Source organism: Bombina bombina, chromosome 3 (genome assembly GCF_027579735.1).
Source record: "Bombina bombina isolate aBomBom1 chromosome 3, aBomBom1.pri, whole genome shotgun sequence".
In the NCBI taxonomy this organism is placed as follows: Eukaryota; Metazoa; Chordata; class Amphibia; order Anura; family Bombinatoridae; genus Bombina; species Bombina bombina.
This window is the reverse complement of record NC_069501.1, coordinates 672,362,064-672,632,370: the sequence shown is the minus strand read 5'-3', so window position 1 is coordinate 672,632,370 and position 270,307 is coordinate 672,362,064. Positions and strand designations below refer to the sequence as shown.

At 40.0% G+C, this 270,307-nt stretch overlaps 1 protein-coding gene across 3 annotated transcripts; it reads left to right on the top strand.

Moving 5' to 3' along the window:
- The first annotated feature begins 65,212 nt into the window (after positions 1 to 65,212).
- Positions 65,213 to 213,821, top strand: LOC128651869 (complement factor B). 3 transcript variants are annotated; one of them, XM_053704845.1, is made up of 18 exons: positions 65,213 to 65,391; positions 66,153 to 66,413; positions 74,011 to 74,196; positions 74,601 to 74,771; positions 100,092 to 100,166; positions 111,016 to 111,155; positions 116,601 to 116,733; positions 121,006 to 121,125; positions 159,176 to 159,259; positions 159,989 to 160,144; positions 164,146 to 164,303; positions 168,410 to 168,521; positions 169,820 to 169,964; positions 172,878 to 172,963; positions 191,375 to 191,502; positions 191,710 to 191,800; positions 208,368 to 208,417; positions 213,501 to 213,820. In XM_053704845.1, exons 1-18 carry the CDS (start codon positions 65,286 to 65,288, stop codon positions 213,612 to 213,614), a joined length of 2,316 nt encoding a protein of 771 aa, XP_053560820.1. In that variant the 5' UTR covers positions 65,213 to 65,285; the 3' UTR covers positions 213,615 to 213,820. The 3 variants fall into 3 exon arrangements, with proteins under 3 accessions (XP_053560820.1, XP_053560821.1, XP_053560822.1); XM_053704846.1 differs by lacking the exon at positions 121,006 to 121,125 and having other exon boundaries at positions 213,501 to 213,821; XM_053704847.1 differs by lacking the exon at positions 191,710 to 191,800 and having other exon boundaries at positions 213,501 to 213,628.
- Positions 213,822 to 270,307: the final 56,486 nt, after the last annotated feature.

Below are 270,307 nucleotides of genomic sequence, written 5' to 3'. Positions count from 1 at the left end.
AGATCAGTCAAATATATAAAAAATATATTTCAGTAGGATTTTAGTAACTCTCATCCTATTGGCTGTTTTGAACAGCCAATAGGATTTGAGAAGCTCTCATCCTATTGGCTGATTTGAATTTGAAGAATCAAATCAGCCAATAGGAATGCAAGGTACGCCATTTTGAAATGGCTACCTTGCATTCAACTTCAGTGTATGGAGGCGACCGTATGAAGAGGACGCTCCGTGCAGGCTTTCTTCAGCTTCCAGGATGGCTTCGCTCCACGCCACCGGGATGAAGATAGAAGACGCCTGGATGGAGATGGATGTCCGGACTTCAGAAACTGTGAGTAGATCTTCTGGGGTTAGTGTAAGGTTTAAAAAAAAAGAAAAAAATTGGTGTTTTTTTTTTAGATTAGGGCTTTGGGCTTTGAAAAAGAGCTAAATGCCCTTATAAGGGCAATGCAAAAGAGCTATATGCCCTTTTAAGGACAATGCCCATACAAATGCCCCTTTAGGGGCAATGGGTAGCTTAGGTTTTTTTAGAGTTAGGTTTTTTATTTTGGGGGGTTGGTTGGGTGGTGGGTTTTACTGTTGGGGGGACTTTGTATTTTTTTTACAGGTAAAAGAGCTGATTTCTTTAGGGCAGTGCCCTACAAAAGGCCCTTTTAAGGGCTATTGGTAGTTTATTGTAGGCTAGGGGGTGTTTTTATTTTGGGGCTTTTTTATTTTTATAGGGCTATTTGATTAGGTGTAATTGTTTTTATTTTTGATAATTTTGTTTATTTTTTGTAATCTTAGTTTTTTTTGTGATTTTAGTGTTAATTATTTTTGGTAAACTTTTTTTAGTTGTAATTTAGATTTTTAATTTTTTTCTTAGTGTTAGGTTTTATTAAATGTGAAATTCAGATATTTTAATTGGTAGTATTTTTTATTTTATTAGAATAGTAAGGTTAGGTTAATTTATAGTTTAATGTTAGGTTTTATTTCACAGGTAAGTTTTTATTTATTTAAATATAGTTATATTGTAATTTAAATTTAAAGTTAGGAGGCGTTAGGTTTAGGGGCTAATAGTTTAATTTAGTGTTTTGTGATGTGGGGTCTGGCGGTTTAGGGGTTAATAGGTTTATTTAGTGGTGGAGATGTGGGAGGCCAGAGGTTTAGGGGTTAATAATTTTATTTAGTAGCGGCGATGTCGGGGAGTGGCGGAATAGGGGTTTATAATTTTATTATAGTGGCGGCGATGTTGGGGTGCGGGGGAATTGGGGTTAATATATTTAAATAGTGTTGGTGATGTGGGTGGGCGGAAGCTTAGGAGTTAATAACTTTATTTAATAGTCGCAATGTAGGTGGGTGGCAGATTAGGGGTTAATAGCTTTAATATAGTGTTTGCTATGCGGGAGGTGGTGGTTTAGGGATTAATAGGTAGTTTATGGGTGTTAGTGTACTTTGTAACATTTTAGTTATGAGTTTTGTGAAACCACACAACCTGTAATACCGGTGCTATGGAAATCCCACGCAAAAACATAATTTTTTTGAGTGCAGGATTGACGTTGCGTTACAGGCTAAAATGCTTGTGGTATAGCTATACCGACACGACTCCCAATAGCGGCGTTACTGCTTTTACACTGAAATTGCAATTTTTTCAGCGTTAAAAGCTGCAACGCAAAACTCGTAATCTATGTCACAGTGAGCTGCCTGTATCTGTTCCTAGCAGCCAGCAAGTACTTCACTTTGTCATCCTTGCCGACTGGCTCCCCAAGCAGTAGCTCCTTTTGCCCATCCGTGGAAACGGCCCTGAGCAAAGTAATTTCTTCACTGCTTTAGGCTTACTGAAGGGTGCAGGGTTGCTCATCTGCGATGCTGCTTGCAGTGTGGAACTCTGCTGTGCATCGGCATCCTATGTGTGCTCTGAAATAGCGCTCTACTCCACCTGCTGTGAAGAGAGCACTGACACTAAGCCATTAAAATAATTAAAAATACAAATATAAAAAAATGTGCTCTGGACTTTGGGCCCCACAACACAGACTGGGCCCAGGGCAGCTGCCCCTTTTACACCTTGTTAAAGAAGGTCCTGTCGATATTTCGGAATCAAAGTGCAGTCTACTCCTGCTAGCACACCCCGCTAACTCCCCCTGAACACCTATATCTACGTCACATCTAAACTACACTCCCCCTGCTCCGCCTCGCTACATCCAACCAATGCCTACACCTATGTCGGAGCTAACCTACACTCCCCCTGCACCACCCAGCTAACTCTCACTGGCTGCCTACACCTAGTCAGGCCTAACCTACACATCATTGGAATGCCCAGCTAAGTCCCTAATACCGCCTACACTTATGTAACTTCTAACCTACACTCCTCTGGAACACCTCAGCTAACTCCCACTACCTACTGTCTGAAAAATACCTGACTATAATAAACAATACTAAATAGTAAACCTCTGTTTTATAACTATAGGAGCTATGTCACTAAAATTATAAACAATGTTTAAATGATGTGTCATGGAGATGTGCTATGGGCCGGCCTAGCCGAGTTCCTGGAACTATCAATTTGATGAGGCACCTGGGGATACCACTTGTTTGGGGGAGCTACCTTCTGGGAGGAATGGGGGACTGGAATTGAAGTGCCTCATCAAATTGCCGACAACATAATAAAAGGGCGACTTGATCCCTTGCACCCTGCTGGATTGGCACCCTTTTTAAGAAGTGCCGGACCAGGGCTTAATTCTGGTCCAGTGCTCAGTTCCAGGAGCCTGACTAGGCCGGGAGGGTTTTCTGGCCCTCTGGCATTTACCACATCTCCTTGACAAAATATGCATTGTATTGTAGATATCTTGAAAGGGATTTATTGTTGCCTGTTGTGTTGTGTATTTTAGACATAAATTTGTACAGGCATGCCTCATTTATTGTGCTTCGCTTTATTGCGCTTCACAGATATTTCTCTTTTTACAAATTGAAGGTTTGTGGCAACCCAGTCTCAAGAAAGTTTATTGGTGCCGTTTTTCCAAAATAAATACACATATAAACATGTAAATACACATGTATACACACACATATATGTGTGTGTCATATAATGTGAAATTATGTTTTGTTTTGTTTTCTTTCTGGTTAGCATTTTTTTTTATCAATAAAGTATTTTTGAATTAAGGTATGTACATTGTTTTTTTTTTTAGACATAATGCTTTTGCACACTTAATAATAATAATAATAATGATAGATTAGTGTAAACATAACTTATATTTATATGCACTGGGAAACCAAAACATTAGTGTGACTCACTTTATTGCTATATTTGCTTTATTGCGTACACGCAATGGCCTCTAGTTATCATGGTCTGGCGGACCTGATCCGACACTGCGGATCAGGTCTGCCAGACCTCGTTGAATACGGCGAACAATACGCTTGCCATATTCAGCATTGCACCAGCAGCTCACAAGAGCTGCTGGTGCAACGCCGCCCCCTGCTGACTCGCGGCCAATGGGCCGCCAGCAGGGAGGTGTCAATCAACCCGATCGTACTCGATCGGGTTGATTTCCGGCGATGTGTGTCCGCCTGCTCAGAGCAGGCGGACAGGTTATGGAGCAGCGGTCTTTGTGTCGCTGCTTCATAACTGCTGTTTCTGGCGAGCCTGCAGGCTCGCCAGAAACACGGGGCATCAAGCTCCATACGGAGCTTGATACATATGCCCCATTATCTCTGAGGTACACCTGTAAAAATATATGTTTATGTTTAAAATAATAGAAAGCAACATTAAATACCTTTTACTCTATAGATATACACAATACTTTAAACAATATGCATTGTACATGACTATGCATATCATTTAAACATTGACCCCTAAACTGCCATAACCTACTAACTGTGGCCTAGATTTGGAGTTTGGCGGTAGCCGTGAAAACCAGCGTTAGAGGCTCCTAACGCTGGTTTTAGGCTACCGCCGGTATTTGGAGTCAGTCAAAAAAGGGTCTAACGCTCACTTTTCAGCCGCGACTTTTCCATACCACAGATCCCCTTACGTCAATTGCGTATCCTATCTTTTCAATGGGATCTTTCTAACTCCGGTATTTAGAGTCGTGGCTGAAGTGAGCGTTAGAAATCTAACGACAAAACTCCAGCCGCAGAAAAAAGTCAGTAGTTAAGAGCTTTCTGGGCTAACGCCGGTTTATAAAGCTCTTAACCACTGTGCTCTAAAGTACACTAACACCCATAAACTACCTATGTACCCCTAAACCGAGGTCCCCCCACATCGCCGCCACTCGATTAATTTTTTTTAACCCCTAATCTGCCGACCGCCACCTACGTTATACTTATGTACCCCTAATCTGCTGCTCCTAACACCGCCGACCCCTATATTATATTTATTAACCCCTAACCTGCCCCCCACAACGTCGCCTCCACCTGCCTACACTTATTAACCCCTAATCTGCCGACCGGACCGCACCGCTATTATAATAAAGTTATTAACCCCTAATCCGCCTCACTAACCCTATAATAAATAGTATTAACCCCTAACCTGCCCCCCACAACGTCGCCGCCAGCTACCTACAATAATTAACCCCTAATCTGCCGACCGCAAAGCGCCGCTACTTACGTTATCCTTATGTACCCCTAATCTGCTGTCCCTAACACCGCCGACCCCTATATTATATTTATTAACCCCAAATCTGCCCCCCACAACGTCGCCTCCACCTGCCTACACTTATTAACCCCTAATCTGCCAACCGGACCGCACCGCTATTATAATAAAGTTATTAACCCCTAATCCGCCTCACTAACCCTATAATAAATAGTATTAACCCCTAATCTGCCCTCCCTAACATCGCCGACACCTAACTTCAAACATTAACCCCTAATCTGCCGACTGGAGCTCACCGCTATTCTAATAAATGTATTAACCCCTAAAGCTAAGTCTAACCCTAACACTAACACCCCCCTAAATTAAATATAATTTACATCTAACGAAATTAATTAACTCTTATTAAATAAATTATTCCTATTTAAAGCTAAATACTTACCTGTAAAATAAATCCTAATATAGCTACAATATAAATTATATTTATATTATAGCTATTTTAGGATTTATATTTATTTTACAGGTAACTTTGTATTTATTTTAACCAGGTACAATAGCTATTAAATATTTAAGAACTATTTAATAGCTAAAATAGTTAAAATAATTACAAAATTACCTGTAAAATAAATCCTAACCTAAGTTACAATTAAACCTAACACTACACTATCAATAAATTAATTAAATAAAATACCTACAATTACCTACAATTAAACCTAACACTACACTATCAATACATTAATTAAATACAATATCTACAAATAAATACAATGAAATAAACTAACTAAAGTACAAAAAATAAAAAAGAACTAAGTTACAAAAAATAAAAAAATATTTACAAACATCAGAAAAATATTACAACAATTTTAAACTAATTACACCTACTCTAAGCCCCCTAATAAAATAACAATGACCCCCAAAATAAAAAAATGCCCTACCCTATTCTAAATTAATAAAGTTCAAAGCTCTTTTACCTTAACAGCCCTGAACAGGGCCCTTTGCGGGGCATGCCCCAAAGAATTCAGCTCTTTTGCCTGTAAAAAAAACACATACAATCCCCCCCCCCAACATTACAACCCACCACCCACATACCCCTAATCTAACCCAAACCCCCCTTAAATAAACCTAACACTAAGCCCCTGAAGATCTTCCTACCTTATCTTCACCATACCAGGTTCACTGATCGATCCAGAAGAGCTCCTCCGATGTCTTGATCCAAGCCCAAGCGGGGGGCTGAAGAGGTCCATGATCCGGCTGAAGTCATCATCCAAGCAGGAGCTGAAGAGTTCCATGATCCGGCTGAAGTCTTCTATCAACGGCATCTTCAATCTTCTTTCTTCGGGAGCCATCATCTTCCATCCGACGCGGAACATCCTCTTCTCCCGACGCCTACTCGCCGAATGACGATTCCTTTAAATGATGTCATCCAAGATGGCGTCTCTCGAATTCCGATTGGCTGATAGGATTCTATCAGCCAATCGGAATTAAGGTAGGAATATTCTGATTGGCTGATGGAATCAGCCAATCAGAATCAAGTTCAATCAAATTCAAACTGGGCACAATAATGTCAACAATTTAGACACTATATGTGGGACTCAGTTCTCACACTGAGCACTATTTTTATTGATATTTACTTGAGTGTATCCAGAACTATGAATGAGCTGTGTGAATGAGAACGAATTACTAGTATACAGTTTATTTTTGAGGGATTCAAGTTAGAAATCGGATGCAGTACGCAGGCAGGAGGACGCCTTTGAGCGCATAGATCATCTTGCAGCCAGTGTGAATGCTCTTGCAAGGTTATACGTATGATTTCCTGTATATCTGCCTGTAACTTTTATTCCCCTTTTTCATTACTGAAAGTCTATTGGACACATATCATTCTATAATATACTGAACCCATAACCAAAGGATCATGACATTACTATTTAGCCATCTAAATAGATACCTTATATCAAGGTGTGCCTCTATATAATATCTTATGTAGAATTTGAAAGTGTGAGACAGTTTTACTACCTAGAGTGATATCGATACCAGTTGTTTGCACAAACACACCAAGCACACTTATACTAGTATACTGTTTATTTCTGTAGGTATGTAAGCTAGCTATTGGCTGTTTTTGTTGAATTGCACATAGATGGGAGAACTCCCCTGGGCAGATTAGTCCATTTTGCAGTCAGTGTGAATACTGGTGCAAATCTATCACATATATGCAAAATTCTCTTTGAATATCAGCCCACTTAGCTTCATCCTCATTTGAAATTCAGATTGGACCTGTGCTTACCAGGCCCATCAGCCCCATTTTAATAGCGAGATGCTACATATATATGGCTATTGAGCTTTAGAATTTTGGAAGCGACTATTCCCATTGTTCTATTAGCCATTAGTATCATCCTCCTTTTTAATAATAGGTGGACTGTGGTATAATAATCTTTATTCAATTGGATTTTGGAAGTGAATATACCCAATCCATTTATTTATTTGCCACACAACACTTCATGGTTATGTTTGTCTTGCATATATGTTCAATAAAGTGTAATTGTTAAACCTTCTATATATATATAAGAAAAAGTAAAAAAAAAACACCTCACTATCATGCAAATAACATAGCATATTCTCATTAGCACTAACCTGACAGGAATATAGAAATATTTCATTCTCCAATGTTCTTTACATAACAGAATATGTTCTATTTATTCATAATTAATTTATATATTTCTACATATATCTGATGGTTTATTAAACAAATATATATGTATACCTATAAATATATATATATATATACATAATTATAAATAGGTATAGATATATACATATATATATAGGAATATCTATTTAGAAATACATAGAACATATTCCCCTATGTACAGAACATTGGAATATGAAATATTTACGGTAATTACATAGTTAAAAACCTTTATTAAATATAAATATTGCATAAATATGTTTTTAGAATTTTTCATCTACTTAACTGCCAAGGGCTCCAATGCACATATATGTATATATATATATATATATATATATATATATATGTCTATATCTCTGTACATACATATATACACATATAAATACATAAATACATATGTACACATTTGTAGACATATATATATATATACATATCCATATTAAGACATGTATATGTATGTATCTCGATGTTAAAGCCCTTGGGCGCGATCCGATATAGATCGCAGTTTGCGGCGCAAGCGAGGGAACCGGCGTCGCCCGCAGTTTCAGCTCGCAACTCGAGCTATCCCATATAAGTCACCGTCAGATGCTAACGTGCCGTAAGTCTGACAAACCAGCGATGTCCAGAAATCTGCGCAAGTACAAATTTCTGGCGTCGCCAGTGACTTGCGGCACGTTAGAAACTGCCGGCGCCTATAAAACCTGACTAAAGTCTAAAACACCCGCACTGTCTAACACGCCTCCCTAACATAGCCCGACAAGTCTAACACGCCTCCCTAACATAGCCCGACACGTCTAACCCTCTATCCGCTATCCCCCCTCACTAGCCTAACAATAAAAAAGCTATTAACCCCTAAACCGCCGCTCCCGTACCCCGCCGCAACCTAATAAAATTATTAACCCCTAAACCGCCGCTCCCGTACCCCGCCGCAACCTAATAAAGTTATTAACCCCTAAACCGCCGCTCCCGTACCCCGCCGCCAGCTATATTATATCTATAACCCCCTAGAGTGAGCCCCTAACACCGCCGCCATCTATATTAAAATTATTAACCCCTAATGTAAGCCCCTTACACCGCCGCCATCTCTATTAAAATGATTAACCCCTAATTTAATCTACCTACCCCGCCGCCAGCTATATTATCTATTTTAACCCTAAGTATATTATAGTTAATATAGGTATTACATTATATATATTAACCCTAATTATATTAGGGTTAATATAGTTAATATAGTTACTATAGTATTTATATTAACTATATTAACTCTATCTAACCCTAACACCCCTAACTAAATTTATATTAAATTAATCTAATTCATATTATAAACTAAAATATTCCTATTTAAATCTAAATACTTACCTATAAAATAAACCCTAAGATAGCTACAATATAATTAATAATTACATTGTAGCTATGTTAGGGTTAATATTTATTTTACAGGTAAATTGTTAATTATTTTAACTAGGTATAATAGCTATTAAATAGTTATTAACTATTTAATATCTACCTAGTTAAAATAATTACCCAATTACCTGTAAAATAAATCCTAACCTAAGTTACAAATACACCTACACTATCAATAAATTTAATAAACTACAAACATCTATCTAAAAATACAATTAAATTAACTAAACTACAAAAAAAACAAACACTAAATTACAAAAAATAAAAAAAAGATTACAAGATTTTTAAGCTAATTACACCTATTCTAAGCCCCCTAATAAAATAATAAACCCCCAAAATAAAAAAAATTCCCTGCCCTATTCTAAATTAAACAAATTTCAAAGCTCTTTACCTTACCAGCCCTTAAAAGGGCCTTTTGTGGGGCATGCCCCAAAGAATTCAGCTCTTTTGCATACAAATACAATACCCCCCCCCATTACAACCCACCACCCACATACCCCTATTCTAAAACCACCCAAACCCCCCTTAAAAAAGCCTAACACTACCCCCCTGAAGATCTCCCTACCTTGTCTTCACCACACCGGGCCGAACTCCTGATCCGATCCGGGCGATGTCTTCCTCCAAGCGGCAAAGAAGAATTCTTCCTCCGGCGATGTCTTCCTCCAAGCGGCAGCAAAGTCTTCATTCTTCCGGCGGCATCTTCAATCTTCTTTCTTCGCTCCGCCGCCGCGGAGCATCCATCCCGGCCGACTGCTGAACTACGAATGAGGTACCTTTAAATGACGTCATCCAAGATGGCGTCCGCCGAATTCCGATTGGCTGATAGGATTCTATCAGCCAATCGGAATTAAGTTTGAATTATCTGATTGGCTGATTGAATCAGCCAATCAGATTCAAGTTCAATCCGATTGGCTGATCCAATCAGCCAATCAGATTGAGCTCGCATTCTATTGGCTGATCGGAACAGCCAATAGAATGCGAGCTCAATCTGATTGGCTGATTGGATCAGCCAATCGGATTGAACTTGAATCTGATTGGCTGATTCAATCAGCCAATCAGATTTTTCTAACTTAATTCCGATTGGCTGATAGAATCCTATCAGCCAATCGGAATTCGGCGGACGCCATCTTGGATGACGTCATTTAAAGGTACCTCATTCGTAGTTCAGCAGTCGGCCGGGATGGATGCTCCGCGGCGGCGGAGCGAAGAAAGAAGATTGAAGATGCCGCCGGAAGAATGAAGACTTTGCTGCCGCTTGGAGGAAGACGTCGCCGGAGGAAGAATTCTTCTTTGCCGCTTGGAGGAAGAATTCTTCTTTGCCGCTTGGAGGAAGACATCGCCCGGATCGGATCAGGAGTTCGGCCCGGTGTGGTGAAGACAAGGTAGGGAGATCTTCAGGGGGGTAGTGTTAGGCTTTTTTAAGGGGGGTTTGGGTGGTTTTAGAATATGGGTATGTGGGTGGTGGGTTGTAATGGGGGGGGGGTATTGTATTTGTATGCAAAAGAGCTGAATTCTTTGGGGCATGCCCCACAAAAGGCCCTTTTAAGGGCTGGTAAGGTAAAGAGCTTTGAAATTTGTTTAATTTAGAATAGGGCAGGGAATTTTTTTTATTTTGGGGGTTTATTATTTTATTAGGGGGCTTAGAATAGGTGTAATTAGCTTAAAAATCTTGTAATCTTTTTTTTATTTTTTGTAATTTAGTGTTTTTTTTTTTTGTAGTTTAGTTAATTTAATTGTATTTTTAGATAGATGTTTGTAGTTTATTAAATTTATTGATAGTGTAGGTGTATTTGTAACTTAGGTTAGGATTTATTTTACAGGTAATTGGGTAATTATTTTAACTAGGTAGATATTAAATAGTTAATAACTATTTAATAGCTATTATACCTAGTTAAAATAATTAACAATTTACCTGTAAAATAAATATTAACCCTAACATAGCTACAATGTAATTATTAATTATATTGTAGCTATCTTAGGGTTTATTTTATAGGTAAGTATTTAGATTTAATTAGGAATATTTTAGTTTATAATATGAATTAGATTAATTTAATATAAATTTAGTTAGGGGTGTTAGGGTTAGATAGAGTTAATATAGTTAATATAAATACTATAGTAACTATATTAACTATATTAACCCTAATATAATTAGGGTTAATATAGTTAATATATATAATGTAATACCTATATTAACTATAATATACTTAGGGTTAATATAGATAATATAGCTGGCGGCGGGGTAGGTAGATTAAATAAGGGATTAATCATTTTAATAGAGATGGCGGCGGTGTAAGTGGCTTACATTAGGGGTTAATAATATTAATATAGCTGGCGGCGGTATAGGGGGATTAGATTAGGGGTTAATAATTTTTATATAGGTGGCGGCGGTGTAAGGGGTCAGATTAGGGGATAGATAAGGTAGATGACAGCGGTGTAAGGGGTTCTAATTAGGGGATAGATAAGGTAGATGGCGGCGGTTTTAGGGGCTCACAGTAGGGGGTTAGTTTATGTAGATGGCGGCGGGGTCCGGGAGCGGCGGTTTAGGGGTTAATAACTTTATTAGGGATTTCGGGGGGGGGGGGATCGCGGTTGACAGGTAGATAGACATTGCGCATGCGTTAGGTGTTAGGTTTATTTTAGCAGCCAGTTTAGGAAGTTACGGGGCTCCAATAGTCAGCGTAAGGCTTCTTACGGCTGCTTTTTGTGGCGAGGTGAAAATGGAGTAAGTTTTCTCCATTTTCGCCACGTAAGTCCTTACGCTGCATATTGGATACCAAACTGCGAGGGTTTGGTATACCTGCCTATAGCCCAAAAAACTACGGGCGACGGCAGAAATATACGCGCGTAACTTCTAGGTTACGCCGTATATGTGATACCAAACCCGCGCAAATATTGGCGTCGCCGGCTTTTGCGGGCGACGATTTTTATCGGATCGACCCCCTTTTGCGGCTTTTTTTTCTTCTAACACCCGAGATCTCATATCTTTGAGCCCTTACAGTATAACGTTTGTGTGCAATATTTTTTTTAAATAATTTTTATTAGACAGTGTAATATGAGTGTAAGTGTACTTTGTAATGTATTTTTGAAGTGCTTTGTGCAACTTTTTATTTTCGGAAAACAGTTAACCACAGCACTGAGATCGTGGTAAAGATTCTCTCGTAAATCAAGATTGCGCTATCGAAATTGCAATTGTGCTCAACTTGTAATAACAGTGCAATGGAAATGGTGTGCAAACGATTGTGCAAACGTTTGTGCATCACTTTTAATCTAGCCCTAAATATCTCTATGGCTGGAGTGGTCCAGAATGATCCACTACACCTGCCTAACTGTTCTGTTGAATATTTGAGAGTGCACCTTTCTCTACTTCAAAAGTTGAGGAATACAAAAATATACACTCAAATAGACAGAAGAGGAGTTGCTGTCTAAAACTGAGGAGGAACATAGCGGGCACTGTCATTTTCAGAAGATGATTTCATTTTGAACCTGTCCATGCTAGCTAATAATTGAATAAATATATTAATGAGTGGGAAACATATTTGAAATAAATTATCATTTAAAATCACTTGTAGAAATGTTATTTTTTAGTTATGTTGCATAATTATTTAATCCGATTTATGCTAACTAGCATGGCTAGTAAGCTTTTCCAACAAAGATGGTATCAGTAATGCTTTTTTTAATCTCTGCACAATTTGGGTACACAAAACAGTGGGTAGGCACTCTCAATGCAGCAACATTTTAAATATTGCAGCTGCTCAGAGAACCAGTGGGGCTTGTATCATGTCAGCAATGATACAAATTGAGTCATTGTAAGATGATACAAGCACCTTAGTCTTTCTGAGCAAGTGGTTTTGTTTAAAATGCTGGTGCACAGAGCTTACTTAAGTACGCTCTTGCAAGAGCTATTGCTTTTGCTAGAACCATTTTTGCTAATGCATGCAATTATTCAAAACTGAAATGCACCCGGGTGCATTCTAATTTTGGATTTAATATCCCTTTAATATCTGTCATAGCATAAATTTGTACTAACTGCAGTGCCTACATTAGAAATGTTGCGGCCCCTTACTAAACCATTGATTTCCACCTCTTTGACTTGTGCATTTATTTGGTCAAGTGACTAAAATGTGTGTACATTATTCTTGAGTGTAGTCAACCTTTAAAAACTGTTGTTAAAGTAGTAACACGTATGCACAAACACAAACAGACACCGGCAGAAACACACACACACAGACAACTACAGAAACACACACAGACACCAATAGCAGACCTACTCAACAGAGGGCCCTAGTGCAAACATTTTATGGGGCCACCCAAAGGTAACTCAGTAGTAAGAAATAGCAATAATAGATAGATACAAAGATCTGCAACCTACACAAAAAGGCGCCCCTGCAGTAGGATTGTATATATTCTGCACACATCCATGTATAGACTGGTTATTATGCCCCCCCACCCAGCACTTGGCCACTCTGCCCTGAAAGACACACACTGAGACACAAATACAGGAACACTAATGAGAGCATTAATGTTAAGGGAAAAAACAACTGTCAAAATTATAGTCTCAAATGTAAGTCTTGAATATAGGTCACCTCTTTACATCACAAGTTAAAGGAAGCTCTACATAATCTCTTTACCCATCTCCTAATGGATGTATCATAGAAAGCAGTTACTAAGCTAACTGTGAAAGATATTTTTACAGATTATGTTTACAAATTTCAAATTAAATGTCACGGCCATGCCCGGACTTGAACCTTGGACCTGGTTCTCTGTTGGCTGCTGCTGTTTCCTGGAATCTATTACTTGCAGCTCTGGCTCCACCTGCCTGCCACCAGTAGGTAATCATGTAATCAGCAGCATGCTATTTCAAGCAGGTTTGCTGTGGGATCTGGGCCCTGACATTAGGAATTCTACTCTGTCTGAGCCTCTGTCACTGTTTCCTTGTGTGATATTCTGTGTTTACTCTGTTACAATTATGAATATAGTTTTGGATCTCAATTGCAGTGTTGCATAAAATGAGTTTGTTCCACCTGAGTTTCTGTATTCAATGTGGATGAATACAGATTAACTATCAGTGAAAAGTTATTAAAGGTTAAAGTTAATCTGGGCACAATGTAACAATACAAAGGCTCTGGTGTTATAGTAAACAAAGTCTCTGTTAGTTAGTTCAGGCAAGGTGTTACCTTGTATCAGATAGTGTAGAGATGGAAACAATCCTATTCAGACTTGCTGACAGGCTGCTGACACACTGAATCAGAGTAGGCTGTACTGAAGCTGAATGAACAGAGAGTGATGTCACAAAAGGGGGTGTGGCTAAGTTCCGGTTTTACAATCCAATTTTCCTCTTTGTAATTGCTTTGGTTTTCTTCTGGTTAGTTGACTTGTACTCAGGAAACAACCACTAAGTGCCAGTGGAGTTGTGGCAAGAAGGGAGCGCAAGATTTTGTAATAGGAAGGTGTGCTGTGAAATATGTTGCGGTCCAATGTAGCTTCAGAAACGGCAGGGGCAATAAATGCTGCAGTAGTAGAGAGGAGTTTTAATCCTTAGTTCAGATGTCCAAGTGGCTTAGAGAAAGGAGATTATGTTAGGTTTGTATCCTAAGAAACAACTGCACATACACTTGCTAGGAAGCAGTTTCAATACTAAGCACTTGTTTACAGGAAACAGGATACTCTTAAAGACAAAGTGGGAAGGGCTATGAAATGACTGACAGGAGACCTGACATGACCCCCCACCTAAGCAAGCTGTCCCACAGCTTGAGGCCGGGGATGATCCGGATTTCGCCTATGGAATTGTGCCACCAACTTAGGAGCGGAAAGATTAGAGGAGGGTTCCCAGGTGTCATCTTCCTTGGTGTAGTTCTTCCAGCGCACCAAATACTGGAGTTCGCCCCTGGAAATCCTAGAATCCATCAGACTTTCAACTTCATACTCCAGCAAATCGGAAGGAACTGAAGTAGATGAAGCATTTGGAGTAGATCCTCTAGTTGGTTTTGCCGGTTTCAGTAGTGATACATGAAAGGTTGGATGAAGTTTTGATGATGGAGGCAATGTCAAAGTGACTGCATTCTGGTTAACGACCTTGGCAATAGGAAAGGGTCCAATAAACAGACTACCAAGTTTTTTACTGGGTACTTGCATTTTTAAATTCTTGGTGGATAACCAGACAAGATCTCCAACCTGATAGTTTGGTGATGGTCTTCTACGCAGATCATAGTATCGTTTTTGGGTCTCTTGTGCAGCAATTATGTTGTGTTGGATTTGTTTGAATATTTCAAGTAGTGAATTATGGAACTCATCGACCAATGGTGAAGGTGATGGAAGTGAATCAGTCAGTAGTATTTGAGGATGATATCCATAATTCGCAAAGAACGGAGATAATTTAGTTGAAGAATTGGTATTATTGTTATAAGCGAATTCTGCTAGATGAATGTGTTGGAGCCAATCTTGTTGATGTTGAGAACAATAGCAGCGAATGTACTGTTCAAGCCATTGATTAAGTTTCTCAGTTTGGCCATTGGTCTGAGGATGGAATGAAGTGGAATATCTATGGTCTATTTGGAGTTTGTCACACAATTTTCTCCAAAATTGAGAGGTGAATTGAGTTCCACGATCAGTGGTGATTCTACGTGGGATCCCGTGATATTTGACAACATGTTTCATGAATAAATCTGCAGTTTCTGTAGATGTAGGTCATTTGTGGAAGGGTATAAAGTGACCCATCTTCGTAAAGAGATCTATGACTACCAGAATGGTGTTCTGTTTGCCAGAAGGAGGTAAGTCGACAATAAAATCCATTCCAATATGTTCCCAAGGTTTGGTAGATGGAGCGATAGGCATTAAGAGTCCGTAAGGTTTCTGTCTTTCTGGTTTGGTAGTAACACATACATGACAGGTGTCTACATATTCTGTAATGGACCTCCTCATAGCTGGCCACCAAAACTGTCTTGCTATGATTGCTATAGTTTTATTCACTCCGAGATGACCAGAGATGGGAGAATCATGGTACATTTTAAGTATAGGTTCAACTAATATGTCAGGTAGGTAAAGTTGTTCACCATGATAATATAATCCATTGGTATGCTTTGTTACCAAAGAATGTGGAATCTCTTTGTCGTCGGTAAGTGCTTTGCGTAAAGATGTTATGAAATCCTGTTGTGTTGACAGATGGATAAAACGTTCTGCTGGAATGATAAAAGATGGATTTGTGCTTTGTGTTGGTTTGGTATCCTTTCTTGACAAAGCATCGGCTTTGCCATTCTTACTGGCTGGTTGATACATGATATGAAAATCAAAACGTGAGAAGTAAAGGCTCCATCGAACCTGTCTTGCAGATAGTGTTTTGTTTTTTTGAAGAAACTCTAAATTTCTGTGGTCTGTGTATATGAGTATTGGAGTAGAAGTCCCCTCAAGCAGGTGTCTCCAGTGTTCCAAGGAGTTTCTTATTGCCAAAAGCTCCTTGTCTCCAATGGAGTAATTCATCTCAGCAGCAGTCATCACCTTAGAATAAAAAGAGACTGGATGAATGGGGGAATCTATCGTTTCTCTTTGCGAGAGTACTGCACCAACTGCAAAGTCAGATGAATCCACTTCTAGAATATACTGCAGCTTTGGGTTTGGAAAACGTAATATAGGTGCAGATGTAAAACAATGTTTTAGGTATGAAAATGTTTCGGCAGCACTAGGTGTCCAACGGAACGGAGTAGTCGAGCTAATAAGTTGTGTGAGAGGTCTTGCAATCTTGGAGTAGTTTTTTATAAATTTTCTGTAATAGTTTGCAAATCCCAAAAAACGTTGCAATTCTTTTTTAGTAGCGGGTCCTTTCCATTCTAAGACTGTCTGGACTTTGTTGTCTTGCATTTGGATCCCAGTTGGACTGATATGGTATCCAAGAAATGACACCTCCTTAGTATGGAACAAACACTTCTCTGGCTTAGCGTATAATTGATGAGATCGAAGTCTTGTCAAAACCTTCCTGACATCTTTAACATGTTGCTCCATAGTGTCTGAATATATAAGGATGTCATCAAGATAAATGACAATGCATACATCAAGTAGATCTCTGAATATTTCATTGATGAAATGCTGGAAAGTGGCTGGCGCATTACATAAACCAAACGGCATTACCAGATACTCGAATAAACCGTATCTGGTTCTGAATGCCGTCAGCCACTCATCCCCTTCTCGTATGCGGATTAAATTATATGCGCCACGTAGATCGAGCTTTGTGAATATTTTAGCATCTTGTAGGCGTTCTATGAGTTCCGGTATCAAAGGTAGAGGATACCTGTTTTTGATTGTTCTTTTATTGAGTTCTCGATAGTCTATGATAGGTCTTAAAGACGAGTCCTTGTTCCTTACGAAGAACATTCCCATTTCCGCGGGTGAGGTAGACGGTCTGATAAATCCTTTCCTCAGATTTTCTTCAAGATATTCTTTCAAATGTGCCAACTCTGGCGGGCTGAGTGGGTATAGGTGTCCAAACGGTATGGATGACCCTGGTATTAACTCAATTGGGCAATCGTACTTGCGATGAGGTGGTAAAGTTTCTGCCATCTTTTTGCTGAACACGTCCTGAAAATCAGTATATTGAGGGGGTAGTGTCGGAATAGGATCTGGAATTTGTATTAGTATATCCCTTGGGTAACAGGTTTGTTGACAATAAGTGGAGTTTAGTTCAACAGCTAGAGTTTTCCAGTTTATGCCAGGTTGGTGTAGCCGCAACCAATCTAAGCCTAGTACAATGGGAAACAAAGGTGAAGGCAATACATTGAAAACAATATACTCTGTGTGACCAGTGTGAGTTGTAACTAATAATGGTATAGTACTGTGTGTTATAGGACCTGTGGATATTGTAGTACCATCAATAACTCTAATTACAACAGGAGTTTGCTTAACCACTAGTGGAATTTTATTATTTACAGTGAAAGTCCTATCTATGTAGTTTCCTGTAGCTCCTGAATCTATGATGGCATCAATCCTCGTTCGGTTTTGGTCCCACTGTAAAAATAGAGATAGATGACAGTAAGTTGGTTTTAGATCTTTAGGCATAACAGAATGTATATAAGTAAATTTACTTCTCTTTGTACGGATAAGTAGTGGGCAATCCTTCACACTGTGATTAGGGTTAGCACAGTACATACATAATTGTTGTGCTCTCCGACGGCTCCGTCAGGGGTCCTCGAATAACCCCGATGTCCATTGCTTCTGGATTACTGTTTGATATTGCTTGGGGATTAGGAGACTCTGAAAAGTGAATTCGAGGTAGCCGCGGCGTGTACTCTGAGGATTGACGTTCTGCTTTCCTCTCTCTGAGACGCCTATCTATTTGCACAACTAACTTCATTAAATCTTCTAGCGTCTTGGGAGGTTCAATGCGAGCTAGCTCGTCTTTTATTGGATATGACAACCCAAGCCTGAATTTATTTTTCAGCGCTACTGAATTCCACTGTGAATCTGTGGCGTAATGTTTAAATTCAGTGAGGTATTCTTCTGCATTTTTCTTTCCTTGTTTTAATGCTCTCATTCTTGTTTCAGCTGTGTTCTGGATGTTGATATCCTGATACAGATCATCCATTGCTTCATAGAATTCATCAAGAGAGCTTAAAATAGGATCATCATTTTCATAGAATTGGTCGGCCCATGCCCTGGGTTTTCCACGTAAAAAGGATATTATCGTTAATACCTTTATTTTATCAGTATTATATGTTTTATTTCTTAAATCAAAAAACAAATTGCAAGCATTTTTAAACTGTCTATAGAGCTTCCTGTCACCATGAAACATATCTGGTTGAGATACTAATGGTTCTGGGATAGTTTCAGTATGACCTGATTTTTGTTGTATTGAGTCCTTTATTATTTTATGCAAAGTTTGATTTTCTAGCTGAATTTCCCTTAATCCTTGATTAAGTTGATCCACACGTTGAGAAAGTGAATAAACATACTGAGGCAGCTCTGCTGGATCCATTTCACTGTTTGGGCTTAGTATTATGTGATATTCTGTGTTTACTCTGTTACAATTATGAATATAGTTTTGGATCTCAATTGCAGTGTTGCATAAAATGAGTTTGTTCCACCTGAGTTTCTGTATTCAATGTGGATGAATACAGATTAACTATCAGTGAAAAGTTATTAAAGGTTAAAGTTAATCTGGGCACAATGTAACAACACAAAGGCTCTGGTGTTATAGTAAACAAAGTCTCAGTTAGTTCAGGCAAGGTGTTACCTTGTATCAGATAGTGTAGAGATGGAAACAATCCTATTCAGACTTGCTGACAGGCTGCTGACACACTGAATCAGAGTAGGCTGTACTGAAGCTGAATGAACAGAGAGTGATGTCACAAAAGGGGGTGTGGCTAAGTTCCGGTTTTACAATCCAATTTTCCTCTTTGTAATTGCTTTGGTTTTCTTCTGGTTAGTTGACTTGTACTCAGGAAACAACCACTAAGTGCCTGTGGAGTTGTGGCAAGAAGGGAGCGCAAGATTTTGTAATAGGAAGGTGTGCTGTGAAATATGTTGCGGTCCAATGTAGCTTCAGAAACTGTAGGGGCAATAAATGCTGCAGTAGTAGAGAGGAGTTTTAATCCTTAGTTCAGATGTCCAAGTGGCTTAGAGAAAGGAGATTATGTTAGGTTTGTATCCTAAGAAACAACTGCACATACACCTGCTAGGAAGCAGTTTCAATACTAAGCACTTGTTTACAGGAAACAGGATACTCTTAAAGACAAAGTGGGAAGGGCTATGAAATGACTGACAAGAGACCTGACACCTTGACTGCTGGCTCGCCAGACCACTGCTCCATAACCCTTTCCGACTGCTCTGAGCAGGCGGACAGACATTGCCGGAATTCAACCCGATCAAATACGATCGTGTTGACTGACACCTCCCTGCTGGCAGCCGATTGGCCGCAAGTCAGCAGGGGGCGGCGTTGCACCAGCAGCTCTTGTGAGCTGCTGGTGCAATGCTGAATATGGAGAGCGTATTGCTCTCCGCATTCAGCGACGTCTTGCGGACCTGATCCGCACTGTCGGATCAGGTCCGCAAGACCTTTGTTAAATAGAGGCCAAGGTCTGAGATATAGGGGGGAGCAGTGCAGTTGAGGGCTTTGTATGTCAGAATGAGAATTTTGTGTTTGATCCTAGAGGCAAGAGGAAGCCAGTGAAGGGATTGGCAGAGAGGTGCAGCAGATGAAGAGCGACGTGTAAGTAAGATGAGTCTGGCAGAGGCATTCATTATGGATTGTAAAGGAGCTAGGCGGCAGGTGGGGAGACCAGAGAGGACAGAGTTGCAGTAATCGAGGCGGGAAAGAATGAGAGAGTGGATTAAAATCTTTGATGTGTCTTGTGTAAGGAAGTGTCTAATTTTAGAGATGTTTTTAAGGTGGAAGCGGCAGGCTTTAGCCAAAGACTGAATGTGAGGAGTGAAAGAAAGATCTGAGTCAAATGTGACCCCGAGACATCGGGCATGCGGGGTAGGGGTAATGATGGAGTTGTCGACAGTTATAGAGAGATTGGGGGTGGAGAGTTTAGAAGAAGGGGGGGAAATAAGCAGCTCAGTTTTGGAGAGATTTAGCTTTAGGTAGTGAGAGGACATCCAGTTAGAGATGTGAGAGAGACAGTTAGTGACACGGGTTAGCAAGGAAGGAGATAGGTCTGGTGCAGAGAAGTAGTTTTAATTGTAGTCAGCATACAAATGATATTGTAAACCGTGGGACTTTATTAGGGAACCTAGTGATGACGTGTAGATTGAGAAGAGAAGGGGACCGAGGACAGAGCCTTGCGGTACTCTGACAGAAAGTGGAGATGGGTCAGAGGAGGCCCCAGAGAAGGCTACACTAAAGGTACGGTTTGACAGGTAGGAAGAGAGCCACGAGACGGCTGTGTCACAGATGCCGAAGGATTGGAGGGTTTGGAGCAAAAGAGGGTGGTCAACAGTGTCAAAGGCTGCGGACAGATCAAGAAGGATAAGCAGAGAGAAGTGGCCTTTTGATTTTGCTGTAAGTTGGTAGTTGGTAACCTTAACAATTGCTGTCTCTGTGGAGTGATGGGGACGAAATCCAGATTGCAATGGGTCAAGGAGGGAGTTTATTGTAAGGAAATGGGATAGACGTGCATAAGCTAGTTTTTCGAGAAGCTTTGATGCAAGAGGGAGGAGGGAAATAGGGCGGTAGTTGGATGGAGAGGTAGGATCAAGGGAAGGTTTTTTGAGGATAGGTGTGATCAGTGCATGTTTCAGCGATGAGGGAAATATACCGGTGCTGAGGGAGAGGTTGAAAGTGTGTGTGAGTATAGGGGTAAGGGTGGCAGAGAGGGAGGGGAGTAGCTGTGAGGGGATAGGGTCAAGGGGACAGGTAGTGAGGTGAGAGCGCAGTATAAGTGCCGAAACCTCTTCCTCAGTAACAGGGGAGAATGAGCTAAGTTTAAGGTTATATGGGTTGTGGTTGATTGAGAGCATTTGAGGGGGTGAGAGAATGGAATTATGTTGAGAGCTGATTTCATTTCTGATGGAGTCGATTTTGTTATTGAAGTGGTTGGCAAACTCTTGAGCTGACAGAGAAGTTGTATTAGGAGGTGGGCGAGGGCGGAGAAGAGTATTGAAAGTGGAGAACAAATGTTTTGGGTTTGAAGAAAGATTAGAGATAAGAGTAGAGAAGTAGTGTTGCTTATGGAAATTAAGGGCAGAGTAGTAGGAGTTCAAGATAAATTTGTAATGTTGAAAATCAGGTGAACTCCTATATTTTCTCCAGTGCCGCTCAGCACTATGGGAACATCTGCGTAGGTATCGTGTCAGAGGAGTATGCCAGGGCTGAGGATGAGTGTTTGATTTCCGAGCAATGGTAAGAGGGGCGAGATTGTCAAGGACGGATGTAAGGGGATGTAAGGGTGGAATTATAGTGGCAGATAGATTGGTCAGGGCAGGAAAAGGAGGAGAAGGATGAGAGCAGAGGTTTGAGGGAATTAGAAAACTGTTGTTGATCTAATGACATAATGCTTCTGTGAAGTTTGGTGTGAGGAGCAGAAGGAGGGAGAGTTGTAGGGAGGGATGATATGTTGCAATTAAGGAGATGGTGGTCAGAAAGAGGAAAGGGGGAGTTTGTGAAGTTTGAGAGAGTGCATTGATAGCTAAAGATCAGGTCAAGGGGTTGACCATCTTTGTGAGTGGGAGAATCAGTCCATTGTGACAAACCGAAAGAGGAAGTGAGTTGCAGAAGTTGTTTTGCAGAGGAGGCAGTGGGATTGTCAAGAGGGTTGTTGAAGTCACCAAGAATGAGGGAAGGGGTGTCTGAGGAAAGGAAATAAGGTAGCCAGGCAGCCAAGTAATCTAGAAATTGAGTTGAGGAGCCAGGACGGTATATGACTGCAACACGTATAGAAAGAGGAGAGAATAAGCGAATCATGTGGGTTTCGAATGAGGAAAATGTGAGGGAAGAGATGGGATGTATTTGTTGAAAGGTGCAACGAGAGGAAAATAAAATACCTACACCACCTCCTTATCTATTACCAGACCTAGGAGTGTGGCTGAAGTGGAGACCCCCATGTGACAGAGCAGCAGTGGATGCTGTGTCTAGGGGAGAGAGCTAGGTTTCTGTTAGGGCCAGAAGTTTGAGGGAGTGGGAGATAAAGAGGTCATGTAATTTAATCTCAGTACCTTGCACTAATTTCCTTATGCCTAGAAGGAGAGACTCATGTAGTCACCACATATCTCTAGCTCCAGAACCTGATACCTTTGCACAACAGTTTCCAATTCCTGAACCCGCTCCCACGAAAACATGACATTAAAGTTCAATCCGATTGGCTGATCCTATCAGCCAATCGGATTGAGCTCGCATTCTATTGGCTGATCGGAACAGCCAATAGAATGCAAGCTCAATCCGATTGGCTGATTGGATCAGCCAATCGGATTGAACTTCAATCTGATTGGCTGATTGAATCAGCCAATCAGATTTTTCCTACCTTAATTCCGATTGGCTGATAGAATCCTATCAGCCAATCGGAATTCGAGGGACGCCATCTTGGATGACGTCCCTTATAGGAACCTTCATTCGTCGTTCAGTCGTCGGTTGAAGAGGATGGCTCCGCGTCGGCTCCTTGGAAGATGGCTCCGCTCCGGATGGATGAAGATTGAAGACGCCACCTGGATGAAGACTTCTGATGTTTGGAGGACCTTCTCTGTGCCACTTGGATGAAGAATTCGGCCCAGCTGGGTGAAGACGGCTCAAGGTAGGGTGATCTTCAGGGGGTTAGTGTTAGGTTTTTTTAAGGGGGTTTGGGTGGGTTAGAGTAGGGGTATGTGGGTGGTGGGTTTTAATGTTGGGGGGGTTGTATTTTTTTTTACAGGTAAAAGAGCTGATTACTTTGGGGCAATGCCCCGCAAAAAGCCCTTTTAAGGGCTGGTAAAAGAGCTGGTTACTTTGTAATTTAGAATAGGGTAGGGCATTTTTTTATTTTGGGGCTTAGATTAGGTGTAATTAGTTTAAACTTCTTGTAATTCTTTTTTATTTTCTGTCATTTATTATTTTTATTTTTTTGGTACTATAGTTTAGTTTAATTTAATTTAATGTTAGGTAATTGTAGTTAATTAATTTAATTAATTTAATGATAGTGTAGTGTTAGGTTTAATTGTAACTTAGGTTAGGATTTATTTTACAGGTAATTTTGTAAGTATTTTAGCTAGGTAGTTATTAAATAGTTAATAACTATTTAATAACTATTCTACCTAGTTAAAATAAATACAAAGTTGCCTGTAAAATAAAAATAAATCCTAAAATAGCTACAATATAATTAATAGTTATATTGTAGCTATCTTAGGGTTTATTTTACAGGTAAGTATTTAGTTTTAAATAGGATTAATTTAGTTAATACGAGTAATATGTATTTAGATTTATTAAAATAATTTTTAAGTTAGGGGGGGTTAGGGTTAGTGTTAGACTTAGGTTTAGGGGTAATAAGTTTAATATAGGTGGCGGCGGTATAGGGAGGGCCGGATAGGGGTTAATAATATTAATATAGGTGGCGGCGGGGCCCGGGAGCGGCGGTTTAGGGGTCAAACAATTTATTTAGTTGCGGCGGGGTCCGGAATCTGCAGGATAGGGGTTAATAAGTTTATGTAGGTGGCGGCGGTATAGGGGGCGGCAGATTAGGGGTTAATATGTATAATGTAGGTGGAGGCGGGGTCCGGGAGCGGCGGTTTAGGGGTTAACATGTTTATTATAGTTGCGGCGGGGTCCAGGAGCGGCGGTTTAGGGGTTAATAAGTTTATTTAGTTGTGGCGGTGTAGGGGGGGGGTAGATTAGAGGTGTTTAGACTCGGGGTACATGTTAGGGTGTTAGGTGTAAACGTTCCCATAGGAATCAATGGGATATCGGGCAGCAGCGAACATAAGCTTTCGCTATGGTCAGACACCCATTGATTCCTATGGGATCCTCCGCCTCCAGGGATTGAAAAACAGGTACGCTGGCCCGGAATAGTGCCAAGCGTACCTGGTAGTAGTTTGATAACTACCAAAAGTAGTCAGATTGTGCCGAACTTGCGTTCGGAACATCTATAGTGAAGTAACCATCAATCTGTGTCGGACTGAGTCCGGCGGATCGTAGGTTACGTCACTATATTCTACTTTTGCCGGGCTGTAGGGCTTGATAACTAAGACGAATCAGCCTCGCCACAAATACGCTGCGGAATTCCAGCGTATTTGCGGTTGACGGTTTGATAACTAGAGGCCATAGTAATTGTTAGTTAGATTATTACACTTTGTTAAAGGGGCAGTGAACACCTTGAGATTTTTATATAAAATGTTTAGCTATGCATATTTAACAACTAGCAATATGTTTTCATTATTTATTTAGTTCTCTTTTCATGTAATTTAGCTCTGAATTGAGCAATTTCTAATTCTCAGAACTCAAAATGCACCCTGCTTACTTCTGAAGGCTAACTCTACTAGATATCTGTTCCTAATTGGCTTTATCAGATACTAACTGCAAAACAATTCAGTTTATATTAATTTCATGACAGTGGCTAGTCTTGTTGTCTGGGAAATAAAGACCAGGTTGGCTCCTCCAAATAAGGCAAATGGTAGGTGGAATATGGCTATTGAAAAAGAATTGCTGTAAAAAGTAGTTAATTTGTATTAAAAACTTTAATACTTGGTTGATATGTTATTCTATAGCAACACATTTCACAATTTCTAAATAACAGACCCCTTACCTTTGGCATTATTGTTCTACTTCTGCCACAAGGAAATGAGGGGCCAGTATTATACCCATCTATAACATCTCCACTGATCCAGTGTAATCTGTCTCACCTTGGATGGGCTATTTTTTTTTATTCAATTGCAACATCCACAATTACTTGGTAACTTTAGTCACTTGCAACCTATACTAAAAAGTGTGCTGAGAAGCAAAGTAACTCACATGCACTCTATTGTGCTCTGTCCATCGGCAAACAAGCTGTAAGATCAGAAACACCACTGTTATATAATTAAATCTTGTGTTAGAAATTAAAGGGACATAAAACTCAAATTTGTGTTTCTGGCATAAGCGGTAAAATTGCTGAGCTGTGATGGAAAAAGTGATAAAACTTGCTCTATGTTTCACTGACACACAAGGGTCTAAACCACTGATTTATGTTGTATTGGTACAAGGGGTTAAACCATTGGTCTGTGTGCTACTGGTAAAAATGGTAAAAAAATAACCCCCAAAAAAACATATTTGACACTCACTTGTGATAACCTCAAAGATTTTACTGTGTTATTTGCACTGGCCAGTTTGATCCCTCTATGTTCCCCCATTGATCTGCACTGATACAAGCAGTTTGCAGAGCTGGCGATCCCCATTTGCAATGGTTAATCTTCTGTTGGTTTGGTCCTGATATACATTTGGAGAGGATCTTGGGGCATCTTTTACCCTTCCTGCTGTCACCATACCTCATATGCATTGAGGTTATCACAAGTGAGTATCCAATTGGCTTGTCTTTATGTTTGTTGCATTTTGAAACTTAACATACTACACCAGAGAGGACCCTGTTGTCTGTGCCCCCTTCCCTCTTCTGTTTGATCTAGATTCTACATGGGACTTCCATTTTTGGGTGACCCTTTCTCCTGGGATTAGGCTGCAAGTATATTGGGGAACTCTCATCTCCTTATCAAGAACTGATCTTGTTTGCAAGACACAGGAGGACTGTGTCTACAGATTATAAACTGGTGACCTCTCTTTTGGGACTGTTGCTGTTGCTTTCTCTGTGTATCAAATATATATTTATATATATGCGGTATCCTTGAGGGGTCATCAGACCACTGCTCAGTTTGTGTGAAATGTATTTGGTTGATTGGAGCAGAGCATTAATCTGGGTTAGTGCAAGCACAGGGTAGAGTTTTGGAGTTGACCCCAACCTAAACTCTGGCTTTTGAACAACTAACTTAACTTGTTAAAATATGAAATCGACTCAATTTTTAGTATAGTGCTCCTGAAGTCACCTCAGAATGAAGACAACATGCTGTATGATAGGGACTTTGCTCAGCAGAATGTCTAATTGATTTGAACTTATAGGCAGGGATAGGCAAGGTGTCCGTACACAGACACTGGTGTCCGTGACTAGCCCTTGCAGTGTCCGCCACAACCTTAGTATATGTTTTGATTGAATAATAGAAATTAAAAAAAAATATGTAGTGTGAATAAAGTTAGTGGTTTTTCAAGATACTACTAGCGATATTGGGTGATAAGTTATGGAATAACTAAAGCCTGAGTGAAATACTGGATGTGTATCTGCATCAGTATAATAACACCCAGCTCTATACAAAGACACAGTAGTGACACTGACACATGGGTATAGCCAGACAAGGGCTGGTTATAGGGTCAGGGGTATCTGCATCAGCATAATAACACCCAGCGCTATATAATGACACAGTAGTGACACTGGCACATGGGTATAGCTAGAGGAGGGCTGGTTATAGAATCAGTGGTATCTGCATCAGTATAATAACACCCAGCACTATATAATGACACAGTAGTGACACTGGCACATGGGTATAGCCAGAGGAAGGCTGGTTATAGAATCAGTGGTATCTGCATCAGTATATTAACACCAAGCACTATACAATAATGTTTTTAATTTCAAATGTACCTTGGTGTCCTTCACTAAGGTCTGTACTTTGGAAAATGTCCGCCACAGCCTTTGTCTGTGCCTATCCCTGCTTATAGGTGCTGTATATATGTGGGTGTCCAGGGGGGGGGGGGCATTTCTCCATCTGAAGTACAAACTGCAGAAAAAAAATACAATTGAAAGTCTGTTTTTTTCTTTTAATACCCCTGAATGTAGCTCCACTTTAGAGGAAGAAGCACAGTATTTTGGGAGTTACATAGAATTCTGGAATTTATCATTCTCTGATGCACTCACAGTATTGTGCAACTACAGTTCTGAACACTAATCCCCAGCATGCATTGTACAGAAGTGGAAGTGAGCAGTGAAGTTTCTAGAAGGCAGAAAGTTTTGCATGAGGTAATGCCCACTCCATGCTGTGTGTTAGGGTATGTGTCCCAGGCAGGGACTGCACTGTGTGTATGAGACTATGAGCCCCTTGTAAACATTGGGGAAGGCAGCTGGGAGTATTGTCTGACCCTGTACACAGGTAAGGGAATGCACTGTGTACCAGTGATCTTAAACACTGTACAATGACTTCCATGTTAGCAGTTGTGCATGCATCCTCCATGGAATGTTGGCTGCCTCGCGCTGCCAACATTCCATTGAGGATGCATGCTCAACTGCCAACGGCGCAACTGCCGACGGTGGGAAAATTCTTTCACCAACCTGCCATTTTTGGAATCCACCAGGACACAGCGAAGGTAAACGGAGCATTACAAAAAAAAAAAACACCGCCCGCACGAAGTATAACAAAAAAAACCCTGAACCTCCCACACAAAGTATAAACACATACACCGCAAACCCACACATCACAAAATAATAAAGTAATTAACCCCTTAATCCCTTAACCGTCAACCACCCACATCACAATAAACCTAATTACCCTATTAACCTTGTGATGAGAGTGGGAAGTGACGGCACCAGATTGGGGGCGGGGCTTAGGTCCGGTTGTCTGTGTTGCAGTTACTTAGTGAGATCAATGCTACCAGATGTGTGTTTCCATGCTCTACAATAAAATAGAGTTGTACCATCTTTGCTGTATCCTGCATGTGTTCTGCATCTCATGACATGGTGTCAGACGTTCTTTCCTGCGCTTCTGTTTCCTGATCGATGACGATGTCAAAGTTTACCCCACCTGAGCCTTTTGATTTCTCTCAGCCTGCAGCTTGGTGCTTCAGGATTGCTTCCAAGCTGGACAAGGAGAGTGGTGAAGTACAAGTTAATTCTCTTTTATACTCTATGGGGAAAGATGTGGAGCCAGTGTTCAATGCCTTTTCTTTCCAAGAAGGGGAAGAATTTGACTTTGAAATAGTTATGAATAAACTCGGTGTCTATCTATCTTTCTATCTATCTATCTATTGGGTTCTTGTAAAGCGTGGCTATTCCCCCGTAAGGGTCTCAAGGCGCTGAGGGTTGCAGTTCAGTCGAAGAGCCAGGTCTTGAGGTCCTTTCTGAACTTAGTTAGGGCAGTAGCTTGTCTGAGGTGCAGCTTGTCTGAGGTGGTGTGACCTGGATCTTGAAGTGTAGGTGTTCCAAGCCTGGTGAGTGGTAGTCGGAGCTGGTTGTGACGTGGAGGGAGTGTTTGTGGACGATGGCGATGCCTCCTCCCAGTCGGTTGCTACGGTCCTTGTGGGAGATCTTGTATCCGTCGGGGATGGCGATGTCAGGCATTGATGTGGGGTTCAGCCAGGTTTCGGTGAGGAAGGCAACATCTGGGAGGTGGAGTTGAGCAGGTTCCAGATTTTGACGGCATGCTTGTGGACGGAGCGGGTGTTGAGGAGGATGCAGTTGAGGTGGTTGCGGTTGTTTTTGCGTGAGGTGACTGGCAGGTTAGTGGTTCGGAGGGAGGAGAAGGCATGTGAGGTGACTGGCAGGTTAGTGGTTCAGAGGGAGGAGAAGGCGCAGTTGCGGCAGGTGAAGGGTCCTATGGTGTTCGTCGGGGATGCATGGTGGCAGGCAGATGATCTACCGGTCTTGAGATGGAGAAGGGTGCTGGCGTCATAGTGGTGGTGGTTGTAGGAGCCAGGGTTAGTGGCGCTGGACGCGGTCCAGGTGCGGATGGGTGCTGATGGGCTCACACAGCAACCTCCATTAAATAGGTGCTGGGAGGTTGGAGGGCTGGGAGGCGGGGGGCAGGGCAGTGGCTATAGAAAGAAAGTTAACAAAGGGAGTTACCTGTGCTGTGCTGGGAGGCGGGGGCAGGGCAGTGACTGTGGCATGGGAGAGACAAGCAGGAAGGAGAACAGGCTGGAAGAAGCTGCAGTCTCAGACTAAGGCAGCAGCAACCTCCATTAAATAGGTGCTAGGAGGTGGAAGGGCTGGGAGGCGGGGGGAAGGGCAGTGGCTGTAGAAAGAAAGTTAACAAAGGGAGTTACCTGTGCTGTGCTGGGAGGTGGGGGCAGGGCAGTGGCTGTGGCATGGGAGAGACAAGCAGGAAGGAGAGCAGGCTGGAAGAAGCTGCAGTGCCCACTTTGTGCCCAAAAGAAATGTGATTCATGAGAGGGCTTGTTTTCACAAACGTGCTCAGCCTGTAGGAGAATCTGTGGAGTCATTTGTGCGCAGCCTGTATGAACTAGCTGAATTCTGTGAGTTTGGTGTTGCTAAAGAAGAGCAAATCAGAGCCAGAATAGTCATAAAAATTGCAGATGCTGAAGTCTCACTGAAGCTGCAGTTAGAGCCTGACTTAACATTAGATGGGGTTATAAGATGGCCCGCCAGAAGGAACTGGTGAAAAAGCAAAGTGCTGATCTGAGGTCTGAGAGTATTGTGGATGAAGTGCAGCAGTTCAGGAGAACTGCTAGTGAAAGGCACAGTGTGAGCGGTAGACCAAGGGCAGCAGATAGGCCCAGAGGTGGATGGGCGCAGCATGCCCGATGCACACGGTGCAACCGTGCCCATGATCAAAGTGTCATATGCCCTGCTAAAGACAAAAGATGTAGAAAATGTAACAGGATGGGCCATTGTGAAGTGGTGTGTAAGACTGAATATATTAAGGAGATGCAGGTGGATAGCGACCAGGAGGGTCAAGAAGTGTCCTTTGTGGGGGTCTGTTGTTTAACGGCCGGGTTCAGAAGATGATTGGAGGGTTACTCTTACTGTAATGGGAGCCAAAGTTGCCTTTAAGATTGACACAGGAGCAGACATCACTGTAATGTCTCTTGCAGCATTCAGAAAACTGCCTTGACAGCCCCAGCTGGCGAAAGTTACAACAAAAGTCCCTCTGATGTACATGAGCTGAAACAAATATTGGGCCTTGTAAATTATGTGGGCAGAAGGTTCCTTCCAGATTTATCCACAATACTACACCCTATCACAGAGTTGCTAAAGAAAGATGTTGCCTGGGTCTGGGGACCGTCACAGGAAGAATCTTTTATGCAGGTCAAGTCCCTGCTGGGGTCTGCCCCAGTGTTGGGGTTCTACAACCCTTCCAAAAAGACTGTGGTTAGTGCTGATGAGAGCCGTTATGGATTAGGGGATGCCCTCCTGCAGCTGAATGAAAACAAACTACAGCCTATCGCCTACTGTTCCCGCACACTGATGGCTGCTGAGTCAAAATACGCCCAAATTGAGAAAGAGTGCCTGGCTGCAGTTTTGGGCCTGTGAGCTCTTTCAGTATTAACTAGTGGGTTTAGAGAAATTTAGTCTGGAAACTGATCATAAACCGCTAGTCCCTCTATTCAATGAAGTCCTTAGGAGGGATGAAGAGGCAAAAAGGGTCTATTGATTCTTCTACGACAGGAGACATTCTGTGAGGCCCTTGCAGGAGCTGAATGCGGGTTAAAGTGTCAGAATTAAACTGGATGATGCAGTGACGTGCGGTTAGGTCAGTGGCTGGAGAGGCACTGGCTAGCATCAGAGTGCTGAGATATTAGATAAAATAATACACACAGAGGGAAACACACAGGGACACACACATACATAGGGACACGCATACACAGGGTCACACATACACAGGGACACATATACACAGAGGGACACACACATACACAGGGACACATACACTGGGACTCACATGCACACAGGGACATACATACACAGAGGGACACATACACACAGGGACACACATACACAGAGACACACATACACAGCGACACACATACACAGAGGGACACACACATACACAGAGGGACACACACATACACAGAGGGACACACATACAGAGAGGGACACACATACACAGCGACACACATACACAGAGGGACACACACATACACAGGGACACACACACAGGGACACACACACACACAGGGACACACACACAGAGGGACACACATACACAGCGACACACATACACAGAGGGACACACACATACACAGGGACACACATACACTGGGACACATACACACAGGGACACACATACACAGAGGGAAACACATACACAGCGACACACATACACAGCGACACACATACACAGGGTCACACATACACAGAGGGACACACAGGGACACACATACACAGAGGGACACATACACACAGGGATACGCACACACAGGGGGACACACATACACAGTAACACACATACACAGAGGGACACACATACACAATGACACATACATAGGGACACACACACACAGGGACACACACACAGAGGAGATAACAACATTTTGAATGACACAAGTCTATGGGGTTATGAGCAGGATTATAAATAGAGAACCTGTCTCTGTACAATACCAATATACAGTATAAGCAAAGCTAACTCACAAATAGGTATATCTCTATTAACATTCTGAAAGAAAACACACATTTTTTTTCTTCTTCTTTTCCTTTCTCTTTTTTTCCTTTTTTGGTCATTGAGAGAATTGCTCATGAGCAAAGAAGATACAGACCCAGTCATATAGCTATATCAAGGACCTCTTGTTGCTTTTAATAACAAATACAATTTCATGGGATAAATTGTAAATCACAGATAGCTCCATCAAATTTATTATCTTTGCCTTAGTGAAAAGTGATTGCTATAGTTGTGGAATATTACCTAAGTATGAGAAAGTAAGTTTACTTCCACATTAAGTAGATAGGGAGGATAAAGGTTTAGGGTACATGATACATATAGATTGTGATATGGCATCAAACTGCTAGATTAGTTTACGATCACACAACAGGTAATCACTGTAGTGTAGAGGTTTTAATCTGGTGTCAGCATGTCTATACTGAGCATTCAACTGAAGACTTGATGATTACAAATCCAACATAAAACCCAGAAATGCATAGATAGTGGCAGTATGTAAAAATAAGGAACATTGAATATAAAAATCTCCCTATCTTTTTATTGACCAACACAAAACATGTAAAATACATCGATAGTGGCAGTATATAAAAATAAGGAACATTCAGTGATACAAGTGACAGAGTAAAGTTACCTGAAAAACCTGCAGTACAGGACCAGCCAATAGCGCTGATACCGGAGGAAAGCTGCCCTGTGCTCACTCTGACTGACACTGACTAGACTCTGTGACAGACTGTCAGACTCACTTGCATGGCTATCGGCTGAGTCGGCTCGTCCATGAAGCAACTGCTCCATGCCTCCATCCTGCTTACTGGACGGTCTTCCCACCAATATAACTTTACTTAGCCAAAACCTGGAGACCAGCAGGCACGCCTCCACTGCAGCGCTGATGCTGCTGATTGGCTCTTGATTAAGCTTCATCATAGAGGCGGTTTTGAGAACCGCCTCTATTGGAGCGAGTATGGGGCCCGGTGAGCCACCACTGGGTGGCGCTTAGCTCAAAGTGAGCTAAGAACGTATTTCAGCATCCAGGTTGCGCAATCATGGAGGGCAGCGGTATGGCTCACTGCCTCCTTATTGCACAACATGGATGTCAGACAGTGCTCTGTGTGTTGGGAATTTAAAATCACAGCATCGTGTGGCGCCGGCGGGGGGGGCACCTAGTGGGGGGGCGTGGCCCAAAAAAAAAAAAGATGGAAAATATATATATATATTTTTTATTATTTTTTTAATTATTAATCTGAAATAAAAACTTTTTTTCTCTGATTTGACAGGGGAGGCAGTGCCTCCCCTGCCTCCTATCACTGCACATCACTGGGATGATGAGAAGAAATGGAAGATGCCTGCTACGGTAATTGGACGCTCTCCAGAACCAAGGTCTTATGTAGTCCTTACTGATGGAGGGACAGTTAAACGCCGTAATCGAAAACATCTTCAGCCTGTACCTGAGAGTTTGGAACTGGATGCCTCAGTACCACCGCCGGTGGGATCCCCTGTTTTAAAAGGGGTGCCTTCCCCTCAGCAAGATCACAGCGGGGGTATGTCTTTGCCTCCAGCAGACTCTCAATTACTTTCTTCTGTATCAGAGGACAGTTCATGTAGAGTTACATCAAGCGGAGAGTGGTGAAACTTCCGGCCCGATATTGGAATTAACTTTAGTTAGAACAGTGACTGGAAGTATGGGCAGAATAATCTCATGGTCACTGTGGACTAGGGTAGTCTACCCCGATGTTCAAGTCAGGATGTAATTCATGTTGTTTATTGTTTCTGTAACTTGTTACTATACAAAACTGTTGTTGTATACCTTGTTATTTGTTATATTCAAATAAAAAAAAAAATGTATGCTTCGTCCTTTGAAAAGGGGGAAGATGTGCTGAGAGTGGGAAGTAACGTCACCAGATTGGGGGCGGGGCTTAGGTCCAGTTGTCTGTGTCGCAGTTACTTAGTGAGATCAATGCTTCCAGATGTGTGTTTCCATGCTCTACAATAAAATAGAGTTGTACCATCTTTGCTGTGTCCTGCATGTGTCCTGCATCTCATGACAAACCTCTAAACCACAAAACCCCCACATTGCAATAAACCTAATTACCCTATTAACCCCTAAACCGCAAAATCCCCACATCGCAATAAACATAATTAACCCATTAACCCCTAAACCGCAAACCCCCCACATCGCAATAAACCTATTTACCATATTGACCCCTAAACCGCAAAACCCCCACATCCCAATAAACCTAATTAACCTATTAACCCCTTAAACCACCAAAACCCACAACGCAAATAACTAATTAAAATACTAAGCCCCCTAACCTAACACCCCCTAACCTAACACCTCCTAAATTAACACAAATTACCTAAACGAAAAGATACTAAAGTTACAAAAAATAAAAAAAAGGTAAGATTACAGAAAATAAAAAAGGCTAACATTACAGAACATAAAAAAACAAATCACCAAATTTTACACAATTAAACCTAGTCCCTATGAAAATAAAAAAGACCCCCCAAAATAAAACACCCCTAATCTAAGAATAAACTACCAGTAGCCCTTAAAAGGGCTTTTTGCAGGGCATTGCCCCAAGATAAACAGCTCTTTTACATTCAAAATATTAAGTCCCCCTCTAACAGTAAAACCCCCCACCCACCAAACCCCCCAAAATAAAAAACCTAACACTAAAAAACCTAAACTACCCATTGCCCTGAAAAGGGCATTTGTTGGGCGTTGCCCTTAAAAGGGCATTTAGCTATTTTACAAAATGGCCCAGGTATTTTAGTGTTAGGTTTTTTTATTTTGGGGGGTTTGGTGGGTGGTGGGTTTTACTGTTATGGGGGACTTTGTGTATTTTTAATGTAAAAGAGCTGTTTATCTTGGGGCAATGCCCTGCAAAAAGCCCTTTTAAGGGCTATTGGTAGTTTATTCTTAGAGTAGGGGGTGTTTTTAATTTGGGGGGGCTTTTTTATTTTCATAGGGATAAGGTATAATTTTTTAAAATTTGATCATTTTGTTTTTTTATTTTCTGTAATATAAGATTTTTTTTATTTTCTGTAATTTTAACTTATTTTAAACTTAGGTTTTATTTTTACATTTTGGGGGGTTAGAGAGGTTTTTTTATTTTAAATATTTTTTTATTTTTAGATTAGGGATGGGATAGCTGAATGCCCTTTTAAGGGCAATGCCCATACAAAGGCCCTTTTCAGGGCAATGGATACTTTAGGTTTTTTAGTGTTAGGTTTATTTATTTTTTTGGTGGGTGGTGGGTTTTACTGTTAGGGGGGAGTTAGAATTTTTGGTAACTGCAAAAGAGCTGTTTAACTTAGGGCAATGCCCTACAAAAAAAGCCCTTTTAACGGCTATTGGCAGTTTAGCATTAGATTAGGGTTTGTTTTTATTTTTTTGGGGGGGTGCTTTTTAATTTTCATAGGCATTAGGTTTAATTTTTTTTTTTTTTAATTAACAACACACAGGTCTCTAGTTTTGAAGCCGTCTACTTACCTGCATTCGCCGGCCCAATACGCTTGCCTAAGCTTGCCTACCATCGCCGCCGCGGACCTGAATACGCTAGCGAATGTTATCAATAAAGCTGTCAAAAAGCCGCGCACCAAGTACGGGGCGATGAGCAGCGGACTGTGATAGTTATCAATCATCAATCTCGCTGCTCTTCGGCTTTTTTACAGCTTTATTGATACCCCTGTCACTAAGCACTCACACTTTACTGTTCTACCCCCTATACCGGCGCCCCCCGCAACTAAATAAAGTTATTTACCCCTAAACCGCCGCTCCTAGACCCCGCCGCAACTATAATAAATATGTTAACCCCTAAACCGCCGCTCCCGGACCCCGCCGCAACTATAATAAATATGTTAACCCCTAAACCGCCGCTCCTAGACCCCGCCACAATTATAATAAATATGTTAACCCCTAAACCGCCGCTCCCGGACCCACCGCAACTATAATAAATATGTTAACCCCTAAACCGCCGCTCCTAGACCCCGCCGCAACTATAATAAATATGTTAACCCCTAAACCGCCGCTCACAGACCCCACCGCAACTATAATAAATATGTTAACCCCTAAACCGCCGCTCCCGGACCCCGCCGCAACTATAATACATATGTTAACCCCTAAACCGCCGCTCCTAGACCCTGCCACAACTATAATAAATATGTTAACCCCTAAACCGACGCTCCAGGACCCCGCCGCCATCTTCATAATACCTATTAACCCCTATCCTGCCCCCCTTATACCGCCGCCACCTATAATAAATTTATTAACCCCTATCCTGCCCCCCCTACACCCCCGCCACTATAATAAAATTATTAACCCCTAAACCTAAGTCTAACACTAACCCTAACACCCCCTTAACTTAAATATTAATTAAATAAATCTAAATAATATTACTCTTATTAAATAAATTAAAGCTCAATCCGATTGGCTGATCCAATGAGCCAATCGGATTGAACTTCAATCTGATTGGTTGATTGCATCAGCCAATCAGATTTTTCCTACCTTAATTCCGATTGGCTGATAGAATCCTATCAGCCAATCGGAATTCGAGGGACGCCATCTTGGATGACATCATTTAAAGGACCAGGCATTCGTCGTTAGTCCGTCGGCCAGGAAGGATGCTCCATGCCGGAGGTCTTGAAGATGGAGCTGCTCCTCGTCGGATGGATCAAGATAGAAGATGCCGCTTGGATGAAGATGTCTGCCGGTCCGCATGTCCTCTTCTGCCCGGATAGGATGAAGACTTCTGCCGGTCTGGATTTGCTCTTCGGCCCCATCTGATGAAGACTTCGGCCCAGCTGGGTGAAGACAACTCAAGGTAGGGAGATCTTCAGGGGGGTAGTGTTAGGTTTATTTAAGGGGGGTTTGGGTGGGTTAGAGTAGGGGTATGTGGGTGGTGGGTTTTAATGTTGGGGGGGTTGTATTTTTGTTTTACAGGTAAAAGAGCTGATTACTTTGGGGCAATGCCCCGCAAAAGCCCTTTTAAGGGCTGGAAAAGAGCTGATTACTTTGTAATGTAGAATAGGGTAGGGACTTTTATTATTTTTTTTTATTATTATTTTATTAGGGGGCTTAGATTAGGTGTAATTAGTTTAAAATTCTTGTAATATTTTTTTTTTCTGTAATTTAGTGTTTGTTTTTTTGTAATTTAGTTTAGTTTATTTAATTGTATTTAATTGTAGGTAATTGTAGTTAATTTATTTAATTAATTTAATGATAGTGTAGTGTTAGGTTTAATTGTAACTTAGGTTAGGTTTTATTTTACAGGTATTTTTCTATTTCTTTTAGCTAGGTAGTTATTAAATAGTTAATAACTATTTAATAACTATTGTACCTAGTTAAAATATATACAAAGTTACCTGTAAAATAAAAATAAATTCTAAAATAGCTACAATGTAATTATTAATTACATTGTAGCTATCTTATGGTTTATTTTACAGGTAAGTATTTAGTTTTAAATAGGATTAATTTATTTAATAAGAGTAATATTATTTAGATTTATTTAATTAATATTAGTTAGGAGGGTGTTAGGGTTAGTAATAGACTTAGGTTTAGGGGTTAATACTTTTATTATAGGTGGCGGCGATATAGGGGGGCAGGATAGGGGTTAATAGGTATTATGTAGGTGGCGGCGGGGTCCGGGAGCGGCGGTTTAGGGGTTAAACAATTTATTTAGTTGCGGCGGGCCCCGGGTTCCGCAGGATAGGGGTTAATAAGTTTATGTAGGTGGCGGCGGCATAGGGGGCGGCAGATTAGGGGTTAATTTGTATAATGTAGGTGGCGGCGGGGTCAGGGAGCGGCGGTCTAGGGGTTAATAACTTTATTTAGTTGCGGCGGTGTAGGGGGGGCAGATTAGGGGTGTTTAAACTCGGGGTACATGTTAGGGTGTTAGGTGCAGACATCTCCCATAGGAATCAATGGGATATCGGGCAGCAGCGAACATGAGTTTTTGCTATGGTCAGACTCCCATTGATTCCTATGGGATCCGCCACCTCCAGGGCGGCGGATTGAAATCCAGGTACGCTGGCCTGGAATAGTGGCGAGCATACCTGGTAGTAGTTTGATAACTACCAAAAGTAGTCAGATTGTGCCAAACTTGCGTTCAGAACATCTGTAGTGACGTAACCATTGATCTGTGTCGGACTGAGTCCAGCGGATCGAAGCTTACGTCACTAAATTCTACTTTTGCCGGGCAGTAGGGGTTGATAACTAAGGCGAATCAACCTCGCCACAAATATGATGAGGAATTCCAGCGTATTTGCGGTTGACGGCTTGATAACTAGAGGCCACAGACTGCCCTCTGGCAGGCTTACCAACTAGTATATTTATATTTCTACTCCCACCACATTTTTCACAGCAGTAAAGAATAATGGATCTCATTAATGGCAATGTTAACACTTTATGTGCAGAGTCCTCCTACTTACATACTGAAATAGTTTGTTAACCATTTGTCCCTGAAATATAGTTTAAATAAAAAACAATTTTTTGCTTATCTACAAATAAGGCACTGTATATCAAATTTAAATATGAGAGAAAATCCTACATGGTCCCTGGGAAAACTGGATCCTATTATTAACCGGTATCGTATGGGATTTCACTCCATATCTACAATATATAAAACTTTAATAACGCAAATTGCAGCTTCTAATTTGTTGCTTTTTCATCAAAAAATGGTTATATGATTTTGTAGATTTAGATTTAGAAACCTTCAGAGAGAATATCGCCGCTATTATGAAATATACAACAGCAAGCTCAATAAGGGAATCCCATTTGAGGCTAATGCATAGATCTTATATGACCCCAAGTGTGATGGCTCATTGGTGTGTGAGCGAGAATAATATATGTCCAAAGTGTAGTGCTCCTATAGCGGACTTTATGCATGTATTTTGGTCCTGTCCAAAGCTTCAAAAATGTTGGCATCAAGTGGCTTACAGGATAAATAAGTTTATACCGGTTAAATTAACTCTTGAAAAATATCATATCTTCTTACTGGTTAAAGAAGAGACAATTCAGAATAAATTTTTAATTATTCTGGCCATTCTTATGGCTAGACAAATAATCTTGAGAAAATGGAAAGATAAAAGGCCACCAGGCTTAGTAGAATTTACTCAAAACATGCTATATCAATTAATTATTGATCAACACGATCCAATGATCTATACAGAGGGAAAAATGAGAGCCTTTCTCAACTAATGGGATAAGGTAATAGCCTCACTTCCGCTACCTACACAAAACCAGATTCTATTTCACTTTCGTGCCTCTCCTCTCTTCTTCTTGTTGCTACTAACAGAATCATATCCTATACATTGGAGACAAATTGTGTCTTAGTGACACTAAAAGCAACTAATTTTTGGGTTATTCCTTTTTTTTTTGGTTCTGTTATACTGCTAATGCGGTTATATTTGTATTTTGTGTTGTATGTAATCTATATAAGAGAAGATAAAAAGCAGTGGACTCTGCTATTGTTTAGTTTAGCAATTTGAAAACACAAGATTCTACATATTTTATTTCATCATTTAGTATTAAAAGATGCTAAATATGTATTTTATACTAAGGTCCAAGAGTGGCCATGACAATTAGCTAATTCCCCATATTTCAACAATGTTAGACTAGGTAGGTCTAAGAGAGACCCCCGAGGCTCATAGGGGATCATTTACCTTCTTCTCATCGTGAAAAGAGTTGTATCTCCCATACTTAATAAAATGTTATTAAACTAAGTAGTTCCGTTGTAAGTATCATTCTAGTAGGCAGTATTTCTGAATAAAGAGATACTATGGTATTGCTGATATACAAAATAAAAAAACTAAGGTATCACTAAAACATCGGTAATGTATATGTCTAGGGCATATTAGAACTTAGATGTGACATGAATGCTCTGTGATCAGTTCTCTTAATCCGACATGCATGATTATAGGTGTTCTTTATACAAGCGCAACTCATTTTTTCTTTGACAATACCTGTAAGCTTTATCTATGTAATTAGACATATTAACCCCAAGATTATTCTTGTATTTTTTTTCTTTTACAATCCAGTTGTTATGCTTAGGAGATGATATTCATGGTGTCTTGTTTTAAATAATGTATTGCTAAATACCTTAATAAAAAAGCTTTGATTTAAAAAAAAAAAAAATACATTACAAAGTAACCCCTTAATGACCGAGGACGTGCAGGGTACGTCCTCAAAAAAAAGGCAGTTAATGCCTGAGAACGTACCCTGCACGTCCTCGGTGTGGAAAGCAGCTGGAAGCGATCCTGCTCGCTTCCAGCTGCTTTCCGGTTATTGCAGTGATGCCTCGATAAGGAGGCATCCTGCAATAACCATACATGGCCATCCGATGCAGAGAGAGCCACTCTGTGGCCCTCTCTGCACCGGACATCGATGGCCGGTATCGTTGGTGGGTGGGAGCCGACTTGGGAGGCGGGTGGGCGGCCATCGGTGTGCCGTGTGACGTCGGGGGGGGCGGGATCGGGGGCGGCACAGTCGGGGGCGCGCACGGAGGGTGGCGGGCGGGCGCGTGCACGGGGCGGGAGCGGGTGGGAACCGCTACACTACAGAAAATCAATTAACAGTAAAAAGTTAAAAGGGCCATAATCAAATACAAAAAACCCCACAAAAAGAGATCGTGGAGGGGTGGGGGGTTGGTTTTTGTGTGGGGGGAAGCTACACTACAGAAAAGTTAAAAAAATGCAAAAAAACAACATTTTTTTGTCTAAACTGGGTACTGGCAGACAGCTGCCAGTACCCAAGATGGCGCCCATTAAGTTAGAGTGGGAGGGTTATAGAGCTGTTTGGGGGGGATCAGTGAGGTTGGGGGCTAAGGGGGATAGTACACAGCAGCATATGTAAATATGCTTTTAAAAAAAACCACCAAAAAAACAAATATAGCTTTTATTTTAGTACTGGCAGACTTTCTGCCAGTGCTTAAGATGGCGGGGACAATTGTGGGGTGGGGGAGGGAAGAGAGCTGTTTGGGAGGGATCAGGGGGTCTGATGTTTACGGTGGGAGGCTGAGCTCTACACTAAATCTAATATTAACCCTGCAAGCTCCCTACAAGCTACCTAATTAACCCCTTCACTGCTAGCCATAATGCACGTGTGATGCGCAGCGGCATTTAGCGGCCTTCAAAATACCAAAAAGCAACGCCAAAGCCATATATGTCTGCTATTTCTGAACAAAGGGGATCCCAGAAAAGCATTTACAACCATTTGTGCCATAACTGCACAATCTGTTTGTAAATGATTTCATTGAGAAACCTAAAATTGTGAAAAATTTAACGTTTTTTTTTAATTTGATCACATTTGGCGGTAAAATGGTGGCATGAAATATACCAAAATGGGCCTAGATCAATACTTGGGGTTGTCTACTACACTACACTAAAGCTAAAATTACCCCAAAAAACTCCCTACATGCTCCCTAATTAACCCCTTCACTGCTGGGCATAATACACGTGTGTTGCGCAGTGGCATTTAGTGGCATTCTAATTACCAAAAAGCAACACCAAAGCCATATAAGTATGCTATTTCTGAACAAAGGAGATCCCAGAGAAGAATTTACAACCATTTGTGACATAATTGCACAAGCTGTTTGTAAATAATTTCAGTGAGAAACCTAAAGTTTGTGAAAAAATTTGTGAAAAAGTGAACATTTTTTTTATTTGATCGCATTTGGCGGTGAAATGGTGGCATGAAATATACCAAAATGGGCTTAGATCAATACTTTGGGTTGTCTACTAAAAAAAAATATATACATGTCAATGGATATTCAGAGATTCCTGAAAGATATCAGTGTTCTAATGTAACTAGCGCTAATTTTGAAAAAAAAAATGGTTTGGAAATAGCAATGTGCTACTTGTATTTATTGCCCTATAACTTGCAAAAAAAGCAAAGAACATGTAAACATTGGGTATTTCTAAAATCAGGACAATATTTAGAAACTATTTAGCATAGGTGTTTTTTGGTGGTTGTAGATATGTAACAGATTTTGGGGGTCAAAGTTAGAAAAATTGGGTTTTTATTCAATTTTTCCTCATATTTTATAATTTTTTTTATAGTAAATTATAAGATATGATGAAAATAATGGTATCTTTAGAAAGTCCATTTAATGGCGAGAAAAACGGTATATAATATGTGTGGGTACAGTAAATGAGTAAGATGAAAATTACAGCTAAACACAAACACCGCAAAAATGTAAAAATAGCCTTGGTCCCAAACGGACAGAAAATGGAAAAGTGCTGTGGTCATTAAGGGGTTAAACTTACACTCATATTAACACCATCTAATAAAAAATATTAAAAAAATATTGCACACAAAAGATATAAAGGGGTATATTTATCATAGTGCGAGCGGACATGATACGATGTAGCATATCATGTCTGCTGCACATCGATAAATGCAGACGGCATACACTGTTGGCATTTATCATTGCACCAGCAGTTCTAGTGAACTGCTGGTGCAATGCTGCCCCCTGCAGATTCGCGGCCAATCGGCCGCTAGCAGGGGGTGTCAATCAACCAGATCGTATTCGATCAAGTTGATTTCTGTCCGTGTCCTCAGAGCAGTTGGACAAGTTATGGAGCAGTGGTCTTTAGACCGCTGCCTCATAACTTCTGTTTCCGGCGAGCCTGAAGGCTCACCGGAAACAAGGGGCATCAAGCGCCATACGGAGCTTGATAAATCGGCCCAAAGGTTCAAAGATAGGATTTCTCAGGTGTTAGAAAAAAAAGGCAGACGAAAGGCTTTAACATAGACATGTGTACATATGTATTTACAGACATATATAAATACATATGTACACACACACACACATATATATATATATATATATATATATATATATATATATATATGTGCATTGGAGCCCTTTGCTGTGAAGTAGATGAAAGCATGTAAAAACATATGTATGCAATATTCATTTTTATAAGTGTTATAGTATGTATTTTTGTATTTACTGTAAATATTTCACATTCCAGGGTCCTGCACGTAGCAGAATATGAATATGTTCTATGTATTTAGAAATTGATATTGCTATATATATCTATACCTATATATATTTTTTTTATATATATATATATATGCCATCAATTATATATAGAAATATTTATTTATGAATAAATAGAACATATTCGTCTATGTGAAGAACATTGGAATGTGAACAATTCATATTTTTATGTCCGGTGAGCACACATGAGAATATGCAATTTGGTTTGATCGAGAGTTTGGTGTTTTTGTTTCAATTACTTCTATCGTGGGAATACGTGAACGTGCACGTTATATTGTAAGTTTGGCTTTTTGTGCTCGTTGGGCTAGCGCACAAGTGAAAACAGCTTACTTTCAACTCATAATATGAGCGCAACCTGACGCATGCAAAAAGCTTACTTCTAGTGCAGCTAACGCTCAAGCTTGATAATTAGTGCTCCACTTGAAATCTGTCCCTAAATAAATAAATAAAACTATGTACTCCTTCTATCTTCATTTAAAGTTAGGTGTCTGGATAAAGACATTCATTTTATTACACCCCAACAAATAAATGTGTATTAAAGTTTAGCATATGGTGACTCAAAAATGTGACTCTTAAACTAGTAAACTTTTTCCTGGGACAAGTAGCATTTTGGGCTAATATTCAACCCCTGATTTTTTATTTTTTTATTTTCTTATTTATTCATTCAAAGGTCATACAACAACTCATAACACCATAAATACAGAAAACATAATTTATGTAAGAACTTACCTGATAAATTCATTTCTTTTATATTAGCAAGAGTCCATGAGCTAGTGACGTATGAGATATACATTCCTACCAGGAGGGGCAAAGTTTCCCAAACCTTAAAATGCCTATAAATACACCCCTCACCACACCCATAATTCAGTTTAACGAATAGCCAAGAAGTGGGGTGATAAGAAAGGAGCGAAAGCATCAAAAATAAGGAATTGGAATAATTGTGCTTTATACAAAAAAATCATAACCATCACAAAAAGGGTGGGCCTCATGGACTTTTGCTAATATGAAAGAAATGAATTTATCAGGTAAGTTCTTACATAAATTATGTTTTCTTTCATGTAATTAGCAAGAGTCCATGAGCTAGTGACGTATGGGATAGCAGATACCCAAGATGTGGAACTTCCACGCAAGAGTCACTAGAGAGGGAGGGATAAAATAAAGACAAATACAAAACAGATAAAACTGAAGTTATAAGCAGAAGAATCAAACTGAAACAGCTGCCTGAAGTACTATTCTACCAAAAACTGCCTCTGAAGAAGAGAAAACATCAAAATGGTAGAATTTAGTAAAAGTATGCAAAGAAGACCAAGTCGTTGCTTTGCAAATCTGATCAACAGAAGCTTCATTCTTAAAAGTCCAGGAAGTAGAAACTGACCTAGTAGAATGAGCCGTAATCCTCTGAGGCGGGTATTAACCTGACTCCAAATAAGCAAGATGAATCAAAAAGCTTTAACCAAGAAGCCAAAGAAATGGCAGAAGCCTTCTGACCTTTCCTAAAACCAGAAAAGATAACAAATAGACTAGAAGTCTTTCTGAAATCTGAATAGCTTCAACATAATTTCAAAACTCTTACCACATCCAAAGAATGTAAGAATCTCTCCAAAGAATTCTTAGTATTAGGACACAAGGAAGGGACAATAATTCCTCTACTAATGTTGTTAAAATTCACAACTTTAGGTAAAGAGCAGATAATTCAAAAACTGTTCTAGCTGAAGAGATTTCTAAAGGAACAATACTTTCCATGAAAGTAATTAAAATGTCCAAAGAAAGCATATGCTCAAACGGAAGAGCCTGTAAAGCCCTCAGAACCAAATTAAGACTCCAAGGAGGAGAAATTGGCTTAAATGACAGACTTGATACGAACCAAAGCCTGAACAAAACAATGAATAACAGAAAGATTAGCAAATTTTTCTATGAAAACAGCACAGAAAAAGCAGAGATTTGTCCTTGCAAGGAACTTGCAGACAAAAACCCTTATCTAAACCATCCTGAAGAAAACTATAAAATCCTAGGAATTCTAAAAGAATGCCAAGAGAATTTATGAAAAGAGCATCAAGAGATGTAAATCTTTCAAACTCGATAATAAATCTTACTAGACACAGATTTACAAGCCTGCAACATAGTACTAAGCGTTAAAACTCCATACCATCAAATTAATAATTTGAGTTCCTGATGGAAAAAATGAATGTTAAGATATAAGGTCTGGCCTTAATGGAAGTTACCAAGATTGGCAACTGGACATCCGAACAAGAACCCTGATGATTTTGAAAATCACTCTAAAAAGAAGAACCAGACGCGAAAAAATATAGACAGATTGATAACTCCAAGGAAGTGTCAATGCATACAATGCTTCCGCCAGAGGATCCCCGGACCTGAATAGGCCCCTGGGAAGTTCCTTGTTTAGATGAGATGCCATCAGATCTGTTTCTGGAAGCCCACACATCTGAACAATTTGAAAAAAACACATCTAGGTAAAGACCATTCTCCCGGATGTAAAGCTTGATTGACAGAGATAATCCGTTTCCCAATTGTCTATACCTGGGAAATGGACCGCAGAAATTAGACAGGAGCTGGATTTAATCCAAGCAAGTATCCGAGATACTTCTTTCACAGCCTAAGAACTGAGAGTCCCACCCTGATGATTGACATACGCCACAGTTGTGACATTGTCTGTCTGAAAAATAATAAACGTCTCTTTCTTCAAAAAGAAGCCAAAACTGAAGAACTCTGAAAAATGCACGGAGTTCCAAAATATCGATTGGTAATCTCGCCTCCTGAGATTTCCAAACCCCTTGTGCTGACAGAGATTCCCAGAAAGCCTTCCAACCTAAAAGACTCGCATCTGTAGTGATCATGGTCCAGGTTGAATGAACCGAAGAGACCTGTAGAATTATATGATGGTGATCTAACCACCAAATCAAAGATAGTTAAACATTGGGATTCAAGGATATAAAAAGTGATATCCTAGAATCCCTACACCATTAATTCAGTATAAAAAACTGGAAAGGTTTCTTATGAAAATGAGCAAAGGGAATCGAATCCAATGCTGCAGCCATAATACCAAAAACTTCCATGCATATAGCAACTGAAGGAAATAATAGAGACTGAAGGTTCCGACAAACGGAACCCAATAAAATTGTCACTTGTCTGCTAGAGCCAAAGACATTGACACAATCTATCTGGAAACCTAAAAAAGGTGACCCTTGTCTGAGGAATCAAAGAGTTTTTGATAAAAAGATCCTCTAACCATGTATTGAAGAAACAACAAAAGTTGAATCGTGTGAGATTCTGCAGAACGAAAAGACTGAGCCAGTACCACAAGACCGTCCAAATAAGGAAACACTGAGAAGCTTGAAAAGATTCTTAGAGCTGTCGCTAGACCAGAAGGAAAAGCAACAAATTGGTAATGCTTGTCAAAAAAAGAGAATCTCAGAAAATGAAAATAATCTGAATGAAAACAGAAAATGAAGATATGCATCTATTGTATCAATTGTGAACAAATAATGCCATTACTGACCAAAAAAGGCAGAATAGACCATATAAACTCCATTCTAAAAGATGGTATAATTATATGACAATTCAAAAAGATTTTCTATCTTTGAAATAATGAATAGTTTTGAATAAAACCCCCAAATCCTGTTCCTAAAAAAGAACTGGTATAAATACCCCAGAAAACTCCAGGTCTGAGCAGCGCCTTGAGCCTCAACGGGTGACCAGCCGCGCTTCAGAAGTACCCAATACATATAGGACTGAAAACACACTTCAGGAAAGTGTGAGAGTTACTGGAATAGCTGGAATATGTTAGAGAGAGAAAAAAATACTTCTCACAGACGGTTTTACTCTGAATCCAATTCTGTATCCAAATCTAAGAAGTTTGGACCGAATTGAACCAAACAAATTTATTAAAAAAGTTTTAACCTGTCCCTTACCAGCTAAACTGGAATAAGAACTGCACCTAAATGCAAATTTGGGGAGCTGACTTTGCTTTTTAAAATGGCTTAAATTGAATGAAGAAAACTTCCAATTATAAAAATGTTACTTGGGGAAGAATTTAGAATTCCGTTCCTTAGTAAGAAAAAAGGCTTAATATTTAGCCTTAGAACTCAATCTTGCAGCCCAGAGTAACAGTTGAAGAATTTAATCCAATTGTGAACCAAATAATTGATTACCTTTGGAAAAAAAGAAATATGGAATTTAGAAATCAAATTAGCATTCCAAGATTGAAATCATAAAGTTCTTCTAGCTAAAATAGCTAAAGACATAGATTAAACCTCATTTGCGAAAATATCAAAAATATCAAAAATGACGACACAAATGATATTATTAGCATGTTGATCAACTTAACAATGCTAAACAAATCATAATCCGATACTTGTTGCACTAAAGTATCCAACCAGAAAACTGAAGCAGTTGCAACATCAGCCAAATAAATTACAGGTCTAAGAAAAGTACCTGAAATAAATAATTTTCCTTAAATAAGGTACAAGTTTCCCAAGGAAAAAAAATAAATACTATCTGCTATAGGAATAGTAGTATGTTAGCAAGAGTAGAGATAGTCCCATTAACTTGGGGGATCTTCCTCAAAACTGAAAACTAACTGCCGGCAAAGGATACAATTAAAAACCTTAAAGAAGGAATAAAAGAAATTCCCGGCCTATTCCATTCCCTAGTATCAGGAACTGGAAAAAAACTCTGAAGAAACCACAGAAGGTTAATAAGCAGAATTTAAATGTTAGCTAGTCTTAATCAAAAAGAACTAGTTACTTCAATATCCAAAATAATCAACACCTTTTCAACAAAAAACGAATGTACTGTATTTAAAAATAAAAAAGTAGATTTGTTAGTGTCAATATCTGATGAAGAATATTCTGAATGAGAAAATACACCATCAGAGAAGGATAATTCAGTATGTTGTTGGTCATTTGAAACTTCATCAACTAAATGAGAAGTTTAAAAAAGACCTAACATTTTTATTAGAAGGCGGGATAGCAGACAAAGTCTTTATACTAGAATCAGAAAAATATTCTTATAAATTCCTAAATATATCTTGTACATAAGATGTAAAAAGAATAGCAATAGATAATGCATAAATACTAATGGACTCTGCATGTAAAAGTTTATCATAAAAACTTATTACAAACCATAGCTAAATATAAACATTCATAGCATAAAAATAAATTAACTTAGCTTTGGTAGGACTGATATCAGTCATCAGGAATCCCTCAGTATTTTCTGATTCAGGAACAGCTTTTAAAATATCTTGCAATATGTAATAGAAAAAAAACAACATATAAAGCAAAATTATCAAATTCCTTAAATGACAGTTTCAGGAATGGGAAAAAATGCAAAACAAACAAGCCTCTAGCAACCAGAAGCAACAAAAAAGTGAGACTGAAATAATGTGAAAAAAATGGCGCCAAGTATGACGCCCACATTTTTTGGCGCCAAGTAAGACGCCCACATTATTTGGCGCCAAGTATAACGCCCATATTTTTTGGCGCCAAAAATGACGCCCACATTTTTTGGCGCAAAAAAACATCTGTAACACACATGCGTCAAAAAATGACTCAACCATGTGTAAACTTCCGGCATCAACTATGGCGCCGGAAATGACGAAATTTTGCACCAAAAAAGTTTGCGCCAAGAATAACGCAATAAATTGAAGCATTTTCTGCCCCCGCGAGCCTAACAGCCCGCAAGGAAAAAAATCAATTTGAAAATTTTTGAAGGTAAGAAAAAATATTTATTCATATGCATTTCCCAAAATAATGAAACTGACAGTCTGAAAGAAGGAATACTGATTATCCTGAATCATGGCAAATATAAGTTTAAAACATATATTTAGAACTTTACATATAAAGTGCCCAACCATAGCTTTGAGTGTCATATACATATAGTAGATAGCCAAACCAGTACTGAAACGAGAATCAGTAGAGGTAATGGTATATAAGAGTATATCGTCGATCTGAAAAGGGAGGTAGGAGAAGAAATCTCTACGACCGATAACAGAGAACCTATGAAATAGATCCCCTAGAGGAAGAGCATTGTATTCAAATAGGCAATACTCTCTTCACATCCCTCTGACATTCACTGCACTATGAGAGGAAAACCGGGATTCAGCCTGCTGAGAAGCGCATATCAACGTAGAAATCTAGCACAAACTTACTTCACCACCTCCATGGGAGGCAAAGTTTGTAAAACTGAATTATGGGTGTGGTGAGGGGTGTATTTATAGGCATTTTTAAGGTTTGGGAAACTTTGCCCCTCCTGGTAGGAATGTATATCCCATACGTCACTAGCTCATAGACTCTTGCTAATTACATGAAAGAATCAAACTATACAGGTTGTTTACCTAGTCACTTTATGTGACCACATTGTATGCAAGAGAAATGATAAACTCAAAGAGTAAGAGAAGTTAACATCAACGTAAGATAACAAGTTGTTATTAAGCTTTGTCCCTGCATGACCTTCTTTTTTTTTTTTTCCATCCGCCTTCCTTCCTTCTACCTCTCTACCTGAATCTACTCACTCCACCTACCCCGGGGTGTCACTGTTTTGTACTTTGATCTATCTAAGTCCCTCTCCTCGAGTGCATAGTGTAACTCTCAAAGTCCAATTGCCATTCTCCTCGCAACTGTACCTCTAAAAGATAGTTCGTATTGCGAATTGGATAAAGTATTTGTACTTGTTGTGTCTGGTCTAATGTATGTAAGTCCGGGACAGTTAAGTGGTCCCCCCCCCATTAGCCAATCAAAGACGAATTTAATTTGGGTAGCCCAGTTATATTGCTCCAAGTCTGGCACAGCCATTCCCCCAGAGTCTAAGGCACTGTGCATTCGGTCCGATCTGATTCTGTGCTTTTTATTGGCCCAGACAAATGATAGGAACAGCGAGTTCCAGAATTTCAGATCTTCTTTATTAATGAGCAATGGAAGCATTTGCATCTTATAAAGGAGTTTGGGAAAAAGGATCATTTTGATGAGCCCTATTCTGCCCGACAAGTAGAGAGGTAGCTTAGCCCAATGTGTCACCAAGTCTGTTGCCTCCCTCTTCAAAGGTGTATAATTAGAGTTGTACCAATCCAAGGGGTTCAGTGATAGCTCAACCCCCAGATATCTAAAGGATTTCCCTGCCTGTTTAAAGTTGTATGGAAGATCTGGCGTTTCAGGGGCACCCGTTAACCACACTATCTCCGTTTTGTCAGTGTTCATCTTATATCCCGATATTTGGCTAAAGTTTGCTATGATCTCCATTAGTTTGGGGATATTTAAGCTGGGGTTTTTCACGTAAAGAATCATATCATCCGCAAACAGCGAGACATGTAGAGATGAGGATCCGATCTTGAGCCCCTCAGTTTGTAATCTAATTTTTTCCGCCAGAGGCTCCAATGCTAAATCGAAGAGCAGGGGTGACAGAGGGCACCCCTGTCTCGTGCCTCTCTCTAGGGAGAATGGCAGCGATTGGGTTCCATTAATCAGCACCGCCGCCTGTGGGTTAGAGTACAGAGTTTGTATGGCCTTAACGAATGGACCTTCGATCCCAAATTGTGTTAGGGTGAAGAATAGGTGTTCCCAAAGGACCCTATTGAAGGTTTTTTCTGCGTCTACTAATAACACACATGCCTCCTCTGAACTTTCTTCCCGTTTTTGTGACTTGCTATTCCAATAGTATGTGAGAAGGAGCTGGAAAGTTCTAATATTTTTCACAGCGAATCTCCCCTTGATAAACCCCTGATTTTATATCTACAGTTGGAAGAAAAAGTATTTGAACCCTTTGGAATGATATGGATTTCTGCACAAATTGGTCATAAAATGTGATCTGATCATCATCTAAGTCACAACAATAGACAATCACATTCTGCTTAAACTAATAGCACACAAAGAATGAAATGTTGCCATGTTTTTATTGAACACACCATGTAAACATTCACAGTGCAGGTGGAAAAAGTATGTGAACCCCTAGACTAATAACATCTCCAAGAGCCAACTGGAGTCCAATCAATGAGATGAGATTAGAGGTGTTGGTTACAGCTGCCCTGCCCTATACAAAACACACACCAGTTCTAGGTTTGCTTTTCACAAGAAGCATTGCCTGATGTGAATGATGCCTCACACAAAAGAGCTCTCAGAAGACCTACGATTAAGAATTGTTGACTTGCATAAAGCTGGAAAGGGATATAAAAGTATCCTCAAAAGCCTTGCTGTTCATCAGTCCACGGTAAGACAAATTGTCTATAAATGGAGAAAGTTCAGCACTGCTGCTACTCTCCCTAGAAGTGGCCATCCTGTAAAGATGACTGCAAGAGCACAGCGTAGACTGCTCAATGAGGTGAAGAAGAATCCTAGAGTGTCAGCTAAAGACTTACAAAAGTCACTGGCAAATGCTAACATCCCTGTTAGCGAATCTACAATACGTAAAACACTAAACAAGAATGGATTTCATGGGAGGATACCACAGAGGAAGCCACTGCTGTCCAAACAAAACATTGCTGCACGTTTACAGTTTGCACAAGAAAACCTGGATGTTCCACAGCAGTACTGGCAAAATATTCTGTGGACAGATGAAACCAAAGTTGAGTTGTTTGGAAGAAACACTATGTGTGGCAAAAAAGAGGCACAGCACACCAACATCAAAACCTCATTCCAACTGTGAAGTATGGTGGTGGGGGCATCATGGTTTGGGGCTGCTTTGCTGCATCAGGGCCTGGACGGATTGCTATCATTGAAGGAAAAATGAATTCCCAAGTTTATCAAGACATTTTGCAGGAGAACTTAAGGCCATCTGTCTACCAGCTGAAGCTCAACAGAAAGATGGGTGTTGCAACAGGACAATGACCCAAAGCATAGAAGTAAATCAACAACAGAATGGCTTAAACAGAGGAAAATACGCCTTCTGAAGTGGCCCAGTCAGAGTCCTGACCTCAAGCCGATTGAGATGCTGTGGCATGACCTCAAGAAAGCGATTCACACCAGACATCCGAAGAATATTGCTGAACTGAAACAGTTCTGTAAAGAGGAATGGTCAAGAATTATTTCTGACCATTGTGCACGTCTGATCTGCCACTACAGGAAACGTTTGGTTGAAGTTATTGCTGCCAAAGGAGGTTCAAACAGTTATTAAATCCAAGGGTTCACATACTTTTTCCACCTGCACTGTGAATGTTTACATGGTGTGTTCAATAAAAACATGACAACATTTCATTCTTTGTGTGTTATTAGTTTAAGCAGACTGTGATTGTCTATTGTTGTGACTTAGATGATGATCAGATCACATTTTATGACCAATTTGTGCAGAAATCCATATCATTCCAAAGGGTCCACATACTTTTTCTTGCAACTGTATCTATAATCTATCTATCTATCTATTTATAGATGGATAGATAGATCCATCTATCTCTAATCTTTATATATTGGGGCCGATTTATCAATGTCTGGCAGACATGATACGCTGTAGCAGATAATGTTTGCCAGACATCGCTGAATGCCGACAGCATACGCTGTTGGCATTTAACATTGCACAAGCAGTTCTGGTGAACTGCTTGTGCAATGCCGCCCCCTGCAGATTTGCGGCCGCTAGCAGGGGATGTCAATCAACCCAATCATATGAGATCGGGCAGATTGATGTCCTCAGCCTCAGAGGAGGTGTACGAGTTAAGAAACAGCGGTTTTAAGACCACTGCTTCTTAACTCCTGTTTCCAGCTAGCCTGAAGGCTCGTGCAGAAACAGCTGTATTTGGGCCATGATAAACCGGCCCCATTGTCTGGACACATTACACTTTCACACCCATGCACAGTTATGTTTGTTTTATAATCATTTGTTGGTATTAACAATATTTATTAGAAAGAGAAAAAAACGCTGCTAGGTAATTGTTGCGGGGATAGGGATATATTTATCAGTGTGCGAGTGGACATGATACAAAGTAGCGTATCATGTCCGCTGCACATCGATAAATGCCGCTGTCTGCATTTATTATTGCACCAGCAGTTCTTGTGTCAATCAACCCGATCATATTCGATCGGGTTGATTTCTGTCTGCCGCCACAGAGCAGGCGGACAAGTTATGGAGCAGCGGTCTTTAGAGGCTCGCCAGAAACAAGGGGCGTCAAGTTCTATACGGAGCTTGATAAATATGCCCCATAGTCTCAAAAACAATGTGATGTTTAACCCTTTTATGACATAGGCAATTGTCCAAGTTCTGAATGTAAACAAAACCTAGAATTTAGCTATATGTCTGTTCAACCATAATGTACCTCTTTCACAGTAAGTGCACCCACATTTATGATATATTGTTTTTAGAGGACAGATAGGGCTTTCTTTTAGCATCAAATATTTATTTCTAAACTATAATTTTTATATGAAAAAAAAAAAAAGTTTTGGAAATTAAGAAATGTTATGTTTGCCAAACAATTTTATTGTGAATATCATCATCCTGACATATATTACTGCAATAAAACACCCATATTTGTGTTCAGGGATGTCTTATGAGTACGATACCCCCCATGTACAGGTTTTCTGAGATTTCTGGAAGTTACTGCCCCAACATAGGGTCTGTCCATTTACATAGAAATGTGGCAACATTGATTTTCTGGGCTTAAGTCACCTTTTAGACATTATAGCAGCCCAGGAATGAAAATACCCCCATCATGGCATACCATTTGCAAAAGTAGACACCCCAGGGTATTCCAAAAGGGCCATGTCTCATCTTTTTGTTTAGCCCCTTAGTCACAACACCTGGCCAAATGTAGTGTTCATATTTTATTTTTAGTTTATCACATAAACATTGCCTTTTAACTGTTTATATCATCCTTATATGTTTTACTGCCTTAAAACACAGATTTTTGTGTTCAGCGATGTCCGATAAGTACAATACCCCCCATGGACAGGTTTTAGGGGTTTCAGGAAGTCACAGGGCCCAACATTTACATGGAAATTTGGCACATTCATTTTCTGTACCTATGTTGCCTTTGAGACAGTATGGCAGCCCAGGAATGAAAACTACCCCCATCATGGCATACCATTTGCAAAGTAGACAACCCAGGGTATTTTAAGAGGGGAATGTCCAGTCTGTTTTTGTAGCCACTTAGTTACAACACCTGGCCAAATTTAGTGGTCATATATTTTTATTTGCTTTTTTTCTCACAAACACTGCCCTTTTGCTATTTGGATCATCATCCTCTTCCATTCACAAACAGCACTCATATTTCATTCATATTTCTCCTTCTCTTCTACCTTCCCCCCTCTACAACACACATGAACGTTATTCCTATCTCACATCCCTCAGCCAGCCATGCTTCACTGATTCTAAACTTAAACACTCACATAAGACACATTCTCATCTCCTTTCACTCACCATCTTTCTTCTTCTTGTAGCTGGGGATGTCTCGTCTAACCCAGGTCCACCCTCTGCTTCCCACAGATCACTACCCCAAATGACACCTCATACACCTTGCCCACATAACCCTCTAAACCTCATTAACTGCACCTCTATTAGTACACCCCAATTCACGTGTGCCCTTTGGAATGCACGCTCAGTATGTAATAAGCATACATCTATTCACAACCTTTTTATTTCACGTTCACTTAACCTGTTAGCCCTCACTGAAACTTGGTTTTCCTCCTCTAACACAACTGCTGTAGCCTCTCTGTCCTATGGCAGCCTGCACTTCAGTCACACTCCCAGGCCTGGAGACAAACAAGGAGGAGGAGTAGGAATTCTCCTGTCTCCACACAGTAGCTTTCACTGCATTTCTTCACCCCCCTCTCTTTCCTTCTCATCTTTTGAAGTTCACGCTATCCGCCTCTTCTCCCCTATAGCTCTTCGTGTTGCAGTTATCTATCGGCCCCCTGGCCCAGCAGCATCACAATTTCTGGACCACTTTGAAGCTTGGCTTCCACATTTTCTCTCTTCTAATGTCCCTTCTCTCATATTAGGGGACTTCAACATACCCCTTGATAAGCCTAACACGCCTGCTGCCTCTAAACTTCTATCCCTTACCACCTCTTTAGGCCTGTCCCAGTGGACAACATCTCCAACACACTGTGAATGCAACTCCATAGACCTGGTCTTCACAAATCTCTGTGCAGTTTCCAACTCCCTTAACTTCCCCTTTCCTCTCTCTGACCACCATCTATTAACTTTCTCTCTTACTCTACCTGCTACATCTTTGCAAGCCCCCAAAAAACTGCTACCTTACAGGAATTTAAATGACTTGGATCTCACAGACTTTTCCACTCAACTGAGTCCTCTGCTCTCTGACATTTCATCCCTCTCTTGTCCAAACCTTGTGACTCTACAGTATAATTCGGCACTAAAATCAACACTTGACAAAACTGCACCCTCCACTCTTCGGCATACATCAATCACTCGACGGCAACCGTGGCACACTAAACAGACCAGATATCTTCAGCGATGCTCACGGGCTGCACGCACCTGTGCTGATTTCCAACATTATAGATTCACCCTTAAGTCCTACAACTCTGTGCTCAGCCTGGCCAAACAAGTCTATTTCTCCTCCCTTGTGTCATCTTATGCATCCAACCCCAGAAAACTGTTCTCAACCTTTAACTCCCTTCTACGTCCGCCTGCCCCCCCGCCCACTACCAACCTCACTGCTCAAATTATTGCTGATCACTTCAAAAATAAAATTGACACCATTAGAAAAGAGATCTGCACCTCGCACCCCGCAAACCCAGCGATCCTACCCACCCCTTCTATTAAAAAAAATCTATGCTACTTCCCTTCTGTAGCAGAGGAAGAAGTCTCTGCACTCCTATCCTTGGTTCATCTCACAACCTGCCCAATTGACCCATCCCGTCCTCTTCGTTCAACCTTTGACCTACGCCTCTACACTGTTATCTCTACGTCCCACTCTCGCCTCCAAGACTTTGCACGTGCTGCTCCTGTCCTCTGGAACTCTCTACCCCGCTCCATTAGACTGTCTCCAACCTTGTATAGCTTCAGACGATCCTTGAAAACCCACCTATTCAGAGAGGCGTACCATCTCTCCTCCATCCCGCATTCGAACCAAACTAATACATGTACATGAACTGCCTGACTCACTGCTGCAAATACAACCGATGTAACAAGCTACCCCAACCTTATGTCTCTGCACCCTAAACCTATAGACTTTGAGCTCTCAGGAGCAGGGCCCTCTTCCTCCTGTACTAGATTTGTTTTGTTTTGTATTTTATCACAAATCTTTGTCATTGTATACCCCTATCACTGTACCCAGCGCTACGGAATTTGGCGGCGCTATACAAATAAATGATGATAATAATAATAATCATCCTTATATGTTTTACTGCCATAAAACACAGATTTTTGTGTTCACCGATGTCCTATAAGTACAACAATACCCCCCATGCACAGGGGTTTCAGGAAGTTACAGGGCCCAACATGGGGCCTGCCCATTTACATTGAAATTTGGCACATATATTTTCTGGACCTATGTTGCCTTTGAGACAGTATGGCAGCCCAGGAATGAAAATTACCCCCCTTATGACATACCATTTGCAAAAGTGGATAACTCAGGATATTCTAAAAGGAGTATTTCAGTTGTTTTGTATAGTTAACTTAGCATGGCCTTAGAGTGGATGGGCTTAACATATAAAGGGGCAGGACAAGGTCAGGGGATCCTTGAAGTTAGGAATATAGAATAATAAAATAAAATAAATTAGCAACACATACATATTGTTTTCAATTAAAAGTTTAACTCTGTGTGATATATTCTAAAGCAATCAGTAATACCGAGGCCAGGTAGAGAAGGGCAGTCAGGGCAATGGTAGAATACTTCCTCACTCCTTTTTTATAGCAGACTCTGCATTTTTTCTGGGGTGTCTTTTTGCAGGCTGTGGGGGGATCCTTGTGGGAAAATGCCTGCCGCAGAGTCTCTGGACATTTTCTGAATGAACTGTGGGAGGATTAGGGGTCTGGTTAAATAAAATATTAGATGTAACATTTAACAAAAATTCCAAAAAAGTATAAGGTTTCCTTGTGCCTGCTTTTTTGTATAGCACATACGCATTATACACTGCAATCTGCATAATGTAAAAGGCTACTTTTATGTACCAGGTTCTTCTCTTTCTTTGAATTAGATATGGCTACAGGCACCGGTCAGCTAAATCTACCCCCCCCCATGTTTTTGTTGTTTTCCACAATGCAATTTGGCTTTAGGATCTGTGCAGATTATCCCTTTACAGACTTCAACTTCCCTTTAAAGGCTGTAACTTCATTGTGCATTTTGGAGAGCATGTACACATCTTTTTTTTAATTGTACCGAAGGGCCAGTAGCTCATTGTGGCGTAAAGTTGACGTAGTGCCCCTACTTTTCTTTCCATATGCCAGCTTTTGGGGGTGGTATCTGTCAGAATCAGGGAGAGATAGTTTATTGGCTCACATACTGGAACATTAGTTGTGATGCCAGGAGTCTCTGTAAATGGGGGTATTTCATGGGCAGTTAAATTTGGGTGTAGACAATTTTGGTCTTATGTGCAACGCCTCCTTTTAGGTGGAGGGCAGGAAGCACCAGCATTAGATGCATCATTCAGGGGTTCTTTATCTGATAGAAATATAAATTACAGAGTCTGTAACAAAAAAAGAGTGCTTTACCCCTACAATTATATAGGAAAAATTCTCACTGAATAATACAGGAACGATTTTTAACCATTCATACTTTATCTTTATCTTTATTGGTTTAACTTTTCAATCATACACGTTTAAAAACACTTTCAAACAAAACTTTCTAGATATCAATATATAACATAGGTGTGTGAATAATCTGAGAATCATGTATCTAGATGTGAAACATTGTACTTTGTTTGTATATTATCAAGCAGTTAGATACAAACAATATTTTTTAGCTGGCTATTAATAAGTTCAGAAATAATTCTGTAACAAGAGGACCTGTTAATATGTGGGATATCAGATAGCTAATACTCTATCTGTAATTATAAAGTCCTTGCTTGCACAGTTAACTTAAAGGGACAGTCTAGTCAAAATTAAACTTTCATGATTCAGATAGGGCATGCAATTTTAAACAACTTTCCAATGTACTTCTATTATCTAATTTGCTCAATTCTGTAGATATCTTTTGTTGAAGAAATAGCAATGTACATGTGTGAGCCAATCACACAAGGCCTTTATGTGCAGCAACCAATCAGCAGCTACTGAGCATATCTAGATATGCTTTTCAGCAAGTGATATCAAGGGAACGAAGCAAATTAGATAATAGAAGTAAATTAGAAAGTTGTTTAAAATGACATTCTCTTTCTAAATCATGAAAGAAAAAAAAATTGGGTTTCATGTCCCTTTAAGCACATCTGTTCAGTGTGATAGATTCTGACTTGTTTCACTATCATAGCATAACGTCTGATCTCAGAATATAACACATGTTTACAAGCTATTGGCAATCAACAATTATCATAGAGAGTAAGCGGTTAAAAAATGAGAGTATGAACTCTCTGAAGCCAGAGCCCTGACATGTGTTTTGCTCATGCTTCCTCAAAGGGGACGCAGGAAATCCATAGAAGCTCAGCTGAACTGTGTAAGGACAGCTCAGAGATTGGAGAAAGGGTTGATGCCCTTGAACGTAAACAAGATGATTTGGTCATAGACCATATCAATCACCTGTCATATTTTGAAGCCCTATCTGACCAGATCACACAACTAGAACTCAAACTGGCAGATTTGGACGATAGATCGAGGAGAAGTAATATAAGATTCAGAGGAATCCCTGAATCTGTGGCTCCCTCAGACTCACAAGACTTTCTCATAGGCCTATTTACAGAGCTACTTGGATCATTTGAGAGGTCTCCTAACACCATGGAGAGATGCCACCGGGCTCTAAGACCTAGAACAATCTCCTCCGAAAAACCTAGAGATGTCATAGCATGCTTCCACACCTTTAGCCTCAAAGATAGAATCCTGCAGGAAGCTTATCTCAAACCTCTACTTTCGGAAAAATATTGTGACATCCAGCTCTTGCAGGACCTCTCTCAACATACCTTTCAGCAACAATGTTTGTACACCCCAGTTACTGAGGTCTTGCGGCGAGCTAAAATCAAATATAGGTGAGGATAACCCACTAAACTAGTGGTCACAAAAGACAACCTAACCCATAATATCACTTCCCCCACTCAGGGTAACACACTCCTGCTGTCATGGGGCCTCCACCTTGCAGATAGGAACCCTTAACCGTGCCCTCAAACAAAACTAAGGGCTTCAGTACCGGAATGGCGCTCAACGGACCAAAGACCCAAACGCCAAAAAAAAAACGCATCTCAAACTTCTACAGTTTCTTAATAGATCCCCAACTTGGACTGCTTTTGAAGGTTTATGGCTACCGAGACAGAAGACTTTTACAAGACTTGGTAAGACAATGGACTTACTTGAATGTTAATGCTAGCATACCTATGCAGTTTCTATAGTTATTGTTACTTTATTTATTGTTACTTATTCAGTACTCTAGTTCACACCCAGGTGGGGTGTATCATGTTGGCCTTCTATTGTGCAGGCACTCCCCCCCACATAGCCCGAATTCAGGCACCACTTGGTGGATTACTTTCACCACAATACCTTTTAATGTTATAAATATTGTCACTCTATAAACATGCCCCTATTTCTTTATACCCCTCCTTCCTTTCTTTTCCCCTTCCATGGTTCCTGGTATCCCGGCACCCTTGTATCAGATTAAATGGCCATTAAGAACACAATTAAACTACTCACTCATAATGTCAGAGGAGTAAATTCGCCCGGCAAGAGAAGCCTCTTCCTTAGATCTCTAACACACTTAAACCCGGGCGTAGTCTTAATCCAGGAAACACACTGGAAAAAAAACAACACTCCTAAACTCCTGACTAAGCAATACACAATAACTTGAGTATGCCCCATTTACAACTAAAGCCAGAGGAGTAGCTATCCTCATCCAGAAAAGGCTTGCCTGCGAAATAATACTTATAGAAAAAGACCCCAAAGCCAGGTATATCATCCTAAAATGTAAACTTAATCAGAGGTTACACACCTTAGTATCGATTTACCTCCCAAACAGTGATCAACTTCAATGCCTTCAGAAAATTTTGCAAATAGTAAATAAGCACAAACAAGGCAGAACTATCTTAAGTGGGGACTTTAACATGGTCTGGGACCCTTGTATAGACAAAAAATCAACCAAACCCAAACCTAAGGGTATGCGAGATGATAGCCAATCTTTTAAATTTAGAGCACTGATGTTAAAATTCGGGTTCTATGACGCTTGGCGGGCCGTACACACGTCAGACAGGGACTAACCCCCTTCTCCCATTCTGTCTATTCCAGATTAGACTATCTCTTCTGCCAGGCCATTAGACTCCACTAAATCAGCTGACATTCACCTGTGTCCATGGTCGGACCACGGCCAAGTATCCATAACAATATATCACTTACAGGACAGATCTCATCATCCCTCCTGGAGCATGCCCCAAACTATACTATCTGACATTTTATTCCGAGAGGAATTGCGTAGAGACATTAGAGAACTTATTAGGATTAATGATAATCAAACTATTTCCGATTACATTCTCTGGGGGGCGCTTAAAGCCTAGACCCGAGGGCTCATAATAAATAAACAAGTCATAATCAAGAAATTTCTAGGAATGCTACTATTGCAGGCCTTTATTTCTCTAAGAGACTTGGAACAACGCAACCGATTATCACCTTCTCCACAGCTAACAACCAAAATAAGTTAAATTAAAAACCACATATGCCAATTAGAACTTAAACGTACCCAACAACAATTAGTAAAGATAAAGCAACTCTTTTACTACAAATGTAATAAAGCTGATACCCTGCTGGCAAACAAAATTAGAAACAAAACCTGTTTGGCACGCATTCAGTTCCTGCAGCATAATAGTCAATCCTCTTACCTTCCTGAGCAGATAGGATCATTCTTTTCCTCTTATTATGAATCCTTATACAAAATCCAGGATTCGGAGTCTCATACTCCTGTCTCCAAAGTCACTATTTAAATGCTCCTACAATCCCTTAAACTCCCAACCCTTACCCCAGAACAACAGGACACATTGAGGTTCCCTATCTCCCTGGCAGAGGTTAAGCATGTAATTAAAAACCTTAAACCACTTAAAGCACCAGGCTCAGATGGATACCCTGCACTTTTATATAAAACTTTCATACAAGACCTATCCCCACTGCTCTTACGCTAATTTCATCTAGCCGCCACACAAGGCTCCTTCCGAAAGGAATTCCTAGAAGCCATTTTGCTCTAATTACAGGCCCATAGCCTTAATAAATACTGATATTAAGATATACTCTAAGATACTAGCTAATCGAATTTCAAGATTGCTCCCATCCCACATAAATGAAGACAGAGTTGGATTCATCCCTAACCGAGAAGGCCCAGATAACACCCAACGCCTTCTTAACATTAACTTAGAAGCCACAAGACTGAATAAGCCCTACTCGGTTATCTATTTAGACACCGAGAAGGCTTTCGATCGGGTCCATTGGGACTATTTATGAGAGGTATTAGATGCCTTCCATTTTCCCCGAGACATACAACTTTCCATAAAAGCACTTTTGCTCACCCCCTACCGCTAGAGTAAGGGGAATTGGCTTTTGCTCAGACCCCTTCTCGCTATCCAATGGTACGAGACAGGGCTGCCCTATATCCCCACTTTTATTCGCCTTAGCTACAGAACTCCTTGTCAAACTTATCAGTCAAGACACCAACATGAAAGGAATAATTCTCCATGGTGTCACCCATAAAATCGCACTTTATGTGGATGTCATTACTATGTTTACCTCATCCCCTGCCGAAACTATCCCCACTCTGTTATCCCTCTTAGACACATTTGGTAACGTCCTATTACAAATTGAATTCAACCAAAACGGAAATCTGTACATGGGGATATACAAAAGCCCAACTGCAATACTTTTCAGACAGGTTTAACTTTACCTGGAAAACAGATAAAATCAAACACTTAGGGATATACATTTCCAATAATATACCGCAACTTATTCGCAACAATTATACCCTCTCTTAACTGAATTGCGCGTTCTTAAATCTAAATGGAATTTCCAAGCTATCTTGTGGTTAGGTAGGATTGCAGCCCTAAATATGTCCTTCCTGCTGAAATTAATATATTTATTTTGTTGCCTTCCAATCCGGCTACCTCAGCATTTATTACTGCAGTTCCAAAGTGGCTTCACAAACTACATCTGGCAGGGCAAACCAGCTAGAATAGGCCATAAAACACTGCAATACTCCAAGCTGCATGGAGGAATAGCTTCACCATCAGCTATTAGATATTATGAGACAGCTATGCTGACTCATATCTCCCAATGGGGTATTAAACAAAACACAAGCAAATAGAGAGCGATAGAACAAGCCTCTCTCCCCAATCAAATCCAGCTACAAGATCTCATCTGGGTACCTCCTCACAGCTCTGCATAGTAAATCACATTACTTTAGAATGTCTACATATGTGGGATAAAATACGCCACTATCCTAAGGTAGCTCCACATCCCTCACCTATTCACTCCATCACAGGTCTATTATTAGGGCTCCCTGAATTCCATCCTCAGTCCTGGTCTAATTTGGGAATTACTCAAGTCTCAGCTCTAACAAATAATCAAACACAAGATACATACCCATCCCTTACCCAAATATCTGACCCCCTACTGTTTCCACCCACCTGCACTTTGAGTACTCAGTATTTAAAAGTATACTTAGGGCATGGGGATTCCGTCCCTTCCCCCCCCCCCCCCATCCTCTAGTATTGTGGGAAGTCAAATGGAATCAGGGAGGGAAGCTAGATAAACCAATGACTAAACATTACTCCCTCATGGAAGGCGCTGAGCCGACTCCTAAAGCACCCCATATAATTAAATGGGAGACTATATTGAATATTGACGTCCCTCCACAAACCTGGTCTACAGCTATTACATTAACCACTAAAGCCATACACTGCACAAATCTTTATACTGAATATTAGCCCCTCACCGAAGTGTTGGAGAGGTTGTGGCCACACAGGAGACCCCTTATACATGGTGGAGCTTACCTAAACTGATGACACTATGGAACTTAAACTTCAGTACCCTTTCCAGATTTTGCATCCACATACCAAAAACGCTAGCAACCGCACTCCTACACTTAGGTATACACCCTCTTCTCAAACACATCTTTGCATCTACTTGCTGACAGCCATTAAGTTTTCAATTGCCAGGTCTTGGAAAAGGGAGACTCCCCCAAACTGGACCTCGGTTCTAGACATAATGGCCTTTATTAATTTCAATGGAGAGGAACATTTTCTTTACTTTTGGTAACATAGACTTATTCAAACTCATATGGTTAGATTAGGAAGCTAAATATAAACCTAACTGGCACCCCATAACTGCTATGTAACCACACACTAATCTTAATCAGTAAATGATCTCTCATTCATCCTTGTACCCAAATACCAGGAACCCTAACACCCGCCCCACTCTTTCTCTTTTAACTCCATCTATTAATTCTCTCCCCCTCTAATTCCCCTCTTCTATCTATGCACTTTGCTCACCAAGCACAATAACTTAAGTCAATATATGTGACCCTACCCTGTGATATATAGGATGTGTATATTAATGTTATTGTGAAATAGCTTTTACTCAATAGCAAGTACTAAAACTAAACATCTGACTTATAACACTGCTTGTAACCTCAATTATTTGCTTTTGTATTTGATGTTCTTTTTTTTTTTAATCTCAAGAAAGGTTTTTAAAAAAAAAATATATATATATATATATATATATATATATTTTTTTTTTTTCTCAAGCACACACACACAGTGACATGCTGATCTGCCTTCCTCTCTCCCTCAAATCGCAGTGAGGGAAGAGAAGAAGCGGATACACTTGTAACAGCCAATGATCCCATTCATTGGCTATTACAGTGTTGCAAGGGGACAATGGATACACCTCCTGCATGCTTATTGGATCCTGGGGGAGTGCCTGAGGTGCTAGGCATGTCCCCCAACCGGATCCAGCACGGAAGAAGCAATGTAGGGGGCACAGGACACAGAAACTGTTAGGACGTTCTATTCCGCCCTAACGGCGCTAAAAGGTTAAAAGCATTCCCATCCTTCGTTTTTCTAGGAAACAGAAATGATCAAGTGATATATTCCAGTCAGCTTTTTGCATATATGCAGCATAACTTAAGTGTATACGTGTGTTTTACTTCTGCAAAAGGTGCCCCAGAGCAATGCATTATTGGGAGCTAACTGAACACATCTGGCGAGCCAATGACAAAAGACATGTGTGTGTGTAGCCACCAATCACCAGCTAGCTCCCAGTAGTGCATGGCTGCTCCTAGGCATATGTACATATTCTTTTTCAACAAACGATTCTAAAAGTACAAATTAAATGTTATAATTGTAATGTCTGAAAATTACACTTTGTGTGAATTTTGAAAGTTTATAACTTTGACTTTCATGTCCTTTAAGGGATTTATTAAATCTTATAATGAAAGAGTAGCACCACAATAAGGAGACGTGTTCTTAAGTTAGAGGGTAGAAGGATGCAGTGGATAAATGGAATAGACGTACATTAGAGGTGGTAAGGACAAATACTTTAAAGGAACAGTACACCAATTTTAATAGAACTGCATGTAATAGACACTACTATAAAGAATAAGATGCACAGATACTAAAACAAAAATCCAACATAAAACCATTTAAAAACTTACTTAGAAGCTCCCAGTTAATGTTGAAAAGATTAGCTAGAAAACCCACTGAAAGTGGCTGTATAGGAAAAAGAGGAAACACCCCCCCTCCCCCTAAACACTCCCCCCCTCCCCCTAAACACTCCCCCCCTCCCCCTTCCTCTGCATATGAAAAGACTCTTTACACAAACAGGAGCAAGCTGGAGGAGGTATACATCAGTATACTTCTAAAACTTTGGGGCTTGGTTAGGAGTCTGAAAATCAGAGCAATTTTATTTAAAAAATAAGCAAAACTATACATTTTTTTAAAACAGAAAAAACTGTATGGGCTATATAAATGGGTCATCTGCAAAACATGTATGCAAACAAAAATCTAATGTATAATTTCCCTTTAAGGGAGCTCATTATTGAGTGCTATGTGCGTAAGGCTATCCTGAGAATTAATTACGCATACAATTCAGATAGGAAGGGGCTCAGAAAGGGCTCCTTTTATTTTCATTTATAAGTTAGGAGCCTGGATAAAATGTATTAAAGTTTAGCATATAGTGACTCCAAATATATAGATATGTGTGTGTGTCTGTCTGGGCATATTTCACTTTATTGCCCTCCCCCTGGAAAAACATTTTTATGGATGCCCATGGCCATATATAAGCTGTGAGTTCTGTTGATTCACACAGGCAGCACAACACATTTGTATTCTCCCTATACTAACCAGTCAGTCATGTTGCAATTGAATGAGACAAGTGTTCCTCTGTCAGTCATGTGCCCTTGTGCCCCTTTATTATTTCTCACTGGTTCAGAAATGGAATGTCCATAAAAGAAAATGCAACTCATTTCCAGTATTTTGCTCTCCAATTACTCTGTAGTTATAAAAAAAAAGCAAAAAAAAAAAAAAGCTGTGCATCAATACATTACAAAATTCTAATTTGGTGTAAAAAGCAATGAAAAGTAACCTATAAACTGTTAATAATTCACCACTGATGATTCTTACAAAGGTTGTTCTACTGGTTGTGTTTGCTGTGTAAGTAAACAGAAAGAGCAGATCATTTCCATGGAACTAGATCTGCCCTGCAAATTTCTATAAAGAAATAAAAATAAAACATAGGTGCAATGGTTGGCAGTGCATTGCTGCTTTTAATATTAAGGAATATGTGCTGTAAAGTATTTTTTGTTCGCTTTCTTGCTCTGTGCAGTGGATGGATTCCAAGTACTGCAGGTCTGTACATAACTTTGTGAACTATATTTGTTTTGTTTGCTTCCTTTAAATGTTTTTGTTGAGTTTGATATTTACATACATGTATAAATGACTATGTTTTAAACATTATTATAATTATTGTTTCCTGTATTTGCAGGGATAGAGCAATTACAAACTACTTGAAAAATATTAAGAATCTAAATGCCTTAAAACATAAAATAGAAAGTGCACAGCTTAAGGGTTTATTAGTATAGTATCTGTTTGTGGGGGGGATTGGAGAGGGAGACACAACTCCTTTTTTGTTGTTTTTGTTTTTGTTTTAGATCAATATCTAATTATTGTTCAGTTATAAATGTCTCGACAGGAACCGATTATAGTAACTGAATGATGCTTTTGTCAATGTATCCTGTCAAAATGAATAATTTATGGTTTATTGTCATAATCTTCTATGTTTGATTATATGATGGGGGTTCTTGTTCATGTATTGTATTTGTTTATTTATAAAATGATCCAATTCCTGGTTAATTATGAATGATATGGCGGAAATTGATTTATGGTAATCTGAATTTTCTTTTTATTGAAGGTATTCTGTCAGACTCTACACTGTATGTTTATTTTCTTTTGTAGTCTATGTTCTATGCAGATGTTTTTTTCTGCCTTGTATCTGGAATTGGATTGTAAATTAAATTAAAATTATTATAACTCTTGAGAAGTGAGTAATATGTGTCTTTGTGTTTTTCTACTTATTTTCTCAACTCCCACAAATCATGCAACTACAATAGGATCTTTTTACAATGCCACTACCGCTGTTACCGAAAAAGAAGCAACACATGGCCCGATACATACATGTGGCAAAGAGGAAACCATCCAGGGTGGATATATTTACTGGCCAGAGTATCGTACAGAGGGAAGTACCATGACATACATGTGTCCAAAAGGGATGCGAGCCTACCCACTTAGCTGGAGGTTATGTGAAAAATCTGGTCAATGGAGCCCACTGCGCAATGCCTATGGCGAAAGACCTGCCAGCGCAAAATGCATAGGTAAGCCTTTAATAAACAACCAAAATATCACATTCAGTGTAAGCACACAAAATTGTACATAAGAATCACAAAAACAAAAAAGTGCAAAACTTAACACTGTGCTCCAAAAGTAAGATAAATGGAAATAATCCCAAAATTATGGATCGCGATTTCACAATCCATTTTCCTCCCGCTGATATTACAAGTCGGGAGAAACTGCATTTTGCGCTATCGCAATAGCCTTTTCTGCTTCAATCCATACCGTGATCTAAGAGCTTTGGTAAACTGATTTACTAAACTAAAAAGTTACACAAAACACAACAAAAATACCTTACAAAGTACACTTACACCCATAAACTAGACTCTTAACCCCTAAACCGCCATCCCCCTACATTGCAAACACTAAATAAAAGTATTAACCCCTAAACCGCCACCCCCCACATCACAAACTATCTAAATAAACTGTTAACCCATAAACCGCCATCCCCCCAAGCACAGTAATAAACTAACAACTTAACCCCTAACCTAACATCCCCTAGCGTAACCCCAATTAAAATACCCATAAATTAAATAAAAACTATACTAACTACCTTAAAATAAATAAAAAAAATACCTGTAAAATTAAATTAAAACCTAAGCTTAACCTAAAAAAACCCCTAACTTTTACAAAATGGACAATGGGATTTAAAAGGATGCCACCGGAACCCATAGTTACTCCTTGAAAAAGCTGAAGAGATGGGAGAAACGTGCGTTTGAGTTGAAAGACTTATACCAGGACATGATGATTGTCCTGCTTGCCGTGCCAGAGAGAGGTGCCTGACACAACCCTTATTTTTCTGAGAGCTGAGTTTAAAGGGACACTGAACACAATTTTTTTTTCATGATTCAGATAGAGCATGCAATTTTAAGCAACTTTCTAATTTACTCCTATTATCATTTTTTCTTTGTTCTCTTGCTATCAGTCAGCTAGATTATGAGTTGTGCGTTATGAGTGAAAAAGCATTGTTATGGCTCTTTTTCACTACCGCTGGTATTACAGGTGTTGTAGGTATAGCTGTACCGCACACCTTTTAGGCCGTCACGCAACGCACCACACTTTTTATAAAGTCCTTTTTCAATGGGACTTCAACAGTGCCGGTATTATGAGTTTGCATAGCAGGCCAAAAAGTGAGCGGTACAGCCTATAACTACAAGATCTGTACCACCATCTAAAGTCAGTAGTTATGAGTTTTACGTTACAAAGCTGTACCATAAAACTCATAACTAAACTGTCACAAAGTACACTAACACCCATAAACTACCTATTAACCCCTAAACCGAGGCCCTCCCGCATTGCAAATACTAAAATAAAATTATTAACCCCTAATCTGCCGCTCCGGACATTGCCGCCACTAAAATAAACATATTAAGACCCTAAACCGCTGCACTCCTGCATCGCAAACACTAGTTAAATATTATTAACCCCTAATCTGCTGTCCCAATGTCGTCGCCACCTACATACACTTATTAACCCCTAATCTGCTGTCCCTAACATCGCCGCAACCTACATTACTGTTATTAACCCCCAATCTGCTGCCCCCAATGTCGCAGCCACTATACTAAAGTTATTAACCCCTAAACCTAACCCTAAGTCTAACCCTAACGTAACCCTAACCCTAACACCCACTAACTTTAACATTATTAAAATAATTCCAAATAAAAATTACAATTACTACCTAAATTATTCCTATTTAGAAACTAACGGCTAGATTACGAGTTTTTCGTTTTGAACTGTGTGGTGCTAACGTGCAGTTTATGCTCACTGCTCACTTACAGAAAGCGCTAGTATTACGGGTTTTTACAACCCAGACAAGAAGTGAGCGTTGAGCAAAATTCTGCTCCTTACCGCACTCCAATACCAGAGCTGCTTACGTTAGCGGTGAGCTGGTGTAACGTGCTCGCGCACAATTTCCCCATAGGAATCAATGGGGAGAGCCGGCTGAAAAAAAGTCTAACACCTGCAAAAAAGCAGCGTAAAGCTCCTTAACGCAGCTCCATTGATTCCTATGGGGAAATCAAATTTATGTCTACACCTAACACCCTAACATTAACCCCAAGTCTAAACACCCCTAATCTTACACTTATTAACCCCTAATCTGCCACCCCCGACATTGCTGACACTTACATTATAATTATTAACCCCTAATCTGCTGCTCCGGACACCGCCGCCACCTACATTATAGTTATGAACCCCTAATCTACTGCCCCCAACATCGCCAACACCTAAATGATATTTATTAACCCCTAATCTGCTGCCCCAACGTCGCTGCCACTATCATAAACATATTAACCCCTAAACCGCCGCACTCCCGCCTCGCAAACATTAGTTAAATATTATTAACCCCTTATCTGCCTGCCCAAACATAGACGGCACCTACCTACATTTATTAACCCCTAATCTGGCATCCCCAACGTCGCCGCCACTATATTAAAGTTATTAACCCCTAAACCTAAGTATAACCCTAAAGCTAACACCCCTAACTTAAATATAATTAAAAGAAATCTAAATAAAATTCCTATAATTAATTAAATAATTCCTATTTAAAACTAAATACTTACCTGTAAAATAAACCCTAAACTAGCTACAATATAACTAATAGTTACATTGTAGCTAGCTTAGGGTTTATTTTTATTTTACAGGCAAGTTTGTATTTATTTTAACTAGGTACAATAGTTACTAAATAGTTATTAACTATTTAATAACTACCTAGCTAAAATAAAGACAAAAGTACCTGTAAAATAAATCCTAACCTAAGTTACAATTACACATAACACTACACTATAATTAAATAAATTAACTAATTTAACAACAATTAAATACAATTAAATAAAATTATCTAAAGTACAAAAAAAACAAACACTAAATTACAGAAAATAATAAACAAATTACAAGATTTTTAAATTTATTACACCTAATCTAATCCCCCTAACAAAATAAAAAAGCCCCCCCAAAATAAAAAAAAAACTACCCTAAACTAAATTACAAATAGCCCTTAAAAGGGCCTTTTGCGGGGCATTGCCCCAAAGTAATCAGCTCTTTTACCTGTAAAAAAAAAATACAAATCCCCACCCCAACATTAAAACCCACCACCCACACAACCAACCCTACTCTAAAACCCACCCAATACCCCCTTAAAAAAACCTAATACTAACCCCTTGAAGATCACCTTACCGGGAGAAGTCTTCACCCAACCGGGCCGAAGTCCTCAACGAAGCTGGGAGAAGTCTTCATCCAAGCCGGGTGAAGTGGTCCCCCAGACGGGCAGAAGTCTTCATCCAGACAGCATCTTCTATCTTCATCCATCCGGCGCGGAGCAGGTCCATCTTCAAGACATCCGACGCGGAGCATCCTCTTCAATCGACGGCTAACACAGAATGAAGGTACCTTTAAGTGACGTCATCCAAGATGGCGTCCCTTCAATTCCGATTGGCTGATTGAACTTCAATCCTATTGGCTGATTGCATTAGCCAATAGGATTTTTTCTACCTTAATTTATTTTATAGGTAAGTATTTAGTTTTAAATAGGAATTATTTAGTTAATGATAGGAATTTTATTTAGATTTATTTAAATTATATTTAAGTTAGGGGGTGTTAGGGTTAGACTTAGATTTAGGGGTTAATAACTTTAGTATAGTGGCGGCGACGTTGGGGGGGCAGATTAGGGGTTAATAAATGTAGGTAGGTGTCGGCGATGTTAGGGATGGCAGATTAGGGGTTAATAATATTTAACTAATGTTTGCGAGGCAGGAGTGCGGCGGTTTAGGGGTTAATATATTTATTATAGTGGCGGCGATGTCCGGTTCGGCGGATTAGGGGTTAAAAAATTATTTTAGTGTTTGCGATGTGGGGGGGTCTCGGTTTAGGGGTTAATAGGTAGCTTATGGATGTTAGTGTACTTTTTAGCACTTTAGTTAAGAGTTTTATGCTACGGCGTTGTAGTGTAAAACTCTTAACTACTGACTTTAAAATGCGGTACCAGTCTTGACAGGAGAGGGTGTACCGCTCACTTTTTGGCAGACTCGTAATATCGGCGCTTTGCAAGTCCCATTGAAAATATAGGATACGCAATTGACGTAAGTGGATTTGCGGTATTTCTGGATAAAAAAGTGAGCGGTACACCTGTACCTTCAAGACTCGTAATACCAGCGGGCGTTAAAAAGCAACATTAGGACCGGCCAACGCTGCTTTTTAAGCCTAACGCATAACTCGTAATCTAGGCGTAAATAAATACTTACCTGTAAAATTAAACCTAAGCTAGCTACAATATAACTAATAATTATATTATATCTAGCTTATGTTTTATTTTTATTTTACAGGTAAGTTTGTATTTATTTTAACTAGGTAGATAAGTTATTAAATAGTTATTAACTATTTACTAACTACCTAGTTAAAATAAATACAAATTTACCTGTAAAATAAAACCTAACCTGTCTTACAGTAAAACCTAACATTACACTAAAATTAAATCAATTACATTAATTAAATACAATTAACTAAATTACAAAAAAAAAATAAACACTAAATTACACAAAATAAAAAAGAAATGATCAAATATTTAAACGAATTACTCCTAATCTAATAGCCCTATCAAAATAAAAAAGCCCCCCAAAATAATAAAACCCCTAGCCTAAACTAAACTGCCAATAGCCCTTAAAAGGGCCTTTTGCGGGGCATTGCCCCAAAGATATCAGCTCTTTTACCTGGCAAATAAAAATACAAACATCCTCCCAACAGTAAAACCCACCACCCACACAACTAACCCCCCCCAAATAAAATTCTATCTAAAAAACCTAAGCTACCCATTGCTCTGAAAAGGGCATTTGGATGGGCATTGCCCTTAAAAGTGCATTCAGCTCTTTTACATTGTCCAAAGCCTAAGCTAAAAATAAAACCCACCCAATAAACCCTTAATAAAACCTAACACTAACCCCTGAAGATGCACTTACAGTTTTGGAAGACCGGACATCCAGCCGGCGAAGTCCTGATCCAAGCGGCAAGAAGTCCTTAATGAAGCTGAGAGAAGTCTTCATCCAAGAGGCAAGAAGTCATCATCCAGGTGGGCAGAAGTCTTCATCCAGACGGCATCTTCTATCTTCATCCTTCCGGCACGGAGCGGGTCCATCTTCAAGACATCCGGCGCAGAGCATCCTCTTCATATGGTCCCAGCTGTACACTGAAGGTTCCCTTTAAGGGACGTCATCCAAGATGGCGTCCCTTGAATTCCGATTGGCTGATAGAATTCTATCAGCCAATAGGAATTAAAGGGTAAAAAATCCTATTGGCTGATGCAATAAGCAAATAGGATTGAGCTTTATTCCTATTGGCTGATCCAATCAGCCAATGGGATTGAGCTTGCATTCTATTGGCTGGATGGATCCGCTCCGTGCCAGAAGGATGAAGATAGAAGATGCCATCTGGATGAAGACTTCTGCCCGCCTGGATGATGACTTCTTGCCACTTGGATGAAGACTTCTCCCGGCTTCGTTGAGGAGTCGGGACTTCTTGCCGCTTGGATGAGGACTTCATCGGCTGGATGAGGATGGATGTCTGGTCTTCCAAAACTGTAAGTGGATCTTCGGAGGTTAGTGTTAGGTTTTATTAAGGGTTTATTGGGTGGGTTTTATTTTTAGCTTAGGGTTTGGGCAATGTAAAAGAGCTGAATGCCCTTTTAAGGGCAATGCCCATCCAAATGCCCTTTTCAGGGCAATGGGTAGCTTAGGTTTTTTAGATAGAATTTTATTTGGGGGGTTGGTTGTGTGGGTGGTGGGTTTTACTGTTGGGGGGGGTTGTATTTTTATTTGCCAGGTAATAGAGCTGATATCTTTGGGGCAATGCCCCGCAAAAGGCCCTTTTAAGGGCTATTGGCAGTTTAGTTTAGGCTAGGGGTTTTATTATTTTGGGGGGCTTTTTTATTTTGATAGGGCTATTAGATTAGGAGTAATTAGTTTAAATATTTGATCATTTCTTTTTTATTTTGTGTAATTTAGTGTTTATTTTTTTTGTAATTTAGTTAATTGTATTTGATTAATGTAATTTATTTAATTTTAGTGTAATGTTAGGTTTTACTGTAAGACAGGTTAGGTTTTATTTTACAGGTAAATTTGTATTTATTTTAACTAGGTAGTTAGTAAATAGTTAATAACTATTTAATAACTAATCTACCTAGTTAAAATAAATACAAACTTACCTGTGAAATAAAAATAAAACATAAGCTAGATACAATATAACTATTAGTTATATTGTAGCTAGCTTAGGTTTTATTTTACAGGTAAGTATTTATTTAGTTTTAAATAGGAATAATTTAGGTATTAATTGTAATTTTTATTTGGAATTATTTTAATTATGTTAAAGTTAGTGGGTGTTAGGGTTAGGGTTACGTTAGGGTTAGGGTTAGACTTAGGGTTAGGTTTAGGGGTTAATAACTTTAGGATAGTGACGGCTACATTGGGAGCAGCAGATTAGTGGTTAATAAGTGTAGTTAGGTGGCGGCAATTTTGGGGGCAGCAGATTAAGGGTTAATAACAGTAATGTAGGTTGCGGTGATGTTGGGGGCAGCAGATTAGGGGTGTTTAGACTTGGGGTTTATGTTAAGGTGTTAGGTATAAACATAAAAAAAAAATTCCCCATAGACATCAATGGGGCTGCGTTACGGAGCTTTACGCTCCGTGATTGCAGATGTTAGGCTTTTTTTTAGCCGGCTCTCCCCATTGTTGTCTATGGGGAAATCGTGCACGAGCACGTAAAGCAGCTCAAAGCAGCACTGGTATTTGTGTGTGGTATGGAGCTCAACGCAGCTATATCACCAGCAAATGCCGGCTTTTTAAAAACTCGTAATACCAGCGCTATAGGGAGTGAAATACCGCCGAAAATGCTGCGGTCGTTAATTTCCCTATAGCGCTCAAAACTCGTAATCTGGCTGTATATTTGAAAAAGAAGGCAGCTAAGTTTTTTTTTGTTCAGACCTCTGGACAGCACTTTTTTATTGGTGGATGAATTTATCCACCAATCAGCAAGGACAACCCAGGTTGTTCACCAAAAATGGGCCGGCATCTAAACTTACATTTTTGCATTTTAAATAAAGATACCAAGAGAATGAAGAAAATTTGATAATAGGAGTAAATTAGAAAGTTGCTTAAAATGTCATGCTCTATCTGAATCAAATTTGGGTTCAGTGTCCCTTTTAGCTCTCTATTGTGAGTAAGGTCCTGTCCTTTTTTTGAGTTTACCCAGTTCATACAGTACACTATGTACTTCTTTCCTTTATTTTGAAGTTTTCCTTCGACTGACAACCATCCTCAATCTATTGAGACTAGATCCCTTTGTCTTACTTTTGCAGCACAATGTTAAGTTTTGCACTTTTTTGTTTTTGTATTCTTATGTGTTTGTTAATGTATGGCCTGTTTTTCTTGCTTCAATCGATATGTGTATGCAATCTGTACTATATGATTGTATGAGCTGACAATTTGTAATAGTATAATTGTATATTTACTAAAAAAACTAAGTTCCTCTTTGCTTTTAGTTCTTTTGTTCTTCGTACTTAAATTTATCTGGATCATCTTTCATTTTTTGATGTAACAGCTGTGACCTGTCTGAGACCCACAAACTTTGAATATGGTTTCATCTACCCTCAAAAATCTGTTTACAACATTAACGACACAGTAACATTTGTGTGCGATTCCGGCTACAAGCTAATGGGATCTACCACAAGAACTTGTTTATTTAATGGGCAGTGGAGTGGAAAGATGTCTTTATGTCTAACAGAAGGTAAAGTGAAGTGCACGACTTTCTTTCATATGGAAATACTGTTATGGATTTGACATTCGTAAGAATGAACACTCATTTTAGTTTAATAGGTGATGTGTTATTTTTCAATTTTTTTCATCTACATTTAGGAATGACATATGAATGTACTACATTTACTAAAGCTTCCCCAAAGTAACATAACCATAGCAAAAGGAAGTTGGCTACCTATAGTTTGCATGGCAGGATAATTACAAAAAATACCTGACACAAATCGCTGTAAAGGGCCTCCAATTAAGCAATACATACTATGTTATGTAGACATGTAGAATTGCCAACAGATCCAAGATAGCCACATAATATTAAATTAAACCCTGTATTAAAACTGTAAATCTTTGTACTTAATCTGAGTCTTTTTTTCTATACAGAATATATGTGTCCTAACCCTGGTACCCCAGTTGGTGGTAAAAGAGAAGGAAAGTATTTTGAAGTATTTTCCACAGTAGAATATAGTTGTGGCAATTATGAGCTACGGGGATCTTCTATACGACAGTGCCTGCCCTCAGGGAAGTGGTCTGGAGTGGAGCCTCGTTGTGAAAGTAAGGAATGAGACTATATACTACTTGGGCTTTTTATGTCTGTCTCTGACTACGCCATTGACTACACACCTATATCCAAGCAGTCATTTCACTGATCAGCCTGTAAAATAAAAGGAGGACACAGTGTATTTGAACTCCCTCTTGATAGAGGTAATTATTAAAAAAAAGATTGCATAATGTATATTTTGGGGAGGAGGAAATAATATCTTCCTCAAGTTTTGCCCTTGCAAAGCTCCCATTCTGCTCTTGTCAAATCCACCAATTTCAGGGCAGTACTGTACATGCAGCCTCTGAAGCAGTAATATTAAGTTCAGATCTACAGATCATTTGAGAATCAGAGTTCAGCAACAATATGACAGTCAGCAGTCCAGGGGTTAATCAGTAGAGTGGTTTTGAGACAGGAAGAGTTCAGCAACAATAAGGCAATCAGAAGTACAGGGGTTAATCAATAGAATAGTCTTGAGACAGGCAGAGTTCAGCAATAATAAGGCAATCAGTAGTTCAGGGGTTAGTCAGCAGAGTAGTCTTGAGACAGGCAGAGTACAGCAATCAGCAGTTCAGTGGTTAATCAGCAAAATAAGCACCCAGGAGCACAAACAGTAACACCTATACTTGGGAAATGTAAGTATTATTATTATTATTATCGGTTATTTGTAGAGAGCCAACAGATTCCGCAGCGCTATAAACAAAAGCGAAGTACAACAAAACAATTATAGGGATCAAATGGGTAGAGGGTCCTGCCAAGAGTTGCACTGTTGTAGTCAGCTCTTAAGAAGGTGATCTACAAACAGCTGGACTCTTAGGCATACATGCTAAAGGGGTTCAGGGGATAGCAATGGAGGAGAGGAACTGGTATAAAGAAAGGTTAGTGTAGGTTGTATGCATCACTGAACAGTATAGTATTTAGGGAGCTCTTGAAGCTTTCAGAACTAGGGGAGAGTCTTGTGGAGCGAGCCAGAGAGTACCACAAGATGGGAGCCAGTCTGGAGAAGTCCTGTAAACTGGAGTGTGATGAGGTAACAAAAGAGGAGGAGAGTAGGAGGTCATGAGCAGAGTGAAGGGGACGGGAGGGAGAGTATCTGGAGACAAGGTCTGAGATATAGGGGGGGGGAGCAGTGCAGTTGAGGGCTTTGTATATCAGAGTGAGAATTGTGTGTTTAATCCTAGAGGCAAGAGGAAACCAGTGAAGGGATTGGCAGAGAGGTGCAAAAGATGAAGAGAAACATGTAAGGAAGATGAGCCTGGCACAGGCATTCATTATGGATTGTAAAGGAGCTAATCGGCAGGTGGGGAGACCAGAGAGGACAGAGTTGCAGTAATTGAGGCGGGAAAGAATGAGAGAGTGAATTAAAATCTTAGTTGTGTCTTGTGTAAGGAAATGTCTAATTTTAGCGATGTTTTTAAGATGTAAGGGGCAGGATTTAGCCAAGTGTTGAATGTGAGGAGTGAAAGAAAGATCTGAGTCAAGTATGACCCCGAGGCATCGGGCATGCAGGGTAGGGGTAATGATGGAGTTGTCGACAGTTAGAGAGATTGGGGGTGGAGATTTTGGAAGATGGGGGGGGAATATGGAGCTCAGTTTTAGAGAGATTTAGCTTGAGGTAGTGAGAGGACATCCAGTTAGAGATGTGAGAAAGACAGTTAGTGACACGGGTTAGCAAGGAAGGAGATAGGTCTGGTGCAGAGAAGTAGATTTGGGTGTTGTCGGCATACAAATTATATTGTAAACCATGGGACTTTATTAGGGAACCTAGTGATGACGTGTAGATTGAGAAGAGAAGGGGACCGAGGACAGACCCTTGCGGTACTCCGACAGAAAGTGGTGACGGGGCAGAGGAGGCCCCAGAGAAGGCTACACTAAAGGTACAGTTTGACAGGTAGGAAGAGAGCCATGAGAGGGCTGTGTCACAGATGCCGAAGGATTGGAGGGTTTGGAGCAAAAGAGGGTGGTCAAGATCAAGGAAGATAAGCAGAGAGAAGTGGTCTTTTGATTTTGCTGTAAGTAGGTCATTGGTAACCTTAACAATTGCTGTCTCTGTGGAGTGATGGGGCGAAATCCAGATTGCAGCGGGTCAAGGAGGTAGTTTAAATGTAAGGAAATTGGATAGGTGTGCATATACTAGTTTTTCAAGAAGCTTTGAGGCAAGAGGGAGGAGGGAAATAGGGCGGAAGTTGGATGGAGAGGTTGGATCAAGGGAAGTTTTTTTTTTAGCATAGGTGTGACCAGTGCATGTTTCAGAGATGAGGGAAATATACCGGTGCTGAGGGAGAGGTTGAAAATATGTGTGAGTATAGGGGTAAGGGTAGAAGAGAGGGAGGGGTGTAGCTGAGAGGAAATAGGGTCAATGGGACAGATAGTGAGGTGAGAGCACAGTATAAGTGCCGAAACTTCTTCCTCAGTAACAGGGGAGAAAGAGCTAAGTTTATGGCTATGTGAGTTGTGGTTGATTGAGAGCATTTGAGGGGGTGAGAGAATGGAATTATGTTGAGAGCTGATTTCGTTTCTGATGGAGTGGATTTTGTTATTGAAGTGGCTGGCAAAGTCTTGAGCTGACAGAGAAGTTGTATTAGGAGTTGGGGGTGGGCGGAGAAGAGTATTGAAAGTGGAGAACAGACGTTTTGGGTTTGAAGAAAGATTAGAGATAAGAGTAGAGAAGTAATGTTGCTTATAGAGATTAAAGGCAGAATAGTAGGAGTTCAGAGTTCAGCCCAGTGCAGCTGAGCAGTACGGGAACTTCTGCGTAGGTACCGTGTCAGAGGAGTATGCCAGGGCTAAGGATGAGTGTGTGATAAGTAAGGGAGCAAGTACTTACATAGATCCAAGGGAGACGTCCAGGAGTGGTGGTGACGTCAGATCCAAAGCACCAGAGCACCGCAGCATCCATGGCAAGCAGAAGGAGCTGTCTGCGTCCGTGGCAACGGCCACAACAGAGCGGGCGACGTGACAAACATATTCTCCACATAGAAGTCAATGGAGAGAGCAGAAGAATAAAAGCCTGCACGCTAACCTGACAGGAGTTATGAATATTTTACATTCCAATGTCATATACTGGGTGTTTTTGATTGCCGTTTGACAAAGGGACTGGACCGGTACCTGAAACGTTATGGAATTTTAAAGGCTGATATATATTTTATGGGAACAAAATCCAGTGAGTGCTTTTCTTTCTTACGTATATCTACAACCCCTGACAGCACCTTGGCATATACGAAACTGAGGAGTGCAGATCTCATTGTACAATTGAAATATATATATATATATATATATATATATATACACAGTATATATATATATATATATTTAATTATAGGGGCAGGGAGAGAGTGTAATCCTGTATTATAATCTATGCACAAATGGTTAAAATGATTTACCTTATTCAAAAGGATTATTGGTGCAGACACTCAAAATAACATTTAACCTTTAAAAAAGAGAGAATAATGAAAGAGGTATGATTAATCCTCTTTCCTAAAGTAAGGGAAATCAGCACTCTTAGTATTAAAGCATAAGTATTTTTATTGTTCATATACATGCATCTCCCAGACACAAATGAATTTCCATGTGAAATTGGAACCAAATATATCTATACATCTAAGTACATCTATGTGCTTACTCAGACCATCAGTAGCTTAGATCTCCAGGCCAAACAGCTCTGCTATCATAACAGTCTCCCTGCTTCTCACACATGCAGGTCTTTCCAGCTGCTCACTGCAACCAGGTGTAGTGTTTCCAAGCAGGCATGCAAATGCAGTCCGGGGGAGTTTCAATAGCAATTCAAAGCCCAATTTTCCTTTTGCTTTTAAGGCTATTTTAGCATGTGGGAGCTGCCTTCCTTTGTTCCTACATAGGATGATCCTGTATTTTAAAGTGCCATTCAAATAACATATAAGATCTCAGCAAACTCTGCAGTGAGCAGAGCGTGGTGACATCAGACCTAAGAGCACGCTGGAAAGACCTGCATGTGTGAGAAGCAGGAAGACTGTTTATTATGAGAGCAGAGCTGTTTGGAGACCTAAGCTACTGATGATCTGAGTAACTGCTAATGATTTCTACAGATCCGGTAAGAGGAGAAAGGTTAGCAGGTGCAGCTTGACCTTAAGAGTAGTTGTAAACTGCGGTCACTGACTGTAGTCTGTAAACCTACAAGCAAAGTCTGTATCAGCCCATTGGAAGCAAAATGCCAGAGTGTGTTTAAACAGCTCTGATTAATGATAACGCATTTAAGGGAGCTGTGGCATTGGCTCAATACAGTTTGAATATAACTGCTATGGTTTGTTAAAACACACACGTCTAGATTACGAGTCTTGTGTTAGCCTTAAAAAGCAGCGTTGAGAGGTCCCAACGCTGCTTTTTAACGCCCGCTGGTATTACGAGTCTGGCAGGTACAGGTGTACCGCTCACTTTTTTCTGCGACTCGAGCATACCGCAAATCCACTTACGTCAATTTCGTATCCTATCTTTTAAATGGGATTTGACTAACGCCGGTATTACGAGTCTTGGAAAAAGTGAGACTAGAAAAAGACTTGGAAAAAGTGAGACTCCTCCCGCATTTAGAAGTCAGTAGTTAAGAGTTTTATGGGCTAACGCCGTAACATAAAACTCTTAACTAAAGTGCTAAAAAGTACACTAACACCCATAAATTACCTATTAACCCCTAAACCGAGGCCCCCCCACATCGCAAACACTTAAATACATTTTTTAACCCCTAATCTGCCGACCGGACATCGCCGCCACTTCAATAAATATATTAACCCCTAAACCGCCACACTCCCGCCTCGCAAACAGTTAAATTTTATTAACCCCTAACATGCCGTCCCTAACATCGCCGACACCTACCTACATTTATTAACCTCTAATCTGCCGTCCCCAACGTCGCCACCACTATATTAAATTTATTAACCCCTAAACCTAAGTCGAACCCTAACCCTAACCCCCCCAACTTAAATATAATTTAAATAAATATAAATAAAATTACTACAATTAACTAAATTATTCCTATTTAAAACTAAATACTTACCGATAAAATAAACCCTAAAATAGCTACAATATAACTAATAGTTACATTGTAGCCATCTTAGGATTTATTTTTATTTTACAGGCAAGTTTGTATTTATTTTAACTAGGTACAATAGTTATTAAATAGTTATTAACTATTTAATAACTTCCTAGTTAAAATAATTACAAATTTACCTGTAAAATAAACCCTAACCTAAGTTACAATTACACCTAACACTTCACTATAATTAAATTAATTACCTAAACTAACTAGAATTAATTACAATTAAATTAAATAAACTAAAGTACAACCCCCCCCCCACTAAATTACAGAAAATAATAAAAATAATTAATTATTTAATTAAGAATTTAATTTAATTAAGAATTTTAAACTAATTACACCTAATCTAATCCCCCTAATAAAATAAAAAAGCCCCCCAAAATAAAAAAAAATCCCTACCCTATACTAAATTACAAATAGCCCTTAAAAGGGCCTTTTGCAGGGCATTACCCCAAAGTAATCAGCTCTATTACCTGTAAAAAAAAAAGACAATACCCCCCCAACATTACAACCCACCACCCACACACCCAACCCTACTCTAAAACACACCCAATCCCCCCTTAATAAAACCTAACACTAACCCCTTGAAGATCACACTACCTTGAGACGTCTTCACCCAACCAGGCAGAAGTGGTCCTCCAGACAGCCAGAAGTCTTCATCCGATCCGGGCAGAAAAGGACCTCCAGACGGGCAGAAGTCTTCATCCAGGCGGCATCTTCTATCTTCATCCATCCGGAGCGAAGCGGGTCTATCTTCAAGCCAATCCAACGCGGAGCATCCTCTTCCATCCAACGACTAACACTAAATGACGGTACCTTTAAGTGACGTCATCCAAGATGGCGTCCCTTCAATTCCGATTGGCTGATAGAATTCTATCAGCCAATCGGAATTAAGGTAGAAAAAATCCTATTAGCTTATGAAATCAGCCAATAGGATTGAAGTTCAATTTTATTGGCTGATTCAATCAGCCAATAGGATTGAGCTCGCATTCTATTGGCTGATTGGAACAGCCAATAGAATGCAAGCTCAATCCTATTGGCTGATTGGATCAGCCAATAGGATTTTTTCTACCTTAATTCCGATTGGCTGATAGAATTCAATCAGCCAATCGGAATTGAAGGGACGCCATCTTGGATGACGTCACTTAAAGGTACCGTCATTTAGTGTTAGTCGTCGGATGGAAGAGGATGCTCCACATTGGATGGCTTGAAGATGGACCCGCTCCGCATGGATGAAGATAGAAGATGCTGCCTGGATGAAGACTTCTGCCCATCTGGAGGTCCTCTTCTGCCCTGATCGGATAAAGACTTCTGGCTGTCTGGAGGACCACTTCTGCCTGGTCTCAAGGTAGGGTGATCTTCAAGGGGTTAGTGTTAGGTTTTATTAAGGGGGGATTGGGTGGGTTATAGAGTAGGGTTGGGTGTGTGGGTGGTGGGTTGTAATGTTGGAGGGGTATTGTATTTTTTTTACAGGTAAAGAGCTGATTACTTTGGGGCAATGCCTCACAAAAGGCCCTTTTAAGGGCTATTTGTAATTTAGTATAGGGTAGGGATTTTTATTATTTTGGGGGGATTTTTTATTTTATTAGCGGGATTAGATTGGGTGTAATTAGTTTAAAATTCTTGTAATTATTTTATTATTTTCTGTAATTTAGTGGGGGGGGTTTGTACTTTAGTTTATTTAATTTAATTGTAATTAATTGTATTTGGTTTAGGTAATTAATTTAATTATAGTGTAGTGTTAGGTGTAATTGTAACTTAGGTTAGGGTTTATTTTACAGGTAAATTTGTACTTATTTTAACTAGGTAGTTATTAAATAGTTACACCTAACCTAATAAAATAAAAAAGCCCCCCAAATAATAAAATTCCCTACCCTATACTAAATTACAAATAGCCCTTAAAAGGGCTTTTTGCGGAGCATTGCCCCAAAGTAATCGGCTCTTTTACCTGTAAAAAAAGAAATACAACCCCCCAACATTAAAACCCACCACCCACACACCCCACCTTACTCTAAAACCCACCCAATCCCCCCTTAAAAAAACCTAACACAACCCCCTTGAAGATCACCCTACCTTGAGACGTCTTCACCCAACCAGGCAGAAGTGGTCCTCCAGATGCCCAGAAGTCTTCATCCGATCCGGGCAGAAGAGGACCTCCAGACGGGCAGAAGTCTTCATCCAGGCGGCATCTTCTATCTTCATCCATCCGGAGCGAAGCGTGTCCATCTTCAAGCCAATCCGACGCGGAGCATCCTCTTCCATCCGATGACTAACACTAACTGACGGTACCTTTAAGTGACGTCATTCAAGATGGCTTCCCTTCAATTCCTTCAAAACCTAACACTACCCCCTTGAAGATCACCCTACCTTGAGCTGTCTTCACCCAGCCGGGCAGAAGTCTTCATCCGATCCGGCCAGAAGTCTTCATCGAATCCGGGCAGAAGAGGTCCTCCAGACGGGCAGAAGTCTTCATCCAAGCAGCATCTTCTATCTTCTTCCATCCGACGAGGAGCGGCTCCATCTTGAAGACATCCGATGCGGAGCATCCTCTTCGTTCGACGTCCAACTGAAGAATGAAGGTTCCTTTAAATGACGTCATCCAAGATGTCGTCCCTTCAATTTTGATTGGCTGATTCTATCAGCCAATCGGAATTAAGGTAGGAAAAATCCTATTGGCTGATGCAATCAGCCAATAGGATTGAGCTCGCATTCTATTGGCTGATTGGAACAGCCAATAGAATGCAAGGTCAATCCTATTGGCTGATTGGATCAGCCAATCAGATTGAACTTCAATCCGATTGGCTGATTGCATCAGCCAATAGGATTTTTCCTACCTTAATTCCGATTGGCTGATTCTATCAGCCAATCGGAATTGAAAGGACGCCATCTTGGATGACGTCATTTATGGGAACCTTCATTCTTCAGTTGGACGTCGAACGAAGAGGATGCTCCGTGTCGGATGTCTTCAAGATGGAGCCGCTCCTCGTCGGATGGAAGAAGATAGAAGATGCCGCTTGGATGAAGAGTTCTGCCCGTCTGGAGGACCTCTTCTGCCCGGATTCGATGAAGACTTCTTGCTGGATCGGATGAAGACTTCTGCCCGGCTGGGTGAAGATGGCTCAAGGTAGGGTGATCTTCAAGGGGGTAGTGTTAGGTTTTATTAAGGGGGGATTGGGTGGGTTTTAGAGTAAGGTTGGGTGTGTGGGTGGTGGGTTTTAATGTTGGGGGGGTTGTATTTCTTTTTTTACAGGTAAAAGAGCTGATTACTTTGGGGCAATGCCCCGCAAAAAAGCCCTTTTAAGGGCTATTTGTAATTTAGTATAGGGTAGGGAATTTTATTATTTTGGGGGGGCTTTTTTATTTTATTAGGGGGCTTAGATTAGGTGTAATTAGTTTAAACTTCTTGTAATTTTTTATTTATTTTCTGTAATTTAGTGTTTGTTTTTTGTAGTTTATTTTATTTAATTGTATTTAATTTTAGGTAATTGTAGTTAATTAATTTAATTTATTTAATGATAGTGTAGTGTTAGGTGTAATTGTAACTTAGGTTAGGATTTATTTTACAGGTAATTTTGTATTTATTTTAACTAGGTAGCTATTAATTAGTTAATAACTATTTAATAACTATTGTACCTAGTTCAAATAAATAAAAGTTGCCTGTAAAATAAAAATAAATCCTAAAATAGCTACAATGTAATTATTAATTATATTGTAGCTATCTTAGGGTTTATTTTAGAGGTAAGTATTTAGTTTTAAATAGGAATAATTTAGTTAATAATAGTAAATTTATTTAGATTTATTTAAATAATATTTAAGTTAGGGGGGTGTTAGGGTTGGGTTAGACTTAGGTTTAGGGGTTAATAACTTTATTATAGTGGCGGCGACGTTGGCGGCGGCAGATTAGGGGTTAATACATTTATTAGGCTATGTGGGCTATGGTGGTTTAGGGGTTAATACTTGAATAGGTTTATTGCATTGTGGGTTAATGGCTGATTAAGGGTTAATAGTTTTAATAGGTAGTTTGCGATGTTGGGGTTGGCGGATTTAGGGGTTAATAATTTAGTTATTACTTGCGGTGTGGGTTTGATGGCGGATATAGGGGTTAATAGTTCAAATAGGCATATTGCGTTGTGGGGGGTTGTCGGTCTAGGGGTTAATACATTTAATATTAGTAATGAGAGCAGGGATTGCGGATATAGGGGTTTTACGTGTCTGGCTTATTTATGGGAGGCGTGTTAGACTTTTACGGGAGATTTGTTATTTTCTTTACTTTTCTTAGGCGCCGACAGTTTCTAAAGTGCCGTAAGTCACTAGCGACTCCAGAAATTTGTATTTACGCTCATTTCTGGACACCGCTAGTTTATCTGACTTACGGCACTTTAGGAACTGCCGGCGGGGTTTATGTAATACCCCGGTGTGCTAGGTGAAATTACGGGTGGCGCAGGTTCCCACGCTTGCGCCGTATATTTGATCGTGACCCTGGTGTCAGCAATGGACGATATGTACCTATCTAAATATGCTATACAGTCTTAAAGGGACATGTTTAGTATTGCACTTATATGTTTAGTGTTTAAGTAAATGGTTTTAATAAGCACATAGATGTACTTAGATGTATAGATGTATTTGGTTCCAATTTTACATGGGAATTAATTTGTGTCTGGGAGATGCATGTATATGAACAATAAAAATACTTATGGTTTAATACTAAAAGAGTTCTGATTTCCCTTACTTTAGGAAAGAGGTTTAATCATTCCTCTTTCATTATTCTCTCTTTTTTAAAGGATATATATATATATATATATATATATATATATATATATATATATATATATATAGTGCTAACCTGACATCGCATGACATAATGCACAAACCTCGATGCACGTTTCTCAAATTTTACATTCCTATGTTCTTCACATATATATATATATATATATTTTTTATTATGAAATATACATTTCTATATAGCTGATAATGTTAATGCAAAATAGATACCTATACATATATATCTATAGGAATATAAATACAGGAATATATATATAATAAAAATTACAATATCCTGTATGTGAAGAACATTGGAATGTAAAATATGTACAGTAAATATACAATAAAATACATAAATACATTAATACATATGTACACACACATTCAGACATACATATGTGTATATATACATATACTGTGTGTATATATATATATATATATATATATATATATATATATATATATATATATACATACACACACACAGTACTGTGCAAAAGTCAAGCAAGGACCTGGCTCAGCATCTGGCAGCTTCATCGGGATGCCAAGTTGACCCTTCTACTGAAGAAGCTTTTTCCTAAGGGGAACAGGGTGAAAAGGCTAATATATGCTAAAGCTCACAAAGACTGGAATGAAAATCAGTGGAAAAGAGTATTATGGAGTGACAAACCCAAGTTTGACATGTTTGGGTTCAATCATCAACAATGGGGGATATTTATCAAGCCGTCAGCCGCAAATACGCTGGAATTCCGCAGCGTAATTGTGGCGAGCTTGGTCCGACCTAAATATCAAAGCCTACAGACCGGCAAAAGTTGAAATCTGTGACGTAACTTACTATCCGCCGGCCTCAATCCGACACAGATCGATGCTTACTTCATTACAGATGTTCTGAATAAACATTCTGCACTATTTGACACTTTTTAAAAGTTATCAAATAGTTAACAGGTATGCTCGCGGCTATTCTGGCCCAGCATACCTGGTTTTCAATCCGCCACCCTGGAGGCCGCGGATGCCATTGGAATCAATAGGAGTCTGAAAGCAGCAAAAGCTTATGTTCGATGCTGCCAGATATCCCAATGATTTCTATGGTAGAAAACCAGTTACATTTACACCTAACACCCTAACATAAGCCCCGAGTCTAAACATCCCTAATCTGCCGGCCCGACATCGCCGCCACCTACATAATGTTATTAACCCCTATTCTGCCGCTCCCCGACACCGCCGCAACGAAATAAATGTATTAACCCCTATCCCACCGCTCCTGGACCCCGCCACCACTAAATAAACATATTAACCCCTAAACCTCTGGCCTCCCACATCACTACCATTAACTAAACCTATTAACCCCTAAACCGCCAGCCCCCCACATCGCCATCAACTAAATTAAGCTATTAACCCCTAAATCTAACAAGCCGCTAACTTTACATTAAAATTACAACATCCCTATCTTAAAATAAATTTACACTTACCTGTAGAATTAAAAGAAACTAATTCTAAACTAATAATTAACCTACCCTAACTATTATACTAAAATTACATTAAACTACCAATTAAATTAACTATATTACATATTAAAAAAACCCTATCCCTACTCAAATTATTTAAATCTACCATTAAAAATTACTAAATTACAAACAAAAATAAACGCTAAGTTACAAAAAATATAAAACACTATGGCCTAGATTTGGAGTTCGGCGGTAGCCGTCAAAACCAGCGTTAGAGGCTCCTAACGCTGGTTTTGGCCGCCCGCTGGTATTTGGAGTCAGTGATTAAAGGGTCTAACGCTCACTTTTCAGCCGCGACTTTTCCATACCGCAGATCCCCCTACGCCATTTGCGTATCCTATCTTTTCAATGGGATCTTTCTAACGCCGGTATTTAGAGTCGTTTCTGAAGTGAGCGTTAGAGCTCTAACGACAAAATTCCAGCCGCCTGAAAATAGCAGGAGTTAAGAGCTTTCTGGCTAACGCCGGTTCATAAAGCTCTTAACTACTGTACCCTAAAGTACACTAACACCCATAAACTACCTATGTACCCCTAAACCGAGCTCCCCCCACATCGCCGCCACTTGATTAAAATTTTTAACCCCTAATCTGCCGACCGCCACCTACGTTATACTTATGTACCCCTAATCTGCTGCCCCTAACCCCGCCGACCCCTGTATTACATTTATTAACCCCTAACCTGCCCCCCACAACATCGCCGCCAGCTACTTAAAATAATTAACCCCTAATCTTCCGACCGCAAAGCGCCGCCACCTACGTTATCCCTATGTACCCCTAATCTGCTACCCCTAACACCGCCGACCCCTATATTATATTTATTAACCCCTAATCTGCCCCCCTCAACGTCGCCGACACCTGCCTACACTTATTAACCCCTAATCTGCCGAGCGGACCTGAGCGCTACTATAATAAAGTTATTAACCCCTAACCCGCCTCACTAACCCTATAATAAATAGTATTAACCCCCTAATCTGCCCTCCCTAACATCGCCGACACCTAACTTCAATTATTAACCCCTAATCTGACGACCGGAGCTCACCGCTATTCTAATAAATTGATTAACCCCTAAAGCTAAGTCTAACCCTAACACTAACACCCCCCTAACTTAAATATAATTTACATCTAACGAAATAAATTAACTCTTATTAAATAAATTATTCCTATTTAAAGCTAAATACTTACCTGTAAAATAAATCCTAATATAGCTACAATATAAATTATAATTATATTATAGCTATTTTAGGATTAATATTTATTTTACAGGCAACTTGGTATTTATTTTAACTAGGTACAATAGCTATTAAATAGTTAAGAACTATTTAATAGTTACCTAGTTAAAATAATAACAAATTTACCTGTAAAATAAATCCTAACCTAAGATATAATTCAACCTAACACTACCCTATCAATAAATTAATTAAATAAACTACCTACAATTACCTACAATTAACCTAACACTACACTATCAATAAATTAATTAAACACAATTGCTACAAATAAATACAATTAAATAAACTAGCTAAGTTACAAAAAATAAAAAAATATTTACAAACATAAGAAAAATATTACAACAATTTTAAACTAATTACACCTACTCTAAGCCCCCTAATAAAATAACAAAGCCCCCCAAAATAAAAAATTCCCTACCCTATTCTAAATTAAAAAAGTTACAAGCTCTTTTACCTTACCAGCCCTGAACAGGGCCCTTTGCGGGGCATGCCCCAAGAATTTCAGCTCTTTTGCCTGTAAAAGAATAAATACAATACCCCCCCCCCCAACATTACAACCCACCACCCACATACCCCTAATCTAACCCAAACCCCCCTTAAATAAACCTAACACTAAGCCCCTGAAGATCTTCCTACCTTGTCTTCACCATACCAGGTTCACCGATCCGTCCTGGCTCCAACATCTTGCAGCATTTGTTTGAACTCTCGATACCAGAGTTAAATTTATGGTGCGGCCAGAAAAAAGCCTGCGGAGCGTTAACAGCCCTTTTACCGCCAAACTCCAAATCTAGGCCTAAATTACAAAAAACAAACAAACCACAGTATCAAAAATAAAAACAAATTACACCTAATCTAATAGCCCTATCAAAATAAAAAATTCCCCTCAAAATAAAAAAACCCTAGCCTACAATAAACTACCAATAGCCCTTAAAAGGGCCTTTTGTGGGGCATTGCCCCAAAGAAATCAGCTCTTTCACCTGTAAAAAAAAAAATACAAACACCCTCCCAACCGTAAAACCCACCACCCAACCATCCAACCCCCCCAAATAAAAAGCATATCTAAAAAACCTAAGCTCCCCATTGCCCTGGCATTTGTATGGGCATTGCCCTTAAAAGGGCATTTAGTTAGTTGGTTGGGTGGTGGGTTTTACTGTTGGGGGGTGTTTGTATTTTTTTTTAAAGGTGAAAGAGCTGATTTCTTTGGGGCAATGCCCCGCAAAAAGCCCTTTAAAGGGCCATTGGTAGTTTATTGTAGGCTAGGGTTTTTTTATTTTGGGGGGGGCTTTTTTATTTTGATAGGGCTATTAGATTAGGTGTAATTTGTTTTCATTTTTGATACTGTGGTTTGTTTGTTTTTCGTAATTTAGGGTTTTTTATTTTTTGTAACTTAGCGGTTTTTTTTGTAATTTAGTCATTTCTAATAGTAGATTTAAATAATTTGAGTTGGGTTAGGGTTTTTTAATATGTTATATAGTTAATTTAATTGGTAGTTTAATGTAATTTTAGTATAATAGTTAGGGTAGGTTAATTAATAGTTTAGAATTAGTTTTTTTTTAATTCTACAGGTAGGTTTAAATTTATTTTAAGATAGGGATGTTGTAATTTTAATGTAAAGTTAGCGGCTTGTTAGGTTTAGGGGTTAATAGCTTAATTTAGTTTATGGCGATGGGGGGGCTGATGGTTTAGGGGTTAATAGGTTTAGTTAATGGTAGTGATGTGGGAGGCTAGAGGTTTAGGGGTTAATACATTTATTTAGTGACGTCGGGGTCTGGGAGCTGCGGGATAGGGGTTAATAAATTTTATTCAGGTTGCGAGGGTGTCGGGGAGCGGCGGAATAGGGGTTAAACATTTTAGTATAGTGGCGGCGTTTAGTGACAGGGTATAAATAAAGGTGGTAAAAAGCCGAATAGCAGCGAGATCGATGACTGTTAGTTACCTTTTTGCTGGCTTTTTTATAAATATGGAGATCATATTCAGGTCTGCGCCCGCGATGTTAGGTGATGTTAGGTGAGTGTATTGATGCTGGCGAATGCAGCATAGTTGAGGTTTTGATAAATATCCCCCAAAATGTGAGAAGAAGAGTTGAAGAGAGATGGAAGAATGAGTGCGTGCGGCCTTCAGTGAAACATGGTGGAGGGTCTGTCCTGGTTTGGGGCTGCATTTCTGCAAGTGGTGTTGGCGATATTGTCTGAATTGAGGGGATAATGAATGCTGAAAAGTACAGCCAGGTTTTAATTCATCATGCCATTCCCTCTGGAAAGCACCTGATTGGGAATGGTTTTATTTTTCAGAATGATAACGATCCCAAGCACACTGCTAATGCAGTGAAATTATATTTGGAGAGAACAGCTGATAAAACACTAACAGTCATGGACTATTATAGAGCTGAATACTATACAGGCAGTATGGGATAACCTGGACAAAGAAACAAATAAAAGACAACCTAAATCTAAAGAAGAACTCTGGAAAGTGCTGAAAGAAGCCTGGTATAATATACCAGAAGATTACTTCATAAAACTTCAGGACAGTCTCCCCAAAATAGTTTAAGATGTGCTTAGTGCCAAGGGAGGTCACACTAAATACTGCCTCTTGCCTGAAGAAGCCATTTGTTCTAAAAATTGTGTTTTTTTATATTTTGTGTACATATTTCCTGTATTTTCTGTTTGTATCTTAATTAAGAGACCGGAAAATAGATATGGATGGTCATTAAAACTTTGCTAAATTAACAAAGCTGGCGGTGGCCTAATACTTTTGCACAGTACTGTATATATACTGTGTGAATATATATATATATATATATATATATATATATATATATATATATATATATATATATATATATATAGTTAAAAACTAATACTGGCACTAGAAATGTATATATAAACAACCCTGGGTATTACATTCCTGCATCTATGAATCAAAGCAGGAGTGCAGTGCTCAGCGGTATAATTAAATTTAACAGAATTCCTTCTTCAACTATTAGCTTGTTCCACTCATGTATCAGATGCCTGGTTTCTCTGGTCATGCTTTTCTTTTCCTTGTTGTTTGGGGTCCAGGTGCTTTTTTTAAGCTTGCTTGACCACTTCCTTAATACTGATTTAATCTTGTTTTAAAGCTCTTACATCCTCCTTAGTCATGGGGGATACCATTTGCCCTCTCAGCATTTCTTTTTCCACCTCACTTGCTGAGCAGAGAGTCAGTGAAGCCACCCATGGCATTTCTTCTTCAACAATAGCTTTGCTACCTTGCCACATAGCTGACACAAGTTCAGATGGCACAGCCTCAGTGCAATCTCTCAGGTGGTCTGTGAGGTTTACAGGGTATTGTGAAAGTGTATCTGCATCTGAATTCTGTTTACCTGGCCTGTATTTTATATCAAAGTGGAAATCGGCCAACTTACCAACCCAGCGATGACCCACAGCATTTAATCTGGCAGTACTCAAGACATGTGTCAATGGATTGTTGTCTGTGTACACCGTAAATGTTGGAGTGTTGTACAACTAATCTCTGACTTTGTCACAGATTGCCCACTTGAGAGCTAAAAAGTCAAGTTTGCCAGAATGTAGGTGGTAGTTGCACTCTGCTGGAGTCAATGTTTGAGAGCCAAATCCAATAACACAAAGTTTTCCTCCATATTGTTGAAGTACAGCACCTAGCCCTTCATTGGACGCATTGGTGTGCAACACAAGGGATAAGTTAAAATCAGGGTATGCCAGGATCGGTGGATTGGTAAGCATTTCAACAAACCTCGATACAACAGTTTGGTGTCTGGGTGTCCACTGGATTGGTGTTTAGGAAGACATTTGTGCTTTATTCCCCCTTTTTGTCTTCTGTCTGCCTCAATTAATTTTGGTGATTTTTGTAGCTTAGAAACCCTAACAAAGATCTGACTTCTCCAACTGTTTTTGATTCTTTTCTAGTTGTAATACAGCTTCAAGATTATTTGGGTCAATTTTAATGCCTTCTCCTTAACTCATCCGACCAAGGTATCGAATCTGCTGTTCGAAAAGTTCACTTTTCTTTTGTCAGAGTTTGATGCCATACTCACCAAGTTGGCAAAGCACTTGCCTAAGGTCATCAACATGCTCATGAAAGGTTTTGGAGTAACAAAGTACATCGTCCAGGTATGGGGAACAACATTTGTCTCTGATGCCCACTAGCACACTCTCCATGCACCTCTGAAAGGCTGTTGGGGCATTAGTTATCCCAAACGGAATACGCTTCCACTCATAGAGTCCCCAGGGAGTGCTGAAAGTCTTGACTCCTCATCCACAAAGCCTTGATGATAAGCACTGCCCTGGTCCAGGATCGAGAACCATGTAAATCTTCCTAGACTATCCAGCAAATCTTGTATTCTAGGTAGTGGGTGTCTGTCTGCAATAGTCTTTTAATTTAACTCCCGAAAGTCAACACATAGCCGTAAGCTACTGTCCTTCTTTCGGACACAAACAACTGGTGATAAGTAAGCGAAGGAAGATTCCTTTATCCAACCTCGGTCAAGGAGGTTTTGGACATACTCTTTCACTTCCTTGTATAGGGGTTTTGGAATTTAATTGTAGCATTTCTGAATGGGAGAGTCATCTTTCAAATTTATCTTCAATTTCCGATTTGGGATGCATCATATGGGGTATATTTAGCATAGTGTGAGCGGACATGATACGATATAGCGTATCATGTCCGCTGCACATCAATAAACGTCAACAGCATACGCTGTTGGCATTTATCATTGCACAAGCAGTTCTGGTGAACTGCTGGTGCAATGCCGTCCCCTGCAGATTCGTGGCCAATCAGCCACTAGCAGGGGGTGTCAATCAACCCGATCCTATTAGATCAGGTTGATTTCTGTTCGCGGCCTCAGAGCAAGCGGAAAAGTTATGGAGCAGCGGTCTTTATGGAGCTTGATAAATCGGCCCCTATATCTCCTCATCTTGAGTGAAGACATCTGATTCGTCATATAGCATTTGTCTGAATGCTGACTATCTCCTGTTCTTGTGCTGCAAGATGTTCTAAATTGAAAGATGGGTGCCATTTAACGATTTTGTTAATGGGTAACTGACTCCCACTATCCACTGAGTTGATTTACATGAACCACACTTCCCTTCTGGTTATTTCCTTTTCCAACCCCATCAATTGGGATAAAGGGTAGAACTTCAGATACTGGAGTAATGGTACCCAACACTGTTCTTGGAGGAAGGTAGATGTCATGTTGAGTGTGCTTCAGGACAGGGATCTTCACAACTTTAGAGACACCACTTGGCACATCTACCACCATAGGAAACAGTTCAAGGCCATCTTGGATTGGACATTCTGGAAGTGGTTCAAATGGCATGACTCCTCCTTCAGACCATGTTCTAATTCTGCATTTTATTTCGCAAAGCTCACCAATGCTAATCATCATTTCTTCCCCACTTTGACTACACAACTGTCAGACATTTCTTCTGAATCTGTTACTTTATTGACAACATTGACATCAGGGGCGAAACTACAGGGGGTGCAGAGGTCGCAATGACGACTAGGGCCCCAAGGGTGGGGGCCCAGCTTCACTGATATCATGTGAGTGTGACATGATGCTTCACTAGTGTCTCTGACTACAGGGGTTAGTCTTTCTGTTTTACCCATTGGTGTTTATGTGTGTGTGTGTATGTGTGTATGTATATATGTGACTGTGTGTATTTATGCATGTATGTGTGTGTGTGTGTGTATGTTTGTGGAACCAGCAAATTACAGACCTTGTTACTACAGCATGGTGGGGCAGGGGGTACACAGTGTCACTATACAGTACTACTATATACACTTGAGTATGGGGGGGCTGGACTATGTCACAGACAACTGTGGTCACTTTATAAAGTACTGGGGTGGGTAGGGTCAGGCCAGCCATCTCACCGGCAGATTACAGACTGTGTCACTGACTCACTATATACAGTACTGGTGGGTTAAACAGTGTCACTATATACAGTAATAGGGGGTCAAACCATCTCACAGACTGTGGGCACAGGGTACCTCCTTTTGCAGACATGTAATAAGATTCACATTTCTTTTCTGGGTTAAATGTAAAAAAAAAAATTGTATCAAATTCACTTTTTTTTGTTGGGGGGGTGGGGGGCCCTTCTTAGATTCTTGCACCTGGGGCCTGTGGTTTCTAGTTACACCTCTGATTGACAATGTTGTTAGCTATTCTCTGTCTTACTTTCATAGCTTCACTCAGCAGAATAGTCAGGTCCTGAGTACTATTTGACTGGTCACTGTTTTCTCTGATCAATTCTTCAATGATGTTAAACCCAAGAAGTAGATTATCATTACAACAGTCGCTCACCAGCATTGGCACATAAATGGCAAGTTTCCATGTCCCTTACTTTTAAGTTCAAGAAGTACTTCAATCCATCCAATAAATTGGTGGGGGGCCCTTCTTAGATTCTTGCACCTGGGGCCTGTGGTTTCTAGTTACACCTCTGATTGACAATGTTGTTAGCTATTCTCTGTCTTACTTTCATAGCTTCACTCAGCAGAATAGTCAGGTCCTGAGTACTATTTGACTGGTCACTGTTTTCTCTGATCAATTCTTCAATGATGTTAAACCCAAGAAGTAGATTATCATTACAACAGTCGCTCACCAGCATTGGAACATAAATGGCAAAGTTTCCATGTCCCTTACTTTTAAGTTCAAGAAGTACTTCAATCCATCCAATAAATTGAATGACAGAGCCATTTGCGGCAATGATGTGTAGCTTGCTGTCAGAAAGTAGATATTCTATAGGCTTTATGGAAACATCCAGAAGAAAGTTTCCTAGCCATGTCTCTCCTACCATGCTGACTTGAGCTCCTGTGTCCAACAGCATTTCAACAAGAACACCATTCATCCAACGTGACAGAAAATATTTTCTGCCAATCAGTTGTGCTATTTGTTGTTTTGATGACTTACTTTTTGTTAGAGTTGAATTTGTTGAACTGTGAATAGACACACAACTGTAAAATTGTACTTGCTTCTAACTAACAGCACTCAGCCAGCACCTTACATCCTGACATAGTGCAGCTATACTGCCAGCGGTATGACTGAGGGTATAAACCTCTCTCACATATTGAGAAGTGTGCAATAATATATTTTATATAGATCTAAATCCGTTGGTTAGGAATCAGTGTACTTTCATTAAGTTAGCTGTGAGCATGAATTCTCAAACAGTGTACGACTATTGAATACATATTACGGTTGCACTGTTGCTCATATGAGCTAGCATTCAACTCTGGTTTTCAAATATAATCAACCTTTTTGCTGTTGCTTAAACCTTAGGTATACACCAAATACCATATACTATCAAAGAAATACACCAGTACCTAATCAGTATGTAAAATGCAAGTGATCTAATTACGGCTATACATATTAGGTGCAGATGTGCTAAAGTTAGCATAACCATTTACTTAACAAGAGCTGTAAAAAATATGTATAGAGTACAATTGGTCTTGATACAAATCATAAGATATTCATAGTATTGCAAACGAATATCAATTGTGCATTATACGTTACTGTAGCACACGGCAAGTACGTAGTATTAAGCACCTTACTAAAGAGTAATATTTACTCTAACACAGTTAGTATTAAGTTACTTAATCAAGCTAAAAGTTATCATCAGATTGGATGAGACGTATCAAACGGCGCAATATATTGCAGCTATAATTAAGGTTTACTTAACACCAGCGGTTTGTGGAAAAAGCATAGATACACCTAAACATTGTGATCTGATAATAACGCTGCTTCATCCACCTGATGAAGTATATACTATATACTGAGTACCTCATTAAACGGGGGTGTTTACTATAACACAGTTTAAACAAACAATCCATCTATTAATATACAATTAGTGAACCTGTTATGAACCACAGGCATATGATTCTCATGTGAGCTTATAACACCACAGTTTATTTGATAAGGTAACCACCATCCTAGCAGTTAGTACACATTTAGCAGGTAACGATACTGTGTTGTGTCTAATATCAGTAACATTTCATTTTCATTTTTATGATCACTGGTCTCAACTAGAGGTATATATAACTGGAATTGATAAGTGGATTACACAATTTTTAGCTAAACATACGCAATTTATGCACCATATGTTTGTTATTCCAACTCAGTAATATACATATAAGATACAATAGTTACCTGTGGTAATGTATCTACTGTAATGTTTTGGGTATATATAATATCATCCTAAGGGAGATATCTACTTGTAAGATATAGCTCCACATACTCTACTACTAATGATTGGATCTGTGAATTACTTGCTTAAAATCGGGCATTAATTAATCTGTACTCCACATTACATCACAATTCTGTTGAGTATTCACTAAATTGCTAATCCTAATTTAACTAATAATTTGTATTAGTACTAGGTACCACCTTTCACATTGAGAGGTTCACCCCCATTCCATCAGAAATTGGTTTTTACTTGAATAAGATAAGTTAAGATATTACATATTCAATATCACACCACTGGAGTCTACTTTGACGCTGAGATCTACCACACATAGGTGGTATTAAGTGTTGGCCACAATTATCATTCACAATAGTAGTTTGTTGGACATATTATACACAGTCAGTACCCAAGTGTGTTTTTAAGTGTTATTCCTATTTTAATTTAACCCAATAAAAGTTACATTTTAATAATTCTATCTATTTTGTTTTCCCCCCTTTTTCATTTATTCCTTAGGGAATAATTAGTGATACTGATTCAGATTCTATTCACCTTTAGACCTAGGAGTGCTAGAAGTGTATACTTTTTCTTTCTTGTTGTATTTAAGTCATTATACACAGCACCCGCACCCTGCCAACCAAGTGGCGTAATAGTAGGGAAATAGGTCTCTTCATTCTAGTAGTGCCATTGGTTTCTTTCAACTGTTATTAACACTCACAGCTCTCCTTGTAGCTCCACTCACAGGTTCATGTTGGTCTCACGCTTCCCTCTCACCGGTGGCACAACGCATCCCGGACCGAGCCCCAAAAATGTTTCTAGTCTCATACATGGGAAAATGAGAGGCAGTAACTGTAAAATATTAAGAAACAAAAGCAGTTATTATTCTGGCACTTTCTTTTCTTTATTTCCAATTCTGATCAGAATGTCACTTCCCCCCTCATTACAGCATCATGCGCCATCTACAGGCTGCTTACAGAACACCTTTTACAGGACTCATAGAAACTTCAAACAGAAAAAAATTGTGTGGTGTTTATTTTTCTGATAATTTCCACAATCTAATTTCCAGTCCATCACACTATATACAGTAATACATTTACAAAAATAAGTGCATACCAGTTAGCAACATCAACTAGGGTGCTGGGGAAGACAACAGCTGGACAGAAAAAGGAATATGATGAACTGAAAGAAAGCAGAAAGTGTTGACATTAATGTGAGCTCATATCAGACCTGGAAAAATTGTTTTATAACTATCATCTCTCATCTATTTTACTCCATTCCCTCCTTTCTTCAATCTCTCTTTTTAAGCCCTCCCTTCCCTCTCAGGCCATATCTTCTTTTTACACTCTCTCACCTCTTTATTTTTTCACAACTCTTTCTTAATGCTATCTATTTCTCCACTTTCAATTTTCCTCTCCAATCTCTCTCTGCCCCTGTTTACCCTCTCAGAAATAACAGCTTAAGCACTAATGGGGTCCCTATAGTCCTAGAGGAATAACATGTCCTTGTCCTTTAGTGGATATATTATATCTCTTTAGATAATATTTGTAGACATTCACTCACTAAATTTTACTCCACTGTTGCATTTCCACTCGCCAATGGCGAGTGCAAATTTTGAGATATATATATATATTTATACGAATATTTCTTATCAGATAGTGTTTATATGAGTGTAACTGTATTTTTGAATGTATTTTTTTTTAACACACTACCCTTTATGCAAGGGTTTCAGTCACGCTAACCAGACGAGCGTAAAATGTGATTGCACTCTCGTGATCATGTTTACTTTTAATACACTCGCTATTTCTGATGCATGCAAAAAGCTGATATCACTCTTGTGCAACAATTAGGGGAGCCACTTCTAATCTAGCCCTATAATGATAAGGCTTTCTGTCAAAACTGAGCCCTCCAACTCTTTGGTGAGTTAATTAATTTTGATAATGAGTTGCACACCAAAATTCTAACTGGCTAGTTTGATTTCCTACATTGTAGACAGAGCTGAGATTAATTTTGGTGTTGCTGGATATTCTGTGGTAGGAGATGCGACTTAATAAGCAGTCTGAGGGTGCGCCCTGGTAGTTATGGAGCTTGGGGCTTTTGAAGCTGAGACTTATAAAGGAAAGGCAAAGTGGGAAAGCTGATAGAGCTCCCAGACTGTGACCATCACACAAAATGTAGGATGGCTGGAAGCTCTTGTACTGACTAGGTTGTCATACTTGTTGCTATTAATTACAGCAAGCATATGAATAACAGCACGTCAGGAATAGTCCCATATAATAATAGCTCAAAATGCAATAGGGAAGAACTGCAATGTAAAGACCTGTATGTTTTAGTATGAATCACCTGGATTACAAGTTTTGCGCTAAACAGGGTGTGAAACTAACATAAAAAAACTTAAGTTATTACACTCTCCATAGCGCTGCCATTACGAGTTACTGAAAAGCCTCCTTATGCTGTGCGTTATGGTGCGTTAAGCTCCATACCGCACAAAAGCCAAGGGCTGAGTTTACGTGCTAGTGCACGCTTTCCCCCATAGACATCAATGGGGAGAAAGTGTTAGAAAAAAAACTAACATCTGTTCAAATCAGCCAATAGGATTTCAGTAGCTCTCATCCTATTGGCTGATTTGAATTTGAAGAATCAAATCAGCCAATAGGAATGCAAGGTACGTCATTTTGTAATGGCTACCTTGCATTCAACTTCAGTGTACGGTGGTGACCGTATGAAGAGGACGCTCCGCGCAGGATGTCTTCCCCATCCAGGATAGCTCCGCACCACCGGAATGAAGATAGAAGATGTCCCCGAGATGGATGAAGGTGTCGCCGCCTGGATGAAGACTTCTCACCGTCTGGATGAGGATGGATGTCCAGACTTTAGGAACCGTGAGTAGATATTATGGGGTTAGTGTTAGGTTTTTTTTTCTTCAGTTTTTTTTTGTTTGTTTTTTTAGATTAGGGCTTTGGGCACTTGTAAGAGAGCTGAATGCCCTTTTAAGGGCAGTAAAAGAGCTGAATGCCCTTTTAAGGGCAATGCCCATACAATTCCCCTTTAGGGGCAATGGGTAGCATAGTATTTTTTAGAGTTAGGTTTTTTATTTTGGGGGGTTGGTTGAGTGGGGGGTTTACTTTTAATGGGGGGACTTAGTTATTTTTAAAGATAAAAGAGCTGTTTAACTTAGGACAATGCCCTACAAAAGGCCCTTTTAAGGGCTATTGATAGCTTATTGTAGGTTAGGGGGTGTTTTTATTTTGGGGGCTATTAGATTAAGTGTAATTCTTTTTATTTTTGATAATTTCGTTTATTATTTTTTGTAATCTTAGAGTTTTTTATTTTTTGTAATTTAGTGTTTATTATTTTTTTAATTTTAGATTTTTAAAATATTTTTGTAGTGTTAGGTTTTTAAAATTTGTAATTTAGGTTTTTAATTGGTAGGTTTTTTTATTTTATTAGAATAGTTATGTTATGTTAATTTAAAGTTGGGGGGTGTTAGGTTTAGGGTTTAATAGTTTAATTTAGTGTTTTGCAATGTGGGGGGGCCAGCGGTATAGGGGTTAATAGCTTTAGTAGTTACGATGTGGGGGGCTGGAGGTTTAGGGGTTAATACTTTATTATAGTGTTGACAAAGTGGGGGGCCGGTGGTTTAGGGGTTAATATGTTTATTTAGGTGTCAGCGATGTCGGGGAGTGGCTGTTGAGGGGTTAATAGGTTTATATAGTGTTGGTAATGTCTGGGGTGGTGGATTAGGGGTTAATAGGTTTATTTAATAGTCGCGATGTGGGTGGCCGGAAGATTAGGGGTTAATAAGTTTAATATAGTGTTTGCAATGCGGGAGGGTGGTTGTTTAGGGGTTAATAGGTAGTTTATGGGTGTTAGTGTCGTGGCCGGACTGATAGCCGACGGACATTTGGCCGACAGCTAATAGTGCGACAGACAAGTGGCTGTCAGATAACAGTCCGGCCACGAGATAGATTCGATAGATAGATTCGATAGATAAATAGATTCGATAGATAGATAAATTCGATAGATAGATAGATTCTATAGATAGATAGATAGATAGATAGATAAATAGATAGATTTGATAGATAGATAGATAGACAGAAATTAGAACAGAGCACTCTGGAGCGTATCTGCCCTTGGCCGAACATGCTTCTGCATTCGGAATACTGTCGGCCAAAAGTCCGTCGGCATTTTTTTAGAGCACCGTTAGTGTACTTTGTAACATTTTTGTTTCGCAAAATCCATAACTACTGGTCTTAGATGGTGGTATGGATCGTGTCGATATAGGCTGTAACGCAAGCATTTTAGCCGGACCGCACAGCCTGTAATACGGCGCTATAGAAATTTTAGTGCAGAATGGACGTTGCATTACAGGCTAAAATGTTTGCAGTATAGCTATACCGCCGCGACTCGTAATATGCGTTCCTGGCCATTCCAGCGTAATGGGCAATTTTTCAGCGTTAATAGCTGTACCGCAAAATTCGTAATCTAGCAGAACATTAATAAATGTGGCCTATTAAATAATTTTGTATAAATCGTGTAAGATATAACAAATAGCAGCTATTGAGTGCCTATGGTTTGTTTCTTTCTTACTTCAGGATGGATTCAATTTGATAGAACAGAAGATCTGCAGACAGAATTGTTGATCTTGGATTCACACATTAGAGACTCAGGTAGGTATAATATAATATAATTACTGAGCATTTTCTTTATTGCTGATAACCTCAGTCCTAAGTAATATATGCTGCTTCCTTTAGATCTGCAGTCATAGATGGCATGGGTATGTTATCTAGAGCTCGGTACAATACAGGGAGTGCAGAATTATTAGGCAAGTTGTATTTTTGAGGATTAATTTTATTATTGAACAACAACCATGTTCTCAATGAACCCAAAAAACTCATTAATATCAAAGCTGAATAGTTTTGGAAGTAGTTTTTAGTTTGTTTTTAGTTATAGCTATTTTAGGGGGATATCTGTGTGTGCAGGTGACTATTACTGTGCATAATTATTAGGCAACTTAACAAAAAACAAATATATACCCATTTCAATTATTTATTTTTACCAGTGAAACCAATATAACATCTCAACATTCACAAATATACATTTCTGACATTCAAAAACAAAACAAAAACAAATCAGTGACCAATATAGCCACCTTTCTTTGCAAGGACACTCAAAAGCCTGCCATCCATGGATTCTGTCAGTGTTTTGATCTGTTCACCATCAACATTGCGTGCAGCAGCAACCGCAGCCTCCCAGACACTGTTCAGAGAGGTGTACTGTTTTCCCTCCTTGTAAATCTCACATTTGATGATGGACCACAGGTTCTCAATGGGGTTCAGATCAGGTGAACAAGGAGGCCATGTCATTAGATTTTCTTCTTTTATACCCTTTCTTGCCAGCCACGCTGTGGAGTACTTGGACTCGTGTGATGGAGCATTGTCCTGCATGAAAATCATGTTTTTCTTGAAGGATGCAGACTTCTTCCTGTACCACTGCTTGAAGAAGGTGTCTTCCAGAAACTGGCAGTAGGACTGGGAGTTGAGCTTGACTCCATCCTCAACCCGAAAAGGCCCCACAAGCTCATCTTTGATGATACCAGCCCAAACCAGTACTCCACCTCCACCTTGCTGGCGTCTGAGTCGGACTGGAGCTCTCTGCCCTTTACCAATCCAGCCACGGGCCCATCCATCTGGCCCATCAAGACTCACTCTCATTTCATCAGTCCATAAAACCTTAGAAAGATCAGTCTTGAGATATTTCTTGGCCTAGTCTTGACGTTTCAGCTTGTGTCTCTTGTTCAGTGGTGGTCGTCTTTCAGCCTTTCTTACCTTGGCCATGTCTCTGAGTATTGCACACCTTGTGCTTTTGGGCACTCCAGTGATGTTGCAGCTCTGAAATATGGCCAAACTGGTGGCAAGTGGCATCTTGGCAGCTGCACGCTTGACTTTTCTCAGTTCATGGGCAGTTATTTTGCGCCTTGGTTTTTCCACACGCTTCTTGCGACCCTGTTGACTATTTTGAATGAAACGCTTGATTGTTCGATGATCACGCTTCAGAAGCTTTGCAATTTTAAGAGTGCTGCATCCCTCTGCAAGATATCTCACTATTTTTTACTTTTCTGAGCCTGTCAAGTCCTTCTTTTGACCCATTTTGCCAAAGGAAAGGAAGTTGCCTAATAATTATGCACACCTGATATAGGGTGTTGATGTCATTAGACCACACCCCTTCTCATTACAGAGATGCACATCACCTAATATGCTTAATTGGTAGTAGGCTTTCGAGCCTATACAGCTTGGAGTAAGACAACATGCATAAAGAGGATGATGTGGTCAAAATACTAATTTGCCTAATAATTCTGCACTCCCTGTACTGTTCAGGTAAATGTGGGTTTGCAAAATATACCATAAAAAAGGGGTGCAAAAGTTTATTACTACATTTGTTTTTGTTTCATCTAAAAGGGAATTTTAAAGGGCATTATGTTTTGTTTTTTAAGAACAAAGGGAATAACCCAATAGGGGGCGCTACTAAGAACGGTGTAGAATATATATGTAGGCCCACGTGACCATATATGGATGTTTCAGACAAACAATCAACAAAGTACTAATATAACATAGATACAATGTAAGTGTGTGTATTCACAATATTATACCCAATCCTAGATCAGGATGATAGACAAATATACAAAGTCCAGGATAACCCAATCTGGTATAGGTATCTGTCTTCTATTGGACTGGAGGCAGCACTCGATCTTCACCCTCCAAAGGTTATAAATCTAAAATCAAACACAGGAAAGAGGCGCCGTATGTGTGAATCTGAAGAAGCCAACGACAAATATAAGACATGTGCAGGGTACTCACAATGTGAAAAGGCACTCCAATGTGCCTATAGGGGCAGGCTGGTATTCACAGCAAACCAGCTGGCTGAACCGGCTAACCAGGATACCCAAGGTAGAGGACTCTATGTCTTGATGGACTGTGTATACTGGATCCAGCAATGTGGGAACAGGAGAAGGTGTCCCACATCAGACCGGTCCTATACTAACCAGTTTCCACACTGCAGCAAGTCATGTCTACACAGTGTAGGACACTGCAGGACACTGTGTAGACATGACTTGCTGCAGTGTGGAAACTGGTTAGTATAGGACCGGTCTGATGTGGGACACCTTCTCCTGTTCCCACATTGCTGGATCCAGTATACACAGTCCATCAAGACATAGAGTCCTCTACCTTGGGTATCCTGGTTAGCCGGTTCAGCCAGCTGGTTTGCTGTGAATACCAGCCTGCCCCTATAGGCACATTGGAGTGCCTTTTCACATTGTGAGTACCCTGCACATGTCTTATATTTGTCGTTGGCTTCTTCAGATTCACACATACGGCGCCTCTTTCCTGTGTTTGATTTTATGTTTTGTTTTTTCAAACAAATGTTCCTTTATTTAAAATAACATTTGTTTATAAATATAATGCTTGTGAGGTTTTCCACTGCCCACCAATAAATCAACCAGTAAGCAAACCGGCCTTAAAGTAAATGTAAATTTTGATGCTAAAGTGCCCGGTTTTTAAAAATTTAATTCAATTAAAAACAGGGGCACTTTAATTCATCAAAATTTACATTTCACTCGTGAAAAAATACTTACCTTTTAATCTTGACAGCAGCTCCAGCTTCCTCCGGTTGTCACAAGCCATTTCTGATGTCAAAAATGATGGATAGGTCATCCTCCAATCACGGCTTCCCTCGGGGGAATCAGTGTCTGATTCAAAGCCGTAATTGGAGGAAGCTGGAATCCTCATTTTAGACCCAGGAAGAGGCTTTGCAACGGGTAGAGGAAGCTGGATCAGCTGTCAAGATTAAATGTTAAGTATTTTTTCACAACCCGAGTGAAATGTAAATTTTGATTAATTAAAGTGCCCCTGTTTTTAATCGAATTTTTAAAATCTCTTTTTTAACTTAAAATGTAAACAATATTTTAGCTATGTTTTAAATATTGCTCTTCCATATACATGATAATTTAATTTTCTGTCCCTTTAGAACTTAAGATTAAATTGCCGGCCTTGACCACAATCTCTCAGCAGTAGATTTTTCAGCTCTTTTTCAGGCCGAAAAGGTTACTTTTTGATTTGGCGCGATCACAATAGCATGTTTTTGGCTGATTCTCACACTCGCAAAAGAGTTTTCAGATCCTTGATAAAAGTCCTATTTTCCCTTTGGAGCTGAAGAGTTCTTGTCAAAATACTTGTCAAAAATGAAAAGTGACTATATTAGTGATAGAAAAACAGCACACAGTCTGCACATCCTGACAACCTAAATATGTTTTCAGATAGTTTAGCAGTGGTGTGGATGGAAACGGATACAATAGTTAAATATAAAAGTCATGATTAAATGATCTTTTTATTTTCAAAACAGCTTTATTAAACAGAATAAAAATCCAATTACAAATTGGAAGTAGTAATAACAAAAAAAGGAAAAAGAACTGTTACATCACAGATTCCAAATGTAAGCTATGACAAGATGCTGTTGTATTTTACAAATATATGCAGCACAGAAAAGACAAAAAGAAAAGGAACAAAGAAGAAAGAACAAAAAAAAAAACAAAAAAAAGAAAACATAAAAAACAAAAAGTCTATATAGGTTAATCAGTCTTAAAGAATTCCTCACCACTCTTTTATGTAAGCATCCGTGAGAAGGGAAGTAACAAGGAGATTTAAGTCGCTTAGTTGTAGGTGAAAACACTGCTAATAGGGCGCCATAAGATATCACTAGGTCTGGGATGTGCTGTTTGGTCGTGTCAGTATGTAAGTCTCCCAAGCAACCTTCATTTGGGTATAAATATCTATTCTGTTATTTTTCATGAAGGCATACTCTTCTAAGTCTAAATAGTGGTGCAACTGATGCTGCCATTGAACTAACGTAGGGACTTCCCTGTTCTTCCACCCCCTTGCCACTAGGATTTTAAAACTATTGCTTGCTACATATAGTAGCTTCTGTTTGTAACCACAGATTTTGCCACGGGTGATATTAAATAGCCAAATTATTGGGTCCGCTGGTACCTCTACCTCTAACATGAGTGAGGTCTCTCTTGCTATGTTTTCCCACATGTGTTGCAGTGGTGGACATGTCCACCATATATGAGCCATGTTTCCTGGTGTACCCCCACACCTCCAACATTTCTCATTACTGGAAGGGAATATTTTATGAATTCGTGAGGGCGTGAGGTACCACCTCTGTATGATCTTCAAGTTTAATTCTACTATCCTGCTGGATGTGGAGGTCTTCGTTATTGAAGCGAACATACGTGTTCTATCTATGTGTGAAAATTCAATGTTAAGTTCCCTTTCCCAGCTGTCCAGGTATTGTGGAGTGGTCGATGTCAGTTGTAATATAGAATATGTATGTGAAAGAGTCCTCCTTGTCGGAGAGGATGATTTGCATAGATTTTCAAATGGGGTTGGGGGCCGTAATAGGTTCCTTCTGTCTTTGTGTTTAAAGATGTAGGAGTGGCACTGTCTTAATAAAAACCAGTTTTGGAAGATAATAAGTCCGTCGTCTGTCAGTTCTCTGGTGGACTTTAGATTCTGCTCGCACCCTAGGTGAAACATCATTACAGCTCTTCGATTATTTATGAGTTGGGGATCCCTTAGTATACTAGCTCCTGGAGTAAAATCTACATTGTCAGTGAGAGGAGTCAGAGGCGAAAACCTCGAGGAGACATGTGGGTATTCTATGATAATTCTATCCCAAATCTTAAACGTTTCCAAAATTATGGCGTTCTGAGTTATGCCGGGTGAAAGCAATGCTCGCCTCTGCCAACAGAGAGTTCCCAAGTGTTGCTGTCCTGAGATAACATGTTCTAAGCTAACCCAAGCTTTGGCGTCAAAATTCGTAAACCAATCTATGATTCTTTGCATAAATATTGCCTGTCTGTATTTTTTGAGATTGGGTACCCCCAATCCCCCATTTTTAATATGTAAGTGCATAAGCTTTTTGTTAATTCTGGCCTTACGTTTATCCCAAATGTAATCATAAATAGTGTTTTGTAGGTTCACTAGGTAGTTGGGAGGGAGTGGAATGGGTAGGGTCTGAAATAAGTACAATAATCGTGGTAAGATGTTCATTTTTATCGTGTTTATTCTTCCTAGCCATGAGATGTTATGAGACCTCCACGAGGACATATCATTGATGATAGATCTCTGTATTGTTTTATAATTGAGAGAGAACATTTCCGGTATGGATGGGGCTAGCATGATTCCAAGGTATTTCAAACCTGACTTTTGTAATTTGAAAGGGCAAATCTCCTGTATACGTGTTGTGAGGTGGGCATTACTCTGTAAGATTAACATTTCAGATTTGTTCTTATTGATTACGAAATTGGATACTAGATGGAAGTGATCTAGTTCCCTAAGTAACTGTTGGATCGAATCAAGAGGGTTAGTCAGAAAAAAAAGAATATCGTCAGCATAAAGCAGGGTCTTATGCTCCGTATCTCCTATTTGAATGCCTGAAATGTCTGGGTTGTGTCGAACCTTTGATGCCAGAGTTTCTACCACACAGACGAACAGCAGGGGCGACAGAGGGCACCCCTGCCTGGTTCCATTAGAGATATGAAAGGGCTCCGATAGGATCCCATTCACTCTCACCCTTGCCAACGGGGCTGCATAAAGAGCGAAGATCTTGGATATAAAGGACTTATCTATACCAAATTTTTGTAGTGTGAGACGTAAAAAGGTCCAACCGACGCGGTCAAAAGCCTTTTCCGCGTCGGTTGAGACCACCACTGCTGGCGTCTTATGGGATTGTAGGTAGCTAATTAGATGAAAAGCCCTCACAGTGTTATCCTTTGCTTCACGTGAATGAATGAAACCCACTTGATCGTTAGAAATTATGTGTGGCAGAATTAACTTAAGTCTGTTTGCGAGGACCTTTGCGTAGATTTTTACATCCACGTTAAGCAATGATATAGGTCTAAAGTTTTCAGCCCTATCTGGGTTTTTACCCTGTTTTGGTAGAACAGTAATATGGGCCTCTAGCCCCATCGGGGCAAAGGGAGATTCCTCTGAAATGTTGTTAAAGAGTGAAAGCAGATGGGGTATTAGAATGTCCTTAAATCTTTTAAAATATTGTGCAGTGAACCCATCCGGGCCTGGAGCTTTGTGTGCTGGTAGCTGTGTTATTATATTTTTAACTTCCTCATGGGTGATCTGTGCCATGAGGGATTGATTTTGTTCTTGGGTTAACTGCGGGAGAGGAATATCTTACAAGTATTCATGTATGTCTTTATCTCTATCCAGATGTGTAGCCTCTGTATTATGAAGGTTGTAAAGTTGTTCGTAATATAGCCGGAAGGTTTCTGCTATCTGATTTGAGGTGTGTAACCTTCTATTCTGTTTGTCGTGAATTGATAAAATATAATTTCTATTTATCCTCCTCTTTAGTTTTCTAGCTAGGATCGGGCCACTCTTGTTATCCCCCTCATAATATTTTTGACTGAGCTTGAATGCCCGAAGCTTGCATTCCTTGCCCATCAAGGTGTTTACTTGTGTTCTACACTCAGCAATTTTCAAATTGATATCGGCCTGATTGGGATGGGTAACCCGTAGGCCCTCAAGGTGAGCCAATGTGTGAAGTGTATCGTTTAACAATCTATTGGCTTGCTTGGTGTGATGGGTATGGATACTAATTAACTCCCCCCTGATGACCGCCTTGTGGGCATCCCAGAGTGTTCTACCATCCACTGCTGGGCGTGTTGCTTCATTAATGGAGAAATATTCCGTGATGACCTTTTCTATGCGTAGGAGGTTTATAGGATCATCCAGGATACTATCCTCCAATCTCCAGACATGTTGATGTCTGGGGACGTGAGGCCAGCTAAATTCGCATCGGACCATAGAATGGTCAGACCAGGAATTAGGGAGGATCCTTAGGCGTGTAACTCTAGCCAAACTAGTAACATCTACCATAAAATAGTCTATACGGGAGTGTCTGTTGTGAGGGTTAGAATAGAATGTGTACTCCTTGCTATCGGGGTACAGAATTCTCCACGAATCATGCAAAGTTAGATCTTTTAAATGTGACTTGACGGAGTTAATTACTTTGTGCGGTACCGAGGAGGTTTGATTAGAATTGTCTAATACCGGGTTCATTGTTAGATTAAAATCCCCTCCCATTACTACTGCTCCCTTTGAGACCTCCAGCACCAGATTAGTGAGATGTTTGAAGAAGATATCTTGCTTTGTGTTTGGGGAATATATATTTATAAGTGTAACTATCGAGTTATATAATTTCCCTATCAGTATCAAAAATCTCCCGTTTTTATCTGTGTGTTTCGTCATTAAAGTAAATGGGATCTTCTTACTGATAAGTATGCCAACCCCATTAGTCTTGGAGGTGTTGGAGGCGTAATAAGATGGGCCGAATTTACAAGAGAACGTCTTAGGCTCCCTACCCCTAATGAAGTGAGTTTCTTGTACAAAAACCACATCCCCCTTTTTCTGTTTAAAGTCCCTAACAGCTATGTTTCGTTTATATTGATTATTAAGTCCCTTCGTGTTGGCAGTGATGAAATTCAAGTTACTTGTCTTGTGTGCCATAGTGATCTTGGAATGTAGCTAGTGAAAGCCTGGTGTGGAAAAACCTATTACCTGTAAGTCGGTACTGACAAAACCCCCCATCGTCCTGTCTTAGATGAAGAGTCGTCTGTGTGTGGAGTTGATAAGCTTGGGGAATAAACATCGACAGGTCCCATAAAGTAGTTTGGATGCATTCACATACTGATATTAACCTATAACTGTTAAATAAAGAAAACATAGAACGGTGAGTACCAAGAAAATAAAAACAAAAAAACAGTACATAACATAGAGCCCCTTGGCTAACTCCGCCAAATAAGGTATACATTGTATTGAGGGGTTTGCTCGATGCCTAATCCTTTGCTATAGATAAAACTGATTGATTTCGGCAAAACAGAGAGAGAAGAAGAAAAAGAAGAAACAGTTTCAACATATCAATAAACAGTTATTATTACTCAAGCTAAAACAGTTTAACCATCACTTATCCTAAACTGGACAAACCAATATAACTACTACCTTCACCACCTTTTCGGCTCTCCTAGGGAGAGACCACCTTATCTAATCATCATTATGGAGAATGTAACCTGGTAGACTTGTCTCCAAGTATGAAACTGAGACATTGTCCATAGGAGGCAATTTTCATTTGGCCCCTGAACCCCTGTATGGGTCCCAAGCCTCAAGAAGTATCGTCACTGTTACTAGACTGTCTCTCCATAAGTTATGTGAGTAATGAAGGGAGATCAAGTAATATCTTTGTCACCACCTGCGTCCCGGGAGGCAGCTTCCTTATGCTTCTTTCTTTTAGGAGACACTTTCATCCAGTTCTGAGAGGAACTCCTGGCATGCTGTAGTTGTTTTGAGGACTCCGGGCCCGTTACTCTGACATCTGAGGGGTGAGGACGTTGGAAGGATAGATTGAGTAAGTCAGATAATGCTGGTAAGTCCTGATCATTCCGGTAAGTTACCGTCTGACCCTCATGTGTCACAATCAGGCCAAACGGAAATCCCCACCTATACCTGATGCGCCTGTCTTGTAAAACCTTAGTGATGAACCGGACTTCCTTCCTCTTTTGAATTGTAGATGGACTTAGGTCCAAAAAGATCTGTAAGGTATGGTCTTGATATTGGATATTAGTTGTCATACGTGCTGCCTGCCATATTCGTTCTTTATCAGCATATCGTAAGAATCTTAATATTATGTCCCTAGGGGGCGCATTCGGTGGAGGGAGGGGTCTCAGGGCCCTGTGGGCTCTATCCAATTCCATGTCTGGGGATAGCTGATCTTTCAGTAGAAATTTAAATAGGCCCTGTAGATAATTTGCAACATCCGGTTGTAGAACTGCCTCAGGGACCCCTCTGATTCTCAAATTATTGCGACGCCCCCTATTGTCCAATTCCTCAACCTTATCCTGCAAAGTCTCTATCTGTGTATACTGAACGTTTGTTTGTGTAGTGATGTTATCTATTAATGAGCTCATTGTATCTTGTGATTCTTCTACACATTCCACCCTCTGTCCAATACAAGTGATGTCTCTCTTCATATTTGCTAGGTCTGATGTGATAATATCTTTGAGGGCATCAAAATCTGCCTTGGTCGGCAGGTTAGCAATGTCCGCTTTTATCTGGGATGCATAATCCATAGGGACATCACCTATGTGAGTGGGTAAAGTGGCAGAGTTGCTAGTTTGTGATGACAGACTGTCCGTGTCTGTGGAAGAAATAGCAGGGCTCTGGAAGAAACTGCTAACCGATGTAGGTAATGAGGCCTGAGATTTAGCGGCCCTCTCTCCCTTCTGTTTAGCTTTGGTAGTCATTATAAGACTAGATAGGCAGTCGCTTTATTTAGGATATATATAAAGGTTATTTCTGTATTGCCCGTTGCATTAAAATTTTAGAATCCCATGGGAAGATCAGTGGGTATAGGGAGAATAAGGCAACAGATGTCTATCAGATGTCTTTCAATATTGCGTAGTTAAGTGTATTCGGGCCTAGTGACCTTATATTATATTGTTGAAATTACAGGCAGTGTCCCCGTGTTCCACCTCCGTGAAGATATAACATGCCCCAGCAACCGGCTATCTATGTGTTACACAGCCATACCTCTTAATTCTGTGGTGCAATTTGCTGTCATCTCTTGGGCCATGCGGGAAGCAATGGCGTCAGGGGTTGCCAGGAGTAAAGGTGTTGTGCAATCACCGCAGTTTGTAAAAGGTGACTCCCCGAAGGGTCCGGCTCGATATTGCATCCGCTAGCTCTTGTCGGTCTGTGTAGGATCCGACGATCAAGGTGGGCTGATTATGTGCCAACGCGGTGATATAACAAGCGTGCGGGCCTCCGCCCCAGCAATGGAGCCGTCTGAGTGCGATACCCGTAGTCTGTGTCCGGTAACTCACCCCATGTAAAACCGGGTGTCAGCAGGAGTCGGTGAGCCAGTAATTAGGCGATTAGTCTCAGTTTTGCCCTAACATCGGGCCAAGGAGTGGTATCTGAGCTCGGAGCTTCAGTGACCAGCAGCCATTTCCTTGCCTGGTCCGGCTCCGCCCCCATGATTAAATGATCTTTTACACACAAAAAGCTATTTTCTGGATTTTTTTCGGTTGGAAATTCCTTGGTGGCACTGAGGTTTCAACAAACAAAACAATATAGCTTGTGACTACTTACAAAACTTGGCTACCAATTTGGTTGGAAAGCAAAAAAAACATTTTGGGCACAAATTGCTGATAGATTGCAGTTGAGGCCTTCATTATAAAGGTACCAGACCTATTGCCTACAACCTTCCCACTGGTCATAACCCTAATTGATACTTATGAATGTTATCGCCTTAATATATAATGTGGGTTATAAAAATAAAAAGAATGAATAGCTTTACTATTATATTTTTATAAGTAGTAGTAGTATTATAATTATTTTTATTGTATTATTATTATTATTATTTTCTTTTAACCTTGCTACACCTTTCCAGATAGGAAATCAGAAGATAAGGAATTGTACCCAATGAGTGGAAAGCAACATATGGTTTTCTTTCTTGTTGATGCCTCTAAAAATGTGGGAGCTGAAAATTTTGACAGGAGCCTAAAATTTGTCATAAAAGTTGTGCAGAAGGTAACATGAAGCAATCTGCTATATGGGGATGGGAGGAACAAATAGGTAAAGTAGTTTGGATAAGATATTAAGGGAAAGATCATATTTGATATTTATTGTGACTCCTTTGATATATGTTAGCTGATTGCCAGTGGGCATTCCTGCCATTAATATATATAGGGCAATTAGTGCTCAGAAAATTAACCAGAGATTAGATTTCTGGTTAATTTTCTAAAAATGTCCTCAAAATAGAGGGCATTATAGTTTTTATTTAAAAAAAATAGCATTTTTTTAAAAAAAAAAAACAACTGCACTAGGCAGTTTTGGGGCTTTAAAGTTGGCGGCTGTGGGGTGTTACAAGAAAAAACAGCCATGAAAAGTGCCTTTACATTGTGGTCTATGCTTATATACATATATATATTTATTTGTTAATATGTGTATATATACACATATAAATAGTAATAGAAAGAAAACTCTGGATTTTGACAGTCCGTAAATGCAGATTATAAGCAGGCTTTAAGTCCCGTTAAAGGTGTCTAGTGCAATATTGATAAAGTAACAGTGCAGCAATAATTCACTCGTCCAGGGTCAATCGAGTGTCAGGAATAAATACCTCAAGGGAACATAGGTGAATGCAAAAACCCACTGGCCTTGTAGCCTTTCTTACCGGACTTGTAGGGCGGGCATGGGTATATCAGATTACCTCTCTATGTGCTCTCGCTTCTTCACCGGTTCGGCTTGGCGTCCTCGTGGATCGGAGCTTGTTGCACAGCAGGTCACTCGGTGACGTCATCTGATCCTCTCCTCCAATGGCACTAAAACACCTGCTCACACCTTCCCAAGTTAAGAATGTGGCGAATGGACTGGCAAAAGAATCCATTCAAAGAAAGAAAGCATCCGCCACATTTGAAAATAAAATCCAAACTTTATTCATTGATACATCCTGGTTAAAAACCATATTCGACAAGGAACTGGCAGCAACAAAATTGAAAGAAGCAAATGGTGTGGCACTAATGACTTTCTTTCTTTGAATATATACACATATAAACACATAAATATATATGTATATAAGCATATACATATATATTTATATTTGCTGCAATCGCTGTGCTACTTACCCCCTTTGCTCTGCTTAGGATCTGATGCCGTCTCTGACAGCATCAGAAAGAGGCTCCCATTGGTGCCTATGGAAGCGCGTTCTTGTGAGCGCAATGCATTGCTCTTAACCTGTAATACCAGAGCACATTAGCGTGCGCTGGTATTACAAAGTGGAGCGCTAACATCGCTTTCACAAAAGCGATATTTAGCACTCCACTTGTAATCTAGCCCATAGTTGTGTTAAAGATGGCCCAATACATGATACGTCACACAACAAAACAGAACCACTAGTAATGCAGATAAACAATAAATACTAACTGAAGGACTTTGGAAACACTTTTGCCAAAGTTGATCCAAAAGTGTGTAAATGATAAATATTTGCATGTCTGTTTTGTTATGTTAACTTAGTCACTGTGGTATTTCTGCCAGGAATCACAGAGACCAGAATAAAGGGGTTGTCGGTTCAGATGTTTTGGGGGCATTCTCGTGTTCTGTGTGTCCTTATTTCTATACTAGAAACATGGAGTCAGAAGTGGATAAAAAGCACAAAAAAAACGTATTTGGAGCACTTCAGCTTCAGGATTTAGTGACTGCATGGATTTCATTCCTGCATGCACCTAAGGAGATACAGATAAGTAGAGATTATTCTCTAGCTACAAACTTGAGTGAGAAGCCAGCAGTTTACAGATAGCAACACTTAGAAGATTTTTAGGAAGTAAATGTAGGCATGTTTACAAGTATAATCTTAATCTTGCATTGGAGCAGCAGCAAAATGTCACAGTCATCTTAGAAGCTCACTTTAAACCTGTAAAAAAATTTGATATATGAAAGGTACGTTTGGATGCTGCAAACAATCAATTGATAGCTTTGTTACATGCTTAAGAGACAAAACAAGCACTGGTGAATGTGGCACTCTGTGGGATGAACTAATAACTGTTATTGGCATAGCAAATGAGAGAACACAGCAACATCTCTTAAGAGATTGGGACCAAACTGACTGCAGTCTGCAGTTATTAAAACATGCCGTACAGCAGAATTCACTGAAGTATGAAAGCCATGGTGCAGGACAGTCAGCAGATTGACAGTGTCAATAGTGCAATGCAACTACAAAACACCACATCCAGCCGTGTGAGAAAACTGCAATAACAGCACCGCAGCTTAGTAAACTTGCAACTGAATCTGCAGTGTGTAAGTAATGTGGTGACTTATACCAGCAAATAAAAGAGCAATGCCCAGTTTATGGGAAGACATGCAAGTATTTTGGTGCTTGTCAAGAAAGAGATCATCATCAATAAGAAAACTACACATCTTGGAGTCAAATCCTCGGAAAACCTGACGGCTGCTTCCAAGCATGGCAAAACTGCAGATTGACAGAACCAATTGATGAACTAAAAATCTGCATAGATCATTTTTTTAACTAAGCACTTTGATAGGCCTTTTGCATTTGCATCAAGGGCACTGACCCCTACAGAGCAAAAGTATGCACAAATTGAAAAGGAATATATGAGTATTGCATTCACTTGCCAGCATTTCCCTATAACCTCTATGGCCGTAACATGATCACAGCAGAAACTGTCCTTAAGGTATTGATATCTATTTTCAAGAATCCCTTTTTTTTTTTTTTTTTTTTTTTTCAAAAGCTTTATTGAACATCAAAAGTAAAAGTTATACATCAAAGTCATTATATCAAAGTATAACAACAATTTACAATATAAAGCAGTATTCTTACACAAGACTGTACAAAATTATAAGAGATCGTTTTATCCGTAACTCACGTTGTATCTGAATTACCTCTGACTAAATTCCAGTTTCTCACCCTGGCCTCGGGCCTGTCACCTACCTCTTGCCTTCCCATTGTGTGGAGGGAGGGGGGGGAGGGGGTTAAGCTAAGTGTACGCGTATTAGCAGGGGGGTATAATGAGGGGAGGGGGAACAGACTATCCCGTTGCTGGGGTGCATAATATAAACTACTGTCGCTTACTCCAAAGCTGCAACATTACTTCATGAATTTCTACCGTGTCATTTTTAATATAGTGATATCTTTCCAGTTGGAGCAGTGTATCAGCTTGTCGTACCCATTCCTGTCGAGTGGGAATTCTATCTGTTTTCCAGTGTCGGGGGATTATTATTTTTGCGCTGCTCAGCAGCGTTAGCAACAGTTTTCTCTTCGCTACACATTTAATCTGGGGTATGCTTGCAAAGAGTAGAATTGCTTTGGGGTCTTTAGGGATTATTATCTCTAGTGTATTACTGGTCAGTGTGAATATGTCCGACCAGAACTGCTGTATTTTAGGGCAGTCCCACCATATGTGCTTGATAGTGCCTTCTGCCCCGCAGCCCCTCCAGCATCTGTCAGATGCATTCGGATATACTCTCTTTAACCTACTCGGGGTTAGGTACCACCTGGCAAGAAACTTAAAATTGGTTTCTTGTACCTGTGCGGAGATAGAGGCGGTTTAGTTGTTGTGGAATGATTTCTTCCATTCTTTTATAGTTATGTCCTCCCCCAGATCCCTTCCCCAGGCTTTTGTATATGTGGGTAGGTACTATTTGTCGAACTGTTGAAGTTTCCTATATAGGATGGATATTAAGTGTGAGCGTGTGTGCCCTGCATAGCAAATTTGCTCAAAGTCCGTTAATTTCCTTAGGAATGAATTCTTATTTTTGTGGGTAGTTACAAAATGGGATATCTGGGCATATGCTAGCCAATTCAAATGCGTCTCAGTTTCTTTTATGTCTTCCCAAGTTTTAAGTTTGTTATTCTGCATCAGGTTTGCGATTGTGTTCTGTGCTATCTGCAGACCCTGAGGTGTGTATTTCCTTGTTATTCCTAGTGCGAGAGATGGGTTACCCATGTATGGTGTCATGGGGGATATCTGGGAGGAAATGTGCGTTGAGGTGTGTATTATTTTGTCCCATGTTCTAAATAACTCTTTGTAAAGAGGGTATCTGTCCACAGTCAATGGTCGGTCTTTCCTCACTGTCCATGCGATGTGCCCTGGGTTATTAGTATGGAGGATTGCCCGGTCTATCTGAATCCAGTGTTTTGTGCTGTCATTTGTACACCATTCCACAAGTCTTTGTAATAGTAAGGCATGTCTGTATGTTCGCAAGTCCGGTACTCCAAGTTCTCCTTCCTCTTTTGACAGGTACATCGTTCGTTTATTAATCCTTGGTTTTATACCGCCCCATATATATGTTCAAGAATCCCTTTTTATATGCCTCCAAATGCCAAATCATTAAGATCAGAGATTCTGAAATGCATATACTCAAGTCCCATAGGCGGAAAAGCATGTTATAGGCAGGAAGGTAAGGTGATACCTTGTACTGGTTACATGTAGAATGAGATCAGAGACTTTGTCAGTCTATATTCAGCTTGCAATAAATATGTACAGGCACAGCTTAAATAACCTATGATGCTATATGTGTTGCCTACCCAACCATGGAAAATTGTAAGCATTCACCTATTTAATTATGCAGAACAAGTATTTCTACTAATTGTTGATCATTGTTCTGACTTTAGGGAAATTGGTCCGATACCTGACCTGTCTGCTGACACCTTAATAAAACATTGCAAAGTACTGTTTGCACATTATGGCGACCTGGATAGAATGTCAGACAGTGAACTTTAATTTGCATGTGAGCAATTCAGACTATTTATGTCTGATTTTGAGTTTGAGCATATTACCTCCACCACAAAGGCACTCTCAAGCTAATGGTAAAGCTGAATCTGTAGTTAAGCTAGTGATGAATGAATCTGTACAAGAAAGATAAGAATGATGGGATAGACCCATGGAAAGCAATCATACTGTAGAAGAACATACCAACTTAAGGCATGGAAAGTATTCCAACACAGCGCCTGATGGCAAGGAGACTAAAGACTTATTTGCCAGTAGCCATTAAAGGGACAGTCTACACCAGAATTTTTATTGTTTTAAAAGATAGATAATCCCTTTATTACCCATTCGCCAGTTTTGCATAACCAACACAGTTATATTAATATACTTTTAACCTCTGTAATTATCTTGTATCTAAGCCTCTGCAAACTGCCCCTTTATTTCAGTTATTTTGACAGACTTGCAGTTTAGCCAATCAGTGCCTGCTCCCAGATAACTTCACGTGCACGAGCACAGTGTTATCTATATGAAACACGTGAACTAACACCCTCTAGTGGTGAAAAACTGTTAAAATACATTCTGAAAAGAGGTGGCTTACATGGCCAAACAAAAGCTAAATATAAACATTATGAAGCAGACAGAAATAATTTTTGTGCTGAAGCTTAATTTTATTTTTTTATTTGGGGACATAAAAACGTTATAAATAGCTGTTGTAGATGGAAGTTGCCTCAATTCATTTTATGTATTTTAGTTTTCTTCTCACAATACGACTGTCATCTTTGGTGTAATTACATTTGGTTTAACTCTTACCATCAAAGTGAAGATTGAGGATAAATGGAGCGCTAAGGAGGTGATTGAGGTTCTGAAAACCGTCAGTTACAATGGTAAGTTGAAGAAAGCCATCGGTTAAATTACTGGAGGGTATTGCCAATTGCTAACAACATTATTTAGGTTTCTTCAATTATTTTAAAAATAAAATAAAATACAGGTAGTTAATGAATTGTTTGATTAAAAACAATGCTGTGATGAATCCATTAGGGTTTACAGCGTCTGGCATGCAACTGAGAATAGGCAGTCGATGGTAACGCACTATGGCCTCTAGTTATCAAGCCGTCCACCGCAAATACGCTGGAATTCCGCAGTGTATTTGTGGCAAGGCTGATTCGCTGTAGTTATCAAGCCCTACAGCCCAGCAAAAGTAGAATATAGTGACGTAACATACGATCTGCCGGACTCAGTCCGACACAGATCGATGGTTACGTCACTACAGATGTTCCGAACGCAAGTTAGGCACAATCTGACTACTTTTGGTAGTTATCAAATACCTACCAGGTACGCTCGCCACTATTCCGGGCCAGCGTACCTGGTTTTCAATCCGCCACCCTGGAGGTGGCGGATGCCTTAGGAATCAATGGGAGTCTGACAGCAGCGAGAGCTCATGTTTGCTGCTGCCCGATATCCAATTGATTTCTATGGGAACGTCTGCACCTAACACCCTAACATTTTCCCCCGAGTCTAAACACCCCTAATCTGCACCCGTTACACCGCCGCCACCTACTTTATACTTATTAACCCCTAAACCGCCGCTCCCGGACCCCGCCGCCACTATAATAAATATCTGAACCCCTAAACCGCTGCTCCCGGACCCCGCCACCACTATAATAAATATCTGAACCCCTAAACCACCTACATTATACATATTAACCCCTAATCTGCCGCCCCCTATACCGCCGCCACCTACATAAAGTTATTAACCCCTATCCTGCCGATCCCGGACCGCGCCGCAAATAAATTAATTGTTTAACCCCTAAACCGCCACACTCGGACCCCGCCGCCACCTACATTACATTTATTAACCCCTATCCTGCCCCCCCTACACAGCCGCCACCTACAGTACATTGATTAACCCCTAATCTACCCCCCCTACACCGCCGCCACTATATAAGTCTAACCCTAACACCCCCCGAACTTAAATATTATTTAAATTAAACTAAATAAATATTCCTATCATTAAATAAATTAATCCTATTTAAAACTAAATACTTACCTATAAAATAAACCCTAAGATAGCTACAATATAATTAATAATTACATTGTAGCTATTTTAGGGTTTATTTTTATTTTACAGGCAACTTTGTATTTATTTTAACTAGGTACAATAGCTATTAAATAGTTAATAACTTTTTAATAGCTACCTAGTTAAAATAATTACAAAATTACCTGTAAAATAAATCCTAACCTAAGTTACAAATACACCTAACACTACACTATCAATAAATTAATAAAATAAATTACCTACAATGATCTAAAATAAAATACAATTAAATAAACTAAACTATATTACAAAAAACAAACAAACACTAAATTACAAAAAATACAAAAATATTACAAGAAGTTTAATCTAATTACACCTAATCTAAGCCCCTAATAAAATAAAAAAGCCCCCCAAAATAATAAAATTCCCTACCCTAAACTAAATTACAAAAGTAATCAGCTCTTTTACCAGCCCTTAAAAGGGCCTTTTGCGGGGCATTGCCCCAAAGTTATCAGCTCTTTTACCTGTAAAAAAAAGCAATACAATACCCCCCCAACATTACAACCCACCACCCACACACCCCTACTCTACAACCCACCTGATCCCCCCTTAAATAAACCTAACACTACCCCATTGAAGATCACCTTACCTTTAGCCGTGTTCACCCAGCCGGGCACCACTGGTCATCCGATGCGGCAGAAGAGGACATCCGGACCGGCAGAAGTCTTCATCCGATCGGGGCAGAAGAGGTCCTCCATCCGGCAGAAATCATCATTCAAGCGGCATCTTCTATCTTCATCCTTGCGGCAATGAGCAGCTCCATCTTGAAGACCTCCGGCGTGGAACATCCTCCTTGGCCGACGACTACCCGACGAATGACTGGTCCTTTAAATGATGTCATCCAAGATGGCGTCCCTCAGCCAATAAAATTGACCTTGCATTCTATTGGCTGATCCAATCAGCCAATCGGATTGAACTTCAATCCGATTGGCTGATTACATCAGCCAATCGGATTTTTCCTACCTTAATTCCTATTGGCTGATAGAATCCTATCAGCCAATCGGAATTCGAGGGACGCCATCTTGGATGACATCATTTAAAGGACCAGTTATTCGTCGGGTAGTCGTCGGCCAAGGAGGATGTTCCACGCCGGAGGTCTTCAAGATGGAGCTGCTCATCGCCGCAAGGATGGAGATTTATTATTTTCTGTAATTTCGTGTGTTTTTTTTTCGTACTTTAGATAATTTTATTTAATTGTAATTAATTGTATTTAATTTAGGTAATTAATTTAATTATAGTGTAGTGTTAGGTGTAATTGTAACTTAGGTTAGGTTTTATTTTACAGGTAAATTTGTCTTTATTTTAACTAGGTAGTTATTAAATAGTTACTAACTATTTAATAACTATTGTACCTAGTTAAAATAAATACAAAGTTGCCTGTAAATTAAAAATAAACCCTAAGCTAGCTACAATGTAACTATTAGTTATATTGTAGCTAGCTTATGATTTATTTTATAGGAAAGCACTTAGTTTTAAATAGGAATTATTTAGTTAATTGTAGTAATTTTATTTAGATTTATTTAAATTATATTTAAGTTAGGGGGTGTTAGGGTTAGACTTAGGTTTAGCGGTTAATAATTTTATTATAGTGGCAGCGATGCTGGGGGTGGCAGATTAGGGGTTAATAAATGTAGGTAGGTGGCGGCGATGTTAGGGACGGCAGATTAGGAGTTAATAATATTTAACTAGTGTTTGCAATGCGGGAGAGCGGCGGTTTAGGGGTTAATATGTTTATTATAGTGGCGGCGATGTCCGGTTTGGCAGATTAGGGGTTAAAAATTTTATTTTAGTGTTTGCGATGTGGGGGGGCCTCGGTTTAGGGGTTAATAGGTAGTTTATGGGTGTTAGTGTAGTTTTTAGCACTTTAGTTATGAGTTTTATGCTACGGCGTTGTAGTGTAAAACTCTTAACTACTGACTTTTAAATGCGGTATCAGTCTTGACAGGAGAGGGTCTACCGCACACTTTTGGTCAGACTCGTAATACCGGCGCTATGCAAGTCCCATAGAAAATATAGGATACGCAATTGACGTAAGTGGATTTGCGGCATTTCCGAGTCTGGCCAAAAAAGTGAGCGGTACACCTGTACCTGCAAGACTCGTAATACCAGCGGGCGTTAAAAAGCAGCGTTAGGATCTCTTAACAATGCTTTTAAAGGCTAACGCACAACTCGTAATCTAGGCCATAATTTCTGTCACAGAAGCCACTGCTGACTCAGTGAGCAGGCATGGTGTTTGATACTGGTGCACAGGTCTTCACAGAATACTAGAAACAATTTTGCTAATGAAAATATATAGCAAAATGCTTCTATTTCAAATTGAAATGCACCCATTCAAATTACATTTTTTACCTATCTATCCATGTAAAAAGATGTAAAGGAAACAGAAACCTATGAAATATGGAGGTTTAAGTTCCTATACAATAATACATTACATGAACAGTGATGTCACTGATGACATCACAAATAAATTGTTCAATAAAATTGGCAACAAAAGTGTGTAACATACATAAGGTAGTCATTTCAGAGCAGTATTTTTTTTTTTTTTTTACTACTAAGCTGTTGCATGATAATGTGCAATATATGTAGTGCCAATAGGGCAGGGGTGGTGTATTGCACTCTAGGTACAAGTTAATAAGGTGAAATGACTGAAATAAAGTGTTTGGCAACAGGTCAGTATTGGATGACAATATGCAGTGAAAGCAATATTTTTGGGCAGTGGAATTTATCTAATGATGTTTTGTTTGATGTTGTTGGTGCTAGATGTCTTATTTATAGTGTCACCAGGGATGTCATTTTTGATGTATGGCAACTGATTAAAACATTTTTCAAGTATAAAATGATAACAGTGGCATTATTTCCAAAGGCATTTGTGATGAAAGTTGGTGAGATTAAAATGTATTTCCCTGCTTCAGATGCAAACAGTATTCATTTGGGGAAGTCGAGGGTTCAATAAAATGTATTGTGGCCCCGGAGACAGTTTGATTAGCTTAGGTTAATATATTAAAACAGTAGTAATATAACTAATTTCTTATTCTTGTTGTGTTCTGCATTGTGGGTAAAGAATTATTGAGACAACAAACACCAGGCAACATAGTGATGGCAGCTCAAGAAGTATTTAATGTCGTTAAAAAGGAAAAGGAAATGGAAAATACAAAGTGCACCGTTGTTATCATTGTAAGTGGTAAGTAGCAAAAATAGAATAATTAGTATAGTAGGTATGAAGAGCAGAAGTATAAGGGGAAAAAAAGAAATTACAACTTAACATATAATCTCCCCATAAAGGGCTTAATTCGAAATTGAGAGCAAAAATGGAAGCTGTAAGGAGCATTAACATTTTGAAGTGCAATTAATTACTTGTGTTTTTGTGCTGGTATTACACTTCCATGATTAAAAGGACATGAAACGCAAACGTCACAATGCGGCCGCTGTTCATTTGTGATTGCCTAGGTACCTCTACCTTGGCAACTATCACGTCATTTTCTTTGCGCCACATCACATTTGTTCTGATGCAGCAAAAATTTTTGTTGCAGGGTTTTTGCTGCGTCACCTTAATTTTAATGCAGTGTTGCACCTTCGTAGTGCAAACTTTTGCAGTGCTCATGCTATAAATTCACTCAACTGTGTCTATTCTTTGGGGTAGATTTATCATACCCGGGCGGACATGATTCGCTATAGCTGGATACCGATTCTGTACCTTTGCTTACCTTTGGCCTGTCTAACCTTTCTTCTGCTAAGACCCTTTAGTCACATCCTGGGACTTATCCAATAAGTTGGGATTGTGTTGTTTAAGTCACTTCTCAGCTGTTGTGTCCTTACCTGGGCAGAAGCTAACTTTACTACAAGATTTATGGTTCAGATAAAACATACAATTTTAATCAACTTCCCAATTTATTTCCATTATCAGATATGCTTCATTATTTTGGTATCCTTTATTGAAGGAGCAACAATTCTTTACTGGGTCCTTGCTGAACACATCAGGTGAGCTAATGATAGGGGGCATATATGAACAGCCACCAATCAGCAGCTACTTCTCAGTAGTGCACAGCTGCTCCTAAGGCTACCTAGGTATGTGTTTCAACAAATGATCAGAGAACAAAGCAAATTTGTTAAATTGGAACATTGTTTCAAATTGCATGCTGTATGAGAATCATGAAAGTTTAATTTTTACTTTACTGTCCCTTTAATATATTGTTTGCTCGGTCGTATAATGTGTGCTATAATTTTTATGTTAGGTAGCGCAGGTGCATCCTTTCCCTCGTATAATACATTTCTAAGACGGCACATTCTAAAATTCATGTTGGATAAGTAGTGGAGTTTTTTGCTATACACCTTCCATGTTTTTTAATGCACAGTAGCAAGTAATAGCAGTTAATACTTATTTTTCAAAAGTGCTAAATGGAAAAACAGTATTTTGGCTTGTGCACAACTTGTTATATAAGTGCAATGAGCACATTACTATGGATTCCTATTGAAAGTATAGTATATATATTTTTATATATACACACACACTGTATAGGTATATACAGATGTATATAGGAATATCTATTTAAAAATATTTATACAGTAATATAATATATACAGTAAAACGCATAATAAAATATTAAAATTTATTTTTCTTGTTTTTAGGTATTAAGTGGAGAGGACTCCAAAGTGTGTGTGTGTGTATATATATATATATATATATATATATATATATATATATATATATATATATATATATATGTGTGTGTGTGTGTGTGTCTAAACATGTTATCAATACGGAGTGGAGGTGAGCGCCAAATAGGCTGAGGATAGGGAAGGGAGCGCCAAATAGGCTAAAAGATAATATGTTGGTAAATATGTAGCTAAAAGTGGTGAATAAGATAGTGTTAAAATAATATGTTGAAATATAAAATTTATTCTACACAATAATTAAAACAATAGTGGTTACTCATGGATCCATGTTACAATGACAATAGAATACAATACAATATATGTTAAAAACAGAAAATAAACTGGTTGAATCAATAAGGCTGATGATAAAGGGATGGCCTTAATAGGCCGATTCTCTATTGTATAGTTGGCACCTAGGTTGAGTCCAGTCTGTGTTAGATGCTCCTGGTAAGTGGTTGGTTGTAATCCAAAAAACACAGAAAAATGTGGCTAAGGTATACAAATGTGGTCAGTGTCCAATACAAAAAATAATCAAAAAATAGAAAAGATGAAAAAATGAAAAATACGAAAATACAAAAAGTTAAAAAATGGTGAAAAAATGTGTTCACTCGGTGTGATATAGCGATGATAAAAAATGAAATTCCTCCAAAAAGTGTGTAACAATGAAAGTAGTGTCAGATGTAAATCCAAAGTGATGTAAGTGAATTCAGTGCAAGTAGATCAGTGGTTCAGTGTTGATACGGTGTTTGACAATACAAATAGGTTTATACTAAAAAGCCTGAAAAAAAGAAACAAACAATACTATAATATATGCAATCTGTTCAATAGATATATCAGTATTATGCTTACTCAGTTCTGTCGACGCGTTTCGGCCATGTACCTCTGGCCTTTATCAAGACTCAAGAGTTTAGTAAATCATCGCTATATCACACCGAGTGAACACATTTTTTCACCATTTTTTAACTTTTTGTATTTTCGTATTTTTCATTTTTTCATTTTTTCATCTTTTCTATTTTTTGATTATTTTTTGTATTGGACACTGACCACGTTTGTATACCTTAGCCACATTTTTCTGTGTTTTTTGGATTACAACCAACCACTTACCAGGAGCATCTAACACAGACTGGACTCAACCTAGGTGCCAACTATACAATAGAGAATCGGCCTATTAAGGCCATCCCTTTATCATCAGCCTTATTGATTCAACCAGTTTATTTTCTGTTTTTAACATATATTGTATTGTATTCTATTGTCATTGTAACATGGATCCATGAGTAACCACTATTGTTTTAATTATTGTGTAGAATAAATTTTATATTTCAACATATTATTTTAACACTATCTTATTCACCACTTTTAGCTACATATTTACCAACATATTATCTTTTAGCCTATTTGGCGCTCCCTTCCCTATCCTCAGCCTATTTGGCGCTCACCTCCACTCCGTATTGATTTCATTTACACATTGGGTACGCTAGGGTACCCATTGAGGAGAGCTAGAGGTTTCCCCCATCCCCCTTCCCTTATCTGTTTTTTGCGCAGGTTATACATCTCTTTTTTCTAACTGTCTAAACATGTTATACATGTGTATTTCTGTGTTAATATGCGTAAATATGTATGTGCACACATACATATATAAACACATATACACATTTATATACAATTGTGAGCCCTTTCCAATCAGATACCTTGAAATATGCAATATCATTTGTAATCAATTTTAATGTTTTTGTTTTTTAAATAGAAATACTTGAAATTCTTTTGTTCTTCACTTAGATTTTTAATTTTAATTTTAATATATATTTGATTTCGATGTACGCTTTTGGTCGTTTTCATGCTGAAAGATGAAGTTCCTCTTCATATTCAGCTTTCTAGCAGAAGCCTGAAGGTTTTGTGCCAATATTGTCTGGTATTTTGAACTGTTCATTATTCCCTCTACCTTGACTAAGGCCCCAGTTCCAGCTGAAGAAAAACAGCCCCAAAGCATGATGCTGACACCACCATGCTTCACTGTGGGTATGGTGTTCTTTTGGTGATATGCAGTGTTGTTTTTGCGCCAAACATATCTTTTGGAATTATGGACAAAAAGTTCAACTTTGGTTTCATCAGACCAGAACACATTTTACAACATGCTTTTGGGAAACTTCAGATCTGTTTTTGCAAAATTTAGCCGGGTTTGGATGTTTTTCTTCATAACAAAAGGCTTCCATCTTGCCACTCTACCTCATAGCCCAGACATATGAAGAATAAAGGAGCTTGCTGTCACATGTACTACACAGCCAGTACTTGCCAGATATTCCTGCAGCTCCTTTAATGTTGCTGTAGGCATCTTGGCAGCCTCCCAGACCAGTTTTCTTCTCATCTTTTCATCAATATTGGAGGGACATCCAGTTCTTGGTAATGTCACTGTTGCACCATATTTTCTTCACTTGATGATGACTGTCTTCACTGTGTTCCATGGTATATCTAATGTCTTGGAAATTCTTTTGTACCCTTCTCCTGACTGATACCTTTTAACAATGAGATCCCTCTGATGCTTTAGAAGCTTCTCTGCGGACCATGGCTTTTGCTGTAGGATGCGACTAACAAAATGTCAGGAAAGACCTACTAGAACAGCTAAACTTTATTTGGGGTTAATCAGAGGCACTTTAAATGATGACAGGTGTGTACTGACTCCTATTTAACATGATTTTGAATGTGATTGCTTAATTCTGAACACAGCTACATCCCCAGTTATAAAAGGGTGTTCACACTTATGCAACCATATTATTTTAGTTTTTTATTTTTATTTCCCTTTAAGTGAAATATTTCAGTTTGTTTTTCAATTGAGTTGAACAGTTTATAGGTCACATTAAAGGTGCAAAAAGTTTTGAAATGATTTATCTTTGTCTCATTTTTTTGCATCACAGAAACCTGACATTTTAACAGGGGTGTGTAGACTTTTTATATCCACTGTATATGAAATGTTTTTAATTACAAGAGAAATCATCCAGAGTATATCAACCAGGATGAAAAAAGACAGGGATTTCAGCACTCTTTTTGAAAAATATTATTTACTAGCACAATAGTAGAGATAGATAACAAAGGAGTTGTCATGGAGGGCCCGCCCCCCCACACAGTGTGAAAAATGTAATATATGCAGAACAATTTATTCAAATCAGTTGCAACATAAATATATACTAATAGTAGTATTAGCAGTATCAAATCTAATACACTAAACCTGACCAGTCAGGGGATGTGCGAATAAAAAGTACTTGAGAAATTTTATATCGACAAGTAAGAAAGAAGCAACATGGATATAATAAAGCGAGTCATTCTTTCTACACCCTGCTGCACACAGCACCCCATATAAGAGGTCTCAGCTGCGCAGGTAAATGAGGAGTGGGATCTAAGAAAGAAATCACAGTCTTTAGAATACGGTGAAATAATGTCAGGCATACAAGGTAACTGTGTACAAATGGAATCTTATATACAGAGGGAAAATGCACTGCAAAGATCAACTACACCCTGCTGCTACCGACATCTCATAAACTGAGGTATATATTGCCAGGCAGGTTTACAAAGTGGGATCTAAGTGATCAATGCCGACAAACCCTCAGGATATGTACAATAGTGTGTGAGCATAACACTCAATTTCACATATAATATGTACAATTCATCACACACAATCTGGATGCAATATTGTAAGCGGTCATATATATGAATTAGAACAGTCAATTTCAAGCAATAGTATGGGCACATGCAGTTAAAGCAGGCAAGCAAGCATATTAGTGCTTAAAGTAAATCCGTTCATTTGTATGCAGGCTTAAGTTTCTGTTCTTTAGTTTTAAGTCCTTTATTATTACTGGATGAGTCTGAAACCCTCTCGGCTGAGCAGCGTTTGTCAAGTATTAGTGCGCAGTGTTTAAGCTGATTGGCTATGGCATAGGTCCAGCTGACCGGATCACGTGATGTACGTACTTGTGCCTTTGTGTAAGCAACTTCCAGCACGTCTTAACGGTCCCTTTTCAGGCATTAAAGAAACTTGGGATTACTCTTGGCAATACTCGCCGTGGCTACAAAGGAACTGAGCACGGTTGAATCAGTATCTGGACACTGACTGTATCTTTCAGGTCGTAAGGTTCCTTATTATTACCTTGCTTTAAACTGTGCCAATCAGCTTAAAAACTGCGCACTAATACTTGACAAACGCTGCTCAGTCGAGAGGGTTTCAGACTCATCCAGTAATAATAAAGGACTTAAAACTAAAGAACAGAAACTTAAAGGGACAGTCTAGTCAAAATTAAACTTTCATGATTCAGATAGGGCATGCAATTTTAAACAACTTTCCAATTTACTTCTATTATCTAATTTGCTAAATTCTTTAGATATCCTTTGTTGAAGAAATAGCAATGCACATGTGTTAACCAATCACACAAGGCCTCTATGTGCAGCAACCAATCAGCAGCTACTGCGCATATCTAGATATGCTTTTCAGCAAGTGATATCAAGAAAATGAAGCAAATTAGATAATAGAAGTAAATTAGAAAGTTGTTTAAAATGACATGCTCTGGGGGGCGGAGCCAACTACTGAGCTGACTGGATGCACTGACCCGGAGCTCCCGCTATCAACTAGTCTTTTTCCCCTAAAATCCCTTTTCTTATTCGACAAACCCCCCCAAATTTATCTCATCTATACCCACAGTCATTTAGCCCCATCGACATTTCCTTTTTTTTCTTTTTTATTAGTCTTTTTTGGACATCTCTTCCCCTTCACTTTTACTGCCCTGCTCGCTGTTCTCATATATCCCAAGTACAGCCCGCGAGAGACTGCAACACAGTACCGCTGAGCCCCAACCCAGCTTCTCACCTAATTCACTTTGTCGCCCTGACTTCTTTGGCGCCTCCGGTCGCTGACCGGAGGATTCAGTGACCACAGCACGACACCCGGGACTCTTGGAGACATACGGCGCTCCTGGGAGAAAAGCCCGCGAACGGCGGCCATCTTGGATTCTCACCCGCATCTCACACAGCACTGCAGCGCAGCCCGGGTGTCTCTCTACAGCACGGAGGATTCTTCTCATCCCCTCCATCTCTGCTTGGGGACCGCCTGCTACTCTCTGCTTGTACCTCAACCCCTCGATTCTCCTGCGGGACCGGCTGGCGACCTCAGGGTCTGGATGAGAGTGAAATACTTTTTATTCAAAGAGCCATAACTGTGACTGTACACTTGCCGCATGACACTCTGGGTTGGGGACTCCCATATATTCCGGCAGGCTTCTCAGAAAACTGACAAATAAACCCAGCAACATATCAACAACTAAGGCTGCCTTATTACCTGAGAGATTTGCACACTTGCTAAGGGGCTAATACAGCAGACTACACGCTGACCAGAATCAGCCCTTAGTTTACACCTTATATAGGAGAACTGCTGACCCAAGCTTTTTTTTTTCTTTTTGTGTGTTTCCCTCTCCCTGTTTGCTCCGCACAAAGCCTGTACACCTGTACTCACTGGGACTACCCTTTCTTCCCCCCAGACCCCACAGAGAAGCATACTCCCTTAACCCACAACTGCATCCTAAAGCTAGGCATAGCATTCTACCCTATCCAGGCCCTGGAGAATTGGCAGGATAAAGGAGAGACTTTAACTGGGGGCTCCAAAGGTTTTCACTTCTATAGTACGGAGGCCTTCTATACACAAGCTGATCCCGCACACTACTCCATAACGAGCTGTTGTTTAACATCCTACTAACTGGTGCTATAAAGACCCCTCTCCTCCCTTTCCCGCAGGCAACTTGCTGCGGGTCATATCCACCCTCCTTTTCCCGGTCTCACCCAGAGGTGGTAACGTCCCAGGAGAGGGGCCGTCATCCAGTTAATTGCTTACTGAGACACTCTGTATTGGTACACCTCACTGTTCACAAAGTCTATTATCTGTACCGAATTTCAATCACAACCCTAGAGAAATGATGGAGGGCTAAGGATCTATGCCCTAGAGGTGTCGTCCTCTCACCCCCCTAGTTATCTACCATAAACAGGAACACTCATTGCTAGAACCCAGATATTTGATTTCTTACACCATGGCACACTCAGTTAAAAGGAAACCGAAGCACCAGGAAAACCCTAAGAGGACTCTCACTGACCATTTCCATAGCAAACAACTGTCAGACCCTGATGTGTCAGAGGAGGATTCTAGAGACTCAACAGCCCTCACCTCGGAACATACTAGGCCTGAAGTTCCTCGTAAAGATAAAACAGCCCTATCTCAATCTACTTTTCTAGAAACCATAAAAATACTGACTGATAAAATGGATACTCATTACTCATCTCTCAGACAGGAATTACGACAGTCAGTAAGCGAATTAAAGCGGGATATCTCCTCACTTGGTGAGAGGACAGAGATTTTGGAGAAAAAATATGAAAACTTAGCTACTGACCACTCCAACCTTTTATCTTACTCACAGAGCCTGGCGGAACAAATTTCAGACTTGGAGTCCAAGCTAGCTGATTTAGAGGACAGGTCCCGCCGCAATAATCTTCGGATTAGAGGCATACCAGAAAGTGTCTCCACCTCGGATCTTCAGAGCTATTTGACCGCTCTATTCAAGTCACTCTTAAACACTACAAATGATCAAGACCTCCTAATTGACAGAGCTCATAGGGCCACACGCCCCCGCAACTCCACTGCTGACACCTCTAGAGATGTTATACTACGCTTACATTATTATTCCACTAAGGAGAAAATTATGCGGGCTTCTTTTACCAATAAACCCCTCAAAGAACCCTACCAGGATCTACAAATTTTCCCGGACCTCTCTGTACACACCCTAGCTAAGAGGAGAACTTTCCACCAGTTCACCCTGGCCTTAAGAAACCACAAAATTAAATACAGATGGGGTTTTCCAGTTAAATTGTTTGTGCAATTTCAAGACCGCACCTATACAATCTCATCTCTGGAACAGGGCATGAAGCTGCTGAACACTCTGGAACTTTCGAGAGTCCCTGACTCACTGTCTAAGAACCAGGGAAACATGAGTGGATTAAACACATCAGCCCCAGCGTGGCACTTTCAGAACGTGTCTTCTCAACATCAGGAGCTAGAGCAGACCTGACTGGACGCTGATCCCCCTCTGTCTCTCTTATGGACTACATGTTCCACCTCTTTGAACGTTTTTAGGCTTGGAAGCCTATCTCTCTAATACACCGAAGATATACAAGGAGGAGAGGAGTGCACTAACGGGTACATACCTTACTCTAACTTCACTCCTCTCTCCTCACTCTTCCTCAACAAGATATATCTTCAGTCAGTCCCATTACAGGTAAACTAGGAGCTCACGAACGGGTACCTGTCTTACCCTATTTTAGCTCCTAGCCCTACATTTATATGTTTATTGTTCTGCAATTATATGTTTATTGCTCTGTTTTTCTCCCTTACATATAGAGTTTAAAGTTGTAAATGTTGTTGTTATTATGTGCCTCACTCTTTTCTTACACTGAACTTCAGAATTATGGTGTTCTTTAGATGCCAGAGAAGACACCCTTCAATATGTATCCTAACATGTTTATCGATCTGTAGATGTAAGAGGTTAATAATGACTAGTGCTCGAACCTCATTCCTAGACCTCTCCTTAGTTAACCTTACTATAGTTTGTTACTCATAGAAAATACTTGTGAAAATTGTTTGATGTCATCAGATACCACTCATGTACCCTCCCTTTCCTATTTGACCCTATATTGGACCATCTAGTACCTCTTTTCTTCATATATTCTCCCTCTTCTCTCTCACCCCTACTAACTTGAGGGTACCCCTATGAACCCATGCCTCCTTACTCCTGTCCAACTAACTTATCTATTATCTCTAGGGGGGTGTCATTTGCGACACCTCTCCCTTATCACACTATATACCTCATTCTCATTTTCCCTAGCTCCCATTGCCTACTCACATTGCACAGAAACCCCTATTTTCTCTTCCTATACCTTATAGTCAATTCCCACACCCATTTTATTGTGGGTGACATCCTCTTGGCTCCGCCCCCTCCTGTCCTCTCCCCCTTTCCCCTCCAAGCCTTTTATTTCCTTAAATATAATCTACTATATCATTAGCCTTGTCATACTAAGTATATCTCCTGACCTTATACCATCTTGTTTTTAACTAAAGCGGCTCTGGTCCGCTGCTTCCCCCCTCCCCCATAACCTAACAACATTCAATCCCTTGCAAGTAGCTGACATTTCGATCCCTTTCCTTTTTACTCATTGCCTTTTAGTATAAAAGATAACGGATTCTGACCAAGTGCTCATTCTATTCCTCTTCCCCTACTCTTAAACCCTCCCCATCCTTCCTCTCCCTTCCCCCCCCCCTTTTTTTTTTTTCTTTTCTTTCTTTCTTTCCCCCTATGGAAGGGCTCCATTTCCTCACCCTTAACGCTCAGGGACTGAATTCCCCAACAAAACGTAGCCTTCTGTTTTCCTTTCTACATAAAAATTGCATAGACATAGCTTTCATTCAAGAGACACATTGGACTCATACACCGGAAATTACACGTACATCCAAACATTTCCCTACGATATTAGAAGCCACGTTCTCCTCAAAGTCCAGAGGTGTAGCCATATATATAGGTAAAAATGTTACTTTTGACCCGATATACATAGAACCTGACCCTCAGGCCAGATTTATCATTGCTATTGGTAAACTGAACTCCCAATTAGTCACCATGCTCAATGTTTATGCCCCAAATATCAAACAATTAAAATTTCTTAGATCACTCCTTAAGGCAGTAACAGCAATAAAGCAAGGTGCTTTCATATTAGGAGGGGACTTCAATCTGATTTGGGATGTTACGGCAGACAGAATAGGGCCTCCACTCTCCAGTGGCGATAGAGCTACTCACTCTCTCTCTTCCGCCTTTCAACTCCTAATGATACAATATAATCTGTACGATGTTTGGCGGGCCTTACACCCACAAGATAGGGAATTTACATTCTACTCAGCCCCACACAAGTCACACACTCGCATAGACTATTTTTTTACTGAAGCTACCTTCTTAGAAAACATTCACTCCATTCTCATCACATCAGTCTCTTGGTCTGACCATGACTCTATACATCTCCAATTAGGCCCATTATCTAGTCCCTCCCCCAAAATTTGGCGCATGCAGGACTGGACCATTACAGACCCAACCATCAAGGCGGCTTTACAGGCACTCATAACTGACTTCCTCGCCCTTAATGACGATAATCAGACCTCCTCACAGAACTTGTGGGCCACCCTAAAGGCAGTGATAAGAGGACATCTCATGAGATACGAATCTGAAGCTCGTTTAAAGTATAGATCCACTTTACCCGCCCTGACCATCCAACTCCGAAAGTTAAAGATAGAACTCTCCCACTCCTATTCTCAGGTCTTAAATGATGAAATCTCCAAAGTCCTGAAACAAATCCAAACTCTGGAACTTAAAAGGGTTCACAATCTGATGGAAAAAATCAAAAAAATCTATTACCACTAGGGAAACAAAGCCTCTACTCTCCTAGCCACTAAGCTTAGACACCGTACAGCTCAAGCCAGAATACGGTCCATTCAAACTCCATCTGGAATGAATGTATCAGCCCCGATAGACATTGGAAATTTTTTTAAGCAGTACTACTGCTCACTCTACAATATTGAGGCCAATTTAAATGTCCCAGCTGCTGATCTAGGACAAATTCCTACCTTTCTTGACTCTCTCTCACTCCCTTCTCTATCAGAAGAGGCTATCTCCTCTCTTTCCTCCCCACTAACAATCGAGGAAGTCAAGAGTACTATCCAAAATCTAAAACTTGGTAAGGCCCCTGGTCCAGATGGCTTTACAGCCAGATTCTATAAAACCTTTCTCCCCCTTCTAACTCCCATACTACATAGATTCTTCCAAGAGATATTTTCTGAAGCTTCGTTTAAACCAGAATTCCTAGAGGCAGTCATCATTACGATATTGAAACCCGGTAAACCGCCCGACCTCTGTAGTAGCTACCGTCCCATCTCTTTGATTAACATAGACACCAAGATCTACGCCAAACTATTAGCCAGTAGAGCTGCTAAAATTATTACTCCCCTTATATCCAATGACCAAGTAGGATTCATCCCAAATAGGGAGGGTTCAGATGCCACAAGAAGAATCCTTGATGTCTTACATGCTGCATCACAGGGCTCCTCTCCCTTCCTGGCTCTGTCGCTAGATGCCGAAAAGGCATTTGACAGGGTCAGGTGGGATTACCTATGGGAGACCTTGAGAATTTTCCGCTTTCCCACTGCTTTCATTGTGGCGGTTCAAGCCCTATACAACAACCCCTCGGCCAGTATACGGGGGGTTGGGTTCCAATCTTCCAAATTCACGATTTCAAACGGCACTAGGCAGGGGTGCCCCTTGTCCCCTCTCCTGTTTGCTTTATCAATAGAGCCCTTAGCCCAATCTATCCAGCTAGACCCTAAAATTAGAGGCCTCTCTGTCGGCACCTCTATACACAAAATCTCCCTATATGCCGACGACATTACCCTGTTCCTGACATCCCCCGAAGAATCTCTTCCTGCAGAATTCACCACTCTACGACAGTTTGGAGGCCTGAGCTTCTATAAACTTAATGTCTCCAAAACAGAGGTCCTACCCATAAATGTCCCCCCCCGATACTCTTACTTTCTTGCAAACCTCATTCTGCCTCCAATGGAAAACTTCTTCTCTTAAGATTTTAGGGGTTCACTTGAGCCCAGACCCTGGGGTGGTCATAACACAAAATTACTCTGACAAGCTTGTAGAATACAGAAAGCTCCTCGAGACTTGGGAGTTCAGGGAGATCTCATGGACAGGTCGCATTTCGGCCATCAAAATGTCCTTCCTCCTGAAGATTACATATTTATTCCAATCCATTCCATATAATATCCCTAGAGCGCTCCTTAATAGACTTCAAAGCCTAATAACTGCATATGTATGGAAAGATCGAAGACCCAGAACCTCCGGGCGCACTTTGGAAAAAACAATCTCACAGGGAGGCCTAGCCTTACCAAACATAATCTCCTACTACAACGCAGCCAGATTATCACAAATCCTCCTCTGGAATAACCCAGAAAGACAACTTAGTTGGTTTGCCCTTGAATCCTCATTACTGCCCCCTGGTCTATGCCTATCCGACCTACTTTGGATCCCTCTCCACCACAGACATGACATTGACTCCCTGCATCCTATTTTTAAGCATGCATTACGATTCTGGGACCAGATCAGACACAACCCTGCTATCTCCCCTTTCCATTCCCCTTTGCTCACAGTCTCCGCTGCCCTTTTCTGTCTCCCGGACTCTCACTTTGAATTATAGCCTAACCCACATACTCTTTTAGTCTTAGACTTCTATGAGAATGATGTCTGGCTATCTCACCCCGCACTTTGCACCAAACTCCAACTCCCCCCCAGGCTTACCTTTGAGGCGTTCCGCCTGAGCACGCGCCTCCGAACTTGGGGATACCCAAAATCTTCTTTACGACCTCTGACAACGTGGGAGAAGGCTTGGCAGGGAATACATGAACTAAAGCACTTACTATCCTTCCATTATAACCTCCTTACTAATACTCACATCTTACACAAAATTCCAAAACACCGCGCCTGGGAGAGAGAGATTGGCTTCACAGTAACAATAGATATCTGGCACCTTAGAATCATGACAACCAAAAAACTCCTGCATTGCACCACCTTATGGGAACTTTACTATAAAGTCCTAGTCCGCTGGCATCTGGTTCCAGTCACTCTACACAGGATATATTGTTCCCACTCCCCTCTCTGCTGGAGAAACTGTGGAGACATCGGCACAGCACTCCATACCTGGTGGACATGTCCTGTAATCCAACCCCTATGGAGGAAAGTCTATGCACTCCTTCTTTCACTAAACCTTACTCCCCCGTATACCCCCGAAGTAGCCCTCCTCCATATGCCCATGTCAAGACTATCTCCCTCAGAGGAGGCGCTTACAACCTATGTTCTCGTAGCTGCGAAACTGGCGCTTGCCAGAGCCTGGAAACAGGACGGACCTCCCTCTCTCTCCCAGGTGATCTCCATTGTGCACTTCGTAGGACAAATGGAACAGTACTCTTACAAAGTTTTAGATCAAGTTGACTCCTTCAACGGGATCTGGTCCCCTTGGATCGCTAAATTCCCACAGTGGGATACCAGACCCCAGAATACCTCCTAAGAATCCCCGCTCACTCCCCCTCCCCCCTTTTTTTTTTTTTTTTTTTTTCTCCTCCCTGCTCCCTATCCTCTCCTCCCTTTTACACCTTCCTCAAATCCGATTCATTCATTTATCCTCACATTATATCTCTTAATGTTGCTTTCATACCACTTATTGAAAAAGGCTACTTGCTCTATACTCTATACTAACCCCCTACAAAAAAAGAGACCCTTGGTTTTATATATAGTGCCTATTTTTATATGCTATTTTTATAGTTGCTTCTATTTGTTAACTGATTTATTTACTGAACTAAACTATTGAAGACCTATATTTACCATCCTGTAACAGCACTACTGTTTTGCTTGTACATTTGTCTCAATAAAAAAATTTTGATTAAAAAAAAAAAAAAATGACATGCTCTTTCTAAATCACGAAAGAAAAAAATTGGGTTTCATGTCCCTTTAAGCCTGCATACAAATGAACGGATTTACTTTAAGCACTAATATGCTTGCTTGCCTGCTTTAACTGCATGTGCCCATACTATTGCTTGAAATTGACTGTTCTAATTCATATATATGACCGCTTACAATATTGCATCCAGATTGTGTGTGATGAATTGTACATATTATATGTGAAATTGAGTGTTATGCTCACACACTATTGTACATATCCTGAGGGTTTGTCAGCATTGATCACTTAGATCCCACTTTGTAAACCTGCCCGGCAATATATACCTCAGTTTATGAGATGTCGGTAGCAGCAGGGTGTAGTTGATCTTTGCAGTGCATTTTCCCTCTGTATATAAGATTCCATTTGTACACAGTTACCTTGTATGCCTGACATTATTTCACCGTATTCTAAAGACTGTGATTTCTTTTTTTTTAGTTTTCAAACAAGCTTTATTAGCGAAAAGTGACAAATAATACACAAATCAATGAGGTACAGTGCATCATACAATATAACTGGTTACATATGGGTGTACAACTTGATGAAGACCTTCCGCATACATTGACAAATTTTGCTCAATCAGTATATTGTATTACATCAGATGTCTCGAGGAGACTATCGGATTGATTTACTTAGACATAAATCTTGTTCTGATTTGTGGTAGAAGCTATTCTTACAAAATTCTTTATTCAGATTATACAAAAAGAACCTAAAAACGAGTTATCATATTTTTAAATTTTTGAACCTCGGGAACATTTCAAAGTAAAAAGTGAATTTGCACGGCTTACTTAACACATCTAGCCGTGGGTTATTATCTTCCCTAGGTGTGCAAATTCCCTGTTGAAAAGGAACTGTCAGGGTAATGAACAGTGGGGGGTTCAGAAAAGGGAAAGGAAAGGGGGTTCAGAGGAGAGGCGGAAGGGTTAGAAGGGCGAAGAGGACGGAATGGCAAAAAAAAAAAAAAAAAAAAAAAAAAAAGGGGAGGAAGGGAGAGGGGACGAGCATTATGACTGTGTCAGTGTGTTATATATACTTTAGGAGTTAATCATGGTCTTCGCCCTTCCCAAGTGAGCAGCATCAGCTCATGTGTGCACAGTTTCCCGGTTTTAAGGTAATGGTACCTCTCTAATCTCAGAAGGTCAGTTACTTTGTTTTTCCATTCTTGAATGGTGGGTATGGACTGTTTTTTCCAGTATAATGGGATTAACCCCTTCGCTCCATTAAGCATCAACAAGAGGAGCAGGTACTTATCCTCGCTCACAATCTTTGGTAATTGATGGTACAATAAATAACTAGGATTGGGAGGGACGATGACCTCCAGTACCCTGCTAATTTCAGCCATAATGCCATTCCAGTAGGATTGTATCAGTGGACAAGTCCACCATATGTGCAGGAGGGCCCCCTCACCCCCACATCCTCTCCAGCATCCCCCACCAGATTGTGGGTAAATGTGTTTCAATCTTTGGGGAGTTAAGTACCACCTACTGAGCAGTTTATATTGTGTTTCCTGGACCCTAGCCGAGACAGAGGCCCTTCTAGTCCTGTCGAAAATCTTATTCCACTCCCTGCGATCTATTTCTAGACCCAGGTCATCTTGCCATGCTTGTGTGTATGTTGGGAGGGGTTGTTCATCTCCCAACAACAGTAGTTTATATAATTGCGAGATCAAATGGGATGGGTGTGTTGTTGCTGTGCATAGGTTTTCAAAGGAGGTTCTGCGTCTTGTCAGATCAGATTTCTCCTTGTGAGTGTTAAAGAAGTGTCGAATCTGAGCAACTCTGAACCATGAAGTGAAAACTTCAGGATCCCATTCCGCAAGCTCCTCCTGTGTCTTCAGTTTATCTTGACAGAGGATATTATATATTGCCGAGTCAGCAAGGCTACAAGTCCTATCCGGTTGATGTGTACTAGTGATAAATCCTAAATCAGGGTTTTCACTGATAGGGGAAACCGGTGAACTCAGGGAGGATATATAAGAGGCTTTTTTGAGCAGTCTATCCCAGTCCGTCAGGACCTCATCTACCAGAGGGTAGAGCTTGGTCACTTGTGGTCTATGAGGAGGGGAGATCCAAGCCAGGGCCCCCACGTTACCTCTCTTCAGGATGGTATTATCCACCTGGATCCAAGCTTTATTGGGAGAGTTCTGGCACCACTCAACCAGTCTTTGAAGTGATATTGCTCTCTGGTAAATACGTAGGTCTGGAATTCCCAAACCACCACCATTGCGGGGGAGAAACATTGTTCTCCTACTGATTCTCGGCTTCGTGTCTCTCCATACATACGATTCTATCGCTGATTGGATTTGGTGGACAATGTGGGATGCTGCAGCTGAGGGAATAGTCTGCATGATATAAAGCACTCGCGGGAGCACGTTCATTTTAACCACTCCAGTGCGGCCTAGCCAGGAGATAGTTTTATTTCTCCAGTTCGAAAGATCCCTGATTATTTCGTCTCTGACAGATTTGTAGTTCAAATCTATTATCTCCTTTAGTGTGGGTACTAGAAGTATGCCCAGATATTTGAGATTACCATGAGCGACTTTTAATGGACATTCGTCCTCTATGGCTCTAAACTCGGTCGGGGGGACTGTGATATTCATGATTTCAGATTTCAGGGGGTTTAATAAGAAATTTGACACCCTCCCATATGCAGAGAACTCTTCCACCACAACCCCTAGAGAGTGTTCCGGGTCTGAAATTAAAAGAAGAACATCATCGGCGTACATGGCGAGCTTATGCTCGGAGCCTTCCACCTTGATTCCCCTGATCTCAGTGTTTGTTCGGATCTTAATTGCCAGGATTTCGATCGTGAGAACGAATAGTAGGGGGGACAAGGGACACCCTTGTCTGGTCCCGTTTCCAATCGTGAAGGCATCAGAGAGAGTGCCATTTACCCTTACTCTAGCATTAGGGGATGAGTACAGAGACATTATCCTGTTCACAAGCTTAGGACCAAAACCGAATTTAATTAGGGTTTGGTAGATAAATGACCAGCTAACCCGGTCAAATGCTTTCTCAGCGTCTGTTGAGACCAGGGCTAGTGGTACCTTATTATTATGAGCATATGTGATCATCTGGAGGACCTTGAGGGTGTTATCCCTCGCCTCTCGTCTTGGGACGAAACCTACCTGATCCGGGGAGACTAACCGAGGGAGATATTTGTTGAGACGGTTGGCTATTGTTCTGGCTAGTATTTTAACATCCAGGTTGAGCAACGATATAGGTCTATAATTCTCGGGTCTGGAGTCTGGTTTGCCCGGCTTAGGGATCACAGTAATGTGAGCCTCTAACATCGATCGAGGCAGCCACGGGGAGTCTGAGAGTGCATTGAAGAGATTTAACATTTCTGGGGCTAATATGTCCCTGAAAACTTTATAATATTTGGCTCCGAAGCCATCTGGTCCCGGGCTTTTGCCAGTTGTCATATCTTTGATAGCCTGTTTAATTTCCTCCATGGTAAATGGCGCTTCTAAGGCTTCAGAGTCTGATTGCGAAAGTGTTGGGACCTCTATTTTGTCAAGATACTCCTGTATCTTTCTCATCTCTTGCTCCTGACCTTCAGAGTCATTTTGTAGGTTATATAGATTCGCGTAATAGAACCCGAATATCTCCGCTATCGACTTGGCATCCTCTCTGGATGTCCCATCAGGGTGCATCATGGAGTGAACATAATGCTTCCTTTTTTTACGTGCGATGGCCCTTGCCAGCAGGCGTCCTGCCTTGTCGCCCTGTTCAAAGAATTGTTGTCTCAGTAGTAGGGCTGTTTTTTGTTGGTCTTCATGCAAGAACTTCAAAAGTTCAGCTCTTGCCTGAGCCAGGGCCCTGATGAGTGAGTCATCAGCTGGTGCCTCTTTGTGTGCTTTTTCCGCTGTATCTACCTCAGATAGTAATCTCTGATATAACTCCCTCCGCTTCCTGATTATCCTAGCCTTTTGTTTTAGAAATATGCCTCTGATTGTACACTTATGTGCTTCCCAGACCCCTGTGGGCTGGACCTCTGACCTCTCATGTATCTGGAAGTATTCTATTAAAGTTTTTTCGATTTCCAACCTCAAGACCGGATCGTCCAATAAGGTATCGTCCAGTCTCCAGACGTATGGTGTGGTAGGTGCAGTAGACCATGACACCGAGCAAGCGATCGGAGCATGGTCCGACCACGTGATAGGAAGTATATTACTGTTCGTGGTGATAGTCAATCCTGTTGTGTCTGTAAACCAGTAATCTATTCTGGAGTACTTTCTGTAGGGGTGAGAGTAAAATGTATAGTTTTTAGCAGTAGGGTGCTGTACCCTCCAAATGTCATGAAGTGCTGCTTCTTTAAGCAAAGAAGATATGCGTTTGAGAGCCCTGTGTGGGACGCTGGAGATTCCGTTGGAGGTATCTAGGGTTGGGTCTAGAGGGGCATTCATATCACCTCCTAAATATAAAACACCAGATTGTAACTCCAAGACTTTGTGGATCACTTTTTGGAAGAAGGTATGTTGATGTTGATTAGGGCAGTAGACGTTGACCAGTGTAATGGGCCTACCATACATGAGACCATTTAGTAAGATGTACCTACCCTCCGGGTCTCTGTGCACAAGAGTAGGTTGGAATGGTGTTGTAGAGCCAAAAATAATTCCGACCCCATTCTTTTTACTAGGGCCGGATGCAAAAAAGGCAGTAGGGTAGTGTTGGTTGGACCAGCGTGGTTCATGACCCAATGCAAAGTGTGTTTCTTGTAAATAGATAATGTCCCCCCCATGTCTGTGTAGATCTCTAAGGACCATAGAACGCTTAGCGGGGCTGTTTAGACCTTTCACATTTATGGAGATCATTTCTATGGGACGGGACTTAACCTGTGAGCTTACCATTTTAAATATGGGGCAGGGAGAAGGGGGGGGGGGGAGAGAAAAAAAAAAAAAAAAAAAAAAAAAAAAAAGGGGGGGGGGGGGGAGAGAGGGAGGGAGGGCGAGTGATGGAAAGTGTAGAGAGGGGAAAAGACGGAGAGGAGAGGTGTTAGGTTGGATGTTAGAGAGAAGAAGAAAAACGACCTTGGTCGTAAACAAGTATATGGAGATTCCGGAGAACCTGTGTTTCAATCAATTTATAGTAGTAATAAAAACAAAAAATGAAACCAAAAAAGAAAAAACTGAGTAGGTTAATACTCAGGTATGTACCTAGGTTCTAATAAAATGACAAACAACTAAGGTACCAAAGCAGGGGTAGTGTTCCCTGCCATCTTACACTCTATGTTAACATCTCTTTTGTAAAACTTATAACAGTAAACAAGTACGATTATGAATTGCAGATCATTTAAACTTCCCTCCCAGGGTTAAGCGGGGGCACCCAACTAGTGATCTATTATGACTAATAGGGGAACGTAATCTCTGAGCAACCTTTATTATGATCAAAATTATTCAAGGCCTACGGAGTTAGAGCTCCTCCCTATGTGATGCTAAGGGCCATTTTTTATCTAGAGGCTACCTATTGTTTAGTCGATCATTGCGGACTCCCGGAGTGTATTCTCTCCAGCAGGCCTATATAATGACCCAAATATGATGATGGCTAATGTATGGCAATCTCACTTCGACATGGTTTACAGTCAGAGGGCATGAGAATTAATGCGCTCCACTTGGATTACTTTTTAGGTGGATTTCCAGTCCTCTAGTCTGTCCTCAGACTGTAAATAATTCTCAATTTTAGCTAAATTTTAAGAGCTTATCCCCCATGAAGAGGCTACTATCACATATCTACTAGAATCATTTTTCATGTTCTCTTTGTATAGGTAACCCAATGGTTGCTTAAGTCTAAACGGGAAATAATCTTTCTATAAAACCAGAGAGGATAAGACAATAAAGAAAAAACAGGAATGCATTCATCATATTTATATTCATAACATATCAACAAAATTTTTTTTTTTTTTTTTTTTTTTTTTTTTTTTTTAGGACTTAACTGGGTCTTGATCAGTCTCTCTCATCTGTCAGATGAACATATGTCCATGTACGAAGTGCAAAATAAGGCAGTTCAGATAAAGAGAGAAAGAAGAAAACAGGAATGCACCCATCACAATCATATTCTTAACTTATCAACAAAGATTTTTTTTTTTTTTTTTTTTTTTTTTTTTACACTTAACTGAGTCCTGATCGACCTCTCTTATCCACCTGGTGAACATAAATCTGTATGCAAAGTGCAAAATTAAGCAGTTCAGTGCATAGTAACAAAGTACAACTGTAAGTCTCTCACCGCTCAACCTGGGAGATGATGGATTCCGTTGTTTTCTTCAGCCCTGTGATCCATGGGGGCAGCAGGAGCTTTATCAGGGAGCCTGATGTTGAGGCCCAGAGCTTGATTAAAGGATGCCAGGTCCGCAGGAGTCTTGAGGACGTGTGTGGCGTTGTCTTTAGCAACAATGAGGCTTGTGGGGAAACCCCATCTGTATGAGATCCTGTTGGCCTTTAGTGTGGTTGTGACAAATTTGAGGTCTCTCCTTTTTTGGAGGGTAGTCGGGCTGAGATCTGAGTAAACTTGTATCTCTGTTCCTCTGAATTCGATCCGCTGCTTATTCCTGGCCATTCTCAGTATCTCCTCTTTTTCTTTAAAGGAGAGCAACTTTAGGATAATATCCCTTGGAGGGGCTCTATTTGGGGGTTTAGGGCGCAGTGCCCTATGGGCTCTTTCTATTTTAACCTCTTGGCTTGTTTCATCATTTCGGAGGTACCTGACAAAGTCTTGTATATAAGCTACTATTGCAGGAGGTTCAACTGTTTCGGGGACCCCTCGCAGCCTAAGATTGTTCCTCCGACTGCGATTTTCAAGGTCCTCCACACGGTCTAAGAGTGAGTGAACAGCATTCTCCTGTGCTTGCAGGACACTAGCTTGGTGTTGCAGGTCTGAGCTGAGGGCCTCGTGTTTTTCCTCTGCTTGGGTCACTCTTCTATCAACCGCTGCGACATCTCTTTTCAGCTCTTGGAACATTGACTTAAAATCCCTCATGGCTTCTTTGATATCTTCCTTTGAAGAAAGGAGCTTGAGATCCTCCTTAGTCACACAGTTCTGATGAGTGGGCAATTTAGGGGTATCATGAATTTGTGCTAAGGTAGATTTCAGCTGGGCATCTTGTTTCCCCGCTGGTGTTGCAGGTTCAGTTGATATTAGGTAGTTTTCCATTATAGAGGATTGTGTGTTTTTAGGTGGTCTGGTTTGTCTCTTGCTGGACATCACATATATATAGTCCGTATTGCTGTTTTTGTTAAAAAGAGGGCAAATAAGAGGAGTAGGAGGAGGGCCCAGCTATTGGTGACTGATCAAACTGTAAATTCCCTCTTCACTTGGGGTTATAGCTTCTCTACCTCCCTCTCCCCTTCAGACAGATGTTATATAGGGCCCAGCAATATATAATGTCCCAGGTGGAAGTGGTGATAATAAAAACGAATGTTTAACTTCTAACTCAGTTATCAGGTTAATAGGCCTCTCAGTTCAGCATTAAACAAAGCTTATGTCCTTAGCTATGGTGCAGCTCCCTTTGGTGTGATACGATAATGCACCCGAGATAGTGACCTGATGTGTCTGCAGAACTGAACAGGGCCCAGCTCTTCACTATTACCAACTTAGCTGTATATCAGGCCTGCTGGGGTGTCAGAATTTGCAGGGCCCAGACACAATCTATTAGTTTTCTCCCCTTTCTTCCTACCAGGTAATTTCAGTCACCTCTAGATACCGATAGGATGGCTGTGGTAGCTTACCCTGTGAGGCTTGAATGATGTACGGCCTTCAGCCACGTGGTCGCTACTTATCTGCGGCGAGAGCTCCAATCTCCCAGCCACTCCGTGCCCCCGGATCTTATTATGGGGCTCCGCTAGTTGGGGTGAACTTGTCAGGCGGACCGCTGCTGAGCTCCGATGTCTAGGTGCGCGGTTACACAGCTCTGTTGCCGGGGATAAAGTCGTCTGTGCCGGGAGTGATGGCGGCGTTACCGCGGCTTCTCAAGGTTGCGTCTGGTGACTCCGCTCCGGCTCAGACCCCCGAGGCTCTACTGGTACTCTGTTCAGTCTCCCTGTGTTGGAGCGTGGAGCATGTAGCTAGGCAGGGGTATTTACCCTGGAGCTGCGGGTGTTAGGTCAGCTGGGCCGGAGTCGGGTGGTGTGTGCTCCAGGCTCCTTTTAAGCAGATCTCTTTTCAGCCAGGGGTTTTAAACTTGGTCCGGTTGGGGAGTCAGGGTTGAGGGATCATAAACTGCAAATTTTCATATTAAACTTAAGATATGGTGTACTTATTTTCGGTGTAAGATTAGCAGGGACAGCAGAGCTTTTCTAGAAAGCAGCCATTCTCAGCAGTGGCTAGGCTCCGCCCCCCTAAAGACTGTGATTTCTTTCTTAGATCCCACTCCTCATTTACCTGCCCAGCTGAGACCTCTTATATGGGGTGCTGTGTGCAGCAGGGTGTAGAAAGAATGACTCGCTTTATTATATCCATGTTGCTTCTTTCTTACTTGTCGATATAACATTTCTCAAGTACTTTTTATTTGCACATCCCCTGACTGGTCAGGTTTAGTGTATTAGATTTGATACTGCTAATACTACTATTAGGATATATTTATGTTGCAACTGATTTGAATAAATTGTTCTGCATATATTACATTTTTCACACTGTGTGGGGGGACGGGCCCTCCATGACAACTCCTTTGTTGTCTATCTCTACTATTGTGCTAGTAAATAATATTTTTCAAAAAGAGTGCTGAAATCCCTGTCTTTTTTCATCCTGGTTGATATACTCTGGATGATTTCTCTTGTAATTAAAAACATTTCATATTTTTATAAGGGTCTGCACCACTAATTATAAAGCTTAAGAAAGTATAGCCGGTTTAGGCCACCTTTGAATAACTAGCTTAAAGCAAATGCTTCCCTTCTGTATACATTTCTTTATATATATATATATATATATATATATATATATATATATATATATATATATATATATGTGTGTGTGTATGCAATATAAATTTATATATTGATATGGATATATAGGTATAGATATACATTTCACAAAAAATAAGGGCATTATAGTTTTTATTAAAAAACAAAGTACCATTTGTTTAAAATAAAAAACAACTGCACTAGGCAGTGTTTTCGCAGTAAATATATATGTATATGACAATATACATATATATATATATTTATGTGTTAAAGGGACATTAAATCCACATTTTATTTTTCTTGATTCAGATAGAGACTACAGTTTTAAACAACATCCCAATGTACCTCTATGATCTAATTTGCTTACGGCTAGATTTAGAGTTCTGCGGCCAAAGGGGTGCGTTAGCTACGCATGCTTTTTTTCCCCGCACCTTTTAAATACCGCTGGTATTTAGAGTTCACAGAATGGCTGCGTTTTCAGTGCGTTAGGCTCCAAAAAGGGAGCGTAGAGCATAATATACCGCCACTGCAACTCTCGATACCAGCGGTGCTTACGGACGCGGCCAGCTTCAAAAACGTGCTCGTGCACGATTCCCCCATAGGAAACAATGGGGCCGTTTGAGCTGAAAAAAAATCTAACACCTGCAAAAAAGCAGCTTTCAGCTCCTAACGCAGCCCCATTGTTTCCTATGGGGAAACACTTCCTAAGTCTGCACCTAACATCCTAACATGTACCCCGAGTCTAAACACCCCTAACCTTACACTTATTAACCCCTATTCTGCCGCCCCCACTATCACTGAACCCTGCATATTATTATTAACCCCTAATCTGCCGCTCCGTACACCGCCGCAACCTACGTTATCCCTATGTACCCCTAATCTGCTGCCCCTAACACCGCCGACCCCTATATTATATTTATTAACCCCTAATCTGCCGCCCCCAATGTCGCCTCCACCTACCTACAATAATTAACCCCTAATCTGCCGACCGGACCTCACCGCTACTCTAATAAATGTATTAACCCCTAAAGCTAAGTCTAACCCTAACACTAACACCCCCCTAAGTTAAATATAATTTAAATCTAACGAAATAAATTAACTCTTATTAAATAAATTATTCCTATTTAAAGCTAAATACTTACCTGTAAAATAAATCCTAATATAGCTACAATATAAATTATAATTATATTGTAGCTATTTAAGGATTAATATTTATTTTACAGGCAACTTTGTAATTATTTTAACCAGGTACAATAGCTATTAAATAGTTAAGAACTATCGGAACAGCCAATAGAACAGCCAATAGAATGCAAGCTCAATCTGATTGGCTGATTGGATCAGCCAATCGGATTGAACTTGAATCTGATTGGCTGATTCCATCAGCCAATCAGATTTTTCCTACCTTAATTCCGATTGGCTGATAGAATCCTATCAGCCAATCGGAATTCGAGGGACGCCATCTTGGATGACGTCCCTTAAAGGAACCGTCATTCGTCGGAGAAGATGGATGTTCCGCGTCGGCGGGATGAACTACATGGATCCGGAAGAAAGAAGATTGAAGATGCCGCTTGATAGAAGACTTCAGCCGGATCATGGACCTCTTCATCTCCCGCTTGGATGAAGACTTCAGCCGGATCATGGACATCTTCAGCCCACCACTTGGGCTTGGATCAAGACATCGGAGGCTCTTCTGGATCGATCGGTGAACCTGGCGTGGTGAAGACAAGGTAGGGAGATCTTCAGGGGCTTAGTGTTAGGTTTATTTAAGGGGGGTTTGGGTTAGATTAGGGGTATGTGGGTGGTGGGTTGTAATGTTGGGGGGGTGTATTGTATGGTTTTTTTTTACAGGCAAAAGACCTGAATTCTTTGGGGCATGCCCCGCAAAGAGCCCTTTTCAGGGCTGGTAAGTTAAAAGAGCTTTTCTATTTTAATTTTAGAATAGGGTAGGGCATTTTTTTATTTTGGGGGTCTTTGTTATTTTATTAGGGGGCTTAGAGTAGGTGTAATTAGTTTAAAATTGTTGTAATATTTTTCTAATGTTTGTAAATATTTTTTTATTTTTTGTAACTTAGTTCTTTTTTATTTTTTGTACTTTAGTTAGTTTATTTCATTGTATTTATTTGTAGGTATTGTATTTAATTAATTTATTGATAGTGTAGTGTTAGGTTTAATTGTAGATAATTGTAGGTATTTTATTTAATTAATTTAATGATAGTGTAGTGTTAGGTTTAATTGTAACTTAGGTTAGGATTTATTTTACAGGTAATTTTGTAATTATTTTAACTAGGTAACTATTAAATAGTTATTAACTATTTAATAGCTATTGTACCTGGTTAAAATAAATACAAAGTTACCTGTAAAATAAATATTAATCCTAAAATAGCTACAATATAATTATAATTTATATTGTAGCTATATTAGGGTTTATTTTACAGGTAAGTATTTAGCTTTAAATAGGAATAATTTATTTAATAAGAGTTAATTTATTTCATTAGATTTAAATTATATTTAACTTAGGGGGTGTTAGGGTTAGGGTTAGACTTAGCTTTAGGGGTTAATACATTTATTATAGTAGCGGTGAGGTCCGGTCGGCAGATTAGGGGTTAATAAGTGTAGGTAGGTGTCGGCGACGTTGACGGGGGCAGATTAGGGGTTAATAAATATAATAGAGGGGTCGGCGGTGTTAGGGGCAGCAGATTAGGGGTACATAAGTATAACGTAGGTGGCGGCGGTGTGCGGTCGGCAGATTAGGGGTTAAAAAATTTTATTATAGTGGCGGCGATGTGGGGGGACCTCGGTTTAGGGGTAGATAGGTAGTTTACTGGTGTTAGTGTACTTTAGAGCACAGTAGTTAAGAGCTTTATGAACCGGCGTTAGCCCAAAAAGCTCTTAACTCCTGTTTTTTTTTTGCAGCTGGAGTTTTGTCACACACAACACCACCAGCAAAACAGAATCATTCTGTTTTGCTGGTGGTGTTGTGTGTGGCTGCAAGTCGCCGTTGTGAGTTGTTCATCTGTCTTGATGAAGGCTTCTATGTAAGCCGAAACGTCAACCTATCCTTATGACTTTCTAACGTTGTTGTTATAAACAATAAACTAACTTTGATGTATATAAATCCTGAGAGTGCCCTCCCTTTCCTAGCTCTTATCTACAATCCATTGAGGATTGCACCCAGGTGCTTCATTATTAGTTGAAGCTGGAGTGCTGGAACACGTGCTAATTGGATTATATATATATATATATATATATATATATATATATAGTCATATACATATATATTTACAAACTGCTGCCATCACTGCGCTACTTATCCCTTTTCTGCGCAATGTTCTGAAGCCGTCTCTGGCGGCATCAGTACGAGGCTCCCTTTGGAGCCTATGGTTCCACTGTCTCGTGAGCATTATGCTTCCATGCAATGCAAACGCGAGGTAGCATTTGCATTGCACCTAACTTATAATACCAGCGCACATTAGTGTGCGCTGAAATTACAAAGTGGAGCGCAAATATTGCTTCAGCAAAATCGATATATATCGCTCCACTTATAATTTGTCGTAAAATGTTTAATAACTTTCATTAAAACAACTTTCAAATATAAATCTATTTTGCCCTGCTTTTCTGTAATTTAAAGGGACAGTCAACACCAGAATTTGTGTTGTTTAAAAAGATAGATAATCTCTTTATTACCTATTCCCCAGTTTTGCATAACCAAGATAGTTATAATAATACACTTTTTACCTCTGTGATTACCTTGTATCTAAGCCTCTGCAAACTGTCCCCTGATTACAGTTCTTTTGACAGACTTGCATTTTAGCCAATCAGTGCTGACTCCTAGGTAACTTCACGAGCGTGAGCTCAATGTTATCTATATGACACACATGAACTAATGCCCTCTAGTGGTAAAAAAAACTGTCAGAATGCATTCAGATTAGAGGCGGCCTTCAAGGTCTAAGAAATTAGCATATCAGCCTCCTAGGTTTAGCTTTCAACTAAGAATACCAAGGGATTAGGGAACAAAGCAAAATTGTTGATAAAAGTACATTGGGAAAGTTGTTTAAAATTACATGCCCTATTTGAATCATGAAAGTTTATTTTGGACTTGACTGTCCCTTTAAGACTTAAAACAAAGAGATTGCCAATTCTGGTAACTGGAGAAACACATGATAGGCTTCTAAAGTGTAACCCTGCCGCATGCCTGTCCCTAACTGGCTTCACCAGAGATTATCAGATAAAGGAAAGCAAAAAAAAAATAGTTTGCTAACATAATGGCTGTGGCTAGCCTTGTCTACTTCAATAACAAGTCAGGATTGGCTCCTCTTAATAAAGGAAATGGTGGGTTAAGCTATTGAAAAAAAAATTGCAGAAAAAAATGTGTTTATGCATTCAAAACATTTTCAATTTTACCCACTATGTAAACTTACTGTTGAAAAATGTTTAAATGTCAAGGTGCTTATTGCCCCTTTAAAGATATTACATACACATCTTGATGGTATAAAGATCTGTGTGCTTTTCAGTGCCACCATATCTTTAGGTGGCCTGAGCTATTTTCTTGCTGTGTCACATGGAGGATGTAACTTATTATTTTTCATTTCTACCATTTTTCCTATTATTTTATTAATGTTCGCTCAGAGATGTTGGAGCTGTAGTGGACCCATCCAATGTCTTCTGCAGCTCACAGAGGTTTACCATATACTGCTAAAAACATCTTTAGCTGCATCATTGGTTATATTAGTGGGGGGGGCCTGCTTTACCAGGAGCTGCAGAAAATATTAGATCTGCAAGTAGAAGGACAGGAATGGTTCTTAAGGGTGCTGGGGGATAATATGCTCCCCATTCATTACTGTGGCACCTCCAAACATTAAAGGTGACAGCTGCTATAAATTTGTAAACTAGGGTTGCTGTTGGGGTTTTTTGCACTATGCAGTGTTCTGTTTAGAGGAGGGGACAGGTGGAGAAGGAGAAATAAAAATGTAAAGGTCAGAAAAGGTAGCAGATAAGGTTCCTCTACCAGGTTTTTTAAGGAAAAGTTTAAGCCACACCCACAGGTGCCACACAAGCCCACAGTCTGCTAGCAGACCCCTGCCAACAAGCTCTTTAACCTCCCGCATACTGGAAAGCCTACAAAAGAATTGGGAAGTGTGCGAAAGTAGTCTGAAAAATGTATCCACCAAAAACTAAATGTATGCTTACCTGATAAATTACTTTCTTTTACGATATGCCGAGTCCACGGATTTCATCCTTACTTGTGGGATATTAACCTCCTGCTAACAGGAAGTGGCAAAGAGCACCACAGCAGAGCCGTATATATACCCCCTCCCTTCCCCTCCACCTCCTGTCATTCGGCCGAAGGTTATAGGAAGAGAAAAGGAAAGGCTAAAAAGGTGCAGAGGTGACTGAAGTTTTCAAAAAAATTAAATAAATCTGTCTTAAAATAACAGGGTGGGCCGTGGACTCGTCATATCGTAAAAGAAAGTAATTTATCAGGTAAGCATAAATTTAGTTTTCTTTTACAAAGATATGACGAGTCCACGGATTTCATCCTTACTTGTGGGAAACCAATACCAAAGCAATAGGACACGGATGAAAGGGAGGGACAAGACAGAGACCTAATCAGAAGGCACCACTGCTTGAAGAACCTTTCTCCCAAAGATAGCCTCAGAAGAAGCAAAAGTATCAAATTTGGAAAATTTGGAAAAAGTGTGAAGGGACGACCAAGTCGCAGCCTTACAAATCTGTTCAACAGATGCATCGTTTTTAAAGGCCCATGTGGAAGCCACAGCCCTAGTAGAATGAGCCGTAATTATTTCAGGAGGTTGCTGTCCAGCAGTCTCATATGCCAGGCGGATGATACTTCTCAGCCAAAAAGAAAGAGAGGTAGCCGTAGCTTTCTGACCCCTACACTTTCCAGAATAAACAATGAATAATGAAGATGACTGACGGAAATCTTTAGATGCCTGTAAGTAACACTTTAAGGCACGGACCACGTCCAAATTATGTAACAGACGCTCCTTCTTAGAAGAAGGGTTAGGACACAAGGAAGGAACAACAATTTCCTGATTAATATTCTTATTTGAAACAACCTTAGGAAGGAACCCAGGTTTGGTACGTAAAACCACCTTATCAGAATGAAAAATTAGATAAGGCGAATCACACTGCAACGCTGAAAGCTCAGAAACTCTTCGAGCAGAAGAAATAGCAACCAGAAACAGAACTTTCCAAGATAACAGTTTAATATCTATGGAATGCATAGGTTCAAACGGAACCCCTTGAAGAACCCGAAGAACTAAATTCAAACTCCAGGGAGGAGTAATAGGTCTAAATACAGGCTTAATTCTAGATAGAGCCTGACAAAAACATCCGGTACATTTGCCAAACGTTTGTGAAACAGAATTGACAAAGTTAAAATTTGTCCCTTTAACCCCTTAATGACCACAGCACTTTTCCATTTTCTGTCCGTTTGGGACCAAGGCTATTTTTACATTTTTGCTGTGTTTGTGTTTAGCTGTAATTTTCCTCTTACTCATTTACTGTACCCATACATATTATATACCGTTTTTCTCGCCATTAAATGGACTTTCTAAAGATACCATTATTTTTATCATATCTTATAATTTACTATAAAAAAATTATAAAATATGAGGAAAAAATGGAAAAAAACACACTTTTTCTAACTTTGACCCCCAAAATCTGTTACACATCTACAACCACCAAAAAACACCCATGCTAAATAGTTTCTAAATTTTGTCCTGATTTTAGAAATACCCAATGTTTACATGTTCTTTGCTTTTTTGTAAACTATAGGGCCATAAATACAAGTAGCACTTTGCTATTTCCAAACCATTTCTTTTCAAAATTAGCGATAGTTACATTAGAACACTGATATCTTTCAGGAATCTCTGAATAGCCATTGACATGTATATATATTTTTTTAGTAGACAACCCAAAGTATTGATCTAGGCCCATTTTGGTATATTTCATGCCACCATTTCACCGCCAAATGCAATCAAATACAAAAAATCGTTCACTTTTCACAATTTTTTTCACAAACGTTTGGTTTCTAACTTAAATTATTTACAAACAGCTTGTGCAATTATGGCATAAATGGTTGTAAATTCTTCTCTGGGATCCGCTTTGTTCAGAAATAGCAGACATATATGACTTTGGCGTTGCTTTTTGGTAATTAGAAGGCCGCTAAATGCCACTGCGCACCACACGTGTATTATGCCCAGCAGTGAAGGGGTTAATTAGGGAGCATGTAGGGAGCTTTTTGGGGTAGTTTTAGCTTTAGTGTAGTGTAGAAGACAACCCCAAGTATTGATCTAGGCCAATTTTGGTATATTTCATGCCACCATTTCACCGCCAAATGCGATCAAATTAAAAAAAACGTTAATTTTTTCTCAATTTTAGGTTTCTCACTGAAATTATTTACAAACAGCTTGTGCAATTATGGCACAAATGGTTGTAAATGCTTCTCTGGGATCCCCTTTGTTCAGAAATATCAGACATATATGGCTTTGGCATTGCTTTTTTGTAATTAGAAGGCCTCTAAATGCCGCTGCGCATCACACGTGTATTATGGCTAGCAGTGAAGGGGTTAATTATGTAGCTTGTAGGGAGCTTGCAGGGTTAATTTTAGCTTTAGTTTAGAGCTCAGCCTCCCACCTGAAACATCAGACCCCCTGATCCCTCCCAAGCAGCTCTCTTCCCTCCCCCACCCCACAATTGACCCCGCCATCTTAAGTACTGGCAGAAACTCTGCCAGTACTAAAATAAAAGGTATTTGGCCCTTTTTTTAAAAAAAAAAAAAAAAAGCATATTTACATATGCTGATGTGTAGGATCCCCCCTTAGACCCCAACCTCACTGCTCCCCCACCAAACAGCTCTCTAACCCTTCCCCTCTGCCTTAATGGGTGCCATCTTGGGTACTGGCAGCTGTCTGCCAGTACCCAGTTTTGTAAAAAAATGTGCCTTTTTTTAAAAAAATGCCCTTTTCTGTAGTGTAGCTTCCCCCCCCCCCCCACCAAGACCAACCCCCAACCCCTTCCAGGTCCCTTAGATTACATTTTTAATATTTAAATTTTATTAGTTTTTTTTAACTTTTAACTTTTTTTTTTCTGTAGTGTAGCGGTTCCCACCCGTTCCCGCCCCGTGCACGTGCCCTCCCGCCACCCCCCGTGCACGTGCACGCTCCCGTGCGCACCCCCGTAGGTCCCGCCCCCGATCCCGCCCCCTCCACTCCACACAGAGCATCGATGGCCGCCCACCCGCCTCCCACGTAAGCTCCCACCCACCAACGATACCGGCCATCGATGTCCGGTGGCTCTCTCTGCATCGGATGGCCAAGGGGAGTTATTGCAGGATGCCTCCATATCGAGGCATCACTGCAATAACTGGAAAGCAGCTGGAAGCGAGCAGGATCGCTTCCAGCTGCTTTCCAGACCAAAGACATACGCCACACGTCCTCGGTCATTAACTGTATTTTTTTTGAGGACGTGTGGCGTACGTCCTTGGTCGTTAAGGGGTTAAGGAACTCGCTGATAACCCTTTCTCCAATCCTTCTTGGAGAAAAGACAGAATCCTAGGAATCCTAACCTTACTCCATGAGTAACCCTTGGATTCACACCAATAAAGATATTTACGCCATATCTTATGATAGATTTTTTTAGTGACAAGCTTTCTAGCCTGTATCAAAGTATTAATGACTGAATCAGAGAATCCTAGCTTCGATAAAATCAAGCGTTCAATCTCCATGCAGTCAGCTGCAGAGAAATTAGATTTGGATGTTGGAAAGGCCCTTGAATGAGAAGGTCCTGTCTCAATTGAAGTTTCCACGGAGGCAGAGAGGACATGTCCACTAGATACGCATACCAAGTCCTGCGTGGCCACGCAGGCGCTATCAGGATCACTGAAGCTCTCTCCTGTTTGTTTCGAGCAATCACGCGTGGGAGGAGAGGAAACGGCAGAAACACATAAGCTAGGCTGAACAACTAAGGCACTGCCAAGGCATCTATCAGTTCGGCCTGAGGATCCCTTGACCGGGATCCGTATCTTGGAAGCTTGGCATTCTGACGAGATGTCATCAAATCCAATTCCGGTCTGCCCCATCTGAGAATCAATGAGGCAAATACCTCCGGGTGAAGTTCCCACTCCCCCGGATGAAAAGTCTGTCGACTTAGAAAATCTGCTTCCCAGTTCTCTACCCCTGGGATGTAGATCTCTGACAGATGACAAGAGTGGGCCTCTGCCCAACTGATTATCTTGGATACTTCTATCATCACTAAGGAACTCCTTGTTCCCCCATGATGATTGACATATGCCACAGTCGTTACGTTGTCCGACTGGAATCTGATGAATTTGGCCGAAGCCAACTGAGGCCATGCCTGAAGCGCATTGAATATTGCCCTCAGTTCCAGAATATTGATTGGAAGTAGAGACTCCACTTGAGCCCAAACACCCTGAGCCTTCAGGGAATTCCAAACTGCACCCCAGCCCAGAAGGCTGGCATCCGTTGTCACTATCACCCACGAGGGTTTGCGGAAACAAGTCCCCTGGGACAGATGATCCGGCGACAACCACCAAAGAAGGGAGTTTCTGGTCTCTTGATCCAGAATTATCTGAGGAGATAAATCCGCATAATCCCCATTCCACTGACCGAGCATGCACAGTTGCAGTGGTCTGAGATGAAAGCGGGCAAACGGAACGATGTCCATTGCCGCTACAATTAATCCAATTACCTCCATACACTGAGCCACTGATGGCGGAGGAATGGACTGAAGTGCTCGGCAAGTATTCAGAATCTTTGATTCTCTGACCTCCGTCAGAAATACTTTCATGGCTACTGAGTCTATCAGAGTTCCCAAGAAAGGAACCCTTGTCACCTTCCAGCCGTGAGTTCTCAGAAAAGACAATACTGTGTCCATGTGAGATTTTGTCAGATGATATGATGATGCCTGAATCAGAATATCGTCAAGATAAAGCGCCACCGCTATCCCTTGCGGTCAGAGAACCGCCAAAACAGACCCTAGAACCTTTGTGAAGATTCTGGGTGCTGTGGCCAACCCGAAAGGAAGAGCCACAAACTGATAATGTTTGTCCAAGAAAGCAAATCTTAGAAACCGATGATGATCCTTGTAGATTGGAATATGAGAGTAAGCATCCTTCAAATCCACGGTAGTCATATATTGACCCTCCTGGATCATTGGCAAAATCGTTTGAATTGTCTCCATCTTGAATGATGGAACTCTTAGAAATTTGTTTAGACACTTGAGGTCTAAAATGGGTCTGAACGTTCGCTCTTTTTTCAAAACTACAAATAGGTTTGAGTAAAACCCCTGTCCCTGTTCCAATTCTGGAACTGGACAGATTACTCCCATAGTAAAAAGGTCTTTTACACAGCGTAAGAACGCCTCTCTTTTTATCTGGTTTGCAGATAATTTTGAAAGATGAAATCTCCCTCTTGGGAGAAAATCCTTGAATTCTAATTGATAACCGTGGGTCACTATTTCTAGTGCCCAGGAATCCTGAACATCTCTTGCCCAAGCCTGAGCAAAGAAAGAGAGTCTGCCCCCTACTAGATCCGGTCCCGGATCGGGGGCCACCCCTTCATGCTGTCTTAGGACCAGCAGTGGGTTTTTTGGATTGTTTACCCTTATTCCAGTTCTGATTGGGTCTCCAGACTGACTTAGATTGGGTAAAATTCCCTTCCTGCTTTGTGGAAGAAGAAGAAGAGGGGGGTCCTCCTTTAAAGTTCCGAAAGGAACGAAAATTATTCTGTTTACCCCTCATTTTAACAGACTTATCCTGAGGTAGGGCATGGCCTTTACCTCCTGTAATATCAGAAATGATTTCCTTCAATTCTGGCGCAAAAAGGGTCTTACCTTTAAAGGGAATAGCTAAAAGCTTATGTTTTGATGACACATCAGCAGACCAAGATTTGAGCCACAATGCTCTATGTGCTAAAATAGCAAATCCTGCATTTTCTGCTGCTAATTTAGCAATTTGAAAAGTGGCATCAGCAATAAAAGAATTAGTTAGCTTAAGAGCCTTAATTCTATCTAAAATGTCATCTAATGGAGTCTCAACCTTAAGAGACTCTTCTAGAGCCTCAAACCAAAAAGCTGCTGCAGTTGTTACTGGAACAACGCAAGCCATAGGTTGTAAAATAAATCCCTGATTAACAAACAATTTCTTTAGTAGACCCTCTAATTTCTTATCCATAGGGTCCTTGAAAGCACAACTATCCTCAATGGGTATAGTAGTACGCTTAACTATGGAAGATATAGCTCCCTTTTTTGCCATGAGTTCCGAATGGTATCTGATATGGGAAACATTTTCTTAAAATTAGGAGAGGGAGAAAACGGTATACCTGGTCTATCCATTCCTTACTAATAATTTCAGAAATTCTCTTAGGAACCGGAAAAACATAAGTGTAAGTAGGAACTTCTAAATATTTATCCATTTTACACAATTTCTCTGGAGGAATCACAATAGGATCCCAATCATCCAGAGTCGCTAAAACCTCCCTAAGTAACAGGCGGAGGTGTTCAAGCTTAAATTTAAATGACATAGCATCCGAATCTGTCTGAGGCAAAACATTCCCTGAATCAGAAATTTCACCCTCAGACAGTAATTCCCTCATCCCCAACTCAGAGCACTGTGAGGGAACATCGGAAATAGCTAATAAAGCATCAGAGGATTCAGTATTTACATTAATACTTGACCTACTGTGTTTACCCTGCAACACTGGTAATTTAGACAATACCTCTGTAAGGGTAGTTGACATAACTGCAGCCATCTCCTGCAGAGTAAAGGAATTAGACGCACTAGAAGTACTAGGCGTCGCTTGTGTGGGCGTTAAAGGTTGTGACACTTGGGGAGAATTGGATGGCATATCCTGATTCTCTTCAGACTGAGAATCATCCTTAGGCACACTTTCCTTATTTAAAATATGCTTTTTACATTGTAAGGCCCTTTCAGTACAAAAGTTACTCAATGAGAAACCTCAATGTCAGACATGTTGAACAGACTAGTAATACCACAAAAGTCGTTTAAACACTTATTTATAGCATAAAATAAACATAAGAAAAAATGTGTTCTGTGCCTTTAAGAAAAGAAAAAGTAAACAATTTTTCCAAAATGCTCAAAAAACGTTAAATTATTCCCAAATGTAACTAATATCGTTGGTTAATCCAAAAATTACTGCACCCAGAAGCAAAGGCAGAAATAAGGTTTTAGAAGTACTTACAGTGGAGGCTCCTCCATTTGAGCACTCCCGCACGTGAACACCCAAATAAAAGGGGGGAAAAAGAAAGAAAATAATTTATTTGGATGAATAAATATAATTTCTCCTATTGGAAAAATTATATTTATTCAGCCAAAAATTTTCTAGTCTAGACTGTCAAGTTTTATTTACAAAAAAAAAACCTTTTATATACAGCTATGCTCTATTATACTTCTCTACCGCACGTGCGGTAGAGAAGTATAGCTTGCCAAATAAATTTGCATATTTTTCCTCTATGCTTGCAGTGCAGCCCATAACTGAGCCTATACCGCTCTTAATTGCACACTATTTAGTGTGCTAATTGGGCTATTTGTATGGGCGGCCAGCAGAGGGAGCACTTTTTTTCCCAAGTTTTCTTTTTTTTTTTTTTGCTGGCTCAGTCTGGTTTGGCCAGGACTCCCGGGAGAAATGAGCATCTAAATTGTAAGTGTATGATTGTATCTTCTACTTTTAGCCCTGCTGCGGGCTAGCACTGCACCGGACCGGCCAGGGAAGCATTGAAGTCAGAGTGTCAGACAGCAATGTATATCCTCCCCCAGTACATGCCTCTGCTTTGGAATAAGTTTTTGTGTGGTGTCGTGGGTGTCTAAGTTACAGAGTTAGCAAGATGTTGAAACATATTTGTCTTGGGCTGCAGACACTCTCATTTTATTATTACTTAAAGTAATAAAATGAGTCTGCAGCCCAAGACAAATACGTTTCAACATCTTGCTAACTCTGTAACTTAGACACCCATGACACCACACACAAACTTATTCCAAAGCAGAGGCATGTACTGGGGGAGGATATACATTGCTGGCCTGTCTGACACTCTGACTTCAGTGCTGCAGCTGCCGCCCGCCGGGGAAATGAAAAATGTATGAGCTTCCTTGCCCTTGCTCTCTTTCAATGCATCCCATTCCCTTTGAAAATTCATGAAACAGACGGCCCCAGAGTCATACAGAAACACTCCCCCGGGTCCCCCTCTCTATTCTTGAAATATTGAGTGCTTTGCTTGGTGATATAAGAGGAAGAGTAATTGCTAGTTAGCATACATAATTATGAGACTTAAAATGAAAATAAGATATTGTGGAATAGCCCCACATGACCACACAGGACTTTATTAAGTGCCAGCATTATTCCCTCTACTGATCAAGACGCATGTATACATCAGGTGCCCTCATTTTAATAAAACTCTTATAAGATGCTAATTCATTAGAGTTTGCAAAATGTTTGTATTAGGCTTAGAGGTAAGGGAAAAGGATTACTTCATTTTTATTGTCAGTAAAAAAAATATGATTTATTTTTTACAGTTAATTAAAAAAAAAATACTTTTATCCTATGTAAGAGAATGGTTACCCTTTTTTAGTTTAATCAGTACTTAGTTTTTTAAATGATGTTTTTCCTTTTAATTATTTTTAGCCTGGTATATTGTGTCACTTCTGCATAAGACTCTCCCATAAACTGTTTATTTGCTTTTTTGCACAAGACTTGACCATATTAGAGTCTGCAGTGTAGATAAGCAAATCACTGGAAATATGTATGACAAGTTCCCTTTATTTTTATTTTTTTAAATAAAAGTGGAACTAGTGTGTGTATGTGTGTGCGTGTGTGTATATATATATATATATATATATATATATATATATATATATATATATATATATATTGAAGAGCAATCTGAGGGGCGGGGCTTTATTTCAAGGGGTGTGGTCAGGGGAGGGGCTAAGTGCACCTCCATCTTCATAATTCACCAGCCGCCACTGAGTACTTATATCAACATCTAGTCAAAAAATAGATGAAAATACCCTCTGCACCTCGCCACAGCTCTGCTGTGGTTCCTACCTGCCCCCAGGGTACTTCGAAACAAGTTTCCAACCCTTCAGACCAGCTACACAGTCCAGGAGCCACCGAGTTACTGATTGCTGCTGCTTAGCCTGAAGGAAGTGCGCATCTGAGCGTGTGAAAATAAGATCCGCCCCTTAAGGTCAAACGTCAGAGTAGGCCCAAACAACACCACATGGGAATGCAGTTTTGCACCAAAATAAAAGTACACACAAAATACAACCCTCCAACATAAAACCAACAAGTTTTAAGTGCCAAAAATAAAAAACATTGTTTTTCACATTGTCTCCCATGTCACATAATGCCCAAATATCAATTAATGATAAAAATAATATAGGGACTCCAGTAATACTCCTCTTATTAAAATAGGTTTTACTGCTTACCCCATTCCCATACAGGGAAATAATGCCAGCCAGTTCTGGTACACCAAGTCTCCTCAGAAAAAAAGGCTGCACATACCTTAATGCTGCTTGTAGCATGAAACCGGTCTCCACACTGAAGATGTCTCATGGTTACCTTCAGAAGTCTTGTGGGAACCAGCGTGGATCTTAGTTACAAATGCTAAGATCATCAAACCTCAGGGCAGAAATCTTCTTCCATATCCCCCTGAGGAAAATAGTACACACCAGTACCATTTAAAATAAAAAAAACTTCTTGATTGAAGAAACTAAAACTAACACCTCACTTTACTATGTCTTTCTAGTATAACACAGGCAAAGAGAATGACTGGAGGGGAAGGGAGGGGCTATATATACAGCTCTGCTGTGGTGCTCTTTGCCACTTCCTGTTAGCAGGAGGTCAATATCCCACAAGTAAGGATGAAATCCGTGGACTCGTCATATCTTTGTAAAAGAAAGCAAATTAATATTCCTCTTGTGCATCTCATTGAAATATGTGATAGGTTTATTCAATTCTGTTAATAACTACCTCAGCACTTATTGCCCCTAACAAGCTTTATGTTTTATTTACCTTAGGAATGGGCACAAGTACAATGACTCGTGCTAGAGCTACTATGCAACATATTGCTGACCACTTGCTCCAATCTAAGTCTGAATTAGGTAATGTGAAATCAATACTACTGGGCATGTTAGTAAGTTAATCCATTACTTGATGTTAAAGGAACATTAAGACCTCAAATGTCGCTGAAACATTAAAGAGGCATGAAACCCAACATTATTCTTTCAGGATGTAGATAGAACATGCAGTTTTAAACAACTTTACAATTTACTTTTATTATCAAAGTTGCTTTATTCTCTTTGTATCCTTTGTTGAAGGGGTAGCATTGCATTACTGAGAGTTAGCTAACCAATCTGGGTTAACCAATGACAAGAGGGATATATGTGCACCCATTAATTAGCAGCTGGCTTCCAGTAGTGCATTGCTGCTCCTGAGCCTACCTAGATATGCTTTTTTTTTTTTTTTTTTACAAAGGATACTAAGAGAAGGTAGCAAATTAGATAATGGAAGTCAATTGGAAAATTGTTTAACATTGTATGCTCTATCTAAATCATGAAATAACCATTTTAGGTTTGAAATCCCTTTCATTTATCAGCAACTTTTGAGGCCTTAGTTAATATTAGAGTCAGTTATTCATTTTGAGCTTTGTTGATATCTATAAACTTTGTTGTATCCCATAAGAGCTATATTTTCTAAATAATACCTTAATTCTATTAATAATTAGAAGAATTAGTCATGTGCAAGAGGTATAATATAAAAGTTGGAAACCATCAAAAATGGATGTACCTAATCATTACCAATCATATCCTTTTTTATGCTCCTTTACTCAGATGTCCTCGCTATTGGCATTGGTGACATCAGTAAGAAACATCTGGAAAGTCTGGTGCCTCTACAGTTAATGCGTGAAGAACAAGCGCAGCAACATGCGTTCTACTTGCCGTACTACCAAGATCTAGAAAACATTTTTGAGGGGATAACTAATCATGGTCTGTATTACAATCAACTAAAAGTCATCAGTGTAAACCTTTAAGGTTAGAACGTCTGTGTTTTCTTTACCTGGTAGACCTTTGAAGCACTAAAAGCATAACAGTGGGAGACTGCTTACATTTAGATACTCAGTATAGAGATCCCAAATCGGTGTTGTGTCCTCCACCCCTTTCTCTATTTTTGTTCCATTTATTGCCCTTTTACTTCTCAAATAAATCTGGCACCACCCCAATGCCAGCACAGGATATGTATGTCAGTGCTAAATGGTGCATAATCAGTATGGCAGTACTTCAGGGTAATGCCTGTTTATTTCATATGTTTTGCAGTGTATTAAAGGGATATACAAATTAAAACATGTTCTTTTGTGATTCAGACACAGCATACAATTTTTAAAAAGTTTCCAATTTACTTCTATTATCAAATTTGCTTTGTTCCCATGGTATTCTTTATTGAAAAGACGCCTAGGTCGGTGTCTCAAGCACCACTTGGCAGGAAATAGTGCTGCCATCTGGTGCGCATGCAAATGGGTAACATTTTTGAAAAACAGCTGTCATATAGTGCTCCAGACACGTACACGCTCTTGAGCTTATGTGCCTGCTTTTAAACAAAAGATACAAAGAGTACAAAGACAATTTGATAAAAAAAATTATTTTATAAAGTTGTTTACAATTGCATAGAATAAGTAAGTTGTAAAGTTGTTTAAAATTGCATGTTCTATCAGAAACTTGAGTTTGACTTTACTGTTCCTTTAACACAAACTCCATTTTAAAAATAAAACATACAATTAACTGAAGATTCAGCTCTTAACCCCTTGCTTCATTTGGACATACTACTTTGCCAAGTGTACTGTGTTGACATAGTACCTAGGTTCAACACTGTGGTCCCTGCTGTCAAATTAGACAGCGAAGACTGCAGCTGGATATAGAAGGCCTTCATATGGTGAGACTAGAAGTGTCGTGCACAGCTGGAAATAGCGCCCTTCTAATTGCCAAAAATGTCAGCTGTTTCTGAACAAAGGGGATTCCAGAGAAGCTTTTATAACCATTTGTCTTATGATTGCAGTAGTTTTGCGCAAATATTTTCAGCGAGAAACCCAAAATTTGCTAAAAAGTTAACAATTTTTTATTAATATGATCATGTTTGGTGGCCAAATAGTGGCATCACATATAGCCACATGGGCTTACATCAATACCTTGTGTTGTCTATAAAGTTTTCATAGGTAAAAAAATAACTCTGTTTAAACAGAGTGATAGCAAAAATGCTAAAAATTATCTGGTATTTTGGGCAAGTTTTTCTCTGAAATTCCAGGTAGCGAAGGGGTAAAAAGTAATTCATATTAAATCTTTCTATAAAAACAGAATTTATATTTACCAATAAATGTATTTCCCTCACTCAGATGAACGTCCAAAGCTTCAGCCTATCAGGGGGAGGTCAAGAACCCTCACAGAGCTTTAGCCCCTCACAATTCCCCTCCCTCTCCAGCTTACGTATAGCAGAGGAGAGAGACAGAAAAAGTAGGAAAGACAGAGAGCAGGGTTACGAGGTACAAATGATAACTGTCACCCATATACAAGAATAGGGTGGGGGCTATGGACTCTTATCAGCCCAAAGTAAATACATTTATCAGTAAGTATAAATTCTGTTTTCCTTCTTAGTTGATGAGAGTTCATAGCTTCATAACATTTGGGATGCAATATCCAAGCTGATAATGCATTTTAAGAATGGCTTGGACAAAAAATAGGCAGTTCCTCTTTGCCGGACACTGTGACCTGAAGGACTCTCCTGCCAAAAGCTGCTGCATAAGAAGCATAAATGTCAACATGATAACATTATTGAAAAGTTTGAAGGGAAGACAAAGTTGCGCCTTGCAAATCTTAATATGATCTTACTTTGTACCTGCTATGTATCTAAATGTGAAAGAGGCTTCCTTTTCTAAGTATCTATTAAACTTAGTATAACTAAGTAACAAATAAAACATATATTGCTGACATAAACTGGTAATACAATCAATTATAAATACACTCACATATGGGCACATAAACACACCTATCTGTATAGAAAATCACTGGATTAGTAAACCCAAGTTATTAGCTCACTGCAGAATAATACTGTGTTGTACTAGAGGAGCAACAGAGGTAAACCCTGCCATACATATGGTTATAAACATGCATGTAACAGAGATTTGTACATCACCCTGTGAAAAGTCACGCAACCATAACATAGTAAATATTCATGTTTGAAGGAATGAATATTCAAAGTTGTAACGCTGCAGAGAGGTCTTGTACATTCTGTAATGCAAACTCAAATTATTTAAACAGCCTCTGCAGAGATAATGTAAGTCTGTGCTGAAATAGTATAGTATAGTATTAATGTACTATAAGGAGAGTATACCATTTTAAATCTGTATTCCTTAGTACATTACAGAAACTCTCTTTCATAATTGATCATACTCTAGCAGCAAGGACATACATGTAATATTATATGTATACATTTTGTATGTATATTATTACCCACTAGGGTAATGGAAAGCACATAACAGATGTAATCCTCAACCCTGTTTCCCTCAGAGTATTCTTAAATCTTCTTGGAGTAAAGTTCCCTACTGGTATTGGGTGCCAAGCCAGATCTTAGCCCACAAATCATATGATAAAAAGGAGCCTCCTCCTGATAGGCTGGAATATATCCCAAATGTTGTGAAGCTATGGACTCTCATAAGCTAAGAAGGAAATATCACACTGCCAGTTGTTTTAATATATTTTACAACCATTGTAAATATGAATGGATTACAATCACGTGTCTGCAACTGAGCCATTAAGGATCAATAAACAGTTAGCCATTATTATGTTGGCATTTTCGATAATACATTAATTTCTCTCTAGACTCTCAAAAGTCACACCAGGTGAAATGTTCTGAAAAAGTATGTTTTTCGTCACTGTACGGACAATTTTTTGGTTCTATAGGAAAATATAGGTCTTGCTACCTTAACCACTAATGATTGTGAATATTAGCAGAGTAAAGGGGGCATAATTTCAAAAGATGTTTAATTATGATATAATGTGCTTTTGGTAAATATATAAATAGATTATGTTTTCTTATACGTCAATCTATAGGCAAATTAATTTTCCAAGTAAATTATATATATTTCTTAAAAATGCTTGACAATCAGATTAGAGAGACGTGTGTGTGAAAATGTTCACCATAGATTGCGCTTATTGTTTAGAACACTAGAACAAGCCTGCAATATTTCCTCATGGTAATACAAGTTACGCCAATGGAACGCTATGTAGCAATCTTAATAATAATAATTAATCCATTTGAGCTGGGCATTACGGGTATATTGTGCATGCGTATATTGTGAGTTATTTATGCATTACACTTTACAAAGCTTGCACCCTGTTTTAACATTGAAAACTATTGAGCCACTTCAATCGCACCAAACTGTAAGTTCTTTCTGAACAGAACAATATCCTGCAAGTAAACCCTGTTCTGTATAGTGAGAACTTACAGTTTACTTTTGTGATTGATAATCACTATTCAATGATAGACTTTTCACAATTTTTCAAAATCCTGATTTACAGTGTTTCAACTTTGAAAAACCCTGCTGTTGTAAAAGGGAACTAGTTAAAAAGTTATAGCCGCTTTCTTCAGCAAGATATTAATATCCCGAATTGATAATCTTGTTCCTAAACCAAAACCTCACCATATGAAATAAGCAATTAGTAAAATTATAAATACATTACATTAAAATACATTTTTATAGTGCAATGCATATAAATAACACACCATGTATACATGCACAGTATACCCATAGTGCCCCATATTAAATGGATTAATTATTGATTTATGTTTAAGTTTATTGTTTTGTAACTTAAAAGGTTAAGGTTCACACATGAAAACTTAACTTACATAAATCACAAGTTTAACACACATTACACAAGATAGATACATATCATTATAATGGCAGCACATTCTCAATATACTCATTGTTACTGTTTTATAGTAAGGGACAAGGAGTTTTCTACATGTGGAGTGCAAGGAGAATTACGTCAAGGTCCCATTGGAAGAATATTTGGAGGAAGGAGTTCTGCACAAGGAGACTGGCCATGGCAGGTTTATGTGGTGTCTCATGTAAGCTCAGCTGGTTATAAGATGACACAGGTAAATAAATTCTAAAAAAGTGACCAAAACCCCCCATTATTGTCTACTGTGTCTACTGGTTTAAAGGGACATTAAACATTAAATAGATGTTACATATATTGATGCATTCAAAGAAAAGATTAGTCTGAGAATAACATATAGATGTCTTTTTTTTTAAGTTTTAGTTGTTTAAATAGTGACAAAATAAGTGTAAAGTCTTATGGCTAGATTTATAGTTTTGTCGGTAACGACCCGCGTAGCTAACGCTGGCTTTTTTCTGGCCGCACCATAAAAATAACTCTGGTATTGAGAGTCCATATAATGTCAGCGTTAGGCTCCAAAAAAGGAGCGTAGAGCATATTTAACGCAGCTTCAACTCTCGATACCAGAGTTGCTTACGGACGCGGCCAGCCTCAAAAACGTGCTCGTGCACGATTCCCCCATAGGAAACAATGGGGCTGTTTGAGCTGAAAAAAAAACCTAACACCTGCAAAAAAGCCGCGTTCAGCTCCTAACGCAGCCCCATTGTTTGCTATGGGGAAACACTTCCTACATCTGCACCTAACACCCTAACATGTACCCCGAGTCTAAACACCCCATGCCTTACACTTATTAACCCCTAATCTGCCGTCCCCGCTATCGCTGACCACTGCATATTATTTTTAACCCCTAATCTGCCGCTCCGTAAACCGCCGCTACTTACATTATCCTTATGTACCCCTAATCTGCTGCCCCTAACACCGCCGACCCCTATATTATATTTATTAACCCCTAATCTGCCCCCCACAACGTCGCCTCCACCTGCCTACACTTATTAACCCCTAATCTGCCGAGCGGACCGCACCGCTATCATAATAAAGTTATTAACCCCTAATCCGCCTCACTAACCCTATAATAAATAGTATTAACCCCTAATCTGCCCTCCCTAACATCGCCGACACCTAACTTCAATTATTAACCCCTAATCTGCCGACCGGAGCTCACCGCTATTCTAATAAATGTATTAACCCCTAAAGCTAAGTCTAACCCTAACACTAACACCCCCCTAACTTAAATATAATTTAAATCTAACTAAATTAATTAACTCTTATTAAATAAATTATTCCTATTTAAAGCTAAATACTTACCTGTAAAATAAATCCTAATATAGCTACAATATAAATTATAATTATATTATAGCTATTTTAGGATTAATATTTATTTTACAGGTAACTTTGTAATTATTTTAACCAGGTACAATAGCTATTAAATAGTTAAGAACTATTTAATAGCTAAAATAGTTAAAATAATTACAAAATTACCTGTAAAATAAATCCTAACCTAAGTTACAATTAAACCTAACACTATACTATCATTAAATTAATTAAATAAAATACCTACAATTACCTACAATTAAACCTAACACTACACTATCAATACATTAATTAAATACAATACCTACAAATAACTACAATGAAATAAACTAACTAAAGTACAAAAAATAAAAAAGAACTAAGTTACAAAAAATAAAAAAATATTTACAAACATAAGAAAAATATTACAACAATTTTAAACTAATTACACCTACTCTAAGCCCCCTAATAAAATAACAGACCCTCAAAATAAAAAATGCCCTACCCTATTCTAAATTACTAAAGTTCAAAGCTCTTTTGCCTTACCAGCCCTGAACAGGGCCCTTTGCGGGGCATGCCCCAAGAAGTTCAGCTCTTTTGCCTGTAAAAAAAACATACAATACCCCCCCCAACATTACAACCCACCACCCACATACCCCTAATCTAACCCAAACCCCCCTTAAATAAACCTAACACTAAGCCCCTGAAGATCATCCTACCTTGTCTTCACCTCACCGGGTATCACCGATCGGTCCTGGCTCCAAAATCTTCATCCAACCCAAGCGGGGGCTGGCGATCCATCATCCGGTGGCTGAAGAGGTCCAGAAGAGGCTCCAAAGTCTTCATCCTATCCGGGAAGAAGAGTAGATCCGGACCGGTAACCATCATCTTCCAAGCGGCATCTTCTATCTTCATCCGATGAGGACCGGCTCCATCCTGAAGACCTCCACCGCGGACCCATCTTCATCCGGCGACGTCCAACTGAAGAATGACGGTTCCTTTAAGGGACGTCATCCAAGATGGAGTCCCTCGAATTCCGATTGGCTGATAGGATTCTATCAGCCAATCGGAATTAAGGTAGGAATATTCTGATTGGCTGATGGAATCAGCCAATCAGAATCAAGATCAATCCGATTGGCTGATCCAATCAGCCAATCAGATTGAGCTCACATTCTATTGGCTGATCGGAACATAGGTAGTTTATGGGTGTTAGTGTACTTTAGAGTACTGTAGTTAAGAGCTTTATGAACCGGCGTTAGCCCAGAAAGCTCTTAACTACTGACTTTTTTCTGCGGCTGGAGTTTTGTCGTTAGATTTCTAACGCTCACTTCAGACACGACTCTAAATACCAGAGTTAGAAAAATCCCATTGAAAAGATAGGATACGCAATTGACGTAAGGGGATCTGCGGTATGGAAAAGTCGCGGCTGAAAAGTGAGCGTTAGACCCTTTTTTGAGTGACTCCAAATACCGGAGGTAGCCTAAAACCAGCGTTAGGAGCCTCTAACGCTGGTTTTCACGGCTACCGCCAAACTCCAAATCTAGGCCTTAGTGTTTATAAAACAATGGGAGCTGCCATGTTGTAATTTAGGTTACCTTCTCTGCTGTTTGGATTACTGTAATATCTGAATGTGTCTTTAGGTTCATAAACAATAAGGACAGGAGCACCTTATAATATACAGAGATCAAGAACATATCAGGAACATAAACACCAACAGGAGGAAAAAATCAAGAGTATAGGACTTTTACTCTGCAGGATAAGTTCTGTGTGTTCCCCTACATCAGTGCTTTCCAAACTGTGTGTCGGGACACACTAGTGTGTCGGCAGCAGTGTGTAGGTGTGTCCCTGCTTCAGCACAAATGTTTTTTAATTTTATTTTTGGTTTCTGACTTTCCGCCTGCCTGCTACGCATATCACATGGTTGACACGTGATTGATACCTAGGGGGACACAGAGCATCTTAACCAATTGGCACAGCTCAGTGGGAACTGAAACTATTCCCATTGGCGGCACATTGGCTCCTGACTGCAAGTGTAGTCTCCTTAATTGGCTCGTGACTGCATGTGTAGTCAGTAAATGGGAGAGCAATGTGTTTGCAGCGCGGTCAGTAGTCAATCGGACTCACCGAGCTCTGAGGGCGGCAGCTTAAACGCTGAGCTGAAGTCAGAGGGGTTATTTTCTGCAGCTAGCTCCCAGTAGTGCATTGCTGCTCCTGCTCTTGATATATGGATAGGAAGTGGAAGCTTAAAAATGCTTGATGATGAAATGCGAGTGTCTTTAGCTAATATTCTACCAAATATTCAGAAACTGTGTTCATCCCATTAACCTCATACATCCCATTAAAATTTCAAGTAGCTATTGGTGTTATTAAACTTTTTTTTTAATTCTTGCACATACACACTGTTACTTGTAAATACCTTTCATTATTATATAATTCATGTATGTGTCCGTATCTCTTAAAACAAGTTAGTTTAACCTCCTGTTTGCTAGTACAACTGAATTACTGTGTCACGAAATGATGTAGGTCTAAAAAGTGTGTCACCAACATAAAAAGTTTGGAAAGCTCTGCCCTACATGCTAGAGAGCCAGCCATAGTAATGGACTTTGAGTTGCATATTTTCCAAATGTAATAATACAAATGATAAATAATAAAAATAATAATAATGAAACCATCACATAGCACTCAAATGTTTCAGTATATTACGAATAACTTATTCAAGTAAGCTACCAAAATAATGACAATAAATTATCAAGGCATATATATATATATATATATATATATACACACAAGCCCTGGATTATCTATTAGAATGTACATCTTTACTCTTAATTAATGTACAGTAAAAAGAAAACTCCCTATTCCGATGCAATCTGATGATGTGATGAGACAGCAAATAGTTTTTTGTGTGAATGCTTCCATCATACTTCAGTATTAATAGAAAATTCTGTGCCTCTGTGTTAGCTTCATACAAAGAGGAAGTAAAAGTGTTTATCTTCTTTTCTTATATCTTTGAAGGATAACACATGTGGGGGATCGGTGATTGGAAGAAGGTGGATCCTGAGTGCTGCACACTGCTTTGATAAAGAAACCGGAGTATACCAACCTGAGGAAATTAAGATCTTCCTGGGTAAAATTCAAAGTGATATATACAATAACCATACACTTAAAGGGACAGTCAACACCAGAATTTTTGTTGTTTAAAAAAATAGATAATCCCTTTATTACCCATTCCCCAGTTTTGCATAACCAACACAGTTATGATAATACACGTTTTACCTCTGTAATTACCTTGTATCTAAGCCTCTGCAGACTGCCCCCTTATTTCAGTTCTTTTGACAGACTTGCATTTTAGCCAATCAGTGCTCACTTCTTGGTAAATTCATGTGCCTGAGCTCAATGTTATCTATATGAAACACATGAACTAATGCCTTCTAGTGGTGAAAAATCATTCAGATTAGAGGCGGCCTTCAAGGTCCAAGAAATTAGCATATGAACCTCCTAGGTTTAGCTTTCAACCAAGAATACCAAGAGAACAAAGCAAAATTGGTAATGAAAGTAAATTGGAAAGTTGTTTAAAAAAATACATACCCTATTTGAATCATGAAAGTTTTTTTTTTTACTTGACTGTCCCTTTAAGATTTAAGGGAACTAACAAATGCATATTTTGGACACAATAAACTTGGATACTTAAAGGGACACTAAACCCAATTTTTTTCTTTTGTGATTCAGATAGAGCATGCAATTTTAAGCAACTTTCTAATTTACTCCTATTATAATTTTCTCTTTGTTCTCTAGCTATCTTTATTTGAAAAAGCAGGAAAGTAAGCATAGGAGTCAGCTCATTTTTGGTTCATCACCCTGGGTAGCGCTTGCTGATTGGTAGCTACATTTAACCACCAATCAGCAAGCGCTATCCAGGTTCTGAGCCAAAATTGGGTCAGCTCCTATGCTTACATTCCTGCTTTTTCAAATAAAGATAGCAAGAGAAAGAAGAAATATTGCTAATAGGAGTAAATGAGAAAGTTGCGTAACCATGCATGCTCTATCTGAATTATGAAAGAAACAAATTGTGTTAGTTTTCAAGTCTGACCTCAATCTCTACACACTGTGGCACCCCATGTAATTTAATCATAAAAATATACAATTTCTTTTTGCTGTGAATGCACTGATTTATGCTACAAAAATAAACATTTGGGCTGGTTTGGTTTTTTAGATGTAACCTTTGGTCAAGCATTTTAATAGGCTACACTTTCACATGAATGAATTATTCCAAGAATCAGAAAAGGTAAAATCATTATAGCATTATACACTGATATACTAAACTGAATACACTGTTATAGTTTCAGAATACAATAAATTGCCTCTACAAAAACAAAATAAAGTTTTGGCCTCATCATCTTGCATTCATTGTTTTATCTTTTGAAGGCTCAACAAAATATTATACTTCAAGTGATCCAGGAATAAAGGTGGAAAGGATAATACAACATGAAAAATGGAATTCAACTACTTGGGATTATGATATTGCTTTACTTAAGTTGGCAACACCACTTCAGTACTCAGAAGCTATACGGTATAAATCACAATAATATTAGAAAACAAATTGTTTTATTTTAGACCAGGGGATACCATACAAGACATCTGGGAAGACTGTGTGATACCGTACTCCAGCGAATTCTTTGGGCCCTCTGTGAACCAGCTCCTCCTTTCAAACACAAGAATTACATACTTACATTTAGTGAGCTGGAGAGCTGCGCTAATCCCGATCCTTCTTCACAGAGTCATGGGGCATGCTAAACCTCCTAGGAGGCCTAGCGTGGCAGATCCCAAGGCATGTGCTAAAGTAGGGTTCTTTAAACCACAGGTCGGGATCCATGGTCACAACGCCATGTTTACTGGGTATCGAGTGGTGTATGTGTTGTATGAGAGTATGAGTGTTGTGTGTGCTGTATGAGAGTATGAGTGATGTGTGTGCTGTATGAGAGTATGAGTGGTGTGTGTGTTGTTTATGAGGGGTGTGTGTGCTGTATGAGAGTATGAGTGGTTTGTGTGCTGTATGAGTGGTGTATGTGTTGTATGAGTGGTGTGTGTGCTGTATGAGAGTATGAGAGTATGAGTGGTGTATGTGCTGTATAAGAGTATGAGTGGTGTGTGTTTATGAGTGGTGTGTGTGTTGTTTATGAGTGGTGTGTGTGCTGTATGAGAGTATGAGTGGTGTGTGTGCTGTATGAGAGTATGAGTGGTGTGTGTGTTGTTTATGAGTGGTGTGTGTGCTGTATGAGAGTATGAGTGGTGTGTGTGTTGTTTATGAGGGGTGTGTGTGCTGTATGAGAGTATGAGTGATGTGTGTGCTGTATGAGAATATGAGTGATGTGTGTGCTGTATGAGAGTATGAGTGGTGTGTGTGTTGTTTATGAGTGGTGTGTGTGCTGTATGAGAGTATGAGTGGTGTGTGTGCTGTATGAGTGGTGTATGTGCTGTATAAGAGTATGAGTGGTGTGTGTTTATGAGTGGTGTGTGTGCTGTATGAGAGTATGAGTGGTGTGTGTGCTGTATAAGAGTATGAGTGGTGTGTGTGTTGTTTATGAGTGGTGTGTGTGCTGTATAAGAGTATGAGTGGCGTGTGTGTTGTTTATGAGTGGTGTGTGTGCTGTATAAGAGTATGAGTGGTGTGTGTGCTGTATAAGAGTATGAGTGGTGTGTGTGCTGTATGAGTGGTGTATGTGTTGTATTAGAGTATGAGTGGTGTGTGTGCTGTATGAGAGTATGAGTGGTGTGTGTGTTGTTTATGAGTGGTGTGTGTGCTGTATGAGAGTATGAGTGGTGTGTGTTTATGAGTGCTGTATGTGCTGTATGAGAGTATGAGTGGTGTGTGTTTATGAGTGGTGTGTGTGCTGTATGAGAGTATGAGTGGTGTATGTGCGTTATTAACTTTTACAATACTTTCAAGTTTGACTACAATCAAGTATAAAGTACGTGCACATTTTAGTCACTTTGCCAAAGATTCCAGCTATCTTGTGGTATATTACTTTTTTCAAACCAAGAATAAAAATAGGGGCACAAAGGCCTTTAGTGCAGGCCCTGGGATCTCCCACAGTAATCCTACTATTAGTGCACCCTTGGATCTCCTGCGGTAATCCTCCTATTAGTGCACCCTGGGATCTCCCGCAGTAATCCTCCTATTAGTGCACCATGGGATCTCCCGCAGTAATCCTCCTATTAGTGCACCCTGGGATCTCCCGCAGTAATCCTCCTATTAGTGCACCCTGGGATCTCCCGCGGTAATCCTTCTATTAGTGCAGCCTGGGATCTCCCGCAGTATTCCTTCTATTAGTGCACCATGGGATCTCCCGCAGTATTCCTTCTATTAGTGCACCATGGGATCTCCCGCAGTATTCCTTCTATTAGTGCACCCTGGGATCTCCCGCGGTAATCCTCCTATTAGTGCACCCTGGGATCTCCCGTGGTAATCCTCCTCTTAGTGCACCCTGGGATCTCCCGCGGTAATCCTTCTATTAGTGCAGCCTGGGGCTCTGTGAAGAAAGGTCGGGATTACCCCTTAGGTAATTTAAAGGAAACTAATGAATACTGACAAATTTTGTCAGCATTTATTTGTTCTCTATAAATCTTGTGGTGCATTCAGATATTTGTTTTAAATGAATATAATTTGCATCTGTAACAAAACAAATGCACATCTTCCATAAAACATTAAAGTAAAATCCCTTTACAGTTTTAGACTTTTCAGTTAGTGAACAAGTTGCATGAGGTCACTCAATTGTATTTTTTAAAGGGACATGAAACCCAAAAATGTTTGTTTATGATCCAGATACAGCATACAATTTTAAAGGGACATTCCGGTCAAAATTTAAATGCATATAGATAAATTACATTGTTGAAACATATTTGTAATATAAATGTATTGGCAAAAATGCTTCTAGTAAAAGTTATCACTGTTTTAGTGATAACATTTTTCTCTGCATGTGCATGTGAAGCATAGCTAGATATTCTGAATGCAGCAGCGTTTTAAATACTGTGATTGCTCAGCGTGCCAGTGGGGCTTGTATCATGTCAGTAATTAACAAATTGAGTCATTACAAGATGGTACAAGCACTTTAGGCTCTCTGAGCAAGTGCTGTGTTTAAAATGCTGGTGCATGGTGCATACTTAAATACACTTTTGAAACAGCTTTTTTTAGAACCATTTTTGCTAATACATGTATATTACAAAAATTCTTCTTTACAAAACGGAATGCTGACAAGATTGTGCTATTGCTTCATGCCTCACAAGTGTGGCAGTGCAGAATCAGTATTGCAGGAGACTACTGATGCAGAGAGAGGAACACTATGCCAATCGCTGCTATATTATTTTATTATATTGAACAAAGGGGATCCCAGAGAAGCTTTTACAACCATTTGTGTTATGACTTCATACGCGGCACATAAATAATAAGTAAATCATTTTAGTGATACATTTGTTATTATTTCAGGCCAGTTTGTCTGCCATGCTCTGAGGAAGTTGCTGACCTAATATTATCCCCAATAGGCAGTTGGAGTGAGTCCTGTTCTTATCAAGGTCTGTGTACACTTTATAGCTTATCTTGATGCCTATTTTTTATTCTCAGCTTGCATTTTTATGTTTTATTTGTAACAAACCAACAATAATTTTGTTAGTTTAGGATCTTTAATTTAAAGTTATATATTTTTCATATTACTTTTTAATCACACTCATTTTAATTCTAATTTGTGGCAAATTGTATATTTTTAAGATAGAAAGATAGAGAAAACACTAGTTGCAGTAAATATTAAAACCTGTGAAAAAAAATGCCTTTACATTAATATGTTCTCAATTATTTTAACCTTCTGGGTGTATGATATTGTTTGCAAATTAGTTACTTTACCTTTATTTTGTCATTTTGCCTGTTGGAAACACCACCTATACTTAAATAAATGAATACTGCAGTATTCTCTATTACCCTATCAAAAAGAGGCTGCAACAGAAATCAACCTCTCAGTGGGGTGGGAGAGAGATGTTCCAACTCATTTAAAGGGGACTCCTGTAGTTGCTTGGAATAACATACAGGTAAATTACGAGTTTTAAGCTGAAAAAGCAGCGTTAACAGGTCTTTCACTACCGCTGCTATTACGAGTCTTGCAGGTTTAGGGGCACCGCACACTTTTTTGGCCTTACTGCAAACCGACTTACGTAAACTTTGTAAACCCTGTTTTCTATGGGACTTCCATAGCGCTGGTATTACGAGTCTGTCCAGGGAGGCCAAAAAGTGAGCGGTACACCCTCTACCTCCAAGATTCCTAACGCATTTTAAAGTCAGTAAAGAGTTTTATGGTACAACTAACTATTAACCCCTAAACCGAGGCCCTCCCGCATCGCAAACACTATAATAAAATTATTAACCCCTAATCTGCCACTCCAGACATCGCCGCCACTATAATAAACATATTAACCCCTAAACCGCCGCACTCCCGCCTCGCAAACACTAGTTAAATATTATTAACCCCTAACATCGCCGCCACCTACAATATATATATTAACCCCTAATCTTCCGCCCCAACGTCGCCGCCACTATATTAAATTTATTAACCCCTAAACCTAAATCTAACCCTAACCCTAACACCCCCTAATTGAAATATAATTTAAATAAATCTAAATAAAATTACTATCACTAACTACATTATTCCTATTTAAAACTAAATACCTATACTAATAGTTACATTGTAGCTATCTTAGGGTTTATTTTTATTTTACAGGCATGTTTGTATTTATTTTAATTAGGTAGAATAGTTATTAAATAGTTATTAACCATTTACTAACTACCTAGCTAAAATAAATACAAATTTACCTGTAAAATAAAACCTAACCATTGTTACACTACACTACAATTAAATAAATTCCCTACATTAAATACAATTATATAAATTAACCCCTTAATGACCGAGGACGTGCAGGGTACGTCCTCAAAAAAAAGGCAGTTAACGCCTGAGGACGTACCCTGCAAGTCCTCGGTGTGGAAAGCAGCTGGAAGCGAGCAGGATCGCTTCCAGCTGCTTTCCGGTTATTGCAGTGATGCCTCGATATGGAGGCATCCTGCAATAACCATGTATGGCCATCCGATGCAGAGAGAGCCACTCTGTGGCCCTCTCTGCACCGGACATCGATGGCCGGTATCGTTGGTGGGTGGGAGCCGACGTGGGAGGCGGGTGGCGGCCATCGATGGGCCCAGTGATGTGGAGGGGGGCGGGATCGTGGGCGGGGATGACCGGGGGCGCGCACGGACACGATAGGGAGGATGCAGGCGCGTGCACGGGAGGGAGCGGGTGGGAACCGCTACACTACAGAAAATATGCACCATAGGATTTGCTAATCAGGGTTCTAAAACCTAATAATAATAAAAATAAAAAGCGAAATCAGGGGGTGTTGGGTTGGTATGTGGGAGGGAAGCTACACTACAGAAAAAAAACTGGGGAAAAATAAAAAACAACAACATTTTTTTCTGCAAATTGGGTACTGGCAGATAGCTGCCAGTACCCAAGATGGCCCCCAAAAAGGCAAAGGGAGATGGTTAGAGAGATGTTTGAGGGGGGATCAGGGAGGTTGGGGGCTAAGGGGGATCCTAAACAGCAGCATATGTAAATAAGCTATACTATTTTTTAAAAAAAAAACAAAGATTCCCTTTATTTTTGTACTGGCAGACATTCTGCCAGTACTTAAGATGGCGGGGACAATTGTGGGGTGGGGGTGGGAAGGGAGCTGTTTGGGAGGGATCAGGGGGTGTGATGTGTCAGGTGGGAGGCTGATCTCTACACTAAAGCTAAAATTAACCCTGCAAGCTCCCTACAAGCTACCTAATTAACCCCTTTACTGCTAGACATAATACACGTGTGATGCGCAGCGGCATTTAGCGGCCTTCTAATTAACAAAAAGCAACGCCAAAGTCATATATGTCAGCTATTTCTGAACAAAGGGGATCCCAGAGAATCATTTACAACCATTTGTGACATAATTGCTCAAGCTGCTTGTAAATGATTTCAGTGAGAAACCTAAAATTGTGAAAAATGTAACGATTTTTTTAATTTGATCGCATCTGGCGGTGAAATGGTGGCATGAAATATACCAAAATGGGCCTAGATCAATACTTTGGGTTGTCTACTACACTACACTAAAGCTAAAATTAACCCTAGAAGCTCCCTACATGCTCCCTAATTAACCCCTTCACTGCTGGGCATAATACACGTGTGGTGCGCAGTGGCATTTAGCGTCCTTCTAATTACCAAAAAGCAACAACAAAAGCCATACATGTCTGCTATTTCTGAACAAAGGGGATCCCAGAGAATAATTTACAACCATTTATGCCATAATTGCACAAGTTGTTTGTAAATAATTTCAGTGAGAAACCTAAAGTTTGTGAAAAAAATTGTGAAAAAGTGAACGATTTTCTTTATTTGATTGCATTTGGCGGTGAAATGGTGGCATGAAATATACCAAAATGGGCCTAGATCAATACTTTGGGGTGTCTTCTAAAAAAAATATATACATGTTAAGGGATATTCAGGGATTCCTGAAAGATATCAGTGTTCCAATGTAACTAGCGCTAATTTTGAAAAAAAGGGGTTTGGAAATAGCAAAGTGCTACTTGTATTTATGGCCCTATAACTTGCAAAAAAAGCAAAGAACCTGTAAACATTGGGTATTTCTAAACTCAGGACAAAATTTAGAAACTATTTAGCATGGGTGTTTTTTGGTGGTTGTAGATGTGTAACAGATTTTGGGGGTCAAAGTTAGAAAAAGTGTGTTTTTTTCCATTTTTTCCTCATATTACATAATTTTTTTATAGTAAATTATAAGATATGATGAAAATAATGGTATCTTTAGAAAGTCCACTTAATGGTGAGAAAAACGGTATATAATATGTGTGGGTACAGTAAATGAGTAAGAGGAAAATTACAGCTAAACACAAACACAGCAGAAATGTAAAAATAGCCTTGGTCCCAAACGGACAGAAAATGGAAAAGTGCTCCGGTCATTAAGGGGTTAAATTAAATTAGCTAAATTACAAAAAAAAAACTCCACTAAGTTACAGAAAATAAAAAACAAATTACAGATCTTTAAACTGATTACACCTTATCTAATAGCCCTATCAAAATAAAAAAGCCCCCCCCCCAAATAAAAAAAAAACCCTAGCCTAAACTAAACTACCAATAGCCCTTAAAAGGGCCTTTTGCGGGGCATTGACCCTAAGAAATCAGCTCTTTTTCCTGGAAAAAAAATACAAACACCCCCCCAACAGAAGAACCCATCACCCACACAACCAACCCCCCAACTAAAATACTAACTAAAAAAACCTAAGCTCCCCATTGCCCTGAAAAGGGCATGGCATTGACCTTAAAAGGGCATTAAGCACTTTTGCAGGCCCAAAGCCCTAACCTAAAAACTAAACCCACCCAATACACCCTTAAAAATATCCTAACACTAACCCCGAAGATTCACTTACCGGGAGAAGTCTTCATCCAAGCGGCAAGATGTCCTCAATGAAGCCAGCAGAAGTGGTCCTCCAGACGGGCAGAAGTTGTCCTCCAGACGGGCAGAAGTCTTCATCCAGATGGCATCTTCTATCTTCATCCTTCCGGCGCGGAGCGGGTCCATCTTCAAGACATCTGACGCGGAGCATCCTCTTCAAATGATGGCTTCTTCGTAATGAATATCTCTTTAAGTGACGTCATCCAAGATGGCGTCCCTTAGATTCCGATTGGCTGATAGAATTCTATCAGCCAAGCGGAATTAAGGTAGAAAAAATCCTATTGTCTGATGCAATCAGCCAATAGGATTGAGCTGGCATTCTATTGGCTGTTCCAATCAGCCAATAGAATGCAAGCTTAATCCTATTGGCTGATTGGATCAGCCAATAGGCTTGAAGTTCAATCCTATTGGCTGATCCAATCAGCCAATAGGATTTTTTCTACCTTAATTCCGATTGGCTGATAGAATTCTATAAGCCAATCGAAATCTAAGGGACGCCATCTTGGATGACGTCACTTAAAGAGATATTCATTACGAAGAAGCCATTGTTTGAAGAGGATGCTCCGCGTCGAATGTCTTGCCATCTGGATGAAGACTGCCCGTCTGGAGGACCACTTCTGCCCGTCTGGAGGACCACTTCTGCTGGCTTCGTTGAGGACATCTTGCCCCTTGGATGAAGACTTCTGCCGGTAAGTGAATCTTCGGGGGTTAGTGTTAGAATTTTTTTAAGGGTGTATTGGGTGGGTTTATCAATGCCCATCTAAATGCCATTTTCAGGGCAATGGGGAGCTTAGGTTATTTTAGTTAGGCTTTTATTTGGGGGGTTGATTGTGTCAGTTGTGGGTTTTTACTGTTGGGGGGGTTGTTTGTATTTTTTTTTTACAGGTAAAAGAGCTGATTACTTTGGGGCAATGCCCCGCAAAAGGCCATTTCAAGGGCTATTGATAGTTTAGTTTAGGCTAGGGTTTTTTTTTTTATTTTAGGGGGGCTTTTTTATTTTGATAGGGCTATTAGATTAGGTGTAATTAGTTTAAAGATCTGTAATTTGTTTTTTATTTTCTGTAATTTAGTGGGGTTTTTTGTGATTTAGCTAATTTAATTTATTTAATTGTATTTAATGTAGGGAATTGATGTAATTGTAGTGTAGTGTTAGGTGTTAGTGTAACTTAGGTTAGGTTTAATTTTACAGGTAAATTTGTCTTTATTTTAGCTAGGTAGTTATTAAATAGTTTATAACTATTTAGTAACTATTTTACCTAGTTAAAATAAATACAAACTTGCCTGTAAAATAAAAATAAACCCTAAGCTAGCTACAATGTAACTATTAGTTATATTGTAGCTAGCTTAGGGTTTATTTTACAGGTAAGTATTTAGTTTTAAATAGGACTAATTTAGATAATTATACTAATTTTATTTAGATTTATTTAAATTATATTTAAGTTAGGGGGTGTTAGGGTTAGGGTTAGACTTAGATTTAGGGGTTAATACATTTAATATAGTGGTGGCGACGTTGGGGGCGGCAGATTAGGGGTTAATAAGTGTAGGTAGGTTGCAGCGACATTGGGGGCAGCAGATTAGGGGTTAATAAGTATAATGTAGGTGGCGGCGATGTTGGGGGCAGCAGATTAGGGGTTAATAAGTATAATGTAGGTGGCGGCGGTGTCCGAAGTGGCAGATTAGGGGTTAATAATAATAATGTAGGTGTTGGCGATGTCGGGGACGGCAGGTTAGGGGTTAATAAATGTAAGATTAGGGGTGTTTAGACTCGGGGTTCATGTTAGGGTGTTAGGTGTAAACATAAAATGTGTTTCCCCATAGGAATCAATGGGGCTGCGTTACTGAGTTTTACGCTGCTTTTTTGCAGGAGTTAGACTTTTTCTCAGCCGGCTCTGCCTATTGATGTCTATGGGGAAATCGTGCATGAGCACGTAAAAGCAGCTCACCGCTGACTTAAGCAGCGCTGGTATTGAAGAGCGGTATGGAGCACAATTTTGCTCAACACTCACTTCTTGCCTTTTAACGCTGGGTTTGTAAAAACCTGTAATACCAGCGTTGCAGGTAAGTGAGTGGTGAGAGAAAACTGCTCGTTAGCACCGCACAGCTCCTAACGCAAGAATCGTAATCTACCCAATAATCTCTTATCAGCTACTTACCTAAACTACTTTCACTTTAAAGGGACATGAAATCCAAAAATGTTCTTTTATAATTCAGATAGAGAATACAATTTAAAAAAGCTTCCAATTTACTTATATTATCAGATTTGCTTCATTCTCTTGTTATTCTTTGTTGAAGCGATATCTAGATAGGTAGTGTGCACATGTCTGGAGCATGACAGGAAATAGTGCTGCCATCTAGTGCTCCTGCTAATGTATAACATTGTTGCAAAACTGCTGCTATATACACTGTGTGCAGAATTATTAGGCAAATGAGTATTTTGACCACATCATCCTCTTTATGCATGTTGTCTTACTCCAAGCTGTATAGGCTTGAAAGCCTACTACCAATTAAGCATATTAGGTGATGTGCATCTCTGTAATGAGAAGGGGTGTGGTCTAATGGCATCAACACCCTATATCAGGTGTGCATAATTATTAGGCAACTTCCTTTCCTTTGGCAAAATGGGTCAAAAGAAGGACTTGACAGGCTCAGAAAAGTCAAAAATAGTGAGATATCTTGCAGAGGGATGCAGCACTCTTAAAATTGCAAAGCTTCTGAAGCGTGATCATCGAACAATCAAGCGTTTCATTCAAAATAGTCAACAGGGTCGCAAGAAGCGTGTGGAAAAACCAAGGCGCAAAATAACTGCCCATGAACTGAGAAAAGTCAAGCGTGCAGCTGCCAAGATGCCACTTGCCACCAGTTTGGCCATATTTCAGAGCTGCAACATCACTGGAGTGCCCAAAAGCACAAGGTGTGCAATACTCAGAGACATGGCCAAGGTAAGAAAGGCTGAAAGACGACCACCACTGAACAAGACACACAAGCTGAAACGTCAAGACTGGGCCAAGAAATATCTCAAGACTGATTTTTCTAAGGTTTTATGGACTGATGAAATGAGAGTGAGTCTTGATGGGCCAGATGGATGGGCCCGTGGCTGGATTGGTAAAGGGCAGAGAGCTCCAGTCCGACTCAGACGCCAGCAAGTTGGAGGTGGAGTACTGGTTTGGGCTGGTATCATCAAAGATGAGCTTGTGGGGCCTTTTCGGGTTGAGGATGGAGTCAAGCTCAACTCCCAGTCCTACTGCCAGTTTCTGGAAGACACCTTCTTCAAGCAGTGGTACAGGAAGAAGTCTGCATCCTTCAAGAAAAACATGATTTTCATGCAGGACAATGCTCCATCACACGCGTCCAAGTACTCCACAGCGTGGCTGGCAAGAAAGGGTATAAAAGAAGAAAATCTAATGACATGGTCTCCTTGTTCACCTGATCTGAACCCCATTGAGAACCTGTGGTTCATCATCAAATGTGAGATTTACAAGGAGGGAAAACAGTACACCTCTCTGAACAGTGTCTGGGAGGCTGTGGTTGCTGCTGCACGCAATGTTGATGGTGAACAGATCAAAACACTGACAGAATCCATGGATGGCAGGCTTTTGAGTGTCCTTGCAAAGAAAGGTGGCTATATTGGTCACTGATTTGTTTTTGTTTTGTTTTTGAATGTCAGAAATGTATATTTGTGAATGTTGAGATGTTATATTGGTTTCACTGGTAAAAATAAATAATTGAAATGGGTATATATTTGTTTTTTGTTAAGTTGCCTAATAATTATGCACACTAATAGTCACCTGCACACACAGATATCCCCCTAAAATAGCTATAACTAAAAACAAGCTAAAAACTACTTCCAAAACTATTCAGCTTTGATATTAATGAGTTTTTTGGGTTCATTGAGAACATGGTTGTTGTTCAATAATAAAATTAATCCTCAAAAATACAACTTGCCTAATAATTCTGCACTCCCTGTAGTGCTGCAGACACGTGCACACTCCTGAGCTTACCTTCCTGCTTTAACAACAAAGGATAACAAGAAAACAAAATTGATAATAGAAGTAAATTGAAAAAATGTTTAACATTGTATGTTCTTTCTGAATCATGAAAGTGAAAATTTGGGGTTTTATTATGATTTTTTATGCAAAAATATCTTTATTTAGATGTTTTTTCTTTTTTATTGAAGTTACTAAACAAATGGTACAGAAAAACTAGAAAGCATTAGAAGCACACACTGGAACATAAAGAGTTGCATAGTTACCTCCAACAACTGAAAAGAAACAAATGTGACAGCCATTAACAGTCTCATAACTTTAGATCTCTTAAATATTAATTCACTATATAATCCCTATAGTAGGATTTACTCCCCCCCCCCCCCCAAAAAAAGAAGAAAATGATTTCCCCAGTTAATATGTAGAGCACACTCAGTTAATATGTAGAGGGCACCTCTATTATTGTCAGGTCAGGGAATAATAGGATTAAAGGGACATTCCAGCCAAAATTGAAATCCATATGGATGAATTTCAGTTTTGAATAGAAGCATTTTTGTAATATAGATGTATTATTTATTTATAAAATATTTTAACAGGAAGGATACATTGAGATTTCTCTCATTTTCAAGTATGTTCTGGGTCCACAAAACATTGCATCGATACAATAGGGTACAATAAAATACAAAAACAATATTAATACATAACATATGCAAACATTAACATAGAACAGGTAGGAAATATATAATCAACCATGACAGGTGCCTTCTGTTTTGAGATATGAAGACAGGGATCTCTTGAAGGATTCTAGGCTTGGGGAAGGTTTTAAAGTGTGCGGGAGGTCGTTCCATAATTGTGATGCTCTGTAGGAAAAGGAGGATCGAGCTGCTTTCTTTTTGTATTGAGGCAAGCTAAATAATGTGCTGGTACTGGATCGGAGGTTATAGGAGGTGGGAATAACTGGTGAGAGCATTCTGCTCAGGTAGGGTGGGAGCTTCCCAGAAAAGCTCTTAAACACAAGGCTGGAAAGATGGAGGGTGCATCTGGATTCCAGCGTCAGCCAGTTTAGTTCTTTTAGCATGTCACAATGGTGGGTCCTGTAGTTACAAAGCGGCAGAACGAGTTATGCAGTGTATTAAGTTTATTAAGGTGAGTTTGAAGTGCAGGTGCATTTACTACATCCCTATAATCCATGATTGGCATCAGCATTTGCTGTAGAATCTTTTCCTTTACTATAGGGCTGAGGCAGGATTTGTTTCTGTACAGGGCACCTAGTTTTGGATAGAGTTTAGATGCAATTTTCTCTATGTGGAGGCCAAAAGATAGATTGGGGTCTAACAACATACCCAAGTACTTGAAAGAGTGGACTGTGGTCAGTGTGCAATTTGATTTTGTTTTAATGCGCAGATGGGAATTTTGTAGTTTGTGCAACTTATGTACCGTTCCAAAGATCATTGTGACAGTTTTGTCAGTGTTTAGGAAGAGTTTGTTTTTTGAGATCCACTTTTCTACCTCTGTAAACTGGTCTTGAAGCACTGCCTCAAGCTGCGGCAGATCGGATTTGTTTGCATAGATTACCGTGTTGTCTGCGTACATGTGTACAGTTGAGGATTTGCAAACATTTGGCAGATCATTTATAAATAATGTGAATAGTAGGGGGCCGAGAATGGAACCTTGGGGAACACCACACGTGACTGGGAGAGGGAGAGAGTGGCTGTCAGAAATGGAGACATAAATCCGATACATATGATCAAAACCAGGTTAGCAGACGATCACCAATACCTGAATTTTTTAGTTTGAGCAGTAGTATGTCGTGGTCTGCTGTGTCAAAGGCCTTTGCAAAATCAAGAAAAATAGCTCCAATTAGGTCTCCTTGTTCCATGCCAGTTTGGATGTTGTTGCAAACTTTTAGGAGGGCAGTTGTAGTGGAGTGATTCGGGCGAAAACCCGATTAAACAGGGGTCATATAGCTAGATTGTTGGTATTACTCACATAGTTGTGTATGGACGCATTTTTCTAAGATTTTTGACAATACAGGGAGCAATGATATTGGGCGATAGTTAGTAACCATGGTTAACTCACGACTTTTATGGATAGGCACTACTCTTGCAGTCTTCCAAAGTTTGGGTATGTATCCAGATACCAAAGATTCGTTAATTAGGGTTGTGACAGGTTTAGCAATTGCTGGCGCACTGAGCTTCAACAGCATTGCTGGGATTTGATCAGGTCCAGACTGGTTTTTCATTTTTAGATTATTAAGGTGTTTCTTAATGACATTGATGGGTACAGGTCTAAAATTGAACTTTTCTATATTGGGTCTTTGTAGATTTAGTGGGGCCTGATCCACATTTGTAGTTTCAGGATGTGTGTCATTTATTAGTTTGTCAATCAGGGTGGTGGAGCATCTGACAAAATAATTGTTAAAGGCATTTGCCACTTCTAAGGGAAGTTGCAGGGTTTGGTTGTCCACTTTGACAGTGGAGGGTTGGGAGTGGATTGGGGGAGTGTGTAAGTTATTTATGACTTTCCAAAACTTTCTAGGGTTTGATATGTTATTTTTCAGATTTTCACAGAAATATTGGGCCTTGGCCAATTTTGTTTGTTTTGTGCATATATTTTGCCATTTTCTATATACACAGTAATCGTTCATAGAGCCAGTATGCTTGAACTTTGACCACAATGAATCCCGAAACTGGTACATTTGAAAGAGGTCAGCTGTGATCCAGTTCATATGCACTCCTTTTACTCTCACCTTACGTAGCTTGGCATGCAAATTCCAAACTTGTAGGAGTTTGGACTGAAGGAATTCAACTGCAGAGTCTAAATCTGGAATTAGGTTTAATCTGTACCAGGGGAGGTTCTTGATGTCATTTAGAAATGATTGAAGATTAAATTTTTTGAAGGACCTTGTGATTTTAACCTTGGGAGAGGATTTAGTAGCCCTTATTTTGCGCAGGCAGTATACTAAGCAGTGGTCACTGAAACTGTTAGGGAGAGCACCTGCCTCCTGGATTTGGTCAGGGGAAGTGGAGAGAATCCAATCGAGGAGGGTGTAGTTATGGATTTTAATGTTTATGCGAGTTGAGTCATGAGCTTGACAAAGATGCTGATTTGAAATGCGTTGCTCACGTGACTCCTAGGTGGAGCACACCTGTAAACTAATTGACTTGCATACCCGTCTTCGGGTGTTGCTGTGTTTTTTGCTACGGCATTGTTTCAACTTTTTAGTGACCGGAGGATATTAATAGACTAGCCAGAGTCTATTTCTCATAGCTACCTACTACAGAGTCTGCTGCTGGTCCTGCTTTCTCCTAGTCGAAGGGTGCTGGGAACTAAGAGACCCCACGGGAGATCAAGACAAGACAGAGCGGATACCATAAAGATTCTGCAGAAAGATTACATCTGACAGCGTGTTTTTGACGTCGGCTACAGCAATCTATACTGTGAGTACGGATTGTTTTTTCTTTTGTGGTCTATATTACTACACTGAAAGAAATACTTATCATCCATACACAGGAAGAAATTGTTCGTTTGGATCACACAAGGAGCATTGTATATTGGCTTCCATTCCTTTTTCCAAAGAACTTGTTTGGGAACTATACAAATCGTTCGTCTGGACATACAGACTGTGGCATTGGATTGGTTATATCCTTTTTATTTTTGTTGTTATATATAAAGTATAATTATTTTTATTGTGCATTTATAATATTGCTTTTTATTTATTCTGTTATAATGTCGACCTTATTATTTGTAAAATAAATTTTATTATTATCCTATTAATTATATTTATTTATTGATTTGTAACCAGCACCATTCTGTTACTAATATATTTGTTTTCTGTCCTGAGTCATTGCGGTTTATCTTCTGCATTGGCTTGTAGGATTGTTTTAACCTTTTGACAACTAGCACTTTAGCTCCCGGTGGGAGCGATCCCTACTATTTTAATTTTATTTTTATTCGGTAGTGATGTGAACAAAATTGGAGTGAGAAAAGGGTTATTACGAATAACAATATGGTCATATTTGGATTCATGTAAGTGGTATAAGGTGTGTAGATGAAAACAAAAACACAAATAGTAAAAATTAAAAATAAATAAAAAAGTATATTGTATTGATGTGTGATATATAGCTACTTGTAGGGAGAGAGGGTATGTATTCTATAGGGTTAAGTGAATGGAAGGATGTGCTGATCAGTGATTGCACCTATCATTTCAGGAGAATGAAAGTTGTGTGGGAGACTATCTATAAATGAGCAAATGAGCTTGGGGTGGGAGGGAAATTGTCTTCCAGAAGGCTACCTGTTGCTTGCAAAGGGCAGTTTAACAGCTGAGTGAAATATCCTTGTATTTTCTTGGATTTCTGGGGCAGGAATATATTTCAAATTAGGCTGTTGTTTGGAAAGGGCAGTTTAACAGCTGAGTGAAATATCCTTGTATTTTCTTGGAGTTCTGGGGCAGGAATATATTTCAAATTAGGCTGAAGGAGAGAAAGATATATTAGCAAAAATGCTTCTAATAAAAGCTATAGCTGTTTCAAATGAGTATTTAAGTATGCACCGTGCACCAGCATTTTAAATAAAACACTTGCTCAGAGAGCCTAAGATGCTTGTACCATCTGGTAATGACTGAATTTGTTAATTGCTAATATGATACAAGTCCCACTGGTGCTCTGAGCGGCTGCAATATTTAAAATGCTGGTGCACTGAAAGTATCTAGTTATGCTTCACATGCACGTGCAGAGAAAAATGTTAGCAATTAAACAGTGATAACTTTTACTAAAACCATTTTTGTCAATACATGTATATTGCAAATATGTTTCTATTCAACAATGTAATACATCTATGTGCATTTCAATTTTGACCGGAATGTCCCTTTAAAGGACTTAAAGGGACATGAAACCCACATTTGTTCTTTCATGATTTAGAAAGAGAATGCAATTTTAAACATCTTTCTAACTTACTTCTATTATCTAATTTGTTTTATTCTCTTGATATTCTTTGCTGAAAAGCATATTTAGATAGGCTCAGTAGCTGCTGATTGGTTGCTGCACATAGAAGCCTCATGTGATTGGCTCACCCATGTGCATTGCTTTTTCTTCTAATAAGGATATCTAAAAAATGAAGCAAAATAAATAATAGAAGTAAATTGCAATGTTGTTTAAATTTGTATGTTCTATCTGAATCATGAAAGAAAGATTTTGGGTTTAGTGGCCCTTTAAGGGGCCACTATAGTACCCCTTGCAAGCATTAGTGTAAATTAAATGGAAACTCGAACTATAACATCATAGAATTGAGCCAGTTACCAACAACTAGATCATAATGCACAAACATACATTTGAACATGTCACATAAATAAGAGGACAATTAGATCCCTACCATAAGGGTCTAGGAAGGAAGACATAAAAACCCCTCAATTATAAGGTAGATAATGTTTACCGTAAGGAGATTTGCCAAGCTAAATGTTTAGGTGTGCACATCTCAAAAATATATAACAATAGGAACAAACTGTATAACTGTAGTACATGTAAGTGTATGGGCACAGAAAGTCTCTTATATAGCAAGGTCTGCTAGAAAAAGATGTATTCATCTTGTACAGATTGCCTTCATGAACTAATCTACAAACTTACAAATATCTACCGTCTTTCACATTTAGCATTAAATAATATTAATAAAGACTATGGGGTAAATGTATTAAATGGCCAGCGGACATGATTCGCTATAAAAAATCATTTCCGCTCTACCTCGCTAAATGCTGACAGCATACGCTGTCAGCTTTATCATTGCACAAGCATTTCTAGTGAAATGCTTGTGTAATGCCACCCCCTGAACATTCGTGGCCAATCAGCCACTAGCAGAGGGTGTCAATCATCCTGATAGTATCGTATTGGGATGATTTCAGTCCGCCACCTAAAAGGTGGCAGAGAAGTTAAGTCTTAGGACCGCTGCTTCTTAACTTATGTTTCAGGCAGACCTGAAACTATCGGCGTAGAATGCAGCATCCGCTGCATAATAAATCTACCCATAAGAATTACCTTAACGCATAAGCAAACTTATATATGAAACTAGAGATGCCTTATAATATATAGATTAAGTGTGCCCTACTGCTAAGGCCACTAGCAGAATGGCTAGCTGTATAGCAACAGTCACCAATATTTAGAGGGAGAATCTCCAGAATGAAAAAAATAATTATGACAGATCAGCTCAGTAAACTGTGTCTTAATACTGCTTAGGCAAAATGTACAACTAAGATAAAAGAGTAATAGGTAACGAAGGGAGCGCTTAAAGCTTAATAGGAGATGAAATAGTATAGCAATACTTAAAACTGCATATAACTAATAGTGGATATAGATATGTGAAATAGATGACCGCGGTCTAAAATTAAAATTAAAATTTTAATAGAACAATCTTAGGTTAAAAAAACATTAGAAGTTAACATGGATCCATGATACATATATGAAAATTAAATAGGAAATAAGCTTACCAGTATGTCTGTATCTACGCGTTTCGGCCTATATCAAGGCCTTTCTCAAGAGTCTTGAGAAAGGCCTTGATATAGGCCGAAACGCGTAGACACAGACATACTGGTAAGCTTATTTCCTATTTTCTACAAAGTGTAAAAACTTTATTGCACCATTGTTTGTTTGTTTTCATTTACAGGTCAAAGAATTCTACATACGGTTAAAATGTTATTTTTTCACTGACAAGTTTGTTCCCAGTGTTTCCTATTGACACTAGTATTTAACCATCACCTGTTTTCATTTGGGAGCACGTTTTTATTGAATGTCCTTTTCAACTTCGTTTTCTATCACGACCACAGTTGTTTGCTACTACATTTATTGAACTTTTTTTGCGGATTATCATTTGGAGTCATTTGGATTTATTTTTGATTGAGGATTTGACTTTCTTCGTGGACACACATTTTTGCTCTTAAGCTTGGACTTTTAAGACTTATCCGATCCTCCCTTTTGGATCTTTTTTTGGATCACTTTTTTGGATCACCTTTCCAAACACCTTTTGCACACATTGCACTAATTTTACACAATTTTACACTAATTATAAAATGGTTATTGTTTTATATCGTCACTGACTTTTTTACCACTTGTTGTTATATTGTGTATCCCTATCCAAACTGCTAGATTTCTAGGCTGTCTGTTCAGGTCTGTATACTGTATCAGTCAGACTTCATTTGTTTTTAATCTTCATATATGTATCATGGATCCATGTTACCTTCTAATGTTTTTTTAACCTAAGATTGTTGTATTAAAATTTTAATTTTAATTTTAGACCGCGGTCATCTATTTCACATATCTATATCCACTATTAGTTATATGCAGTTTTAAGTATTGCTATACTATTTCATCTCCTATTAAACTTTAAGCGCTCCCTTCGTTACCTATTACTCTGTTCATATCCAGTCCGCTAGGGGACTATTTGGAGGAGAGCATTAGGATCCTACAGCGCTTAGTTTACCATACTCTATCAACTAAGATAAAAGTACAGAGCAGCATAATGTAGATTCAAGTGACAATTGTGTAGTATATTTATATTCTGTCAATTAAAGTACCCCTTTAGCTTTCAGCAATTCCAACTTGTAAACAACACTACCTGGAGTCTCTAATAGCATCCAGTTGTCATGGTATAATGTCTTAAGTTAAAGCCATGGACAAAGTACATGTAGTTTGCAGATAGTAGAAGCTGTAAACATTGAGGGAGAGAGGCAGCATTAAAACAAAGTCTGCTCCACAAGCCGACACCAACCATCAGATCTTGAAGCACTCCATTAAGGAAAGCCATCCCCAGGTATAAAGAATCTGGGATTTTGACAAAGAAGGCATCACATTCACCCCAAGGTGGCCCTAGAAGTAAGTGCTATAAAAAAAGTCCAAGGATGTTAGCTAAAACTTTTAAAAGGTCTCGACACAGTGGAATTAGGTAGATCCTGTAGTTGCGTAAGACCTTTAGATGGAAGGTTTGGCTGCTTTTTCTTTTTAATTCCAGGTACAAGGTTTGGCATCCATTTTCAACAGAAGCAGGGATCTCTACCTTAAGCGTGTCTTCCTCCATGTGGGACAATCCAGACACTTATTTTAGCTCTATTTTGCTGGTATCTGTCTCAACAAGTGCCACAAGTGAACAGTCATTAATTTTGATGTCTATCTGCCCTTTCGTAACAGGCTCTTTAGACTTCTTTTCCAGACATGGGTCTGGAAAAATAAGTTTTGCCAGGTCAAAGTACTTTGTTTGTGTTTGACTTGTTGTAAGAAATATGACATCTTTACAGGCTATTAAGTCTACCCTATACCTCAAATCAGTGGCCTAAGTGAAGGTTTAAATGGCACACAAACATATGCTGAGGGTATTTGCTAACACAAAAGATTAGGAACAATGTCTGCCAAACCTTGTATTTCATGATTTTTCCTGTTTGAATTGTTGTATGAGAATTGTGTGGAGCTCAGGACCCCCTGAAATAATATTGGGAAAGGCAAATATTGTTTAAATGACACCCCTATAATACCTTATGCCCTAGATCTTAGAGACAAATTTGATTCTGGTGGTATTAGCTTAGATTATTGGAAATATGACAATAAGGAAGTAAGTTTGACTATCAGGTCAGACTTTAAGGGTGACAAGGAGTGGACACTATCGCCATGGTAGCAGACTCTTAAGGAGTGAGCACAATATTATCTATATGACACACATGAACTAGTAGTGTCTAACTGTCAAAACTGTCAAAATGCACTGAGATAAGAGACAATTCAAGGTATTAGAAATGAGCATATGAGCCTACCTAGGTTTAGCTTTCTACAAATAATACCAAGAGAGCAAAACAAATTTAATGATAAAAGTAAATTGGAAAGTTGTTTAAAATTCCATGCCCTTTTGGAATCATGAATGTTTAATTCTGACTAGACTGTCCCGTTAAGTATTTGTATGTTTTACTGTATAATTACTGTACATATTTCATATTCCTATGTTCACTTACAAGATTTACCTTTTATTGTACATACATGTTTTTATATATATATATATATATATATATATATATATATATATATATATATATCTATATCTATATCTATATATATATATATATATACCTGTATATCTATTCCTATAGATATATAGGTATATATATGTATTTTACCTGAACAGTATTAGATATATATATATATATATATATATATATATATATAATAAAATGCACATTATTGACTATGCGAAGAGCAAAGGAATGTAAAATATGTGTAACGAGCATTGGGGTTCGCAATTTAGGACTAACGGGATCGGGTTAGTGCACATGAAGAATTGCTATCTAAAAATAATAGTATGTATAATAATTTCTCTTTTTTAAATATTTAATTTTTCCGTATATATATTTATATATAAATATATTTATATATATTCATTTTAATACTTCAGTTGAACATAGCAATTCATCATGAGTGCTAACCCGACCGCATTAGTCCAAGTTGCATACCCTGATTCAAGTTGCGGATATTTTACATTCCTATGGTCTTCACATAGAAAATAATGTTCTTTTTATTATTAAATATATATATATATCTATATATATTTGATACTGTTCATGCAAAATACATATCCATACCTATATATCTATATGAATAGATATACAGATATAGGTAAATATAGAAATATATATTTACAATAAAAAGTACATTGTTTTTTAAGTAAAGAACATTGGAATGTGATATTTTCATAACTTCTGTCGGGTTTGCACGCGAGAATAGGTATTAGTTATTTTTCAGTTTCTCTATTGACTTCTTCGAGGAGAATATGTTAACGCAGTCCCAATATTTTGGTTAGAGCATATCGGGTTTCTTCGCGTGCAAACTTTTTACTTTCAACTTGTAATATGAGTGCAACCCGAAAATAGCTTTAGTCTGGTGAAGTTAATGCATGAGCGGGAAGGCAAAATAGCGCTCCACTCGTAGTCTATCCCTATATAGGCAATATAATAAAGACTAAGGGGCAAATTCATACAAGTGTGAGCGGACATGATACGATGTAGCGTATCATGTCCGCCGCACATCGATAAATGCAGACAGCATAAGCTGTTGGCATTTATCATTGCACAATCAGTACTTCTGAATGGCTTGTGCAATGCCGCCCCCTGCAGATTCGCTAGCAGGAGGTGTCAATCAGCCCGATCGTATAGGATTGGGCGGATTGATGTCCGTAACCTCAGAGCAGGCGGACAAGTTATGGAGCAGCGGTCTTTAGACCGCTGCTTCATAACTGCTGTTTCCGTCGAGCCTGAAGGCTCGTGCCGAAACAGGGGCATCAAGCTTCATTCAGAGCTTTATAATTCGGCCCCAGTTTATGCATTTTTGGTCTCAACTCTTTAAACCACGTTTCTTTTACATACAGTACCTGTGCTTTATTATTGGAAAATATCTTGTTTGACAGTTATACTGTATAAGTTTATTATAAATACACAGTCCTCTTTTTGCTACAGAAAATCTATTGACTGTCACCCGAAGGGATGAATTAGAAAAGCAGCTTATTGGATATGTTGCAGGATGGGGCTACATTTATTCCAATAGAAAGACCACAAATTTGCAACACACTCTAGTAAACATTATGGTAAGCATCACGTTTTACTTCTTTAAATCTGAACTTTGCCTTGGAATCATATAGATGACACTATAACAGCAATACTGTTTTTTAAACACAAAGACAGATAAAAAAAAAAAGTGCTGCAGATACTTTTTTATTCCTAAAACATGTGATTGATACTGTTGTTTTATTGTTGCCAGTTTATTACAGTTTTTCTTATTTCTCATTGAACAGCCAACACATATATGCAACATCCAAAGACATTCAATTAAGTTTACAGAAAATATGTTCTGTGCTAGAGGTAATAAATCAGATGCGTGTAAAGGTAAGTGGTTTGCCTAAAAAACATGACCTAAGATAACAGTTTTGTAAAAAAGCAACAACAAAAATGCATTCAAAATGTCGCAGCCCACTCTAACATATATACAAAAAAGAAAACTTGAAGATAAAAGTCAAATAAATATGAGTTGACCTCTCCAATAGTAAGAAAGGATACTTCACAAGGACAATAGAGTTTGTCTGAATTCCACAGGCTGAACTGAGGTGTAGGTAAAAAATCCAACCACACTTCTAGAACACCCACTAGTACCAGTAGCGGGGGCCGGTGTCCTGTCGAAAACTTAAAGTCGGAAGTGACGTAATTGGAGATTTCAAAAACTTGGAGTTTTCGACAGAACACCGGTGCTTCAATAGAGGCAAACTAAGTGACCACCTTAGGGCGCCCCTGCAGGGGGGGGTGCAAATTTAGTGCATGACATAATATTTTTTTTAATGTGTATTTATTTTTTGCTAACTAAATTGGGCTTCAGGGGCTATATGCATTGGCATACAGGTAGAATAGGAGGGGGCTTCCCTAAAATATAACAGCTGGAAGTATCTGGATAAAATATCTCACTGCACAGCCCCTGCACTTTCTGCAAAACCTTAGCAGCCTTCATAAATGTTAGTGGAGCCCATGACAGCAGTGGGGCTCACCTCTCCACAGCCTAATGGGTATTACTGAGGCTGATGGGCACTAGTAGGAGTAGCTTTAAAACACTGCAAAACATCAGTGCAATATCTTCTCATGCACCATGTTTGATGATGACGCTGTGCTCAGTATTAGTGTATAGGCACCCATATTTATTATACAGGGCAGCCTGTTCTGTTTTTTAGTATTTGAACCTTCAACACCATTATACAATGTGGCATATAAGTTCTTAGTACAGAAATGTTGTGTTTATTGGTGTATAAATGTTCATTATCACTATACAGTGACACTTTTCCACTGCAAGTTAATGTGATCTATTATGGTGCTTGGAAAATTAATACTTATGGGAAAATGTATCAAAACACATTCACAGCTTCTGAGAACTTGCAGTTCAGGCTTGCAAGATTGAGTCTATGGGGGGTAGTTATCAAGCCGTCTACTTTTCTGGCTTCGCCGGCCCAATACGTCCGCCTAAGCTCGCCTACCTTCGCCGCCGCGGACCTTAAAAAATACGCCTAAGTTATCAAATAAAGCTGTCAAAAAGCCGCGGGGCGATGAGCAGCGGACTGTGAGAGTTATCACTCATCCGATCTCGCTGCCCTTCGGCTTTTTCCCAGCTTTATTGCTAGCCTGTCACTAAGCACTCACACGAAACTGCACTGTTCTACCCCCTATACCGGCGCCCCGGAGCCTCCCGCAACTAAATAAAGTTACTAACCCCTAAACCGCCGCTCCTAGACCCTGCCGCAAGTCTTATAAATGTATTAACCCCTAAACCGCCGCTCCCGGACACCGCTGCCACCTACATTATACCTAGTAACCCCTATCCTGCCCCCCCTATACCGTAGCCCTCTATTATAAAATTATTAACCCCTATCCTGCTGATCCCGCACCTCTCCGCAACTAAATAAATAGTTTAACCCCTAAACCGCCGCTCCATGAACCCGCCGCAACCTATATTAAACCTATTAACCCCTATCCTGCCCCCCCTACACCGTCGCCACCTATAATAAATTTATTAACCCCTAATCTGCCCCCCCTACACCGTCGCCACCTATAATAAATTTATTAACCCCTATCCTGCCCCCCACTACGCCGCTGCCACTGTAATAAAATGATTAACCCCTAAACCTAAGTCTAACCCTAACGCCCCCCTAACTTAAATATTAATTAAATAAATCTAAATAAATTAACTCTTATTAACTAAATGAATCCTATTTAAAACTAAATACTTACCTTTAAAATAAACCCTAATATAGCTACAATATAAATAATAATTATATTCTAGCTATCTTAGGATTTATATTTATTTTACAGGTAACTTTCAATTTATTTTAACCATGTACAATAACTATTAAATAGTTATTAACTATTTAATAGCTTACCTAGCTAAAATAAAGAGAAATGTACCTGTGAAATAAATCCTAACCTAAGTTACAATTACACCTAACACTACACTATACTTTAATAAATTATTCCTATTTAAAACTAAATACTTACCTGTAAAATAAACCCTAAGATAGCTACAATGTAATTAATAATTATATTATAGCTATCTTAGGATTTATATTTATTTTACAGGTAACTTTGTATTTCTTTTAGCTAGTTAGAATAGTTATTAAATAGTTATTAACTATTTAATAACTACCTAGCTAAAAGAAATACAAAATTACCTGTAAAATAAATCCTAACTTAAGTTACAATTAAACCTAATACTACACTATTATTAAATTAACTAAATAAACTACCTACAAATAACTACAATTAAATACAATTACATAAACTAACTAAAGTACAAAAAATAAAAAAAGCTAAGTTACAAAAAATAAAAAAGTAAGTTACAAACATGTTAAAAATATTACAACAATTTTAAGCTACTTACACCTAATCTAAGCCCCCTAATAAAATAACAAACCCCCCCAAAATAAAAAAAATCCCTACCCTATTCTAAATTAAATAAATTTCAAAGCTCTTTTACCTTACCAGCCCTTAAAAGGGCCATTTGTGGGGGCATGCCCCAAAAAGTTCAGCTCTTTTGCCTGTAAAAGAAAAATACAACCCCCCCAACATTAAAACCCACCACCCACATACCCCTAATCTAACCCAAACCCCCCTTACAAAAACCTAACACTAATCCCCTGAAGATAATCCTACCTTGAGTCGTCTTCACTCAGCCGAGCCACCGATGGAACTGAAGAGGACATCCGGAGCGGAAGAAGTTAATCCTCCAAGCGGCGCTGAAGAAATCTTCCATCCGATGAAGTCATCATCCAGGCGGCGCTGAAGAAGTCTTCGATCCGGCCGATGTCATCTTCAAAGAGGCGCTGAAGAGGTCTTCTATCCGGGCGAAGTCATCTTCCAAGCCGGGTCTTGAATCTTCCTTCCGCCGACGCGGAACCACCTTCTTCACCGACGGACTACGACGAATGACGGCTCCTTTAAGGGACGTCATCCAAGATGGCGTCCCCTCAATTCCGATTGGCTGATAGGATTCTATCAGCCAATCGGAATTAAGGTAGGAAAATCTGATTGGCTGATGGAATCAGCCAATCAGATTCAAGTTCAATCCGATTGGCTGATCCAATCAGCCAATCAGATTGAGCTTGCATTCTATTGGCTGATCGGAACAGCCAATAGAATGCGAGCTCAATCTGATTGGCTGATTCCATCAGCCAATCAGATTTTTCCTACCTTAATTCCGATTGGCTGATAGAATCCTATCAGCCAATCGGAATTGAGGGGACGCCATCTTGGATGACGTCCCTTAAAGGAGCCGTCATTCGTCGTAGTCCGTCGGTGAAGAAGGTGGTTCCGCGTCGGCGGAAGGAAGATTCAAGACCCGGCTTGGAAGATGACTTCGCCCGGATAGAAGACCTCTTCAGCGCCTCTTTGAAGATGACATCGGCCGGATCGAAGACTTCTTCAGCGCCGCCTGGATGATGACTTCATCGGATGGAAGATTTCTTCAGCGCCGCTTGGAGGATTAACTTCTTCCGCTCCGGATGTCCTCTTCAGTTCCATCGGTGGCTCGGCTGAGTGAAGACGACTCAAGGTAGGATGATCTTCAGGGGATTAGTGTTAGGTTTTTGTAAGGGGGGTTTGGGTTAGATTAGGGGTATGTGGGGGGTGGGTTTTAATGTTGGGGGGGGGTTGTATTTTTCTTTTACAGGCAAAAGAGCTGAACTTTTTGGGGCATGCCCCCACAAATAGCCCTTTTAAGGGCTGGTAAGGTAAAAGAGCTTTGAAATTTATTTAATTTAGAATAGGGTAGGGATTTTTTTTATTTTGGGGGGGTTTGTTATTTTATTAGGGGGCTTAGATTAGGTGTAAGTAGCTTAAAATTGTTGTAATATTTTTAACATGTTTGTAACTTACTTTTTTATTTTTTGTAACTTAGCTTTTTTTATTTTTTGTACTTTAGTTAGTTTATGTAATTGTATTTAATTGTAGTTATTTGTAGGTAGTTTATTTAGTTAATTTAATGATAGTGTAGTATTAGGTTTAATTGTAACTTAGGTTAGGATTTATTTTACAGTTAATTTTGTATTTCTTTTAGCTAGGTAGTTATTAAATAGTTAATAACTATTTAATAACTATTCTAACTAGCTAAAATAAATACAAAGTTACCTGTAAAATAAATATAAATCCTAAGATAGCTATAATATAATTATTAATTATATTGTAGCTATCTTAGGGTTTATTTTACAGGTAAGTATTTATTTTTAAATAGGAATAATTTATTAAAGTATAGTGTAGTGTTAGGTGTAATTGTAACTTAGGTTAGGATTTATTTCACAGGTACATTTCTCTTTATTTTAGCTAGGTAAGCTATTAAATAGTTAATAATTATTTAATAGTTATTGTACATGGTTAAAATAAATTGAAAGTTACCTGTAAAATAAATATAAATCCTAAGATAGCTAGAATATAATTATTATTTATATTGTAGCTATATTATGGTTTATTTTAAAGGTAAGTATTTAGTTTTAAATAGGATTCATTTAGTTAATAAGAGTTAATTTATTTAGATTTATTTAATTAATATTTAAGTTAGGGGGCGTTAGGGTTAGACTTAGGTTTAGGGGTTAATAATTTTATTACAGTGGCGGCGGCATAGTGGGGGGCAGGATAGGGGTTAATAAATTTATTATAGGTGGCGACGGTGTAGGGGGGGCAGATTAGGGGTTAATAAATTTATTATAGGTGGCAACGGTGTAGGGGGGGCAGGATAGGGGTTAATACATTTAATATAGGTTGCGGCGGGTTCAGGGAGCGGCGGTTTAGGGGTTAATACATTTATTATAGTTGCGGTGGGCTCCGGGAGCGGCGGTTTAGGGGTTAATATGTATAGAGTAGCTTGCGGTGGGCTCCGGGAGCGGCGGTTTAGGGGGTAATAACTTTATTTAGTTGCGGCGGTGTAGGGGGGGTCAGATTAGCGGTGTTTAGACTCGGGGTACATGTTAGGGTGTTAGGTGTAGACAGCTCCCATAGGAATCAATGGGATGTCTGTCAGCAGCGAACTTGTACTTTCGCTATGGTCAGACTCCCATTGATTCCTATGGGATCCGCCACCTCCAGGGGTGGCGGTTTGAAAACCAGGTACGCTGGGCCGTAAAAGTGCCGAGCGTACCTGCTAGTTTTTTGATAACTAGCAAAAGTAGTGAGATTGTGCCGCACTTGTGTGCGGAACATCTGGAGTGACGTAAGAATCGATCTGTGTCGGACTGAGTCCGGCGGATCGAAGTTTACGTCACAAAATTCTACTTTTGACGGTCTCGAGCCTTTGATAACTAAGGCGAATCAGCCTCGCCACAAATACGCTGCGGAATTCCAGCGTATTTGAGGTTGACGGCTTGATAACTAGACCCCTATGAGGCCGATTTACCAACATGCTGACAGCATACGCTGTCATTGCACAAGCAACTGGTGAAATTTAACATTGCACAAGCAGTTCTGGTTAACTGTCTGTGCAATGCCGCCCCCTGAAGATTCGCAGAAGGCTTTCGTGGAAACAGGGGTATTCAAGGCCATTCGGCCCTTGATAATTTGGGGGGGGGGCAAAAAGTGTCTTTGCCTGTGTTGGCAAAAATCCTAGTACTGGCCCTGACCAGGAGACAACTTTTGTTCTATCCAGCATGACGACTTTACCATGATAAAATAGAAATGCAAATATTTCACAATTACAAACATTTTTATAAATGTTTTGCTAGTGCATTTCCTAAGTGTTATGGATGAAATTACTGCTTTTCCACGTTGTTAGCAATTGCTGTTGCAAGACATTGGGGCATATTTAACAATGTGCGAGCGGACATGATACACATCGCTGCCCATCGATAAATGCCGACAACATATGCTATCGGCATTTATCATTGCACCAGCAGTTCTTGTGAACTGCTGGTGCAATGTCGCTCCCTGCTGCAGATTGGCCGCTAGCAGGGGGTGTCAATCAACCCGATCAAATTCGATCGGCTTGATTTCTGTCCGCCACCTCAGAGCAGACAGACAAGTTTTTAGACCGCCGCTTCACAACTTCTTGATAACTTCTGAAACAAGGGGCCTCAAGCTCCATAAGGAGCCTTATATTGATGCAACTATAGATAATAGCAGGAACTTTCACTAACACGCTAGATAAGCATGATGCTCAATAAATTTAAAACATGATACTATCTTTACAGCAATGCACCTTAGCAACCTCATGAGATTCTATGAAGTTAGGCCAATTACTTTGTTACTTAATTTTGTGCATATTCATTTATATTTCAACATTACTTCCTTAATGCTAACTCTGATGTCCACAATACACATTTGAAAAATCAGGGAGGTTAAATGGAGATTCAAAACCTTCCTCTTCTATCTTTGAGGTATATTCAAATTAAAGGGCCATAATAGTCGAAACATTACATGTTCTAATTCATTAGAGCATTTAATTTTAAGACTATCAACCCTACACTACTGTGTGCTTAACCTCTTTACACCATATGGACATAGGCACTATGTCACACAGTACTCTGCCCAATGCACTGCATAGTACCCATGTCCAACACTGAGGTGCATATTGCAGTCCCCACTGTCAGCTTAGACAGCAGAAGCCCACCAGGGGGCAGAAGGCATCTACCTTCATATGGTAAGGGAGTAGTGATTGTGGCAGGGCGGGGGTTTAAGAGCTGTTGGGGGGGGGATTAGGGAGGTGGCAGGGTGAGGGGGGATCCCTACAGAAATTTTAAATTAAAAAAAAAATTACGAAAGCTCTAAACTGTATTAGCAGACTGTCTGCCAGTACCCAAGATGGTGGTGACTAGTTGGGGGAGAAGGAAGAGAAGTCATTAGGAGGGATCAGGAGGTGGGAGAGTAATCCCTACACTAGAACAGATATATTAACCTTACAAGTTAAAGGGACAGTAAAGTCATAATTAGACATTCATGATTTAGACAGCACATACTATTTTAAACAACTTTCCAATTTACTGCTATTGCTTCTTTGTCTTGTTATCCTTTTCTGAAATGTTTTTCTAGGTAAGCTCAGGAGCAGCAAAGAACCTAGGTTCTAGCTGCTGATTGGTGGCTGCATATATATACCGATTGCCATTGGCTTACCCCAGGTTCAGTTAGAAACCAGTAGTGCATTGCTGTTCCTTCAACAAATGATACGAGGAGAATTAAACAAATTTAAAAAATAGAAGTAAACTGTAAAGTTGTATGTTCTACCTAGACCAAGAAAGAATTTTTTGGGGTTTCATGTACCTTTAAAGGGACAGTAAACCCAACATTTTTCTTTCATGATTTAGATAGAGAATACAATTTTAAACAACATTCCAATTTACTTCTATTATCTAATTTGCTTCATTCTTTAGATATCCTTTGTTGAAGAAATAGCAATGCACATGAGTGAGCCAATCAAACGAGGCAATTATGTGCAGCCACCAATCAGTAGCTACTGAGCCTATCTAGATATGCTTTTCAGCAAAGGAGCTCAAAAAAATGAAGCAAATTAGATTATAGAAGTAAATTAGAAAGTTGTTTAAAATTTGCATTGCAAAGAAAAAATATGGGTTTCATGTCCCTTTAACTGAATAACCCCTTCACTGTTAGGAATTTCAGAAGTGTGGTGCGCAGCTGCAATTAGCGTCCTTCTAATTGCCAAAAAACAATGGCAAAGCCATGCATGTCAGCTATTTCTGGACGAAGGGGACCCTAGAGAAGCTTATGCCTGCAGTAATATTGTGTAAATAATTTCAGTGGGAAACCCAAAGTTTGCGAAAAAGTTAAGATTTTTTTTATATGATTGTATTCAATACATTGAGCTGTCTTCTTTAAAAATATGTATAGTTTTCATAGGTAAATTAGGTAAATTATAAAAACAAAGGCTCTATTTCTGTTTAACCCCTTAGTGACCGAGGACGTGCAGGGTACGTCTGAAAAAAAAAAGGCAGTTAACGCCTGACGACGTACCCTGCACGTCCTCGGCTAAAGTGAGTGCTGGAAGCGATCAAGATCGCTTCCAGGCACTATTACAGTACTGCAGGGATGCCTCGATGTCTGGGCATCCCTGCAGTGCTGTTACGGAGTGCCGGAACCGGAGCGATCACTCCCCCTTGAGTGATCACTTCCGGTTTTGCTCCACGTGGAGCCCGGCAGTGCAGCAGAGCATCGGAAGCGATCGGACACGCTTCCGATGCTCTGCTAGTGTGCTAAGTGCCTTGGTGGGTCGAGGCACTTAGTAAGTAAATAAATTAAATAAAAAAAAAAAAAAAAAAAAACGGTAATAAAATAAAAAGCCCCCACATATAGCCCCCCCCTCCCCCATGAGGCTTCCAAAATGGCGATGCCCGGTGCATCATGGGGCCTCTGGGGGTGTCCCTAGCCTGTCTCACCATAGGGGCAAGCTAGGGTCACCCAATCTGAGCCTTCTTAGAAAAAAAAAATAATAATAATAAAATCTCCCATTTGTCTGATCAGGTCAATATTTGTAAATATTGACTCTGATCAGTGTGGATCTCCCTCCCTCTCCTCACTTGCTATTTTGTTGGAGAGAGAGAGAGACCTGTATTTCAGCAGAGAGAGATTTATTTCTTTTATTTGTTAAAAAATTTAAAATCCAAAGGCTCTTTTCAGAGCCATTAACCCCTAGCTTGCCAGTGATCACTATAAATCACTGGCAGTAGCACAGCTGCACTTTTTTTTGCTGTCTGTGCATTTTTTTAGGGGTTAATTTTTGTTGTTGTATTTTTTTTTAAAAACCCAAAGGCTCCTTTCAGAGCCATTTAGCTAATTTAATTTAATTTAAAGACTATTTAACCCCTAGCTTGCCAGTGATCGCTATACATCACTGGCATTAGCATAGCTGTACTTTTTTGCTGTCTGTGCATTTTTTAGGGGTTAATTTTTGTTGTTGTATTTTTTTAAAAACCTAAACGCTCCTTTCAGAGCCATTTAGCTAATTTAATTTAATTTAAATAGTATTTAACCCCTAGCTTGCCAGTGATCGCTATAAATCACTGGCATTAGCATAGCTGTACTTTTTTGCTGTCTGTGCATTTTTTTAGGGGTTAATTTTTGTTGTTGTAATTTTTTAAAAACCCAAAGGCTCCTTTCAGAGCCATTTAGCTAATTTAATTTAATTTAAAGAGTATTTAACCCCTAGCTTGCCAGTGATCGCTATAAATCACTGGCATTAGCATAGCTGTACTTTTTTGCTGTCTGTGCATTTTTTTAGGGGTTAATTTTTGTTGTTGTAATTTTTTAAAAACCCAAAGGCTCCTTTCAGAGCCATTTAGCTAATTTAATTTAATTTAAAGAGTATTTAACCCCTAGCTTGCCAGTGATCGCTATAAATCACTGGCATTAGCATAGCTGTACTTTTTTAAAAAAAAAAAACAAAGGCCATTTAGTTAATTAATTAATTTTGGTTTTCTGTGACAGATACAAAAATGTCACAGAAAAGATATAGTGCTGAGGAGGCGTATGCCATCCTTGCGTCAGAGTCAGATGCCTCTATGTCTGACTCAGACCCCAATTTTGACCCTGCCATATGCTCAGATACATCATTAGATGCAGTCTCAACTGATAGTGATGTATCTGTGGCTGCTAGCCCCCCTTCGAGCCCCCCTGCTAGCCCCCCTGCCAGCCCCCCTGCTAGAAGGAGGCGTGTTGCTGCCATTGCCGCTGAAGAGTGGGTAACGCCTCATCTCCAGAGGCCAGATATCCCACCCTTCACAGCAAATGCTGGCATAAATATAGATGTGGCAGGTTTTAGCCCCCAACAGTTTCTGGAGGTGTTTCTGGGTGATGATGTATTGGGGAACATTGTCGCCCAAACTAATTTATATGCCCATCAGTACCGTGCTGCAAAGCCTGAAACATATTTGGCAAAGCAGCAATGGGCCCCCATCAATGTGCCAGAATTTAAAAAATTCTGGGCATTGACTATGCTGATGGGCATCATAAAGAAACCCTCTGTTCGCTCCTACTGGAGCAGTAGCCCCATCTGCTCTACCCCCATTTTCTCCCAGAGTATGTCGAGGCAGAGATATGAAATGATTCTTCATTTCATGCACTTCAGCGACAACAGCCTGTGCCCCCCTAGGGAGCATCCCCAATTTGACAGGCTGTATAAAATCCGCCCCCTGATTACCCACTTTTCTGCCAGGTTTGCAGAGGCTTATACACCTGGAAGGAATATATGCGTTGATGAATCCCTGATGAAGTATAAGGGAAGGCTGGGATTCAAGCAGTATATTCCTTCCAAGCGCTCCAGGTATGGGGTAAAGGTGTATAAGCTCTGTGAGAGCGAGACTGGGTATACTCAGGCCTTCCGGGTGTATGAGGGAAAGGATAGCCACCTTGACCCTCCAGGTTGCCCAGAACATATGGGAACCACTGGCAAGATTGTCTGGGACCTGATATTACCCCTAATGAACAAAGGGTATCACTTGTACTTAGACAATTTTTATACAAGTGTCCTTTTGTTCAAGCTACTGTATTGCTTTGATACAGTAGCTTGCGGTACTATTAAAAAGAACCGCAAAGGTTTCCCAGGACAACTTGTACGCACCCGGCTACGAAGGGGGGAGACCTCAGCTCTGCGCCAAGAGGAGCTGTTGGCACTTAAGTACAGAGACAAGAAGGATGCATACCTTCTTACCACCATCCACACAGAGAGGACGGTGGCGGTCTCTGTACGTGGCAGAGCTGAGATCATAAGGAAGCCAGTGTGCATCAAGTCTTATAACCGACATATGGGTGGGGTTGATCTGGCAGATCAGCTGCTGCAGCCCTACCTAATTATGCGGAAGACAAGGGCCTGGTACAAAAAGGTTGCAATTTACCTAATGCAGATTGCAACCCACAACGCTTTTTTGTTGTTCAAAAAAGCAAACCCCGGAATGAAACAGACTTTTTTACAATTTCAGCTCCAGATCATTTCGGGGATTTTGTACCATGATGCACCTGCTCCCCGGGCGGTGATGGGAGAGAGCAGAGTTGGGGCTACTCATTTTATTTTTAAAATCCCCCCTACTGCCGCAAAGCAGAGACCACAAAAAAAATGCAGAGTCTGTACCAAGAGGGGGCAGAGAAGGGACACTGTATATCACTGTCCTGATTGACCTGGACAGCCTGGACTCTGCATTGGGGACTGCTTCAAGCGGTACCATACAATGGTCAATTTTTAAAAAATAAATACATTTGCTGTTATTTTTTTTTTGTTATGTTTACTGTTAAATTTTTTGTTGTTATTTTTTTACTTTTAATTTGCCAGATTTTTACATTTCACTAATATATTTTTTTTCTAAAATGGGGCTGTTCTTTTTTTTTTTTTTTTACAAAAACCCCTGTCAAACCTATGCATGGGGGACATAGGTGTTCTCAAGGTGCCTTGCAGAAAACAACCTGTAGTATTTTTTTTGCACTAACTTACAACAGTCTCTCCTAAATCATAGTCAAAAAGCAATGTGTGTGTAAAAATGAAAATTGAAAAATTACCATCATACACTTTCTCCAATTTTTTTAGCTAAAACAGTTACTTCAAATGCATCAAAGCACACCATATACAATACCTTGGGGTGTCAACATTTCAAAAATATGCACATTCATGGCAATAAATAAAAGTGGGGTTTACAATAGGCCCCAAACTAAAGATAGGCCTATCAGAAGAAATACTCTCACTTAATAACTAAAATCACAAGTCATAAAATTGTAACATAACCTTCCCAAAATCCTGGCAAACCTATGCATGGGGGGCATAGGTGTACTCAGGGTGCCTAGCAGAAAACAACCTGAAGTATTTTTTTGCACTAACTTACAACAGTCTCTCCTAAATCATAGTCAAAAAGCAATGTGTGTGTAAAAATGAAAATTGAAAAAATGCCACCATACACTTTCTCCAATTTTTTTTAGCTAAAACAGTTACTTCAAATGCATCAAAGCACACCATATACAATACCTTGGGGTGTCAACATTTCAAAAATATGCACATTCATGGAAACAAATAAATTGGGGTATGTTAAAATACCCCCAAAAAGACAATAGGCAAAGAAAATATGTTAAATGTGAAAAAAAAATCACAAACGCATGTTGGACATTTGGCATTACACCCCCCGAACAAGCCAAGAAACTTATGCATAGGTGGTATCACTGTACTCAGGAGATGTTGGTGAACACATATTGGGGTCTTCTTTGGCAGTAACACATAACAGGAGCTGAGAATTCATGTCTAAAGTACAATGTGTGTGAAAAATAACACACGAAAAATGACTGCCTAATAGTTTGACAAAGAATTAGTGCATGGAAAGTGTTAAAATACCAGCATTTGAAATACCCTAGGGTGTCTACTTTTCAAAAATATATGGTTTGATGGGGGTAAATTACATTGGCCGGCTTCAGAAATGTCCTACATAGGACATGGGTGCATGGGATGTGAAAATTCCAAGTTGAAAAACTGGAATGCGCCCCCTAAAAATAAGGCCTTTTAGCCCCCAGAGAACCCAACACACCTATACATGGGTGGTATCACTGTACTCAGGAGATGTTGTTGAATACATATTGAGGTTTTTTTGGCAGTAACACATAACAGGGACTGAGAATATATGCCTAAAGTACAACGTGTGTGAAAAATAACACAAAAAAAATGACTACCCAAAAGTTTGACAAAGACTAGTGGTTGAAATAGTGCATGGAAAGTGTTAAAATACCAGCATTTGAAATACCCTAGGGTGTCTACTTTTCAAAAATATATGGTTTGATGGGGGTAATTTACATTGGCTGGCTTCAGAAATGTCCCAAATAGGACATGGGTGCATGATGACAGATGTGAAAATTCCAAGTTGAAAAACTGGAATGCGCCCCCTAAAATTAAGGCCTTTTAGCCCCCAGAGAACCCGACACACCTATACATGGGGGGTATCACTGTACTCAGGAGATGTTGTTGAATACATATTGAGGTTTTTTTTGGCAGTAACACATAACAGGGACTGAGAATATATGCCTAAAGTACAATGTGTGTGAAAAATAATGCAAAAAAATGACTACCTAAAAGTTTGACAAAGACTAGTGGTTGAATTAGTGCATGGAAAGTGTTAAAATACCAGCATTTGAAATACCCTAGGGTGTCTACTTTTCAAAAATATATGGTTTGATGGGGGTAATTTACATTGGCCGGCTTCAGAAATGTCCCAAATAGGACATGGGTGCATGATGACAGATGTGAAAATTCCAAGTTGAAAAACTGGAAAGCGCCCCCTAAAATTAAGGCCTTTTAGCCCCCAGAGAACCCGACACACCTATACATGGGGGGTATCACTGTACTCAGGAGATGTTGTTGAATACATATTGAGGTTTTTTTTGGCAGTAACACATAACAGGGACTGAGAATATATGCCTAAAGTACAATGTGTGTGAAAAATAATGCAAAAAAATGACTACCTAAAAGTTTGACAAAGACTAGTGGTTGAATTAGTGCATGGAAAGTGTTAAAATACCAGCATTTGAAATACCCTAGGGTGTCTACTTTTCAAAAATATATGGTTTGATGGGGGTAATTTACATTGGCCGGCTTCAGAAATGTCCCAAATAGGACATGGGTGCATGATGACAGATGTGAAAATTCCAAGTTGAAAAACTGGAATGCGCCCCCTAAAATTAAGGCCTTTTAGCCCCCAGAGAACCCGACACACCTATACATGGGGGGTATCACTGTACTCAGGAGATGTTGTTGAATACATATTGAGGTTTTTTTTGGCAGTAACACATAACAGGGACTGAGAATATATGCCTAAAGTACAATGTGTGTGAAAAATAATGCAAAAAAATGACTACCTAAAAGTTTGACAAAGACTAGTGGTTGAATTAGTGCATGGAAAGTGTTAAAATACCAGCATTTGAAATACCCTAGGGTGTCTACTTTTCAAAAATATATGGTTTGATGGGGGTAATTTACATTGGCCGGCTTCAGAAATGTCCCAAATAGGACATGGGTGCATGATGACAGATGTGAAAATTCCAAGTTGAAAAACTGGAATGCGCCCCCTAAAATTAAGGCCTTTTAGCCCCCAGAGAACCCGACACACCTATACATGGGGGGTATCACTGTACTCAGAAGTTGTTGTTGAACACATATTGAGGTGTTTTTGGTCAGTAACATATAACAGGAACTGAGAATCCATGCCTAAAGTACAATGCGTGTGAAAAATAACACACCAAAATGACTACCCTAGAGTGTCTACTTTTTAAAAATATATGGTTTGATGGGGGTAATTTGCATTGTCCGGCTTCAGAAATGTCCCAAATAGGACATGGGTGCATGACGACAGATGTGAAAATTCCAAATTAAAAAACTGGAATGCGCCCCCTAAAAATAAGGCCTTTTAGCCCCCAGAGAACCCAACAGACCTATACATGGGTGGTATCAATGTACTCAGGAGATGCTGCTGAAGACATATTGGGGTGTTATTTGGCAGTAACCCTTAACGTTCTCAGTAAATGTATTCTTGAATTGCTATTTTGTCAAAAAATCACCACTTTTTTTTTTTTTTTTTCAAACTTTGGCATAGATTGGTGGTAAAATAGTTGCATGGAAAGAGTCAAAATATGTTTAATACCTTAGGATGTGTTCTTTTAAAAAATATATATATTTGAAGGGTTAATCAGGGATTCCTGACAGATATCAGTGTTCCAATGTAACTATCGCTAATTTTTTTTAAAAAAATTTGGAAATAGCAAAGTGCTACTTGTACTTATTGCCCTATAACTTGCAAAAAAAGCAAAGAACATGTAAACATTGAGTATTTCTAAACTCAGGACAAAATTTAGAAACTATTTAGCATGGGAGTTTTTTGGTAGTTGTTGAAGTGTAGGAGATTTTGAGGGTCAAAGTTAGAAAAAGTGTGTTTTTTTCAATTTTTTCCCTCATATTTTATAAAATTTTTTATAGTAAATTATAAGATATGATGAAAATAATGGTATCTTTAGAAAGTCCATTTAATGGCGAGAAAAACGGTATATAATATGTGTGGGTACAGTAAATGAATAAGAGGAAAATTACAGCTAAACACAAACACCGCAGAAATGTAAAAATAGCCTTGGTCCCAAATGGACAGAAAATGGAAAAGTGCTGCGGTCATTAAGGGGTTAAACGGAGTGATAGCAAAAAAAAATTCTCTGGTACATTGAGCAAGTTTTTCTCTGAAATTACCTGTTAACCCCTGTGACAGGCACACATAAAAAGACACATTATAAAGAAGGCAATTAAAAAGAAAAAAACTTTTTAAAAATGTTAAAGGGCCATGATACCCAAATGTTGAAACACTTGAAAGTGATGCAGCATAGCTATAAAAAGCTGACTAGAAAATATCACCTGAACATCTCTATGTAAAAAAGAAAGATATTTTACCTCAAAAGTTCCCAAGTAGCCACATCCCATTGTAACAGACTTCTAAGCAGCAAATCAGTATGTCTGTCCCGGGACAGCTAAGGGAGTGAGCTTTCGTGCACACTCATCTTATTTCCCTATTCAGTTTAAGGAAGTTTACTATGAAATCTCATGAGAGTTAAGTCAAATCTCATGAGATCACAGTAAAAGAGTTCATGACCTCAGCACTGTTGATGCTGATTGGCTGCTGTTCATTTCTTCTTCTTTTTTTTTTACCTGCAGCTGGGCAGCAGCTGAGTATAACTTTTTACACAGAACTTACTCTGCTGAGCTGAGGAAGTTGTGAGGTAAAATATCTTCCATTTTACATAGAGATGCTCAGGTGATATTTTCCTGTCAGCTTTTTACAGTTATACTGCATTAGTTTCAAGTGATTTAGCATATGAGTATTATGTCCATTTAAAGCTGTTTATTTTAAAACTAACAGGAAGTGCTTAGTTTCTAATAAAGACAATTCCCACAACTTTAGTGTTGGACTGGGTCACTCTCAGCATAAAACAAAGGGTTTTTTTTCACATAAGAAAATCTATATTTTTTAACTGTAATACATTTCAAAAAGCATTTTTTCAGGTACAAGAAAGACAAAAATGAATGTCCCTTTTTTGAAAGATGTTGATTCTGGAAAGAGCCAATGTCTTATGGCTCAAACAAGCATATTTTGCATTCTCAACTTCTTTGCAATTAAGTAATTAAGGTAAATATTTTGTCCATATGCCAGATGTATATCAGATAATGACCAGTCAGTCTGAATAGATGGTCTATTTAATCAAACTTGGGAAATGGTAAGCTGATAGTAATATTCATTCAAATGTTAACCACCAACAAAATGCTGCAAGTAGTTCTGAGGATATCTCTAAGCTTGTGTCCTTCCTCTGGTTTATGAGTAACCATCGTATTAACGAATTGCACTGAACAGATTGGTATAGATCACTGTTTTCAATTACTCTCCCTATTTCTTCTCATGAACTAAATAATTGTTTTTTCTTTAATACCTCATAGGTGATTCTGGTGGACCTCTTGTAATGAAAGTTAGAAATAGATGGATACAGGTAGGAAGCCTTAAATGTAATGCTATATATAAAAGGCCAAGTGTGTTTGTCCGAAGCTGTCATGCGCAGTAGAGACAGCGTGAAAACAAACACACCTGGCCTTTCACAAACTTACCCGTCCTGATCTGCTGTCTGGAGGGAGTGGGCGGAACCGGGGCATGGTGGGCGTGACACGAACATGGTGGGGGCGTGGTCAGGTGAAGCAGGCATGGCAAGGTGTGGTCTGTAGAGAGAGTGTGCAAAAGAGGGGGGAGAAAGATCACAAAAGAGAGGGGGGAGAGCACATAAGAGAGAGGGGACAAAGCACAAAAGAGAAGGGGCAGAAAGAGCACAAAAGAGAGGGGGGCACAAAAGAGAGGGGGGAGAAAGAGCACAAGAGAGGGGGCAGAAAGAACACAAGAGAGAGGGAGCAGAAAGAGCACAAAAGAGAGGGGGCAGAACGAGCACAAGAGAGAGGCAGCAGAAAGAGCACAAAAGAGAGGGGGCAGAACGAGCACAAAAGAGAGGGGGCAGAACGAGCACAAAAGAGAGGGGGCAGAATGAGCACAAAAGAGAGGGGGCAGAATGAGCACAAAAGAGAGGGAAGGGTAGAAAGGGCACAAAAGACAGGTTGGAGAGCACAAAAGAGAGGGGGAAAGAGCACAAAAGAGAGGGGGGAGAGTGAGCACAAAAGAGAGGGGGGAGAAAGAGCACAAAAAAGAGGGCGGAGAAAGAGCACAAAAGAGAGGGCAGAGAAAGAGCACAAAAGAGAGGGCAGAGAAAGAGCACAAAAGAGAGGGTTGAGAAAGAGCACAAAAGAGAGGGGGTTGAGAAAGAGCACAAAAGAGAGGGTGGAGAAAGAGCACAAAAGAGAGGGTTGAGAAAGAGCACAAAAGAGAGGGTTGAGAAAGAGCACAAAAGAGAGGGTTGAGAAAGAGCACAAAAGAGAGGGGGCATAAAGAGCACAAAAGAGAGGGTGCATAAAGAGCACAAAAGAGAGGGGGCAGAAAGAGCACACAAGAAAGGGGGGAAACACAAAAGAAAAGGGAGGAGAAAGCACAAAAAGAGGGGGGAGAAGGAAGCAGAAAGAGCACAAAAGAGAGGGGGAGAGAGAGCACAAAAGAGAGGGGGGAGAGAGAGCACAAAAGAGAGGGGGAGAGAGAGCACAAAAGAGAGGGGGAGAGATTGCACAAAAGAGAGGGGCAGAAAGGGCACAAAAGAGAGGGGCAGAAAGAGCACAAAAGAGAGGGGGGAGGAAGAGACAGAAAGAGCACAAAAGAGATGGGGCAGAAAAGGCACAAAAGAGAGGGGCAGAAAGAGCACAAAAGAAACAGGGCAAAACGAGCACAAACGAGAGGGGGAGAAAGAGCACAAAAGAGAGGGGGAAACACAAAATAAAGGGGGGGAAGAGAACAAAAAAGAGGGGGAGAAGGAGGCAGAAAGAGCACAAAAGAGAGGGGGGAAAGAGCACAAAAGAGAGGGGGGGGGGAAAGAGCAGAAGAGAGAGGGGTTAAAGAGCACAAAAAAGAGGGGGGAGAAAGAGCACAAAAGAGAGGGGGCAGAAAGAGCACAAAAGAGAGGGGGCAGAAAGAGCACAAAAGAAAGAGGGCAGAAAGATCACAAAAGAGAGGGGGCAGAAAGAGCACAAAAGAAAGGGGGGAAACACAAAAGAAAGGGGGGGAGAAAGAGCACAAAGAAGAGGGGGGAGAAGGAAGCAGAAAGAGCATAAAATAGAGGGTGGGGGAAGAGCACAAAAGATAGGGGGAGAAAGAGCACAAAAGAGAGGGGGAGAGAGAGCAGAAAAAAGGGGGAGAGAGCACAAAAGAGAGTGGGGAGAGAGAGCACAAAAGAGAGGGGGGAGAGAGAGCACAAAAGAGAGGGGGGAGAGAGAGCACAAAAGAGAGGGGGGAGAAAGAGCACAGAAGAGAGGGGGGAGAGCACAAAAGAGAGGGCAGAGAAAGAGCACAAAAGAGAGGGTTGAGAAAGAGCACAAAAGAGAGGGGGTTGAGAAAGAGCACAAAAGAGAGGGTGGAGAAAGAGCACAAAAGAGAGGGTTGAGAAAGAGCACAAAAGAGAGGGTTGAGAAAGAGCACAAAAGAGAGGGTTGAGAAAGAGCACAAAAGAGAGGGGGCATAAAGAGCACAAAAGAGAGGGTGCATAAAGAGCACAAAAGAGAGGGGGCAGAAAGAGCACACAAGAAAGGGGGGAAACACAAAAGAAAAGGGAGGAGAAAGCACAAAAAGAGGGGGGAGAAGGAAGCAGAAAGAGCACAAAAGAGAGGGGGAGAGAGAGCACAAAAGAGAGGGGGGAGAGAGAGCACAAAAGAGAGGGGGAGAGAGAGCACAAAAGAGAGGGGGAGAGATTGCACAAAAGAGAGGGGCAGAAAGGGCACAAAAGAGAGGGGCAGAAAGAGCACAAAAGAGAGGGGGGAGGAGGAGACAGAAAGAGCACAAAAGAGATGGGGCAGAAAAGGCACAAAAGAGAGGGGCAGAAAGAGCACAAAAGAAACAGGGCAAAACGAGCACAAACGAGAGGGGGAGAAAGAGCACAAAAGAGAGGGGGAAACACAAAATAAAGGGGGGGAAGAGAACAAAAAAGAGGGGGAGAAGGAGGCAGAAAGAGCACAAAAGAGAGGGGGGAAAGAGCACAAAAGAGAGGGGGGGGGGGAAAGAGCAGAAGAGAGAGGGGTAAAAGAGCACAAAAAAGAGGGGGGAGAAAGAGCACAAAAGAGAGGGGGCAGAAAGAGCACAAAAGAGAGGGGGCAGAAAGAGCACAAAAGAAAGAGGGCAGAAAGATCACAAAAGAGAGGGGGCAGAAAGAGCACAAAAGAAAGGGGGGAAACACAAAAGAAAGGGGGGGAGAAAGAGCACAAAGAAGAGGGGGGAGAAGGAAGCAGAAAGAGCATAAAATAGAGGGTGGGGGAAGAGCACAAAAGATAGGGGGAGAAAGAGCACAAAAGAGAGGGGGAGAGAGAGCAGAAAAAAGGGGGAGAGAGCACAAAAGAGAGTGGGGAGAGAGAGCACAAAAGAGAGGGGGGAGAGAGAGCACAAAAGAGAGGGGGGAGAGAGAGCACAAAAGAGAGGGGGGAGAAAGAGCACAGAAGAGAGGGGGGAGAGCACAAAAGAGAGGGGGGAGAGAGAGCACAAAAGAGAGGGGCATAAAGAGCACAAAAGAGAGGGGGCATAAAGAGCACAAAAGAGAGGGGGGCAGAAAGAGCACAAAAGAAAGGGGGGAAACACAAAAGAAAAGGGAGGAGAAAGGGCACAAAAAGAGGGGGGAGAAGGAAGCAGAAAGAGCACAAAAGAGAGGGGGAGAGAGAGCACAAAAGAGAGGGGGGAGAGAGAGCACAAAAGAGAGGGTGAGAGAGAGCACAAAAGAGAGGGGGAGAGATTGCACAAAAGAGAGGGGCAGAAAGGGCACAAACGAGAGGGGCAGAAAGGGCACAAAAGAGAGGGGCAGAAAGAGCACAAAAGAGAGGGGGGAGGAGGAGACAGAAAGAGCACAAAAGAGAGGGGGGAAAGAGCACAAAAGAGAGGGGGGAAAGAGCAGAAGAGAGAGGGGCAAAAGATCACAAAAAAGAGGGGGGAGAAAGAGCACAAAAGAGAGGGGGCAGAAAGAGCACAAAAGAGAGGGGGCAGAAAGAGCACAAAAGAGAGAGGGCAGAAAGATCACAAAAGAGAGGGGGCAGAAAGAGCACAAAAGAAAGGGGGGAAACACAAAAGAAAGGGGGGGGGGAGAAAGAGCACAAAGAAGAGGGGGAGAAGGAAGAAGAAAGAGCATAAAATAGAGGGGGGAAAAAGAGCACAAAAGATAGGGGGAGAAAGAGCACAAAAGAGAGGGGGAGAGAGAGCAGAAAAAAAGGGGGAGAGAGCACAAAAGAGAGTGGGAGAGAGAGCACAAAAGAGAGGGGGAGATAGAGCACAAAAGAGAGGGGGGAGAGAGCACAAAAGAGAGGGGGGAGAGAGAGCACAAAAGAGAGGGGGAGAGAGATCACAAAAGAGAGGGGGGAGAAAGAGCACAGAAGAGAGGGGGCAGAAAGAGCACAAAAGAGAGGGGGCAGAAAGAGCACAAAAGAAAGAGGGCAGAAAGATCACAAAAGAGAGGGGACAGAAAGAGCACAAAAGAAAGGGGGGAAACACAAAAGAAAGGGGGGGGAGAAAGAGCACAAAGAAGAGGGGGAGAAGGAAGAAGAAAGAGCATAAAATAGAGGGGGGAAAAAGAGCACAAAAGATAGGGGGAGAAAGAGCACAAAAGAGAGGGGGAGAGAGAGCAGAAAAAAAGGGGGAGAGAGCACAAAAGAGAGTGGGAGAGAGAGCACAAAAGAGAGGGGGAGATAGAGCACAAAAGAGAGGGGGGAGAGAGCACAAAAGAGAGGGGGGAGAGAGAGCACAAAAGAGAGGGGGAGAGAGATCACAAAAGAGAGGGGGGAGAAAGAGCACAGAAGAGAGGGGGGAGAGCACAAAAGAGAGGGGGGGAGAGCACAAAAGAGAGTAGGGAGAGAGAGCAGAAAAGAGAGGGGGAGAGAGAGCGCACAAAAGAGAGGGAGGGAGAGAGAGAGCAGAAAAGAGAGGGGGAGAGAAAGTGAGCACAAAAGAGAGGGGGAGAGAAAGCTAGCACAAAAGAGAGGGGGGAGAGAGAGGGAGCACTAAAGAGAGAGGGGAGAGACAGAGAGCACAAAAGAGAGGTGGACAGAGAGAGAAAGCAAGGGGTGGGACGGCTGTACTGCAAAAAATGGCCAGTGTACACGGGCTTTAGGACTAGTATTAATATATAATGCAAATGTGCTTGTGTTACTTAAAAACATAGCCAAGTTTTAGTCTGTGATCACATTTTCTGTGTGACCCAAGTATTATTCTATACTTTTTACTGTGATTTTTAAGAATATACACTACAGTTATAAAATGAGGTTTCAGACTGAGGAAATTTAAAATTAAAACAAATTTGGAAAAATTGGAGGTGTTTCTATATATAGCCCAAGCATACTGTATACTAAAAGTACTACATTTCCCATTAATAAAGAAATATCAGCTAGGAGTTGCTGTAATATTATCACTATTATTTGTAGCCATGTGATTTACATAAGATTTGTCTTCTTTCTCCATAGGTTGGCATTGTGAGCTTTGGAAAATTTGAAGAATGTGGAAAGGAAGATTTTATGGGATTTTATACAAATGTGCCCCATATGATGAGCTGGATACAAAGCAAAATTACAGATTAATAACTTTAATAACTTTAATAGCAAGCAACCATTTAATGGAAAATCCTATCTTAATTTAGACTTTCTATATTACCAAGTAACAGTATCACAGTTCTTTTCTCAGTTAAAACAGTTAAAGGGATAGAAAACCCCATTTTTTCCCCCATGATTCAGATAGAGCATGCAATTGTAAGCAACTTTCTAATTTACTCCTATTATCAATTTTTATTTGTTCTCTTGGTATCTTTATTTGAAAAAGAAGGAATATAAACTAAGAAGCCAGCCCATTTTTGGTTTCAGCACCCTGGCTAGCGCTTGTGATTGGTGGCTACATTTAGCAAACCAATAAGCAAGTGCAACCCAGGATCTCAACCAAAAATGGGCCGGCTCTTAAGCTTACATTCCTGCTTTTCAAAAAAAGATACCAAGAGAACAAAGAAAATTAATAATAAGAGTAAATTAGAAAGTTGCTTAAAATTGCCTGTTCTATCTGGATTATGAAAGAAAACAATTGGGTTTACTATCCCTTTAAGCTGACAAAATTGGATTTTTTTAAGATTTTTTTTAAATACATTTTCTAAATGTAAATAAAATTAAATATATATTTGTCTGTGCTCACTAATATGAACAAAATACAAAGCCAAGTTGTTGTTTTTTAACTTTTAAATAAGACTAACTACAACCATAGAAATCAAAACTAAAAATGTATTAATAAAAAATAATCCCCTGTATGTTTTCACAATCAAAGATAGACCAGACAGGTGCAAACAACCATATTTCTTTCACAGCAATTATTATTATTAGTATCATTTTTTTGTATAGAGCTGCAAACTTCCATAGCACTGATAAACTACTCCTGATGTAACCAAAATGCTTCTGACATTTTTCTTTGTGGCCTCTATCCCCACTGATGAAATTATTGATTATTTTTTCTTGGCACCTCTCTTCCTGCTCACACATTTGGGATTTTCTCTCTTTTCCTAGTCACATGTACACTTAAAGGGACATGAAACCTACATTTTTTCTTTCATGATTCAGATAGAGAATACAATTTTAAACAACTTTCCAATTTTCTTCTATTATTTAATTTGCTTCCTGCTCTTGTTATCCTTTGCTGAAAGGTTTATCTTGGCAAGTTTAGGAGCAGCAAAGAACCTAGGTTCTAGCTGCTGATTGGTCACTGCATATACAGTATTTACCAATTGTCATTGGCTCACCCATGTCTTCAGTTAGAAACCAGTAGTACATTGCTGCTCCTTCAACAAATGATACCAAGGAAACAAATTAGATAATAGAAGTAAATTAGAAATTTGTTTAGAATTGTATTCTCTATCTGAATCATGAAATAAAAATGTTGGGTTTTATTTCCCTTGGGATAGTAAACCCAAAAACTTTTTAAATATTGTTTAAAACTTCATTATGCATATGAAATATTTGGAATAGGTACCAGTTAAATGTTTTCATTCGTTTTCTAGATATTGCTCTAGATAGGAAGTCCATCAATCTTTGAGCTTGTTCTATCTCTATTGTTTGAACAATGTGTGTCTAAAACATTAAAACATTATCATTTGATATAGTTATTATGATTACAACAGGTTATGCCTGACTATTAGTGGGCAATATTAAGTTAGATTCTCACACAGCTCGGAATCGAAACGTTACTAGAGCCTGTTGCGTAGGCCCATTTGGGCAATGAGGAAGGGGTCGAGGGGAAAGGGTCGAGGGGAAGGTGATAGAGAGGGGTAAGGGAGGGGGTTAGGAGGGAAGAGAAGAAAAAATTGGGGATGGGGAGTGAGATGGAAGCCGATTCAAGGAGGGGCAGAGAGTATGATAAGAGAGAGTTAGTATTCCTTTCCCTCCCATGTCAATTGCATCATTTTGTGTTCGTCAAGTTTGCCTAATTTTAGGTAGAAGTATCTTTCAAGCCGTAGCAGATCTCCTACTCTGACCCTCCACTACTGCACTTGGTGTTTGTTGTTTTTTCCAATACCTAGGGATAAGCCCTTTTGCTCCATTGAGCATCAATAGGAACAGAAGATATCTGGCTTCGCCCATCACCTTGGGCAAAGCATGATAGATTAAAAAGTTTGGTTTGGGAGGAATAATGGTCTTTAGTATCTTCCCCTTTCCGATAATGTCTCTCCCCAAAAGGTTTATATATGTGGGCATGTCCACCAAACATGAAGGAGGGTACCTTCCTCTCCACAGCCTCTCCAGCACTCCCCATTTGTGTTTGGATATATTTTTCTAAGCCTTTTGGGGGTCAAATACCACCTACTAAAGAATTTGAAGTGCATCTCTTGCACTCTAGTTGATACTGAAGTTTTTTTTATCTTTTTCAAAAATTTGTAGCCAGTCCTTGGTATCTGTGCTACATTCTAAGTCTGCCTGCCACGCTTTTACATAAGAAGGTAATGTAGATTCATCTTCGACTGTTAGGAGCTTATATAGTAGTGAAATTAAGTGCATTGGGTTTGAGGGCGCTGAACAGAGGTTTTCAAAGGGTGATTTTTGTCTATTCATTGTGATTTTTCCTTCATGTGTACTATAGAAGTGTGTGAGTTGTGCTACTCTGTACCAGTATGAGAATAATTGGCTGTCCCATTCGACAAGTTCTGTCTGTGTTTTAATTTTTCCCAAGTGAAGGATGTTGTATATAGAGGAGTCAGCTATTGGATATGTGCTTTCCTGGACGTGTGATCTATACTCTATTCTAATGTCAGGATTTTCCCATATAAGTATCAAGGGTGAGTGAGGTGTAGAGATGTTTCTGTCTATTCTAAGCTGTTTGTCCCACTGTGGGAACACCTCATCTATAAGTGGGTATTTTTTTTATCAACATTGGGCGAAGTGCAGGAGTAACCCAGGCCAAGGATCCCACATTCTCTCGTTGAAGGATCTCATTGTCGGCCTGTATCCAAGCTTTATTTGGAGTACAGCGACAAGCTTTCAACTAACCTCTGAAGACTTAAGGCCTTACTATATTCCTCCAGTTGCGGGACCCCAATACCCCCCCTGGCCCTGAGGAGATAGACGGTTTTCTTATTAATTTGAGGCTTTATTCCCTGCCAAATATATGACTTTATGGACACTTGTATTTGGTGCCGTAAATGTGATGTCGATGACAAAGGGATTGTCTGTAGTATGTACAGGACTCTGGGCAAAATGTTAATTTTGACCACATTAATATGTCCTATCCAGGAAATATCTGTTGGTAACACATCCCACGACCCCAATCTTTAATCATCTAGCAAAAGTCCACAAGTCCTTGGAGAATGTGGTAGGTAGACCTATAGTTAGTGGCATTGGCTCCCTTTTAGAACACACTTCGGAGTGGTTGGATCTAATCTTGCAACCAATGGTCTCCGAACGGTGGAACTATGTGAAGGACACCATGCACATTCTAAAACTATTGGAGAATATAGAGTGGAGAGAGGAATTTGTTTGGCTTACGGTGGATGTTAGATCACTTTACTCCTCCATCCCCCACGCTAATGGCTTACAAGCCTTAACATATTTTTTTGAACAGGTACCATGGAGATGACCCTGATTTCTGTGAATATGTGATCCGAGTAGCGGAGTTCCTGCTGTCACATAACTACTTTGAGTTTGAGGGGATGTTCTACCTCCAGATTTGTGGGACTGCGATGGGGGCAAAGTTTGCCCTCTCATACGCTAACCTCTTCATGGGGTGGTGGGAGCAGGACCACATCTATGGAGGTGGGGGCCCTCTCAACTCAAAGATAGTTTTTTATAGAAGGTTCATTGATTACCTTCTATTCATATAGAAGGGAGAGCAGAGTGAATTACCCTCTTTCATAAACTATCTGAATGACAATGATCTAGGATTAAGTTTCACTTTTGAGTCCAGTTCTACAAGCATCAACTATCTTGCTGTAACACTCTCGGGAGTTGGCGGTGAGAAAATACATACTAGGGCATACAGAAAGCCCATCTCGGGCAATACGTTGTTGAATGCAAAAAGCTGCCACCCAAAGAGTGTATTCAAAGGCATCCTAAAGGGACAATTCATTTGCCTAAAACGCAACTTCTCAGAGCTAGTACAATTTGAAACAGAGGCTGAACAATTGTCCAAAAGATTGTACACCTTGGGCTACTCCAAAAACTCTATCAATATGGCTCTAGAGGAGGTTAGAAAACGTGATAGGAAGAATTTACTATGCTCCAAACCAAGGAACAAGGTGAATAAAAATACACAAAAGACCACTCTGATCAATATCTGCAGATTTGTGGCATAATTAAAAAACATAATTTATGTAAGAACTTACCTGATAAATTCATTTCTTTCATATTGGCAAGAGTCCATGAGCTAGTGACATATGGGATATACAATCCTACCAGGAGGGGCAAAGTTTCCCAAACCTCAAAATGCCTATAAATACACCCCTCACCACACCCACAATTCAGTTTAACGAATAGCCAAGCAGTGGGGTGATAAAGAAAGGAGTAGAAAGCATCAACAAATGAAATTTGGAAATAATTGTGCTTTATACAAAAAATCATAACCACCATAAAAAGGGTGGGCCTCATGGACTCTTGCCAATATGAAAGAAATGAATTTATCAGGTAAGTTCTTACATAAATTATGTTTTCTTTCATGTAATTGGCAAGAGTCCATGAGCTAGTGACATATGGGATATCAATACCCAAGATGTGGAGTCTTCCACTCAAGAGGGAGGGAAGGAATAAAACAAAAATAAAACAAAAACATCCAAATTCCGCTGAGAAAATAATCCACAACCCAAAAATAAGTTTATTTTCACTTTTGAAAGAAAAAAAATTAAATAAAAAAGCAGAAGAATCAAACTGAAACAGCTGCCTGAAGAACTTTTCTACCAAAAACTGCTTCCGAAGAAGCAAATACATCAAAATGGTAGAATTTAGTAAAGAGGACCAAGTGGCTGCTTTGCAAATCTGATCAACTGAAGCTTCATTCTTAAAAGCCCATGAAGTGGAGACTGATCTAGTAGAATGAACTGTAATTCTCTGAGGCGGGGTTTGACCCGACTCCAAATAAGCTTGATGAATCAAAAGTTTCAACCAAGAAGCCAAGGAAATAGCAGAAGCTTTCTGACCTTTCCTAGGACCAGAAAATAAAACAAATAGACTGGAAGTCTTCCTGAAATTTTTAGTAGCTTCCACATAATATTTCAAAGCTCTTACCACATCCAAAGAATGTAAGGATCTCTCCAAAGAATTCTTAGGATTAGGACATAAAGAAGGGACAACAATTTCTCTACTAATGTTGTTAGAATTCACAACCTTAGGTAAAAATTTAAAAGAAGTCCGCAAAACTGCCTTATCCTGATGAAAAATCAGAAAAGGAGACTCACAGGAAAGAGCAGATAGCTCAGAAACTCTTCTAGCAGAAGAGATAGCCAAAAGGAACAACACTTTCCAAGAAAGTAGTTTAATGTCCAAAGAATGCATAGGTTCAAATGGAGGAGCCTGTAAAGCCCTCAGAACCAAATTAAGACTCCAAGGAGGAGAAATTGACTTAATGACAGGCTTAATACGAACTAAAGCCTGTACAAAACAGTTTATATCAGGAAGTATAGCAATCTTTCTGTGAAATAAAACAGAAAGAGCGGAGATTTGTCCTTTCAAGGAACTTACAGACAAACCCCTATCCAAACCATCCTGAAGAAACTGCAAAATTCTAGGAACTCTAAAAGAATGCCAGGAGAATTTATGAGAAGAACACCATGAAATGTAAGTCTTCCAAACTCTATAATAAATCTTTCTAGAGACAGATTTCCGAGCTTGTAACATATTATTAATCACTGAATCAGAGAAACCTCTATGACTTAGAACTAAGCATTCAATTTCCATACCTTCAAATTTAATGATTTGAGATCCTGATGGAAAAACGGACCTTGAGATAATAGGTCCGGCCGTAACGGAAGTGGCTGCAAAAAGTAGTCAAATTGAAAAAAAGACTAAACCCCAGGTAAGAAATAAATTTCTTAAAGTGTTTACATTCCCAAATATGAAACTGACAGTCTGCAGAAGGAAATACATGAACCTGACTCATGGCAAATTTAAGTACAATACATATATTTAGAACTTTATATAATTGCATAAAGTGCCAAACCATAGCTGAGAGTGTCTTAAGTAATAAAAACATACTTACCAAAAGACACCCATCCACATATAGCAGATAGCCAAACCAGTACTAAAACAGTTATTAGTAGAGGTAATGGTAAATTGAGAGTATATCGTCGATCTGAAAAGGGAGGTAGGAGATGAATCTCTACGACCGATAACAGAGAACCTATGAAATAGACCCCCGTTAGGGAAATCATCGTATTCAAATAAGTGATACTCCCTTCACGTCCCTCTGACATTCGCTGTACTCTGAGAGGAATCGGGCTTCAACAATGCTGAGAAGCGCATATCAACGTAGAAATCTTAGCACAAACTTACTTCACCACCTCCATAGGAGGCAAAGTTTGTAAAACTGAATTGTGGGTGTGGTGAGGGGTGTATTTATAGGCATTTTGAGGTTTGGGAAACTTTGCCCCACCTGGTAGGATTGTATATCCCATATGTCACTAGCTCATGGACTCTTGCCAATTACATGAAAGAAAACATTTCTCTATACTTAAAGCGGACGAAGATTTGGCAGATCTATCAACCAAATCATGCCGGTTTACATATTGGCGTAATATAATGATAGGAAACATTGTGTCTCCTACCAGACTTCCTGTAAAAAGCATTCAGGAATCGTCCTGGCTTACGCAGAAGGGGATGTTTAAATGCCACAACAGGGACTGTGTAGCCTGCGAGAAGGTTGAGATAGGGAGCCAGTTTAGCTCATTGGCTACAGGACAGCTTTTTCTAAAAAATGTGTCTGAACTGCAGGTCAACTTATACAATATATCTTATTACCTGCATTGATTGCAGCAAACAGTACGTGGGTCTCACTACACGTGAGGTCAGGTCGAGAATCAGGGAACATCTCTCGAGTATCAGGGTGGGGAATGCGAGTACCCCTCTGGTACCGCACTTCGCAAATAAACATGGAAAAAATTCAGACACATTCCATTGCACATGTATAGAAAAAGTCCTAAGACCTTCTAGAGGGGGAGACAGAGATAAGTTGCTTGCAAAATGTGAGATCTTCTGGATTTTCACATTGAAAACCAGACATCCATCAGGCCTAAACTCATCCTATGATCTCATCAATTATTGGGAGTAATAACATGATAGTTCATTAGTGCACAGTAGATACATTTCTCTGTATTTGATACTGATTTTCCTCACTATCATTTAATCAGAAATTATATATACCTAGATACAGTTGGAATTGACCTACTTTTTAATCCTCTATAATTGGAAATATAAGAATAATTATAATTCTTCATACTCAGGTATCTAAATTAAAATTACACCTCCATATGGCTCAATGTAATAAGGTTGCTCTGACAGTAGTCGTACTGAAAAGTGACGCCCTATCTTTATTTATAACTAATTGGCTACATTATGCAATTGTATAACTGTTACGGTACCAACAGTGTACCAAGGGTTAATACCAGATGAACAATGTCCTGCATAGGGAATCAGCAATTCACAACCCAGCCAGTTTCCCTGCAAACATGAGACCAAGCTCCACATTTCAGGTTTAAAAAAGAATAACTACTTTATTTGAAGGCAGCACACAGATTTATACACCCTGGCTTCAGGTTACAGAGGGCATTGGTTTAACAGTAAAGCAAACATATGAACAATGCATCAAACCTCTAACAATTGTCTATTCACAGGTAAAACAGATTAACATATTAAGTTAATTAACTAGGGAAGAACGTTTACTCAGACAATCTGATGTTTGGCAGTCTAGTTAACATAATCACACAAGGACACAATCAGTTTACCCAGACAGACTCCTGAGACACAATCAGATCTGAAACATACATAGAATACATCTTATTACAGAATATAGGAACAGTTCTTATTAGCTATAAAGTCTTTTATGCCCACTTGGCTTATAGAGTCACAATTGCTCCCAAAAGGTGCACTCACACCCTGTACCCATCCTGTATTTATGGATACAGGGTGACATAGACATAAGACAGAGTTATGAAAGTACATGGGGTGTCCAGCATATAAAATTCCATATTTTCATGCAGTCTCTGGGTATCCTTAAGCCCATGTACCTCCAGCCCAAAGAATGTTCCATAACAGGCCCTCCAATGTACAGTGGCGAGATTGGTTTCATCACATCTCTCCCCTTTTCCAAACAGACTAACAGGGTATCTGACCTCCTGCCGGTCAGTGCCCTGGTTAGTCCAGCAACCCACCCATAAAACACAATTAGTAGTACAGCCCACCCACAATAAATGGTTACTACACCTGAGTACGGGGAAAACTTGTCCATGTCCAGGTGCCTCACCACAGCTGTGTGGGGGACTGGTACGCTGAATTGGTGGGTTGCGAGGTGGGCAGAGACCAGCTGTACTCTGCCCGGGTGCCAGCACTACCATGGAAGTAGCCTGGTGGGAGCCTGGTTGCTGGAGGGGGAGACCGACTGTCTCCCCTTTGGATACATAGCTGTGCTGCTGGAGGGGGAGACCAATCGTCTCCCCTTTGGCTAAACAGCCGTGTTGCTGGGGGACAGGACCATCAAACTCCTCTCCCTCTGGTTTGTCATGCTCGGCTGTCCAGGGTATGTACTGTGCCATATACCACCAGAGCGCCTGGTAGGCATGTCAGTTTGCTGGGACAATCCATCTGTATTCCCGTTATGAGAGAGAATTCCTGTCCATACAAACAAGGGTTCAAATTCCTCAGTGCCCAGACCAGGGCCAAACAGTCCTTCAAAATCACATCAGCTTCTTTACGAGTTTTCTGTACCTGCTCTTTATAGGTATCCACAATCCCTTCATACTGACATAGGGTGCCCTTGAGTTGCAGCACCTCACTATGAGCCAGCGTCAGCTTCTCCTCCAGTGTCACTAAGTTTTTCTTTAATGTTTCATGTTCCACTCTCAAGCTGGTGTTTTCTGCAGTCTGTCGGTGCAGCTTGTCTAGCAGAGATTCCTGTTCTAAACGTGCTTTTTCCTCTGCGCTCCTCTTCTCCTTCATCAGCGCATTGTAACGGGACCTCCACATATCAATAGCGGATAGAGATTTACTGAGCTCAGCGTCCTGGGGCTTAGCAGCAGGTGGGTCAGTCTCTGCTGCACGGATCTGGGCACGGGTAGTCACAGAGTTAACATCAGCGGGACCCATAGGAGCGTAGGCAGAAACAAGGGGGGCCAAGTCATTTCCAAGAAGAACATCAGCAGGTAAGTCCTTCTTGACCCCCACATTCACAGGTCTAGCGCCCACTCCCCAATCCAAATGTACCCTGGCAACAGGTAGGCTGAACACATCGCCCCCTGCTACCCTCACAGCCACAGTGTCTCCAGTGTACTGTTTCTCAGACACCAAGTTCTTTTGAAGCAAGGTCATGGTAGCACCAGTATCCCGTAGACCACTGACCTTCTTCCCATTCACTTTAACCAGTTGCCGGTTATTCCGGTGGGCAGCTTGCACAAGGTCTGCCTCATGTAGGATGCTCCAGCATTCTTGCGCCTCTACGTAGCGGGCCGCAGGCTGAGGATTACGTGGGATTCCGCCGGCGGGTCTTCTCCAGGACTGCGCTTGGTTCGCTGCGTTTAGGGGACACTCTGGTCTTTTGTGCCCTAGTTGCTTACATCTAAAGCACCGAATAGGTTGTGAGTAGCACCGCAGGGCTCTCTGAGGGTAGTTTGTGGCCGGAGGCCGTGTGGTATAGTGGTGCGCCGGGGTTTGGTAACTGGCAGCTGCTGGGGTGACTGGGGGTCTGTACTCCACTCTAGCAGGGGGCTTAGTGGTAGCAGTGTCCAGTTTGCGGGCATCCGTATACTCATCTGCCAAGCGAGCCGCTTCCTGCAGGGTGGAGGGTTTACGGTCCCGAACCCACTCTCGAACTCCTGCGGGTAATTTGTCGAAGCAATGTTCCAACAGGAATAGCTGCAGCACCTCTTCCCCAGATATGGCTTGGCACCCCGCTATCCAGTGAGCTGCTGTGCGGTGCACCTTACATGCCCACTCAAGGTAGGAATCTCCAGCTAATTTAACAGTGTCTCTGAACCGCCTCCTGTATGCCTCCGGTGTAACCGCATACCTGGAGAGCAGAGCCTCTTTTACAGTATTATAATCCCTGACTTCCTCATCTGGAATGGCCCGAAAAGCCTCTCTGGCCCGGCCGGATAATTTTCCAGATAATATCGTGACCCAGTCCTCTGCGGGTACCTTGTGTAGTGCACATTGCCTCTCAAAATCCGCAAGGTACCCATCAATCTCTCCTTCTGTTTCCAGGAAGTTTTTAAAAGCTGCAAAATGTACTTTTCTCTTTTCCATCTTAGTCAGTATTGTAATAATCCCCCTCCTCCTGAGGTTACTGGCTTGTGTAGTTGCTCTTCTGGGCGATAAGGTTCATTCCGTCGCTGCCACCAATGTTACGGTACCAACAGTGTACCAAGGGTTAATACCAGATGAACAATGTCCTGCATAGGGAATCAGCAATTCACAACCCAGCCAGTTTCCCTGCAAACATGAGACCAAGCTCCACATTTCAGGTTTAAAAAAGAATAACTACTTTATTTGAAGGCAGCACACAGATTTATACACCCTGGCTTCAGGTTACAGAGGGCATTGGTTTAACAGTAAAGCAAACATATGAACAATGCATCAAACCTCTAACAATTGTCTATTCACAGGTAAAACAGATTAACATATTAAGTTAATTAACTAGGGAAGAACGTTTACTCAGACAATCTGATGTTTGGCAGTCTAGTTAACATAATCACACAAGGACACAATCAGTTTACCCAGACAGACTCCTGAGACACAATCAGATCTGAAACATACATAGAATACATCTTATTACAGAATATAGGAACAGTTCTTATTAGCTATAAAGTCTTTTATGCCCACTTGGCTTATAGAGTCACAATTGCTCCCAAAAGGTGCACTCACACCCTGTACCCATCCTGTATTTATGGATACAGGGTGACATAGACATAAGACAGAGTTATGAAAGTACATGGGGTGTCCAGCATATAAAATTCCATATTTTCATGCAGTCTCTGGGTATCCTTAAGCCCATGTACCTCCAGCCCAAAGAATGTTCCATAACAGGCCCTCCAATGTACAGTGGCGAGATTGGTTTCATCACAATAACCTTATTATTTAGTGTCAGATTAAGAATCAGTAACAACCAAGTGATTGGGACATGTACTGTATATTAGGCTATTCCTTATGATGGGTAGTCATACATTGAAACATTTTTGTATATTTTGGCTTATTATATATATCCAAGAAACTTTAACATTGTTACCCCACTATATAGTGAGCGAAATTTTTAAGCATATATAGTGTCTAGAAGCTCCTTAAGGGAGCATATTTGCTCTAGAACGGTATTCTGCTGGACCGGTATCACTCCTTAAATAGCCTAACATGAAGTTGATAGAACTAAGGGGTTTTTTTTGAGTATAGGGCATATACACAGTATACACAGGGTAGCATAGTGACAGCTCATTTATACTGTTAGAAATGTTCCAGCAAGAAGTATATATATGATAGGGAGTTTTTAAAGTCATGTCACTCAGCAAGCATTGAAGTCCACAGAAATAGTCAATTTGTACATTCATGTAATACTAATATATTTAAGTTAAGTGATATACTGGGCACAGTACATTATCACACTGGGAGTATAGGTGTTCGGTTAGAAATAATGTTACCTGTGGGACAGGAAATAGTTAACATGTAAATGATGCAATTAACTATTATCCTATAGGAGTCATTTACTCTCTTTTAAAAGGCGGGGATATCACCTACGCAAATCAGCAGCTTTGATAATGGCAATGTGCCGAAACATGTCAGCTGTATGAGCTGACTCCTATTAGGGCAATACCATCACTGTTTTTCGTTGTTTTACTACCAGTTTTGGATAAATAAAGACTTTCGTTTTACTTTTTACTGGTGCTCCGCTACTTCTCTGTTTGTTCACATTTGCTCTTGAACATATAGCCAGTTAGCACGGTAACTTGGGAGATAACTCCTACTATTCCCAGGAGCCCAGCTTGGCCACACTGCATGACGGGCTGTACCCAATAGGAGGCCAAGGAGCAGAGGACGCACCCCCCCCCCCCCTCCATAGACGTCTGAGGAGGGACTGAATTGGATTGGCTGGCGGAGGTGTCCGGAAATCTACACAGGCATTAGGAAACGAGAAGCACGCTCAAGTAGCGGTACCTGATACGAAGAGAATCACCAGACACAGCCTTCTTCTTCCCCAGGACCGGACTGATTGCAGGAGAGGGGGTAAGAGTGGGATATTCATTCCTTTAAGCAGCATAGAGGCAATGGCCATTTGGGACTGTTCTTTTTAAACTCTAGCGTGTAGCAGCGGTGTCACATAATACACATACAGCACTATACTTGCAGAGGAGAGATCCCACATTTTCACTATCCAGGAAATACTCTTGTTTTTCCAGCTAGTGAGATCATGTATAACATCATCTCTTAAACGTTTGTAGTTGAGTTCCACTAGGTCCTTCACTACTGGGGTAATTGTAATACCCAAATATTTTATTGTGTGAGATGCAATTTTAATAGGGCAGTTCTGTTTGAGGGTGTCCCAAGTTTTTGTGGGCTCCGTGATATTAAGGATTTCTGTTTTTGTTGGGTTTAATAAAAAGTCAGATACTGTGCCGCGTGAATTGAAGGAACAGTGTCAGATAATGTCAAAAGTATATCGTCCGCATACATTGCGAGCTTGTTTTCAGTGCCACCTACTATAATACCCCTAATCCTAGGGTTATTTTGTATCCTGCTCGCTAAAACCTCTATAGTCAACATGAAAAGGAGCAGTGATAAGGGACATCCCTGCCTCGTCCCATTATTAATTTTAAATGTCTTATATAGTGTTCTATTCACTCTCATCTTGGCGTTAGGCACAGAAAATAATGTAAATATTCTATTAGTAAAGCTAGGGCCAATGCCCAACTTGGTTAAAGTGTTGCGCATAAAAGACCAGTTTACCCGGTCAAATGCCTTTTCCGTGTCAGATGAGACCAGTGCTAGTGGAATTGACTTGTTATGGGCATGGGTCATTAACTGAAGGACTTTCAGGGTGTTGTCTCGGGCCTCGCATGCTGGGATAAACCCTACTTGATCCGGTGAGATTAGCTGGGGGAGGAATCTATTTATTAGATTGGACATAATCTTAGCTAAGATTTTCACATCGGAATTCAGTAAAGATATTTGATGATAGTTTCCAGCTTTGTTTTGAGGTTTGTCTGGCTTGGGAATCACTGTTATGTGGGCCTCTAGCATAGTATCTGGCAAGAGCGGAGCTTCACTCAGTTGATTAAAGATGTTTACAAGGCGGGGCGCAAGAATTTCTGAGAAAGTTTTGTAATACTTTAATCCAAAGCCATCTGGGCCTGGGCTTTTGCCTGATGGTAAATCTTTGATTGCCGCAATAATTTCCTCTACTGTAAAGGGTGTTTCTAGATATTCTGAATCCTCTTTTGATAGTTGGGGCATGGAGACACTAGATAAATATTCCAGTATCGCCAAATCAGTGGGGGGTTCGGAGACCTGCTCCTCTCTCTCCTCACTAGGAGTATGTAAATTATATAATGACTCATAAAAGTCTCCAAATATGTTTGCTATCACGATACCATCTTCCTTGGTCTCCCCATTTTTGTCAACCATCTCATACACATATGATTTTAACTTCCTACGCACTATAGCGCGGGCTAAAAGCTTACCCGCTCCGTCGCCCTGCTCAAAAAATTTGTGTCTGAGTAGAAGTGCTTTCTTTTGATGTTCTTCTTGTAGGTAATGCACAAGATTAGTTCTGGCTTGGGGCAGGGCAGACCTGAGTGCATCGTCAGTCGAGCACTTTTTGTGAGCGTTCTCTGCATGTATTAACTGATCTAATAGTGTTTTGTATTGTATTCTCCTTTGCCTAGTGATTTTAGCCTTATGCTTTATTAGCACCCCTCTGACAACACTCTTATGAGCTTCCCATACAGTATTGCAATTTGTGTCTCCATCCTCATTAAATATGAAATACTCGGGGCGGAGCTAGCCTGTGTGGAGAGAAGACGTGCTGTGTGTGAGCTCCTGAGCAAATTTTATTAATAACACCGTTTAAAAGTGACTCTTAGTGAAATTTTAAGAAATTTTAAGAGATTTGTATGCTCTTCTGAGCGGCGACTAACTTGAGGCAGCAGAGGATCGAGAGATATCCACAACACTCTCTTTGAGGCTGAGAATACTGGAGCCGACCCTGCAGAGGCATTACAGCCTGACCGGAGCCCAGAGAACTCATTACCCGAGTGACATACAGGGGAAGCGGTCGCACATCAAGGAGTGGGTGAGTCAGAGACTTACAGAAAACCGCATCCCCTGATAACTTAAACCGCCAGTAATACAGAACTAAAAAGGCGCGAAAGCACGCCATTATCACTCAGTGGGACCCGGAAGTGAAGAGGGGAAGCGGCCCTGAAGTACTGTAAAACGAGCAGGGGTTCTCGCTGTGCCGTTAAAAAGGTAATAAGACACTCAATATATGAACTCCGATCACTTGCCCATAAGTTATAATTGCACAGAGAGGGGTACATTTTTAAAAAATACACGACCGGTTTTTACTCTTTCTGGTTACTGCCCGCAGAGAGGTGTGTCAATATTGCTGCTGCTCCGGAACTGAGCTATACACTGAAGAGCGCCATAGTAAAGCGCAGGGGGAGAGGAGAGTGAGTGCTGGGTCAATTGCACATAAACCTGGGTACTAAGTATAAACACAAGTTGACACCAATAAAATACAGAAGCACACAATCATTTGATACTGTGAACAGACCCCACAACCTAAAGCTTGATTGGCAATCCAGCAGCAAATTAATTCTTTTGAACCTACGCACCAGCAAATATATAACAAGCATTAATCTAGCTATACTCCTTACTTTCTCTCACTAGCAGTTGGCTAATTAGCACAGCACTATCTGGACACTATACATTGCAGCTTTTTCTGGTCAATAGCTAAACTATCAATACCCCCTAAAGTTTATATTCAAACACAGAAGCGGGGAACACTTGGAGAATAAAATGTGAACAACACCCTAATTACTACAGAGGGAATCGAAAATCATATTCCATAGTGCCTGCAACATCAAAATGAGTCTCAATATGAACTGAGAATTAAAAAGCATACCTCTTGTTAACTTGAATGAACTGCCTGTCTAACCACACAATATATAGACTGAGTTGTCATATCCTTTAAATAGGACCGCCATCTGTACACCTTGTAACCCAATAAGAAATAACAACCCCAGCTGGCGGCAAAATAAACCCTTCTCTTTCAGTGTATATCTATCTCAACTATATCCAATTTGCAGCACCATGGCATCCAAAAGACCCACTAAAGGGGATAAAACAATAAAATCTACACCTGTGTCTACATTCTTTAAAACTTCTCAAACAAATAAACAGCAAACAGACGCAGAGGCGGAAGAAGAATCTGACACTGACTCTCAACAAATACCACAAGATAAAAGCCCGCTAACAAAAGCCGATCTCAGAAATCTAGTATCCAAAAAGGACATTGCAGACAATTTTGAAAAATTGTGGGAGAAAATTGATTCCATACACTCATCTGTAACCAACAGCCTTTCTGATATCAAATCTGACTTGCTGGAGATGGGTAATAGGATTGAGACACTAGAAGACCAAAAAGATGATATGGTAGATCAAATGGATGAAATGTCTCAGACCATGTCCTCTCAACAACAACTGCTGGAAGAATTTCAAGACAAATTGGAGGATATGGAGAACAGGAGCAGACGTAACAATATTCGTCTCAAAGGTGTTCCAGAGGAAGTGAGCCCTGCAGAAATCCCAGCTTATCTCTCCCAACTTTTCATGCAGATTACAAACTCTTCAGCTGACTATATCTTCCATATAGAAAGAGCACATAGGGCACTAAAAGCCAAGCCAAAACCAGGTCTTCTCCCAAGAGACATCATAATCAAACTAACCTTCTTCCCAGATAAAGAGAAAATTCTACAAGCAGCAAGGAAACATCCCACTTATAAACATCAAGGCAATGTGATACAGTTCTACCAGGATCTCAGTGTCAGAACATTACAAAGGAGAAGTGCCCTACATCCTCTCACTGCCCTCCTTAGGAAACACCAGATCCCATACAGGTGGGGATTCCCGTTTGCCTTATACATTACAAAAGACTCTAAAACAATTACGCTTAAAGATCCAGAAGACATACCTGAAATCTGCAAGATTTTGGCTCTAGAGACACCTATAATCCCGACCACAGCACTGAATCCAGAGAAGAATAAAGACCCAGACAGACAACCAGATCCATCTAAATGGCAGACAATTAACCACAAAAAGCAAAAAACTAAAGAAACGAGAGGGAAAATATCCTAAATGACAGTACACCTGACTTGAAGATACGAAGAAATGGAATCCATATCCTTTGGAGCCTGAGAAAGGTGGAAGTAGACTGAAGGAGCACTAAACAAAGATTAATCCAGATTACCTTCAAAACATCTGGACCCACAGTTCTATTTCCTTTCCGGGCAACTTAGCCCTCTTCACTGACACTTCTTCGCAGAGACTCTTACCGATCTATCAATATAGACATTACAAGATGTTGTGGGACCTTAAGTTTCCCCCAGAGTATAGGAGTATAGTAGTATAATATTTTTTTTTTTTCTTATTTGTTCTTATGATATTTCAAAGTTCATTCTCCAAGGGTCCTACTGTTGGGGACCCTAAATTGCTAATTATAATGTTGTTAATACTGTATTCTTCTTCTAGCTCCCTCCCCATCCCCAGTGACGACACAGCACAGTTCACCAACTATAACCCAGAGCATCTACAGTCTATTCCACTAGACTTCAGATCCAGGGACCTACAGGTAACAACTCTCCCTTTACACCAGTCCACAATAGACACACAATCATGATACCTAGAATAAAGATATTATCCCATAATGTAAGGGGATTGAATACTGACGTAAAAAGGCGCATGGCGATGACACAATACAACTCCCTACATGCCAACATTTTATTTCTTCAAGAGACCCACCTACTTAACGACAGCATCCCAAAATATTGGGCGAAGTACTTTAATACCCATTATCACTCCACAGCAACAACTAAAAAAAGGGGCACATCCATTCTCATACACTCCTCGCTTAATTTCACACAAGAAGATGTAATTGCAGACACTGAGGGGAGATATATAATAGTAAAAGGGAGAATCTTAGACTCGGAAATTACTCTATGCAACGTTTATGCACCTAACGAAAATAAACACAACTTCTTTCAACATATATCATACCTACTTACACAATGGTCCCATACTAAAATATTTATGGCAGGAGACTTCAATATCACTATGCTACCTACTGAACCCAAGACGCCTAGACCCCTAACCAACAAGCAGACCAGACATAATCGTATTGTCAAAGCAATACAAGAAACCTTACTACCTCATTCCCTGATAGATACCTGGGCTACACTATGGTGTGACTAATGACACTACGTTTTACTCGGCACCACATAGATCCTACATTAGATTAGACTATATCTATGTAAGTCAGATATTACAGCCTTTGTTACACAGCTCACAGATTCATGCTTGTGTGTGGTCAGATCACTCTATTATCACTCTACAGCTGGAGGGGCTGTGTGACCCACATAGAAGTAAGACGTGGACCTTTGATAAGTCGTACATTAGAAACCCACAGACACATGACAATATACTTAAGCTTCTTACTGAATATTGGCAAATTAATACTGACACAGCAACTAACCCAGGGATCACGTGGGCGGCCCACAAAGCGGTACTACGGGGGATACTTATTAAGGAAAAAGCAACACAGACAACAATTAAAACAACTCCATACAGAAATAGAGGAATTAGAGAAAAAACATAAAATTACTAAAACAGCGACCAGTCAGAAAACTCTCCAATCTAAAAAACTGCACTAGCCACTCTCCTTTATTCACGAGCCACTAGAGCCAGTCAGAATGATCAAGCTCAGTACTTCGCAAATAAACCTGATAGATACATGGCACACAAGATCCAGGAACGTTGTCGGGCCTCAGTAATCTCCTCAATCGAGACACCTACTAGTTTAGTGACCTCACACCCACAGGAAATAGTAGACACTTTTGCAGCTTACTATGGTGACTTGTATGACGGGAGAAAGGTTCTACATGATACAAAGACAGAGACGCTTACCTCGCCTTTTTTTAATTAAGGCTTAGTGCAGACTCTGACTGAGGAACAGAGGGAAACCCTGAACGCACCCATATCTCCTATGGAGGCGCTTGGGGCCATCAAAGACCTCAATCCAGGGAAGGCGGCGGGACCGGACGGCTTTTCCGGCGAGTATTATAAGCTCTTTAAAGTCACATTGGTCCCACATCTAGTTAAATTCTGTAACTATGTAATGGAGGGGGGGGGGGGTTATCCCACCTGAGCTTCTGGCTGCAAAAATAGTAGTAATCCCCAAGCCGGGGAAGGACCACAAAAAATGCGAAAATTATCGCCCGATATCCCTAATTAACCAGGATCTTAAAATTTTTACAAAAATAATAGCAAACCGACTTAAACATATTATACCCCAACTAGTACATCCGGATCAGGTGGGTTTTGTCAAAGGTAGGGAAGCCCCAGACAATATACGCAAAGTAACTAACTTGGTTCAGGTCCTGCAAGACTCAAAAACGCCTTCTCTGCTCCTGTCATTGGATGCGGAGAAGGCGTTTGATCACATTGACTGGGAATACATGTTCCTGGTGTTACATAAGATGGGGTTTGAGGGAGCTGTTGTAAGAGCATTAAAGGCTATCTACTCCACACCGGGAGCCCAGGTCTCGTCAGCGGGATATAAATCTCAAATCTTCCCAATCCGTAACGGGACCAGACAGGGGTGCCCTCCGTCTCCGTTGCTTTTTGCTCTATGTATAGAGCCTCTAGCCGCTAAAATTCGTTCGCAGACAGATATAGCAGGAGTTAAGACGGCTAAGATGGAATATAAAATGGCCTTGTTTGCGGACGATATACTTCTGACGTTGACGAACCCCCTAATATCACTGCCCAACCTCCATAGAACTCTAGAAACCTTTTCTACTAATTTCTGGATTTAAGATAAATGCAGAGAAATGCGAGGCTCTCCCCATAGTGGTCCCCCGACAGACACACGAACTACTGGAATCAAACTTTCATTTTAAATGGATGAAACACACCTTAAAATACCTAGGAGTCCATCTTCCCTCCTCCCCCTCGCTACTATATAAAGTTAATTATCCCCCACTATTCAAACAGATTAGAAAAGACATATCAAAATGGAAAAGTTATAAATTCTCATGGCTGGGTAGGGTGGCCTCGGTTAAGATGAACATCTTGCCGAGGATACTATATCTCTTTAGAACCCTACCTATTAAAATGGTAAAAACAGATCTAGCAACACTACAAAAGGATATATTAGTATTTATCAGGGGAGACAAAACAAACAGAATTGCAAAATCAGCTTTATTTAGACATAAGACACTAGGAGTCATCGGGGTTCCTAACCTATTTGAATACTATAATGCTGCCAGAATGGCACAGGACAGCCTGTTACTAAAGAGAAACAGAGAGATCATGTGGCCCACATTAGAGGCAAGTTTGGGAGGTAGGGATGAGACTGATGCTATACTTTGGGATCCTGAGAGAACACAACCCCTCAAAGAGACGGACAGAAATTACACCACAACCCTCACGGTAGCCACTTGGAAAAAAGCAAGAACTAAATTTAACCTAATGCCACAATACTCTTTATACATCCCGATTAGATATATACTACCCAATGAGCTCTGGGCCCAACTAAAGAAATGGGAAAATAAGGGTTTATATAGAGTGGCAGATTTTATGGAAGGCAGAACAATACTTTCATTTAACCAATTGCAGACAAAACTGAACCCCTTTAAGCTACACTGGTATTTATATTTACAGATACAGTCAGCTCTACATGCATACATAAGAAACCCAAGAGATAACCACATAACACCGCTAGAAACCCTGTGTAGGTCGGAGGACCGCACTAGACATTCCATTTCAATCTTATATGTGGCCATACAGGCTTCACAGATCGCAACCAAAACCCCTACTATGTTGGCATGGGAGAGGGAGTTACTTATAAACAAAGACATCAAAGAATGGGAATCAATATTCCAAAATGCAGACAAAGGACTACTAAGTGTAGATCTAAAGGAAAATATCACTAAGACTATACATCGATGGTACCTGACACCCATTAGAATGGCTCATATGCATCTGCAGGGAAGTCCACTGTGTTACAGAGGGTGCGGAGAAATAGGAACATATAGGCATATGTGGTGGGACTGTAGAGAAATCTCAGGCATATGGAAACATTTATCCTCTTTCCTCAGCCGAATCTTGAATGAAAGCATAGATCTCACAATCCAACAAGCGTTATTACACATACCCATTAATAGATTTAATAAACACATCAACACATTCATCAGGATATTATGTACGGTCACAAGGACATGCATAGCCAGATATTGGAAGACAGGTAGTCCAACCTGGACAGAAACTTACAATAAAATTCAGTACACATACAACATGTACGACCTAGCATCCAACACTTTAGATAACAAGGAAGTTGTCCAAGCAGTATGGTACTACTGGATAATGAAATGAAAGGCAGATAAAGAAGTCTGATGGGAAAGGTAGCCACAGATGACTAATATGAACACCAAAAAAAAAATACACCTGTTGCAGTACAAGCAATAAAAACTGGAACAAGATGTGTCGTCACTCCCCATCCCCATCCCCTTCCCCCCTGACTCCCTATAACTCAACTTATTTAATCTTACCTTCCTTTAGGGTTATATTTTCTAAAAGTTCAGTTGTATATAGATAGAGGATTTAAACGTAGATTTATTGGAAGCTCTAGTAGAGTTCAACAGAGAGAGAGGTCACCACCAGACACAAGAACTACATTAGATCTTATCATTGATAGCCTGATGATAAGAAAAAAGAGGCGAAAACTAAATATCATCTGCATCAATAAACCTCTGGATATGATATCTGATCATTACCTGCTGAACCTACATAGTTATATAAGTATCAATAGAAATGACTAGAATAATATAAAGATTATTAACTGTATCATTTGTCTTTAGAAATGTAACTGTATAAACCTACACTCTGGAACCCATAATGATGGAGATTGATGCAGAGGAAGGTATTTCTGTAAATGTTTATTATTTCTGATAAATAAAAAATATTCAAACATAAATATGAAATACTCTCTAAGTGTGTTTTGTAGCTCTTCTTGCCGAATGGGATCATCCAAGAGTGTGTCGTCAAGCCTCCAAACATATGGCGTTACAGGGGCATTGGGCCAGGTTATCGAACATCACACTGGCGCATGGTCTGACCAGGTGATTGCTCGAATACTAGTGTTAAATGAAATTGAAAGGCCTGCTGGGTCCGTGAGTAGATAGTCAATACGCAAGTATTTTCTTTGCGGATGGGAATAAAAAGTAAAGTCCTTATTCGCCAGGTGCAACACACGCCAAATGTCATGTAAGGCCAATTCTTTTAGGGTGCTCGCCATGCATTTTAATATTCTATGGGGAGCACTGGAGATACCGTTCGATGTGTTGAGGTCGGGATTAAGGGGCATGTTAAGGTCGCCTCCAAGAAACAATATACCTGTCCGATTTTCTAAGACCTTGAGGGCTATTTCCTGTAGGAAGGGCAGTTGTGCTTGGTTGGGAAAGTGGACATTGACCAAAGTAATTGGTTGTCCATGGAGTGAGCCAGTTAGGATTAAATACCTCCTCCCTGGGTCTCTTATCGTTTGTGCAAGCCTAAATGGCAAGTTAGCACTAAAAAGTACACCCACCCCATTTTTTTTGGTAGGCCCAGACGCAAAATAGCGATTGTACCACTTAGGCTCATGCAATCTAGCAAAATGCGTCTTTTGTAAGAAAACAATATCCCCTCCCATTCTCTTAATGTCCCTTATGACTATGGAGCGTTTCCCCCGGCTGTAAAGTCCCTTAGAATTAATCGTGATCAACTCCACTGGTAAGTTGTTAATGCAATTGTGTTGAGGAGCCATTTCAACTGGCTTAGGGTAGCTAAGAGAAAGGGGGAAAGAAAAAAAAAAGGGGGGTTAAGTTAGGAGCAGGGGAAAGAGGAAAAAGTGGTTTTGGGGATATGTGAAGATCTGGTTGTTGTTGGGTTAAGAGGGTGTTTGAGGAAATATAGGTGGTTAGAAATTTGACCTATGTATTATAGGAGTTATATCAGTGTCTGTGGATAGGTCTTGGGTAGAAAAATGGATCTGAAGGTAGGGGAACGTTATATATAACTACAATCAATCAACCACTAACAATAGGGAACAAATATAACAAATGAACAAATAATAATTTCGGGGGGGAAGTTATCCATGTGTCTTCACTTATTATTATGCAAACATTTATTTTAAACATATATAAGTAATTCTTTGCATCTTAGGTTGTCTAGTATATAGTGCAAAAGATGATGATGTGTATGTAGGACTACAAAGCGCACAGATTATTAGGATTACCTGGTTTCGCTTCCTTCCATAATGAGTTGAGTCCATGTGAACTGTTTATAGCTGAGGGGTCAGCTTAATAGAAATTAAACCCAATGCAATGGTTCAATGTCCCACTTCTAGCCGCCCATATATTATTTAGTTGCTATAATCACGCATTGCCAAAGTGTATTCGATAGAATTCCACTTTTCTTAAATGGTGTTCGGCATGATATGTACAGTATCATGCAGTTTTCTATCTTGTAAAATGTTGGATTCTAGATACAGTATCTCACAAAAGTGAGTACACCCCTCACATTTTTGTAAATATTTTATTATATCTTTTCATGTGACAACACTGAAGAAATGACACGTTGCTACAATGTAAAGTAGTGAGTGTACAGCCTGTATAACAATGTTAATTTGCTGTCCCCTCAAAATAACTCAACACACAGCCATTAATGTCTAAACCGTTGGCAACAAAAGTGAGTACACCCCTAAGTGGAAATGTCCAAAGTGGGCCCAAAGTTTCAATATTTTGTGTGGCCACCATTATTTTCCAGCACTGCCTTAACCCTCTTGGGCATGGAGTTCACCAGAGCTTCACAGGTTGCCACTGGAGTCCTCTTCCACTCCTCCAGGATGACATCACAGAGCTGGTGGATGTTAGAAACCTTGCACTCTCTCACCTTCCATTTGAGGATGCCCCACAGATGCTCAATAAGATTTAGGTCTGAAGACATGCTTGGCCAGTCCATCACCTTTACCTTCAGATTCTTTAGCAAGGCAGTTGTCATCTTGGAGGTGTGTTTAGGGTTGTTATCATTTTGGAATACTGCCCTGCGGCCCAGTCTCCGAAGGGAGGGGATCATGCTCTGCTTCAGTATGTCACAGTACATGTTGGCATTCATGGTTCCCTCAATGAACTGTAGCTCCCCAGTGCTGGAAGCCCTCATGCAGGCCCAGACCATGACACTCCCACCACCATGCTTGATTGTAGGCAAAAACCCACAAGAATGCTGGACTGGGTGAGAACTGCTAGAGGCAAAGAGTACAATCAAGTACCATATACCATATAGTCTTCCAAATAAAGCCCACTGTATGGGTAAGCGGTAATGAGTTCTTAAACCCCTTAATTATATACAACAGCTACAAAAGTAGCAAATAGTGTATCCACCTGTGTATCCACAGCGCTTAAGCAAGCAAAAAGTTAGTAACTACGTTACCTGTAGGGGTGTTTCAGAGTAGACAGGGAATAACATCACTCAATTCCACTGAATAGATGATAAAGGCTCCGTTTAGGGAAAGCAGATATGTCCAATATAGCTGTATCCCATGAGGTATCCTTGTAGACACTGAAGTATTGTGGTGATTAGAGGAGGTATTCTAACAGCTCACTTACACTGCTCGTTCATACCTCACAACGTGTACACTGTATGTCTGATTTGTTCACTTGATACCTCCTACGTAGATCCAACCAATGCCCTTACACCTGTAACTCAGGGGGCGGATGGTGAAAGCCAATCGGGTAGCCAGGACAGCCAGCCGCTGACAGAGCCATCCAGCTGAAGGAAGATGTGCCTCGTAAAGGTAAAAAAGGCTGTTCCGATGCAGGCACATAAATCCAAAACCAAAATGATGTACGGAACAGCTTGAAAGTTAAAAAGTCTATACTTTATTGTTTAAACAATTAAAAATTCCATATACTCTCCATGGAAGGTCAGAATGAGTACAAGAGGGGAAACAGTATACGCGTTTTGGCGTTAGCCGTAATCACTACTGGTAACAAAAGTGCACAAAAGAGCACATTTAAAAATGGTATGTAAGACTCCCATTGGACTAAACCTTAGATGGCCTAACCAATGCCCTTGTACATAAGGTTGCTAGGATATGAGTAAGTAAATAAACAAAGCAACCATGTTATATTTAGACATGTATTTCAATAAAATAAAAAATATTCATTAAATTAAATAAACCCCTATATCAGCGTCAGTATCATTATAACTAATGTATACAAAAAATGCATTGTGTAAGCATCAAAAATACTATGGGCCCGATCCGATAAAAATCGTCGCCCACAAAAGCTGGCGACGCCAATATTTGCGATGGTTTGGTATCCTATATACGGTGTAAGTTACGCGCATAGATTTCTGGCGTCACCCGTAGTTTTTTGGGCCATAGACTGACATACAAAACACGCGCAGTTTCGTATCCAATATACGGCGTAAGTACTTACGCGCGCAGATTTCAGAAAATCTACTCCAATCTCATCTCGCCACAAATTTCAGCCGCAGGAACGCTTGCACTGACTTAGAAACCAATGTAACTCTCGGAAGGCCTAACAAGTGCATGCTTAACAACATACATATCAGCAGCTTGATCACAATAGTTAACCTCTTAAAAGCATTTAATATTCCTGCCCCTGCAAGTTTGTCAAACCAATCACAAAGGGGTGCATCATGGGGCCCAGGGGGACATCATGGGGCCCAGGGGGACATCATGGGGCCCAGGGGTGCATCATGGGGCCCAGGGGGACATCATGGGGCCAAGGGGGACATCATGGGGCCCAAGGGGACATCATGGGGCCCAAGGGGTGCTGGAAGCCCTACAATCCCCTGTTGTTCTGTCTACACATGCTGAATCTATATTTGTTGCTGAGGTCCATGGTGATGGTGCTGCCCCTGCTGCAGCTGGTCATCGAATTACATACTGCGGAGTTCCACTGCATGTAAGGGAAACTACTACATCCCACCCCCATTCCCTTAACCACCCTAATTACTGAAAATATATCATTAGTTCAATTCATGTTTTGTTCACTATGATTTATTGACTATCATTTCGAGGAATGAAAATGGATGTTTATACCTTATGTTCACACCTTCTGTAAAAACATTATTATTTAGATATATATACCCATGTGCAGGGATAGGCAAGGTGTCCTTCACTAAAACTCTTTACCTTAGAAAATGTCAGCAACAGCCTTGGCTCGTGCCTATCCCTGCACATGGGTCAATTTCTATTGGATGTGAGAAACCTTGATCTTAAAAGTGAATATCACTATATGTACCCTTCATACATAACTATGTGATGTGGTTTAGAGAACATGAATATGTCATAAACATGATGATATTACCTTTTCTGGGCCATTTCCACACGGGCCTTATTAAATTTTTCAAAGATATTAATGTACTAAAACACCCCTCACATGGATGTGGATGACAATTATATGGTAAATAACAGAGGACAAGATTTAGGATTAAATAAAACAAGATTTATTTTCTTTTAGGCTTCTTAGATGAGGGGGCTGAGGGGCCTAGAGTGCGTCTCCTGCCTCTCCTGGGTTTGGTTGATTCCGAGGATCCTGCAGGAGTGCTGGCCACAGATGAGATGCTGGAGGCAATGTCCTGCTGGTGGGTGAAATTCTCCACCACACACCCAACAGTTGGTTCTGTTCCCTCCATCGGTTGTCACTCTGAATCTGCATGTCAGACATTACTCTCAGCATCTGAGATTGATTCTGGACCATAGCAGTTAAAGATGCTGCCATGTCCCGTTGCAGCTCAATGGAAAGCTGTTGTAAAGTCTGTTGACTCCTATAAAACCTGTGTTGGTCCCTCTGTATTCTCTCGCAGGTTGATGTGAGACTCTTGCAGGTTACTGTTTGCCTCCTCTGTAGGGCAATGTATTCATCGCCCATGGCGGAAGTCAGCGGATCCATGGGCTCTTCCCCAGCAGGGACTCTAGGCACCGATTCCATTTCTATATCCTCAGCTGGTGGTGCGGGCTGGGGAATCTCAGCTGGTGGAGCGGGCTGGGGAATCTCAGCTGGTGGAGCGGGCTGGGGAATCTCAGCTGGTGGTGCGGGCTGGGGAATCTCAGCTGGTGGAGCGGGCTGGGGAATCTCAGCTGGTGGAGCTCTTCCAAGTGCAGCAGATGGTGCAGATGTCCGGATGGACTGATAGTCCCATTGCCTGCTGGTGTGCACCCACTCAGCCTGCTGGTAGAATCCCGGAGTGGCATGATATTGTTGGGGGGGGTAAAGGCATCTACCCTTCGGGGCTGGCTTGGCTCCCCCTCCAAGCCAAAGGAATAGTCCTCCGGCCAGGGCTCCTGCCAGGTATCCTCCTGTAATGCTGGCGGCATGACATTCGGATTGTCAATTGAGGCAGTCCAACCCAGGTCATGCCTGGCATACTCCTGCTGGACTCTCCGGACCGGTGGTCGAGGTGGAGAAATACTTTGTTCCGGTGGTGGAGGGGGATGCATGGGTGTTGGCACCCTGGTGACTGGAGGTTCTGTGGAGGAGTCAAATGATGAGAGGGATTAGTACAGTCAGATATATATCCATGTGGGCATACAATGTACATGCTAGGGCCTATACACATTCTCATGTCAAACTCTATAACATGCATGTGCACATTGAGATTTGTGATATGAGGGTTTTTAATATGCAAAGTATACATGTATGTGTTTCATACAATAGTTCTGTGTACATGTCAGTGATGGAGAAAATGTGTTCTTTAAGTGACACTATGGTTGTGATGACTATAGTGTCCATTTACTGAAAACTCTACATGTGGCTTGTGGCCTGTGTTACTCTGAGATATGTTAGTATTTCACTATTCCACCTAATATCATGAATTTCAATGTGTTAAGTAGCATTAAATGGACATTAAACCCATTTTGATTCTTTCATGATTCGGCTAGAGAATGCAATTGTAAACAACATTGTAATTTACTTCCATTACCTAATTTGCTTCATTCACTTGATATTCTTAGCTGAAAAGCATATCTAGATAGGCTCAGAAGCTGCTGATTGGTGGCTGCACATCAATGCCTCGTGTGATTGCCTCACCCATGTGCATTGATATTTAATAAACAAAGATTAACGGCTAGATTTAGAGTTTGGCGTTAGCCGTCAAAACCAGCGTTAGAGGCTCCTAACGCTGGTTTTGGGCTACCGCTGGTATTTAGAGTCAGTCAGGAAAGGGTCTAACGCTCACTTTCCAGCTGCGACTTTTCCATACCGCAGATCCCCCTACGCCATTTGTGTATCCTATCTTTTCAATGGGATCTTTCTAATGCCGGTATTTAGAGTCTTGGCTGAAGTGAGCGTTAGAAATCTAACGACAAAACTCCAGCCGCAGAAAAAAGTCAGGAGTTAAGAGCTTTCTGGGCTAAAGCCGGTTTATAAAGCTCTTAACTACTGTGCTATAAAGTACACTAACACCCATAAACTACCTATGTACCCCTAAACCGAGGTCCCCCCACATCGCCGCCACTCTATTAATTTTTTTTAACCCCTAATCTGCCGCTCCGTACACCGCCGCAACCTACGTTATCCCTATGAACCTCTAATCTGCTGCCCCTAACACCGCCGACCACTATATTATATTTATTAACCCCTAATCTGCCGCCCCCAATGTCGCCTCCACCTACCTACAATTATTAACCCCTAATCTGCCGACCGGACCTCACCGCTACTATAATAAATGTATTAACACCTAATTCGCCTCACTCCCGCCTCACTAACCCTATAATAAATAGTATTAACCCCTAATCTGCCCTCCCTAACATCGCCGACACCTAACTTCAAGTATTAACCCCTAATCTGCCGACCGGACCTCACCGCTACTCTAATACATTTATTAACCCCTAAAGTTAAGTCTAACCTTAACCCTAACACCCCCCTAAGTTAAATATAATTTAAATCTAATGAAATAAATTAACTCTTATTAAATAAATTATTCCTATTTAAAGCTAAATACTTACCTGTAAAATAAACCCTAATATAGCTACAATATAAATTAAAATTATATTGTAGCTATTTTAGGATTAATATTTATTTTACAGGCAACTTTGTATTTATTTTAACCAGGTACAATAGCTATTAGCTACCTAGTTAAAATAATTACAAAATTACCTGTAAAATAAATCCTAACCTAAGTTACAATTAAACCTAACACTACACTATCAATAAATTAATTAAATAAAATACCTACAATTACCTACAATTAAACCTAACACTACACTATCAATAAATTAATTAAATACAATACCTACAAATAAATACAATTAAATAAACTAACTAAAGTACAAAAAATAAAAAAGAACTAAGTTACAAAAAATAAAAAAATATTTACAAACATTAGAAAAATATTACAACAATTTTAAACTAATTACACCTACTCTAAGCCCCCTAATAAAATAACAAAGACCCCCAAAATAAAAAAATGCCCTACCCTATTCTAAAATTAAAATAGAAAAGCTCTTTTACCTTACCAGCCCTGAAAAGGGCCTTTTGCGGGGCATGCCCCAAAGAATTCAGCTCTTTTGCCTGAAAAAAACAAACATACAATACCCATCCCCAACATTACAACCCACCACCCACATACCCCTAATCTAACCCAAACCCCCCTTAAATAAACCTAACACTAAGCCCCTGAAGATCTCCCTACCTTGTCTTCACCACACCGGGTTCACTGATCGGTCCAGAAGAACCTCTGAAGTCTTCATCCAAGCCCAAGCGGGGGGCTGAAGATGTCCATGATCCGGCTGAAGTCTTCATCCAAGCGGGAGCTGAAGAGGTCCATGATCCGACTGAAGTCTTCATCCAAGCTGGAGCTGAAGAGGTCCATGATCCGGCTGAAGTCTTCTATCAAGAGGCATCTTCAATCTTCTTTCTTCCGGATCCATGTTCATCCCGCCGACGAGGAACATCCATCTTCACCGACGACTTCCCGACGAATGACGGTTCCTTTAAGGGATGTCATCCAGGATGGCGTCCCTCGAATTCCGATTGGCTGATAGGATTCTATCAGCCAATCGGAATTAAGGTAGGAAAATTCTGATTGGCTGATGGAATCAGCCAATCAGATTCAAGTTCAATCCGATTGGCTGATCCAATCAGCCAATCAGATCGAGCTCGCATTCTATTGGCTGATCGGAACAGCCAATAGAATGCGAGCTCAATCGGATTGGCTGATTCCATCAGCCAATCAGAATTTTCCTACCTTAATTCCGATTGGCTGATAGAATCCTATCAGCCAATCGGAATTCGAGGGACGCCATCTTGGATGACGTCCCTTAAAGGAACCGTCATTCGTCGGGAAGTCGTCGGTGAAGATGGATGTTCCGTGTCAGCGGGATGAACATGGATCCGCAAGAAAGAAGTTTGAAATTGCCGCTTGATAGAAGACTTCAGCCGGATCATGGACATCTTCAGCCCCCCGCTTGGGCTTGGATGAAGACTTCGGAGGTTCTTCTGGTCCGATCGGTGAACCCGGTGTGGTGAAGACAAGGTAGGGAGATCTTCAGGGGCTTAGTGTTAGGTTTATTTAAGGGGGGTTTGGGTTAGATTAGGGGTATGTGGGTGGTGGGTTGTAATGTTGGGGGGGGGTATTGTATGTTATTTTTTACAGGCAAAAGAGCTGTTTTCTTTGGGGCATGCCCCGCAAAAGGCCCTTTTCAGGGCTGTTAAGGTAAAAGAGCTTTTCTATTTTAATTTTAGAATAGGGTAGGGCATATTTTTATTTTGGGGGTCTTTGTTATTTTATTAGGGGGCTTAGAGTAGGTGTAATTAGTTTAAAATTGTTGTAATATTTTTCTAATGTTTGTAAATATTTTTTTATTTTTTGTAACTTAGTTCTTTTTTATTTTTTGTACTTTAGTTAGTTTATTTAATTGTATTTATTTGTAGGTATTGTATTTAATTAATTTATTGATAGTGTAGTGTTAGGTTTAATTGTAGGTAATTGTAGGTATTTTATTTAATTAATTTAATGGTAGTGTAGTGTTAGGTTTAATTGTAACTTAGGTTAGGATTTATTTTACAGGTAATTTTGTAATTATTTTAACTAGGTAGCTATTAAATAGTTAATAACTATTTAATAGCTATTGTACCTGGTTAAAATAAATACAAAGTTGCCTGTAAAATAAATATAAATCCTAAAATAGCTACAATATAATTATTATTTATATTGTAGCTATATTAGGATTTATTTTACAGGTAAGTATTTAGCTTTAAATAGGAATAATTTATTTAATAAGAGTTAATTTATTTCGTTAGATTTAAATTATATTTAACTTAGGGGGGTGTTAGTGTTAGGGTTAGACTTAGCTTTAGGGGTTAATACATTTATTAGAGTAGCGGTGAGATCCGGTCGGCAGATTAGGGGTTAATTATTGTAGGTAGTTGGCGGCGACGTTGTGGGGGGCAGATTAGGGGTTAATAAATATAATATAGGGGCTGGCGGTGTTAGGGGCAGCCGATTAGGGGTACATAGGTATAATGTAGGTTGCGGCGGTGTACAGAGCGGCAGATTAGGGGTTAATAATAATATACAGGGGTCAGCAATAGCGGGGTCGGCAGATTAGGGGTTAATAAGTGTAAGGTTAGGGGTGTTTAGACTCGGGGTACATGTTAGAGTGTTAGGTGCAGACATAGAAAGTGTTTCCTCATAGGAAACAATGGGGCTGCGTTAGGAGCTGAACGCTGCTTTTTTGCAGGTTGCTCAAAATGCCCCATTGTTTTCTATGGGGGAATCGTGCACGAGCCCGTTTTTGAAGCTGGCCGCGTCCGTAAGCACCGCTGGTATAGAGAGTTGCAATGGTGGTAAATATGCTATACGCTCCCTTTTTGGAGCCTAACGCAGCCCTTCTGTGAACTCTAAATACCAGCGGTATTTAAAAGGTGCGGGAGAAAAAAAAGCCAGCGTTAGCTACGCGGGTCGTTACCGACAAAACTCTAAATCTAGCCGTAAGAAAATAATGAAGCAAAATAGATAATAGAAGTAAATTGGGATGTTGTTGAAAACTGTATTCTCTATCTGAATAATGAAATAAAAAGATTTGGTTTAATGTCCCTTTAATGTTAAATCTCATTGTAGATGTTTTTGTTAGTAGGCCAAATACCATGCTCCTCATTGTGTACATGAATGTGTGACAATATAGGATATTATAACTCAAATACATATAATACTGGCGTGTGGGATGTTACTCACCAGCATGCTCTGCTGATGTTGCAATCCCTGAGTCACGAGCCCCTGGAAGTCCACGGACTGCTGTGACGCTCAGGGACCTACGAATCAGCTCCTGCCACTCGTTGTATTCCGCCTCATAGTGAGGCCCACCTCCTGTTGCCCTCTGTGACATTGCTTCTTGGCCCCTCTTCTCCTTAACTCTCCTCTTACAGTCGTTCCACCTCTTCTTTAGGCCATCCACATTCCTCCTCTGCTGGGACACACCATTAACGGCCTCCACCACCTTCTGCCAGGCATCTTTACGCCTACAGGCAAAGAGGGCGGTATGGTTCTCCAGGACGGTCTGGACTAGAGCGAGGTTTTCAGCGAATGTGAAGTTGGGGCACCTCATATGCTCCTCGTCCTGGTCCACCTGGCTCCCTGTCCCTGGTGTGGGTTCCTCCCTATCCTCTCCCTCCTCCCCCCTTCTATCCCCATGGGCACCCTATATCCCTCTTCTGAGTGTGCCTGGCCTTGGGGCAACCCCACTCCCATCCTCCCTTCTAGCTCTCCCTCTCCCCACTCCGCTCACTCCCTGACGGGGACCCTGCTGCTCCTCCTGTCCATAATCCTCTCCCTGCAACTCCCCTTCCCTCCTCCTCCCCGCCCTAGCTCTCCCTGACATCCTCACACTACACACACACACTCACACTCACTCCCATTTCAATCACACACAATCACAACCAAACACTCAGCCTTTCACACTGTAAAAGATAAAAAAAATGTGTAAGGTGTTATAAAAAAAAAAGTGTGGTGTATTTTGTATATGTGTGTATGCAAAATGTGTGCAATATGTAAAAAAGTGACAGTAATGTACAAGCTTAACAAATCCACCAAATCCGACCTAACTAAATATGATGCAATGCGCCTCTCTCTCTACTCTAACCACTTTCTCCTACTCACTGTAGTGTGCTGTAGCTCCAAGAACCGACCAAACACACTAAAGAAAATGGCGGCTGCGCAGGGGTTTAAGTATGAATTTTGAATCTCGTCATTACGTGGCGCATCTCTTAGAACTGGCGTAAGTTTTTACGAGTCGTAGGCTAATTTGCATAAAACTACACTTTATTGAGACTTTCCGTGATCAAAATACTGGCGTAAGTACTTGCGACGACTAAAATGTGTATTTGCGCACATTTTAGCTGATCGACGGTTTTTCCTACATACGCCAGTTTAGCATCTGACGGCGCTGGATATTGGATAGCTTGAGTTGCGAGCTGAAACTGCGGGCGACGCGGGTTCCCTCGCTTGCGCCGAAAACTACGCCGTATATCGGATCGCGCCCTATATGTATATATTAGATTCAAAGCATGAGAATAATAATACAGGGAGTGCAGAATTATTAGGCAAATGAGTATTTTGACCACATCATCCTCTTTATGCATGTTGTCTTACTCCAAGCTGTATAGGCTTGAAAGCCTACTACCAAGTAAGCATATTAGGTGATGTGCATCTCTGTAATGAGAAGGGGTGTGGTCTAATGACATCAACACCCTATATCAGGTGTGCATAATTATTAGGCAACTTCCTTTCCTTTGACAAAATGGGTCAAAAGAAGGACTTGACAGGCTCAGAAAAGTCAAAAATAGTGAGATATCTTGCAGAGGGATGCAGCACTCTTAAAATTGCAAAGCTTCTGAAGCGTGATCATCGAACAATCAAGCGTTTCATTCAAAATAGTCAACAGGGTCGCAAGAAGCGTGTGGAAAAACCAAGGCGCAAAATAACTGCCCATGAACTGAGAAAAGTCAAGCGTGCAGCTGCCAAGATGCCACTTGCCACCAGTTTGGCCATATTTCAGAGCTGCAACATCACTGGAGTGCCCAAAAGCACAAGGTGTGCAATACTCAGAGACATGGCCAAGGTAAGAAAGGCTGAAAGACGACCACCACTGAACAAGACACACAAGCTGAAACGTCAAGACTGGGCCAAGAAATATCTCAAGACTGATTTTTCTAAGGTTTTATGGACTGATGAAATGAGAGTGAATCTTGATGGGCCAGATGGATGGGCCCGTGGCTGGATTGGTAAAGGGCAGAGAGCTGCAGTCCGACTCAGACGCCAGCAAGGTGGAGGTGGAGTACTGGTTTGGGCTGGTATCATCAAAGATGAGCTTGTGGGGCCTTTTCGTGTTGAGGATGGAGTCAAGCTCAACTCCCAGTCCTACTGCCAGTTTCTGGAAGACACCTTCTTCAAGCAGTGGTACAGGAAGAAGTCTGCATCCTTCAAGAAAAACATGATTTTCATGCAGGACAATGCTCCATCACACACGTCCAAGTACTCCACAGCGTGGCTGGCAAGAAAGGGTATAAAAGAAGAAAATCTAATGACATGGCCTCCTTGTTCACCTGATCTGAACCCCATTGAGAACCTGTGGTCCATCATCAAATGTGAGATTTACAAGGAGGGAAAACAGTACACCTCTCTGAACAGTGTCTGGGAGGCTGTGGTTGCTGCTGCACGCAATGTTGATGGTGAACAGATCAAAACACTGACAGAATCCATGGATGGCAGGCTTTTGAGTGTCCTTGCAAAGAAAGGTGGCTATATTGGTCACTGATTTGTTTTTGTTTTGTTTTTGAATGTCAGAAATGTATATTTGTGAATGTTGAGATGTTATATTGGTTTCACTGGTAAAAATAAATAATTGAAATGGGTATATATTTGTTTTTTGTTAAGTTGCCTAATAATTATGCACAGTAATAGTCACCTGCACACACAGATATCCCCCTAAAATAGCTATAACTAAAAACAAACTAAAAACTACTTCCAAAACTATTCAGCTTTGATATTAATGAGTTTTTTGGGTTCATTGAGAACATGGTTGTTGTTCAATAATAAAATGAATCCTCAAAAATACAACTTGCCTAATAATTCTGCACTCCCTGTATATTACAAAAGATATTTATATAGAGAGCCTCCGTTAGCAATAAGATATTATCAAATCTCACTATATGTATTTACATACATTTTAGATGAAAAAATATATATTATAATGTTATTATAATAATATGAGAGGATATGTAATTTAGAAGAGGAAACAAATTTGATTGGAGATTAATCTGTAATTTTACTGGGATAGTATGTGTATGGTTATTCCCAGTAATTTATCAAATCATATTCTGCATTAAGTCCCTGTGGGACCTTGGTACTTAATTTAAAAATCCACAAATTTCTCTCTTTTCCAACAATTTTTGCCTATCCCCACCCCGTTTGGGAGGGGGAATCTTGTCTACAGCCAGCCATTTAAGGCTAGAAGCATCTTTGTTATGTAAAGTGGCAAAATGCTGTACTAATGGAGATGAGGATTTCCCTAGTCTGATGGTCGAAAGATTTTCTCTGATACGAGATCTGATGTCACGGGTCGTGAGTCTGACGTATTGAACATTGCACAAAGTGCATGTGATTAAATAAATCACATAGTTTGAGGTACAGTTCAAACAATAGTTTATGTCAAAAGTACGGCCCGTGACAGCAGATGTGAATGTATCGGAGATATCAATGTAATCACAAGCTTTGCACCTATTACTCCCACATCTGTACATTCCCTTACTGGTTAGCCATGAGCTGGTGGGGGGGGATATATTAGGTAAGACAGTAGGTGAAAGATAATTTCGTAGAGATTTATTTCTCCGGTAAGAACACCTAATGCCTGATTTAACACAGTCAATAAGTTTGTCTTCTGCCACCAAAAACTTAAAGTGTTTTTTGACTATATTACAAATGCTCTGATAATCACTGCTGTAATCTGTTACAAATGTAACCTGTTTAGTACTGTCTAATTTAGACAGTTTAGGCTTGTCTACCAGGAGCGATGATCTATCAATGCCACCCACTTCTTTTTTAGCGTTCTTGATAGTTTGTTGAGGATAACCCCTCTCACATAAACGACTAACCAAATCAGATTGATGTTTTTGAAAACTATTTTCAGTAGTGCAATCTCTTTTAGTTCTAATAAACTGTCCTTTGGCAATAGAATAGGAAACATTATTTGGATGGCAACTTGTGGCATGCAGTAGAGAGAAATTGGTTTTCTATAAATTTCACTTTCTACTGCACCTCTTTGTGTTCCTCTAAGTGTGGCATCCAAGAAATTGATAGATGTTTTTGATGTTTCATAAGTGAAACTTAAGTTGGTATCATTTGTATTAATATAGTCAATAAAGGAAAGTATCTCTTCACTATCTCCTTGCCATACCAGTAAGAGATCATCGATGAAACGATGAAACGATGAAACAACCATAATATATGATGTTATTCCTGAAGGAGTTGGTGCCTCCAAAGATGTGGGACAGCTCCCACCAACCCATATAAAGGTTGGCATAGGAAGGGGCAAATTTAGCCCCCATAGCTGATCCACATCTTTGGAGATAAAAAACCCCTTCAAACTCAAAATAATTATGGTGGAGAAGGAAGCTGGCTACTTCAATGCCAAAATCACAGAAATCTGCGATAGAGAATTGTGTTAACATAGTTTTCAGTGCTATCCGACCCGTGTGGTTGGGGAATTGAGGAGTATAAAGCCCTAACATCCACTGTCAGCCAACAGTAGGAGGGGTCCTATGTGATATCTTGTATCACCCTTAGTACATGCTTTGTAGCACGAAGGTAACTTGGCAGTATCTGAACCAGGGGGAAAAGAATGGCATCCAACCATTCAGATGTATGCTCGAATAGAGAACCTATCTCGCTAACTATGGGACGTCCTTTGACATCCGTAAGCGATTTATGCACCTTCGGTGGTGAAAAACTGGAATAACTGGATGAGAGACATACAAATATTCAAAAGTATCATGATCAATAAATCCTCTCTCTAAACCATCATCCAGAAGGTGCATTAATTCCACTTGATATTTTCTAGTTGGATCAGCTGGGAGAACAAAATATTGAGCAGCATCAGTCAATTGGCGTAAGGCCTCTGCCTTGTATGTTTCTATCCATTACCACAACCGAGCCCCCCTTGTCAGCTTCTCTAATCACAATATTAGTATTAGTATGTAGTTCTTGCAGTGCTATTCTTTCTGGTTCTGATAGATTGTCTTTTATTTTATTGTTCTTGTTAGATACCAGATCTCTCAGATCTTTTTCTACTCTATTGTAAAATTTCTCTATCAGGGGGCTTCGGTTGTGAAACAAGATTCTAGATCACCTAGTGGCAATAGGGTCACCTTTTCGGATAGTGACATAGATTCAGGGGAAGATCAGAACCCCCAAACATCAGGAAATAGAGATAGACCTGGTATTATTAAATCAAACCAACAACCTATCCCAAAAGTTATACACACTCAAGACACAGGTACACAACCTGTTACCAGACCCAAAGAACCAGGGAGATATCAATCCTCTGTACACCTTCCCCAACAGACAGCAACCACTGCCTTTGGGGATACACATTCACACTCTGATACCACTCAAATTGAGCAGGTTTTTTCTGTAGCTCCAAGGAACCAGGAAGGGGGAAGGGCAACTGGGGGGAAACAGAATCGATATATCCACTAAGAGGGTCCAAACAGATGAGCAAATACAAACCATCAGCATCATAAATCTATCACAGGTTTAATTAAGTGCATCACAAACTAAGCTACTAAGTTTGGGATTAGGTTTTGTATCTCTAACGAGATTCAATCTGTTTAAAACCATGATTGATGTTAAACGCTTAGTCCGCAATATCACATTAAAAAACATTTTTCTGGCTGTGATACAAGATCTTTTACTGATTTAAGTGCTATAAGCCAGAATTAATCTGAATACCAATTTAGGTTTTTCAGAAACATGTGATGTTATTTCACTTGACAGACTAGCAAATGAAACTAATAGCGACACACCAGAAACTATTGTATAACAATCTGTAGGATATAAGAAACCATCCACTTTCTACCCAATCCACAACCGAGGCCCCCTGATAGAGAAATTTTATAATAGAGTAGAAAAAGATCTGAGAGATCTGGTATCTAACGAGAACAATAAAATAAAAAGACAATCTATCAGCACTGCAAGAACTACATACTAATATTAATATTGTGATTAGAGAAGCTGACAAGGGAGGCTCGGTTGTGGTAATGGATAGACAAGCATACAAGGCAGAGGCCTTACGCCAATTGACTGATGCTGCTCAATATTTTGTTCTCCCTGCTGATCCAACTAGAAAATATCAAGTGGAATTAATGCACCTTCTGGATGATGGTTTAGAGAGAGGATTTATTGATCATGACACTTTTGAATATTTGTATGTCTCTTATCTAGTTATTCCAGTTTTTCACCACCGAAGGTGCATAAATCGCTTACGGATGTCAAAGGACATCCCATAGTTAGCGGAATAGGTTCTCTATTCGAGCATACATCTGAATGGTTGGATGCCATTCTTTCCCCCCTGGTTCAGATACTGCCAAGTTACCTTCGTGATACAAAGCATGTACTAAGGGTGATACAAGATATAACATGGGACCCCTCCTATTGTTGGCTGACAGTGGATGTTAGTGCTTTATACTCCTCAATTCCCCACCACACGGGTCGGATAGCACTAAAAACTATGCTAACACAATTCTCTAATTTGAGTGAAGATTTCTGCGATTTTGGCATTGAAGTAGCCAGCTTCCTGCTTCACCATAATTATTTTGAGTTTGAGGTTTTTTTTTTTATCTCCAAAGATGTGGGACAGCTATGGGGGCTTAATTTGCCCCTTCCTATGCCAACCTTTATATGGGTTGGTAGGAGCTGTCCCACATCTTTGAACACACCAATCCCTTCAGGAATAACATCATATATTATGATTGTTTCATCGATGATCTCTTACTGGTATGGCAAGGAGATAATGAAGAGATACTTTCCTTTATTGACTATATTAATACAAATGATGCCAACTTAAGTTTCACTTATGAAACATCAAAAACATCTATTAATTTCTTGGATGTCACACTTAGAGGCACACAAAGAGGTGCAGTAGAGAGTGAAATTTATAGAAAACCAATTTCTGGTAACTCTCTACTGCATGCCACAAGTTGTCATCCAAAAAATGTTTCCTATTCTATTGCCAAAGGACAGTTTATTAGAACTAAAAGAAATTGCACTACTGAAAATAGTTTTCAAAAACATCAATCTGATTTGGTTAGTCGTTTACGTGAGAGGGGTTATCCTCAACAAACTATCAAGAACGCTAAAAAAGAAGTGGGTGACATTGATAGATCATCGCTCCTGGTAGACAAGCCTAAACTGTCTAAATTAGACAGTACTAAACAGGTTACATTTGTAACAGATTACAGCAGCGATTATCAGAGCATTTGTAATATAGTCAAAAAACACTTTAAGCTTTTGGTGGCAGAAGACAAACTTATTGACTGTGTCAAATCAGGCATTAGGTGTTCTTACCGGAGAAATAAATCTCTAGGAAATTATCTTTCACCTATTGTCTTACCTAATATATCCCCCACCACCAGCTCATGGCTAACCAGTAAGGGAATGTACAGATGTGGGAGTAATAGGTGCAAAGTTTGTGATTACATTGATATCTCCGATACATTCACATCTGCTGTCACGGGCCGTACTTTTGACATAAACTATTGTTTGAACTGTACCTCAAACTATGTGATTTATTTAATCACATGCACTTTGTGCAATATTCAATACGTCGAACTCACGACCCGTGACATCAGATCTCGTATCAGAGAACATCTTTCGACCATCAGACTAGGGAAATCCTCATATCCATTAGTACCAAGGTCCCACAGGGACTTAATGCAGAATATGATTTGATAAATTACTGGGAATAACATACACATACTATCCCAGTAAAATTACAGATCAATCTCCAATCAAATTTGTTTCCTCTTCTAAATTACATATCCTCTCATATTATTATAAAAACATTATAATATATTTAGTTTCATCTAGAATGTATGTAAATACATATAGTGAGATTTGATAATATCTTATTGCTAACGGAGGTTCTCTATATAAATATATTTTGTAATATATTATTCTTCTCATGCTTTGAATCTAATATATACATATAGTATTTTTGATACTTACACAATGCATTTTTATATACATTAGTTATAATGATACTGACGCTGATATAGGGGTTTATTTAATTTATATTTTGAAATTTTTTTATTTTATTGAAATACATGTCTAAATATAACATGGTTGCTTTGTTTATTTACTTATTCATATCCTAGCAACCTTATGTACAAGGGCATTGGTAATGCCATATAAGGTTTAGTCCAATGGGAGTCTTACATACCATTTTTAAATGTGCTCTTTTGCGCACTTTTGTTACCAGTAGTGATTACGGCTAACGCCGAAACACGTATACTGTTTCACCTCTTGTACTCATTCTGACCTTCCATGGAGAGTATAAGGAACTTTTAATTGTTCAAACAATAAAGTATAGACTTTTTAACTTTCAAGCTGTTCCGTACATCATTTTGGTTTTGGATTTATCTGATTGTAGGCAAGACACACTTGTCTTTGTACTCCTCACCTGGTTCCCACAACACACACTTGACACCATCTGAACCAAATAAGTTTATCTTGGTCTCATCGGACCACAGGACAAGGTTCCAGTATTTCATGTCCTTAGTCTGCTTGTCTTCAGCAAATTGTTTGCAGGCTTTCTGTCAGAGCATGTGTGGCAGGTGTATATACCTTTAAATTTTCTCCTCCAATCAATCTCTCACACCTTTCATAAAACCACACCTCTCACTAAAGCCAATGCTTAGTATTTTGTTATCTACTCATAGAGTAACATATATTCTCTCTAAGCTCCTAAGCTCTAACCTGTTGCTATAATCTCCAGTCTATTGTGTGAGCAGCTGCAACTCTCTACTCTGATCTGTGCTCACATCCTCCTCTGCCACTCCTGTTCTCCTCTAGAGTAACTACTCGCACTGGAAGCTGTTATCAACCACTTGTCTCTGCCTAACATCCTCAAGGATAACAAAAGGACTTTCTACAGTGTAAGGTAATCGTTTCTCTTATTTTCCTTGTGTAACGATATCCTCAAATTAATCCGTTAACAGGCATATCTCAGCTGTTTCCCTTCTGACCGCTCCTGTGACATCAGACGCCAGACTCTCTCTTTCTCTCACTACCGAAGCCTCAGGAAAATCTCCGCCCATACAGCACTTTGCAGACATGCTGAAGCTAGTTTGTTCTCTACCAGACTGAGACTTCCATACAACAGTAAATTCACATAACAGATATAATTGTGCAGTTTCTCTGGAACTATTGCGATAATACTGACTTTGTTGTGATCTCCTGCAAATTGGGTTTTGGGATTCTCTGATGTTAATGTAATCCGTCTGACCATTTCAGACTCCATTCCTGCAGATAGACTTTTTGGTCACTTGTTAAACCCTATCTTATTATCTGGGCTCTTCATAAAATATTTCTATTTGTTTGCACTTCCACCTAGTGTAAATAAAGATCATAGTGTAACAAAGCACCTATTTTCTAAAGTACTTAGATTATTTCTGTTTCTCAATTTTAAGATACAAACAAGGAACTGATTAACTGTTACATAATACTAAGCCTAAAAAACGTTAAGCTTATGATGGAGCAACCAGATCTACCACAGGTTGTTTATAACCTCTCCCAAAAAGTAGACCAGATGGGACAAGCTATTCTGGATCTACAATTAGAAAATCAAGTTCTAAGGGAATTACTTAAAGAATCTAAAGAACAACAAGCCTCTGCACCTGAACCACAGGTTTGTTTACCAGAAATCTTTTCTGGCGAAATAAAATTGTACAGGCAATTTAAAAACGCCTGTCTAGAACATACCCCTCTGACAGAGTCAATGTACTCACTACAATTTCCTTTCTTAGATCAGAACCTAGGATTTGGGCTGATCAACTGTGTGTAAATAATGCACCCATTCTAAATTCATTAAATGATTTTTTCCACGCTATGGATGAGCTATACTGTGATACCGATATACAGCTATCAGCAGAACAAAAAATGAGAAATCTAAGGCAAGGTAAAAAACCAGTCGAAGATTATATTACAGAGTTCAAGTTGTATGCTTCTGATTCTTCCTGGAGTTTAGTGTCTTTACGTAACCAGTTCAGACTTGGGCTATCAGAGACTCTTAAAGATGAACTTGCACGTATAGAGCTGCCAAGTACACTGGAAGCTTTAATGAAACTTGCCACACAAATAGACAGAAGGTTGAGAGAACTGAAGGCTGTGCGAGATCATGCAGACAACACACCCAAAGCTCAAGCGACTGGTTACTCCATATAATCCAGTTCTGTTCACGATCAGTCAACTCCCATGGAAATTGGAATCCTAAGGGGACCCCTTTCTCCTCAGGAAAGGCTACGTAGAAGGACACAAAACTTATGTATGTACTGTACCAATCCTATGCATACTGTCAGTGACTGTCCAGTCCTACGGAAAAACAAAAAGAGTAAGTTTATGCTTATACATAATTCCCAGAAATTTGAGAATAATCAATCATACTGCAATCTCTCTCTCCTCCTACAGTGGGACCTTAAACGAATAAAGACGAACACCATAATCGACTCAGGAGCCTTCGGCAACTTTATTGATAATTCAACTGTAATGCTTAATAAAATACCTGCTAAAAAAAAACGACTCCTGTCTCTCTTAGGGTTATTGATGGCTCCACAATCACAAATGGGCCCATTACACACCATACAATACCTCTGCTTGTTATTAGTGAATGCGGTCATACTGAAATATAACATTTGATGTTATTCCTTCCCCACATTTTACCATAGTTCTAGGACTTCCTTGGCTGCAGCTCCATAACCCAACCATCAACTGGTCGAGTCTACAATTAACTCTTAACTCCTCATACTGTAATCAAACCTGTTTCCCTCAACAGGATCTTCTCCACACAGTATGTAATGATTTATCTCTTCCGGACCAATATACTGATTTTGCTGATGTATTCAGCAAAACTGAGGCTGAATCTCTACCTCCACACCGGGTATACGATTGCCCAATAGAACTTATCCCTGGAAGCACTATACCTGTAGGATATCTGTACCCACTCAGCCAACCAGAACTTGAGCACCTCGAACAGTATCTACAAGAAAACCTCTGCAAAGGTTTCATCCGACCATCAACCTCACCCACAGCTGCTGGAATGTTTCTCGTAACAAACAAAGACTCAACTTTGAGACCCATAATTGACTACCGTGAGCTAAATAAACGCACAGTAAAAAATCGATACCCACTCCCACTGATACCCAAACTAATTGAGAGGCTAAGTAATGCAGTAATATTCTCCAAACTAGATCTTCGAGGTGCATACAATCTAATCCGCATAAGAGAGGGAGACGAATGGCTCACAGCCTTCAGGACCAGGTATGGGTTGTTTGAGTACCTAGTGATGCCATTCGGCCTTTGTAATGCCCCTGCGACAGTCCAGCATTTTATAAATGATATCTTTAGAGACCTCCTGGACGTCTGTATGGTAGTGTACCTCGACGACATCTTAATCTACTCCAACAACCTCGAGGATCACATTAAACACGTAAAATGGGTATAAGCCAGACGAAGGGTACATAAACTTTACGCGAAACCAGGGAAATGTTCATTCCATAACACCACTATCTCTTTTTTGGGTTATAACATCTCATCAACAGGTATACAAATGCAACCTTAAAAAAAAAAAAAGGGGAGATTGTGGGAGGCGCTCAAAGAGCAGTCTGCTCCTAAATATGTCCATATATATATATATATTAAAATATATATTAAAAAAAAACAAATAATTAGAAATCCCTTATTAAAATAAATCTGTGTGCTGATAATTAAAAGTTCCTTTAGAACGTTACTCACAGAATATAAAGAAAACCTCACTCAAATTCCAAACATATCTATAATTTTATTAAACACTCTAAAATTAACACAATCAATTCTTATATTCCTAGGACACCGGTGTCTCAATTTACATATAATATTCCATATAAGAATTCCTAAATAGATTGCTTTTAATTAAAAATATATAAAACAATTTTTACAGTTAGTAACTTGGTTAATATAAGTTGCTCAGTTGATACAAATCACTCAATTGATACAAGTTATCTCAAACAATTTCAATAAGCAAGCATATACTTTGTCTTTAAATGTTCCGTGTAAAAAACAGAGAATGAAGCGAAAAAAAAAAAAAAAAAAAAAGGAAGAAAAAAAGAAAAACAGAGAATGAAGCCAAGAAAAAAAAAAAGTTATTAAATTTGATGATTACACTAAGCACTTTTTGATCGTGTATTCAATCATATGCACTTTGCCCAAAAGTTTTTTGACTTTCTGTGTCTTATATCAAGGCCAAATTTCCATATCAACAGATTTAACACTCTCAGTATCGGTGCAGTTCCTTTGTTAAAAGTACGTTTAACGGATATATTAATGAATTCCTTTTTGCAAAGATAAATATTACATGCAGAGTCCAAGCCTCTTAGTTGAAAAATAAGGTTTACAATACCTGTTGTCTCCTGATAATAGAGAGTTCCTCACTCATTTTTCAAATATTGCTTCTCAGCAGTTCACTTGGTCACAAGCTGTTGAGTGTTTGGCTACCAGGAGCCATTACTCACCAATCAGCTTTAAGGTTGTGTAGAGCGTGCACTGTTTGAATCCGGTGCTTTAAGCTCCTACCGCAGTTTCTCCATACAGTTGTTTCTTTCCTTAGTGTGTGAAGTCGTATTTGCGGTTATGGGAGCATCCAGGGAAACACTTTCAATTGTCTTTCGTCAGATAGAAACAAACAGACAAATTCTCCAATAGTTTGCTTTTTTCCTCTGTATTCTTTGGAGCTCAGGTGTTTGATCAACGCGTGTCGGCTCTCTGTGAGCCTTTGTCAAGATCTTAAAAGCAATCTATTTAGGAATTCTTATATGGAATATTATATGTAAATTGAGACACCGGTGTCCTAGGAATATAGGAATTGATTGTGTTAATTTTAGAGTGTTTAATAAAATTATAGATATGTTTGGAATTTGAGTGAGGTTTTCTTTATATTCTGTGAGTAACTTTCTAAAGGAACTTTTAATTATCAGCACACAGATTTTAATAAGGGATTTCTAATTATTTGTTTTTTTAATATATATATATATATATATATATATATATATATATATATATATATATATATATATATAAAAAAGGACATATTTAGGAGCAGACTGCTCTTTGAGCGCCTCCCACAATCTCCCCTTTTTTCTTGTATATATTGGTTACTTCCGTTTGGAGAGAGGTGTAACAATAGTGGGTGTGCTAAGTGCTGCTGAAACCAGGATCCTAGACAAACCCTGTTAACTATACAAATGCAACCTGAAAAGGTGGATTCGGTAAAGAATTGGCCAATACCTAACAATAAAAAAGAATTACAAAGGTTCCTTGGATTTTCTAATTATTATAGAAAATTCATTAAGAATTTTATACAAATTGTAAAACCACTCACCCAACTTACAGGATCCAATAAATCATATATCTGGACTCCTGAACTCACGCAAGTTTCAATCACTTAAAACAATACTTCACAACAGCACCAATCTTAAAATTTCCCAATGTCAACCTACAATATATACTGGAAGTGGATTCTTCCGACCACGCTATTGGTGCAGTCCTATCTCAACGAGACTCACTAACGGAGTCACTACATCCAATATCCTTCTTTTCCAAAATTATGACGTCCGCTGAAAGGAACTACGCAATCGGCGACAAAGAATTACTGGCCATCTGAAGATCTCTCAAATTTTGGAGATATTTGTTAGAGGGAGCATCTCACCCAATTATAATTTTCACCGATCATAAGAATTTGCAGTATCTTCAAAATAATAAAACCTTATCCACCAGACAGGTTCGTTGGAGCCTATATTTTTCGAGGTTTGATTTCCAAATCGTATACCGCCCTGCCAGTAAAAATGGCAAAGCAGACGCTCTCTCATGACAACCTACAATTCCAATTGAATCCACAAACCCAACTTCCATTATTCACTCCGAAAAGTTCCTAGGACTCACTTCCGATTTTCTTACAGAAATAAGAGAAGCAACCAAACACTCTCCAGAGGTTTCCAACAAAAAGAACCCATAAGAATGAGATATATTTCTACAACCACAGGATGTTTATACCTGTTAACCTCAGACAAAAGGTACTTGAAGACCATCATGATTCTCCCTTAGCAGGGCATCCCGGAGTTAAACGAACTCATGATCTCCTATGCAGAACGTATTGTTGGCCAAAAATGTTGAACACTGTCTTGGAGTATGTGAGAACCTGTGCCATTTGTCAGACCTCAAAAACAGAAAGAAAACCTCCGTATGGACTACTCATGCCCCTACCTGTCTCAGACAGACCTTGGCAACAGATAAGCCTAGACTTCATAGTAGAACTTCATCCGTCTAATAACCAAAACACTATACTAGTTGTTATAGACACGTTTACAAAGATGGCTCATTTTTTACCATACCACAAATTACCAACATCATCAGAAACAGCCACACTTTTCCTCCATAACATAGTCAGACTCCATGGGGTACCCTCTGTTATAATATCTACCAGGGGAACTCAGTTTATGTCACGTTTTTGGAAAAACCTTTGCCTATCTCTAAAAATTAACCACCATTTCACCAAAAGGCCAACGGACAGGCTGAATAATTAAACCAATGGCTTGATGAATACTTAAGGTGCTTTTGCTCATATCAACAAAACAACTGGTTACAATTTCTACCCATGGCTGAATTCGCCTACAACAATTTAACTAATTCCTTGACTAACTTGTCACCTTTTAATGCTAACTACGGTTACCATCCTACTCTGACAACTATATCCTCAACACCTTCTACATCTCCATTAGTCTATGAACTTAACAACCAATTACTCGATAACTTCAGATTTATTAAAGAGAATATTCTCAACGCTCAATCTAACCAAAAACGTTATTTCTATCTTCGGAGAAGAAAACCACCCTCGTATCAAGTAGGAGATCAGGTTTGGTTATCCACTAGGAACCTTAAATCACATGTTCCAAAAATTGGCCCAAAAATTCTGCGGTCCATTCGCTATATCTAAAATAATTAATGAAAATGCAGTTACCTTGGATCTTCCTAACACCTTGAAAATTCATCCGACATTTCATGTCTCCCTGATTAAACCTTATACAGGTACTAGAGCTATACTTCCCTCACTGCCACCTTCGTTAGCTCAGCAAGATTCTGAAGTCTACAAAATTCAATCCCTCCTAGAGTCAAGGTTTTATAGGGGCTCCTTACAATATCTTGTCCGATGGAAGAACTTCTCCGCAGATGATGACAGTTGGGAACCTTCTGCTAACATCAACGTCCCCCGGTTGGTTTCTCAATTCCTCCGAAGATATCCTGATCGTCCCAGACCACAAGCTGAGGATCAGCTTGCTTGAGGAGGGGGTCATGTCAGAACATGTGTGGCAGGTGTATATACCTTTAAATTTTTTCCTCCAATCAACCTCTCACACCTTTCATAAAACCACACCTCTCACTAAAGCCAATGCTTAGTATTTTGTTATCTACTCATAGAGTAACATATATTCTCTCTAAGCTCCTGATATTTACTTATTGGAAATTCTTCCTAGACGAATCTCTAACCTGTTGCTATAATCTCCAGTCTATTGTGTGAGCCGCTGCAACTCTCTACTCTGATCTGTGCTCAAGCCCTCCTCTGGCGCTCCTCTTCTCCTCTAGAGTAACTACTCACACTGGAAGCTGTTATCAACCACTTGTCTCTGCCTTACATCCTCAAGGATAACAAAAGGACTTTCTACAGTGTAAGGTAATCGTTTCTCTAATTTACCTTCTGTAACAATATCCTCACATTAATCCGCTAACAGGCATATCTCAGCTGTTTCCCTTCTGACTGCTCCTGAGACGTCAGACGCCAGACTCTCTCTCTCTCACTACCGAAGCCTCAGGAAAATCTCCGCCCATACAGCACTTTGCAGACATGCTGAAGCTAGTTTGTTCTCTACCGGACTGAGACTTCCATACAACAGTAAGTTCACATAACAGATATCATTGTGCAGTTTCTCTGGAACTATTGCGATAATAATACTGACTTTGTTGTGATCTCCTGCAAATTGGGTTTTGGGATTCTCTTATGTTAATGTAATCCGTCTGACCATTTCAGACTCCATTCCTGCAGATAGACTTTTTGGTCACTTGTTAAGCCCTATCTTATTATCTGGGCTCTTCATAAAATCACACTATTTCTATTTGTTTGCACTTCCACCTAGTGTAAATAAAGATCATAGTGTAACAAAGCACCTATTTTCTAAAGTACTTAGATTATTTCTGTTTCTCAATTTTAAGATACAAACAAGGAACTGATTAACTGTTACACTTTCTTGTGCATCATTTTTAGAAGAGGCTTCCTTCTGGGACAACAGCCATGCAAACCAATTTCATGCAGTGTGCGGCGTATGGTCTGAGCACTGACAGGCTAACTCCCCACCCCTTCAACCTCTGCAGCAATGCTGGCAGCACACATACGTCTATTTCCAAAAGGCAACCTCTGGCTATGAAGCTGAGCATGTGCACTCAACTTCTTTGGTCGACCATGGTGAGGCCTGTTCTGAGTGGAACCTGTCCTGTGAAACTGCTGTATGGTCTTGCCCCCCGTGCTGCAGCTCAGTTTCAGGGTCTTGGCAATCTTCTTATAACCTAGGCCATCTTTATGTAGAGCAACAGTTCTTTTTTTCAGAATCTCAGAAAGTTCTTTGCCATGAGATGCCATGTTGAACTTCCAGTGACCAGTAAGAGAGAGTGTGAGAGCGATAACACCAAATTTAACACACCTGCTCCCCATTCACACCTGAGACCTTGTAACACTAATGGGTCACATGACACCGGGGAGGGAAATGGCTAATTGGGCCCAATTTGGACATTTCCACTTAGGGGTGTACTCACTTTTGTTGCAACGGTTTAGACATTAATGGCTGTGTGTTATTTTGAGGGGACAGCAAATTTATACTGTTACACAGTCTGTACTCACTAATTTACATTATAGCAAAGTGTCCTTTCTTCAGTGTTGTCACATGAAAAGATATAATAAAATATTTACAAAAATGTGAGCGGTGTACTCACTTTTGTGAGATACTGTATATTTCTACAATTGCTATAAAAAATGTATGTACTAAAAGTACCCAGCAACCTGCAAATGCAATCTTATTTTAAGCAATCCCTTCTATTCCGTCTTTTGCTTGTTGAATTATGTATGGGTGAGCTAGCTGCATCTAAGTAATCAGCATGTGACCATTCAAACCCACTATAGTGATTTTAGTGCACCCCCCCTAGCCATACATACGTAATTTAAGTATTGCTATCACCTCTTGCCCAGGGTTATTCAAATGTATTCTGTGCTATCAACACTGCAACTCTATGTTGTGAGGTAGCGTTTTTTTAATCTTATTATAACAATTACTACTGAATACTTATCAGCTACAAATATTCTTCAATTTGAGATAACCACAACATAACAAATAAGCAGTTCTTAACAATATCAGGGGACTTATCTGTACCAGTGTCTTGAGTTCATGGAGTCCATCTATTAAAGTACCTACAAAGGCCAAAGTCTTTTTCAACCCTGTTGGGTTAAAGTATTATAACTAGGAGTGAGGTCATATCTGGACCGTTGGTCAGCCTGGTAAGTTCTCGTGCAGGAGGGGTGCATCTCTCAATGTTTCTGGTATTTATGCTGGCGTGTTTGATGGACCTCTGATGTCTGTGCCCAAGGTTTGATTAAATGCTTGTAGATCAGTGATGCTCCTATAGGTGACCATGGTGTTGTCTTTAGAGACTATGACGCTTGTAGGGAAACCCCATCTATATGGTATCCCCTGTTCCTTAAGGACAGTAGTGACGTATCTCAGATCCCTTCTTTTCTGAAGCGTGGCTGGGCAAAGATCTGAGAAAACATGTATTTCCACTCCATTATATTCCAGGGGGTTCTTTGATCTGGCATTTTTAAGAATGTCTTATTTGTCCCTAAAGGACGACAGCTTAATGATGACCTCTCTGGGTGGTGCTCTATTAGGTCGTTTAAGCCTTAGGGCACGATGCGCCCTCTCGATTTGTACTTCAGCTGCTGAGGGCTTATTTTTAATGTACCTAAAGAGATCTTGGATATAGGCATGAAGAGCAGGGGGGCTTATTGATTTAGGAATCCCACAAAACCGTAGATCGTTTCTCCTGCTTCTATTCTCCAAATCCTCTATGCGCTCCATGAGACTGTGTACCACCACTTCTTGTGATTGTAAATAGCTAGATTGATGTTGAAGATCCGAACACAAGCATTCTTGTTTTTCCTCCATTTGCGTGACCTTTTTGTCTACTGCTGTTATATCTTTCTTGAGTTCGCCAAACATGGATTTAATATCTAGCATAGCTTCTCTAATGTCTTCTTTGGAGGACAGGTGTTTGAGGTCTTCTTTGGTGACATAGTTGTGCTGATTTGGCTCCATATTATGTACCTGAGCTGTGGTTATTTGCTTGCGGATATCTTGCATGTCTCTGGGGGCATTAGATGCTGCATCTGAAGGTAACTATCCATGCTTGAGGATTGTGTATTTCTGGAAGGCCTTAAAGTTCTTCTGTTTGGCATTACCACTCTTGCAACGTATAGATGCAGTTGTGATTCTCTATTTAGGGTAGTGTTTCTTTTTTTCTTAAGTTAAAACTTTGCTTATCCAAAAGTGATTTCGAGTGGAGACACCACTCAGCACCTCTGCTAGTGCGCCAGATATTTAACACAGCAGCCTGTAGGTTCTGAATCCCTTCTCAGCACTCTGGAGATGATCTGTTTAGCTTTAAGTGTATTGTTAGCTAAGTAGCATATACTGACAATGTTTAGGCTACTTTTTCGTGCACAGGCTCTTATGTTAGTGCCATATTAACATTTTGTTTAAGTTTTCTTCTTTTATTATCTTTTACTTTATCCCCCTCCCTGTTTTCTCTTCCTTTATTATTTAATAGCCCCTGCAATGTGTGTCTATGATGGGACTAGGACCCACACCCTGCAGTCACAGCACCTCACCGATGTTATTTAGGCCCTGAAAAGCCATGTGAATATCCATGTCATGGGTAAGAATGTAAAAGAACTGTGGCCTCCTAGATAAGTCAGTATTGTCCCTCCCCTTGTCACCTGCACTATGGTTTTCTACTACGTGTGACTTCTGTTATAATTCGGGTGAGATTGGGTTCTTCGGTATCTCAGCTGCGTGGCTGTGAAGTTAAGGCCTCACGGCTTGGAACTGCCTTTTCCTTTTGCTAGGGTCGCTAATGTGCTAAGAAGGATCATGCCTCATAAGGGTCTCTGCAGCGAGTGGGGGTGTGATGGGGCTTTAACCGATCATATATGGGCTATGGTCAGTGCCGGCTATTCTTTCCACTCCTGTGCGGTGGCATTCTGCTGCGTGCAAGCCCTGTTATGGCCTGGGGTTGAAAAGTCCACAAGTCAAAAAACAAGCCAGGAGTCTAAACCAGAGCTGGTAGTCAGACGAGCCGAGTCAGGAGCCAAAGCGCATAGTCAGGCGAGTCGAGTCAAGAGCCAAAGCCAGTAGTCAGACGAGCCGGAATCAGGAACAAGGAGAACAGCAGAGTCAAGAACAAGCCAGGGATCAGGAACCAGGAGGTACATCAGACAGCCAGGTAATACACTGGAACTCACAAACAGGTAAGAGACAACGCAAGGGCAAAGCATACTGAACAGAGGCCCTTTAAATAATAAGTGATGACATCACAATTCTGAGACTGCAACCTGTCTCACACGGATAATGTACACCAGTCTGGCCATAAAAGGGCATGCAGGAAATGAGCAGCATCACACACTATGCACCAGAGTCAGCAAGAGAGGTGAGTAAAATTGCTGCCAGCAGCACATGGCAAACAAAGCAGGGAAAAAACCCTGACATCTAGAAACTCTTTTGTAAATTGATCCTCCAACCATGTTTTTGAAGAAACCACACTAGTTGTTTCATGTGAGATTCTGCTAAATGAAGATTGAGCTAGTACCAAGATATCATCCAAATAAGGAAACCCCACAAAACCCTGCTCTCTGATTACAGATAGAAGGGCACAGAGAACTTTTGAAAAGATTCTTGGAGCTGTTGCTAGGCCAAACGGAAGAGCGACAAATTGGTAATGCTTGTCTAGAAAAGAGAATCTCAGAAAACGATAGTGACCAGGATGAACCGGAATATGAACATGAAATGACCTTGCTGAACAAAAGGCAGAATAGTCTTTATAGTCACCATCTTGAAAGTTTTTAATGATTTAGACGATTTAGAAATTTCAAATCCAGAATTGGTCTGAATGAACCTTCTTTCTTTGGGACAATTAATAGATTTGAATAAAAACCCAAACCCTGTTCCTGTAGAGGAACTGGAACAATCACCCCTGAAAGCTCCAGGTCTGAAACAGATTTGCAAAAAGCCTGAGCCTTCACAGGGTTTGTTGGAACATGAGAAAGAAAGAATCTTCCCATGGGACGTCTTATTCTGAAACCTATTCGATACTCCTGAGAAACATTTTTCTGAATCCACTGGTTTTGAACAGAGACTGTCCAAATGTGTTGAAATATTTTCAATCTGCCCCCCCCCCCCCCCCACACCAGTTGAACTGGAGTGAGGGCCGCACCTTCATGCAGTCTTAGGGACTGAATTAGGTTTTTTGAAAGGCTTGGATTTATTCCAATTCAGAGATGGTCTCCAATTAGAGCCAGAGGCCTTAGGGGAAGGAGAGGTTTTTTTGTTCTCTATTCTGATAAAAGAAACGAAAACTATTGGGAGCTTTAAATTTACCCTTAGATTTCTTATCTTGGGGCAGAAAAACGCCCATTCCCCCGATGATAGTGGAGAAAATAGAATCCAATTGAGAACCAAATAAATTATTACCCTGAAATGATAAAGATAGTAATCTAGATTTAGACACCATATCAGCATTCCAAGATTTAAGCCATAAAGCTCTTCTAGTAAGAATAGCAGTCATAGCCTTCTCTATGGCTGCAGCAATAACATAATTTATGCTTACCTGATAAATTCCTTTCTCCTGTAGTGTAGTCAGTCCACGGGTCATCCATTACTTATGGGATTATATCTCCTCCCTAACAGGAAGTGCAAGAGGATCACCCAAGCAGAGCTGCTATATAGCTCCTCCCCTCTACGTCATACCCAGTCATTCGACCGAAACCAAACGAGAAAGGAGAAACTATAGGGTGCAGTGGTGACTGGAGTTTAATTTAAAATTTAGACCTGCCGTAAAACAGGGCGGGCCGTGGACTGACTACACTACAGGAGAAAGGAATTTATCAGGTAAGCATAAATTATGTTTTCTCCTGTTAAGTGTAGTCAGTCCACGGGTCATCCATTACTTATGGGATACCAATACCAAAGCTAAAAGTACACGGATGACGGGAGGGACAGGCAGGACCTTTACACGGAAGGAACCACTGCCTGAAGAACCTTTCTCCCAAAAACAGCCTCCGAAGAAGCAAAAGTGTCAAATTTGTAAAATTTTGAAAAGGTGTGAAGTGAAGACCAAGTTGCAGCCTTGCAAATCTGTTCAACAGAGGCCTCATTTTTAAAGGCCCAAGTGGAAGCCACAGCTCTGGTAGAATGAGCTGTAATTCTTTCAGGAGGCTGCTGTCCAGCAGTCTCATAGGCTAAACGTATTATGCTACGAAGCCAGAAGGAGAGAGAGGTAGCCGAAGCCTTTTGACCTCTCCTCTGTCCAGAATAAACGACAAACAGGGAAGAGGTTTGTCGAAAATCTTTAGTTGCCTGTAAATAGAATTTCAGGGCACGGACGACGTCCAGATTGTGCAGAAGTTGTTCCTTCTTTGAGGAAGGATTAGGGCACAATGAAGGAACAACAATCTCTTGATTGATATTCTTGTTAGTGACTACCGTAGGTAAGAACCCAGGTTTAGTATGCAGAACTACCTTGTCTGAATGAAAAATCAGATAAGGAGAATCACAATGTAAGGCCGATAACTCAGAGACTCTTCGAGCCGAGGAAATAGCCATTAGAAACAGAACTTTCCAAGATAACAGCTTGATATCAATGGAATGAAGGGGTTCAAACGGAACACCCTGTAAAACGTTAAGAACTAAGTTTAAACTCCATGGCGGAGCAACAGATTTAAACACAGGCTTAATCCTGGCCAAAGCCTGACAAAAAGCCTGAACGTCTGGAACTTCTGACAGACGCTTGTGTAAAAGAATGGACAGAGCTGAGATCTGTCCCTTTAACGAACTTACAGATAAACCCTTTTCTAAGCCTTCTTGTAGAAAAGACAATATCCTAGGAATCCTAACCTTACTCCATGAGTAACTCTTGGATTCGCACCAATGTAAGTATTTACGCCATATTTTATGGTAAATTCTCCTGGTAACAGGTTTCCTAGCCTGTATTAAGGTATCAATCACTGACTCCGAGAATCCACGCTTTGATAGAATCAAGCGTTCAATCTCCATGCAGTCAGCCTCAGAGAAATTAGATTTGGATGTTTGAAAGGACCCTGAACCAGAAGGTCCTGTCTCAGAGGCAGAGACCATGGTGGACAGGACGACATGTCCACTAGATCTGCATACCAGGTCCTGCGTGGCCACGCAGGCGCTATTAGAATCACCGATGCTCTCTCCTGTTTGATCCTGGCAATCAGTCGAGGAAGTATCGGGAAGGGTGGAAACACATAAGCCATGTTGAAGACCCAAGGTGCTGTCAGAGCATCTATCAGAACCGCTCCCGGGTCCCTGGACCTTGATCCGTAACAAGGAAGCTTGGCGTTCTGGCGAGACGCCATGAGATCCAGATCTGGTTTGCCCCAACGCCGAAGCAGTTGTGCGAATACCTCCGGGTGAAGTTCCCACTCCCCCGGATGAAAAGTTTGGCGACTTAAGAAATCCGCCTCCCAGTTCTCCACGCCTGGGATGTGGATCGCTGACAGGTGGCAAGAGTGAGACTCTGCCCAGTGAATTATCTTTGAGACTTCCATCATCGCTAGGGAACTCCTTGTCCCTCCCTGGTGATTGATGTAAGCCACAGTCGTGATGTTGTCCGACTGAAACCTGATGAACCTCAGAGTTGCTAGCTGAGGCCAAGCCAGAAGAGCATTGAGAACTGCTCTTAATTCCAGAATGTTTATTGGAAGGAGACTCTCCTCCTGAGTCCATGATCCCTGAGCCTTCAGGGAATTCCAGACAGCGCCCCAACCTAGTAGGCTGGCGTCTGTTGTTACAATCGTCCAGTCTGGCCTGCTGAAGGGCATTCCCCTGGACAGATGTGGCCGAGAAAGCCACCATAGAAGAGAATCTCTGGTCTCTTGATCTAGATTCAGCATAGGGGACAAATCTGAGTAATCCCCATTCCACTGACTTAGCATGCACAATTGTAGTGGTCTGAGATGCAGGCGTGCAAAAGGTACTATGTCCATTGCCGCTACCATTAAGCCGATTACCTCCATGCATTGAGCCACTGACGGGTGTTGAATGGAATGAAGGACACGGCAAGCATTTAGAAGTTTTGTTAACCTGTCTTCTGCAGGTAAATTTTAATTTCTACAGAATCTATAAGAGTCCCCAAGAAGGGAACTCTTGTGAGTGGCAATAGAGAACTCTTTTCTACGTTCACCTTCCACCCATGCGACCTTAGAAATGCCAGAACCAACTCTGTATGAGACTTGGCAGTCTGGAAACTTGACGCTTGTATCAGAATGTCGTCTAGGTACGGAGCTACCGAAATTCCTCGCGGTCTTAGTACCGCCAGAAGAGAGCCCAGAATCTTTGTAAAGATTCTTGGAGCCGTGGCTAACCCGAAGGGAAGAGCTACAAATTGGTAATGCCTGTTTAGGAAGGCAAACCTTAGGTACCGATAATGATCCTTGTGAATCGGTATGTGAAGGTAGGCATCCTTTAAATCCACTGTGGTCATGTATTGACCCCTTTGGATCATAGGTAAGATTGTCCGAATAGTTTCCATTTTGAACGATGGAACTCTTAGGAATTTGTTTAGGATCTTTAAGTCCAAAATTGGTCTGAAGGTTCCCTCTTTTTTGGGAACCACAAACAGATTTGAGTAAAATCCTTGTCCGTGTTCCGACCGCGGAACTGGATGGATCACTCCCATTAATAAAAGGTCTTGTACACAGCGTAGAAACGCTTCTCTCTTTAACTGGTTTGCTGACAGCCTTGAAAGATGAAATCTCCCTTTTGGAGGAGAAGCTTTGAAGTCCAGAAGATATCCCTGAGATATGATCTGTAACGCCCAGGGATCCTGGACATCACTTGCCCAAGCCTGGGCGAAGAGAGAAAGTCTGCCCCCCACTAGATCCGTTTCCGGATCGGGGGCCCTCACTTCATGCTGTCTTAGGGGCAGCAGCAGGTTTTCTGGCCTGCTTGCCCTTGTTCCAGGACTGGTTAGGTTTCCAGCCCTGTCTGTAGCGAGCAACAGTTCCTTCCTGCTTTGGAGCTGAGGAAGTTGATGCTGCTCCTGCCTTGAAGTTACGAAAGGCACGAAAATTAGACTGTCTAGCCCTTGGTTTGGCTCTGTCTTGAGGCAGGGCATGACCCTTACCTCCAGTAATGTCAGCGATAATTTCTTAGAAACCGGGCCCGAATAATGTCTGCCCTTTGAAAGGTATGTTAAGCAATTTAGATTTAGAAGTCACATCGGCTGACCAAGATTTAAGCCACAGCGCTCTGCGCGCTTGAATGGCGAATCCTGAATTCTTAGCCGTAAGTTTAATTAAGTGTACTACGGCATCGGAAATAAATGAATTAGCTAGCTTAAGGACTCCAAGCTTGTCTGTAATCTCATCCAATGTAACTGAGTTAATGGTCTCTTCCAGAGACTCAAACCAGAATGCCGCCGCAGCCGTGACAGGCGCAATGCATGCAAGGGGTTGTAATATAAAACCTTGTTGAACAAACATTTTCTTAAGGTAACCCTCTAACTTTTTTCCATTGGATCTGAAAAAGCACAGCTATCCTCCACCGGGATAGTGGTGCGTTTAGCCAGAGTAGAAACTGCTC

Bases quoted from the DNA above. Each gene is read 5' to 3' on its own strand.
- LOC128651869 (XM_053704845.1), top strand. From the start codon at position 65,286: ATGGTTGGCAGTGCATTGCTGCTTTTAATATTAAGGAATATGTGCTGT. The intron at 65,392-66,152 runs GTCTGTACATAA...CAACTACAATAG, and splicing joins ATGGATTCCAAGTACTGCAG to GATCTTTTTACAATGCCACT. The intron at 191,503-191,709 runs GTAAGCATCACG...CTCATTGAACAG, and splicing joins ACACTCTAGTAAACATTATG to CCAACACATATATGCAACAT.